The sequence below is a fragment of the Asterias rubens genome, chromosome 21, assembly GCF_902459465.1.
Source record: "Asterias rubens chromosome 21, eAstRub1.3, whole genome shotgun sequence".
Classification (NCBI taxonomy): domain Eukaryota; kingdom Metazoa; phylum Echinodermata; class Asteroidea; order Forcipulatida; family Asteriidae; genus Asterias; species Asterias rubens.
The window spans coordinates 17,917-239,296 of NC_047082.1; the positions used below are offsets into that span (position 1 = coordinate 17,917).

Below are 221,380 nucleotides of genomic sequence, written 5' to 3' on the forward strand. Positions count from 1 at the left end.
TCTTATTAGATAGATTCATTCCCTCATTACTTTTCACTTTAAAGACAGTGGACACTATTGGTAATTGTCAAAGACTAGTCTTCACAGTTGGTGTATCTCAAATTCTAAACTTGAGGTCTCGAAATCAAATTCGTGGAAAATTACTTCTTTCTCGAAAACTACGTCACTTCAGAGGGAGCTGTTTCTCACAATATTTTATACCATCAACCTCTCCCCATTACTCATAATCAAGAAAGGTTTTATGATGATAATCATTTTGAGTAATTACCAATAGTGTCCACTGCCTTTAAATCTCTCCGTCACACCCTCCAGAACATTTAAATGAGGATTATAGTTACTGGCACAACATGGCCAAGGGTACGTTCAGACATGGGGTTAAACTAGTCCTTAATCCAAAAGTGCTAAACTAACCCTGCGTGTGAACGCAATATTCTGGTCCGCGAGGGTTAATTTGACCCACTGAGCTGGGCTAAACTAAACCCAAAATATTGGTGGACTACACTAACTTAGCCCAGGTTTTACGACCAACCCCCCGCTGCGAGGCCCAGTAAACCATCGTTGGAACGCAACTGACCTGCTACTTCCGGTCTATTTTAGCCCAAATGACCGCGGCATCAAACGTGACGTCATTCCACGTGTATGGATGGATCGGCAGCGAGTATTGGGTGGTGTCTTCATGAATCCATGGAGCTATACTATAATATCTCCTTGCGTCTCTCCGCTGCCTTCCCTTTATGTAATACCATTAAGTGTTGGGGCCCCGGTATTCCCCTTCGCCGAAAATTTTTGAAATGGACGTCGCACGAAAACAAGTTCTCATTTTTAGTAGCACTATTTAGTTTTTAAATTCACTTCTGTGCGCAACGCAACTTTATGATAACGAACGGGTTTTGCTTTGAAGAAAGTGGCATCTAATCACAGCTAAGCTACACACACGGGATCGACAATTTAGACCAAAGTTTGGGTTCGAAAACTAGTTGTATCTGGTTCCTGCCCTCAACAACTTTACGTAACAGTTATACGAGTAGCAGACTAATGTTGAATTGAAAAACAATTTTTAACGTAACATGAGAATGTGTGTAGGCTACGTCTTCTCAATGACTAAGTTGTGATATATTTACAAAAGTTCACACTCGAAAATAATTTGAAGCTTTCAACAACAACGTGTAAATGTTTCGTTCATCGAGGGCAGTGCGGAACGGAAACTTCAGCGGGCACAATAGAATTGCGTTTGTGCTGGGGCCAAGCAAGGATATGAAGTGATTTAGCCGTCTTTAATGATGGAATACATGATGACCATGAGGTTCGTAGAGACGATAGCGGATCGAAACCCTATGGAAAACGCATGGACAATGTAACAAACCGGAACCAGCAATGGTAAGGTTCGCCGATGCATGACCCAATAATCAACATCGTGGGCTAGTTTAGTCCGCTTGACCAGAATAAACTCACTGTGTGAACGCAAGCCAATTTTGGACTAAGTCATGTTTATCTTTTGGACACCCGCGGTGCTCGGATTAAGGACTAGTTTAACCCCACGTCTGAACGTACCCCAATAGGCCTAACCCTAGAACAATAGGTTGGGTGTTGGTTCTAAATCCCCTAGAACAATAGGTTGGGTGTTGGTTCTAAATCCCCTAGAACAATAGGTTGGGTGTTGGTTCTAAATCCCCTAGAACAATAGGTTGGGTGTTGGTTCTAAATCCCCTAGAACAATAGGTTGGGTGTTGGTTCTAAATCCCCTAGAACAATAGGTTGGGTGTTGGTTCTAAATCCCCTAGAACAATAGGTTGGGTGTTGGTTCTAAATCCCCTAGAACAATAGTTTGGGTGTTGGTTCTAAATTCCAATATTAAGACTCGTAAGCATGACCCTTGACTTTAATTGATCCCAGACACCAAGTTAAATGGGTTTCTGTGCGGTCAGGCAGGGTTCTTATATTTAAATTAAGTTTTATTGAACAACATACTTGACAGTACACATTGCTAGCTCATTAGTAGCTCCCAAGATAGTTTAAGGAATGAAATAGATGACCTGATGACTCTGGTATGTCAACGCACCATGCATTGATGGTCAAATTTGCCAACGCTATCCTGTGTAACTGTCTGTTATTATTATTTCGACATTGTTATTTGTTGGTTTCGGTGAATAATAATTTAAATTACAAGTTTTGAAAATCGACCCGTCAGATCAGTCAAATAATCATCAAATCAATCTTACCGTAGTGTTGAAGTTTGACGAGAGTGCATACAGCTTGCGAACAATCAAAGCTTCTGATTGGCTGAAGTTCTGGGTCACCTCGGTATGCGATCTCAAACTTTCGTAGTTTATTCATCATCTATGGATATTAAACAAGTAGGATTTGAAACTTTGCATGGTGGATATAAGATATAGAAGAGTTTGCGGTAACACCATGTAATAACAATTTCTAAATGAATTGGGGTGGTTCTGAAAAGAACCGTGGATTAACTTGACGTTTCGATCAGTATGCTCTGATCGTCTTCTGGAGAATGATGGACTGATGCTGCATGCTGCTTACGTACTGGGCGGCGGATCAGCGGTGATGCACGAAGGCATTCCCACATCACTGACCACCGAGTGAACTGGGAAGCAGCAGAAATCATCGCTCCAATCCAGGCGTGGCACCCTAGACGCATCAGAGAGGCCATCGAGATCCACAAGCATGACACCGTACCCCAAGACATCGGCTTCCACATCAGCGACATCTGGCTCCCCCTCCTCCCTACCAATGGATCTTCTATATCCACGGTCACCCCCTAGGCCCCCAACCATTAGACTGCTTTGGGTCTTCTATACCCTCAGTCCCCTAGGCCCCACACCCTCACTATCCCCTGTGCTTGTTCCTACTGACACGGTTCAGTGAGCACACACCCCCACATACCACCCAAGGCTCCACAGCAGGTTTCACCACGCATCATCGAGTTCACTTCCCGCCTCTATTTCACGCCTTCGTGCATCACCGCTGATCCTCCGCCCAGTACTTAAGCAGCATGCAGCATCAGAGTCCAGCATTCTCCAGTAGACGATCAGAGCATACTGATCGAAACGTCAAGATAATCCACGGTTCTTTTCAGAACCACCCCAACTCATTTAGAGATTGTTATTACATGGTGTTACCGGAACTCTTCTATAAGATATTAAACAAATTAGATTCGATGTAAGACCTCACCGAAGTTCAAACCAGAGAAAAAATTGGTCTTAAATACTGTCAAAGTTCAATATGGCATTGAAAGGCTGTTGTGTCCTTGGTTAAATACAAGTACGCCCTCTATTGTTAAGGTTGTTTGGGGTTACGCCATCTTGGATGGTGGAGATGTTTACACGACATGAGGTGAACATTTACCTGCAAAACCTAAAATCATTGATTCTCATTACACTGCTTGAAAACTGCACTTTAGTAATGTGTTTAAAAGTTACGGCAAGGAGGCCTTATACTCTGTGTTGTATGAGATTAAAGACACAAATATTTTATTGTTTTTTTGTTATGCAAATCGCCAGACACACAAGGCCTGAAGGCCACTTCAAGGTGTGGGCTACAATTATTTGTTCTTCCAGCAGGTGTTGCCACCTATTCTTAGGGCTGAAACAGGGTTACCCCCTTTACAGTCCATACGGATGTTACATAGGCTTAGGTATCCTCAATCAGAAGCCTGGCTGGTAGAGCAAAAAGCACTCCCTCCTCAACTTTATGTAGCAAGTGTTTTGACCGAGATTCGAACCCACACTCTGCTGATCAAACACCAGAGCCCGAATCCGGCGCTCCCAACCGCCAGGCCATAACACGCCACAATGTTCAGGCATGCAACTGCCCGATGAAAAAAAAAGAGGAAACTTTTCGAGACCCACAATGGTACCCTAAAAAGTGTTGAGGTTTTTTATGCTCTTAGGATCAATCTTAGCATGTATGACAAAGACAAAGTGAAGTGTTTTATACAACTAAAATAACATGGAAAAACACCTTGCCTATGTATGCACCGTAATTCTAAGGTGGCACAGCATCGGGAGTTGATTAAGTTGAGGAAAACTAACTATTGTTTCCCAGGTAATTATGAAATTTGCATAAAATTATTATTCCCCCCCCCCAAAAAAAAGAAAAAAAATCAGATTTTTTTTTTTTTTTTTTTGGGGGGGGGGGAATAATAATTTTATGCAAATTTCATAACTACCTGGGAAACAATAGTTAGTTTTCCTCAACTTAATCAACTGCCGATGCTTTGCCGCCTTACAATGTTCGGTGAGAGCCACTTGTTCCCGCTTGCCGTCTTGCACATCACACAATATGCCATTCCTGGCTTGTCCACTTTCCGGACGGTTTCGGCGAGCAGTTTACCGTCGACATCTTTTTTTTCCAACCAGAACCACTTCCAGGTATTTTTTACTCCTTTATCAATGGCTTTAATTTGGCCAGGTACCACTCGGTCCCGCTCTAAAATATCATTTCTTTTGGATGTCATTTTGACGGACGTTTGAAGATACGACTGTTCACAACTAGCACACAGTATACATGTACATTTAGCAACTAACTCACACACACACATACACATGTACATGTACAACACGTGTATACTATACTATTGCAAAACAGCGGGACCAGACGAAGACACGACCTTAGACTCATTTCAAGGCTGTATAATAACTTTGTTTAGCACACAACTCGCCTGCGCCACGGGTGCGTTCCACTGTTCCAGATTTTTCGACCGTACACACGGCTATTAATGACCACACGCAGTGTGTAAACGTACGCTTTGCTTGCTGCGGGCTTTAGATTGACCCTGCAGTAGAATGGATTGCGTGCCGCGGCAGAGGCCAGACCATGCGTTACAATGTATTGTTGAATTTAGCTTTAGATCGCGCTAACCGCGGAATGTATTTTGGATATTTTTTTAGCGCTAATCATTTGTCTTATGATCGCGCTAACCGCGGAATGTATTTTTTTGCGCTAATAATTTTTTTGAAAACGCGGAATTCCGCGTTTCCGCGGAAGAGTTGCATGCCTGAATGTTAAAGTTACCTGTTTGCAACAAAGGTTCTGTAATTCAGTTTGACATGATGGAACGGCATACAGTATCCAAAACAATTGAATACATTTAATTACCTGAAATACAGTACAGCCCTTAAATTTCCAATCGAGGCTCGCAGGGGGAAACGAGGGCTGTAACGAGCATGTTATTACCCCCCATCGAGTGCACACGCCTCGTTGCGAGCAAATGAAAAGGGCTCGAAAGGATTGTCTTTTTGAGACGGGTGTCTTCGTGTTGACTGGTGCAGATCACTGACCTTCGTTACACAAGAAACAACGATTAAGCCATGCAAGGCACCCAGGGACAAACCATGTTAAGATCAACTTTTTGTAAAACTTTTGGTGAACATGAGCATACATGGTTTCTTAATTGAACAAAGAAAGAGCCTGAATACTTTCCTGAAAAGAAAACCCTTGTTTTGGTTCAACAAATCTGAATAAAAGAAACACAGCATTTCTATATTCAGCCTATTATACATGATGAGCCACAAGGAAAACTGACTAGGTAAAAATGTAGTTATAAATCAATTTTTGTTTGAGTATAAGAAACATGAACTCAATGAACCCTAAAACTTACCAGAGCTTTGACATCATTGCTGAACAGTGGTGTATACATGAATCCAGGGGTCTCAAGCTCAGCTACTTGGGAGCCCAAGTCAGGTACAGATGGATTAGGCTTAGGGGTCAGGAAACTACTTCCATATGAAGCAGAGTGGCCATGATGTGGTGAACCATAATCCTCATAAAGACTTCTCTCGGCTAGTAAGAGGAACATAATGTATGATATGAAATATATGAATGAGATGGCCAGGATGATGATAATACATATCAATAAACAAATTGCACTGGAATCACGAGGGCTTGATTAACAGTTAAAGGCACTGGATACTTATGGTAATTTGCTCAAAATAATTGTTAGCTAACTTTCTTGTTAGCGCTCAATGGAAGGATGTTGATAGTTTAAAACATTGTTGGAAACGGCTACCTCTGAAGTAACGACGTTTTGAGAAAGAAGTTATTTCTCACACACAAAATTGAATTTGATTTTGTACACCACAGCTAAGGTCTCGAAATCAAGAATCTGAAAGCACAAAGTTTGTGCGACAAGGGTGGTTTTTCCTAATCCTTAGCACCATGTATTGGTTTTAATGGTGCTACGGCGCATTCAGCAATCACAGCCAGGAACACTAGGGCGAACCCCTTCTCTTTTCAATAAGTGCACTGGGTTCTTTTTCAACTGTATCACTAACTATGTAGGTCTCTCACAAAGTACTTTAATGTCCAATCAATGCCTTAGTCTCTTTACCATCTTTCTTCTTGTATTGGTTTGTCCTTCTGAGTTTCTCTCATGTTACCTCTTGGAGATCTTTCTGTTTCTACAGATTGATCTACATAGCGCCATGGCTGGATATAACTCAACTGTAAATGTTGAACATTTGCTCGTCTGCTCCAATGGTGTTTTAAGCCAAAACTTAATCAAGTGAATAAGCTATAATTCTGAAAAATTTCACACCATAATTATGATGTTCCCAGACTGCTCTACCTCTACATGTACATACCTGTATAAAGGTTGAATCTAGAGGCCAGTTGTCAAATCCATGTCGTAGAAATACGTACAATTTTTTCTTGATGAACTGTGGAATCGCATATCTATCAGATGATATCAAAAACCTTAGGCATTGTAACAAAAATAAAAAGTAATTTTATAAATAATTGTATTTTGAGGCCCAACGTAAGGAAATCCCAGTTGCAAGAAGTGCAGGGCAAAATGTTTGTCACTCGAAGGCTTGAGATTTAAAGAGACGGTAGCTAGCAAAAAGAACCTATTTTAGTAGTCATGGTAGGAAGCATGGTACTTACATGGCACATGGTGCAAATGGTATAGGCCAAATACTACTACATCAGGTTATTATTCAGCTGTTACTATTAAAATGGCCAGCCCAGCACTACCACAGTCACCTCTGTCCTAACTCTATGCATTCACTGACCATGCTGCTTAGAGTAGCAGAACTTCATGCATCAGTGCTTACTTACTAAAGGTCTTACAAAATGCTTTCAAAGGAATTTCATGGCAACAAAGGCTCCATTAAAAAAAGGAAGTGAGTATGCAAGAGCATAACAAAGAAAGTGTTTAATGTTGATAATGACCAGCTGGAACTCCGTTTATAACCGATTATTTTTGGTTACTATACACTAGTCTTGATGCAAGACAGTTCTTGTTGCGGGCAATGCAGGCACTGTTGGTGAGTTGGCCGCGCTGTGTGTTGTGTTAAAGAAAAACGAGGAACGTCTTGCACCAAGAATGCATCCAAAAACTGTCCGAGTCATAGAAATTAAACACACGCATGGAGCTCAAGGTCGTCGGAAAACGGATACATTTTTACAGAGTTTCTTAATATATTATGCCTTTGAACCAAAATTGCATTTATGAATGGGAACAAAAGAGCATTCACTCCTACTCCGGGATTGTTCAGGTCCTGGGGAGAATGGTGGAAATTGCACTCTGTGTCCTATTATACTAATTTTGACCATTTAAAATATTGCCTTGACAGGAACAGCCCTTGACTAATAATATTATAGTATTTATAATGTTAACAAGTTGGCAATATCTTAAAAGAAGTATTTAAAAGTGTACAGAGGTAACTCTTCTCAGACTGTGTATTACTATGGGGACTCTCTTCTTTCAGGAATTTTTGCAATAATATCTCAAAAAAGAAGTATAAGAAGCGTTACCGCGACAACACTTCTCCGACTGTGTCTTGATCTAGGAAAAATTATTCTTATAGTTTTGGCAATAAAGTAGTGCAGCCAAGCTTGAGTGCAGCGGCTTTGTGTTAAAGTACAATGTGTTTTAAGACATTTTTCACTAGTGGCAAAACAATGCAATTTTCTTTTACAGGGGTATTTTATTATTTTAAAATGTTAATTATATATCACAATATTGTTTCTTGTTTCACATGACCAAGGTATTTATTTCACACTAAAGCCATAAACATAAATATGGCAAAATAAAATGAACATTTTGAACTTACTATACACATAACGGGCAAAAAACACTTCAAAGTTAAAGACAGTGGACACTATTGGTAACTGTTAAAGACTAGTCTTCACAGTTGGTGTATCTCAACATATGCATAAAATTAAAAACCTGTAAAAATTTGAGCTCAATCGGTCGTTCAAAGTAGAGAGATAATAATGAAAGAAAAAACACCCTTGTCACACGAAGTTGTGTGCTTTCAGATGCTTAATTTGAGACTTCAAATTCTAAATTTGAGGTTTCGAAATCAAATTCGTGGAAAATTACTTCTTTCTCAAAAACTATGGCACTTCAGAGGGAGCCATTTCTCACAATGTTTTATACAATCAACTTCTCCCAATTACTCGTTACCAAGTAAGGTTTTATGCTAATAATTATTCTGAGTAATTACCAGTAGTGTCCACTGCCTTTAAGTGATTGATAGTTATGGTAATAGGCATTAATAGGGCCTACTAAAAATAATTAGGCTAGAAGACAACACCAGTATGAAAACAAGGAGTTGCTACATAGATTGGTTTTGACCTCATCGCAAATACTTGGTACGCATGCATAGCGATCAAGTTTGACTGCGAGCTGGATCAGCATGCACCTCGTTCAACAGTAAGCGCTTTGCAAAAGAATTTGCGAAAAGGTCTTTGATGACATTAGTTAACAACAGGGTGGACCACGTGAAGGTTGTCATCTTCCACCCCACAACAGTTAAAGGGATCATAATACATCCAAGTTTGTAACCATTACAACAATTGCTTCTTTGAAATGTTACCCCCCTTTGATACCTAGCCTACGGAGTGAAAAACCAGAGATAACAAATACTCTGGAAAACCCCACTTAAACTTATCTATAATAACTATGACTTAAGAAATGCTTTCAATTGTTCAATTAAAGTTGTTGACCATGATTATGCGGTTAAAGAAAATTTTATATACCGTTTTCTTGCAGTAAAACCAATTAATTACTTTCCTTTGTTTAAGATTATATAATTTCAATCAATATCCTATATCGGAAGTCATTACTATAGTGGCTAGCTCCCTTTGTCTGCAGAGTGAAGAAACACTCTTGTGAGAAAGTACTCTTGAAAACCCTGATATTAGCATCAAATAGCTATCTACATAGGCGAATATCAAACTTGTCAACAATTTTGTAATTAAAAAAAACCTTGTTAACAAGTACTCTCAACTATAAAACTGTTGTGAATGGTATATCACAATACCAATCTTAGTGTGGCATTTTTGCCACAAAATTAACACCAGATAATAAAACTAATGTCATGTCCTTTGTATAAAAAAAAACACACCATAATATTAACGAGCAATCTCAACTATTGCAAGGTATAAAGATTATCGATACCAAGTGTGACATTAATGCAACATAATTAACAGTAGATAATATAAATGTTGCGACCTTTGTTATAACCATTGTAATTAATTAATCAGGCATGAGAATGGGTGATGATAAAAAAACAGGAAAAAATTCAGTTGATTGCAAATGTCAATATTCCATCATTTTGTGTGTGCGAAGCACACAATACGAGCGCGCAGCGCGAAGTCCCTTACGGCCGCGTAAGGGCCCTGGGAGCTCTGGGTATTTTAGAAGCTCTGTGGTGGTCTCTGATGCATGTCTGACACCTATTTTTCCAGGTAGAAGTGAGCTATTTTGTGTTATTTTTCCTTTTTTTTTTTTATAATAGGTTTAAGGGAAAATAAGGAATGTAAAGCTCAATCAATTCGAACAATTTTGGGTTCGCCTGCGATTTTGTTACAATTCCGGTAAAAGAAAGGGGGAAAAAAATAATGGTAATAATATTTTTATTTTTTTGACGATCTTATCCTTTATTTCTGCCCTTGAAAATGCTTTTTTTCTCACCAACAACCATTTTTATAGGTCCTTGATTTGAAATTGGGTTGTGTAAAAGAAATTCTTTTGCACTTAAATATTTGTGATTTTAACGATCCGTCGGCGACGCACATTTTAAAATATATATAGGCCTATATATTTGGCGAGAGCGATGTGTTTTTGTGAAAGAGGTTGTTATTCAGCATAGAGGTTGAGATTAGACCCCAACATAGAAATAGAACCAATACAGTAAGCACGTCGTCCGGACGTACAGTGTGTTCGCTGGTTCCCAATATATCTTTCGCTGGTTGTGAGGCAATAACAGGTACCAGTTTACCATGGCCTGCCGGCGATCTCAGATTCGTGCCGCGCCGCTCATTGGTTCGTGTGCAAACCTGCACGTACACAGTACACAGTACACAGTACACATGGTGCAAACACGTGCCTTGTTTTTTCAGTAGACGTTCATAAGTCTCCACACGTGTTATCTTTGCTGCAGCAGCAAGCGCATTACACGCAAACATTGTTGAACCGTACCACTATAAACGAAGCAAGGAATGAGGCAAGTTTATACATCTGTCGCTGCTGCTGCATGCATGCGCGATGCCAGGAAGACAACAAGCCGTAAATTGGGCCAGCTGCTGGACGGCAATTTATTGTTTAGGTGCCGGTATTTCATGAACGACGTGTGGGGATTCGCGATAATAGGCAGTTTCATGAAAATTCAAAGTTGCTTCAATCCTTTTGAATGTTACATCAACAGAAAGAGTACAAAAATAGCAACAAAATGAGGGGTCCATGGTCATGATAGGGTATTCCTAAGCAGAGTTACGGATTTTTGAATAATTGAATTATCGGTCAATATTGACTCCCGTTTCAGTGAAAAAGTTGTGACCGGCTGTATGTAAAGGTATGTAATATACAAGTATAGTATTTGAAACTCACATAGAGTGTAAACACATACAAATATTAGAATGAGGCAAATCTTTGTTAATGTACCATAAAAACTTTACTTAATTTATTCACATATTCAAACTTGGCCGCACGTTATTGCGCAAAGACACTGCGGTCAAATACGTAAAAATCCAAAATGGCCGCCAAGTCGATATTTGTTGGTTTAAAGTGGTTGTAGAATGTATTGCAGTTTGAATTTATTCCTGCTACACAGGTAGATTCACATTGTAAACAACCCTAATCAAATTGTGGAAAGAGCTGTACAAATAGTTTACTCTTTTAGTGGTTTTGGAAGATGTAGAATGGCTGCCAAAATTCCAAAATGGCAGCCAAATTTCCAAAATGGCTGCCAAAATACCAAAATGGCCGCCGAAATTTAAAATTGGCCGCCAAAATTTCTTCAATTTTGAATTTTCAGAAAATGATTTGTGAAAATGTTGATTATATTTGCAAAGTATATGAAAACACAATAACTTTCTCTTTTCTCTTTTGCAGGTTATACTTACACCTATCCCTAGGGTTGCATCATATAAGAGTCTCCTTTTAGACATAAATGTACCATTAATAATATCAGCTAAAAACTTGGCTACAGTTTGAAAGATAGGCTCTTCCTCTCCGTCAAATTCTGTATTCTCCTTCATGATATCAGCCAATGCCATGTGGTGGGATTCAGCAAGACTGTCATCCAGATTGAGTCGTTTGTCCGGTGGTATTATGACACCTGTATCATCCGTCGATTTACGTTTTCTCTTAGCAATCATTGCAGGTGGTTTGTATTGTTCTGAGAGATACTGTTCAACTTCTGTCTTTGAATTCTTCTGATGTGCTGTTCGCTTATCTTTCACAGTTTTGAAACTATTCCGCACTGCCTGTTCTGTGAAATTATTATCAAACTTGGTACATAACATAGCTGTTACATACTTCCAAGATAAGCCTTTCTCCCTCTGCTTTGCAGTTAGAGCTTGGACCACATCATGTATAACCTGATTGGTCAAGTGGTCCTTTCCAACCTCATGGAAAGGACCAGCTGATGTCTGCAGGACAAAATCGAGAGGAGCAGTCGACACAGGATTCATAATTCTGCAAAATAAAACATATGATCAGCAGATACTTTTGAAATTCTTGAAACTTAATAGAAAACCCACCTTTTTAAGCGCCACTTTTTTATCACTTAATTTGTTAATTTGTTTTGTTGTTTAATGTTTATTACTGTTATTTATCTGTATTTCTTAACAACCTGTGATTTTTAATTGTACAGCGCTTTGTGATGTCTGTGACATGGAAAGCGTTTTTTAAATAGTTAATATTATTATTATAAAGAATATTGTAAATTTGTTTCGCTATTGATTTTTTTAAACAATTTTGCATCCAATTTATCTCTTAAATGATGCCACATTATTGGACAAGACAATACTTTTTTTTATACATAATGAATTGTCAAAGGTATCAATTTCTTACCTTTCAAACAAAAACTGTGACGTGCATTGTTTTTTTCAGCAGAAGAAAAAGGTTCGTCTCAGAACAACAAACCTTTGCAGTATGCCCTTTTTCCTTTCCCCCAGAAAAAATGAAAAGCACGTTCTCGACTCCCCTTTTAATTAGTGGATACCATATTTATTTATTTATTAATTTTTTTGTCTGATTCGTAACCCAAAAGCAACGAAGGAAAAAAGGGAATATTTGAATTTTATTTTATGTTAGTTTCAACTTAATAGAGCCCCTTGAATATTTTTTTTTTTTTTAAATAAATGTGACTTTTAAAAAATAGAGCTGAAGCCATGATGAAAATCAGTCAGTTTTGATGGCCTCATCTGAGTACTAGGCAACTAGCTATATTTCTATCAATGAGTACTAACTATTAAAAAAAAAAAAAAAAAAAAAAAAAAAAAAAGTAACAAATTTTGATTAAACTTGTTCAAATCTTATTACCGATTATAGTTTGAAGTTTTCCATCTTTAATTTGAAATCCACCAATAAATCATCAAAAAATAACGGAAAACAAATTATAAGCACATCAGTCATAATCCCCCCTTTGTATAAATGGAATCGCCCATTTTTACAAAATGGCCCACTTGATTCGGACTAGACCATTGAGTAATACAGGGTACAACTTCTTTGAGAGGAGCATACTTTAACGTTTACGTGCATGCTATTTTGCACAAAATCAGGAAAAACAAATTATAAAATCAATAATATATCCTCGTTAATGATTATCAAATCTCAGTCAATGCCAAATTTCTTCCGTGCGTAAGCCCACAAAACGGCATGTCAACTTGCCGACCCCGCGAGAAAAATTTTTTTCTCGTCAAATTTTGCCGCGGTTAACTTTTTCCGCAAGCTGCACCGTCCTAGCGCAACAGCGTGTTTCAACAACATGAACATTTTTTAATAAATCTGGTACGTAAAATCCAAAAACCGACACCAAAACATTAGTAGCCTACCCCTTCTATCCAAACTTAACAACCGAATGTGGACAAGGTTAATCATAAAAACTTACCGAACTTCAGTTGGCTGTATTTTGAGATCGAAAGGTGCTCCGTCTTTGATTTTTTCTCCTGATCGTGTGCGTGATTCGGAACTTAGAAAGTGTGGTGAGTATCGAGCAAAGAAGCCCCATCACGTAACCAGGCAATAACGATTACTACGCCTATGCGTTTTCGCGGTGCGCATCGGGGGTCAATGCACGACGGGCCACGGTCATAACTTCTTACCACAAAGGGGCTTCGGAAATAGCGCCACCATCGGCGGTTCGCGTGAAACTGCCTAGCGATAATAACAATTACAAAGGTAAACTTACATTGTCTGACTAGAGAAGAGGGATTAGAGAAATCCAAATGTATACCCCCAAAAACCTACCCCCAGAATTTTATAGCAAATTCACATCGAACTCGGAGACCACAATTTTGAAAGGAAAAAAAACGGAATTCCGGTTTAAACCGGAAGATTCTCATGCCTGATTATTATAACAAATAGAATTCGGTGACCGGCAAACAGCGCCCTCTATTGAGCAAAAACTCAACATCATGCACAAATTAATAATAAATAGCGCTGCCTAGCTCGTAACAATGAACATTGTAATTAATTAGCATAAAAATGAGGACTCAAACGCCCTCAAGGAACACAGTACAATGTCATGACCATTTAAAACCTCAATAAGAGTTCTCGCGGTAAACGGGAACCAAAGTTGGGGACCAAAACATATGAGGGTCGATAACGTATGACGCTACGATTAGGGATGGCAACCAGAATTTCAATGTTTGTTCTATAGCTTTGAAATGTGGCTAGTATGAAAGAATTCAGTAAATGGAGTTATTTGGTGGTTGTTTGAAGAAAATCGGTCAAGGGGTTCCAGAGTTGTGGTTATTTAGTGTCAAGTTCAGAGTCGTGGTCGTTGCCTAGCAACTAAAGTAAACAACAAACAAACAAATAACAATTTTAATAAAATCCTAATTAACAAATTAGACTTTTTAGTTACACAAAACTGAAATATTCTGGTTCCAGGCAAAAAGTGTTATGAGAACTGAAGAAAAAAACCAATTTGATTGCGTGGATTTTGAATTAACAGACCTCAAAAATGGACTCAAAGTCCCCAGGGATTACTCAAAGTGCATATCTTGATCTTTCGTATAAACAAATAAACAATGAATAAACAACAGTTCTCAGAAGAGCATATCTCAAAAAGTAATTGACTGGCCACCTTCATTTTTGGACTAGGGGTAGAAAAGTGGGATGCATTTGAGGTTACTTAATGACAACTAAAAATTCCCATGAACTTAATTATTGTTATTTTTGAAAATATGCAAATTAGGCCTAATTACCCGTGTAATCTGACTCCCCGCTGAGATAAACAAACAGCGAATATACCTTGCATTTTCAAAAGTGCATATCTCTAAAAGGAAATCTCTAACCAGCTTCATATTTGGACAAGGGATAGAAAAGGGAGATGCCATTAAGGTTTTTAAACAACAATAACAAAATTCCCTTATCTAAATAATTTTTTTTCTTGTTCAAAATATGCAAATCATGCTAATTATCTGTATTTTGACACCTGCCAGATATAATGAATTAACTCGTGTTTTCAAAAGCGCATAGCTCAAAAAGTAAATATCTGATCACCTTCATTTTTGGACAAGGATTAGAAAAGTAAGATGCCTTTAAGGTTATTAAACAACAAAAACATAATTCTCATTATCTTAATTATTGTTATTTTTCAAAATATGCAAATTGAGCCTAATTGCCCGTAATTTGACACCTGCTGTGTAAAACTAATAAATAATGTCGCATTTTCAAAAGTGCATATCTCAAAAAGTAAACATCTCACCCCCTTCATTTTTGGACAAGGAATAGAAAAGTGAGATGCCTTCAAGGTTATTGCACAGCAAGAACAAAATTCCCATAACCCCAACTATTGTTGTTTTTCAAAATTTGCAAATTATGCCTAATTGTTTGAAATTTGACACCTGCATGTCTAGATAAACTATGAAGCAATGATGCAACCTTTGGGAAAATATGTAGTAAATTTTAAGATCTTAATGAAATAAAAGTGAAATAAATTCAAAGACTGAACTGTGTTTGCTTGTCTCTTTCATTAAACATTAAATGATAACACCTGTTAGTATGTGCCGAGTAATATTAAAATGAACAATAACAATAAAAGTTATCAAAAAGTCAATATTTAATTGTCAAAACTGCCAAATAAAAAAAGCTAAGTAACACACCTAGACTAGAGTAAATGTTAAGTTGAACAATACTTAAATACTTAACTGAGTAGGACTAAATGTTAAATTAACTTCTCAAAAGTCAAATATTTAATTGTGAAAAATGTCAAGAAGAGGTAAATAACACAACAAAGTTAATGTTAAATTCAACTTCTCAAAAGGTCAATATTTAAAATAATGTGAAAATTTCAAAAACACAGCTATATCAACATCATACATGAACACAACAGAGTAAATGTTAAAATGAACAACTTCTCAAAATGTAAAAAATGTCAAACAACAAAGATAAATAACAGAGTAAATGTTTAATTGAAAGATAACAATAAAACTTAATAATATTTAGTCAAAAATCAAGTAACAAAGCTAAGTTGCAGAATAAAATGTGTGAAATTGGAGATTAGAAAGTTTGCAATTTAAACTGCTGAATATGGATCACCGAAATCCGAAGAAAAAAAAACAATTTTGACGGACGAAAAACAAGTTCAATTTCTTTTTTACGAAAATAATGTGAATATTCTTTGTCAACAAACAAAAGTTCTCTCTAAAAAGTTCAAATTTCCCGCAAATATTCTGCACTTTGATCAATAAACACTTGCAATTCTCAATACACGTCCGCTCTTCACGAATGAATAATGGAGTGTAAACAAATATAAGACCCACGCGGCGCAGTAACTGCCATTTTGCAGCTTCATTGCGCAAGTCTGGTTTCGGCGCGATGACGTCACCATGTACACTGCGCTGTAGTGGGATTTATGAATGACTCTTTACGAGAGGTCAAAACTAGACATCTAGCTCTGTACACAACCTTGCAACCGAATAGCTACAGATTCTTGAGCGACCCCTCATGGAAAAGGCGCTGTAGCTGAAAACCGCCTCGTTCCTCAACTTAGCTACGGCCACCATTTTGTAGAATAGAACACGGTCTTTCGTTTGGTATGCGTCGCGATGGTGAGCTAAGTCGCGATCGTTAAAATCCCCTTCAACAAACATTTTAACATTGTTTCAATAGTTTAAGATTAATTATGGCAAAGTGGACTTAGCCATAATTAAAAAGCCTAACATCTAAGCTTCATTTTAAGGGGTATTTCGATATTTTTGGACGTATTTACGGCCGTACGACAGCCCAAAGAAAAACTTCATCACGCATGGCAATTCAGGGACAAGAAATGAACTGCGCGCTGACGGGGTGCGAATTAACGAAAAGTACGGATTTTTTCTTCTCTTTTCTCGGAAAGTAAATTTCTAATTATTCTAACATTTTGTCAAGTACTAGAAAACGAATTTCTCAAAAGTTTTACATTATTAACATACTTTTATTCTACACCATTTCGTAAAAAAAAATTTTTGGAACTGAAATATGACACCGTCGCAAATTAAAACTTCGTCAAATTGTTCGCCAGTCACGTGACCGGGCGACGTCCCTACTACGATATATTTTTTTCATGGCGAAATCCGCGCAAACAGCGCCCACTGTTGATCTGCCGCAACTGAGCTGGGAAAAAAATCGCTATGCACACTCGACGACGAAAAAACACATAATTTTATTATTATTTTCATGTTCAAAAAGCAACAGTTACTTACCAATTTTGTTCTACAATTCTTGTGGAACTTGCCACCTTGTCCAAATGCATCAAAACATGTAATTTTGGGACATTTTCCGTCGCCTAAGAAACTTGAAAACGTTCGCACGTGTGTACGAAAAATGCCATTTTGACAAAATTTCACCTTAGTGCGCATGTCCTTCGCATAAACATACACCCTGCATGCACCATAGTACCCAATTTGTTTAGTTGAAAGTTAAAACAAATGGTTTCAACATATTTTCTGTCCAAGTAGAGTAATTCTTATGAATAATGTGACTTTAAAGGGTTCAATATATAACAATTTGGAGGCAAAGAGCTCTTATCCCCCTGTGATAATAACTCTAAGCGGAGTGATATTCCCGCCCTCTCCAAGGAAAGTTGCCACACTGCGAAGTGCCCAACTTCGTACCCAAATTGTCGTACCCAAGTCACTTCGTATACACAAAGTCCTTTTCGTACCCAAGTTAAGTCACTTCGTACCTCAATTGTCTGACCCTGACTGTGGCCGGCCTTAATTATTTTAACACCGATTATATTTCACAATAATTAAAAACGACTTGCAGGAACACTAAAAGTTCCTCTCTATATAAACTTTGTGAACAAAAAAGTGTCCAGTTATTATTATTATTGCTGGTGGTACACTTTAGAGGGGGTGGCACGTGGGTGAGAATATTCAATCATTTTAAAACCACACCCACCCACCAACCACACACGAAGTTTCCCCGGCTACTGTGCAAGAAAAAATTAGTACAATATTCATTAAAACAAAAATGATTGTAATAAATCCCTTAGTTGGTAAAGTACTGGCATATTAATCAGGAGTTCGCAGGTTTAAATCCCATTCGAGTTAAATGAATTACCATTTAAACAATTTCTGAAGTTTATTTTGCAAACATTTTGTTCTATGTCATAATAAACAGCAGCCACATGTTTGTGATTTCTTTTGGAGATATTAAATGGACTAGCTGAGATCAAATAGGTAAACACAAAGTTATACAACAAAATCAAATGTCATTCTTATTTAGGGCCCTGAATATGAATACAAAAATATGATTTTAAAGGTAGGGCATAGTTTAAAAAGATTGTCTCTCAAGAGTTTTTGTAAACAAAACCCAACACATTACTTTAAACAAATTGAGGAGAAACACCTGTTTATATTAAGATCATTTAAAGCTCTCTTCTTTTATTTCTGTTTGTTTCCATTGTCATATTTCAATATATTCCACTTTTGTTCTGTGGCAAACACTTTGAAAGCTGATATGATATCAATTAATGTTTTTTAAAAGTGGAAACATTTTGTAAGAATTTGTTATGTCTGTTGAAAGACATTCATAATGTCTGGTGAATATAGTGAATACTAAAGATGCCTTATTTAGAATTAAATTTTATTTTGGTTGTACAAATATTGAATATCTACGAGTAAATATAAGCATTGAAGGAGTAGATATACTAGTGACAATATTCCTATCAATATTTTTAACTCAGTGCCCAATTTCATAAAATACTGTTAAGAAATCTCCTGCTTAGCAATAACGAGCAAGTTATCAATTCCAAACTGTACATGTGACAATGTTTTTAACTGGTGGTATTCTTATTCTGGTTATATTTTGTTTTGCTTAGCTTATTTCTGTACAGCTCTATGAATTTGGGCCCTAATGTTTGTAAGAAACCATGACACAAAGTTAATAAAATTTGTTTTTATCTTGTTTATTAAAATGTATGCAGCCCCATGGCAGGTGAAGAAGTGTTCCAGCAGGTGGACCTAATTTCATAGAACTGTTTAATTTTATAGAGGAAGCTATGTGCTTTAAAGTGTGATTTCCATTTGACAGAGCTGCTACCTGTAGAAACAGTAGAAGGCCAGGGGCGGATTGCAATCAAACGGTCTTAGTCAGCGGTCTAAGACCAGTCAGTTAAAGCCGGCTATCTGTCTTAGACGGTCTTAGCTTAGTCAGTCATTAAGTCTGTTGCAATAAGACGGTCTTAGATAAGTCGGCGAAAAGTAATGCAATAGAACAAATGTCCCATTATACTTAGCACTTCTGCAGTCACTGGCGGTACGGCATTCTTCTTATTGCTTTGGTTTAAATCATTGGATATCAAATCTGTGAGTTGTATCATTTTTTACTCTTGGGAACATATGTTTACGATACACTGTATCATCATCAATGCCTCTCATGGGTGTAATCTATTTCTAAAATACAATCTCGTCGTAGAGCTCTTTGCATCAAATCATCTACAACTAACAAATGCAGCGCCATGTTAAAGAACCAAAACAAAGACCGATTATAGCCAGCTCAGAGCAGGCTTAAGATTTAAGACTGGCTGAAATTAAAGACTGCGCTATTGCAATCGGTCTATAATTAAAGACTGTCTAAGCGCGTTTCAAGTTAGCCGGCTATAGCGCATAAACTGGTTTAAGACCACTTGGTGCAATCCGCCCCAGGTCTGGAATGTCATCTTGGAGAGGGCAATGCCATTTTCATTTTGCAAAGGGCACTGTCACTTAAAAAACTATTTCACAGAGCTGCTTTTCAGCACCAAACAGTGCTCAACATTTTTCTGCTAAGCGAAAAATGACCAGGATACAAGCACCATAAGATGTGGACCTGTACTTTGACTGGTAACCTTGTATTTGTTTGTCTTAGCAGCTTCCTGTATTTAAGCAGCTCTATGGAATTAGACCCAAGATACAACAACATATTTTCGAGCAATAGGTGGCAGCAGACTTTTTTGCATAGTTCTGGGCTTACGCACAATATCCAAGAACAATTGATTTTAACCTGGTTGGTCTGCTGCCAACTAGTGGCACCCAAAAAGTTTCCCAATTAGAAATGTCAATAGAGAACTAATTTACTGGTAGACATTCATTCTCATTTTTTATCAAAATTCTATTATTATCAAGAGATATTCATTTTGTTTTAGTGTATAGCAACATCATCTCCCGATCCCCCCCCCCCCCCACCAACAATTGCTTTTCTTCACCGGGGGCAGGAATAGTTCTTGTGATAGATTTAGTGCAGTGCACTACATTTTTGGCTAAACATGCTGTATAATCCTGAAGGAACTTGGATGGTTTAAAGGCAGTGGACACTATTGGTAATTACTCGAAATAATTGTCAGCATACTCACTTGCTAACGAGTAATGGGGAGAGGTTGCTAGTATAAAACATTGTGAGAAACAGCTCCCTCTGAAGTGGCATAGTTTTCGAGAAAGAAGTAATTTTCCACGAATTGGATTTCGAGACCTCAAGTTTAGAATTTGAGGTCTCGAAATCAAGCATCTGTGACAAGGGTGTTTTTTTCTTTCATAGTTATCTTGCAACTCGGACGACCAATCAAGCTCAAACTTTCACAGGTGTGTTATTTTATGCATATGTTGAGATACACCAAGTGAGAAGACTGGTTTTTGACAATTACCAATAGTGTCCATTGTCTTTAAGGAATAGTATAAATGGCCCAGTGACCAGGGGTTATATTGGTGGATTGCCATAAGCCTCACTAAGTGACAGATTTGAGCGCTATACGCCATATTATTGATAATAACATTTATATTAATTTTCACCATCATATGTTCAACAACAAATTTGGTAATACATGTTTGATTAAAAGTGTGGGAATCACTCTGTCATTGTGCCTTAATCCGCTGAGTTATCATGATGAAAACTCATCACTGCTACAGGTAGTCCCAGAATCCGATAAGTTTGTATCCCAGCCACTGTAGCTTGGCATCTTCTTGGCTGATGATGCGCTCTTTGAATCAGCAAACAGGAGATCAGAGTTCTCAAATAGCGGTGACTGCGTATGATAGTTTTCTGCCATACTCATGGAAAGCGCCCTCACATGGGCTTTTGCAAGCGCTGCTTGGATGTCATCTTTGCGTGGCTTCCCATGTGGTCTTTATGGGTTAAAAAACATTGATGTCTGTGACATAATAATACATTTTAAAACAGATAAAGCTTGAATCATACTTCACACGAGCATCGCAATTGAATATCATAGCAAGGTTTGAATCACTTAATTTGCTTTGCATCTCTTTCGTGTGAAGTATGATCTGGGATGAAAATACAAAATTTGGCGTTTCTTCCCGTTGCAAGGAATTGTGACTTGCATGGGCTAGTACAGTCTCCTCAACTCATTACTCCTATATCTAGACTGATATTTTATTATTAAAAAAATCCTCAGGCTAAATCTTTTGTTTGCATTCTAAACACATACATTATATCAGGGATGAGATTTGAAACAATGGATTGAGTCTAATCTACATTGTTCTAGACTCAGAGAACCTCCTACATGTAGTTGTTACAATTCTTTAGAGAGTTTTGATAGATGCTCTAAAAACTTATGTTCATTAACTTTTCAATCGAAAACCTTAGATCTTGTCTTTGTACCACAAAATTCAAATCTCCTCTCAAAACTTATCATATGTCACAAGTTTTGAAACCGCAGCTTGGAACCGCATCCTAACTTCATCTAATGGCAGATGGCATATCTGCAAAACACAATCACAAGGGGGTAAGCACAAATGTACAAATTTGGCAGTAAAGGAAACTCACCTGTGTTTAAGTGTGGTAGATCTCTGCTTAATAAGTAATTTCTGCAGTTTCTGTACATCTTCATTAAGTGACGCTATGGTCAGTTTATCCACGGAGCGAAGACCTTCAAGCTTAGATATCTTGCCCTCCAGTTCTTGCAGCTGCATGTGGAAAATAGTTTTCTCATTTCAATAATTTAAAAAACACAACAAAATCCAAAACAGACTACAAACAGACTACAAGAGATGACACTCATGACTCACACAACAGATTGAGCCAAACTAATCCATAGGTATGTTACATCACACAAAACATGATCACTGTCTGAAACTACTTGTCAGCTGTGTGACAACTACTTATCCTGTATAATACACATACCGGTACAAGTCTTTATCGGCTACAATTGGATTTTACTGAAATGCCCATAGCAGTCACAAATGTTGCAGGAAATTGCCTATACTTTATTACTTTTACTTAACCAGAAAGGACAATCAACAAAAGTGACGCAATATGCAGCCAGACAATTTAGGAACACCGGGACGAACCTCTTCTCTTAAGATGTGCCCTGGGTTCTATTACGTGCATTACACAACACAGAACCTATGGCCTAACGTCCTATCTGAAATTTAAGTGTCTTGCTAAGGACACAAGTGCCATGCCTGAGACTCAAACCAACACCGTAAGTCTGTTGATCTGAAGAACCAGAACTCAAGTCCGGCATTCTTATTCACTCGGCCCTACATGTCAAAATGAATACTCTCTAATTGGTTACTAGACAGCAGAAGGAAAAGTGACTGGCTGCTGCACTGCAGCCTAACTTGCTTGCTGTGTGACCTATACCTGACGAATTAGTCCCTAAGCTGAGGTTGTCTAAATAAGATCAAACAACTGATTAAAGGGCAGGCTACATAGAGAAGTAAATTACCTTGAAAGTATTGTCAGTGTTATCTCTGTCTTGTTTTGTAGGTGTCGAGGTTTCAATCTTGCTGAAGATCTCTCGGGTTAGCTCCGCTTTAATGTGTTGCAATTCAATCCTGTCAGTAACAACACAAAAATAGAAAAGAAACACTTTAAGACAGCAGACAGGAATCACAATAAAGGGTACCACCTTGCATTCATCATTAGCAGTTTTTTCAATAGTTGTAGTTTTTGAGTAGTCTCAGTACCTGAGATTACTGAAAAGATTCTCCAGCATGTGAATGGACATGCAAGCTTATACTGAAAATTAATTTGCTTTATTCTTCTTCAGAGTATGGGTTTGTGTCCCTGTTCTATCCTTAAGCAAGACATGTGTTTAGTGTAATGCATATTTAAAAGAACGCAGTAAACTTTAAAAAGGGGGGGGGGGTTGTCCCAGTGTCTCTGGCATAGGCTGCATTAAGCTCACCCCACAGCATATACATGTAATGGGTGTTTTGATTCTAAACAAAGCTCTCTGCCTACTTGAAGGCAAAATAAGGAGCTTTTTGAGACACCCTTCAGGTGTGAAAAGTGACATAATAGAACTGAATATCATTAAAGCCAAGAAAATAGATTAACTGTTGCAAACTGCTTACCAACCAAAAGTACTTATGGTATCAATGCAAAACAATTTGGTCTGACGCTTCAAACCTAGCAGAGTCTGTCTGAAAGACTTTAATGACAATTCACAATGATTTTATTATTACAAGTGTCAACAAGGGGTTACAGAATAATTTCCGTTCTCAAAGTAACTGACTTTCTAGATTTAGTAAGTGACTAACTTGGTGTTGCATTTCACGGTGTTTTGGAGTTGTTCCATCTTGTCTTGAGCAGTCTTCTTCATCTTCCTTAGTTTCTGCATCTCAGCTTCTCGGTAATCATGGCTACAACAAAAAAGAAGAAGAAGGGATGATTGGTATCAGTGAAGAACCTAAACAAAAACAAGTTTCCGATGACGTAAAATCCACTGACTAAAACCATTTCTGAGAGGTACACCAAAATGGGTCAACAAACCATTTATGATGTTGATGCATCTATTAAAATAAATAGCAAATTAGCAAAGCAGACTCTAGATTTTTAACAATTGTACATATACTGCAGTGAGTACCTTTTATTGAGCTCTTCTTGTACATTCTTCTCAATATCAAGCTGTCCCTCTAGTTGGCGTATCACCCCAACCATTTCCTTTATCTTCATTTCTGATTTATGGAGATCAAAGAGTGCCTGGCTGTAGTCTGATCTCTTCCTGTTCAAGGCTTCACTGGGAGTGGAATATTAGGTCAGAGCTTGAAATATAGTTTGGGATTATTACAAAATAGGCAATGATGATAGTAATAATCTTCAAGCAAACTTAACTCCTCAATTCTGATTGGTATATCAATAGGAACAAGAAGTGTGTAAAAAAAATTATCTTCAAGTGCGCGCTAATCCTCCAATCAGATTCGCAGAATGGAGTGGTGATAAAAACCTATATTGCACGGCTAATATCACTACCATCATATTGTGTATTCTATGTCACGCGCCAAGTTTGCTTGAAGGTAAATTTGTTATCACACGCGCGCTCGTGGAAATACGGAAAATATAGCGCTCTGAAACCCATATCCAACTCGGCCTTCGGCCTCGTTGGATATGGGACGCAGAAGCGCGATATATTTCCGTATACTATTCCACTCGCGCTTGTGTGATAACTTATAACATCCCACAGCCCAGATCAAACTCCGCCGTTGAAACTTCACAAAAGCGCTGTATCTGCTGTATGACATTTAACTGCCTGCAGTGGTGGCATGTTATAAACCAACAATTCTTTAAACTTTCTCTTATTTCTTTATTCATATTTGCTGGTTGTGGGAGGAAATCCCCCGGAGAATTATTCCAGGAAAACTCACACAGTCAGGGCCAAATTCCATGGCTCTGCTTTCCGTAAGCACAGAATCTTAGTTCTTTCGGCAAGCGTATTTCACAGGTTAGCTGCGAATTTTGGCTTCTCCACGTTACGAGGCATTCTACGCCAACAAGGCTTGCGCACAGATTTGGCCCTTGCAGGTAAGCGGGAAATCATGATTGAAGCGCACAATACAGCGGTAAGCAGACCCATGAAACTGGGCCCAGGTAGGGACTGAAAACCCAATCCATAATGCCCCTGGCAGGATTTGAACCAGGGGTCTAGAGGTAAAATGCGAGGAAAGAGACCACTATGCCAAACCAATTGTGGGTTATCATTTGATGTTTGAAATAAAGTTACATTCCCTTAAGGTGACCCCTGTGCTGCTTCCAGGTCGTATTGTAAACTTGGGTGTGATCCCTGGCTTTAACAGCAGTTACACGATGTATAGCTTCCCAAAATTAACCTTAAATTTAATGTACAACATCTAAAAAACTCTTACTTTAGTAAGTTCAATTCTGCAGCCATTTTCTGATTCTCTTTGCAGACATGCTGCAGTTCTTCCTCTTGACTGCCACTGCAAAATATGAAATTATTAGTTATAAATTATTAATTGATAAAAACAAGGAATGTTTAAATGAATGACGGAGACAATTATCAAAGCAGGCAACCCGCATGTCAACAGTCTGCCCTTTTAAGATAAAAGGCACGAATATCCTAAGAGCCAGGGGTGAGAGTCAGTACCAACAAAAGGCTCTAAAGCTAGGATCCAAATTCTTTTCATTTTATTTATTAAGGTAAACACTCAAGTACAGACAATAAGAACAGTAAAGAAAACAAAAACATGCACATACAATTAGGAGAGAGAACAAAGACAACAACAAAAAGTAGCACCCCTAATGGATTTAAAAAAAAAAAACTAAATTACGATCAAGTTCATCTCCTGGGGCCAATTTCATAGAGCTGCTTAAGCAACAAATTTGTTAAAGCACGAAAATATTTCGCTTATTTTACACATGTTACTGGCCAAAATGTCATGCCGTATATTGAGCTACTGTTTACTTAGCTTAACAATTGAGTGGAATCTTGGCCGGTAACCTGATTTTACTAAGCATGGATTATTTTGCTTAAGCAGAATTTTTTGCATAAGCAGAATTTTTTGAAATTGGGCCCAGATGCCACAATTTAAGAAGAGACAATATAAAATGACATTAGAACTATACAAGCAGTTAAAACTTTAAAAATTCTACTTTTGTTCACCAGATGGATACAAAGTTATGTTATATAAAAGTCTGAAATTGTTGATCCATAACAGCACAAATGGGCATTACAAATTCAATAAGGTTTGTTGAATGATGGCATTTCCACATGTTGATAACCCCTACCAGTTATAGGTTTAAAGGAGCTTCTGGGAACAGCATCCTCAGTGTTAGAGAAGTAGATCAAAGGAACAAGATGTTTTATATCTGAAGAAATAAAAGCTACTTTTGTTCACAAGATGGATACAAAGTTATGTTATATGAAAGTCTCAAATTGTTGATCCTTAAAGAGAGTTGTGGGTCTAGAGACTGGCCTTAATACCACTCTTGCTTGTCTTGGTCTTGGTCTTGGTGATTATCTCGACACCAGGGCCCAATTTCATATAGCTCTTAAACAAAAAAACTCTGCTGAGCTAATTGTTTTGCTAAGCAAAAAAAAAAGTGGGATACTAGTCACAGTACCAGTTGTTTTCTGGCTGGTAGCCTTTTTTTTGCTAAGCAAGTTTGTTTGTGCTTAATGATATATTAGACCATATGAAAGTGGAACCCGATTTTCAACATTTGCACAAGACATGAATGAAGTAGGGCTTAAGCTCTAAATTGAAACAAAAACTATTGTTTTGTTCAAAATTACTGATGCAAGAACCAAATCATAGTTGATGTTTGATTCATTAGTTGTGGGAGAAAATGATAACCTGTCCTTGCCTTTATACTATAGAAACACTATGTAACACAAAGGGTTAAAACTACATGAACAAAATAGCTCACCATTTAATAGATTTAAAACTTCAACAGGGATGAAGAAACTTATTGTTCTTACCAATACACTGATGTTTATTGAGCACTGTATAATCAGTACTTTCCTGAGTCCTGTGAGCAAAACTGAACCCACGACCTTTACAGTGCTCATAGAGCATACCACTAGGCCATCGAGCTATAGCCTAGAGACTAGTGTAGAGGCAGTGCAAATCCAGATTTTTAGCAGCGGGTACCGCAATGATTTCATAAAGGTTAAATTAGCATAATAAGAATAAAGAATATTATTTGGTTTATCGTCCAATGCCTGTTGGATTGTCTTTTAGGACCCAGGAGAGTATTAAATGGCATATCAATTTAAGGGCAAAAACCAGATATTATTAAGAGCTCACCATGTTTGTTCCTGTTTGGATATCGTCTTTTCTGAGTAAGAAACCAGTTTGCTGTACTCAAGTTCGTGTTTGTGATTTACAGACTGCAATGCAAACTAAAAGATCAAACAAAATGCAAAATATAATTACCCCATGGTGAATGAATCACAGAGAGCTCAAAGTTTCATTTGCAGACATACAAATGACCAGCACATTAAAGACAGTGGACACTATTGGTAATTGTCAAAGACCAGTCTTCTCACTTGGGGTATCTCAACATATACATAAAATAACCAACCTGTGAAAGTTTGAGCTCAATCGGTAGTCGAAGTTGCGAGATAATAATGAAAGAAAAAACACCCTTGTCACACGAAGTTGTGTGCTTTCATATGCTTGATTTCAAGACCTCAAATTCTAAATCTGAGGTCTCGAAATCAAATTCGTGGAAAATTACTTCTTTCTCAAAAACTATGTCACTTCAGAGAGAGCCGTTTCTCACAATGTTTTATACCATCAACCTCTCCCCATTACTCCTTACCAAGTAAGGTTTTATGCCAATAATTATTTTGAGTAATTACCAATAGTGTCCACTGCCTTTAAATCAACCTGCTTATTTAGACACAAGGGCACAAGTTCATAAAGGAAGAGAATATTGTTTAGCATTTTATTTCTTACCGGTTACATTTGGCACTATGTGAGTTGGTATTTTGGCTGGTAAAGTTTTATTTCTTACCCGTTACATTTGGCACTATGTGAGTTGGTATTTTGGCTGGTAAAGTTTTATTTCTTACCCGTTACATTTGGCACTATGTGAGTTGGTATTTTGGCTGGTAAAGTTTTATTTCTTACTGGTTACATTTGGCACTATGTGAGTTGGTATTTTGGCTGGTAAAGTTAATCTGGTATGCATAGTTTTGTTGTGCTTTGGCTGGTTAGAAAGTACCCACTAAGTGGACTAGTTCCAACCATAGAATTAGGGGTGGCATAGTTTGTTTTATAAGTACCTTGACGACCTAAGTCAATGATCAATCACCCTAGTACTCAGTACTTGATAATGGCCTAAAAAGTTCTCTGATTACAACAATGGACTTTGTTGAGCATTTGCCAGACAATCCGGCACACATAATGCTGACTGTCTGTGGTCAAAAGGCCTAATTGTTGTAAAAAACTCTTGACCAATCAAAATGGATTTCCCTCTTCATAATCATCAAATAAACATCTTTGCTAATTAATTTTATCACATCACCTGTAGATTTTGAACCTCTCCAGTCAGCTCCACTATTTGATTCTTCTGCTCACGTGCAGTGTCTCTCAGGGTAAATACTTCTGCAGAGAGGGATGTGGCCTTTGACCTTTCCTCGTTCAATGCAGAAGCTGAAGTAGCCATTCTAGATGTCAATTTGGTTAACTGGGCGTGATAATCACTCTTAGAGAAACGCAACGTGAAAGAAAAACTTTTTATGGCAAGTGGCTTGCCTTTGCAATGTGTCCCTAGAAATTAGTAACAATGATGCACCTTGAGAAAACTGCAGTGCGTGTAGCTCTCCATATTTTGAGTTCAAATCTTGAAACAAAATCAGGCATTGTAAACTTAGTGGCAACTTTGAAGCTAACCTTGTTCACAAAAGTGATTATAATTATTTTATATTTGTATTGTTTGCTATTGATTGGAAGATTCAAATCAGTTCGTTCAAGATAATTTTATATTTAAGACATCATTGTGTGGATTTTGTGGTAGTATTCCAGTGAATGCACATTCTTTTTTAATTAGCCTTCTTCCCATCCTCTATAAATAACCAAAAAAACTCCACTCACTGCCATTGTTTTTTCCTCTGCCAGTTGCTCCTTGAGTTCGTTGGTTTTGATCAGCGCCCTCTGTAGCTTGTCCTTGTCCAGCTTCCTCTGGTCCTTTATTGCGTTAATGACTGAAGTCAGTTTCTGTTTGTCTGCACTGAGTAGAACTTTACATTCTTGTGCAGACTTTAATTGCTGCTGGAGGTTGGTCAGATTTTTTGATCCCTTCGTCAAATAAAAAAATAAACAATAACAAAAAACAAAAAATTTCTTGGTGAGGCTGTGAGACCATTGTAAATATCACTCAAAATGTTAACATTGCTCTTCCTTAGAGCAGTGGGCACGTTTGGTAATTACTCAAAATATATAGTGGCATAAAAATCGTTTTATAGGTAATGAGCAATGGAGAGCTGCTGATAGCATAAAAAATTGTGAGATCTGTGACCTCAGCCAAAGTTTCGAATTCAATTCAAACATTTTAATGAGAAATTACTTCTTTCTCAAAAACAAAGTTACTTCAGAGGGAGTCGTTTCTAACAATGTTTTATACTATCAACAGCTCTCCATTGCTCATTACCGAGTAAGTTTTTATGCTAACATCTATTTTGAGTAATTACCAATAGTGTCTTTAAAGCGTTTTGAGAATCATTTAACTTTGAAGTAATGTGGTTATTCTTCATGCATGTAGATTACCATCTCCGGATTTTTGACAATATCTAAAACAACTACATGTACCACCTTTTGAAAAGAAACTTTCACAAGTTAGCTTTATTGTATAGCTATAGAATTAAAACAAACCAAGTTTCCTTTAAAACAGTGGTTTTAATATTAATTTGGTGGCTTATAGAACCAGATAAGCTTTTAATCAAGTTTTTGACTAAATGACCCTCTTCTTATTTCACAATACAAGTTTTTGTCACAGCTGCTAAACATTCATGTAAGGGTATTATAAAAAATATCATTGTTTATTCTACTCTGAAAGTTTACAGCCTATGACTCTCATACAAGAACATTTATTTTTTTTTTTTTTGGGGGGGGGGGGAAATATTCCCCTCTAATGAATGTTTTTTTTTAGAAAACTTAAAATCTGTAAACTTAAAAAATGTAACTGCTGATTACGGTTGTTTCAACCGTTGCGAACAATGTGCAGCTCAAACATGGTCTGTGACTATTTTGGTACCTAATCCTCTAAAATTCTTTTAACTGCACAAGATCTATAAATATTCATAAATAAGTTCTTACCTCTGTAACCTGATTGGTCAGTTCATCCCTCTCCTCTTCCAGGCTCCTGAGGGCGCTGTCTGAGGCTACATTTTGCTTTCTTAATTTCTTCTTGAGTACGGAGTGCCTAGAGAGGGCGGTATTGAGATAATCTTGTAGTGTCTCCCGTTCTTCTTCAAGTTGTTGTTTCTGAGCAGTCATTTCTTCCAAGGATGACTGAGACTCTGAAAGCTCACTCTGCAGTTTGTTTACTTGTGATTGTAGTTCCTCACAGCGGCTGCCAGAAAAACAATTAAAAAAACACTTTTATTTATGAAATCAATGCAGACCATGTTAAGTCAGTCGGCTCTACAGGCAATGATGTCATTTTCTGAATGTGCAAGTATGCATTTTGCATAAATAACCCCATGCGTCATATAAGAACTTTATCAAATTCCATGTGTGAACTGAATCACTTGGCTGCCTAGAAACATGAGAATTCTTGATGTAGCTCAAACCCAAACCCAAGTTGTCCATAAAGACAGCACCAAATCAGGAACTTTTAATACGAGCGGTAAGAGCATGAGGATTGAGCTCTAGACTCAAACTCTGATGTCGCTGATCAGCAGAGTGTGGGTTCGAGTCCTGGTCATGGCACTTGTGTCCTTGAACAATATACTTTACCATGATTGCTTTGTCCTTTTAGATTGGAAATTGAGCTATAGGTCAAATGTACTGGGATTGGAAAAAGATCCATGAATAGTTGTGTAAGTAGCGGTAAACCCCTGTGTTTCTGGTTCACATATCAAACACCTTGTTTTCAGGTTTCCTCAAGCCTGTGAGCTTCAGTGATTAAGTCCTCGGTTTCATTATCAGAAATATGAACAAATATTATAATAATAATACAGAAAATAAGGATACAATTTTGAGTCTGGACCATTTCAGTAAAACATTGTGAGTAATTGATTACCTTCTTGTTGTCTGTAGATCCAAACAATTCTGATCATAATCAAGTTGTCGAGCCTCAAGGGCCTTGATCCTGTCACTGTTCTCCTTTCGCTCAGTCGTCCGTGCATCTAGTCTTCGCTCCAAATCCAGTACCAACATGGCACCCTCCTTCAGCTTAGCAGAGGACTCAATCTCTTGGGTTGCCATGGTAATGGTAGCCCTGTTCTGCAAAGCGTGCAAATCCTCAGTTGCTTGTTTCAGTTCCGAGGTTGCTATTGCTAGTTCTGTTTGTGGTGGGAAGTAAAAGGGAGATTGAAATTAGTTCAGTGCTGATTTATGTTTTCAGTGATCAAAAAAATGCAAAAGTGATTAGGCAAATTTTAAATAGTGTGGGGTTAAACAAATAAAAATTTACTTGAGCAGGACTTCAACCTGTGACCTGCGGATTAACATACCAGCACACCACCAACAAGGCAGTCTTCCTATTTTGTCAATAGTGTTCAAGGGTGCCAGTCAGAAGCCATACAACCTAACTGCCATATAGCTAGAAATACCTTATTTACAATACAACCTGGGATTTGTGGGAGGCAGCAGCAATTGTGATAATAATAATAATAATCATAATGCATTTATCAGCAGCCAGCAAGAATTTTAAGCTTTAACATGGTTCAACTATATGCTCTGCTTTCATGACTGCCCGGCACAAAATCACTTTTTTTTCTGAATGTGTAACCTCCCAGATGTCAGGAGATTTTAAGACTTTTTTTTTGCTTGTTGAGATGATCTTTCCGTCAAAAGAACTTGCCAAATCCCACCAATGTCAACAGCAGAGACACTCTAACCTTCTCTACATTTATTGAGTTCCTGAGTGAGCTGAGTAGTCAGCCTCTCACCCTCAACTGACTTCTGACTGCTCAGTTGATGGTCCTGTTGGAGTGACGTCACCTGACGCTCAAGATGTGATTTCTCCTCTTCCAACTTGTTAAACTTTGTCTGTTGACCAACATTTACAGAGTTTAATCATACAAATAGGTAAAAAGGAACCCAACTGGTCACCTATACCCCTGGCTGTGTGGTTGCAGCCCATGTATTCTTATTGGTTAATGTTTGTGAGAGGGGCGCTTGTCTGCCTCTTATACTCAAGGGCCGTGGTTGCAGCCACTAGCTGTCTCCTAGTGGATTCTACATCTTGTTTACTATAGGGGAGGGGGTCACTAGGGACCTACCTGAATCATGTCTCTTGCCTGTCTCTCATCAAGGGCCAAGGTTGCAGCCACTAGCTGTCTTCTAGTGGATTCTACATCTTGTTTACTATAGGGGAGGGGGTCACTAGGGACCTACCTGAACCATGTCTCTTGCCTGTCTCTCATCAAGGGCCAAGGTTGCAGCCACTAGCTGTCTTCTAGTGGATTCTACATCTTGTTTACTATAGGGGCGGGGGTCACTAGGGACCTACCTGAACCATGTCTCTTGCCTGTCTCTCATCAAGGGCCAAGGTTACAGCCACTAGCTGTCTTCTAGTGGATTCTACATCTTGTTTACTATAGGGGAGGGGGTCACTATAGGGACCTACCTGAACCATGTCTCTTGCCTGTCTCTCATACTCAAGGGCCAAGGTTGCAGCCACTAGCTGTCTTCTAGTGGATTCTACATCTTGTTTACTATAGGGGAGGGGGTCACTATAGGGACCTACCTGAACCATGTCTCTTGCCTGTCTCTCATACTCAAGGGCCAAGGTTGCAGCCACTAGCTGTCTTCTAGTGGATTCTACATCTTGTTTACTATAGGGGAGGGGGTCACTATAGGGACCTACCTGAACCATGTCTCTTGCCTGTCTCTCATACTCAAGGGCTGTGGTTGCAGCCACTAGCTGTCTCCTAGTGGATTCTGAATCTTGTTTACTATAGGGGAGGGGGTCACTATAGGGACCTACCTGAACCATGTCTCTTGCCTGTCTCTCATACTCAAGGGCTGTGGTTGCAGCCACTAGCTGTCTTCTAGTGGATTCTACATCTTGTTTACTATAGGGGAGGGGGTCACTATAGGGACCTACCTGAACCATGTCTCTTGCCTGTCTCTCATACTCAAGGGCTGTGGTTGCAGCCACTAGCTGTCTCCTAGTGGATTCTGAATCTTGTTTACTATAGGGGAGGGGGTCACTATAGGGACCTACCTGAACCATGTCTCTTGCCTGTCTCTCATACTCAAGGGCCGTGGTTGCAGCCACTAGCTGTCTTCTAGTGGATTCTACATCTTGTTTACTATAGGGGAGGGGGTCACTATAGGGACCTACCTGAACCATGTCTCTTGCCTGTCTCTCATACTCAAGGGCTGTGGTTGCAGCCACTAGCTGTCTTCTAGTGGATTCTACATCTTGTTTACTATAGGGGAGGGGGTCACTATAGGGACCTACCTGAACCATGTCTCTTGCCTGTCTCTCATACTCAAGGGCTGTGGTTGCAGCCACTAGCTGTCTTCTAGTGGATTCTACATCTTGTTTACGATAGGGGAGGGGGTCACTAGGGACCTACCTGAACCATGTCTCTTGCCTGTCTCTCATACTCAAGGGCTGTGGTTGCAGCCACTAGCTGTCTTCTAGTGGATTCTACATCTTGTTTACTATAGGGGAGGGGGTCACTATAGGGACCTACCTGAACCACGTCTCTTGCCTGTCTCTCATACTCAAGGGCTGTGGTTGCAGCCACTAGCTGTCTCCTAGTGGATTCTGAATCTTGTTTAGTCTGCGTAAGATCAGAGGTCAAACGGCCTCGAACTTCAGTCTGATGCAGGAGCTGATACGGAACATTTGAAGGATGTTAGAATACAGCAAAGAGGTGTACAACAAAGTACCCTGTGTTTGAATGAATTAATTGCATAGATATCTTTTGAAAATTAGAAACAAACTTGAGCCTAGAAAATTAAGGACATGTGTGTGTGAAATACTTGAGACTAGAGAGTAGGCAAAGGTTATTAGTATTTGCAAATTTGGATGGCACAGAAAAGTTTCCCTGAGTAATTTTAACAAAATTATGGCTGCAATTCATTAGATTAGTACTTGAAGGAGATTTTATTGAAATTTAGGTTGTGCAATGATGCTATAATAATTGGCAAATCCACGGCAGTGTGCCCAAGGAATAGTCTGTATGATCTCACCGATTCTGTCATCTTCTGGACTCGTTCTTCCAGCGTTCGTCTGTCAGTATCTAGTTTACACTGAGCCTCTTCATGAAGCTTTCTAGCGGCTTGACATGAATCTCGCTCCTTGGATAACTCACTCTGTTCATTCATGCAAGTCACCTGGCAACCATCAATGATCAAATAAATTATTACATTATTGGGTTCATTAAGAAATTCTACAGATGTAGAAACCTGTTTCAAACAATAGTAAAGCAAATAAATTCTAACTTAAATAAAAAAAATAAAAAAATAAAAAAACCACAGTGATGCTTAAGCCCCCAAAATAGATAAGCATAAGAAAATCATGCTTTTACAGGAAAGGTTACCAATCAAACTACCACGTCACAAGGAGAACTTGTGACTAATATCTTGCTCATTTCTGCTTAGCAGAACACTTTTAAGCATTATTTTTAAGCAGTATACCTCTATACCAGCCAGTCTAACATCTCGTAGTTGATGTGCTTTCTGCCGTTCTTTCTCTAGATCTTGAACTAGGCTCATGTGTTTGTCAAACTGTTGATGGATCCCTTGCATTGCATTACTGCTCATCAGTGAGTCCAAATCACTCAGGGGTAATTTGTCAGAACAATTTGACTGAACACAAAATAGGACAAGAACCAAGTTATAAATAGTGTTCATTTACATAGTGCCACTGCAAACCTCGCTAGTTATAAACAGTGTTCGTTTACATAGTGCCACTGCAAACCTCGCTAGTTATAAACAGTGTTCATTTACATAGTGCCACTGCAAACCTCGCTAGTTATAAACAGTGTTCATTTACATAGTGCCACTGCAAACCTCGCTAGTTATAAACAGTGTTCATTTACATAGTGCCACTGCAAACCTCGCTAGTTATAAACAGTGTTCATTTACATAGTGCCACTGCAAACCTCGCTAGTTATAAACAGTGTTCATTTACATAGTGCCACTGCAAACCTCGCTAGTTATAAACAGTGTTCATTTACATAGTGCCACTGCAAACCTCGCTAGTTATAAACAGTGTTCATTTACATAGTGCCACTGCAAACCTCGCTAGTTATAAACAGTGTTCATTTACATAGTGCCACTGCAAACCTCGCTAGAATGTATTCCCATTATGCAGAGTTTTAAACCTAGGGCTAAATAATTCCGCTAAGCGGAATGTTTAAGTGGTATCAGTGAGAACTGGTAAACTCAAGACAGAGCAAGTCCGGTGGTCTTTTTTTTTTTTTTAACTCAACATTAGTCTGAAAAGAATGAGGTTCAAATGATGAGTTTGAGTATAACGACTGTCTGTTATTTCCACTGATTATCACCCACAAAACAGAAAAGCTTAAGCTTCTCTTAAGAATTGTTCAAACAAACTGTTTCGATGATAAAACTGTGTCCTCATTTTGATTAGAGTAGATTCTTCCTATTTCAATACTGGTCTTGTAAATAATATCCAGTTCCAGCCAAGATTCTGAGCTACATGTCCTGCGATCTTGTGGATTTTTTCCCTCCAAATTCAAGCCCCGAAAACCTACTTAAAATATATTTTAAAAAGGATACAAAAAGTCAGACAAGCAATGCGTCTAGAACAATGCACAGCCCACTTACTGTATCAGATGAATGTCCATGTACAACCATATCAGATTTGTCCATCTTAGTTGTTAGTAGTTGACTTTCCATATCGTGATGCTGCTCCCATAACTCTTTACATCTAGTTTTAGAAATCTCAAGTTGCTCCTCCAGAGAACTGACCTGCAACAACAAATTATAAAGGATGAGGTTAACATCATGACTGAAGAGTTAGCCAAAAGCATTACATTCAAGATAAATATTGTAGCATTGATTTTCGTTGCATCTAAATTTTATACTATGCCACAGCTTATTATGCGTAGCCCAAAATTGTAATAATTCTGGGTTATTCTCAAATTCTATGAATTATATTATATTTTGTAACATAGTTTTCATATTAGATTTTTTGCTTTTATAGGATAACTCTTCGCTGCACAGTTTCTTTTTGTGACTCTATGAGTCCTCTTTTTATTAGTAATAGAAGTGAAGGTGTGAAGGTTGCACCTTCTTGCTTTGGTTATTTTTATATCTGGCAGATACTTCAATTTGTGAAGAGATGGTAAACAAAATGGCGGTGAGCAAACTGTTGAACATTGTTGATATATTTAAGAGAGGTAGGTCCTTGCTGGGTGCCTCCATGACATATCTTAAATCAATTGTGAATGGTTTATGGGGTGATAGCGATTTAGATAGCAGTTTGGTTTTTGTGACTATCATTCGCGACAAAACTGAAGCGCCTGCATTTTCACCAAACACAGGATACTGTGTGAAGTCCTGATGAATACTTCTGTATTCCACTTATCCTTGTGACATAACTAAAAGTATTTGCTTACCTTTGCCCGATACTCTTTGACATCTTGATGATTTTTAAGAGCGTTCTGAAGCTGCTCAGCAAGGCTTTTGATGCGTCCTTCTAGCTCAGAATGAAACTGATTAGACTTCTCGTTCTCTAAATTGCATTCTGATATCTGGAAAAAAAAAAAATAGAGAAGCGGTTGGTACCCACCGCCACCTTGCTAAATGTAGATGCATTGATTCAACACTCTTGATAAAAATATGGTGACAGCTTAGGGCTATTTCTCAACAAGTAGAAATCACTTGTATTAAAGTGAAACTTTCACAGGTGACTTTTATTCTATCCTAGCATTGTTGCCATCACCGAGGCCAAACAATGGTGACAGACACGTGTGTACATAATATGGTGCGCACAACTCTCAGCCAATGATAGGTCTTCATTGAACTCAGTGAGGATACATTATCGGGCTTGTGTCAACTTATGCAATACACATCCCGAGATACGATTCGACAGTAACGTTTCTCAAAATCAAATTTGGGGGGATAAAAACCTATCTTTTTCCATAACCACATTACTTCAAAGTGAAGTTAACCTCAAATTGCTTTATACTTTCGAAAGCCGGATCTAACCAAGGAAATTTGTATTGCCATATTGTAGGAGTGAATACCAATCATTTACCTTACCCTTTAAAAAGCTCCACCATTATATATTTCTCACTGCTAAGATATCTTCTCTCATTATACCTTTTTAGTCAGTGCCTTGATGAGTTCCTCTTGTTTCAATACTTTTCCTTTCTCCATCTCCTCAGAATCTTTCCTTTTTCTACATTCCTCCTCCATGTCCCACAGTGACTCCATCTTTGCTTCACAGCGCTGTCTAGAAAGCTCCAACTCACGGCGGAGCTGGGCTGTCACACTTTGCCAGCGGGCTGCCTGAAGGTCCTGCCTGTGTAGCTTGCTTTTTAGTTTATCTGTTGGGAAAAGAAAACACTGGCTTTAGTAAGAGTGTCATAAGAAGTGAGTAGCACATAAGACAAGTGAAAAAAAATTTCAATTATAAAAATTGTAAAACTAAATTAAGCCTCCTCCCACTTACCAAGTAAACTAAAGCAAGCATCCTCTCTGTTTCCCCTGTCAAGACTGCTGGCAATATCAGACAACGGCATGGAAGTCTCATCTTGACCTTCGTCCTCCATGTCAAAGAATAGACCATCTCGTTGCTGCATCTTACCCACAATATTGTGCAGTCCGGTTGTGAGACATTGGAGTTTGCTCTGAAGGAGCTGAGAATGCTTGGACAACTCCTGTAGGAAAACACAAAACAAGTGCTTCATATTAGACATAATTGTATTAAGATTGCTTGCTTTAGTGTTTTTTAGACTGTGAAATAATACCTAAAGTTTTTATATAGTGCTTCATCTATAGGCATCTCAAAGGTATTTTGCTAATACAACTTTTTGAAGTTAGCAGCACCTTATAAAAGGGGGATTAGTAGACAGCGCATTCAGTAGCCACTACCAGAATTAACAAGTGACCCCTTCTCTTATAATTAGTGATAAGTGTAAAATGTGTTATCTTACATTCATTGTACGACACACAGGATCTATTGCTTTACCTCCCATCCAGAGGAAGAAGCAATCATGAATGGTTAAATATCTTACTTAAGGACGCAAGTGTCAAGCTCAAGATTAAAACTCACACTCTGCTGATCAGACCAGAGCTTGAGTGCAGTCTCACTGGTTTGGTGGCTAATTTGGAATCACAAGGATCACACAGGCTTTGAAAAAATCCCCAAGAGTTGTTTGTTGTTTACATTCATAGCAGCGAGGCTACTGTGAGTGGTTTTGTTCCAACAGGTTTATCCAAATGGCTTGTTAATTAGTTTCTAAGATCTGCTTCAAAGTCAGAACAAAAATAGCTTGTCAAAACAGTTATCCTTTCCCTAGACCAAGTTTACTAGTTAAAATATGATGTAATGGCTGCTTTTTGTGATTTGTTGCCTAAGCAGAAATCTGTCATGCAACAATTCTCCTGAGAGCTCTGTCTACGACATTGGGCCTAGGAGATGAAGACATCCTAAAGAAGGTCTTCAAGGAAGGATTCACCAAACTTAATTTGCCCATAGAGATAAAGAGCATTCTGTACTCACCTTAGCTTTGTTTTCAGTTAGCTTCTTTGCAAAGCGAGCATTTTCTCTAGATTTGTAGAGATGGATGATTGCATCCTGGAGACTTTCCTGACAAAGCCATGCCCTCTCTGGACCTCCCTCACGCCCTATCTGCTCAAAGATGTTCAGCAAGAGTCTGGAATGCTGTCATACACCAAGATACAATAGGATACTGAGATTAAGTTTGGGAAAAATACACAGAGAGGCACCATACAAACTCAAAACTGTTAAAATTCTCAACTTAGGAAAATATATGTATCACTATTTGAATGTTTACATGTTTGTTTCAACTCTTTAAATACACTTACCTCAAACATCCATTCCTATTGTACTCTTTTAACTGACTTTTTAAAGTCATTATTACGTACTCTTTGATCTACTTTTACTAAAAAACTAAAAACTTGTGTTTTAAATCAATGCCAAGATACTGTATGTAATTGTTGTATCTATGGAAATAATAGCGGCCGTATTTCTGTCTTACACCTGTTTTGTCGGACAGTCTTTTCATGTATGTCTGTCTTTTTCCATTCCATCTGTTCGTCTGATAGACTGGGTAACAAAAACTGTGCTTCTCTCCAGACCTAGATATTGCAATTTGTTTAAAGTTAACCTTTTTATCACTTTTATATTCAGTATCATTTTGACAATATTTTAGCACTCTCTGTATTATACAAATATTGACTGCTTGGAGTGCTATATGGTTAAAACTACGACTCCAGAGGTGATCCCCGGAGCGTTCTATTTTCCCGAGGCGCAGCACACCATTGGATTTTGAAATAGAACATTTTTCAAACCTAAACTTATCGATTCAGCTTATACAGCATACAACCAATTCATTAACATTTCATTGCTCTAGCTGGTCACAAAATCATGGGCCATCACCAAACTTACAACAGTAAGTTGTGATGATAACTTTGAAGTTAAAACATTAACACACATGCAGGTGATCCCAAATGACAGCACTTTATTTAATACCTTCTCGGTAAGCTGAAGAGGTTTATCCCATCCTGTCTGTAACTCTCTGATCATATGCCAAGCTTTATCAATCTCCTCCGCTGCTTCATCATTCTCATCCATCTTTAGAGTTAGTTGTTCTTCTGTCAATTCCAAAGCCGTCCTGGTCTCATCTAGCTCTGCCTTTTTAATGAAAGCAAGAAATAAGAATGATAATCACCCCAACTCATTAGAGATAGTCATTACATGGTGTGTTACCGCAAACCTTTCTATATCGTATTTCCACCATGGAAAGTTTCAAATCTAAATGATAATCATATTTTAAAAGTAGGATTTGAAACTTTGCATGGTGGAAAATCCGATATGGAAAGCTTTGCAGTAACACCATGTTATGATTATTGTTACAAAATTAGGCGCACGTAACATTATCTCTAATGAGTTGGGGTGGTTCTGGATCAGGTTTTCTGGATAAGTGTGCTTATAAATCTATTTTATGATGTATTCACTCTTTTTCAAAGTATACTTATTTCCACATAGAGTGGCCAACTGGTAGCACCAACCCATACTTTATTCTGATGCTTGCATGTACTGTGAGCTGACGTAACAATGCAAATCCATGGTCAACGCTCAAACAAGCTGGCTTCCTTATTTTCTTGCTAACCAATAAAATAAATACACTATGCAAACGAAATTGGCCCCTCAAAATCTTTTGGAGATTGCTGGTGTGGGTGGCTACACTTTTTAAGTCTTGATTCAAGATCTTCTCAGAGCCAGTGCTACTCAAAAAAGATCTTCATCACATGGTGTTTCAAAAAATTATCTGTCCACCAAACCCAGCTTTCAGTTTGACAATAATTACCTGTAGGTTATTCAAATCATTCAGATGGTTAGACGAAGTTGCAGTGTCCGTTTCTGTTGACTTCTGATTGCTGTCAGATTTTCTTCCCTTACCACACACCTTGGACTCTCCCTTTTTATCTCTGCCTTGCTTTCTGTTCATTTTCAAGGCAGATCGTTCCATTGAATCCAGTGGGTGGTTGGCAGAGCCGCTGGGTTGCGATGAACTTGGGAATGAGTCAAGGATATTTGGTGGTATTTCTATCATCACAGCACCCCCTTGTATTTGATCCCCAAAAGAGCGTGAGGAACTGGATGCTTGGACAAAAAGGGAGGTGTGATCTGTGTCGTTAGGTGGTGTGCCGTGCCAATACCAGTCATGGTAGCTGGGTAGATCTTCTTCCGTTGTTGTTGTTGTTGACGAAGCCAAGTCCTCTGAGCTGCTGTTGTTTGTTGCAGCAGACAGCTTTACAATGCCGTCCTCTCTAGTGGTATTAAGGTCTACGCTCATTGTTGGTCGTAAATATTACTGATGGAAGTCTGATGCAACCTGAAATACACAGTTAATTCTGTCAGTACCAACTTTATTCTTCCAAATACCAACACAATCCCACAAAAATTAAAGTAAAACAAATAATGTTTTGATATGGTCACTATAAAGGCCAAAACATAACAGAACAGCCCGCTAACCTAATTGCGCAAACATTGTATATGCCTTAATTGTGTCCGATGTATATGGGTTTCTTAAAAGTTTACATAAATTTGCAAACGTTTATGAGTACGTTGTTCGAGAGCAGAAAACCCTAGACTAACAACAGACAGGGAGACATTAGGGCACCAGGCCGCTTCTCTGCGAAGTTATGAATACGTGCATGCAGTTATGTCGCATGTACGTTGCATGCTAAGCTTCATAGAATTGTATAGTTGGCGGGCTTTAATGGTGACTTTGATGAGGCCAATGATTAAAAGAGAGCCATAACAGCCCAACAAGGTATGCTTGGTGTACTGTACTGCACTAGCGTACGTGACAGTGTCATCACTGTGACTCCAACGCATAGTGTATGTATGTGACTGCGTGATACAACTCAGCGGTGGTGCAGGCTTCTTCTTTGTCCTATACAATTAGATACAGTCCTCACATGTGAGTACTATCAAAAGTGAGCAGGCCGCAGGAACACATCATCAAAAGCTCACAAAAAATGGATGTTCATCATCAGGGCCCAGTTTCATGTCTCTGCTTAGTGCCAAAGTCTGTGCTTTTGATCACGATTCTCTGCTTGACGTGCTATCATCGAATTTCTGCACTAGCCTTAGAGAAGCGTAGAATGCCTAGTAACGTTGAGTACGCACGCACAGAAGCCAAAATTCCCCGCTAACCCATGAAATACGCTTGCCCTAAGCACATAATTCCCTGCTTCTGTAAGCGCTGATTCTGTGCCTACATGTAGGTAAGCAGAGGCATGAAATTGCAGATAAGCTGCTTTAGCTACAGTACAGTGCTGTGCAAGTAAAAACTGGTGGCTGGCTCGGTTAACGTAGTGTTAGAAAACTTCTAGAAACTATAAGGCTCCCCTGTGAGCTTTATAGGGGTCTCATATTAAGGGCCTTTTTAACGATATATTATTTTCAAATCAGCGTTGATGGGTGAAAGTTTTACGACCGTTAGCCAGCAAGAACTGAAGTTTCCTGTGTACTGTACACCTACAGCTTTCCCCAACCTACTCAATATTATACATTCATAATGCTTGCATTTCCTTTTTGTTGAGTGAAATTAAAAAACATTGCAAAAAATACAATTTTCTGCTCGGGGGAGCCTTATACTAGTTTCTAGAAGTATCGTAGCGTCATACGTTATCGACCATCATATGTTTTCGGTCCCCGAGGTTGATGGTATAAAACATTGTGAGAAACGGCTCCCTCTGAAGTGCCATAGTTTTTGAGAAAGAAGTAATTTTCCACGAATTTGATTTCGAGACCTCAGATTTAGAACTTGAGGTCTCGAAATCAACAATCTTAGCGCATACAACTTCGTGTGACAAGGGTGTTTTTTTCTTTCATTGACATTAATATCTCGCAACTTCGATGACCGATTGAGCTCAAATTTTCACAGGTCAGTTATTTTATGCTTATGTTGAGATACACCAACTGTGATTGTGAAGGCTAGTCTTTGAGTTTGACAATTACCAATAGTGTCCACTGCCTTTAAAAACTTGGATAGATGATTTGGATTTTTTTTTTTTAGTTTTTGATCGTGAAAAATTTTCCTGTTATCCTACATACTGAAAACACATGACACCAGGATATCATTCATATGACGCTACGATAATGTCACTGCCACTGCCAATGTCACAATTGTGAATGGCATGAATGTCAGTTGTGTGCACAAATGGTGGTCGGATTTGGCATCTTTTTCACACATCTGGCTCCATTTTCTTGTCTTTTTCTTACCTCTTTTTGAATCGAGAATTCCAGTTTTTAAACAAGTTAATCTTCCGGCATTCATAGACTCAAAACACGCTGAGAAACAACATAATTCTAGCGTCTAGCTTCCCACACTCGATCCGCGATGTGGAAACGACGTTCGCTGGTAATTTCTATAGAACAACTCTGGGCCAATCAGCGACAAGGAAGCAAAGCTGTCCTAAGAGGGCGCACTTCCTTTTTATGATTATGGCCCTTTTCGAAACGACTGCTTCGGCTTTTGATTTTGCTCAGGCTAGTTCAACGGCATGCCGGTTGATTTGACAATTATTGCGTCTGCTTTGCATATAGGCGTTCAGGGCTTCAGACGAGAGAACGGAGCCTCAAGCCAAATCCAAAGCCGAAGCCGTGGTTTCGAAAAGGGCGTATGTTTGTTCTCCCCATCAGCCCCACACATAAAGTATTGTATAATAAAAGACCGTCATTCCATTCTGAAGGTTTAATTCTTAAAATAAGAAATTGCATTTTTTTTTCCCATAAAATTATGGCCCTTAAAGAACACTATACATACATTTGCAATAAACTTTGATAAATAATAATAATAACAATTTATTCATTTATTATGCGCAAGTTTCATAAAAAATATGTACAGATGCGCATTACAACAATATACAGATATTAAAAATAATTTTAACAGATTTAAAAATGGTAATTACACTGAAAATTACGAGAACAATAATTAAAGTCAAACAACAGAAATAAAACCACAGTCGGCAAAAGGCTGTCGGCGAAAGGTAAATGTATGCTGAGCATGGCCCAAGGGCGTCAGTCTGTCTTAAAAGATTAGGGCGGGGGTGAGGGGGTGGGGGGGCATTGTTAGTCGTAGCATTTTACGCCATGGGACCCAGGTCTGCTTAAAGGACCCGACTGTTTTGTTATAGGTCGTATGCTCTATGGTGCAATCTAGGCCTTTTCGGAGACATGTTTTGTTATAGGTCGTATGCTCTATGGTGCAATCTAGGCCTTTTCGGAGACATGTTTTGTTATAGGTCGTATGCTCTATGGTGCAATCTAGGCCTTTTCGGAGACATGTTTTGACCATTTCAATTCATCTGAAATGATTTAAAAGTAATACAAAACATGCCGTACAAGTATGGTCCACAAATTATTGGACCCATTTTTGTTGTGATGCCGAGTCTCAGAGGGTGATTTGCTTTCCTCAGAAGAAGTTGGAATCCCCTACCCTTGAAAAGTTGGGGGGAGGGGCATGTCCCCCCTGTCCCACCCCTCCCGTTTGTCTTCTAACCATGGGGGGCAGCCCTTGAAGACTTGTCAATCAGATCCCTCCATCCCTTTTCGATCCACAGACTTTCTCAGGGAGTCATTCAGCGTCAGGCCCGTCCATTCCACGTTGTCCTCCCATCTTTTTCTCTGCCTGCCTCTCTTTCTTCCTCCTTGTACAGTGTTACTCAAAATAATTGTTATCATAAAACCTTTCTTGGTGACGAGTAATGGGGAGAGGTTGATGGTATAAAACATTGTGAGAAACGGCTCCCTCTGACGTGCCATAGTTTTCGAAATAGAAGTAATTTTCCACGAATTTGATTTCGAGACCTTAGATGTAGAACTTGAGGTCTCGAAATCAACCATCTAAACGCACACAACTTCGTGTGACAAGGGTGTTTTTTATTTCATTATTATCTCGCAAGTTCGACGACCGATTGAGCTGAAATTTTTCACAGGTTTGTTATTTTATGCATATTATGTTGAGATACACCAACTGTGAAGGCTAGTCTTTGACAATTACCAATAGTGTCAACTGCCTTTAACAGTGATGAAGAGTTCTTCCTCCATGGTCTTAGCAAGTCCTGATGATCGTGAAATGTGCCCATACCACTTCACTTTACGGTTTTTTTTTCACAGTGGTCATCAGGAGATCTTTAGGGCCAATGGCGCCTGATTCTGGTCCGTACATCCTTGTTGGTGATTTGGTCTTAGTAGGATATGCAAAGAATCTTCTTCCTGATAGCATCTCAATTCTGTGGCCTGTACTCTCTTCTCTAAGTCGGCTCTTAGAGTCCAGGTCTCACATGCCTAGAGGAAATGACCAACGAGAGCATCAATCTGTTTTTTGAGCTGAGCTTGATGTTCCTGTTATTGCAAATGGGCTTCAGTTTTGTCAGCGCTGCTGTTGTCTGCGCTATCCTGGAGCTTCATGATAAGACCCTTGATCACTCACAACAGCTCCCAGGTACTTGATAGTTTAGTCAATCTAAACAAAAAATGGCCTGACCTAGACAAAATAACAGATGGGACTTTTTTGCAACAGTCTCTTTAAACCCTCAAAAATAATATATAAAAAAAGTAGAAAAAGTAAGCAGGGTAAATAAGCATAATTTGCATAAATTAAAGGTTGGCATTTTCACCTCTAATTATGTATACACAAGCCCTGGAGATAGTAAAAGTTTTCTAATTTTAACCTCAAATTTACGTGCAAAATGTCTCTTGTAACCCACTAAAACAAAGTATCAAAAAGAAGAAAAAAGGAAGGACGGTAAATAGGCATAATTTGCATAAATAAAACGTTTTTGACCGTGTATGTGTGTACACGCCCTGATAGTTAAAGAACTGTTATCATTGTCACATCAAACTTTCATGCAAATGTCTCAACAATATACTATCAACAATATTCAAAGTAACAAAGGTGCCAATTAATTTTAATAACATTTTTTTCTAATCAAAGTAACGTGCGTGCGTATTAGCACTAACAAGAAATGCAACAATGACTGTTCCTTTAAAAATGATGTTTTACGCCTATTACCATTGGTCGGAAGATGTTAGGGAGGTTCCGAACTTTATAAAATTATTATTATCTTCAGCCCAGTCATGGGGGTTCCGGTATTGTTTAACTTAATTTATCTAATTTGGAATATATGTGCATATTTCAATACACTACGATTCATTATGAACTGTTTGAGCCCTTTAAAATTATATTTGACGCATTTGGACCGGGCACCACTGGGTCAGAAGATGTTAGCAGTTAGGGAGGTTCAACACTTTACAAGGTTGTTATCTTCCTGACCTCGTGGTGCTCAGTCCAAGGTGTCAACCAAATTTAAAGGGGCAGTCAAATATTTCATTAATTTATAGTGCATTGTGATACGCGCGTAATCCTACTTCTTTTTTCTGCTTTGTTGATACTTTGTTTTGAAGGGTTTCAAGACTTTTGCATCCAAATTTGATGTGAAAATAGTATTAATTTACCTCTATCAGGGCGTATGCATACAAACACAAGTGAAAATATAGGCGAAAGGGGCAATTTTTAATTTATGCAAATCATGCATAATTCCCCTGCTTACTTTGTTTTGTTTTTTGATTTGTTGTTTTGGAGGGTTTGGAAAGACGAGCCTGTTGATAAAAAAAAAATCATTTCTGTTGCAATCATGTCTCGGTCAAACCACATTATTGACTAGACTACATTTATTTAAGGGGGGGGGCACTTCTGACCATCAAAACTTGTAGTAGACGTTTTCATTAGTTCTCTTTACAATTTTTGTTTACAATAATCTGATGAAGATGCAGAAATAAACACTGTATGTAAGAGAGAAAAATAGTTTTATAACATTGAAATGACCACATAAAGGGGGTGATGGGGAGGTGCCCCTGTGCACCCAACCATTCGTTACATCACTGGTGCAAATTATTATTAGAACATCTCACTTTGACAAAAAGGATGGATGTTCTATATACCATTGATTTGTCAAGTATTCTCACCTGGTCAATCCCAAAATATCAAATAACAAACCTGTGAAAATTTTGACTCAATTGGTCCCAGAAGTTGAAAGAAAATAACGAAAAGAGTTCCACCCTTGTAACACAATTAATTTGTGTGCTTTCAGATTCCTGAGAAAAGCTTCATGCCTGAGGTCTTTCTCAGATTCATTATTTTTGAGTGAGAAATGACTTCTTTCTCACAATGTTTCATACTATAATCAACAGCTCTCCGTTGTTCGTGACCAAGTAAGTTGTTATGCTTATGTATATTTTGAGTAATCCCAAACGTGTCAAGTGCTATTAAAGATGATGATATTTTGTAACGAAAAAGCCATTGGTATAACCTGGCATTTTCATCGGGCGTGGGTGAGTTTATAAGCGTGCGACGACATAATTGTGTTTGCAGTAAATCATATAAACTACAACTATTATTATTTTTGAGTAAAAGTGCAGGTTGTGATGATTTGTTTGTGCAAATAATAACACTCATTTTAACAGATGTTAATTTTGCAAAAAGGATAAAAAGTGAAATTGTTTTAAGTGTAGCGGTAATTTTAGAAATTAAAAAGTGTCAACATTATTTTAAAGGAAGCTGCTTTCAACTTAAACAGGAAAAAAACCCAGTTATCCTGCAACTCACACGTAAATCGACACCCCACATGGGCAACATTGGTAAGACCATTGTCTGACCTTCTTTGATCAAATATATACAGCTACCAATATTTGCAGTCAGGGAGACTAATATTGTCTAGTAATTTCTTTAATCAAACATTACAAATGTTAGGGACACCTAATTAATAAATCGGGTTGTTCCACTGATAAGTTATACAAATTGGAAGTCTTTTTGAACAGCAATGTATCTACTGTTATGAGAACCTATAGTACATGTACATAATTATCGTTACGTGCATACAACGCACGCTGTCAATCAGTCTCTGTATATAAGTTCATTGACCCTAGTGGGCGGCGCTCATCTTTTATGAATGATCTAGAATGATCTGGGCTCTGGAAGTTTGAAGATAGTTGTAGTACTTTCCAGAAAACATCACAAATCCTTCATATACAATGTCACCCCCTTACAGATCACCACCTTACAAAGTCATCCTTACAAAGTCACCCCATTACAAAGCTGACCCTTACAAAGGCGCCCGCTTACAAAGTCAGTCCCTTAGCGAGTCGCCCCTGACAAAGTCACCCCTTAGCGAGTCGCCCCTGACAAAGTCACCCCTTAGAGAGTCGCCCCTGACAAAGTCACCCCTTAGAGAGTCGCCCCTGACAAAGTCACCCCTTAGAGAGTCGCCCCTGACAAAGTCACCCCTTAGAGAGTGGCCCCTGACAAAGTCACCCGCTTAAAAAGTCACCCCCTTACAAAGTGGCCGCTTACTAAGTCAGCCCCTTATAAAGTCATCCCCTTACAAAGTCACCCCCTTAGAGAGTCGCCCCTGACAAAGTCACCCCCTTACAAAAATGACCCCTTACAAAGTCAACCCCTGAATAATTCAACCCCTGAATAATTCAACCCCTTACAAAGTCATCCACTTACAAAGTCAACCCTTTATATTCACGGATATTTTGGATATTTTTGGATCGTAACACTACAAATAAATGATGAATCGTCCACCTTAGGTTAACATTAATATTATCTTCATGTTTTAATTGTTAATGTGACTTGCATAATAAATGTACAGACACTTCAGTACAAAATATTTCTTGCATTTTCTTGCAGTATGAACCCTTCAAAGTACAAATGAAAGCCGTAAAAAAATCGGAAGACTTGTTTAAATTTTGAGTCTTTGTTTGAGTAAGGACAATTTATTTGTGTAAGCCTAATTTTTTAAGAGAATAGGAACTTACAAGATAAGCTATAATGTTATAAAACAATTACAGAGTTTCCAAGCAAACCTCTAAAATTTTGTAAAATGTGAATGTTTAAAGTACTGTAAAGATAAATGATTCACATGTAGTAATCCTTTTGTTCACTTTAGAGTGAAGGAAATTAATTTGGTGGTGTGCTAGAACCTCTGTGCGCCCGACTCTTAGTTAGGCCATTGGTACAAAATATTACCATAAAATCTCACTTGTAACAAGGATGGATGTTCTAACAACAAAATCTGGTCAAGAAAATGTGCATTCAATACTTTTTAGTAAAAAGGGATTAAGGCGAGGATTAAAATTATTGTGCATTGATTTTTAATATGTTGAATCATGATCTAACACCGTACAAGTTAAGTCCATTAATAAAAAAAAACACCTACATTTTACACAAAAATATAAATAAAAAATACTGTGTTTAGTAGAATTTGTCACAAATTCTACTAAACACATGATTTGTATACATTCTTCAGTGTTCACAAAATTGGAATGTTATAAAGGGACTGGGCACATTTGGTAATTGTCAAAGACCAGTAATCTCACTTGGTGTATCCCGAAATATGTGGAAAATAACAAACCTGTGAAATGTTTGACTCAGACCAATTGGTCTCCAAACTTGCAATAAAATACTGAAAGAATTCAACGCCCTGTTACACAAATTTATTTGTTTTCAGATGCTTGATAAAGGCTTCAGGTCTGGAGTCTTTCTCAGATTCAAATATTTTAGTGAGAAAATACTTCTTTCTCAAAAACAACGTCATTTCAGGAGGAGTCGTTTCTCACAATGTTTTATAATTTAAACAGCTCTCTGTTGCTTGTTACTAATTAAGTTTTTATGCTAATGTAATATATAATTTGAGTAAATCTAAAACATGTCCAGTGCCTTTAAAGATGTAGATATGTTTTAACAACAAATCCAGTAATATGTACTTGCATTTTCATTTTGGGGATGACGAGCAAACAAGCAGGGCGAAGACAAAAATGTTTTTGCAGTAAATCATTAAAATATCAACATTTATTGATTATTTATTTGGTGTAAAAGTGCAGTTAATGTTGATTATTTTGTGAAAATAATACCACTAATTTTAATCAGGCATGTGCGGGGGTCGCAGGAAAAAACGAGGAAAATTTTCCGGATTTTGGGCCACCCATCAGAAAACATGTCCAGATTTTGTGCAAGCGCTAAGACTGTTATCAGACTTTAAACTGCAGTGCAGACAAAACATTAACAGAAACATAGACCATAGTTCTTACATGGTAACAATGTGTTCTTCTTTCTCGCTTCCAAAATGTTTTTGTGGGATTCCGCGGACAGATGTTCAACAAAAAAGTCAACAAGTGCGATACGTCCACGGCTGGCATATTTCGTTTCCCTGTCGCAAACCACACACACGACATCCCGGTTTTTGTTTAAGTCTGAAGACTTATGAAAGCTTCTCCCCTGATTCTTGGTTGACAAAGTCTAGCCATTCCCATTTAAAGACAGTGGACACTATTGGTAATTGTCAAAGACCAGTCTTCTTACTTGGTATATCTCAACATATACATGAAATAACAAACCTGTGAAAATTTGAGTTCAATCGGTCGTCGAAGTTGAGAGATAATAATGAAAGAAAAAACCCCTTGTCACACGTAGTTGTGTGCTTTTAGATGGTTGATTTTGAGACCTCAAATTCTAAACTTGAGGTTTCGAAATCAAATTCGTGGAAATGCTTCTCTCTCGAAAACTATGTCTCTTCAGAGGGAGCAGTTTCTCACAATGTTTTATACTATCAACCTCTCCCCATTAATCATTACCAAGTAAAGTTTTATGCTAATAATTATTTTGAGTAATTACCAATAGTGTCCACTGCCTTTAAACTTGTTTTTCACAAGCCGATCTGCCACCCTTGCTTTATTATCCAACTCCGTTCCCCGCTCGACAAAAGTACGGTCTCTGATGCACGCCATCTTGGTTGTCAGGTACCGCGCACACGTGAAAGATGTTAGATGTTAGTTTTGCATTGGGGATACAAATATAAACTGTTTTTACTCTTACACTCATGTGCAGCTTTAATTTTGGAAATGCAAACTAACTTTAAGGTAGGCTACCTTCCTGCCAACAACCTTCCCTTACACATCAAAGTGGCAGCTTTTCACGCAGAGCCCAATTGATGTGAACATAATGTTAGTGATTTGAGTTGACAGCACATTTTTCAAAAAATGTCAGTCACAGCACCCCTTTAGATGTGCGGTGAAATGTGTTATCAATATAATGGCAGGGTTTGATCCTACCTGCCCTAAAAGACAGTCCTTGTCAGCTGTAATGATGATTCTCCTGGGCTGCACTATGATGTGTGTTCATGTATTGCTATCCAGGTCCTAGAAAGATATCAGACAAAAACAAATCTTATATAGGATTTGAGGCATTGCATGGTGAGGTATCAATGTATATTTGGTTTGCGGTAACACCATGTGTGTATCTACTTGCCAGGTAGAGCTTGTTCTTAGTCTTGCTTTATTCTACTGCCGCGAAGTAGATAATCTTATTTAAAATTTACCTAGTCAGATTCACTTGCGGTTTATTACTTGATATTTAAAACAAAAAAGTTCCAACACCTTAAGGTGAGCCCCAGGCTACCGCTTCCCTGGGCCTTACTGCGCGAGCTCCTGCGCCTAACTGCAGCGAGTTGCTGGGCCTAACTGCAGCGAGTTCCTGGGCTTAACTGCAGCGAGTTCCTGGGCCTAACTGCAGCGAGTTCCTGGGCCTAACTGCAGCGAGTTCCTGGGCCTAACTGCACAAGCTCCTGGGCCTAGTATCAGCGAGTTACTGGCCCTTACTGCAGCGAGTTCCTTGGCCTAGCAGCAGCGAGTTCCTAGAACTAACTGCAGCAAGTTCCTGCGCCTAACTGCAGAAAGTTGCTGGGCCTAACTGCAGCAAGTTGCTGGGCCTAGCAGCAGCGAGTTCCTAGAACTAACTGAAGCTAGTTCCTAGGCCTAACTGCAGCAAGTTCCTGGGCTTAGCTGCAGCAAGTTCCTGGACCTAACTGCAGGATATGAACCTGTGTGACCTTGGAACTAACATGCCAGTGCTCTACCACCCAGTTGTGTGTAGGACTTCTGCTGGTGCCCCCTGAACTAAGATACTGACAAATAGGGAGACTGTCACTAGGGCTAGATAGTTTAATAGCGAAAACTCACTTGTAAGGACTCTGGCAACACCGTCGCTGCATAAATTCTCTGGTTGTCAAGGTAACTTTTAACATTTTCAGCCATGTTTGTATAATCTTCCTTGTTGTGGAACAAGATGTGAGCTGTTGCTACGTACGTCTGCCTGTCAACACCCTGAAAAAAAAAATAAGCGTGTTTTGGACCAAAGAGTTGAATGATTGACAGCCACGTATTTATAATTTTTTATTATTATTTTTTTTGGGGTGGGGGGGGGTTATATAATATATTAAACCATTCTTGTGTGTGGTGCTAGCTTTATTGTATGTTCTGGTGTCATTTTCATTATTGTTTTTGGATTGTTGAATGAATGCCTCTTCTTTATTATTCATTTTTACCCTGATATCAAAAACTCACCTTTACATCACACTGTTCTCTGATTTCATTCATGTTAAGTTCTGGTGGTAAAGACTGCATAAGAATCTTACTGGATTGTCGAACTGAAATAAACCAAAAAATACTATTTTAAGTAAAATATGAAATAGGTAATGGATACAAGTTTATACAGGAATGGTGCTGAGAAGTTTGAACAGTCTAATCTACTTTGTGTTGGTCCTGCTGTCTGGAACAGTCTAATCTACTTTGTGTTGATCTTGTTGTCTTTAACAGTCTAATCAGGATGCCACTTACATAAAGGTATGGTAGCCACAATATCAAGGATGCCACTTACATAAAGGTATGGTAGCCACAGTATCAAGGATGCCACTTACATAAAGGTATGGTAGCCACAATATCAAGGATGCCACTTACATAAAGGTATGGTAGCCACAATATCAAGGATGCCACTTACATAAAGGTATGGTAGCCACAATATCAAGGATGCCACTTACATAAAGGTATGGTAGTCACAGTTATCAAGGATGCCACTTACATAAAGGTATGGTAGTCACAGTTATCAAAGGATGCCACTTACATAAAGGTATGGTAGTCACAGTTATCAAAGGATGCCACTTACATAAAGGTATGGTAGTCATAGTAATCAAGGATGCCACTTACATAAAGGTATGGTAGTCACAGTTATCAAGGATGCCACTTACATAAAGGTATGGTAGCCACAATATCAAGGATGCCACTTACATAAAGGTATGGTAGCCACAATATCAAGGATGCCACTTACATAAAGGTATGGTAGTCACAGTTATGATAGCAACAATGATGAGACTCATGGCTGGATCTACATAATGTCTCCATTCAAAGTCAGTCAACCAGATGAAGAGGGCACTGATTATCACAACAACCGAGCCTAGTGCATCACCAAGAACATGCAGAAATACACCCCTCATGTTCAGATGAGCGTTGGATGACGATTCTGAAGAGGTAAAATTTAAAATAAATTTAGAAGTAGGCCCGTCTCGATCGTCAATACAAGCAAATTCTATAGAAAAGGAGAAACTATAGAGTATAGGTACATCTTTTTTGAGGGGTTTGAGGCACAGTGAAGTACATCAAGCATGGGGTAATGGGTGATACTGTGTGTGTGGATGAGGAATGAGTATGATGAAAGATACCATTTTAGTGACAATGGAGTCCTGTTGCGACATTAAGCATGATAGTTTTGGTGGGTTGTTGATGGTGAAAGGCAGAGTTTTGCTGGTTATGGAAGTCGTTGAGTCAAGGCAAGGTACTATCTTTGGTTAAGATTAGGTATATAAGTTTGAGTGACAGGTGAGCGGTAAAGGTGATTGTAGGATATCCTTTGAGTTATGTTAGAGCATGCAGCGCGTGCGGGCATGACGTGATTGTAAAGAGGGGGAAGGTGGAGGCGCGATGAAGGTTATGATCGGTGAGAGCGGTTTGTAGGAAAGCATTTTAGTTATGTTAGAGCATGCATCACTTGCGGGCATGACGTGATTGTAAAGAGGGGGAAGGTGGAGGCGCGATGAAGGTTATGATCGGTGAGAGCGGTTTGTAGGAAAGCATTTGAGTTATGTTAGAGCATGCAGCGCGTGCGGGCATGACGTGATTGTAAAGAGGGGGAAGGTGGAGGCGCGATGAAGGTTATGATCGGTGAGAGCGGTTTGTAGGAAAGCATTTGAGTTATGTTAGAGCATGCAGCGCGTGCGGGCATGACGTGATTGTAAAGAGGGGGAAAGTGGAGGCACAGAGTTGCGGTGAAGGTTCTGATCGATGAAGGTTCTGATCGGTGAGGGTTCTGATCGGTGGGGTTGTTTGTCGGATAGCATTTAGAGTTATGTTAGAGCATGCATCACTTGCGGTCATGACGTGATTGTAAAGAGGGGGAAGGTGGAGGTGCGATGAAGGTTATGATCGATGAGAGCAGTTTGTAGGAAAGCATTTGAGTTATGTTAGAGCATTGCGGACATGAGGTGATCATGAAGGAGGCGAAGGTGGAGGCACAAAGAGTCCACAGTTATGATCGGTGAGCGCATTAACTGAGCTAGCAGACTTAAACTTGAGCCAAGTCTCACCTTTTTCACATTTCTCTCTCATTTGTTCCTCTCTTCTGTTGATGTTAACTTCCAGGATGTCCTCTGGTGAGTGGGAAGTTGTTTCATTCTGAAGTGGCTGTTGAACACTGACACCATTTTCTACGTCTTCATTGGTTACAGCTTCTGTTGACTCTAACTTATGCCATTCTGATTTGTTGGTGTTGGTGTGGTTCCCACTAATTCCATGGGTGTGACCATGTGCCCCTCCTGGAAAAATAAATAATGGTGATAATATTATACTAAATTTCCCTACTCAAATAAAAATTGGAATTTTGTATCTAGTAAATCAGGTTGAATGGCTTCTGGCTTGTATCCAATAACAAAGATACTGAGAAAACGTAACGATTGGCAACATGAATAGGGCTTCAATCACGACCATATCATGGTGTGCATCCAACCCAGGCACCATTCAATGCGCACCAGCTGGGGCTATAAATATTGAGCGTGGACACAGGTGGCGGGAAAGGTATGTTTATTAATGTCAAATGGCTCAAGCATTTTTGACAGGATTGAAGATGGTACATTACTGCAAAGCCAAATGTTCAAGTCCAGCTATAGTTTCTTTGTTCATCCCAAAATAATTTATGATTCTGTTTTGTTCACAGGTTGGTTGTATGGTTTAATTAAAATGTTGTACCCTTGATTAAGCAAGGGCACTTTCTGACCAAGAAAATGGGTGTCAATAATTCTCCCTGCCTGGATAGTGTCTGGGGCTAACACCCTCTATTGTTTTCTTCAATGTGTGCTTGGAATCTCAGGAGTTCTTCAGAGGATTTTAGGGGGGTAATACCTCTGTACAAGTGGAAAGTCATGAGTTACATTTAGGAAACAGTCGTTGGAGGAGGGATGGGCACCTCTGCCTATATCTGGCAAGCAACATCTACAAATGATTAGACACACAAGTAGGCGTAACACTCCTCTCTCAATACTCAACCTTGTATGACATGAGGATGGTTGGTATTGGATTGATCCAGCTTCATAAAGCCACTGTAATGCCAAACAATGGAAAAAAAACATTTAAATGTTTCTTGACATTTTAAAATGTAGCCACTGAGTTTGATCGACCTTAGAAAATCACACTGCAATCAGTCATGAGGCGTAGACTCACCATGACCGCCAAATAAGCATAGTCCAATTCCATTGACGACCAAACCTATACTGCCAACAATCAAGATCAGCACAGGGTTTTCAATAGTCTCCAAGTAGATCAATCGTTGGATCGCATCCACAAAGATGGTAAAACAAAGGGCCATAAGTAAGACCGAGTTAACCAGAGCTCCCAACACTTCAGCTCGTTGCCATCCAGTTGTTTTACTCTTGGATATCTGTTTACAAAAGATGAACAAAAACAGCTGAGTTTTTCTTTAGCATCCCCTGCAACAATTTGTGCCCACTATTTCCCAACGTTACGATAAACATTCTGTCCTCTAATCTTGTTTAGATAAATTTCTGAGGCCACAAATTTCTGGGGCTCATTAGGCCACAGCCGTCTGAAATCAGCATCAAGGCCCAGGCTGGACTCACATCCAACACTGCTTCCCACCAATGGAACATAGCAAAGTTTCCGCAAGGAAATCAGCCTCAAGGCCCAGGCTGGACTCACATCCAACACTGCTTCCAACCAACGGAACATAGCAAAGTTTCCGCAAGGAGATATAAATGCCAGGCTGTCAACAGCCAATCTCACTCATTCGAACATTAGTTTTACATCTATATGATTATGAATTCCACAAATCAATAAATTGTGATTCATAACTAGACGGAAATACTTATTCAAGTCTTTTGAAGCGATTTAGCCTTGCCAGTTTCGAACCCACAACCTTGTGATTGCAAGTCTTGCCGTCTAACTAATTGACCACGGCGACGCATTGCTTCTAGGGGTACCATGAACCCTGTATGTGACACTGTTTTATACTTACTCTTATGGCAAGGAAACCGATGAGCAAAGCAATGATGTCAGACAGCATGTGGAAGGAGTCCGATACTAAGGCCAGTGACTTAGTGGTGTAACCAGTAACAAGCTCCACTACGAAGAAGGTTGATGTCAGTGTCATCATCACTAAAAAGCGACAGCTCTTTCCTGTGTAGCGACCCATAACTCAACCTTTTGTGACTCTCTGTGGAAAATTTAATTGAAAATGTTCAAATTAATACAATCTTTTTTAAGCTTCAATCAAAAATTTCTTTAAGGAATCCTTTCTTAATTTGTCAATACATGTGTAGAGCTCAATAGTTAAGTCAATGGAAATTGACACAAGACTGCAGACCCAAGGCCATTGATTTTAGCGTCGGGCTGTAAACTAACGACTAGATTGAAAACCTGAGGCCAGCGGATTTAGCATTGGGCTGGTAAACTCACGACTAGATTGAAAACCTGAGGCCAGCGATTTTAGCATCAGGGCATCAGGCCTGTAAACTCATTACTAGATTGAAAACCTGAGGCCAGCAATTTTAGCATCGCGCCTGTACGAAGGACTTGAAAAAGTCTGGTGTTTTTCAATACTCACTGTGTAATGATGAACCAAACAACAGTGTTCCAATGTTGACTTTGAATGTGTTCTGTTTAGTACCAAAGAACACTTGGCCTATAACCATAGGAATATTGTGACAAGTCTTGTATTGGTGTTTGTTTTAATTCAAACAAAATGTTATTATGTTTAAAAGCTAAACTATGAAAATAGTTTGTTGCAAAAACTTATTTTTGTCCAGTAGAATAAGCCGCAAGGTATTATGTTTTTTTCTTCTTCCAAATTGTTGTTGTTTTCCAAATAAATAAGCATTCCACTGTTGTTGTTTTCCATAAATATGCATTCCACTGAAACTTTCACAGGTCTTTTTTTTTTCTTTCATGAAAATTTTTCAGATAAACCAGCATTCATTCAATGAAACTTGGTCCAATATTGTCACGCTTTACCAAGCACAATACCACTTTTGTCAAACATTATTATGTAAATGAACATGCTCTTCGATGCAACACAATGTTATTTTATTTAGAGCTGTTATCTACAAAAGTGCACTCAGGTACAAGAGTATGATAACAACATAAAATACATAGCAGTTGTTGAAACATTTTACAAATGACATACAGATGATACAATTTGAAATCATTGCCGCATTGCAAGTAAAGAAGCAAAGATAAGAGGGTAATGTTGCGAATATCAAGCCAACGTTGTATTTAAAATTGATGAATATCAAGCCCATGTTGTTTGTAAAATTCATAAGGGAATAGTAGGGTAGCTACTAGTTCTTTCAAGGTCGTTTAAAACAGGCATGGTCGAATTGCCGTGTGATATAAAGGCCCGAGACGAAGGCGAGGGCCTTTATCAGACCGCAATTCGATCATGCAAGGTTTTAAACGGCCGTGAAAGAACTAGTAGCTACCCATTATTCCCATTCATAAATTCCTTTTTGGTTAAAAGGCGTAAAAAAGTATTAAATCCGTTTCCGAGTGCTTGAGCTCTGTATGTTTCAACCTCCATGGTATGTTCAGTATACATGTTACATGTACATGTACGATGTCCGTACGCGTGTGTTTTCCGGTTCCGTTCGTGCGCATGCGCGTATAGTCTTTGTGCATATTCGCTGGTTTTCCTTTCACACACAGCGCGGCAAACTCACCGACAACGCCTGCATCGCCCGTAACAAGAAATCTTGCATCAAGACTAGTGTGGAGTCTCAGCTCACAACCGGTTATAAACAAAGGTTTAAACACCCCCACGTGACACGCACTGTTACATACTACACATGTATAAGAAAATGGATTGTCTTGTAAAGGGAGGGAAAATACTCTGAAAATTAATGCCCATAAAAACTTACTTTGTTAAAAGCCCTGAAGCTGTTGCTAATAAATGTTAATGTTGAGAACCGAAACACCTGTGGTTGAAGAAAAAGAGATTTAACAAAATTGTTTCAGCATGAAGCGTTTGTAGTGGTTAGATATCTGCTCTGTATTGGCAACAATTGATGTATGGATAAAACCAAATAATAATCTTCAATAGTGTTTGAGCGTAATTGGATGTGCATAATAGAAGGAACTTTTTGAGCTGGTGAAGAAAAGAAATAACACAATACTTTCATACTTTGACCAATTGTAGACACGTGCTGATGACAAACCAAAGTTAATTTCTGGACTGTTAAACTTTAATTATCTTTACTCCAGGTTGAACTTTGGACCTAGAATTGTACTATCCGAGAGATAATGCGCATAAAAAGTTATACATACACTGAGGGAGATAATATCAACTATTTGGGTAACATTTTAGGGGGTACAAGGATTGTACCTTTTGTTCTAGGAGGGGGGGGGCCCTTCTTGCTAAGTTTCTGTTTGCTTTTTTCTTAAGCAAGCCCCCATTTTACTGCAATTTATTATTTTAAAGATAATCTGGCATAGTAGTTTAAAAACAATGCATTGTCTGACCCTGTGTGTAAATGTAACAGTAATTTGAAACATCTTCTGCTGACAATACACTAACCTGTGGAAGTTCCGATTGAGTCAATTAAGCTAGCAGTCAATCAACGAGCTACAATGAATAAATCAATAAGTCAATCAATCAATCAATCAGTCAGTCAGTCAATCAATCAATGAATCAATGAATCATGAATCAATCAATCAATCAATCCAGAGTCCCGTCTGATCGTATCTGGTTCATCACATCACTCGATCAATCCGCTAGAGAGCCCACTTACTACTGTATAATAAAAGAACTGAAATCAAAGAATAGTTTCCGAGTGTTATTCCTGATAAAATTCCTGATAAAATGATATCACAAGCATACGATGTGTTTGCATGTTTTGTGTCCACTTCCTTAGCATAGAAAATAGCTTGTTAAAACAGCTTGTCACAGCACACAGAACATAGATGAAAATTTACAACTCTTCAGTTTGGAGAGTTTTGAAATGACATAAGTGTGATAAAAACTGCCTATAGCTACCAGTATACCCCAGGGGGAAATGAAGATTTACCCCGAGTTACCCATTGTTTTATTCTGAATTCGCCCCTAATCAAAAGATTGTGTTTGAAAACAGTCATAATCATTGCCTTTGCAAGAGCAGGGAATCACATCTGACCTCACGTTTAGATTTGACCTCTTTGATTAATAAAATCAGCAATCCCGTAGTACCCATGGCAATACATGCAGATATGAGTTTGTCCAAACCAGTAAACCCTGTAAATCATTTGCCTCTGTACTTTATTAAGTTCACCATGAGTTCATAAAGTACTGGCCTCCAACAGAGAAGCACTTTGATGAGTAATTGGTCGTGGCAAGTTCTTGCTAATACCCTGTTGAGCCGAGCCATATAAAAACAACTTTTATCAATGCATCTTCAGGTCGTATACCTCCCGTTGTGAAAGCAAGACATTTCTTCCCATGGAAGATCTGAACTTTAGAAGGCAGGTTGAAATGTTTTTGGTAGGTAGCTTCTCGAGGTTTGGTAAAAGTATCCTCAGCAATACAGAAGTATTTCAAAGAGCATTATTTGTGTACATCTGAGTACCTCTTCCAGTGGCAATGAAAACATTATACAATATATTTTTTGTAATTCTGATAGCGATTATCAAACATATCAAACATTTTTTCTGAAGGGGCATCATCACTCAAGAACTATTGACTTTGGGATGTACCACCAAGTACAGCACAAACCAACAGTATATATTTTGTTTGGTGAGAAAGACATTTTTTCCCTTCTAATACCAAATTTTGAAAAGTTTCAAGAAGCTGGTCATACTAAAGTTGAAACGCAAAAAAGGCAAGTAAGTACTGCATTTTGTCTAACACATTGATGAGTGCCAATCCAGAGTTTGAGTCTGTAACGTTGAATTTTGATGAATTTTGAGTAGCAACTATTCAAGTGAAATAGTTCACTTGAACACATTTTTTTATATCAGTTTAATTAAGTACCTGTCCTCCTTTAAGGAATTTCTATTGCACCATTTGACAAACATCTTCAGGAGGGTGTTGAAGTTGATTTAATGACAATTCCGCCGCCGCTCTCTCCTTCAGTTAAAAGCTGTCTGGGAATAACTTCATCTGATCACAAACAGTCAAAGTATTAAAATGTCTTTAATCTCTTTAGTTAGACACTCATCCTTTACAACCATAAGTATCTAGGGTAAATCAGAGTTTGAAATTTACCTAAGCAGGACTTAGGCTAGTGATTAGGCCCTATAGCATCGGGCGAGAAAATGGTGACATCAATTGTTTATGTAATATGCTTTAGTTAAGGAAAGTGGTCTCACTACTAGCAGACAAGTGACCCGACGACAAAAAGTGCTACATACACTGAAAACCTCATTAAAACATAAATAAACACTAATACATCATACGTGTAGAAGAGTCCTAAATAATGTATTTGCCTAGGAACCTCATCTTTGTGCAAGATCATGTGCACACTTGACAGCCAAACTGTGTATTAAAGCCCTTGATTAAGAGCTGCTCCCCCTTCCCTCCATTGAATGTACTCCGTCCTACTTTAAGATGCTATGTCAGATTTTTGGCCGATTTTACCCTAAAATTTTGATTTAAAATTCAATAGGTATTTTAATGGGGGTCGAGAAAGTAACAAGCTTTCATTTGAGCCATTGCTCTAAAAAGTCCGCCAATTATTAGTAGCAGTGAAATAAAGTGCTCAAAATTAGTTTTTGTCGGGATCCCGACAATATATCACGTGACCAATTCTTATGTGTTTTATAAGAAACGTTTTTAATTTTTGTCATGGTTCCTGACCATTTAAAGTAAAAGTTAAACTTGTTTTCGTTAGAGCGGGTGATACTCTTTGAAATACCATTCACTCAAAAAACAATTTTTTAAAAATGTTTGTTGCCAAAAATCTGACATAGCATCTTTAATTATAATAAATTGTCCTTGTCCAAACTCAATTTGTGGATTAGATGTGTGTAAATATGAGTTATGTGCCCTGGTTTAAAATATCTTTATGATCTAAGATGACATCCATTCCAGCAACAATATTTATTCTTTGCATGTTTTCAAAGATTCATATATTAGGCCTACTTTGATATCAAAAAAGCCCCCCTATCCCTACTTTCAAAATTGTCTCCTGCTGTTGCTGTTTAAAGATGTTATGGAATTAAATATCAGAACCAAACTGGCATCTACCAAGGTGGTGGGTACACGGATACAAGACGGAGTGTGTCGTGTACAAAGCCATGAGAGGTGTAGGGAATAAAATATGTCTGAGTCCAAATTGATCACCCATGAGGCTAAGCATAAAATTATGTAGTTTGGACCCAATACAATCGTGAGAACTTCGTCACGTTACTTCATGCTGTGAAATGAATGAACAAACATACATACATGTACACGAATTGGGCCCCCCAACCAAGAACAATCATAAGTCAACCCAATAATTCATGTACTTTAAGCATGCCATAGTCAACCCCATATTTATATGCTATAAGGAGCCTTATAGTTTCTAGAAGTTAGCATGTTACAGTACAGTATACACTACAGTCCCTACAAACTAAATGTACATGTGAGTGATGTGTACATAGTGTGGTCACTAAATAAAACATGTCCTTACTCTATGATAAAACCATGCTAACCACCATGACTACATGTACATAGCTGTAGTCCCCTGCTACATACGACTCAAGGTCACAAGGTGGTGTTTTTTTAATGAATTATGACTCATCATGAGCTGTGGGATAGTATGCAATTGAGCTTTGAATTATTTTATCCATCATCACAATGGTGGTAATTTTTGGACGAGGACCCTCATCTATCAACCCAATGCCAGATACTGAATGAACCGAAGAGGTGGAACTGGAAGTACCAGTGGTTTAGGTTGGCTGCTGCTGGTGGCAGTTAGCGCTAATAATAATGACAATATGAAAGACGACCTTGTAGTGTTACACTCACTGCTGTAGTGTCAATGTGTGACATACTGCCTGGTGTCATGTGTTTTCAGTAGGATACCAAAAAAATTGTTCACAATCAAAAACTGAAAGGTATTCTTTCAAATCATCTATCCAATTTTGTAACAATAACACTTACACTTCATGGTGTGTTAAAAATCTATAATTTTTGGTTTTACGTTGCGAGAGACAGTCCGCCATTAATTAACAGTGCTTATGCATGCACGACATTGGAGCAACGTCATATGTTTTCACACCTTTCATTGGTTGGTATTTTATTGAATATTCAGAAGCTATATGGCGTGCAAAATAAATCAAAAATATTATTCAATTACTACTTAACAAAATTAATGAATTTTTTGTCCTAAGGCATTATGGCTACTATTAATATATTATTAGAATCCAGAGATATCATTCATAAGGCAAGAAAGTAAAATACCCCACTCCCCTTGAAGCACACACACTTCATGAAAATCCGTTTTCCCCCACTTCAGACCAGTAATGTTTGGTTCCAGGAGATAAGAAACCAATCCATGATATTTTCTCTTTAATGTAGACTTAATATTTATTACGCTTATCGGAATTTATTACAGTATGCAGTTAATTAAAAACAGGTTTTTTTCGTCATTTTCACTCAAAATGTATTCATTTTTTCCCCATATTGGCACACCATAGAATCCCAAATAGTAACCACCTCAAGTGATCCATCTAGTGACTAAAGCAGAATGAAACTCAATCTTGCAGATAGTAATGTTGTTTTGAACTTTCGAATTGAGGTTGGATGATGTTTGTTTGACTCATTTGAATGTTGGCATAATAATGCACTAGTGATTTGTACCAAAAATCAATCATTGTATAAAATGTTTGAGCATAACCAACGACAGGAAACTTTATTCTCAGCATGATTAAGCCTGATGAAAATACAGACCGTGAGTAAACTGCATAGCTTCAATCACCGGTGCAGCTTGCACAATCTCGCGGTAAACGGGACTCAAAGTTGGGGTTCAAACCGCAAAAATGTACTGTCTGATCTACTGCCCTGGTTACGCCCCGATCCCCTGGCCTCTTGATCCATGACCCCACACACACGAGACTTGTGACTTACCTTGAGGTTTCCAGCTTATGTCGGCATAAAAGCGATTGTTTACTCGCCTCCGTGCCATGTCCCTGCTGGAGCGCGCAGAGAGCGTAGCATTATGGGATGTATGATGACATGACCTGCCTGTTCTCACGAGTCAATCCTGAATAATTACAAAGCCAAATAGGACCAACTTAAAGCTAAAATTTATCAAATCTCCTTAATAATGAAATACCAAAACCACATGCTGTGATAGTCTCTTATAATTACACAATCTATTAATTTCACGACCGCGTCAACGTCCTAAATCAAGAAAAAGTTGTGGGGTTCTAAATTATTCAAACTAGCTCGCGCATCAATTTCCAGAAATGATTAGTGCGGTGCGCCGCCAGTTTGTTATTATGAGAGCGCCCTCAAGAAGAGTGAATTAATTGATTGCCTGAATAATAAAGCTGGTAGATTATCAATGTGCATAAGCTATTGGAAACAAGAATAACTCCATATCTGTGGTACATAAATGCAACCATACACTGCAAGCTAAGGGAAAATTACATTTTAAATGTTCAAAGCCATCAAATTTTCAAAGCATCATCCAAACAGAAAGTGTACATAAAAATGTATACTTCTCTAAAATCTTGGGACAATTCCCTTTGTGTGGCGTATTCTCTACACGTTCACCTGTGTTTTGAATAACCCATACTTCCCCTGGTGTAGCGTATTCTTTACACTTAACTGTGTTTTGAATTACCAATTATTCCCCTGGTGTGGCGTATTCTTTACACTTTCACCTGTGTTTTGAATTACCCATAATTCCCCTGGTGTGGCATATTCTTTATACTTTCACCTGTGTTTTGAATTACCCATAATTCCCCTGGTGTGGCGTATTCTTTACACTATCACCTGTGTTTTGAATTACCCATAATTCCCCTGGTGTGGCGTATTCTCTACACTACCACCTGTGTTTTGAATTACCAATACTTTACCTGGTGTGGAGTATTCTTTACACTTTCACCTGTGTTTTGAATTACCCATAATTCCCCTGGTATGGCATTTTCTCTTCACTATCACCTGTGTTTTGAATTACCCATAATTCCCCTGGAATGGCGTTTTCTCTTCACTTTCACATGTGTTTTTGAATTACCCATAGTTCCCCTGGTTTGGCGTATTCTTTACACTTTCACCTGTGTTTTGAATTACCAATAATTCCCGTGGTTTTGCGTATTCTCGACACTTTCACATGTGTTTTGAATTACCAATAATTCCCGTGGTTTTGCGTATTCTCGACACTTTCACCTGTGTTTTGAATGACCCCAACTTTCCCTGGTGTGGCTATTATTCTCGTCACTTTCACATGTGTTTTGAATTACCCATACAAGTACTGGTCTTGATTAATCTTAGCCGTGTTGTAAAGTTTAGTCGTTATGGTCAAGGTCGGTCTTTGTGAGGAAGGTAGAAGTTATATAAATCCAATGTCATCTTTGTTATTATTTATTGGCAAACATATAGTGAAAAATTGTCACTATTCAGCTTACTATAGCCTTGTAGCACTTTTGGGCAAAATTTGAGCAAATTAAAGCCTTGTTGAACTCTCAGGCAAAATTGGATAAAAACGCAAGGCTATAGCCTTGTAGCACTTTTGGGCAAAATTTGAGCAAATTAAAGCCTTGTTGAATTCTCAGGCAAAATTTGATAAAAACGCTCAATACTATTGAGCTTGAATCTTCCTGGGTTCGTTCATTCAGGCCTTGGTTCACATGTAAAAAAAAATAATGCAATTATTCTTGCATTAGTCTTCTTTTTAATAATCTAGTTGAACAGAGTATGATTCTAGCGCAATCTTGTAATTAAGTACACCAATGCAAGCAATTTATTTCAGTTTCAAATTTTGCCTATTTATCCTGGTAAGGTTTGTTCAATTAGCAGGGCTACCAACGTGCAGGTCCCAGGATACCAGCCCCACACGGTTTCCAGATCGTCGGGGCATTTGCACCATCCTATCGGATGGGTCAGGTCCGCCCCCCTGAGAACCAGGGGAGTCCCCTACTGTACTAACGCGGTCCGCTAGTGGAAAGACTAGCGGACTACTTCCGTTGGTCAACCATTTGTGATAACACCGGCACCATCCTCAGGTGAGGAGCCTAAATGCACCTTTAAGATCAACCACCCATCAGTGGCCCGAGCCGGAAGTAGGACCCCACATGCCACGTGCAAGTGTCCAGGTCCCTTCAATCTTATCCGCAGGCATCACCATTATCGATACGCAGGCATCACCAAGTTAGCGCCAAAAAAACCCCGTGTATATGCTTGCTTGCTTGCAATGGTGTACTTATTTACAAGATGGTAACTGTGTATTGAGCTGCTAAACACAACCCACTACATGTTTAGGATGATTAAAAAACGTGAAATATCAAACCAACACAAGTCACTAATCTATATCTTACCTTCGTTCATTCATGATCAACAGATGAGCTGCTAGGATGTCTTGAAGATACTGATGTTTTCATGCGTGTTTGCTCTCCTTTATACCCTGCAGCCTTCAAGGTGTCAGTAAGGGGAGATTCCATCCATACTTGGTTTCAGGAACTACTGGCCCTGAAAGGTCAAGTAACAGATAGTGTGTAACTGTAAGCCAGTATTATGTCATTTGCAAAATCTCTTGCAGGGGTAAAATTCAGCATTTTAGACCAGTTTGGGCTTTAAACTGAAAAAATCACAAGGGGTAGTCTGTCAGTTTTATCGAATTTGGGCCTAAAGTTGAAAAAATCACAAGGGGTAAGTCCAGCAGTTTTATAGGGTTTAGGCCTAAAATTTAAAAATCACGAGGGGTAAGTCCAGCCAGCAGTTTTATTAAATTTGGGCCTAAAGTTGAAAAAATCACAAGGGGTAAGTCCAGCAGTTTTATCGAATTTGGGCTAAATTTGAAAAAATATAAAAAAATACACAAGGCTAAACCCTGTTGAATTTTCAGGCAAAATTTGAGAAAAATTTGATAAAAACGAAAGCCTTTTCAGGCAAAATTTGGCTATTGGGTAAATAAGCAAAGCTAAATAAAGTCCAGGTGCATTTCGGGGCAAAACTTGAGAAAAATTTGATGAATACGCAAGGCTAACAACGTGATGAGTTTTCTGGCAAAATTTGAGCAAAATTATATTGATATGCAAGGCAAAACCCTTTATGAATTTTCAGGCAACATTTTAGCGGAATTTGAGCATAAAAAAATTTGAGCAAAATTTGATATTACGCAAGGCACAACCCTAACGGCCAAGGTTCTGAGGTTCATGATCAGTACCTTACTCATATTTTCTCACAAGACAACAACAAATCCAGGTATAAAGAACCTTTTGTTGTCTTTCCTTCGTGAAGTCTAGGTTTTATTGGGGTAATGATGTTTTCAAAGGAAGATCATACCGAACGCGAATGGGCAAGATGGAAGGAATACCAACATAAAGTGGTTCAAATGCCAACAAAAAACAGTTAATATTATGCATTTACCATTGAGTTTAATCCGTTCTTGTGATGATATATGGGAGCCAGAGGTGCATTGTAATTGAATGGTACACACTACAAGTTCAAAACATTTGTTTACTGCATTACTCAGTAATGTTAGATTTATCAACAGGATCAATCACTGAAGTGTCTGTTTGCATTTTTTTATCAAGCCACTTTTTAGGACTCATTATGCCTTTTACTATTTTTGTATCCCAAGATAATCTCACGTGGAGGTAAAAACAATGGACCCTTCCCATGAAATATGCTTTTAACAGCATTTTAACAGCATTTTTTGGTGTTTACACAAATATCTTATCACTCTGTGTCGCCGACAAACTTCCCGAAAATTGCCATAATTTATTTGTCAATTATTGTAATGATATAATTTGGCACTTTTTTTTTGGGGGGGGGGGGAGTCAATGGTTTAGTGGATGTTATTGCTCACAAAACGGAAATTGGGGATGTGAGAAGTAATTTTTAAATTATGTGAATTGTTGCAAAGTTGGATCCGAATCTGGTCAACCGGAGCTGGTCATACACGACCGCGCACAGTTTTATTATTCACGTGTTTTCAAACATGCCGCCAGGCCCCGGCTAAACACACAGGAAATCATTTAGTTTGCTTCATTTTAAACCTCATAACCACCGAAGGATACCTTCCAGTCATACTACAAGTAATTCTAAACTTACCACACTAATTGTCCAGTGTTTCCGTTTACTAAATATACGGCAAAATATGGGGACATTGGAGAGAAAAAACAAGGACGGAGCCCCGTGTATAACATGTCAGCCATTTTTTCGGTTTGTGAAGGTGCGCGCGCACAGATCGGCACTGGGTTGATTTGCATATGAGAGTTTTGTATTTCATAATGGGTGGAACGCAATAAAGGGGAAATGGCAAACAAAGAAACACAAACTATTCAATATAATCTGCTCATCTAAATAAGTGTTTCTGCATACGACGGGTAATTTCTAAATAAGTAATAATGGACTAATTGGGCAAAAGGAAAGGAAGATTGAATTTACTATTCCTATACATTGATTGACCATCCCTCCCAAATAATGGAATATCAAAAGAAACGTTTTATCGGCCAGAAGAGCTTGCTATAAGGTAGGGAGAATACGTGTACATTTCGCTTTATGCATTTATGAAACCATTGATCAACTTTTAAATTCTCCATACCCCCTCAGCTAAATATTTCGGAAACTGACATAATTATGCAGAAGCCCGATTTAAATCTCGGCCAGCGACTCAGGGTTGGGTCTAAAGAATAGGGTCCCGCAACATTATGATCTGGGGGTTAAATAAAATTAACAAGCAAAAATCGCCAGGATTGATTATAAATAAAAACAACTTTGTCTATGCTTACCAATCGGATAAACACCTCCCCGTGACGTCACAAGACCCCGGCGCTCTGGCTGAAGTAAATGAAGACCTATCATTGGCTGAGAGTTGTGCGTGGTGCGTACACACGTGAACGTTTCCATTGTTTGGTGGACTAAGCGGTGACGGCCAATAAAATGGGTCTGGTGTTTCTTTGCACGGGTACGGGTATGAAGTTGGCGAATGGCGACACCCAAGTGACGTCACAAACATTTAAGTAGGCCTACCGATTATGAGACCCTTTAATTTTAAGAAGAAATGGGTTTGCTGATGGGCGGCCTCTTTGCCAAAGTAACTGCTTGTGAAAATGGATGCATTTTACTTTTACTTTATATTAGTCTTCGTAATGCACGAATAATCTTCTTTGTGTGTTAAACCATAGAGCTCTATGGTGAAACGAAGGCTCAGAAGGTTGGATGTGACACTTCTAACCAATCACAGCTTCCGTGGCTTGCATACTTAATGAGGTGGCGTTGCTAACAACTCATTTACAGCAGTTGTTCTCACGTCGTTCAAACAGATTTTCAGCTTTGCAGCTTTCTCTTCCAATCATATTCCTTTACTCTTGAAAGCTTAGGCGGAGAGCATAATCCTCCATCATGGGTTTCGACGCGGTTTCTTTCATGAAGGATTTGATGGCCGGTGGGACTGCTGCAGCTATCTCCAAGACTGCAGTAGCACCAATTGAGCGTGTTAAACTCCTGCTCCAAGTAAGTTTAACATAACCATACAATACAGAAGATGAATGATTTTGTGTATGGATGTAGAATTAAATTTGAACATTCTTTTTTTTAATTTTATTTGATATGCATTTACTTTTTCATTTCCCCCCCCCATTTTAACCCATAAAGGTTATTTTAACCCATAAAAGGTAACTATAAATAATTATTAGTAAACTTGCAGGTAAAACTTGTGTTGGTTCTGAAGAGAGAGATGTATTCTACACAACCACAGATTTTCTCAGAAACATTTCACCCAAAAGAGTACTATTATTAGGCTGTATCGACAAGTTTACAATTGATATTGACCTCATCACTCACACAAAGCATCCCTTGAAATACCACTGATATGCATAAAATGTCTTTCCTTTGACGGTTAACAAGATTAAATAGTTTGATATAAATATAAAGTTGGTGATGTGATCATTGTTTCTTTGTCAACAGGTTCAGGCTGCATCTACCCAGATTGCAGCTGACAAGCAGTACAAGGGCATCGTTGACTGCTTCTCTCGTGTGACCAAAGAACAAGGATTCAACTCATTGTGGCGTGGCAATCTAGCCAATGTCATCCGCTACTTTCCAACTCAAGCTCTCAACTTTGCATTCAAGGACAAGTACAAGCAGATCTTTCTGAGTGGTGTTGACAAGAATAAACAGTTCCCTCGCTACTTTGCTGGCAACCTTGCCTCTGGTGGCGCTGCTGGTGCAACCTCCTTATGCTTTGTGTATCCCTTGGACTTCGCCAGGACTCGCTTGGCCGCTGATGTCGGAAAAGCTGGTGGTGGTCGTGAGTTCAAGGGACTGGGAGATTGCCTGACCAAGATAGCCAAGTCCGATGGGATCAAGGGACTGTACCGTGGCTTTGGTGTGTCTGTGCAGGGTATCATTATCTACCGAGCTGCCTACTTCGGCACTTACGACACTCTGAAGTCACTGGTTCCAACCGAGTACAATAACTTCTTTGTGAGCTGGATGATCGCCCAGGCTGTTACCACTGGGTCTGGGGTTGTCAGCTACCCCTTTGACACCGTCCGTCGTCGTATGATGATGCAATCTGGACGCAAAGACATCCTGTACAAGGGAACCTTGGATTGCTGGAGTAAGATATTCAAGCAGGAGGGGCCGTCAGCCTTCTTCAAGGGGGCTTTGTCCAATGTTCTCCGCGGTACAGGAGGCGCCTTGGTACTCGTCTTGTACGATGAAATCAAGAAACTTCTGTAGACGTCTTCATTTGAACAAAACTCAATTTTTAAAAAACCTGCACATGTACTTCTATCTCTTAATTTATGCTTCAGTCCCTTGGAATTATGACGACACTTTGACCATAGAATTCAATCATTATTTCTTAAATGCTGCAGCAAAAAACCATTGATACATTATTTTAAAAACAACAATCTTGAATCAGTCAATAACAATTAAAATGACACAATCATATTGTAGCTCAAATCAAAGCTTGTTTTACTTCCGGCTTTCTAAACAACATCAGTTACAAATTCAATACATGTGCAGCCAGCTGTTTGTAAAAAATAACTTGTGTAAACTATGCAGCCCCTTAAGCGACTCCCAAAAAGGGCCAACCAAGATTATTTTGGTGATGATGTCAGGGCCCATTTTTACAGATCTGCTAACTATGGCAGAAAAACATACTACGCTAAGCAGCTATATGAAATTGGGCCCTAGTAAATTGGTTCAATACTATCAGAGACCTAACAGTTGAGTTTATTGTGGACTAGAGATTAATATGTGATAGAACCTGCCTTTAGAGCTGCTCAAGTCTATTGACTCCTTGCATAACACTCAACGCGCTTGCACATGCATGTCATGTCCACCATTTGTGAGTTGAATATGTTCACAAAGAAATTGCATTCAAAATGTGAAATGGAAGACGCACATTCTGAAGAGGTGTGTTCTGCAATTTGCAAGGGGTCAATGGAATCAAATTGTAGGTAAAGGGCAAAAAATACCTCACAAATGTTTTTCACTCAAATTTTTGAGTAGTGAAATGAATGTTTAAAAAAGTATGACTGGCACCCCTGAGTTATTTTTGAAATACGTAGACCACCAACACAGGGATAGATAGCTCAGTGGGAAGAGCACTGACAGCTTAGTCTGAAGGTCGTAGCTTCAAGCCCCACTCAAGTAAATTGTTCTTTGTTCAACCCATAACAATCTTAATACTGAGGAATCAAAGGCGCTGTTGTTTGTATATAGTTGTAGAGGACTGGTCTATTATTTAAGACGCAGGGCTCTCTGACAGACCCTCAGTTGTCTGACAAGACAGACTCCACAATATCATTCAATCCACTCTCCATCAGAGCTTTAGTCAGCACATCCCTAGTAGCCTGGTCTCCCTCTCTATTCATCCAAGCAGTTATCATAGCCTTGGATTGCTCCTTCACTTCTAGATTCTCTGTCTGGATGATGGTGATCTCGTCTTCGGTGAGGCTCAACTCAGATGCCAGTGTCTTCCAGTTGTCACCGAGGCGAGCGATGACTGCATCAACTTGCTCCTCAAGGAGGATGTTGGACTTCTCTAGTGTTGTAATTGTATCTGGAGTAGAAAACGAAATCCCCAAATAACTAATAATGTGGAGTTGTGACTGAGGGGTGGCATTTCTGATCAGCAGAGTGTTGATTTGAGTCCTGGTCTCGGCACTTATGTCCTAGAGCAATATACTTTACCATTATTGCTTTGTCCTTCATATGGGACATTAAGCAGTAGCTCCCATGTACTGCACGTAAAAGATGGTAAGAAGGTAATGCTTGTAAAAGATGTGCACGTTGCAAGCATCCTCCTTTACAGGTTTCCTCAGGCTTGCGAGCTACAGTTGTAAGTTCACAGAAGAAGGTAATTTATTTCCAGAAGAAGGTAATGACATTTACTTTAACCATGTCACCAAAACATCACCGCCGAAAAGGGTCTCTTAAACAGGGCTTTGGTTTCAGTACATTCAATATGACGACCAGATCACCCTAATTCCTACATTTGAGAGGTAATATCTTGACATAGTTACTCACCATCATCCTCTCCCTTCAGCAAGTCGTCATTTTCAACATCAACTGGCTCCTCCGTCTTCAACTCCTCAGTTGAGGTTTGCTGTTAAAATCAAAACACAACCAGGAAGTTTAAGCCTTAAATACAAGCAAATGTTTAATATAATTTTGCTGTGGAAGACATGTGTCTCTTCAGGAAACCACAACTTCAAAGCAAGATGACCTACTTATACGCTAATCTGAATAATGTATTTTTACATAGGAACGGGATCCGCATGTCACATTGACACACAGACTCTTTGTGAAACCCGAACATTGAATTGACCTACATCTTCCCGCCACTGTTGCAATTGATTACATGCATCTTTGGGAATATGCGACACTCCATGAACATGCAAATTACATCACTTTCTGTAATGATATGTGACTCTTTGTGAAAACTGTGATGATATTAAAAGAAACCTACCGGCATATCCTTGGCCAGCTTAGTGACCATGAGTTCCAGGTAAGCAGGGACTGATTTGACTAGAGGTTGAGTGCTTGTGATGGTCTGGAAGAAGTATGGGCTACGTCTAGCTAAGAGCCGCAGGGCACACCAGGCAAAGTTACTGTTATTCACCACCCTGGAGAAACACCATAACAAAATAGTTAGAGTTAACTGGTTCAGATTAGGGGAATAAAAGGGTAGTGCAGTTCTTCAACGTACGTTTAAAGCCGGCAGGGTCAGCGGCCGTGTGATAAAGGCCCGAGCCTTTATCGCACGGCAACGACGCTGCAAGGTTTTAATTGGACATTGAAGAACGAGTCACTACTCTTTTATTCCCATTCATAAATGCCCTTTTGTTAAAAAACGTAAACAATACAGTTATAGACACTTTAACAATTTCAGTTCCAGGTTTGAAATATTTTTTTCCAAAACTTTGTGAAGAATCTGTTTAAAGCGCGCGGGTTGTGTGTACGCGCGCGCGCTTAGATTATGCGCTGATAGCTATGATTTGCGCATTCCGCGTGATAATCTTGCGCGCCCGAGACGCGGAAGCCAGCTCAGTGTGCATAAACAGAGCTCCAGTGTGCATTAACAAAAGGTTTATGCACACCCCCGTGACGCGTTCTCCACCAATAGGAGAAGAGAAACTGTCTGGGGTATTTATGAATGAAGGTTATAAGTATATTACTTGGTAAATGTTATAGCGCTGTATATAATGGGTCAATTAGCGCTTATAGTCGTCACTCGGTGTCGCTAGAGGCGCTTCAACATGTGGCGCAATATGTAATCAATCAAACCAGGAACATCTTTTCTTTTCGTTAAGTGCATTGGGTACTTTTACATGCGTTACACAACACATGGGACCTACGGCTTTATGTCCAATCCTAAGAACGCAGCAATAATGGTTAAATATCTTGCTTAAGAACACAAGTGTCAAGGCCGAGACTCAAACCCACACTCTGTTGATGAGAAACACCAGAGACTGATGATAATCCGCTCATCCACGACACGGCACAATTAATGTACTCTGCTGTTTGGAGCAAAATGGTGTAGAACCAGTAACAAACTATATAATATTTTGCCACTATGTCAGAGCTGTATGCTTTCGTCTTGAAAGGGCAAGGACACCAAGTCATTTTCTCCGTGTAAAAGGGCACCCATTGTAATTTTCTTCTGAAGCACTTCAAGGTCACCAAGGCAATGACCAGGGTGCATGGAGGCAATCAGGCCTGCCAATCTATTATTCCATAGGTGTGACTTACTTGTATTCTTGTTCTATCATGGCACCAGGGTCAGCTTGATCAATGGCTTCTTCAAAGTAGTCCTCAAGAGAAGGAATGAACATTCTGAGAATTGACAACAACAGTAAACAATGATTTCATTTATTTCAAACTCATCCTATTAATGAAACCATGGGTTGGAATCATGGCTCAGCCAGGTCATACCCAAATGACCTATTACCCAAGTAACTGTCTTAAGCCCTTTTCACACTGAATATCTTAACCCCGTAGAGTTGTCCTGGGGAGGCCCCTGAGACTTGTTTACCCCATGGTTACCCCAGCATATTTTCACACTGTGTCTCTACTTCACAGGGCTCGGCTGCACAGTTCAAGAATACGCTGGGGTTTTACCACTTACTCTGGTGCAGGGTATGGGGGGGGGGTAGACCGGGGGTAAAGCGATCATAGTGTGAAAAGGCCTGCAGTAATTAACCAGGGGCAACCCTGGGAAAAGGAGTATCGGAAAACGGCTTTACTAAACATACATCGCCACAACTTGAGGGCAGATGTCTTGGTCTTACCTGTTTTCAGCACGGCATGCATCCAGGTTGTCAGGGCAGATATTCCAGAGTCTTGTCAGCTCAGGGCTTCCCATATCAATCTTCTTGTTAGGGGTGTTGATTCTAAGCTCCTCCCCTAAGCTTCGCTTCCTGGCTCTGATCAAACACAATGACTAACAAATTACACATCAAGTTCTTGTAGAGCAATCTTACTTTGACACCGAGGAACATCATCAGTTTGGTTGGCAAAGTGGTACCTTTCATCAACTTCTACCTCTAAGCTTAATTTCCGCTTGGGGTATTATCAGGGTTTGTCCTTAGCTTTAGTGATGAGCCAGCAGGACCAGTTAGCTTGTCATTTCACTAGTCTGTCAGCTTATTATTCACAAGTCAATATTTTAAATGAAATACAAATGCTTTTCAACTCTGAACTAGCCAGCTGAACCACTTGGAGAAAATGTTGGCTGGTCCTGACGCTGACTTTGTGGATGAGTGTGTCGAGGCCGAGCTTTTAAGACCACTGAACTCAAGCTCTGGTGTTTCTGATCAACAGAGTGTGGGTTCAAGTCCAGCTCTTGACACTTGTTTCCTCAAGCAAGACATTTAAACATTATTGCTCCTTCCTTCGCATTGGATGTAAAGCTGTAGGCTTCTTGTGATGTTATAAAAGCACTCAAAAGTAAGAAGGATAATCAATAACAAACAAAACCTTTACAAATGGAAAACAATAATATCAACTGACCTTGGTTTGGGCTGTGCTGCGGCATTAACAGGCCTGGAATGAAATCAAAAACAAAATGGTAAACATTGCTAAACTTAAAAATTTCATTTTAACTCTAGAATACACAAAAGACAAATTGAAACTGTCTTTAAAAATATAATTGCTAAGATTAATCGAAGTCTTTCTCGAAGGCTACAGAGAAAGACTCTGCTAGGGTCTAAACATCACACCATTAACTATATGTTGCATTTAAACCATAGATAATTTTTGTTGGTAAGAAGTTTGCAACAGCTTAATCCATTTCCCCAAAAAAAGAAAATTTGTCAAGGTATAATCACATTGGAGTCTTGAATTTTCTTGAAATGAAATGATTCTGGATCTTACTGTTCTCTGATGTAGCTTGGACAGGCTTCATTCTTCCACATGTTCCAATGTTCCTCTCTCTCTAGGATATGCTGTCAAGAGAAATCAAGAACTCATTACTTCATTAACTAATACAAGTTTTAAATATTCATGCCTCGTAAAAGGGGGAAATCTTCAAGTTTTTTTCAAGCGTGTCATGACCAAATGGTCAAGCTCTTTGAACTAACGGGAACCCAAAATGATCCCATTCTTTGACACACTATTTTTCTCTGATAAAGAAACAGGCGTAGCCAAAATCGCTTGATTCGGATGAGGCTCTACAAGCAGGACATAGTTTGTTGTTTTATTAAACTGCCACTTTATAATAGTAATAACAACAATAACAATATTGGGGAGGCGACTCATCCTTACTCACTGCTGAGAAGCTGAACTGTGAAGGATGTGGCTACATTATCTTTGAGCTGCTGGCATGCAAGGGTGCCTCTGGCAGCCAGCCACATCAACCCATACACAGCCACCAAGCACAGCCTGAGATTGAAAGTGTTTGAGTTTTGCAGAGGTTGCAGGGAGGTAAACGAGAGGGCCCAGATAAAACTCCTCATGGCATAAGAGAGAACCAAAGCACAACTCTACTCACATGGCCCAAGCTGGATATTGAACCTCTACACTGGTGAGAGGCGAGTGCTATGCATAGAAGCCAACCATGCTACCCCTGTTAAGGATGACTAATGCTACCCACGTTAAGGATGACTAATCAAACCACAATGAATAGTTTACCTGTATTGTTTTAGCAAACTCCTCACCGCCTGGTGATGTTTCCTTCAAGATCTCATACACTGTCTCTGTGGTGTTCTTGATGTACGATGTCATATCATCAGTAAGAACGTGTTCTACCCTTTAAACAAAAACATCGTTGATAGAAAATTACAAGTAGGGGTATAGAATGGTAAACACTCAAAAGTAAATGACTAAAAAGTTCTTTGGCAAAAGGGCCTGCAGCTGTTGATAGTAAAACATATTTTGAGAAAAAATTCCTTTCAAAGTAATATGGTTTGGACAATTTTTTGACCCTCCAGAAAATTAGTCTAAAAAATGAATCATGCATGAACCAACAAGATTAACAATACACTTCTGTACTTTATCTAATAAAGATAAATGACAGGAAAAAGCTTTGACTGAAATGTGACAATAGTACCCACTTAGGGGACAGATAGTTGCCATGTGCATATGCATAGTGGCGAGGTGCATAAAGCTCTCACCTCTAACCAATATGACTCCGGTTCCAATCCCGGCTAAGATCAATGTTAGTAAAGCTGTGCGTTGGTTCTCAATTGTTCATTTGTTGTATTATTTGCATTGCCATTGTTTGTCTAAAGCCCTGTGGTCTAAATGAAATGGCGCTATATAAAAACCCATTGTGTTGTATTGTATATATTGCATTGTGCTATGAGGGTTTGTCTCCGGGCCCTTCCGGTTTTAATCCATCCGGAAAATCAAACAGGTTCGATCTCAGGCTGTGTTCCGTGGTCATATATGGGTTGATGTGGCTGGCTGCCACAGGCACCCCCCGTGCATGTGACTCCAACATGTTGTAGCCACGTCCTTCGCAATTCAACTTATCAGCTGCGAGTAAGAATGATTAGCCTTCCAAACTATTAACACTATTTGCTTCTCTCTCCATAAACTTACCCCTTGAATTTCACATGTTGGTTGAGGTACTGGAACAGGATCAGAAACTGGAGGAGAACATACCGTCTGAAAGTAGAGTCACTTAACTGAAGATCGTACAACTGTTGAATCAATAAAAGCCAATCTTTGTTCAAATAATTTCATTATTGCACCGCAGTTTGAGAAAATGGCCTCCCAAAGGCAAACCATTGAGGGCGTTCTGCATTGACCTTTCCCCATAATACACTTTGAGAAAATGGACTCTCATGGGTAAACCATAGAGGAAACTGCCTGTATTGACTCCTTCTTACCTTTTCACTTGTGAGGTACTTTGCAAAGAAGACATGTTTATCAGTCGGTGGTTCATCTTGGGTCTTAGAAGCTGATACATCATCTAGCTTTAGACTGCTGAAGGCTCCCAGGACAGCTTTGGTGTACTGTGGGATATAAGAATACTTCATTGTTATGGCGTGGTGTGGCCAAGCACCTAAGAGTAATGTACTCAAGCGCTAGGATTTCTTATCAGCAGAGTGTTGTGTGGCCGAGCGGTTAAGAGCAATGTACTCAAGCTCTGGTGTTTCTTATCAGCAGAGTGTTGTGTGGCCGAGCGGTTAAGAGCAACGTACTCAAGCTCTAGGGTTTGTTATCAGCAGAGTGTGGGTTTAAGTCTCAGTCGTGGCACTTGTATCTTTAAGCAAGATACTTTACTTTACCATGAGCAGTGAAGGTAAAAAGTGCTCAACACCTGACTGTTGACAGGTAAAACACAAACAATATTCAAGTCTTGTTTTAAGAGTCAATGTTCTTACTCTGTGAAAGACCCTCCACTTGTCTTTTTGATAACACTGTCTTGGATCTCTGAAGTAATCTTGTAATGCCCAGAATTTCCTGTAGAGCTGATAGTCAATGGGGGAGGAGCTCGACGCCATCTCACCTTCTTCAAATTCCATCGCTTCATCTTTGTCTTCAGACTGGAGAGAAAAAACAACTTTGACTCACTTCATAAAGAGTATAATGAGAGAAATAGAGAAGCTAAACCATAATCATTTAGTTTTGTGTCATTTCTGTCATCAGTTTAGGGTAATAAGCACACCACTGATTCACTTCATTACTAATGCCATCACTGTCCTATGGCTTGTTTACAGCAGTGATTATTGTTGCCATTAATAAAATTACTAGTGTTTCTTCTTCTCTTGTATGCAACACTGGGTTGTGAGGAGCTGGTTTAGGTACCACCAGCTCTCCATGGGTTAAACCCAGCTTTGTATTCCTGGCAATATTTCAGGCAGTATTATTCTAACTTACTTTCAGGGGTCCGTTGATGGGTTCCGTGTTGAAGGATGTGACATTGTCAAGGTGGAATTGGCTAACAAGGTTCAAACCTGAAAAAAATACAAGTTGAGCCCAGGGCTCAAAAGAGTCAAGCTGCTTAGCAGAAAATACTGCTCAAAAAGTTTATTTGCTGAGCAAAAAAACAAGTTGGGCACCAGTCGCAACAATGTTAACAAGATTTGCAAGATTTGTCTGTGCTTAGCAATTTTGTGCGCTTCCTGGCTTTCAATTCTATTAATAACCAATTCTTATATAGCGCATTTCACAATAACTGTATCAATGCTCTTTACATTAGTGCCCTGGTCGTTGGGCCAATAACATCCCTTTTAGTGTTTCTCAGCTCCCTCGGGAGTATACAACCTGGGCAACAGTTTATATCGCTCCAAAGGCTTTTTCATTCACAATATCAACCTCTACCCTCGCAGGTACCCATTTATTCCCCTGGGTGAAGAGAAGCAATTATAGTAAAGTATCTTGCTCAAGGACACAAGTGTCACGACCGGGATTTGAACCCACACTCCGGTGAATTCGCACCAGAACTTGAATTCGATGCTCTTATAACCACTCGGCCATGACACTCTAAATGAATTACTACCTTGACAACTGATTTATATCTAAAAGTTACACTTACCTGACTTTTCATCCAGAGGGAAAAACCTGGCCAGGAACAACTGGATACGACCACAGAACACAGTGTCTTGTGATTTAGACAACCGGCGCAAAAGATCTTGAACAAATCAAAACAGTAAAGAAACCAGTAAGAATCTAACACATTGTAATTAGGCCTCTGGCCTCGAGCACTCACTTAAGTATGGTAGCCAGCGAAAGAGGCATCAAGTCAACTCCAAGAGCAACTAGTCCCCTCAGATTCTTCTCTGACCTTGTGTAATGTCTTATGCAGTTTTGGGTGAACGAGTAAAAACATGATTCACTTGAAACTGAACTGCGTCAAACAACTGGAGGCAAAATAGTTGCATTTTGACAAGCTCTTAGCAAGCGTCCTACAAGTGCCACACAAAGTGTACACAAAGTAGCAAGGCTGTGCCAGTAACTCTTTCCTCCAGAGTAGGAAAGTATTTTGCGATGCTTATGTAACGCGTGTACAGCTCAAATCATGAGTACACTCATGACTGGAAAAGTCTTTCTCTTTGGTGTTTTTCAAACAAATTAGAGTCAAACGTTGACTTAGAGTCTAATGCAGTTAATTTCCATTGAAGTATACTTTACCCAAAATGATAAATTGTTCCAATTAAGACATTGTCATAAAACAAACTAGAACTAATCCTCTCACCATTGCACATTCTCAATAGATAGTTCTTGCCAGATGTGTACAAAACATTCTGAAATAAAACATGCAAAAACAGATTAAGGGCCTGTATAAAATAGACAATAGAGTAGGACATCCTTGCTTATCAGCCAATCATGTGCGCCCTTGCTTAGAGGTCAAGAGGAGGTCGTTTATCAGCCAATCATGTGCGCCCTTGCTTAGAGGTCAAGAGGAGGTCGTTTATCAGCCAATCATGTGCGCCCTTGCTTAGAGGTCAAGAGAAGGTTGTTTATTAGCCAATCGTGTGCACCCTTGCTTAGAGGACAAGCGAAGGTTGTTTATTAGCCAATCATGTGCGCCCTTGCTTAGAGGTCAAGAGAAGGTTGTTTATTAGCCAATCGTGTACACTAATGCTGGGCGAATAGTGAAATTTTGATATTCAGATACCGTTGGCCAACTATCCGAAATTAACCGGATATTCGAATAGTTTTTTTTGCCGCTAGAGGGCGCTGTTCACTTGTGAATGAGATCGTATGGGCGGATTGATATTAGTTTAGACTGTCACTCGGTTCATTCATAAAAATAACTGGATCTAATTCAAAGATTACGATTTGCTTTTTCTTTTGATCGTGATTGACTCTACATGAAGAAAAACTTTCGTACTCTTTGAACAAATTACGTCAGAAATTTCATTGTTTTAACTCTTCACGGAGGTGAGCATAGTTAAATACTTAATTTATGCTGTTTTATGCTGTCTTAATAGAAGTTTCATAAGGATTCAGACAAAACATTTATATCAGTTGTCGCCCGATATGTCGCCCGCGGATATTCGGATATTAAAAGAATATCCGGTTACTTGGTTGTAATTACAGAACTATCCGGTTTATAAGAAGGTATTCGCGCCCTATGCGGATATCCGGTTAAGTAAAAAAAGGCATTCGCGGTTACGGATAGGAAAACCTATTCGCCATTAACCGGATATTCGAATAATTCGCCCAGGCCTAGTGTGCACCCTTGCTAAGAGGTCAAGAGAAGGTTGGTCATTAGCCAATCATGTGCGCCCTTGCTTAGAGGTCAAGAGAAGGTTGGTCATTAGCCAATCATGTGCGCCCTTGCTTAGAGGTCAAGAGAAGGTTGGTCATTAGCCAATCGTGTGCACTGACTTGGAGTATGCACATATAGGAGGGGACAATATTAACGAAACCAAACTTTTCTAAAACAGGAATTATAAGGCCCATGTCACATGAGGCAATTCACAGGCAACCAGTTCCAGGCAAATGCATTGTTCTAGGGGATTGTTAGGCATTGTTCTAAAAATGACTCATGTGCTCCCAAAGTGGTCCGGAAGTATCCACTGCAGTTAGTTGCCTTTAAGTTTTCTCATGTGATAAGGCCCTACATGAAATCAATGATATAATACTGAGTACTTACCGATTTCCAAGTGTTGACTCTGTCCTCCACAAACCTGAAGACTTTGTCACATGTATTGATGGTAACTGACTCAAACACGTCAGATAACAGAAGAAAAGGAGTCGCTGGGGAACATATCCCAAGATGCACTGCTTCAATGGACAGGTTAATGAGGGATATAAAATGAGCGCAGTCACTCTCTTTGATCTGTAGGTCAAAAGTCAAATGCAAATGATACCAAAGTTAGCATTTTTTAACATAAAAGACAACGCAAGAACAATGCAGAACACTGAGCATAGAAGTCATTGTGTCTGCTGTGGGTGGCCTCTATGTCAGCTGTGGACATAGCATATCAATAGTGTGTGACACGCCCGTATTGTAGGTTTATGGCAAAACAACCACGGCTCAATTTCATAGAACCGCTTTATAAAGCGCAAAAAGTTACTACAGCACAACAAAATTATGCTTCCCAAAATAAGAAAACCACCCAAATTACAACTCTACATGTACAATTTATGACAGGTATGTTGCTCACTTTTTTTAACAGCTTTACATGGGGCAGCTCTATTAAATTGGAAAGCTGAAATTTGCCATACATTTCAACAAAACCAAACAAAAACTGTTAAAGTTGTATGTTGCCCAATAGAAACAAATGTAAATGTATTGTTTAACTCACCACTAAGTTCATCATAACATCACGGAATGCCTGATCCAATGCAACCTTTTTCTCTGCTTCACTAAATATCAAACAAAATCATTCCAAAATCATTCAATTTCACACAACACAATCAATTCAGTATAAGTTTTGTAAATGAAGAAATATTCTTGCTAAACTGATACAAACAATGCTTACCCAGGCAATAAGGGGCATAGTCTAACCACCTGATGCCAGACGATGTTTGTACAAACTTTTCCAAATTGAATAACGGTGGACATTTGTATGTTTCAGAACAGTTTCAGTGTATTCTCGATACACACTAACAATCCCATAAACTCCATGCACTCACAGGCTTGGTTATTTTGTGTTAATAATACACTGGCTTACCTTCCATCAACATTGGTTGCTTGTGTCTTTAACTGATCAGTCTTATTGGTTTGACAAACCTCCTGAATACTAACCTGCAATAAGAGAAAAAAACGTCTGTGACCTCAAATCTTGTCAGATTAAAAAAGGTAAGGGAGGAGAATGAAAAGACAGGCCCAAAATTGAATAACAGTTAATTTTTATTTTTAAATACATGCATAAATTAATTACATGCTACATAACATAGGCCTTGTGATATTTACAAATAACAAAGTCATGTTTTTTATAATGAAAACAACAACGGCAAATTTTTTGAACATTGACCTTGCGTAACTTGAGTTTGCATGACCCGACCCCAACAAATGAGGTAAATTGAATGTCTCCAAGAAGAACCTATCCTGCTAAGCACAATCAGACAATCAATCTTCTCATCGACATGGTCGGGATATCATTATATAATACTATTTATATCCCGGCCACAGACCTACCAAATCTCACGCATTAGGCGTGAGACTCACGCTAGGGGTCTGTCTCAAGCTCTCACGCGCCGCAACCATTTTCTCATGCATTGGGGCCAGACCAGATAAAAAATAGAAAATAACGACAATGCATTGCCATATTGCGCACGTGTGTACAAAAAAAACAAAGTTTGCACAATCTTCAGATTGCACGCAGTTTTTCATGTTCAGAATCACCAACTTGAGCTGCCTTACAAAAATAGCGTAAATTTGCAGATTGCGCAAGCTTTTGCTCTCCCAGCAGATTCAGCAGACAATTCGGCAGAGCACAAAACGCACAAGTTTGTCTCGATTAAGCAAATTCATTCATCGCGCTCCTCCATGCATGAGCATAGACTCTTCAACAACAGGCAGAAGTAGTGAGTGGAGGATTTAAGGCATAGTTTTAAGCCGAAAGTTGATCTTTTGCTTTGGGGGGAAATAATCTGACACGCGATTCCTTTCTCCTACTCCTAGAACTATTTCGGTTAAGTCCGGCTGTCGTCTCCAGTTACTTTCGTCCGGCTATCGTCTCCGTTACGGGAGACGATAGCCGGACGAAACCGAAATAGTTCTAGGTAGGAGTACCTTTCTCCGAGACTGGGAGAGAGACTAGAGCTAAAATAAAAAGGCCTTCCCTTTTCCAAAACGTTTTGTTTTTAGGGGGGGGGGGGTTAGGTTCGAAACATCTCAGTGAGACGTCTTGGCATTTCTGCGGCCATGTCGATGAGATTAGTTTGTTAGAGGAGATTGATTGTTATCTGGTCATGATTGTTAACTACCGTTTATGTAGTGAACACACTAAAAAAATACAACTTACAAAACACCTCCTTCCTAAAATCCTAGCCTCACTTGACTTGTGTCATGTGTGTGACCAAGGCTAGCTGAATCCCCCCTAGCTTTGGCCACACAAGTGGGGCTAGCGAACACCATGTGGCGCAAAGGATAATTTCAATAAGTTTTCTGAAATAAATATTGAGCTGAAACAAGTAAAAACACTCACAGAAAACGTCTGTCTTGCGTTGAGAAAGTCAAATGTAGACGCAGCCATCTTGGAAATTACAATAGAATGGTGCCGCGGAAAGTTTGTTCCGTCCCAACTGTAGTTGGGTGACCGGTCCCAACGAGTGCAGTTGGGACAGCCCAACTAAAATGGGCTAGAGAAATCTGTCACCAACTAACTAGCCTTGGCGGAAGACTTTCTTGTGTTGGTTTGTCACAATTTTCCCAACGTGGAGGGCGCTATCATCCAAGTTCGTTCCGGCTCTGACGGTTCATAGATGATAGCGCCCTCTTGTAGGGATAATTGTGACAAATCAACACGCGAAGATCTTCTACAAAGACTAGTTGGTCACAGATCTCTGGATCCCAGCTATGGTTAGGCAGTCCCAACTGAAACACTCAAGTCCCAATTGTAGTTGGGACGATTCTAAAGTTGGGACGGAACCATTACAGCATAGACTGCTATACATAGTATAGCTTTGTTTTGGCCAATTGTTGAGTAATTGCATGTCGTCTGCTAGCGCTATTTAGGCTTTTAATTTGTGTATTGGTGTATCTTTTATCCCTTTTATTTCGTTCACACTAATATTAAATCAAAGAGTGAACACAACAAAACTTATCAAGCTTGTTCAAGTTTGGATCGTCTTCTATTATTAAAATGTGTACCGGTATTTTATCACCAAAATAATAACTATAGACCCATGATAGGTCTGCCCCCAAAATAGCCAAGCACAACAAAATGATGCAAACCAGAGTATGGTTAGCAACTACACTGCCATGTCACATACACAGTTTGTGTTCTGAAAGACTCTTCTAAGCATTGGATAAAATGTAGATTGAAGTTGAACCTAACTTATATCTAAGATATCAACAGAACCTAGAAACAAAATAAAACCATATTATAGAAAGTGTGCATTAAAATACATTTTATTTACCATCTCATAGAAAACATAGAATGCATTGTAATATATAAAAAGTTAAAAGCGTGTTCTTTCCAATCAATACATGAAAGAAAGTACTGTGAGTCTTAAGATTAAAGGAGACTTAAAATGATCGTTTAATTCATTTTAATTTATAAATCAGGGCTTTAAGACTGATTTCCTATTGCAACGAAAAAAAAGTTTACTAATTGATATAATATAAAAGTAAACAAATGTTATTTCAGTAGCATGTCCTAAAAAACACAACAACCGTAATTATAAAACTACATGAATGCGCACCACCTGAACCAAACAACTACATGTACTATATATCAATGCTACATTCAGAAAACAAGTTTTAAAACATCTATCAGCTTAAACCTGTGAGAATTATATGATAACATTATAAACAAATTTGGTTCAAATTGTCAATTTCTAAAAAATCTTAAGCTAGTTATGGTTCAATTAAAATCCAAATACATGTATAATCTTTCAAATAAAATGTGTCATAATGACTTTCTTTGTTTGAATATAATGTCATATATTAACATCTAATTACTATTTGGTGGTTTTGCAAGGTATTCAAAGAATTGTTTTACAATTTGTGTTTTATTAGCTTACAGGCAACTATGACGCAGTGTGTAGCATTCCTTGCAGGAATGTTACCATGCATAACCATTATTACTAAGTTCTACTCTAAAAAATAATATCTTCTCACTTTTGGTTTAGCTTGAAATTATTCATATAACAAATTTTATGCATAGAAGCGCTTTCAATTATCATAACATTTTCTTCATAATAATCACCTTTATTTTTCTAACATATAGCTACTTTGCGTTCGGATTAAAAATATCAAATAATATTTATGCCAAATCAATTTCGTTTGTGGAAAAGCTGATGGCATTTGCCAACATCTTTGCATAACTTTTTCAGAAATGTTCACTTTGATTTGCTTAGAATTTTAGAATATAGTTGTAGACTGTTTTATATTTACTTCCACCTTGCATAATTTAAGGTCACTTGACCATGATTTGATGGAGAGGGTGATTTTATTCACCCTGCATTGAGTTACTTTGCTATGTTTCTTAGACATCTTCAATTGCTATGTCTGCTTCGTCGGTTGTGTAAGCTTGGTTGATGAAGTCTTGGTTCTGCTCTTCATTGCTGTCTGAGCCATCAGTCTGTATTGAGTTACTTTGCTATGTTTCTTAGACATCTTCAATTGCTATGTCTGCTTCGTCAGTTGTGTAAGCTTGGTTGATGAAGTCTCGGTTCTTCTCTTCATTGCTGTCTGAGCCATCAGTCTGTATTGAGTTACTTTGCTATGTTTCTTAGACAACATCAGTTGCTATGTCTGCTTCGTCGGTTGTGTAAGCTTGGTTGATGAAGTCTTGGTTCTGCTCTTCACAGCTGTCCGACCCATCAGTCTGCCTCTTGGCAAAATTGACAAAGACCTGTTCAGGAGAAAAACAATAGTGTACATTGGATTAGTTTGATGCACTGTAGTGTTTAAGTATTTTTTTCTTGTTTAGATGATCTTCCTGTAAAGAGAAGTCAACAAACTCCCAAAACGGAATATAATCGACAAGCTGTGAGTGACAATTTAAAGATTAGGATCCACTTTTTGAAAAAGGAATATCATGGAGATAACAGGTGTGAGTTAGTCATTCCTAAGTAGGAATGAGTTTTACCTGATCCAGCGTTGTCTGTGAGATGGAATACTCCTGGATTCCCAGATTGTCTTTCTCTGCCTCTAAAGAACCGAAGACATCTCCAAGTTTTCTGGCGGTCAATGGCAGCTGATAACACACCATATTGTGATGCTTCTCCTGCAAAATGGGACAAATCATGTCATAATATTATATAATTATTTATTATTTATGTATTTTGATTTGGGGTTGAACAAAGACATATTGACTAGAGTGGGATTTGAACCAACAACCTCCGGTTTAATGTACTGGCACTCTACAACTGAGCAATCTAGCCCTTTGTTGGCGGTCTCCCTTTTTTGTCAATATCTTTGTTCGGGAATCGGGGGTGCCAGTCAGAAGACCTACAACTGATAGCTGCCGTGTAGCCAGGGATCACACCCAAGTTTATTATACAAACTGGGAAGCAGCAGCCATGAGATGTGACTGTTTATTTCAGATGTCAAATATAAACCATAATATGCTGTGGGTAGACTTTCATTTCAAGAACCAAGTTCTGGATTTTCAGCAGTTCTAGTTACCTTTAGACGAGCTTCCGGGAACGTGGTCATGACAAAGTTCATGATTTCAGTCATGTTGGGCTTGGTCTCATTGAGTCTAAGAACAAGGGTGTGTCCATCACCAAAACGATTCTTGACATGCTGTGGACTGCCAAGACATCTGAATCTACCATTCACCATGATTGCCAGACGCGTACACAACAGCTCACATTCCTCCATGCTGGAAACAAAAAACAATAAATATTGTCAATAAGATTTGGGGTTTCAATTTAAGCTCATGTTTGACCCTTTCCGAGCCTTCAAGGTAAAACTCAGCATGCTACCAGCACAAAAACTGACTACCCCACAACCCTAACTCTAAAACAGCAACCTCGATACCCCAGCCCTTAACCCTTCAATCTTAACCCTACAACCGTAATCCCAAAACAACAACCCTAACCCTATAACCTAAACCCCACAACCCTAAAATCCCAACCCAGACCCCACAACCCTATAACCACGACCCGATCAACAACTCCCAATCTTACTAAACTAACCATTACCCATCATCTTCACCCTATGATCGTATACCTATGTGATGTGAGGATGACAGAATGACCAGACTTGATAACAGCTAGTATATTTCCCCATACTGCTTGCTTGCTGACTGGGTCCATTCCTGCTGTAGGTTCATCCTGAGGGAAAAACAAAAAGTTAGAAATCAGGGGTTCAGGTTAGCTGAAGTTACCTTGGCAATTTCATAAGCCTTTTTAACGGCTTATTTGTGCTTACTCTACGAATTTGCATTTCATAGCAATGTTAACCATGAGCAGATGAAAAGGCATGCTAACCTTCCGGTGTTTACTGTATGAAAATGAATGACTTCTTAAATGCAAATCCATGGTGAACACGCAACCTGTGAAATACTTTACGCTGAAGCAAACTTTTTTGCTACACAGTTAGCACCAAACCATTATGCAGTGCTATGAAATTGCCCCAGGCACTTTCTGTAAAGATGCATGCCCTGTATTAAGTAATAATTGTTCTTATATGTGGTTTGTCATGACGAGACTCGATGAACAACGTACCATGAGAACGATTTGTGGATTTCCAAGCAGAGCGATGGCTGTAGACAGTGATCGCTTCATCCCTCCGCTGTAGGTTCCAATGCATTTCTCTATGTATTTCTTCATACCCATCTGAGCTGTTACAAACTTCACCGCCTGAAATCAAATTAAAAATTCAATAATCTCTACAACAAAAAGCTCAAAACTTCCACTTTAATGAAACAGAGTTCTTGTATAGCGCTTTATCAAACCACTGGGGCATATCAAAGGGCTCAGTATTTAACAGTGACAAAATTTGATGATAGAAATATTACCAATGTCTGGGCGTTTTGAGATGATACAGTAATGAATAGTCTCTTAAGGGTTTATAAGTAAGCACCTAAAATGAACATTTAAAAAACTATTATTTTAGTCAATTATAAGACCTTACCTGTTGACGTTGCTTGCCACTGATTCCCTTGATTTTAGCATAGCAGTACAGCAATTCATTTCCAGTAAGCTTGTTGTACAAGGCATCTAACTGCGGGCAGTAACCAATGCTGTTATAGAAAACAGAAACTTGTTTCAAATTACATAATTTGTTTATACCCTAAGCACTGTCCCCCCTTAACAGTGGTCCGTTGGCCAAAGGCCACTTAAAACACCTGAGGACCAGTCAGAATTCTCTCCAAGTGATCTGGCTAGCCAGTACAGTGTTGTAAAGCATCTCTTTTTAATATGAAACAGGGACGAGTGAAAACACTAGTGGAGTAGTGAAATGACAAGCTACTTGGTCCACCTTGCTAGCCAATAGAATAGTTAAGGGTAAACCCAGTTTAACTCACAACTTTCATGAGTACTTGCATAAAACAACAGCGAGCGCTTTCAGACGCCCATCGGGTGTTATTAAGTGCTATAAGAATTTTTGTTTTTCTCTTGATGATGGTGCAATGATTACCTGTTGGAGTTGATATTGAGAGATCCATCTGATGGGGTAAGATCATTGATGAGCATCCTGAAGGTTGTAGTCTTCCCAGCGCCGTTAACACCCAATAAACCAAAACACTACAGCAACAAATACAAATAAAAAGGTTATCTGGGGTGTGTTTAACGAGGACTTGGTTATCCGGTTGTGTTCAACAGGGACTTCTTGGTAATGCAATGTATGTTGCAGCAGACAGCATTATGTTTATGTCATTCTGAGCATGCGTACACTTACCAGAACATGAGATTCACCTGATAACTCTCGGGAGGTTAAGGGGATTAAAGCATTATGAGATTCACCTGATAAGTCTAGGGAGGTTAAGGGGTTTTAGGCATCAAACTCAAGTTCTGGTTGCTGAGTCATCGCAGTGTGGGTTCGAATCCTGGTCATGACACTTGTGTCTTTGAGCAATAACTTTAATTGCTTCTCTTCACCCAGGGGTAAATGGATACCTATGAGGGCAATGATGGTTCTTATGATTGATTTAGCTTGAGTGCGCTACATACTTGGCAGCACAGGCTGTTTGGTCCCAAGGGAGCTGAGATGGTTTAAGAGAGAAATGATATGGCACAGTAACTATAGTAATGTTTGAAGAGCAATGATCATTCTTTGGAATTGCACTAAATACAAACCAATATAATTTTATATCTAAACACTTTAGTTTGTAAGGTTGGATAATGGACAAACATATAAATAGTTACCTCTCCACTGGGTATGCCGATATTCATGTTGTCTACAGCTACTAGGTTGGAATTCCTGCCTGATCGGTAAACCTACAGATATCATCAAGATAGTCAATAACATAAATAAACTAAAGGTTAAGTGTTCGTAAAAACGAACACAGAGGGGTTTCGGCTGGTGGAACAAAAATAGAATGTAAACCCACTGATGGGCTATCTAATGTTAGATTTGTAAGATGTGCGATTAGACAGTTGGGAAGCCATTGGATACAATTTGAGGGTGTCACAAACAGGTAGGCGCTATACATGATACAAGGTGACAATGCCTCTATCTATCATGAAGAGTTTTTTTGTTTAAAATTTGTTTTTATAAAATGTCATAGTGTGTTTATACTTTTGAATAAAACGCCAAATGCGTTATGCCTTGTGTTACAAAGAATATGACTTGATGACACGTGGATCAGGAAATATACGAGATATACGGGGTATAAACGAGACTGGGAAAGAACCACTATAGCGCGTAGTGCGGCATCCCGCTAGTTTACACATTGGGATGCTGGAATGGATAACTCGCCATGTAACCGAAAGTCAGACGACCAGAAAAACTTAAATATCGTCAACACAAGGAGAAAACATGAAACAAGCACTATTTATTGGGAAATGGTGAAGCTATAGACTGATTTCCGTGTTTAGGTTTTCATTAATCAGTTGATTTGTTCGGAATCAATGCGTCATCATGCATTGAAGTATAGGACGTCCTTAGCAACACTCCTTGCAACGGTCGTAGCCGCTCTGCAACACCCCTGGCAACGGTCGTAGCCGCTCTGCAACACCCCTGGCAACGGTCGTAGCCACTCTGATGTATTCCCGGATATCTATTAAGATTCGTCTGGGTTGTAACAACTATTGAAGTATACTAAGCATACCTTGGTTAGGTTATTGATGCACACTAGATCCTTGCTAGCATTTCCAGACTGAACTCGCTTCTTCTCACTAATCACATCTTCATCCTCAGCACCATGGTGTTTCTCTACAGACCTTCAGTACAAAGAAAATAATGACAAGTCAAATAATGGGTCTCTAGTCAATACACCTTAACAGAACATTAATTTCCATACACCGAGACATAAATTGTAGCGTGTTGCATCCTTACAGACTATGAAGGGTGTAACACTGTTTCAGCCCCAAGAGTAGGTGACAATGTACCACTGGTGACAGTTGATTTGGGTCGATAGTCAAAATCAGTAAAATGTAACGAAATATGATCTCTTATAAAAAAAATTATTTAATTGATTTGGGGGCTAAATTTTCTGGAAAAGTCTGGAAACATATTACAATACAACAATTTGTTTTTGTTTCAGAAATGTTTAAGGTAAAATTCAAACATCATGAAGAGACTTGAAGCTCATACTATACCTTGAGATGCGGCTGGCACACCAGTGTCTGCCTCTACACTCAATAAACATCAGTATAAGGAAGGCAACAACACCCTGGATAACCAAGGCAACCAATTTCCATCCAAGCATCTCCATATCAAATGGATCAAGGAAGGTATTGATACCAAATCTACCATAGATATCTGCCTGTACTTGATTATAGAGCAGGTCAACGAGTCCAGAGGCAAGACAGAAGGGGGCAAAGATCAGGAAGACCTTGTTGAGAATGTAAAAGGCTGGGTGATCACCGTCTAATCCCTGCAAACCAAAAGTTATTTAAAATGTTAGGTCAAATTTTGGCTGATCTAACCCCAAGGTTTTGGTGAGGTTTGCGGTAGCACCATGTGTAAATCTCTTTGATTAGTGGTTGCTCTGAAAAGAACTGGTAAAAAGAATCAGTATGCTCCAATCAACTTCAGGAGGATGCTAGTTTCTTTTCAAGAACCAACACTACTCAAGAGAGCATTACACACAGTGCTACCGCAAACATCACCTAAAACAATTAATAATAATAAAGATTTGTAATGTGCACATATCCACCTTGCTGGGTGTTAAAGGTGCAAGGTAATGAAGAAATAAACAACGTACCAATGGGGACACTTGAAAGAATTTGGGCAGGATGGTAATGAGTGCCAGCACCAGAGTCAGACAGAAGAATACGATGAATGCTGAGCCTGTGGTGCGGAATAATGGCACCAGGATGTACATCTGGATTGCAGCTGAAAACCTGTAGTCACAGAAAAACAAAATGGAGAAAGATGAGGGTCTAATTTCATGGCTCTGCTTACAGTAAGCAAAGAATCGGCAGTTCAGAACAGGGTATTCAGCGCTTATGTCAAGCGTGTTTCACAGTTTAACAGAGGATTGTTGTTTGTGCGTACTCTATGTTACTAGGAATTCTTTGTTTACACAGCCCTGCAAGCGAAGAATGCTCATAGAAAGCACCTTATTCGGCGGTAAGCAGAGCCATGAAATTGGATCTGAATCAAATGGTAATTCTGTTTCCCAATACAATTTCTAAGTTGTTATATTAATTTCATTTAGGACAAAGAACAATGTTTTACAATTATTTAGCTTATTTTATTTGTTCAACCTCACACTTGAATACAGTTTGGATTGATTATTTATTCATTTATCAACACCCTTCGGGGTCCAATATCATGGAGAAGCTCAAGCAGAAAAAATTGCTAAACAATTTTCTGCTAAGCAAAAATGAGCAGGATACCAGTCACAAGTGGAACATGTGACAAGGTAGTTGGCTGGTAATCTTATTATTGTAAGGGCTCGATCAGCTCTGTGAAATTAGGTCCTTTTATCAAAACCAAGTATCTTTAAAAAGTGACTAGCACTGTAAAATGTAGGCCTAAAGGTACATAGGCCCCGGTTATAACAAAATAATGAAAAGAGAACATCAGAATATGTTTACTTACCCAAAGAAGAAGAGAAGTAGAGCAAATGCAGGCATGTTGGTAACCGAACCGAACGCTTCCATTCCAAAGATGTACACAATGAACAAACTTATGCCCACTGGTATCAGGTACATCAGCTGCAAAGTAACCAATCAAATGGATCCGAAGTAAGAATAACGTTGATTGGAGATCGACTTGACCAATCAAATGGCTTGTTAGTAGAAATATTGCAGTAGAATAATGAAAGAGATTTGACCAATAGCAGATTGCACATGTTCAGCGTACAAGCGCCCATACGGTTTGTCATTAATGGAGTCAAAATGTACCCAAAGGAATGACTCCTGAAATGACTGGATAGTAGATGTGCATTCAAGGTCTGCAATGGGTCAATAGGACTGCTTGTAATGTTCAACTTAGACTCATCAACTATACCAGTTCAAATCAACCAACTGAATTGCATGGTAGTGATAAATAAAACAAGAGGAATTCTAGCAAGATCTTACCATGTCCCAAGTCAGGTTTGCAATCCAGTAACAAGCCGGTGTGACTCCACTGATGTAATGAAGCCTCTTGGATCTATTATTGTTCTCCATGACCAGGAAAGTAGCAAAGGTAGCTGGGATGAGAGTGAAGGCAACCAGGACGAGGAGCGAGATACCAAAGTATCTCGTTGTTTCCTCCCATCTGATCCAAAATAGATTGAAAAGGAGGTAATCACAGAGGAATACATTCAACAGCAGTCATTATGGGGAAGCTCCACTTAAGAATTTCTGAGTTTGGCCACAAAAACTTTGCTAGTGTTTAGTGAAAACGACAGAATGGGAATAAATTTGCATTTCATTTCAATTATTGTGGTTGTGAATCTCAGGTAAGAGCATTCAATTACTGTACTAGCCAAGAACCAAATGGAGAAAAGATAAATCAGACATTTCAGTTTTAGAGTTTTACTCTTTCAAAGACCGATGTGGAATTCCTGGTTAGTTTAGATGATAATTCAGAAAATGAATAACAGTATTTTATGGAAGAATATTTTTAAGAACAAAAAGAAGAGTCTTACAATCCAGTGATGCTAAGTTGCTCCTCAGAGAATCGGAATGGGTGGTTGTAGGCCGAGATACCTGAAGAGACAAAAATAAAAGAAAAGGAAAGTCAGTCATCTAATAAAATGATCATACATCTTGAGCATTTCTTTGGTAACAAGATTAGTTTGGTATGAGAAATAGTCTAACATCACAAGGCTACGACCGGCCCTTGACAGCGAGGGCTACACTGAACTATCTTGGGCTGTTGACCCAAATCCACTGTCACCAGGGGAACGTTGTGTTAAATGTTATTATGAAAGGAACTTGAATCATAAAAACCAAACCAAATATACCCTGAGAAATTGAATAAGAAACAGTTGGCCTTTCTCCCTGCTCCTCAGCATTTCTGTTATTTCTTTATTATTCTTGTTACTTAAATGTAAGTATTATTAACAAATCTTGTTCAAGGGTACAAGTGTCAAGACCAGGAATCGAACCCACACTCTACTGATCAGAAACACCAGAGTCCAGTGCTCTTATTTGCTGTGCCCCGACAGACCATGCAGTAGTTCTGTGTGGATGAGGATCACTGGCATTGGGGAGGTGGGTTCCAGGGTGAATGTTTATATTACAACTATTTACTGATAACAGCTGATGACAGGGGAGTAGGAGTCAGAGATTTTGGGGCAATGAGAAATTGACGTAGTGCAACGTGATGTCAAGTGGGATCTATCTATTTCCAATATCTGTTTGAATACTCACCATACTTAGCTGGGTTCTGATTGGCTGGTAGGAATGATCTGAGTATCACGTTATTCATGGTGTTCAGGAATGTTGGCATTGCATGGAAACCTTTGTTGTTGTACCACGCCTTCAATATACAACACAAACATCACACATAGATCAATGGTGAGTTGACAAACACTAAATGACATGCTGAGAAATGGTGTGGAGAACACTGATAGTCAGCGAGTCCCATATTCAACTTCATTGAATACTGCAAGATGCTGGCAACAGTAGCTTTATCTTTCAAACCTTAAGTTTTGACTCTTTAATGAGTATTGGCAGTCCTTGTATGAAGAAAATGCTACCCCCCTCCCCATTTGCCCCTTAGATGTCAACTTCTTAGCGCATTAATAAAGACACAATTTCTTTTAAAAGAAAATGATTTTGTATACCTTTGCAATTTCTTCCACTTTTTCATCGTTGTTCTTGACACTATGGAAAGTCAGTCCACCAAATCTGAAAGAGAAACAGCAAGCCGGCAAATGTTTTTATTTGAATAAAAATCTGATTTTCTCTTGAAGATTCCTGGCAAAAACACCACATATCACATAAACAAAGAAAGAGAGGAGACTGGTTACTTTATGACTTGATACATCTTTGGAAAGAGTGCTCTCCATACCCCTCTAGCAGAAAATGGATCAACCATACGCCATAATTAAAATATTCACTATATTTTGATATTTTAAAGTAAAACTTCCAGGGGTTAGGATTGAGCAATGTGCTGCGAGATTGCACACCACTGGGAACGAAGTTGAATAACAGTGTCTGAGTAAACTATACCTCTTCCATCTGTAATCACGGACCGTCCTCACAAGGTATCTATTTAGATCTGGCTTCAAGCTAATATCTAGAAGAATATCTGATGTATTCATGGTCCAAGCTGGAGGTGTAGAGCCTGAGGCCCCAGCAGGACAGTCTAGGAAGCTTTGTGAACAGGAACAATCTGGGGCATTACGATCCATCTCTACAATGAGCTGACGTTCTGAGCTGGTCAGGTTGGAGATGGGATTCTTGAAGAATGGTTCCACAAACTGGCAGGATCTGATAAATACAAAAGAATACAAAAAACAAAAAATATTGCTTAACAATTGTGGCTAAGCAGAAATGCGCAGGATACCAGTCATTAATTATGCATGTGGTATGGTAGTTTGGCTAGTAACCTTAACCTTGTATATTTTTGTTAGGTTTAGCTGCTTAATCAGGCAATACTGCTAAACAAAATTCTGCTTACCAGTCAAAATTTGTACATGTGACAGGATTTTTATGCTAGTAACCTCAATCTGGTAAGCGCAATAATGCTGTGCTTAGCTACTTTTTGTGCTTCAGCGGCTCTTTGAAAGTTACAAGTCTCAAGAAAATCTTGACAGATACATACCCATCTTGAAAGTCAGCCATGCATGTTGTACCCAGGCCAGGTTCACTAAACAATGCAGAGGTCATCTTATCTCCCTCTGGTGTGTAGGAATCTCCATTACTGGCAAATACAATAGTACATAACATTAATAATCCAAGTACACAGGAGAGTGGAGCTATAGTGCAAGGGACTCAAATACAAGTGGTTTAAGTCACCAGGGTGTGGGTTCGAATCCCAGTCATGACACTTGTGTCCAGGAGTTAGACACTTATCCATAATTTCTTCCCTTTACCCAGGGGTAAATGGGTACCTGTGAAGGCAGAGATGGATCGTGTGATTTATTTTTAGCTTGGTGTGCTACATACCTGGGAACACAGGGAGCTTTTCACATTTTGTTTAAATGAGATATGACAGGCACTTCAAAGTGAGGGCTACACTTGGGTCTAACGGCTATAGACACAAATCAACTGCCACCCGAGGCAAGTTGCCACCTAAACCTGGGGCTAAACTTGAGAGACTAACCTGAAGAAGACGTAGTCGTTTGGTCCGTAGAGTGATGGTGAAAAGTGCAGGTTGGTCTGCGGTGACTCAATGAAGATAGTCCCAAAGGCTATGGCTAAGAAAAGCCATAGGATTGGTACCAGGAGAGCCCAGGCTAGGCTCCACCAATCACGTTTAGTGTAGTGGAATCGCTTAGTGAAGATGGCTGCAAACTGGCCCAAGGCTGTATCAAGATTAAATGAAATTGAATGCTTGAGATTGTTTGGTCCATATTCCCCTTGGCATCTTGCCCAAGGAACAATTACAAATCCATGACAGCTTTAAAGAGGGACCCCAAGGTCAGAAACTCTGTAAAACATATCCGTTTACGATATGCTTGAGCTCTGTATGTACATGTACGACGTCCGTGTGTTGCATTGTTATGACTCTACGCCTATTTCCGACAGTTTCCGGTTTCATTCGTGCGCGTATAGTCTTGGTGCAACACATTCTCGTTTTCCTTTCACATACTCATGTCTTGCACCAAGACTAGCGCGGAGTATCCGCTCACAACCGGTTATGAACACTGGTCATTATAAAAGGTTTAAACACCCCCACGTGACGCGCTCTTCACCAATAGGTATAGCGAAACTGTCTGAGGTATTTACGTATACTGATTATTATTATTATTAACCAAGGGTGTAATTACCACAGTGTTTGATAGTTTTCGAGTGCAATGGCCTGTACAATTTTGTAAGATGAATGTTTATTTTAATTCTGAATTTTGCTGATGTTCCATCAAAACGGGATTAGATTTGACCTTTTGACTGGCACTTATTCCTCACAAATCAATTATGTAAAGGATTAAACCGAACCCACAAATCTTTCACCACTAAACCTCAAATAGTATTCATTTACTAGCAGCGTACTGACCTGATGGTTTCATGCTGTACACTATCTGGCTGGATTTCATGGATGACTCAGCTATGACTCTTGCAGAATCTTTAGCTCCATCAATGTCTTGGCTGGAACTAGAAACTTTCAAAAAGACCTGCAATGAAAGAATCATGTACAAATATTGAGCAATCTAACAGTGCGTGGGTACAGCACAGTTACTCATAGGAAATTAAGGGGTTTTTCAGAGCACCATTTCATACAGCTGCTTAACCATTTTTGAAAAAAATGGTAAGCATAATTTTGTTGTGCTTAGCTGTTGTTGTGCTTAGCTGCTTTTGGGGCTTAAGCAGCTACATGAAATTGGGTTCTGATGTCAAAATGTATAAAGTGGTGCAAGTCCAAATGGTTTGTTTTTGTCATAGAGCTGAGGAAAGAAAACAAAAACCTGTGCACCAACCTCATCCAGCGTGGCATCCGAGATTCCATAGCTTGAAATTTGGAGCCGTTCAGAATGAGAGTCCAGGTCATTGAAGAGATCCTTGAAGTGAGCCTTCTGTCCCTCGTTGACTGGGAGGGTGTAGGCGACCTCTGTACGGATGTCCTCCTTCATCACGGCGGAGGGCAGATGGTTCTGGATTAGCGACGTCACCTTCAAGAGTTATCAAAGACAACATGCAGGGTTTATTATGATCCTCATTGTATTACTGTTAATAATAACAACAATAATACGAGACATTTAAAAAGCTCATAATGCAGAAGCCTCTATGTGCAACACTAGAGTTTTTGTATGGTGTAATATGTTGAGAGCCAGGAGCCTTTCTCAAAACGGCTTGGGCTCTGGCTCCAGGCACCGTCCGATGTTCGAACCACCAATTGGTGCACAATAACATGCTGCTCCAAAAATGTATAGGTCTGAAGGCTTGTTCATATTCGCTGTATTTCCACTGTGAATGCAGTGTGTGTAACCCAAGCCAAAGATGAGAAAGAGCCACTGTGTACATGAGATGAGTCAAGCAGCAGTGTTCTCAACTGGTTGCATTTTATAGTTTTAAGATGAGGATGGTCAATGCGTAGTATTATAACTCACCTCGTTGATATTGAAGCTTTCTTCAGTGGATGATACCCCGCTAGAAGAACCCTGACTCTCCATCTCTGCCATCTCCACCTCCTCCTTCATGTCCTTCATGTCCTCTGGATCAACATAGATGTTTTCCACTGCTTTCTTTGTGTTTGGATCCATCGCTGCAGCTCGTCGTGTCTTCTCCGGTGTCGCCTGGTTACTGGGTAACTCCTTAGCGATGGTCAGTGTGCAACCCGTGGTGAAGCGATCCTTGAGGAATGTCGATGAGCCGCAGCATCGAAGCTGGCCCTGATCCAAGATGGCGATGCGGTCACCAAGGAGATCAGCCTCATCCATAAAATGAGTACACAGTAGGATTGTTCGATCTTTTGGTAAACAAATAAAATGGGCCTCAGTAAGATTTCAATCTATCTACTGGTTACTGTCTCAGTACTCTACCAACTAAACAAACTCAACATTTTTCGTTCCGAGCACACAGATTAAAACGCTCAAGTTATTAAACCACCAGTTTATTTCAGAACCACCACAACTCTTCTAGAGACACTTATTGGTTGTGATACCTTTCTTGTTCTTGATGATGAGATCCCAGATGGAGCGTCTGGCATGGGGGTCTACTCCGCTGGTTGGCTCATCAAGGATCACGACAGGAGAACCACCCAAGAAGGCAATGACGATGGACAGCTTACGTTTCATCCCTCCAGAGAGGCTAGACACCTTCATGTAGGCTGCGTCTTGGAGACCAACATCAATCAAGAGACTACCAGGAAAACATTAACTTCAGATTTAATGCACAGGATCTAAAGTTTTATGTCTTATCTTAAGAGGGCAGCAATAATGATTATGTGTCTTGCTTAAGGACCAGGTGTCATACCGGGACTCAAACCCAAACTCTGCTGATCAGATAGATCAGCACTGGAGTCTGGTGTTCGATCGTGTAGGTTTAACTCCAGGCATGTGCCCATAAGAACGTTCTTTTGTACCTAGAACGTGCCCATTTTGTGGGAGGCTCTCTTAAACAATAGCTTTTTCCATTAGCAAATTGTCTGTGAGGTTGGGCATGGTTTTGTTTCAAGAGTAAATGGTGACAGGGTAAGGGTACTTATGAAGGAGAAAAATGGAAGACTTTGGAACACTAGGTGGCAGCAGACTTATCAATAAATATCCATTACATAGTTGTAAGCATGGGGCAATGGTTTTACTTGGTAAGACTTTAAAAGTCTCCTGCTATAAGAAAGTTAATGAAGTCAGACTTACTCTTGAGACTGATTGAAGATTTCTTTGAGGCTCATTCCTTTCAGCCGTCCATACATCTCAAGATGCTCCATTACTGTCAGCCTGCTCATACAAAGACATACAACACTTGCCATTCAATTCTTATTATTAAAGGGTCTGTTGGTGAATAACTGCCAGTCCAAAAAACTAAACACATTCTGCTTGAATCAAAATACTTCTCCAAAACAAAAACCGATCTTAGGTAGGGACTGAAACCAACATTTACAAGCAAAGTGCTGGTCTGATGTGGGATTCAAACCAGGGTCCACAGAAGTGACAGACAAGGAAAGATGCCACTATTTCCCGTTTGACTTTATTGCTACGACAGCCAGTGGTTGTCCTGGACTAATTTTGACAAGGTCCCTTAACTATGAGGAAATAAGTGACGCTTATTCAAACCTTAATCATACTTACTGGTCATACAAGGCATTGTGCTGGGGACATACTCCTAGGTCCTTGCGTATCTTACGCAGCCTCTTCATCACATCCTTACCATAGATGGACACTTTGCCAGCAGTGGCCGGAAACAGACCCATAATGATAGAGCTAGAAGGTGGTGGAAAGGTACCAGGTGGTTAATCAACTGTAAATTAAATTTATTCAAATTTCCCATTTGTTCACATGTTATTCATATTCACATGAAATATCACGTCACCTGCTACTGTATACTAGAGAAACAAGCCTGTAAACGTTATGTATGCACTACTAGTACTGAGCGGGCAAATTCTCAAATCAATTTTTTTCAGTGTGCATATTGTTTTTGTTCTTTTGGCAAGGACTTGTTTGTTTTGTGTTAATACACATTTAAAAAAAAGCTCAGAAATAGTCACTCTTGGTTAAAAAGACACCCCAAAAAGCTGGCACTGAGCGACTTAGCAGCAGCCAGCCACCAACTCGGTCATTACCAGGCAGTAAAGACTGGCTCCTTGCTCCTTTATAAGAATTATCTATAAACCAGGTTTGCATACATGGGGGAATCCCAACAGTGCCGTTCTTACATGGTAGTGGTCTTTCCAGCTCCATTCTGGCCAAGGAAAGATGTAATCTGCCCCTCATAGAAGTTGAGTGTAAGGTTATCCACAGCTGTGGTCTTGTTGTTGTACTTCTTTGTGAGTCCAGCAATAGAGATACCGAGAGGGAAACTGGTCGGATCAACTTCAATATCTGGATCTGTCATGAAATATCAAAGGGACAAATAATCAGTTACTAATGAGACTTTAATGGCATTTGCGTATTGTGGATGAGCAGTCTGGTAGCTCTGGGTGTCGCCTCGAGTCCCAGTCATGACACTTGCTTTTTCAAATAGTTGTTTTCAATGAGAGATTGCCTTACATCACAAAGTCGTAGAGCCAATTCAAGGTGAGGGGTACACATAACTGATTTGGGCTGTATACCTAAATCAACTGCCACCAGGGACACGTTGCCACCTACTCCTAGGGCTGACACAGGGTTACCCCCTTCATAGTCTGTAAGGATGTAGGCATGGGTATCATCCACTAGGAGCCACCTACTCATGGGACTGACACAGGGTTACCCCCTTCAAAGTCTGTAAGGATGTAGGCATGGGTGTCATTCACTAGGAGCCACCTACTCATGGGGCTGACACAGGGTTACCCCCTTCATAGTCTGTAAGGATGTAGGCATGGGTATCATCCACTAGGAGCCACCTACTCGTGGGGCTGAAACAGGGTTACCCCCTTCATAGTCTGTAAGGATGTAGGCATGGGTATCATCCACTAGGAGCCACCTACTCATGGGACTGAAACAGGGTTACCCCATTCATAGTCTGTAAGGATGTAGGCATGGGTAATTCACTAGGAGCCACCTACTCATGGGGCTGAAACAGGGTTACCCCCTTCATAGTCTGTAAGGATGTAGGCATGGGTATCATCCACTAGGAGCCACCTACTCATGGGACTGAAACAGGGTTACCCCATTCATAGTCTGTAAGGATGTAGGCATGGGTAATTCACTAGGAGCCACCTACTCATGGGGCTGAAACAGGGTTACCCCATTCATAGTCTGTAAGGATGTAGGCATGGGTGTCATTCACTAGGAGCCACCTACTCATGGGACTGAAACAGGGCTACCCCATTCATAGTCTGTAAGGATGTAGGCATGGGTAATTCACCAGGAGCCACCTACTCATGGGGCTGAAACAGGGTTACCCCCTTCATAGTCTGTAAGGATGTAGGCATGGGTAATTCACTAGGAGCCACCTACTCATGGGGCTGAAACAGGGTTACCCCCTTCATAGTCTGTAAGGATGTAGGCATGGGTAATTCACTAGGAGCCACCTACTCATGGGACTGAAACAGGGTTACCCCATTCATAGTCTGTAAGGATGTAGGCATGGGTATCATCCACTAGGAGCCACCTACTCATGGGGCTGACACAGGGTTACCCCATTCATAGTCTGTAAGGATGTAGGTTTGGGTAATTCACTAGGAGCCACCTACTCATGGGGCTGAAACAGGGTTACCCCATTCATAGTCTGTAAGGATGTAGGCATGGGTATCATCCACTAGGAGCCACCTACTCATGGGGCTGACACAGGGTTACCCCATTCATAGTCTGTAAGGATGTAGGCTTGGGTGTCATTCACTAGGAGCCTGACTGGTAGAGCAGAATGAAATACCTTTCCAACTGTTTACAAAGCAATACAATTTTAATACAAATATTATTGAGTGTGTAATGGTCTAATAGGCTGGAAAACTGAGCTCGATAAAAATGAAAAGTGGAGACGTACTTTTGTGGTGTGACATCGTGTTGGACTCCTCGCTTGTTTCACCAAAGTTGATGCAGTTGCACCAATAGGATGGTAGGAAGATGAAGTACCATGGTTTGGGCACACCATGACGACCTGGTCATACAAACAATATATTGGAAAGAAAACTGTAGTTTTTCAAGAATATAATACCAATTTCATTTTATGTTTTTAATGTTATCAAAATTAAGAGTGAATATGCCTTTAAAAGCACAATAATAACAATACAACTAATAATGTGTATTTATTAACGGAATGAATATCTTCAGTTATTGGAACCATTTAATTGTATTAATCCTATATAAATGTAGATGTATACAATAAACCAACATGTGAGCATATTGGTGAATAAGGTTTAGTTGTTTTACCTCAGGGACAACTTACCAGGGAATACGGAGCTGATATACCAGGCAATAATGAAGTACAATACATGATCCCATAATATGTGAGCATATTGGTGAATAAGGTTTAGTTGTTGTACCTCAGGAACAACTTACCAGGGAATACGGAGCTGATATACCAGGCAATAATGAAGTACAATACATGATCCCATAATATGTGAGCATATTGGTGAATAAGGTTTAGTTGTTGTACCTCAGGAACAACTTACCAGGGAATACGGAGCTGATATACCAGGCAATAATGAAGTACAATACATGATCCCATAATATGTGAGCATATTGGTGAATAAGGTTTAGTTGTTGTACCTCAGGAACAACTTACCAGGGAATACGGAGCTGATATACCAGGCAATAATGAAGTACAATACACCATCCCATAACATGTGAGCATATTGGTGAATAAGGTTTATTTGTTGTACCTCAGGAACAACTTACCAGGGAATACGGAGCTGATATACCAGGCAATAATGAAGTACAATACACCATCCCATAACATTGCAAGACAAGCCCAGCTGAAACCAAAGTATGTTGTAGTATGAAGCTCCTGGTTGAAGCTATCCCACTGCACACCTATAGTCTGAGACTCCTTTAAGGCTAGTATATTGCAACCCAAGGTAAAGGCACAGGTAGAAAGCAGTGTCTGAGCAAATAAAACATATAGAATTACAAGTCAACTTAAAGGCACTGGACACCTTTGGTAATTGTTAAAGGCAAGTTTTCTCACTTTTCTCACTTTGTGTATGCATTCAAAATGATGTTTGTGTAAAACAACAGGCTTTCAAATGTATAGTCAATCACAAAAAGCCGCACTATATTTGTGAGAATACATGGCGCCCAATTCTGTACTTTCTGAAGCCTTCTATATGTTGGAATGGTGGAGAGGAGTGAGTCACAATAGTCAATATTAGACAGAACAAGGGCTGGAACTAGATGTTAAGTAAGTAGGAGATAATTCTATTAAGGAGATAATTCCTTATGTATTTGATTTGGTGAAGATAAAAATTGAATTGCAATACTTACATAGATTACATTGTGTTCAAACTTGTAAATGCTAAGTTTTAGAGAGACGAGAATGAAGTATGGGAGGTAGGTCATGAGGTAGATCATCATGGCTGCTAGAGCTGCAGTGTGGGCCTTGTGGAACAAAGCGCTGATCAAATAACTATAGTAGAAAGAGGAATAATAGTAAGGGAATCAATGTGTGGTGAAGAGGTTTTAGAGAGACGAGAATGAGGTATGGGAGGTAGGTCATGAGGTAGATCATGATAGCCACTAGAGCTGCAATGTGGGCCTTGTGGAACAAAGTGCTGATCAAATAACTATAATTATAGTAGAATATTAATGTGTTTCTTAAGCACTTTCTCATACCAAGAAGACCCCTCAAAGCAATTGGGACTCTTTCTCATACCAAGAAGACCCCTCAAAGCAATTAGGACTCTTTCTCATACCAAGAAGACCCCTCAAAGCAATTAGGACTCTTTCTCATACCAAGAAGACCCCTCAAAGCAATTGGGACTCTTTCTCATACCAAGAAGACCCCTCAAAGCAATTGGGACTCTTTCTCATACCAAGAAGACCCCTCAAAGCAATTGGGACTCTTTCTCATACCAAGAAGACCCCTCAAAGCAATTAGGACTCTTTCTCATACCAAGAAGACCCCTCAAAGCAATTAGGACTCTTTCTCATACCAAGAAGACCCCTCAAAGCAATTGGGACTCTTTCTCATACCAAGAAGACCCCTCAAAGCAATTGGGACTCTTTCTCATACCAAGAAGACCCCTCAAAGCAATTAGGACTCTTTCTCATACCAAGAAGACCCCTCAAAGCAATTGGGACTCTTTCTCATACCAAGAAGACCCCTCAAAGCAATTAGGACTCTTTCTCATACCATGAAGACCCCTCAAAGCAATTGGGACTCTTTCTCATACCAAGAAGACCCCTCAAAGCAATTAGGACTCTTTCTCATACCAAGAAGACCCCTCAAAGCAATTGGGACTCTTTCTCATACCAAGAAGACCCCTCAAAGCAATTGGGACTCTTTCTCATACCAAGAAGACCCCTCAAAGCAATTGGGACTCTTTCTCATACCAAGAAGACCCCTCAAAGCAATTGGGACTCTTTCTCATACCAAGAAGACCCCTCAAAGCAATTAGTACTTGGGCAACCATGAAGCAATTTGACTGGCAACCCTGAACAAAGATTCTGTCAAATTAGAGAGACTGCCAACATAAAGCCAGATAGCACAGTTGGTAGAAATCTGGCATTAATCTGAAGGTCGTTGGTTCAAATCCCACTAAAGTAAATTTTCTTTGTCCAACCCCAAATTGTTCCTCAATCTAAACAAAACAATTTCAATAAGTTTTAATTATCAATCTTAAATTTTTAAGAAATAAAAGTATGAAATACTTTACAATAATTAGAGTGTTTGTTTACCACATCATGACCAGCGAGAAGGAGAAGCAGGACAGGAAGAAAAAGACGACCGACCAGTCTGATGACGGGAAGATATTTCCAACCTTAACAATGATCACAACAAGCAAGCAGACTATAAGCAGCAGCAGGAAGTTAATCAGGAACCATGAGATGAGATTCAGACCGCTCTGTAGACCCATTGCTTTCATCAGCTGTCAAGATAGATCAAAGAAAAGGGAAAAAAAAGTTTTGTTAAGAGGAGAGAATGACTAAAGCATTTTCACACTGTATCTCTTATCCCCATGGAGTACAGCCCAGGGGAGGCCCAGGGGAGGCCCAGGTTTTGTTAAGAGGAGAGAATGACTAAAGCATTTTCACACTGTATCTCTTATCCCCATGGAGTACAGCCCAGGGGAGGCCCAGGGGAGGCCCAGGTTTTGTTAAGAGGAGAGAATGACTAAAGCATTTTCACACTGTATCTCTTATCCCCATGGAGTACAGCCCAGGGGAGGCCCAGGGGAGGCCCAGGTTTTGTTAAGAGGAGAGAATGACTAAAGCATTTTCACACTGTATCTCTTATCCCCATGGAGTACAGCCCAGGGGAGGCCCAGGTTCACACTGTATCTCTTATCCCCATGGAGTACAGCCCAGGGGAGGCCCAGGTTTTGTTAACCCCTAGGTTACATCGGCCCACTTTCACACTGTCCCCGCCTAGGTCCTTATTCCAAGGCGTTTCTGCAGCACCAGTTACCCCTATCCCAGAGCATGGGTGGCTATAGAATGTAATAATAATAACTAGTTCTTATAAAGCGCATTTTCTTATAAGGTCTCAATGCACTTTACACTAGTGCCCTGGTCATTGGGTCAATAAGTTCCTTTGATCTTTTTCAGCTCACTAAGGAGTATACAAACACGGGCTGCCATGGCGCTTCAAAGGCTTTCACAAACACAATATCAATCTCTACCCTTGCAAGGTACCCATTTATACCCCTGGGTGAAGAGAAGCAATTATAGTAAAGCATCTTGCTTAAAGACACAAGCATCATGACAAGGACTGAAAACTACATCCCAATAACTAAATCATCAGAACTTGGATTCGATGCTCTAAACCCCTCGGCCATGACCAAAGTATGACCCTACCAGAAAATATTGCTTCATGACATTCTGCTAAGCATAAAAGACCAGGACACCAGTCACATATAGATACATGTGACAGGGTATTTTGGCTGGTAACATTAGTCTAGTAAGCAAAAAGAGATGCTACATTACCTCTTCAATGCCTTGCTCTTTCTCATAGACAAGCTGATGGGTCATGGCGGCCAGTGCACTGATGAATACCAGCGTCATTAAGAATGGCAAGATGTAGAAGAAACGCTGCACAAAACTAAACACAAACAAAATAAAAATCAATAATACCACTACGACTAAATACAGAGAAAATTATATGGTTAATATATCAACCAATAGGAGAGTCAAATCAGTGGAAAAGTCTAAACGTAAAGAAGAAACAAAATATTCAGCCATTGTGAATTAATACTGAGCTTTAAATTACTGACAAGGGCAATAATTAGCTTACAAACATTGCACAAACAAGTAAAAAGCTTTTGGTAAGATCTACCAAAAAGCAATCTTGCTTTATACCAATGTCACAAAGTTTACATTACTACAGTAAATGTCTTTTCGGTTTACATTCTTGAAGTATAACTCTAGGCTAACAGTTTTGAATTACAATCTGGACCCAATTTCATAGAGATGCTTACTCACAACAAGTAGCTACGCACAGCAAAAGTATGGTAAGCAGAACAAGATAACTGACCAAAATAGCAGTTCACATTTGTGACTGGTATCCAGTTCATTTTTGGTTAGCAGTAAATCGGTAAGCAATATTATCAGCTGAAGCAGCTGTATAAAGTTTAGCCCTGGGCTTTGATTTGATTGAGCTCAACAAGCTGAATAGTTTAATAACTTACTCATCATGAGTATAGCAAGGATACGGCATGAGCTGCATGTAGACTCCAGGCTTCTTGACTTCAGTGTTTGTCTGTGATTGAATGATTCCTCTCTCAATCATATCTTGGAGGTAGATGAACCCTAGGATGTACGGCTGATCCTGGAGTAAATCATTATCTGGGCCTGGTGTCCAGTAACTGAACAGTCAAGACACAAATAAATTCTTATTATAGGACACAGAGTCAGTTTGGTGATTGTCAGAAATTACAATTTATTATTGCTATAATTATTACTATATCATTCTGGTAATGAAACTAAGGATGCCTCATAAGTGAACTTGCAGCTCGCAGGTCTGAGTAAACCTGTAAACACGGGTACTTGCAATGAACCAGAAACACTGGGGTTAACCCCTACTCTTTCACTGTAGCTTGCAAGCCTGAGGAAACCTGTAAACAAGGGTGCTTGGGATGTGAACCAGAAACACTGGGGTTAACCCCTACTCTTTTATGGTAAGTGCACAGGGTTATTTTACGTATAGTACCCACCTTAGCTTTGGGACCTTCAGCTGAATGTCCCATCCAAAGGACCAGGCAAGTATGGCAAAATATTTTGCTCAAGGACACAAGTGCCACGAGTGGATGATACTCATGCCTACAACTGTACTGGCTGTGAAGGGGGCGCCCCAGGAGTAGGTTACTCAAATCTAACTCACAAATGGCTCATGGAAGTGAAAACCAAACCTTACCCAAATTTAAGTTGGTCAGTGCTAGGTGTGTTGTCAACGTCCATTCGTATCTTGTACTGGACATGAGAAGGTAGGGTCTCTGCATCCTTCATATTGCTGAAGAAAACACCTGAGAAATAAAACAGAGTCATAACAGTGAGGGTATTATGTCAACCTCATTCCCAGGAGTAGTTAATCTCGCAGCGTCACCTGATCCATCAATCCAAATATTGGACTTCTGTCTAAAGTAAGTCAAGCATAACTCACCTGCAAACAGACGGCCATCGTTATGTAATCTCTGTGCCTCCCTTTCCATTTCCCGCTCAGACTGGAACGGAATAAACCGATCCAGTTCGATGCAGTTGGTGATGTTAACGATGAGCTCAGCCACTTGGTCCATCTGGTGGCGGTCATCTATGGGGATACTGGTCAGTTCACTGGCCAGCAGGGTGGTGATGGCATCCGTGTCCAGGTTGAGCTGCTGCATAAGGTACCCTGATGTGTAGGAGTTATCCAGGAATTTCTGCAAGGGTCATAAACAAAATCTCTAGTATTAACAAACTTGAATTCAATGTTTCAGTGAATATAGCACTAACATAACGAGTGAGTAGGGCTCAGTTGATAGAGCACTAGCACATTAAGTTGGACGAATCCCGCCCCAGTCAATTTGTCTTTGTTCAACCCTAAATATAAAATCTTTCAACAAATCATGTAAAGAGTTTTACCTGTATGGTGCTTGTCTGCTCACTTTCAAGCAGTTTATCCAGATCTTTGGACCCTGCCAGCCATGCCGCAGCCAAATCTCGGATATCAGTAATATCATCAAAGAAGAAATTCGCCTACGGGGAGGGGAAATAAAGAACAATGCAAAGTTTAGTTTATAAGATTTTATTTAAAAAAACAATGAAACTGTAGCGTGTTGTGGCTGAGTGGTCTAGTTCACTGGACCCAAGCTCTGGTGTTGTCAGCAGCAGAGTGTGGGTTCGAATCCAGTTCAAGCCTCTTCAGCCTTTGATCAAGGCACTAAACCTTTCCCTCTCACGTGTCGTGGCTGAGTGGTCTAGTTCACTGGACCCAAGCTCTGGTGTTGCCAGCAGCAGAGTGTGGGTTTGAATCCAGTTCATGCCTCTTGAGCCTTTGATCAAGGCACTAAACCTTTCCCTCTCACGTGTCGTGGCTGAGCGGTCTAGTTCACTGGACCTAAGCTCTGGTGTTGTCAGCAGCAGAGTGTGGGTTTGAATCCCGGTCATGATACTTGTCCCTTAAGCAAGGCACTTGTGATGTAAGGCAAAACCTCATAAAAATAATATTAAAAAAATAAAATAAAAACTATACTCCATCCAACTGCCAAGGCCTTACAACTTCAACAATATCACCAATATAATGAATAGATACTTCCCATCTGATGTCCCACAGTGTAATGTGGCTGGTCAGTGAACACCCTTAAAGCTGCATAGAATCATTAGATTGCTTGATGCAGCTCAAAGCCAAAATCCACATTGTCCATAAAGATGGCGCTTAGTGGGAACTATCGATACTATATCATTGTGACTTTACCTCCTTGATGATTTTAGCTGTAGCGTTGTTACTCGGAGCATAGGGAATTTTACCCAAGAGCATCGGTTTAACAAATGTCCAGATAATTCTGCCACTTTCACTACTCTGTATAGACTTATAGAGGGATGAACAGAATGGTGCTGGAGAAATAGAAAATGAAAAAAGATGCATTGATGAACATGACAGCCAATCATAAACATTTTAAATTACAAATGAGTTTGGATCCTGCAATGGCAAAACTGTTGTATATGCGACATAGTTAACCAGCTTAAACCAATGTGCCATGCAATCACCCATTAAAAGCAAAACCAAGTTTGCTTGGGGTTGGCACTCACACATTTGGAAATGAACAGTTTTCAACAGGATCTCTCTTATTTGATCAAAATTTATTGAGGTTTAAACATGTGGTTGAGGGTGTCATTTGTTTAGGGTGTCACTGCCTGTGAGTTTACTGACTCATTCTGCTGGTGATCATCTTTAGAGAAACTAGTCAGTTAACCACGTTTTTCTAGAGTTACTCTTTCAAGTGTATCAGAAAACTCCACCTTATAAATGTGCAGTATTATTCCTAGGGTTCAAACTATCTGCTCTAGCAATGACTCCACCTTATAAATGTGCAGTATCATTCCTAGGGTTCAAACTATCTGCTCTAGCAATGACTCCACCTTATAAATGTGCAGTATCATTCCTAGGGTTCAAACTATCTGCTCTAGCAATGACTCCATCTTATAAATGTGCAGTATTATTCCTAGGGTTCAAACTATCTGCTCCAGCAATGACTTCACCTTATAAATGTGCAGTATTATTCCTAGGGTTCAAACTATCTGCTCTAGCAATGACTCCACCTTATAAATGTGCAGTATTATTCCTAGGGTTCAAACTATCTGCTCTAGCAATGACTCCACCTTATAAATGTGCAGTATTATTCCTAGGGTTCAAACTATCTGCTCTAGCAATGACTCCACCTTATAAATGTGCAGTATTATTCCTAGGGTTCAAACTATCTGCTCTAGCAATGACTCCACCTTATAAATGTGCAGTATTATTCCTAGGGGTTCAAACTATCTGCTCTAGCAATGACTCCACCTTATAAATGTACAGTATTATTCCTAGGGTTCAAACTATCTGCTCCAGCAATGACTCCACCTTATAAATGTGCAGTATTATTCCTAGGGTTCAAACTATCTGCTCTAGCAATGACTCCACCTTATAAATGTGCAGTATCATTCCTAGGGTTCAAACTATCTGCTCCAGCAATGACTCCACCTTATAAATGTGCAGTATTATTCCTAGGGTTCAAACTATCTGCTCTAGCAATGACTCCACCTTATAAATGTGCAGTATTATTCCTAGGGTTCAAACTATCTGCTCTAGCAATGACTCCACCTTATAAATGTGCAGTATTATTCCTAGGGTTCAAACTATCTGCTCTAGCAATGACTCCACCTTATAAATGTGCAGTATTATTCCTAGGGTTCAAACTATCTGCTCTAGCAATGACTCCACCTTATAAATGTGCAGTATTATTCCTAGGGTTCAAACTATCTGCTCTAGCAATGACTCCATCTTATAAATGTGCAGTATTATTCCTAGGGTTCAAACTATCTGCTCCAGCAATGACTCCACCTTATAAATGTGCAGTATTATTCCTAGGGTTCAAACTATCTGCTCCAGCAATGACTCCACCTTATAAATGTGCAGTATTATTCCTAGGGGTTCAAACTATCTGCTCCAGCAATGACTCCACCTTATAAATGTGCAGTATTATTCCTAGGGTTCAAACTATCTGCTCTAGCAATGACTCCACCTTATAAATGTGCAGTATTATTCCTAGGGTTCAAACTATCTGCTCTAGCAATGACTCCACCTTATAAATGTGCAGTATTATTCCTAGGGTTCAAACTATCTGCTCTAGCAATGTAAAGGTTGTGGGTTCCAATACTGTAAGAGTGATTTGCCTGTGATTTTTTTGGCAGAACTCGAGAAAGTACTTTAGTGCCACATAAGAGTAAAAACAGATTATATCAGTATTCCTGCTAGGGAAGTTATGGTATACTTACTGCTTCCTTCCACTTTTTCAAACTCCTCCTCTCGTTTTGTCCGTCTTCCATCGATACTCCTGCGCCTCCTAGATGGCAACGAAGATACTTTATTCCCCTTGCCACAGACCAGGTCAGTGAGTGACTGGCTAGAGGCATGTTGTGCGCTAGTCTCACCGAAGAAGGAGTTTGTAATGGCTAGTATGTCAATGGGGTCAATCTCCTGGGCCTGGATTTGAGCCATGATTCCGGGAAGGTACTCTTGGACAACTTTAAGATCACCTGCTGCCTTTGAGATGTTACGTATGGAGGAGGTGGTGTTGCCAAGTATTTTGACGAGACTGTTTGTTATTACCTGTTGATAGACAGAACAGAATATGTTGGGAATGTTTAGAGGGAGAGAGGGAGAGGGAGAAGGAGAAACAAACTTTGTGCAGAATAATTAAAAAGTAAACTTTGGTTGACTAATGCTGAGCTAACTGGGCCAATTTTATACCTCCTGAATCAAAGTGCCGATATTAAGCCTCTGCAAAACGCCATCCAACACATTCACAAGCTGTTCAGAATCCAGAGTGCAAAGAGAATCAATGACATAGGAAACATTTGCCCCCTCTGGAAATTCAATGATCTTGGTCAGCTGTTCCTCTGTGCAGATGATACTGTTGACTTGGCTGAAGTTAGCAGCTGCTACCTGCAGTAACCAGGGAAAATTGAAACAACAGATTTAAGGTATATAACAATGACTCCCAAGCTATCACTGACCGGTACCTTTTGTACTCCTGGATGGAGAGAAGCAACTATGATGTAGTGATATAAACAGTCTATTTTTACCACCCTAACCTTGAGGTACTTACCTCCTGAAACTTGACCGTAGCTGACAGCAGATCGGACGCAGCTTGATGTGAAAAGCCAATATCGCTCATAAGAAACTCCCTAAAGTCTGTCGAGTTTCGGAAGAACTTCTCCAAAGAAAGATCTGAAAAAATGTTTTTGTGGAAGAGAACAACAAAATACAAGACATTCAAGGAGCTGACAAACATTTCATATGATATGGAAATCTCAAACACCGCACTCAAGTTACACTGAAAGAGGGCATCTCTTTACGGGTCGTTGACAATTATCATCATTTTGACAAACTTACAAACCATACAATTTTTTAATACCCTCCCCCCCCCCAAAAGTGTATGAAGAAAAAATGTGTTTTTTGTCACTCTATTTAACGTAGAGATACTTGTAAGTTAGGTCTACAAGTAAACCCTGCTGAATAGGAGTATGGATGTACGAAATATATAAACAATGTGCATATCTTAAACAGATATATAATACCTGTAATTTCCTGCATACAAGACGCAGCTACCTGACTTTCAAAGGTCCAAACAAATCACTGCATTTTATCAAATGGTACAATAAGGGTCATGAAGACATGTTTACAATACAATCTGGAAAGCAGAAGTCAAGGGATCACCCTCTGGGGATGTGGCTTTTTTATTTCAAATATCAAGTAAATCTTTTGTGTTCAACTCTGAATTGTTTTCAAGTAAATAATGAGGGAAACAAATCTGATTTTGAGTTTAGGCAGGAAAAGCTTGGTTTTGTCACGAAGCATCCAAATTTATCTGGAGTTAAAAAAACCTAAGAAAAAAGGGAGAGGTTTTACCTGGGAGCTTGGTGATCAGGTCCAGGATGTTGTCAAAGCCGTTGAGTGAATCTAAGAGAGCCTGAAGTGACTGGATCCAAGGGTCATCTATCAGGGCTGGTTGGAGAACATCAAGCACTGGCTGGAAACTAAAAACAAGAATCATGAATGTTAGACTCAGAAACATTCATGTCAGTAATCAACGAATAAGGACACAATTCTCAGATTCATGAATGTTAGACTCAGAAACATTCATGTCAGTAATCAACGAATAAGGACACAATTCTCAGATTCATGAATGTTAGACTCAGAAACATTCATGTCAGTAATCAACAAATAAGGACACAATTCTCAGATTCATGAATGTTAGACTCAGAAACATTCATGTCAGTAATCAACGAATAAGGACACAATTCTCAGATTCATGAATGTTAGACTCAGAAACATTCATGTCAGTAATCAACGAATAAGGACACAAGTCTCAGATTCATGAATGTTAGACTCAGAAACATTCATGTCAGTAATCAACGAATAAGGACACAATTCTCAGATTCATGAATGTTAGACTCAGAAACATTCATGTCAGTAATCAACGAATAAGGACACAATTCTCAGATTCATGAATGTTAGACTCAGAAACATTCATGTCAGTAATCAACGAATAAGGACACAAGTCTCAGATTCCTAAGACCTACCTTTGCATAAGTTGGATCCAATCTTTTGCATTCATAGCAAGCATTGCGATCTCTGTGCTGTTGGTAATTCCATCTTCCAACAGTGGCCACTGGTCAGTGAGGATGCTTTCAATGGTGGTTGGATCGATGGCTGAGAAATCTTCCAGAGCGGTCAAGAGCTCATTCAGGTATTCAGGCCAGGTGATGACTAGTGGTGTGGACATTGTTACCTGGAGATACAGTGAAAGCAAGAAAAGAGTTTATAATATTGGTATTTGGAACCATAGGTTCATTCTCGTATTTGGTGTCTCTCATATGAAGATTCATTTTTTAGGTGCTAATTTCTCCTTTTTGGTTTCTCCTGTAAGGTTTTGGTTTCCCCGATATAAAGGGTCATCCTCTAGTTAAGGTTGGGTGTCCACTGTATAAATCCACGGCAAGCTAGGGAGATCACTCCCTTGACAACTGATGGGGCTACCCCAGTATGACAATACAAAACAAACACAACCCTAATAAATTTGAATGAGTTGAAGAGACACTCACCAATCGGACTATCTCCGTAGCATTGAGGGATCCCAGGAGGTAGTCAAGGGTATCTTGGGAGTTTAAAGCTTCACAAATCACCCGCTGAATCTCTGACGCTGCGTTTGAATCATCCATTATTAACACAGTGGAGAAGGCATCATTCATGCAGAGATGTTCAGCTAAATTACCGGGCATCGTGGTTAGAATTACCAACTGAAGAAAAAGAAATCATAGATTTTGATGTCACTTGACTAGAGTCAGTTGACTGATTTACATTTCATTGTGACATTGATATTCTAACATAAATTATTTTGGAAGTTTGAACAGTTTCCAAAATTAATACCCCAATGACGAATGATGATAAATTTAAAGATACTGTCAGGAACTGGTTGAGACCAGGGTGCGTTTTGGCGGTGGTAACCAATAACTGTTTCGATTAAGTTTGCAATTGGTAAATCATTGGCCATTGACTGAAACAGTTTTTGGTTACGACCGACAAAGCACACTCCAGGTTTCGTCAAAAATGTTTAATAAAACATTCTTCAAAAACTAAAGAAATGAAAAGAATGACTTGAAATACTTACAGCAGAGGTATTGAGTTTAGCATTTATGAGAGCATCGATGACACTGAAGCTTAGACCTGGTATTTCAGATAGGTACTGCTTGATTGAAGATGTGTTTAACCAAAGTGTATTCAACTCAAGAAGCTCCATCTTACCTACATGTTAGTAGAAACAAGTGTAAATGATAAACGATGACAAAAACTCAAAATCGTTCCAATAAGAAATGAGAAGAAAGTTTCAGTTTTAGATGTGGGGCAGCTATACAAACTCCCAAACAGACATCAAAACAAAGACCAAGTGTGTCAATGAGTTTTGTCTTACCCTGTTGAGCTCCCAGGTACTCATCCATCTCTTCTAGATAAGGCAGAAGTAAATCCATGATGGTTCCATTGCTGAAGGTATCACTGCTAAGCAGGGGACCAGCCAATGGTGTCAACAGATTAAACAACTCATTTAAACTGCAACAGAGAAGAAAAAGTCAAAAGGTCACTTTGTTTAAGTCCTTAAAATGATTTGTGTACAGTTTAGAAATATTTGTTGTCAAATTCACATTATTGCAAGGCTTCAGAGGAAAATGCACAAAACCATAGGGCAAAATATTCTATATTAGACAGATTTGAGAGCCAAATAAAAGAGTATGGTGTAAAAATTTTGCCCAATTGTGAACTGGGTTGTTGACTTCCAACTTCAGGTGTTTTGGATAACATAGGCCCTGATATAAATGGTCCTATTTGCCGAGGTGTAGGGACATTTTTCAAGATTTATGCTTGGACGCTTACAAAAATGACACTGCCGTAGGAGGGGGGTTTGTTTTGGAGTGAGATTAACTCGCCAGGCCTTGGGAATCCCATATTAAATTGAGCAGAGGATAAAAGCTCAAGAGTCTATGGAAAAATTTTCCCTTCGCTATAAAATCTGTAAGACTTAAAAGTAATTTTTTGTTTATTTTAGTATTGAGCATTTTGGACAGTATTCTGTGGGAGTTTATTTAGTGAGGTGCATCCCTAATGGAGCAGACCAATCATGGAACTCAGCGGGTCACAAATGGATAAACTTACCTGTGTAACTCTGTAGTAGAGATGTTACTAAGAATCTTAGGTAGAACAGCAAGCAAGTCAAAATACTCTGGCAGTTGAAATGATTGGATGAATAACTCATAGTCCCATTGGACTGACGCTAATCTCTCTATGTACTCTTGAGTGTTCATGATGAATGCTGGACAGCTAAACGGCTCAGAGCTCACTGGGTACACCTCAAACAGAGCAGTGATCTGGTACGAATAAAATAAGACTTTGTCAAATGGTTTGAGTAGCATTTCAGTGATAATAGGTTTGCGTTGCCCATCATATGTAACTGTGTGGGCAAACAATTTCTCGGTGAAAATGGCCGATTGGATTAACTGTTTACCTTTAGCATGACATCATCAAATGCCACAATCCTTAGAGTTTCCTGGACAGCTTGTGTATGTACAAGTTTCTGGATTCCACAGAGCAGGTTGCTGACGTCAGTGAGGTTTATATAAGCTGGGACAGCTTCACTTTCTTTGAGGAGTACCTCATTGCAGACTATACCCTCTGGTATATCACCTCTAACAATGTCGAAGATCAATCGGCTGGCCTGAAAGAAATAACCCCAAGATAATATGACTCGATGTTACAAAACCTAAACACAAAAAGTAACCTTAGCGCTTGTATAGTTTTTTTTTCCCCCCAGTGAGGTTTATATTAAACAAGACATCCTGACTTTCTCTAAGGAGTTCCTTATTGCAGACTATACCCTCTCGCATATCACCGCTTACAGGCTCCACAATTGGGGACCCCTAGCAAACACATAACGCACACACTGCAAAATGCGGGTCTACCATTTCCCACCATTTTGAGTTGTCAATTCCTTTGTGTATACATTTTGAAGTACAAAGTGGCGAACAGGATATGCGGTTCAAGCAAGGTGGTCAACACCAGATAGGTGGAGGGTTGAATAAGAGTTGCACTCAGTATGCGGTTCAAGCAAGGTGGTCAACACCAGATAGGTGGAGGGTTGAATAAGAGTTGCACTCAGTCTTACCATTGATAATTTGAACGGGTCAAACAGAATGGATGTGCCGGCGGCCATGATCCCATCTCCAACTTCATTAAAGACTGTGAGTAGATCCACTATTAATGTCATGTTGTTTAGAAGACTCTGAAGCTCCTCTTGATGACCTACATAACCAACAAAATAATAATCAAATAATAATCATTTGGGAGGCTTGTCATCCTTAATTGCAGCTGAGAAACTGAATTGCAAAGGATGCAGATACAAATAGGTAAACTAGAAGGCCATTGAAAAAACCCTTCAAGTGAAATTTGCCTGAATTAGCATTTCAACATTTCATGTGTAAAAGGGCAACCCAATTGTTCAGAGATTTTCTTTGGGAATTCACTAAGTGTGAAAGGGGTTAAGAGTGCATTTAAGAGTGTTTGACTACTATGTGCAAACAAACCATTACCTGGCAGTGCAAATACAAGGTCATCAGTAATTTGTATAACGAGGTCAACTTTGTCCAGTGCTGGCTTAATCATGGTCTGCCAAGCTTCAGTGTTGATGAGCTCTGGTGGTAGGCTCTGATCACAGTAACTAATAAGATCCGAGCTGGATGGGATTAAAGAGATTAAGAGATTAACAAGCTTCAGTGTTGATGAGCTCTGGTGGTAGGCTCTGATCACAGTAACTAATAAGATCCGAGCTGGATGGGATTAAAGAGATTAAGAGATTAACAAGCTTCAGTGTTGATGAGCTCTGGTGGTAGGCTCTGATCACAGTTACTAATAAGATCCGAGCTGGATGGGATTAAAGAGATTAAGAGATTAAAAAGCTTAAGTGTTGATGAGCTCTGGTGGTAGGCTCTGATCACAGTAACTAATAAGATCCGAGCTGGATGGGATTAAAGAGATTAAGAGATTAAAAAGCTTCAGTGTTGATGAGCTCTGGTGGTAGGCTCTGATCACAGTAACTAATAAGGTCCAAGCTGGATGGGATTAAAGAGATTAAGAGATTAAAAAGCTTCAGTGTTGATGAGCTCTGGTGGTAGGCTCTGATCACAGTAACTAATAAGGTCCAAGCTGGATGGGATTAAAGAGATTAAGAGATTAAAAAGCTTCAGTGTTGATGAGCTCTGGTGGTAGGCTCTGATCACAGTAACTAATAAGGTCCAAGCTGGATGGGATTAAAGAGATTAAGAGATTAAAAAGCTTCAGTGTTGATGAGCTCTGGTGGTAGGCTCTGATCACAGTTACTAATAACATCCAAGCTGGACAGGATTAAAGAGATTAACAAGGGAAAGATTAGGGAAGATTACGAAGTGAGATTAAGAGGGGAGAGTGGGCTTTTAAATCTCAAACGATTGAGTTTGAATATTTATTTTTTTATAATTCCAAATTGGTTCAAGTCCCACCCAAGTATTATGCAAGTGGATTTGTTATCAAGGGACTCTGGCAAGAACTGGGTATACAGTGCTTAACACACATCAGTGTATGGGTAAAGAACTGGGTATACAGTGCTTAACACACATCAGTGTATGGGTAAAGAACTGGGTATACAGTGCTTAACACACATCAGTGTATGGGTAAAGAACTGGGTATACAGTGCTTAACACACATCAGTGTATGGGTAAAGAACTGGGTATACAGTGCTTAACACACATCAGTGTATGGGTAAAGAACTGGGTATACAGTGCTTAACACACATCAGTGTATGGGTAAAGAACTGGGTATACAGTGCTTAACACACATCAGTGTATGTGTAAAGAACTGGGTATACGGTGCTTAACACACATCAGTGTATGGGTAAAACCAAGTATTATGCCAGTGGATTTGTTATCAAGGGACTCTGGAAAGAACTGGGTATACAGTGCTTAACACACATCAGTGTATGGGTAAAGAACTGGGTATACAGTGCTTAACACACATCAGTGTATGGGTAAAGAACTGGGTATACAGTGCTTAACACACATCAGTGTATGGGTAAAGAACTGGGTATACAGTGCTTAACACACATCAGTGTATGGGTAAAGAACTGGGTATACAGTGCTTAACACACATCAGTGTATGGGTAAAGAACTGGGTATACAGTGCTTAACACACATCAGTGTATGGGTAAAACCAAATATTTGTCTTTATAGTGCTGCAAATTTAACACCTGTTAAAGTATAGGATTTAAACTGCCTTTAGCTACCGGGCAATTCGGGTGGTCAAGTGGTAAGACATCTACTCTAAATTGGAAAAGGCTGTAAGTTTGAATCCCACTTGAGTAATACTCCTAAGAATTGATACAACAAAATGGAGGAAATAAGTGACTTACGTGAGATTTGATTGCATGAGAGGGAGAAGTCCTGTTGGTAGAGACAGGGCAAGCCACTGGGATAGGAAGACCCCCAGGAAATCATGACCGGTTGGTATGGTGAGGAAGTTGTTGACTACCAATTGGAATTCATTCAGAGTCTGTTGCCAGTCAACTTCCGCTGGGGTGCCAGGTGGGAAGTTGCTCATTAATAACTTTTGAATCTGAAATTTACATAAATTATTTAGTTTGTAATAGGCTGTATCCTAATTGGCAGAAAAAAAAAAAATGAAAAAAAAATGAAAAAAAAATGAAAAGAACCAACTTTGTGTTTAGCCCTTTACCTCAAGTTGTAGTTTGTTGAAGTTAAACATTGCCATGAGGTCATATAAGAATGTCTCATTGGCCATGGCCAGCCCACAGAGGGCGCTCTGTATAGCAGCTTTATCAGAGCCTTCTGGGAGAAGAATGAAGGCATCAAACTGAGCAGCGTCACAAAGGACTGAAGACAGCTCCACAGGCTGGGCTAAGAATCCAATCTATTTAAACAAAACAAAAACTTTAAATAGTGTCAATCAATTTTGACACAAGTGTCATGACTAGGATTTGAACCCACATCCTAATGACTTAGCCATCAGAACTTATGACCAGTGTACTGGACTGATTGATCACGACAAACCATTAATGAGCAATTCAAGCTTAACCAGGGCCAGTTTTATAGAGCTGCTTAAGCACAACAATTACCCTAAGCACAACAAATTTTCACTTACGAGAATAGAGTTAACAGCAACAATACAATGTCACATGTACCATAATATGTGACTGGTATCCTGCTTATTTATGCTCAGCATAATATTATTTTAGCAATATTTCTGCTTACCATGCCAGGATTGATGGAAGCATTCAGTAGAGCTTGTACATTTTCAGGTGACAGGAATTGGGTCAAGTAGGCTGGGGCCGCATCACTGAATAAGTTTTCAATGGTGTAACCAGTTTCTGAAGGAGAAAGCATCAGTCAATCAGTGTAATTTCAAAACAATTTCAGAGAAAAAACAACACTTTTTTCTCTTTTTTTTCACTCAAACATTTCATGTACTCACCAGCAAGAAGTTCAAGTTGTTGATTGATGATTTCCGCAATAGCTGTCACCGTGGCAACATAATGTTTGACATCCAACCAAACTCCGCCTTGGTTCATCAGAGGATCCAGTTGCTCAAGAATTTCAACCGTCCTGCCGAGAGAATTGTTAAAATCAGGTTCAACCAACTAAAAGAACATCTTAAGCATATTGTGTGTGACTGGGCCTCTGCATTGCTTTAAGGTATTATATAGGACCGATGACAAAATAGTCACATACAGTGCTTATGTTTTGTGTGATCAACCATCAAATAACAAACCTCTAAAAAGTTCGGCTTTTTTCACTGTGTGAGTCAGGAAAACAAAGATATTGACAAATTAAGGAGACTATGAACATAAGTTTAGAAAGCTCAGTTGGTCGAGTGCCGCCCTGTTAATCTGGTGGTCATAGGTTCAAGTCCCGCTCTAGTCAATTTGTATTGTTCAACCTAGAAAGCTCAGTAAGTAGAGTGCCGGCTTGTTAATCTGGTGGTCACAGGTTTAGAAAGCTCAGTAGGTAGAGTGCCGCCCTGTTAATCTGGTGGTCATAGGTTCAAGTCCCGCTCTAGTCAATTTGTATTGTTCAACCTATAATCATTGAAAATGTACCCCATCAATTTCCCTTTTAGGCAATTATTTTAGCGCAGCTTTTTGATCAACCTGCCAATTAGGACTTGATGTTTACCAAGTAATGTGTGTAAAAGTAAGTCCAAAAGGTTTGCATCAAATGACGTATCCAGTTATCATAATGATGTCCCAAAAACTTCATTTCAAGTTTTGATGATGGAGAAAACTTACAACTTGAGGTTGAATTGAGAGAGTCCAGCCTGCAGCTCTTGTAGTAAAATCAACATTTGCGTCATGTTGCCATTTTCATTGAATGATGGCGTTCCCATCATGCCTTGCACGGCAACAATAACGGAGTCGACGTTAGCGATGAGTGCCTCCCAGTCAAACTGCTGCTGATATGTCTCGTTGAGAGGAGGGCGTGGTATGTAGTTATACATTTCAAAGATCTGTAAATAAAAAGGACTATTTAGTTCTTGATTCAATTAATTTATAAGGTAGAGTTATTGTTTGTTTTTTTGTCAAAATAATGCTGATTTATGATAGGCAAAAATATGAACAAATAGACAATGAAAGTCACTTGTGAAAGTTTGTGAGAAACCTCTCGGGATATTTTCATCCAAAACGTTGAATACATCCCCATTATGCAAGGTGAGAGTGGGTATGGACTGCATGGATAAAGCATTTACATATGGACACAACGGATATTTAATCATTCAAAGAAACAGATCCAACTCAGATCTCTGTCTTGGGTTCCCCAAGCTTAGTGCAAAACTCTGCATGAGAAGAGTCTGCAGGGAACTGCTATCACCACCCTGAGCATTCAGCCAACAAGCTTGTCCTCTAGGAGCCTAAGCAAGGTCGAGGTCACCTGACTTATGTAGACATAAGGAAAGGGCCACTGGGTTTGTGACAGCTTGAAGAAATATCTACAAGCATGAGGGACAGGGAGATCTTGGGACAACTCTGTTGTAACATCATTGACCAAGGACACCACTCAAGAAATACAGACACTTCCAATAAAGACAAATAACCTCATCCTTACCAACTGTTCCACACGCAGCACGTCCACCCCTATAATGAAATGGAGCATCCCAAAAAACTCTGTTCGGTTCAACTGGCACAGCATCTGTCTCAGGGCAGTTCCATTAATCTCGGGTTGGTAACCGTAATAAGAGTTGCCCCTAAAAGGTGTACAGAAAGTCTCCTCCCATGTATTAGTCAAATGATGATATGCCAACTGTTTCAGGAAAAATCACAAGAAAAATAATTGATTAAATGTCATTCATATTTCTCCCCATACCAGCTTTGTTAGAGAATATAGAAAGACAAATCAGGGTTGAATCAAGGTCAGAGGTGAATCGCAGGGATAGCTAACTATAATAAGAAGATACCATTTAGAGTTTCAAATAATCAAACTTAAACAAATATCACGTAGAAGGCTTCATGCAGACTAGGCCAAAGGAACAAAACATCACTAACTATTTTTGCAACAAAAAATGCATCACCAACTTGAAATCATGTCATCATAAAAAATGCTTACTTTTAAAGCACCTTTGAATACCTAAGAAATACATTTGTTGTCTATTGGTGGTGTTGAGTTTCACTAAACATTATTTGCAAACATTGACAAGCATTTGTATGTTTGCACAACTGGAACAATTCACCGCATTCAGATAAATTTTATATTTATAATTAACTAGCTTGTTTTGGTATTTGAAAGTATTAATTTCTAGTAAGCATGCAAGAACAACCATGTAAGTCTCTTTTGGGAGGAGTGTGGGCTTTGGAAAAGTAGGAATAAGTGACAATATTATGAAGAGAGAAGTTACCGTTGCAATGGAGTAAAACTCCTCCAGTATAATGGTTTGAGCCAGCTCTGGAGATACCCTGTCCAGTGCACCCTGTAAGAACCTATCCAGTACAGTTCTGTTGTACAAAAATGCTGGTAGAGCCGCTCCTAAAAAACAGATTGATAATAATAATTCAAATTTCTTTACTTCAATTATCGATTATTTTGAAAAATGTCTTTAGTTTGCTTAAAATACAAAGAAACTTCCTTTTATACTAAAAAGTATAATAATTTGGGAGACTAATCATTTTTGCTTGAAGCTAAGAAGCTGAAATGCAAAGGATGCAGCAACAATGAGTTCAAACAAGTTCTAGCTACAATGAGTACTGGCAATGTGTTATGGCAGCCAGTCACATCGACCCATATATTACCAGACCACAGGAAGAGATTGAAAGTGTTTGGTGTTTCCGGATGGAAGGAAACCAGAGGACCTTGTGGCATAGAAGAAAACCAACGCTCAAATCTATTCCAATATATAGCCAGGACTTGAACCAGGGCCACATTGGTGCATTCAAGGAAAGTTCTGAGTTTCGCCACAAGAACTCAGAAAACCTGACACCCTTTTCGACAGTGGTAGTGCTTACTTTGAATGACTTGTGTCATTAAACTTAATGGATGAGTTAATCTTCTTGGCACCGTCATCAGCCCTATGGTTAGTGCATGATCCAATTAAGTCAACTGGAAAAGGAATTACTTGGAGATAACAGGTATAAGTTGTCAGGAGAAAAGAATGTTTCAGCATACATACCTCCAGGGTTAAGATCATTGTTGACTCCATCAAGTATCACATTGGCCATCTCCAAGAAGGGTGTGACATAATGCCACACTCCGGCTATCTTCAACTGCTCCTCTACCAGCTGTAACGACCCCAACGGACTGAAAACATACAAAAACATGCATCTCAATTTATATGTCAATACATCTTTGACGAGTTCCCTTAATGGAAGGATCCTCTTAATAAACAAACAAACACCCCAACAACCCAAAAAACAAACAAACAAACACCCAAACAAAGTGCATTCCTGTGGCTTGAACATTGCAATGAGGTTAGTAATGCAGTTAAAAGAGTCAAGTCAAAACACAAACAGATAAACAAAAACCACATACTTGCTAGCGCTGAACCAGTCTAATTGGTCTAATGATTGTTGCAGTGAATCTTGGATGTCTGTAATCAATCGAGAATCTTGGAAGTAAGGACGAATCTCTTCTAGCACTGATATCATCCTAAACACCATAAACAACAACACAAAGTTATCGCTATTATCAAGAAGCAAATAATAAACACAGAAAGCAATTAACCGTAAACAGTTTTCCATTCCTAATTCATAAATATTACAACCTGAATTGTGTAAGTACAATTTTGTAAAATAATTGAATGACATGATGTGACTGAGCTAGGTTTAGCACACGGATATCTGAAGCTCTGTTGTTTCTGTTCATCAGAGTGCGGGTTCGAGTCCCGGTCATGACACTTGTGTCCTTAGGCAAGATACTTAAACAATATTGCTTTATATTTGGATGAGACGCCAAGCTGTGGGTTCGAGTCCCGGTCATGACACTTGTGTCCTTAGGCAAGATACTTAAACAATATTGCTTTATACTTTGGATGAGACGCCAAGCTGTGGGTCCCGTGTGTTGGTCCCTTGTAAACCATTACATGGTGCTATGTAAATGCTGTAGCGCTTACAAAAATAGTGTTTACACGGTATAAATGTAAAGTTATAAGTAGGATTTGAAACTTTGCATGGTGGGAGTATAACTAGGTGAGGTTTGCAGAAACACCAGGTGTAAATCTCTTTTGAGTAGTGTTGGTTCTGAATATAACTGGTAGCTGACAACTCAATGTTTTGATCGGTATGCTCTGATCGTCTTCAGGAGAAGGCTGGACTCGGTTGCTAGATGCTACTCAAAAGAGATTTCCACACGGCGCTACCGCAAACCTCACCCAAGATTATTGTTATAATTCTTACTATTATAAATCTAACAATACTTACACCCTAAGATTGCGTTCCTGTACAGCATTGAGAAGGTCCACTATTGAGGTTTGCATTCCTTGCATATTCTGAGTGTACAGGAAGTTAGGAATAGTTTGCATCTCCATAAGGAATACACTAAGCTCCTCTGTTAACTTCACAATGTGTTCCCAGTCCACGCTGCCTGCAGGTTGGCCAGTTGGACTCAGGATTTGTGTCAACTGTAAATACAACATTGGGAGTTTTTGGGGTTCAATTTGTTTCATTTGTACGAGGTCATTCAGAATAATCAGTGTTTTAAAATATTTTTTACAAATAACAAAACAATTCTAAGAATGTGGTTTTGTATAAATTTGTGAATTTTACAACATTTTTACTGTCAATTCATTAGAATTTTGTTTGAAATATTTACCAATGGTTGCAGCTTCAGTATGTCAATTCTGTATGTCTCAAACGCCTGATTGAAGAACTCAGCTCGATTCAGTGCACACATGGCTTGCTGAACCGCTGTTGAATTTACAGTGGGGGGCAGTGGATACCTAGAGCTGAATACAGTACTGTTGCAGAATACATCATTCCAAACCCCCTGGTTTTCAAACAGCGCAAGCTGGATATAAGAGAGAGAGAAACAAACACAAAGGAATTGATATATTTCTGCTTAATGTCTTTACTCCAGGCGGAGAAGCTGAATTGCAAAGTACAAGGCTATAACGTGTTCAAGAAGCAAGCATGCAAAGACACATTGACCAATATATGACCTCACAAACAGCCAGATATCAAAAGTATTTTGTTTTCTAGAGAGTGGAATACAGAAGGGCCTTGAGAAAAACCCTTATGACACAGAAGTGACCCAATGCGAAACTCTACTCACAAATGGGGCCAGCCAGTAATTGAACCAGGGTGACAGTTTTGAGATACGAGCCCTTTATGCACAAGGCAACCATGCCATCCACTGCATGTATATGATTTCTGCATGTAATAAGCTTTTACAATTATCCTTACCTCATATATAGAGAAGGCACTAGAGGCAAGAGACACCTTCAGTAGTTCAGGTGAGACACTCAGGCTGGTCACCAGACTATCCACTGAAGTAAAGTTGAAGAGGTTTGTCAGTATGGTACCTGTGCTCCCTGAAACAAATAGAGAAGTGTCAAAATATCATACCATTGTGTCGGCTCATTCATCTGGAGGTCATTGGTTCAAATCCCGCTATCGTAATTTTTTCTTTATTCAACCCAACATTGATACAAAAATTTTGTGAGGTGAGACTTACCAGGATTGCCCTCCAATGCAAGAGTGAAGATGTCTATGTAGGGTTTGACAATGTTCCATACACCACTTGATCGCAAGTTTGCTTCTATTGCTTGGAGGTACCCCACAGTGCTATTAAAACAATATTGTTAACATTCAGTTTAGAAAGTATGAAGTAGGGGGCTTGAGATGGAAGAGAGGTATTTTTATTTTATGGCCATACCAGTAAAGAATGATGGAAGGAGTCATCTACTTTCTTTCTTGAAATAAAAATGTGATCGCCTCTTTGAGAAATACTCTGCTAGGGTTGAAACAACTCACTATTTTTGGGATTACACCAAAGGTCCTGTTGGCTGGTAAGCAGTTTGTGACAGCTAGTTCTATTTTGTCTCCATTTGTCATCTTGTTAACAAATTGCCTGTTGGAATATTTTCCCCTCAAATTAATCCACAATAAAAACTTTCCTCTCAAACTTATCCACAATATAATTTGACTGCTTTGGGATATATTGCAGGTTGGAAGGTCAACTGTGGAGAAGTCAGTCCGCAAGTTATCTGGGAATAGTTTTGAGAAGGTGCCAAGGTTTTACCTGTTCCCTGTCGAGGTCATGCTCTGCATCTCAAGCCAGTTCATCAGGATATCATGAACTCTGACCTCTGTCTTATTCCACCAAGCTGTGTCCACCACAAACCCAGTAGGCATTGAGACTAGTCTATTCACAGCATCGGACCAACGCATATTATTAACAATCCACACTGTCCAGTTGAACGGCTCAAGGCTTGGGTCATGTCTGATGATACGATCAATCTCCAACTGGATTTGGCTGACGTTGTAGAACTGCAACAGCTCCAGCTGGATCAGGTTGAAGTTGAGAGAGCACACGGCTTCCTGTATGGCTGTTAGATTGGATTGGCTACCGGTGGGCAGTTTGAAAAATGCTTCGAACTGATTGGTCGTGCAGAAATACTCAAATGGGTCAGGTGTTGTCCAGAAAACCGACCACTGCAAATTGTGAAGAAAATCAGGATTAATATATCACAAGAACAAAAACAAAGGTAATATTCTTTCTGTTGTATAAATCAAAATGAACTTCAAAGTTATATTGCTTGCATGGAAAGCTATGAATGACAAAGTACCACTAGTACCACCGTGCCTCAACAAATATCTCTCAATGTATAACTGCAACAAGACTTCTTCTATCATGGTTCTATGGTGGTCGTGCCTTTTCAATGTTTCTCGCATTTTTATGGGAAATTGCAAAATAAATAAAAATAGTAATCATTTATTTTGAATTGAAACAATTAATCTTCTTTGGGTCACGAAAGACGTCTCATAAGTTTGAATGATTTGGAGTGCTTACATCTGGTTGCTGAGTGGACAGAGACAAGACTGCTTCAATCATTTCTGGAGTGAAGTCCCACAGAGCCAGAAGACTTGTAATGCTGTCAACATCGGCAAATAGTTCCTTCAAGGTTGGAACTGTTATATTTTGTCCTGTAAACAAATAAACACAACAATTTCTTAAATTAACATTTTAACAGTCAGGGATTACCCTTATTTTGCCAGTGGGAATGTGCAAGTCTTGCATGGATTTTTTAGAATATGAAGCCTGATTTTTTTGCTTTTTCGATTTAAAAAATACTATTTCTTTCCCCTCCCTCCACCCACCATTTTGTTTAAAATGTCTAGTTCCAACACTGTCGATCCTGAAACCTACAAATGAAAATACCCATCCGAGTGCTGGGCGAATAGTGAAATTATGGTATTCGGATACTGCTGGCCAACTATCCGAAATTAGATAGGATTTGAGGCATTGCATGGTGAGGTATCAATGTATATTTGGTTTGTGGTAACACCATGTGTGTATCTACTTGCCAGGTAGAGTTGTTCTTAGGGAAGAGGTAAGAGAAGAGTGGGCTTATTTATAGGGGTTCAGTGGATCCACTGCAGGTCAATCAATGCTCTGATTGGTTGTGTGGTTGGCGGGCTCAGGGCTATTGTTAGGGTTGGACATTGTTAAGGGCTATTGTTAAGATATCGGCTATTTCATCAGCAGCATTTGGCATACTATCCTACCACCCTCCTCCTCTAACAACCCCCAACCTACTGACACGCCTCACTACACCCGAGAGGTTTCTCACACAATGGCCAACCCTAACAATAGCCCTGAGCCCGCCAACCACACAACCAATCAGAGCATTGATTGACCTGCAGTGGATCCACTGAACCCCTATAAATAAGCCCACCCTTCTCTTTTCAGTCTCCTGACGATGACTAGAGCAAGCTAGTCGAAACGTTGAGACCAATTTCAGAACTGACTCCGCGGCAGTACAGTTAATTACGATCCTATAAGATAAAGTAGTAATCCAGTCTAATTTCTATACCATCCGCCCTGGTAATAGTTAAAAAGCAGGACAGTTCTTTTCAGAACTGAGAAGTCTCCCGAACCTCCGATTATCTACTCCACGGCAGTAGAATAAAGCAAGACAGTTCCCTAAGAACAACTCTACCTGGCAAGTAGATACACACATGGTGTTACCGCAAACCAAATATACATTATCCGAAATTAACCGGATATTCGAATAGTTTGTCCGCCGCTAGAGGGCGCTATTAAAAAAATAAAATAAAATAAAAATAATTTTTTTTGTCGCTAGAGGGCGCTGTTCGTTTGTGAATGAGATCTTATGGGCGGATTGATATTAGTTTTAGACAGTGTCACTCGGTTCATTCATAAAAATAACCGGATCTAATTTAAAGATGGCGATTTGCTGTTTCTTTTGATCGTGATTGACTCTACGTGAAGGAAAACTTTCGTAATCTTTGAACAAATTACGTCAGAAATGTCATTGTTTTAACTCTTCATGGAGGTGAGCATAGTTAAATACTTAATTTATGCTGTTTTATGCTGTCTTAATAGAAGTTTCATAAGGATTCAGACAAAATATTCCTATCAGTTGTCGCCCGACGTCCGCGGATATTCGGATATTAAAGAATATCCGGTTACTTGGTTGTAATTACAGAACTATCCGGTTTATAAATAGCTATTCGGGAACAATGTGGATATCCGTTGTAGAAAAAAAAGGCATTCGCGGTTACGGATAGGAAAACCTATTCGCCATTAACCGGATATTCGAATAATTCGCCCAGGCCTATCCAACCGGTACAAATGAATGGTTTGATATAAAAAGCCCCCCAAATTATTTCTTTGCCTACCCCCTATAAAAACGTCTTGTTAAACCACAGCCAATCCCAAATGAACATAGCCAAATCGTACAAATAGGTGGTTCAAGGTATTAAAAAGCCCCTGAAATGATTTCACGTCCCTACCCCCTTCCCATATCTTGAAACCTACCAATGAACATGTCCATCTGGTGTAGCAGCACTGTTCGTATGTAATCCTCCATTCTAAGCTGCGCTATGATAGCCTGATACGTAGCATCCCCAGTCTCCATCAAGATGCTATCCAAGAACTTTAACAAGCTCTCAAAGTCTGCAACCGACCTGTAATGAATCAATTTACTCTATTGATCAATCTTGTTTAGCCTGGCTGCAAATAAATAAGGGGAACTAATGTCAGATGTTTGCCAAACAAACCATGTTATGTTATATTCAGTTTGGTATCATTGAGCTCAGGAAATCGCACTTTGACATTTTGCGAGTGTTGACATCTTATATTGATTAAACGCTACATAAGTTATGTGGACCTGAGAACAAAAGAGGTCCACATAACGTATGGACTTACTACACCATGTGGACATAAAAACACCTCCACACACTGTTGCTTACTGAGTAGGAGTTTTCTTGTATTTACAAAACAAAGGAATGTCTAGAGTGTAAATGTATGGACTTACTACACCATGTGGACATAAACACCTCCACACACTGTTGCTTACTGAGTAGGAGTTTTCTTGAGTGTACAGAACAAAGGAATGTCTAGAGTGTAAATGTATGGACTTACTACACCATGTGGACATAAACACCTCCAAACACTGTTGCTTACTGAGTAGGAGTTTTCTTGAGTGTACAGAACAAAGGAATGTCTAGAGTGTAAATGTATCACTGAGGTGTGTGTGTATGTTGCTAGGGCGATGAGCTTACACAAGTGCCCTTGCATGTTTTTGTACCCAATGGAATGATGGACTCTACAAGGGAATTATTTTTTCAACCTGGACCCCATAAGGAATTTATTTAGAGAAGAAAACAATAGAACAACAGCAGGGACCCCACAAACCAGATCCATAAGGTTGTGTGTTAGCATGTGTGCGCTCCATCCGTGCGACAGTTCCACAATTGCTGGTTGTGTGGTAGACTACTACAGATGGGGCAGTCTGCACTACACATGCATGAACACTGCCATACAATTGGTAAACACACAAAAAAATACCTAGCATGTCATGATGAATGGACCAGTTAGAATTTGGTTCTCTGTCATGAATATGTATGAGGTACAGTAACAATTAATATGTTTTCTTACATGGTAGAGGTGACAGGGGCCAGCGTTCCCAAGATGTCGAGGGTTTGATTGAGTTTCTCCAAAGCCCACTCCTCAGTGTAGATGAGGTCAAGGTGAGGTGGGGATGCTTGAAGATTGTTCAGGGTCTGGATCAGGGATGTAGCGGAGTCCATCAAAGCCGTCCAATTCAGCCGAGCAAACCTCCAATCCTGAAAGGGTTAACAAACCAATTATTACTGGAAACTAAAAGCCATGTTTTCATTTAGTCAAAGTTCAAATCTTTTGTCTTAGGGACCTTGTCAAAATAAGTCAATTCAAATTAGCAGATAAGTATCGACCAGAGGACAAGGTTTTTACCCATCGTTTATTCACCTCGTTTGAAACTTGGGGAGAAGTTCACAGTGCATGCAGGCAATTTGACAAAACGCTAGGATTAATCCTATCTAGAGTAAGGGCGAGTAACTAACTAACTCTTCCTAACTTGGTATGGGTTCAATGCGACGATGGACTCGGAGAGTAACTCGTCTTAAGTCCTAAGATAATCCTAAGTTAGAAAGAGTTTGGTGAAAAAGACGACAGGGGTTACATTCTTTTAAAAACTTAAGATAATTGGGATAATTTCATTTAAAATTGGTATGATTGACAGGTATGCAAGTGACTCAAGAAAGCCATCATGGTTACAGCAGTCATCATCATCTCTTAAACGTATCATCTCGATGCTTTCCATTGACTACTGTGAATTCACTGAAAACACTTACCAGGAAAAAGAGGAGTTCTTGGTTCCACTCTAGCACTAACAGTGTCTCATTGAGCGAACATAGGACTGCTTGGACAGCAGTTGTGTTGACTGACGGAGGAAAAGTCATGAACTCTGTCGGCTCGGCAAGACACAGGAGATTTAACAGGTTGTCTGAACCAGTCAGGTTTACCAACTAAAAGAAGCAAGAAAAATACTTATAGCTAAGAAGACACTTATATGAAATGGCTTGGTAATATTTTGCCTCTCAAAACAATAAGTGGATGGTTACAACATTTTTAAAGAAGGATACAGTTAATTGAATTTACCGTATGCACATTGACTGATGAATGTAGTAAGTAGCCAAGAATGTCAGGGTAGATGCTAATAGCTTCCTGGAGTAGATCTGCTGTGACTGGTGGAACCAGGTCAAAGATAGTCAGGTTCTTTCCTGAGGGGTGTAAAATAAGCATTGATTACATGAGAGCTGATAAGGTTTCCATACAGCTTTTCATCAACAAACCCCCTTCAATGGCTGCATCGCAGAGGCTAAACAATAGACACGTGTATGTATGTATGCGCAGCGCATAACTCTCAGCCAATGATAGGTCTTTCTTTGATTTCAAAAAGGGTGCTGTTGCCAATTCAAGGGGTTTTAAGACCTTTATGTGTAGACGTCATCACACCTGATGGGACTAAGCCATAAGTCCCTTGCACTGGGAATGGTGGTGCATGTAAAAGAACAAACACAAAAAACTACAGGAGTTAACCCAAGTATTTCTAATTCACATAGTAAGCACCAGGTTCCAGGTTTCCTCAGACTTGCAAGCTACAGTGATTAAGTTCACTAATGATGCATCCTGGTTTCAGTACCAGAAATGTATACTGATAATAATAGGGCATGTCAATTACCTGAGTAAAAGTCCAGCTTCTTGTTGGTGTACTGGATAATCAGAGTTGCAGCATTGACACCAACTTCTATTTCTGGCCACCACGGCTCATCTTTGAATACTTTACTTAGACTCCATAGAGTCTGAAGGGCTCTAAGAGACAATCAAACCAATGCAGAAAAATAAACAACAACAGAACTAACTTTAGTAACCTAAGGTGTGGGGTTTCAGTTACCCTGTCTCTGTGCCAAATTGTTATGTTATCGATATGAGCAAAGAATGCTTTTATTGATGATAATAATTCCCTTTTTCATCCAAATGATAAAATGCCTTAAGCTCAGCGAATAGTTCATGCATTTCCCACCAACCATTATTGCTAATACATCTAAGTCAGTGATTATTTACAGAAATACATGGTTTCTTAAACGGTCAAAAACTTTCTTTGCACTTGTTACCCTTTTGACAACTTTGGAAATATTATCTTTGTTTGTAATGTGTGTTTAGCGCTGTATACTCGGTACTTTCCCGATTCCAGTGAAAACAAATCCGAAGGAATAATACTTGGGTTGGATTCAAAGCCATGATCTTTGTACTTACGTATCCTGCTGTGTGGGACTTAGCAAGTTTCCTTGAGCATTTGCCGAGACCTGTAAGACTTCCAGTATCTCTTGGTACTTGACCAAGAACCAAGCCTCATCTATGGATACACTCAGTGGATCACTCAAGAAGGCATCAGCGGTGCCCCATAAGTCCTTATATTGGTTGAATAAGACGGTGAAGTTGATAGATTCCCTTGAGCTGGTATCTAATATCTAGAAATTGATTAAAAATCACCAAATTTAGTTACATTAAATCAAGAAAATATAGCAGGCGTGGAATTACACAAAATTAAATTTTCATAGAGCTGCTTAAGCAGCAAATAAGTGCTTGCAAATTTTCTGCTTGGCAAAAATGAGAAAAATGGGCCCATGGTGTTGGCCTTTTGCAATATAACGATCCTATGAAAAATGAAAAGAGCCTTGCCCTCTCAAAGATGCAACTATTTGAATGGCCTGGGACAGTAAGTAATAAAATGATCAAGTTAATCTGAAAAGTCTGCATGGCTGGAACAGTTTTATTATTGGATCTTCTTGCTGGAGGTCCTTGATTCAAATCCCGCTCTAGTCAAATTCTCCACTTTTCTTTTCAAAACCATGAATGTACAATCCCCTTCTATATCCCTAGATGGTCACCCCTTTCTTTTGACTATCACAGCTAACCTTGTAAATGATTGCATCGATCGGAAACAACTCTTTGAATTCCAGATCGATCAGCGTCAAGTTGAGGGAGCAAAGGGCTCCCTCTACAGCCAGGAGATTGGTCGTGGAGTCGATGGGAAGGTTGAAGTAGGAACTGAAGTTACCGGCGTTACACATTGTCACAAGAGGTGAAGGCAGATTTAGTAATTCTTGAAGCTGAAAAATGTTAGGGAAAAAACATTATTTATTCACACAAAAATGTGTAGATAATAATACTAATTAAAGCAGTTAGGGACTTTAGGACATTAGGTGGCAGCAGACTCACCAGGTAAATCCATTGTTCTCGATAATGTGCGCATGCTCAGAACTATAAACAATGGAAATTTACCTGATAAGTCTTCTGCCACCTAGAGTTCCAAAGTCTCCTAATGTATCAAAGCGCCATTTCCAAAGTATTCCTAGCTCCTTTGGAGAACCAGCAGCAAAACAGATGGAAAGGTTACTAATCTTTCGCATCAACAATCTCTACCCTTGCAAGGACAAAAATGTCATGAATAGAATTCAAACTAACATTCTGATAGTTGTGGGAGTTTCAGACTGAACTATACTAACCTTATCTTGATTGACAGCAAGACTGAGCATGACATCGATGAGCTGAGGTGAGAAGTTAGCTAGGTCAAGCAGGTGACGTGTCTCACTGGCATTTACAAGTAGGTTGCCAAGCTCTGGGAGCACTATGTGTTGACCTACGTCATCAAGAAACAAAAAGAAAATTGGATGACATAAACTAAGGCATGCTCTGTAAATTTTCCCAGCCAGTTTCCCTTGAGGATTATTTATTCGAAATTTAAAATAAAAAGTTGCATCCCCTTAGGGTGATCCCGTGGCTGCTGCTTCCCAGGTTGTATCGTAAACTTTGCTGTGATCCCTGGCTTCTGACTGGCACCCCGAACAAAGATATTGACAAAACAGGAAGACCGCCAACATAAGGCTAGATAGCTCAGTTAGTCGAGAGTTGGCACGTTAATCCAAAGGGCTTTGGTTCAAATCCTACTCGAGGCGATTTTTTTTTGTTCAACCTCCAAATCAAAATCTACCAAGTCAGTTTCCCTTGTGCTTTATTATTTGACAATTATTAATAACAAATGTTCACTTTTGGGGTCAGAGTTTAAAGACAGTGGACACTATTGGTAATTGTCAAAGACTAGTTTTCACAGTTGGTGTAGCTCAACATATGCATAAAATAACAAACCTGTGAAAATAACCTGTGCGAGAAAATAGAAGGCAAAACACCCTTGTCACACGAAGTTGTGTGCTTTCTGATGCTTGATTTCGAGACCTCAAATTCTAAACTTGAGGTCTCAAAATCAAATTCGTGGAAAATTACTTCTTTCTTGAAAACTATGTCACTTCAGAGGGAGCTATTTCTCACAATGTTTTATACTATCAACCTCTCTCCATTACTCGTAATCAAGAAAGGTTTTATAATGATAACTATTTTGAGTAATTACCAATAGTGTCCACTGCCTTTAAGGGTTTAGTTAGAGTAAGTTCCAACTGTACCTTTAAGGAGTAGTATCTTCTCAGTGAATACTTGACTCAGATAGTAAGCAGCTCTCATGGTTGTGTTGATTTCACTATACCAACTCTCATTGTTAAACATCACACCAAAGGATCTGCAACAAGGAAATAGCGACAAATGTATCAAGGTACGTCATGGCCAAGCAGATAAGACCACTTGACTCAAACTCTGGTGTTTCTGTTCAGCAGAATGTGGGTTTGAGTCCTGGTTCTGAAGTACCAATTCTGAGGTATTGTTTGAAAGTTCAAGTATTTTTGGGGGCTGAAAAAGACCTGATAAGAACAGGAATATCTTGCTTAGAAAACAACAGGTTACCAGCCCAGATGTATGAAGTTTACATTGTTGCAACCGATGCCAAAATCATATTTGCGTGTTTTCTGCTAAACAACTTGATGTTATTGGGCCCTGGAGTCAAAGCCAGAGCCTGGGCTAAGGTTTGGGACGTCTGTATTTGAAACTTTTTTAAACCTTAAAACAACTTACTCCAGTCTCTGCAGAATAGTACTCTCTGAGATGACCTGGTTCCAGTCCATCTGAAGTATTGGAAGAAATGGATCAGGGTTGATGTTTGTGTTCACATTGTAATTACCCAGGGATGTTAGATGCTTGAGAAGGTTCTCAATGTCAGTAACAAAGGAACTGATGTTGAAGGTATCTTGTTGGAAGGCTGTAACCTGAATTGGGAAACAAGGAGCAAGAGTTGTCTTATTAATTTATTTATTTATTTAGTTGTAAACCACAAGGGAAACTGACTGAGTAGATTTGGTTGCATGGCTTCTGACTGGCACCCCTAAAAAATATAAGATAAAAAAGTTGCCGGTGTGGCAGGAGATTCAGTCCCCCAATACGATGAACTGTGTACAGACTTCACCTGATAGCGCCCTCTTTGAATCATCCTCCTTCAGCCAACTTTTATTTTACATATGGGGGGACAGAATTTTCAACCTATTACTTCAAACTCTGCCATCTCCAAACGATCATCCATGTTATTAGATCTACCTCATCCATGATCTGCTTGAAGACCTCAGTAGCTGCCAAGTACTCCAACGAGCCAGCTACGCCATTACTACACAGAGCCTCATGCAGCTGAGTTACGTTGACTGAATCAGGGAATGCAAAGAGCGCCCTCAGCTGATCATTATCACAAAGTGATGAGTTCAAGTTATTAGCAAAGATAACACGGACCAACTATAAAAAGAACAACACAAACAGGAGTCGGTTAAATCGTAACTCTGATTGAATTTTTTTTTCACAAGTTTAAATGGAAGGCACTCTACAAAAGTGTCCTCATGCGACTTATTTTCCTGCATTCGATACGTGCAAGACTTATGCAACGATGGTATTGTGTTTATAATATGATTGATAAACAGAAAGACATGTCTTACCTCTTCAAGATTGAAAGGTGCAGCTAGAATCTGGCTGAGCATATCTTGATTAAGAACCTGCTCCAAGGCTTGGAGTGTTGTATCAGTCAGGCTAGAGGGATTTCTAAACAGAGTACTCAGCGTGATATTCAACTCTGTCAAAATACAAAAACAAGGTGGTCAGGTTGGCGTAGCTCGATCTTTCCTTGCCACCCACTTCTAGGACCCCGGTTCAAATCCTGCCGGGGGGCACTATGTGGATTGGGTTTTTCAGTCTCTACCTGACTGAGTGTTCTGGCACACAAAGAGCTGTGGGGAACAAAGGTCTCAACAAAGTTTGTCTTTCTTAAACTGGGTCCCCATAAGAGGGTTCTTTAGAAGAGGGAATAATAGAACAGCAATAGCAAGCAAAAGTAGTAGTTGGTTTTCATGGGAACATTTCTCTGGGTTTTTCCTCCCCCGCCAGAAAATTCTACTTCCTTCCTTGTCTTCTTGGCTAGTCACTGATTAAGGTCGCTTTCTGATAGTCATTGACTTCACAACCAGAATAAATGAAATAGGCACCAAACTGCAAATCAACTGTGACAAAGTTTTAAAAACACACACACAAAAAGACCATAAGACTCTGCAAATGTCAATCTCAACCATCATGGTTTGGCTTCATGCATCAGCTTGCCTTCATACCTGGTGCAGCTTCACAGATATAGCTTGGCAATGGTACACTACAGTTAGCTGGATACCACAGTCCATCTCCGCCAAAGTTGGCCTTTCCACAGGACACATTGCCCCACTGGCCTGGCCCTCCAGGAGCGATATTCTGGTAGTCTGGTGTCTGCCAACTGTTCATCCAATAGAAGCCCTGGCTATCATGATACAGGTTGATCCAACTGTCTTTGTCATGACTGTATAGTGGACAAAAATAAAGGCTTAATATGTTGTTGAACGATGAGTTAAATATTTCTTTGTCTTCTTCTCTTTGAGTGCAGCTGTCAGATGACTGAAGATAATGGCACTTCCAGATACATCAGGGAGAACCCATCTGTATCTCCACCACGCAAAGTTTCAAATCTTACTCATGAACATGGTGTTACTGCAAACATAATTTGTATTTCCACCGTGCAACGTTTCAAATGCTACTCATATTCTATTGTTACTGCAAATATTACTAGATTGCATTTCCACCATGCAAAGTTTTAAATCCTACTCATACTCTATTGTTGCAGCAAATCTTACTAGATTTCATTGCCACCGTGCAAAGTTTCAAATCTTACTCATGAACATGGTGTTACTGCAAACATAATTTGTATTTCCACCGTGCAACGTTTCAAATGCTACTCATATACTATTGTTGCAGCAAATCTTACTAGATTGCATTTTCACCATGCAAAGTTTTAAATCCTAATATAAATACATACCCTATGCCCTGCAGGAACGCTTGTTCTTCTAGAGTATTTATGTCTACCACGTGGCTGCGGCTATGAGTTGCTAAGCAGCCAGTGTAAGCCATCCATAAAAGGCCACTCTCATTCATGTATGTATAACATGAGTGTTTGTGTCTGTACCAGCCCTCTCTACATGGGTTAGCTAAAAAAGAATTGTCAATTCATTGACAAATAGTTAGTTATTAAAAAATACCTAGGTCACAGTTTATGAGGTCAGACAATGTAACACTCAGTGAGGGTACGTTGTTTAAGCTTGTGATGATATATTTATGGAGTCTACAAATAACTAGTTTCACTACCTTTGGCTTGGTCAAAGAACCTGTTCAGGAAGTTGATGGAGGCGTGCACAGTCTTGAGTTCTGCTAAGTTGTTCCCATCAGTGACTTGATTCAAAATCATCTGCAATCCTGGTATGTCTTGTAAGAGTACCTCCAAGTCTAGAGAACTAGCAAACAAATAATCAAACAAACACTTTTAAAGATTTTGTTTCTTGTTTTTTTCAAGTGTTCTGATGATAATTTTTTAAATTTGCAATTAGCTATTGTCAAAATAATTGGTTTTGCAAGAGTAGAAAATAAGAAGTAACTATAACTAGAGTTACAAAATAGTACTATTATTCTTTTGGAGAGATTGCCTAACATCACAAGGCCAGACAGTCAATTCAAGGTGAGGGATGCAATAATATTGAGCTATCGAACCAAATCAACTGCCACCAGGGGCATGTTGCCACCTACTCCTGGAGCTGAAACAGGGTCACCTGCTTTACAGTATGTAAGAATTTGAGCATGGCTATCTTCCACTAGGAGCCTGGCTGGTAGAGCAGAATCGATATCTTCCAACATTTTACAAAGCAATTATGGTTATTAAGTGCCTGACTCAAGGGCCCAAGTGTCATGACCGAGGTTGAAACCTCACTTTGCTGCTGGCAACATCAGAGCTTGTGTCTAGTGAACTAGACCACTTGGCCCAACTTGGCCAAACAATGGGTATGTTGTTTGTTTGTTTGGTAGTTTGTAAGTTTGTTTTCTGTTTGCACTCACTTGATGTCATTCTGAGGAATGATGTTTCCATACTGCATGGCTGTAGCTGTAAGTAGTGCCTCAACTACAGTGACCAATGAGCCCAGATTATAATGCTGACTGAAGGACGTTAAGATCGTTGGTAAAGTGTTGACATTCTGCATGAGTAGCTCTACATTCCTGGTTACATCCGCTATGTATGTGGAGTTCAGATTCACTGTTGAGTTGGACGTTAATGTCTGAAGCTATGTGATTCAAAAAATAAATAAATAAGGGATGTCAATAAATGCTAGTGTCAAGTAATAAAGTATAAGGGAACTGACTAGGTAAATGCTGGTGTCACAGCGCCAAGTGCTCTTTCAGAACAACCACCCCACTGTGCTCAAAGTTGACACAGGACCGTATTGTGCAAAATTAATGCTTACCTCTAACATGAAATCATCCAGGGAGATGAGGTCTTTCAATTCTTCAGCTAAGAGGGGGTAGTTGACAGCACATAGGTAGTTATCCAGGGAGTCCATTAGGGTAGATGAGTTCATTGGAAGCCAGTCTCTTACAGTGGCATTACAGAATGCTTGTCTCATGTTGGACATCATGAACAGGTTGGTAGACTGGTTGGAAATAAGATGAAGCAATATACAGGGATGAAATTTGACATAAATGTGAACATTCCTGACAAATAGCTTCTGTGCCTTTGTCCCCTTTATTCAAGAACCTGCAGTCGATTTCAAGAAACTTTAAGCAGTTGATACCGAGCCCCAGGAAGTGAGGGGCAAAGGGAAACAAAATTGCAGAAAACTTTCAGAGTCTTGAGCACACTGCCACTGACTAACCTTAGCTGGATCGGTTAGTGTTTCTGTTACAGCGCTAAGAAGCATTGGTCCTTGCTCCAAGAGACCCATGATGCCTCGTAGGAACCTCTCTGTCTCGGGCATCGCACCACTGAAAATCCTTCCCTCGGCAAACTCTGCAAAGATGCCAAATCAACAGTGAGAATGAAACTACACACAAAGCTATTTTCACAGCAAAGATACACTGTATTTGGCTGAATCTTTCAAAGATTCTTTCTTTTATTGTATCTTTCTTAACATTTTGCCAATAAATCAGCATATTGTTGGCAAAAACGCAACTATGACCCTACGTTGAAGGCTCTGGTATTGAACTTACCTTGTGCGACAACAAAGAGTTGGTTTGTTGACTGGATTAGCGTATTGGCAAATGGGATTGATGCGATGGAGAATTGCAGGGTAGGATTCTCCAGGGCAAATAAGGGTAGCAGCGACCCCCCCCTAAATAAAATGGCAATATATGAAAGATATCAGTTCCAAAAAACAGAAAGAGAGAGACTGGTTTGTCACAAAATGATACATTACTCTTTGAAGAAGTGGAAAGCACAGAGTATACATATTCACACAATTGTGTAAAGATAAACCCAACAGTTGTATGGCTGCTAACTGGCACCCGAACATAGATATTGGCAAATAAGGGAGACTGCCAACATAAGGGCTTGATATATCTCAGTTGGTAGAGCAATGGCACGTTAATATGGTGGTCACAGGTTCAAGCCCCGCTGGTGTATTTATTACTGACCGGGACCCAAACTCACTTTCTGACAACATCAGAATTTGAGTCTAGTGCATTAGGCAACAACACACTCCAATAACTGATGTACAGAGGTTAATAACAATTCACCGCCCCCAATACCAAGTACTGATCCAATACAAAAACAAAAATTTGTGTGAGGTGGTTCGAATTTGCAGAGGTGGATTTCACAAAGTGTTAAGACTAGTCCAATCTCGAGGGCTAGCCTTAAGTTTTGAATATCTCCCAGGACTAGTCTTAAGTCAGGACTAGTCCTAACTCTTTGTGAAATCGACCCTAGGTAACTTACGATTGCGACAGAAAGTCTGCAGTCATCATTCCTGAGATCCTATTGAACATTGACAGCCATTCTGCTTCGCTTCCCGTCACATTCTCAAAGCTCTCAAGGAGTATTTCAGGATGGAATGATCGCTGTGTGATGAAAGCGTACAGCTTGCTCATAAGCTGGCTCTTTTGGATGATATCAGTGAGGTTTGCATAGTGGGCAAACTCCGCTGGGATCGCCATGGAATTACGATTCACAAAGGCTTGAAGTTCATTGATCTAGTTTGAGCGGAGAAATGAGAACATTTAATTCATATCCGCCTAAAAGCGTTTAATTACAAAAAAGGCTGTATGTGCCTAAGCAATTTTAATTGTCTAAACGGCAAAAATTCACATCAAAACAGATTGGATTAAAAGGCTTTCGAGTCAACATTGATCTGGGGCTTGGAGGTCCAACGAGTTATGACAGGGAATGTAAATTTCTTGGACACAATGCATTTGCCCTTTTTTCACCCAACAAAAACCAATGGAAAGATGGGCACTGTAGATACAAACCTTGGATACCAGGTAAACAAGGTTAGAATGCGGGGCCAGTCCCATCCATAGGGTAGTCAGATTGAAGCTACATAGTTGCTGTCTGGCGTCTTCACTGCCTGGTGGTAGGATCACAAAATCATCCCTGCACAGCACCGTTAACTGCTCACTTGGATTTGTTGACATCAACAGCATCTTTTAGGGCCAAGTAAAATCAAAGTAATACATACCAATTTAAGGCAAAAACAAACTCAGATGAAAGACATTTTGGAAAAGATCGAGGAAATGAAATGACAACGACAACCCAAAATGGGAAATTTAATACCTCTACTTTTGTGGCATTCAGGAAGGCTTGCAGGACAGCCTCGGTGACATTGGGACCAAGTTCTAACACAGCTTTCGTAGTTTGGAAAAATGGTTCTTCTGTCAAGCGTTGGAACAGGATGGGATCTGTGATTAGATTAGACAAAACAATCCAAAAAGTTCAAATCAAATACTTTTATCAACAATTTCTTAAATACAAAAGTACTATTTTGCATGTATTTTGAAATTTAAAAAACTAAAATTTATTCCTGTTTCTTCAATAAAAACTACTACTTCTAGATTATTAATAACATAACATTTTTAACAGATGATTACAGAGTGATATTTACCACTGAACAGACCAAGGATGGAAAGCTGTACGTCCAAAGCCAAATTCTGATATACCAGCTGCTCCTGTACTGCTGGCCAAAAATCAGTCTGATTTAAAAACTCTTCCACAAGGGTTGGAAGAACCTGAGTGCTGTATTAAAAAAAAGAAAACAAATCTTTAGAAACAGGAATAAGAGAGCAATAATGTCAAGACCAGACAAACCACATCTATTAGGGTGGGTGTGGGGATAGATCAAATAATGAGATACTTTAGACGGTCCTTTTTCACAGTTCTTGACAGTAGTGCTCAAACCTACAGGTGCAACACTGAGCATGTGCACACACGCTTAGAGCCGCAAAAAGGACCGTTATCTGCTGCCGCCAACGTCTCAAAAGTCTCCCATTGTTACAATACCAGTCGGGTTATTTCACCATTGAACTCACCCAATGTACTGAAAGATCTGCAATGGTGACATGTCTAGTAGCATTCCCAAAGTACCTCCCAAATGACTAGAATCACCAGAGACACCTGGAAGCTGCAGTTGGAAAGGGCTCAAGAGTCCAGGCATTAGAGTCTGCAACAACCTTGGTAGACTCTGAACATCCCCGCTGATCACACTAATTTCCTGGATTAGGGTACCCCAGTTGATGTTCCCAGTAGAGTTGCTGATTGTGTCTGTGATCTAGTTATGAAAAGAGGATGTTAAAGGTACAGTCATAGATTGGTAAAGTAAGGGTAAATTAATGGCCATGGTGCGTCGTAAGAGCAACAGACTCAAGCTCTTGTGTTTTTGATCAGCAGAGTGTGGGTTCGAGTCCCAGTCATAATACCTGTGTCCTTAAGCAAGACACTTATTACTTCATCTTTTAGATAAATCATTGAGTAAAAATAACCTAGTGTACTTATCGTAAAGAATAGGGGTTCCTCCTGGCATGGTTGAAGTCATAAAGTTTGCACCTAGTAAACCGTAACAAGGTGCTACATGTATAAATATCCTGTAAAATGGGTCTTATTATTCCCCAAAAAAACTCTGCATATCTTTACTAAAAATAATGAGTTTTGAGATTCATTGCGAAAAGCGCTGTACAAGGACTTCATATAAATTTTATTACTAGCTATAAAGTAAATTTTACCTGATCGACAAGAATGGTTAAATCCAATTCCCTAGTAAGTACTGCTATCAAATCAGTGTTATTCATGGCATTGCCAGCCAGCTGACAGAGTTGTGTTTGTAGAGACCAGACTAGCTGGATCATCCTAGAGGTGGTATTGACTACAGGGAAGACCAGTACATCAGTCAGGTTGAGTTGTCCTAAGCATAGTAGACTCAATGGATCCTGGGAACTAGACACCATCTGGACAAAGACAGTGAGCTGAAATGCAGAACTAAGATATCTTTGAAGGTTGGGATGATTAAATGTTAAGTGTGTTTAACTGAATTCATTTCCAAACTTCCTTTATTAACAAAGCCGACAGTAAACAAAAATGGGACCGTCCTTTTCTTAGAAATAATAGCCGTGGACACATTCCAGGAAGAATGATTGACATCCCTTTTGTTGCTGGAATATTTCTCATAATTTGTAAACACATTTTGCTTTGGTTTTTTGACTGAAAAGACTGGTTTAAACTGTTCTATTTTCAACCCTTGAAAGTGTGTGGACGTCGGTAGAAACATTTAAACAGTGAACGGATCACACAAGTTCCCTTTCACTTTTTATATTTTGATTGTGAGTTGGGTGAATAATGGGATTCCCACCTTGTCCATATTGATGTTGAGTTGTAGTAGAGACTGGATATCTTGAGCAGATAGATTCAGCTGACTCTGGAGGATGTCTCTAATAATTGAATCATTCCTGAACAGACTTCCAAGAGTAAAACCGTCTCCTGAAAAAAAAAACAATTTAAACAAAAGATTAAGGCACTACACAATTACATTTTAGCAGAATATATTGCTTCACAAACCCTTGCTTAGCAGAAATTAGCACGATACCGGTTACAAATGGTTCAGCATAGTATTTTGGCTGGTAAACTTATTCTGGTAAGCATAATTTGTTTGTGCTTAGCTAGTTTTTGTGCTTAAGCAGTTACTGACTACCTTCTCTGTGTTTGTAAGATACTGTACTGAGTATCTGTCATACCTTGGTAGGTTGCAAGCTGAGTGAACATGGAGCTGACAATTTGCTGTCCAGATGAGATGATTTTCTTGACCATTGTCCACCATGGCGCCTCTCCAAGCTGCATGTCCAGTGTCTCCAGGTAATGAACAGCTCTTTAAATAATTCACAATACCAGAATGAAAGTCAGCAAAACAGAAAAACTTTATATTCCAAATTTCATGTATTGTGGTTGTGAAACCAAGGACTTTAAGAAAAGCAAACTTAATCACTGAACAAGCCAAGGACTTTAAGAAAAGCAAACTTAATCACTGAACAAGCCAAGGACTTTAAGAAAAGCAAACTTAATCACTGAACAAGCCAAGGACTTTAAGAAAAGCAAACTTAATCACTGAACAAGCCAAGGACTTTAAGAAAAGCAAACTTAATCACTGAACAAGCCAAGGACTTTAAGAAAAGCAAACTTAATCACTGAACAAGCCAAGGACTTTAAGAAAAGCAAACTTAATCACTGAACAAGCCAAGGACTTTAAGAAAAGCAAACTTAATCACTGAACAAGCCAAGAATCCAATGGCGAGAAGAGGACAGAAGTTTCAGTTTTACATATATGTGAGGAAAACCCCAGACATTTAGTCCAGGGACCACACATGCAGTAAGATATGGACTGAAAACCCAATCCAAATAGTGATCAAAACAGGGTGGAAGGCCAGCAAAGATACCACTTCGCCAACCTGACCACCCAAAACATTGGTACATGTGATATTTTCAAACTCACGAAGCATCAACCATGTCCAGCATAGTCATTCCACTCAGGTACATTGAGACTCTCTGCAACATATCCAGCCATTCTGATTGGCTGCCGATGATGTCATCAAATCCACTCATCAGAAACTGAATGTCAAAAGTTTGATTCAAGACATCTACTGTGACCTCTGAGATGAGATTGTTTTTCTGAATAATGGCCGACAGATTGGCATAGTGGAGGTACTCTGGTGGAATCAAGGCTGGGTTGACCTGAAGGAAGTGTAGAAACTTCTGGATCTAAGAGAAAAACAATAATAAAATGAAACTTTTATGACGAGGCAAGTGCCAGTGTTCCGATACAAATCTGAAGTAAAAATATTGACAAAGACCTGAGATATTATCATTATATGTTGTGACTGCAAATCTTTCTATATCTGAGTTCCACCATGCAAAGTTTCAAAGACCTGGTTGAGTATGTATCACCTTTGAGTCCAGTCCTGGTATCTCCCAGTGCTGTATCTCATCAGCAAAGATCATCGTCAGATTCAAACTACACAGTTTCTGTCTGACCTCTGCCAGGTCAGCTGATGGTGGCAAGGTCACGAGGTCAACACTACACAGCGCCATCGCTTGCTCTTCTGATGACATGTTGAATAGAGCCTGATGATAAAAAAACGAACAATGTGTCTGGAAAAATCATTACCAATTGTTAACAGTATAACTCCCGATTCAATAGGACGGACTTCAGATGTCAATCTTAAACAAAATAAAACTCTTTAATATTTTGGGTTAAACTTGTTTGTAAGCTGTGTTTGGTGAATCTTTCGGTTGATCCGTTTGACCTTGACCTTTTCACTGACCTTGAGTCTGGTAGCATTGAGGAATGAGTGGATGATGGCTTCTGTGACGTTGGGGCCGAGTTCAAGTAGAACTTTTGTGATTTCAATGGTTGGCTCATCCCTGAGGAGCTGGATCACCTTGTTATCTGAAAGAAAGCAAGTAATTCATCAATCAATCAATCAAACTAATCAATTGAATAATTGATCAAACGACCGATCAATAAACCAATAAATCAATCAATCAATTGATCCATCCACCAATCATTGACCATCGTGCCATGCTTGCCATTTTGGGAGTCTACAGATAAGCGTGCTGACACCCTGTCACCTCAAATTTGCAGAAAGCAAACAGAAAAAGCAAGATTCAAATGAAAATCAGTTTGCTCTTACCTTGTGGTATTTCACATATCAAGCTGTCAGTCGGAGTGGTACAATCCACATGGTGCCACAGACCATCAGTACCAAAGTTTGCTTTCCCACATAGTTCAGAGCTGTTCTGGGAACTGATCCAGTTCTGGTATTCACCATCAACATCAGCGTCGTTGAATCCATCTATAAACAGATATGGTTGCAAGTACCAAAGCCCAAGCCAAGTCAGAGTGTTCTCCCTGAAAAAAAAAACAGATTTGGTGATAACAAATTTTTATTTTTTTAAAGATTTTTAGGGTGCATACTGTGGCATGTCAGGGCCGAGCGGTTTATTTCCTGGATCAAGTCTCTGGTGTTGTCAGTAGAGTGTGGGTTTGATACCTGGTCATCACATTTTTACTCCTGGGCAATGAAAAGGAATTGTTCTCTAGTGTCTTGCCCAATGACTAAGTGGCCGTCTTATAGTTCGTTTATTCTGTTCATTGAGCTTGCTCAGCCACTTCACACTAAATCTAATAAACACCTAAATCTGGCCATGTCAAATATTGACGCTTCCACATTGTACAACATGAAAAATATAAATAAAAAACATACCCAATGCTTTCAAGATATTGTTGTTCCTCCCAGTTGTTGACACCAACTAAATGTCCAGATGGATGTATCTCTTTGCATCTTGAATGTGCATCCCATCTATCAGGGAGCACCTCATAGATGTACTTGTAACAAGAGAGGTCTTTACTATGCCAACCATTACGACACGTAACACCTTTAAAAATTCAAGTCAACAAATCAATAAGAATCATGCTATACACACAAGATCAAATATGAGGTTTCTGCGTCCGTTTTGTTTATGTTTGGACATAAACATCTGCTGGTGATTCGTTGTTTGAAGCCTGAAACACACATTCTTACACAACAGAAAGCTTTTGTTCTAAGGCCATTTTTACAAACTCCATTACATCCTTGAAGATATTATTTGACAGGTATTTAAGTAATAAAACAGTTCTTACTTATTGAAATCACGTTCATAAAATTCAAATATCATTGAGATTGGTTAATAATTGTCAAAGATCTTTGTCTTTCTTTCCTCAGTGTGATCTGGAACCTGAAACACCTATAACGTCCGTAGGTAGGTGTTAAGGTGTTTTCAATATTTAACTGATAACAGAAGGTATTTTTAGTGTGTTTATTACCATTTCCTGTTTGCCTTAAATTTGCCTGTTTCACTTCAATTTTAAAGAGAGCTTTTACTTATTGTTTGAATGTAAAGCGCGGTGAGTCTTGCATAAGGCTGTCTATAAATCTATTGATAATAAATAAACAAACTATTTCTAAGCACTCACCTTTGAATACATCTAAGATGGCAAGTTGTATATCTGAGATGAGATGATTGAGTATCAGTTGATACTCAACTTGAGGCCATAGAGGAGTTTGGGATAACATATCTTGAACCATGGATATGATCTGGTCAGAGCTGTCAATAATAAATAGTAACTCAATCAGAAAAACTCATTTCTACCTCTACTTAACATAAGCAAAATATTAACTCTTACAGAAGCAGGAAATTACCCACTAACATCAAGCATATTTAACGGGTTACAATTCATGTTTGCTTGTGCACGTGTGAATTCTGCACTTACAAAACTAAAAAAGAGGTCGGCACATGCACAGTAACTGGAGAATGGCGACTGATCACATTCGTATGTGTTAGCCCTAATGTTGTCAACCTATTACTGCCGTAAAGCCAGGGGAAAACAAACAAACAAACAAACAAACAGCCCAACAAACAAAAACTAAAGTGAAATCCTACCTTAGAAGCTGCATCAGATCTTCTGGGCTTGTACTTCCTTGAGAAAGTCCAAGTATTTGACTAAAGTCCATTAAGGGCAGCATCAGCTGCACATCACTCAGGCCAGCCAAGAGCTCTGGAAGACCCTTGACAAAATCAGGCAGATTCTGGGTGCTTTCAATTATTGTTCTCACGTCTTCCAAAATAACTCTCCAGTTGATTTGGGAAACGGGAGCATTGAATCCTTGGTTCACCTGAGGAGTCAGTTTAAACAAAAGTTTAAAAGTTATTATTCAGGATTGGTGACAAAACATCATTGTTCAAACTAGCACTGGGACCACTTTTTCTGTATAATGTATTCCTCTGAAATAAAGTCATTTGAGAAAGCTGCTTTTTCTGTATAATGTATTCCTCTGAAATAAAGTCATTTGAGAAAGCTGCTTTTTCTGTATAATGTATTCCTCTGAAATAAAGTCATTTGAGAAAGCTGCTTTTTCTGTATAATGTATTCCTCTGAAATAAAGTCATTTGAGAAAGCTGCTTTTTCTGTATAATGTATTCCTCTGAAATAAAGTCATTTGAGAAAGCTGCTTTTTCTGTATAATGTATTCCTCTGAAATAAAGTCATTTGAGAAAGCTGCTTTTTCTGTATAATGTATTCCTCTGAAATAAAGTCATTTGAGAAAGCTGCTTTTTCTGTATAATGTATTCCTCTGAAATAAAGTCATTTGAGAAAGCTGCTTTTTCTGTATAATGTATTCCTCTGAAATAAAGTCATTTGAGAAAGCTGCTTTTTCTGTATAATGTATTCCTCTGAAATAAAGTCATTTGAGAAAGCTGCTTTTTCTGTATAATGTATTCCTCTGAAATAAAGTCATTTGAGAAAGCTGCTTTTTCTGTATAATGTATTCCTCTGAAATAAAGTCATTTGAGAAAGCTGCTTTTTCTGTATAATGTATTCCTCTGAAATAAAGTCATTTGAGAAAGCTGCTTTTTCTGTATAATGTATTCCTCTGAAATAAAGTCATTTGAGAAAGCTGCTTTTTCTGTATAATGTATTCCTCTGAAATAAAGTCATTTGAGAAAGCTGCTTTTTCTGTATAATGTATTCCTCTGAAATAAAGTCATTTGAGAAAGCTGCTTTTTCTGTATAATGTATTCCTCTGAAATAAAGTCATTTGAGAAAGCTGCTTTTTCTGTATAATGTATTCCTCTGAAATAAAGTCATTTGAGAAAGCTGCTTTTTCTGTATAATGTATTCCTCTGAAATAAAGTCATTTGAGAAAGCTGCTTTTTCTGTATAATGTATTCCTCTGAAATAAAGTCATTTGAGAAAGCTGCTTTTTCTGTATAATGTATTCCTCTGAAATAAAGTCATTTGAGAAAGCTGCTTTTTCTGTATAATGTATTCCTCTGAAATAAAGTCATTTGAGAAAGCTGCTTTTTCTGTATAATGTATTCCTCTGAAATAAAGTCATTTGAGAAAGCTGCTTTTTCTGTATAATGTATTCCTCTGAAATAAAGTCATTTGCGAAAGCTGCTTTTTCTGTATAATGTATTCCTCTGAAATAAAGTCATTTGAGAAAGCTGCTTTTTCTGTATAATGTATTCCTCTGAAATAAAGTCATTTGAGAAAGCTGCTTTTTCTGTATAATGTATTCCTCTGAAATAAAGTCATTTGAGAAAGCTGCTTTTTCTGTATAATGTATTCCTCTGAAATAAAGTCATTTGAGAAAGCTGCTTTTTCTGTATAATGTATTCCTCTGAAATAAAGTCATTTGAGAAAGCTGCTTTTTCTGTATAATGTATTCCTCTGAAATAAAGTCATTTGAGAAAGCTGCTTTTTCTGTATAATGTATTCCTCTGAAATAAAGTCATTTGAGAAAGCTGCTTTTTCTGTATAATGTATTCCTCTGAAATAAAGTCATTTGAGAAAGCTGCTTTTTCTGTATAATGTATTCCTCTGAAATAAAGTCATTTGAGAAAGCTGCTTTTTCTGTATAATGTATTCCTCTGAAATAAAGTCATTTGAGAAAGCTGCTTTTTCTGTATAATGTATTCCTCTGAAATAAAGTCATTTGAGAAAGCTGCTTTTTCTGTATAATGTATTCCTCTGAAATAAAGTCATTTGAGAAAGCTGCTTTTTCTGTATAATGTATTCCTCTGAAATAAAGTCATTTGAGAAAGCTGCTTTTTCTGTATAATGTATTCCTCTGAAATAAAGTCATTTGAGAAAGCTGCTTTTTCTGTATAATGTATTCCTCTGAAATAAAGTCATTTGAGAAAGCTGTTTCTGAAAGCATAACAACACACAGCAACTGATTTTGGTTGTCACAACCAAAATTAGGACAATATCACTTTCTGGAAAATTATGCATGAAGCCCAATTGACACATGTTTGTTATTTCATGTACTTGTTGATAACACAAAACATGAATGCTGTCTGCCACTATTTTGCCAATTATGTATGATGCCTTTGTGTACATTTTGACTCTCAGGATAGGTGCGCATAAGTGTGCTGCGCGTTGTGCAAGGGTCAATACATGGCAAAATAAAGGATGACATGTGATGTGCATTTAACCAATCAAATGACAATGATCTGTGTGTGAAGGATTTACCTGGTCAATCAAGAGAAATATGTTTGTTTGGTTCAGCAACATTTGAAAGAACTTGTCAGTTTTATTTCCCAGGCCACAGATGGTCTCTTGCAAAGATTGGATGTTGGAGGAGATGCTCTCTGAAGATGTGTTCACAAAGTCTGAGAGGTTAGGACTCTCTGATGAACACAACAGATCTGCAAGGTCATCTGGCATGGTCAGTAGCTGAAGAAACTCTACCATCTGAAAAAAACAAGCAACGATCAATGAACCTTACAGAAGACACAACCCACTGCCAATACTCCAACTTGTGAACAATCTGAGTTGGAAACAATAGACCATTATACACAGGTCTTGGTTAACATACAGCCTAATTTGAATATTGATCATGTCATGTCTATCCACATTACCCCAAATTCTCAAGTGTATTTTTCCCCCATTTTTTTTTTTAAAGGTAGTAATTTCCTCCATAAAAACATGATGTTATACAAATTGCTAGGGTTAAGACCCGATCCACACAGGCCTCAATAGCGAGAACGAAAACGAGAATGTTAACAAAGCACGCCCTCAATTGGTTGAATAAGCGTGGGCGTATTCTGCATGGAGCATTTAAACCTATAGAATGCGTTCCCTTGGCGTTGACGCTGCAATGAGCTTTCCTAACCTTGTCCTGTTTGAGTTGAAGTAGTAGTAATGCCTGGACATCCTCTTGAGTGATATTGAATTGTTGGAATACATCCATGATGATGGTGTCATTAATCAACAGGCTTCCAAGAGTTATAGGGCTGCTCACTGAAATATTCAAATGTACAATAGTTTACATTCTAGGTCGCTTATATGCCAATTAAATTAGATATAAACATCGACCTAGTCAGCCAATTTTGGCCAACTTAGGCTTTTACATGTGATGGTTTGATAATTAAATACCATGCAATCTACTTCATGTTTTTATTCACACATTATTTCAAATCTGAATGCTCTATTACTCAGTTACACATGAGAATATAAAACTGTGATGCCAAATATATGACTCCACTAGATGAATGGACTATTTGGTGCTGTGCACTAAATTGTTCCATGCCCAATGTTCAACAGAAAGTTTCAAGCCACACATTCCCAACTTTAACACACTGTTTTCCTTTTGTAGAGAAGTAAGTACCCCACCCCCTAAAATCCTCTGAAGAATTCCTGTGAATGTTAGAATACAATATGTGTCATGGCAAAGCGGTCTAGCTCACTGGACCAAAGCAGAGTGTGGGCTTGAACCCGGGTCATGACACTTGAGCCCTTGAGCAAGGCACTTAACCATAATAGCTTCGCAATGAGTTGAGATGGTAGTGCATTCTGCTCTACCAGTCAGGCTCCTAGTGGATAATAGCCATGCCTACATCCTTACAAAGTGTAATAGGGGTAAACCTGTTTCAAGTGATGTTAGGTGGTATCTTATACACAATATCTTAAAATTGGATGGGGTACACTGTGCCACATCTCGACAGATCTGCATCCAGAACCAAAAGAGTTGTTACAACGTCTTCAGGTTTCACATGATTGCCAACAGTTTGAATATCTTAAAATTGGATGGGGTACACTGTGCCACATCTCGACAGATCTGCATCCAGAACCAAAAGAATTGTTACAACATCTTCAGGTTTCACATGATTGCCAACAGTTTGATATAAAAAGGGATGGATTGAAATATTACCGTCAGTGTTTTCCAAGAAGTTGCTGACGGATCTAAGCAGACGTTGAGACGTTAAAGCAATCTTCTTGACGTCCATCCACCAAGTTGCATTGTTCAGCTGAGCATCAAGAGACTCAATTAGATTCACAGCTCTGTTCAAAAGACAGACAGCAGGATTCAAATTATTACATCTTGGGGGAGGAGGGGAATAATCCAACAAGGTTTATGGTAACATTATTGAATTAATCTCAAACAAAGGCAATTTTAGTGTTACTGATCAGCAAAGTGTAACTGGGTTATTTTATGTGCATAACAGAACACACAGAACCTACGGCTATATGTTCCATCCGAAGGACGAGGTGCTTCATAAATGGTTCTCATGATTCAAATACTTAGCTTCACTGTCTTAAGTATATAAGCACTTTGAGACGCCTGTAAATAAAGTGATATAATAAAGAATGAATCTTCTTATTTACAACTAAGACATCTAAAAAACAACCTACACATCAAGTTGATTTTCAAGATTCCCCAGCGCCAGCTTGGAAATAAGCTCCTGTACAACTGGAACCAGCCTCACTATTCCCAAAAGGTCAGGGAGTTGACCTAAATTACTCAAATTTTCCAACTGCTCCAAAAACACCTTGGTATTGTCAAGAAGCTCAGACCAGTCCGTCTCCCGTAGAGCTTTCAAGAACTCTGAAAACTGTAGAAAATAATGTTTGAAAAAGAATGTTTGGTGTTGTATAAACGTTCGATATTAATGATATTATTAATGTTTATTACAATGTAACATTGTTGCTCAAAACAATTCACTACAAGATAAAAATCAGCAGGGGGCATTCTCAAGCAACATGTATCCCTTTAACATTTCAACCAAGCTAATCTGTTAGTGCTAAGCAAAGTCTGTGTGCTTAGCAACTCTTGTTAACATAATCACTTTACCTCAGTAATGAGATACGGAAGATCCAGTTGCTTCTGCAGCTCCTCAACAATAATCGATATCTGTTGATCCTTGACATCACACAGCGCTTTGGATACAGCGCTAACATCCACGTCAGCTGGGAATGTGAGGATCTGACTGAGCTTTGTGACATTGCAAGCAGTTCCCTTGAAGTCAATGAAACCTGTGACTTCCAACAGCTACAAGGAGGGCAGATGGACAATACAGTATAATTCACTCACAATATTACATCGATTTGGGGGCAAGAGTTTAAACCATTTATTTCTAAGTGGTTTCTACAGACTTGGTAATGAGAAGAAAAAAACATCATTGTTTAAATTCAGCAGGGCTCTTACTTGGGGGAAAAAACACTAGACTGCAAGACCAGAATCAAAATAAAATGAACAAACACTAAGAAAATCAGAGATCAGACTAAACAGGAAGAATATTGTGCCTGGCTCTAGCTCCGTGGGACCAAGTAATAAAATGAATAATGATATTTTGAGTTATACCTGATAGACATCCATCTGAGCATTAAGTAGAGCATCCACCACAGTGGCATCCAGTTCTCCTTCCTCAACGAGATATCGCTGAACGTCAGACGCATCATGAAAGAAATCTGCAACCCGATACTTCTTTTCTAGAAATACAAAACAGATTACAGATTATACAATATACATGCTATAATTGTTCAATCCAATCAAATTAATTTTATATTCAATGAAACAAAACCATCAGTGTCTAGTGTTTTTTTGTTTTTGTTTTTCTAATTTGAGCTATCTACCCTAATCAACTGCCACATCTTTCATCAGTGAAAGCCATCAGTGAAAGCACCTTTGCCATACCTTGTGGTACCTTAGAAACCCCTGCCGGTTGGTGCTTATGATTCATGGGTTTGTCATAGTACCAAGTGGTACCCAGTGGTACCCAGTGGTGCCCAGTGATACCTCATTTACCCAATACTTACCTGTGAAGTTTGCCACAGCTTCAAAGTCAATCAAATCTCCCAGCTCAGCAAGAGGCTGGATGGTGTCTGGTAACTTTTTCAGTGATTCCACAGTTGTTCTGTTTTTCAAGATGGGCTCCAGACTATTAGATATCTGAGCAAGGCTGCAGAGATGAGAAAAAGAAGAAGACATTTTACGGATGCAGGAAATCACCTCAACACACCCTGCTTTGGGTTCAGAAATGATATTATAATATAATCTGCCTTTAATATAACGCTGTGAATCATACCGTATAAAAATAAATACCGGAAAAAAAAATTCACAGACAAATCACTCGAGTGAAATTCGAACACACAACCTAGCCCAGGTTGGACTCCTCCGTTGCATGCAACGTCTTACCTAGTCTAAGCTAGCCCGGTGGCTAGCTATAGGCAGTTGGAATCTATGTGAATTATGGCAGCGGGTAATGCAATTTGATGCTTTTTGAATCAGAGACTTTTTACCTTTTATAATTATATCAATGTGTACAGTGTTAAATAACATCTGGGGGCGACTTTGCTAGGGGGCGACATTGTTTGGGGGCGACTGCCAGGCGGCGACTTTGTTTCAACCCGGGGCGAGCCGGCGACTTTGCAGGGGGCAACTTTGTTGGTGGCGAGCTTGTCAGGTGACGAGATGACCAGCATTCGTTTCCGACAGGTACAGGGCGAAATGGTCAATCCCGTACAATTTTGACAGCTAGCTAAGTTAGTCAACAGATTTGCTCTTTTTAGTTTTACCTCTTTCGAAAATCACTCTCTAGCAGTCTAGGAACACGAACTTGATCCTCAATGTTGAATAATCCCTCCATATAACACTCAAAACACCATTGAGGAAATGTTTTGAAGAAAACGGACAAAAAATTACCAGATCCCGGTTTCGATTCGAGTGCCACCTCTTGCAATTTTGCATACTGTGTATACGCGCGCTCACGCTGGGTCGCGCGTACCGACCGCCCGACGTCGTGCGGGGTGCGGGGTTAAAAAAGAAAATTCACCCCCAGAATGTCTCTTATTATAGTTTTAAAAGTACTGGATTGAATTCTACTGTAGTGAATTATATAAGTTTATAATATATTTTATTTTGAGACTCCGAAATCGCAAAATTACTGGAAAAGTCGAAGTTTGCTTACCTCTCTTCGAGTTGCAGACGACTTTTTAAACTTGGGGGAGAAATTTATGTACGCCGCCATGCCAAACGTCATGCATGTTCGTCGATGTTCCGTCCTGTCCCAACTGTAGTTGGGACTTTGGTGTTACAGTTGAGACAGCCCAACTGCAGTTGGGACTGGAAACAGCTTGAGTGTTCATTTGGGACGGCCCAACTATAGTTGGGGTCCTAGTCTTTGCAAAAAAACTTCTTGTGTTAATTTTTCACAATTTTTCAAACGTGGAGGGCGCTATCATCGAAGAACCACTCTCAAGTTCGTTGAGCGGTGCGTGTCGTGAGAGCGGTTCGCAGATGATAGCGCCCTCTGATGGGAAAAATGAGCACAAGAACGTCTTCAACAAAGACTAGTAGGATACTTGCTGGATCCCAGCTACAGTTGGGTGTCCCAACTGGAACATTCAAGTTGGGCCAGTTCCAACCACAGTTGGGACAATATTGGGACAGAACATCGGCATGGGTATCGGCGTTCGTTTGCTAATGACAGCGCCCTCAGTTGACGAACATCAGTATAAAAAATAACTTAACCAACTTATACTGGTACCCGCCCGCAAAGATAAAGACAGGTGCTTGCTTTTAGAACCAACTAGTGATTTAATTGGATGAATGACAAGTACAGTGACATAAGCTTTCCATATCTGTACTTTGGTTGGTCGGAGTTGATGCGTGAGGAAAGCCCACAAACGTTACCTCGGACCAATCAAAACACAGATAGAAACATATGCAGTGACCACATGTACGTGTGTACGTGTGTACGTGAATTAACTGTATGTGCACCATAGACACTACTCTATATTTAGCATGTAAATGTTGATATGTATGTATAGTATAGAGTATTTGACTGTGAAAGGTGATGCCGTGTTCAAAACGGCGACAGCTACGGCTAGATCGCGCGCGTCTGCCTATTCTTCAACACTGGCAGGCCAGCCGATAGCTCTGTAGCTGAAATCGCCGTTTCAGACACAGCCAAGTGTCTATCCTGGCGTTCACGAGCCTTGAGGTGCGACGTCAGATGTTCAGGCAACTTCCATGAAAAATACTCACGTGCCGAATAATCCAGTATGATAAAGTTAGGTTAAAAATCGTTTAGAGGTTGATGTTTTAAATGAGGGTAATGTTTTTTGTACAAACATTACGAAGGCCGACGATTTTGATGTTTTTCTGTAGCACAAAACATCGTCCTTCTCACAAAAGATGGTTGCGAAATTATAACAATATTGATGACCTAGATTGTTTTTAAAGTAATCATCGAAGCATGTCAATTTGTTAAAGACTCATGTAGATCTACACAAAAACAACTTCCCTATTTTTTAGGACGGTGTGTCGATTGTGGACGTAGGTAGGTCTAACAACGAATACTTTATAGCACAAAACCGAAAACAATTCCGTCAAAAATAATTGCCATTTCTCATAATAGTTCACTGATCTGGTACACAAATAAAAACCAGATCCAGTCATTAAATCTATACACACTACAGTTTAAAATTTACACTAAGCGTTACTCGTCAAACATTCATGCACATTATTGGTCTCTGAACATTTATTGCTTTGTGTAAACTTTTCTATTGACCGTGGTATTATAACCTCCGGCAAATTCTTTCTTACAAAAGTCCTTTCTCATGGGAAAGTTTTACCACACGGTCCAAATATCAATCAGAACCCATAAGCAATGCAGTTTACTTTCCAATATTAACCCTACATTAACATCTCTGGGTTATGAAAAAATGAGTCTGACAAAGCATTTCTCGAGAATAATAATGAGCATCATTGTTACCGTTTCCCGTAGAGACATTCGAACAAACAATGTTTTCGTTCATTTCCCTCCTCATTTCCCTCCAAGTGTCGAATCCCCCATGGTGCCGGCCCCGACGAAAAACATCCAGATAGGTCTACACTCAACAAGGGGGGAAAAGAAAGCAGCAATGCCCCCGTGCCCCCCCCCCCCCCCCACACACACACACGACGAGAACCCAATACAACTTATCTTATGAAGATAATTCAGGCCATCGAATCGTGGAGGTCGCGAATTGAAACAGAACACAACATACTTTCAGGCCATCGTGGAGATCGCGAATTTAAATATATTGATTTAGAAGACAACATTCTACTTTCAGGGTGTTTAAGTCTTTCATCTCAGGACATCATAATCCTGCATTATTAAATTACACAGGATCTCAACCTGTTATAAACTCCGTAGGGAGGGGTACGAGGATGTTGTACCTTACCTTGATCTTGCATACGGTGGGAGATCGTTTCCATTTCTTGTTACGTTCCCTCGTCCCCTACACGATGTGTCTAAATCACATGCTAACGATTGCATGAAGGGTACCATACCACGACTCGGCATTGCTTTGGCGTCATAGTAACCTACATAAAAGTCACAATAAGATGTTATTAATTTTTATGACACATTTTCAACATTTGTTTTAGTCCGGACCGACGGAATTATGGCAATGAGGAGAATACATTTCTACATGGGTTTAATTGCCAATTAACTGCAAGCCGTAGGCCTACTGGTTTAATTAAAAACAGCGCTGTTTAAAACGCGTGGGAAATGGCAATAGTCAAGGCCAGTCTGAAATATTCTAATTGCTAAAAAACGAAAATGAAAAGAATATAAAAAAGAGGTACTACAGAGGGATTTTACTTTACACAGCCAATGACGATAGAGCAATTCTTTCAAACAAACGATGAAAAACTATAACACCAATACAATAAAATATGGTATACGGTTTCATAATGAGATAACGTTCATGCACATGAATTTGCTTTCTCTTTGTTCCATTGTACTGTGGTGCCATTTTGAATATCAAATTTAAATGTATTTCTGTGTCACTGACAAGTATGATTGATTCAAGTCCGAAACCTTTATTTTACTTAAAAGGGGGGGGGGGCCTTTGGTATGACAACTCCAAAAGTTGACGTCAAGAAATTAGTTGACTACGAGCACTGGAGAGATTGTAAAATATTCTTAGGAGGAATAATAAAAGTGTTCACCAAAGGTTTTTAAAAAGATAACTTGGTGTTTAATCAAATTTACTTACAGGATGGTTTTTGACTTGGCGGAAACTCAAGACGAATGATGGCAAAGCCAACGAATATAACCACAGGTAACAGCAACAGTGTCAAAGTCAAGACCTAAAAAAGGAAAGTTAAACAGAGCAGAGTTGTTTGCATCTCTTGATATTTGTTTTGTATATTTTCAATAAATTCATCTTTAAAAAGGGCATCCTGATCGGAACGCCGAAGTCCGGTTTGCAGTTAGACGTGTTGCTTCTATTTAAAGGTTGGGCCATCATTTTGGTTTATGTCAACGGAATGCTAATTTACAGGCAACATTGTTAATACAGATTAATAATAAAAATCACTGTGAAGGTTTCAGCAGAACAAGTGTCTGCATGTTGAGAAAACAGTTAAACAGATTGTTGCTAAAACACTGCCACAATAATATTTTCACAAAGAACATTAAATCCATCCACGTTTAGCAAGAGGTGGCACTTTATATATAGCAGCATTCATAAACGGATACCACGGGAATTGTATTATTATCCAAAAGTCCCCAGAAGGCGATCTTTGCATAGTTAAATTTGTCAAAACGATTTAATTCTAATTGGGGCATGTTGACAAAGTGACTTCGCAGAATGCTTAGAGGTCTTTTTTATGAGTAGGTCTTGTCTTGTCTTGTATTTACTGCACAAACCGCCGCCACTGGGCTATCAAAGTGCAGACCCTCATGCACGCATGCTCCTACTCAAATTTTATAACAAGGAGTGACTTGAAATCATTAGCGTCAGGGGCTGATTTAACTTGTGGCGGGAGTGAGTTCCAGATTGGTATAGATACAAGGAGTAACGGTAGCACTCTTTGTTTGATGAGATGGTGTTATAATTTAGGGTCTGATTTTGACGAGCATCCCGATTGACATGGGATTATGATTGGTGTTTTGTTTGCAACTGCACTGGATCGATACCCTTTGTTTGTTCTATTGCTACGTGTAAAATTAACATAAATGAACGCCCTTGGAAATAGTCCTCGTTTTACGTTTCAGCCCAATGGATTTGCAAAAGGGAAAATAACAAAGCTGATTTGAGGACGGTAGGATCTGGCTTAACTTATAAGCAATGCTTTATTGCTCTGCCTTTTCACAGATTAAATTCAAATTTTTGCGTGTAAAGAAAAACTATTTTTTCCCCCGTAACCACGAACGAAGTGTCTTCTAACCAACTCATTTTGATTTGTGTTTTGCTAAACGATTTCCCTTTGAATCACTGACAATTATAACCTTCTAGGTGGGATGGATATCGCACTATTCAATATTGGCCCCTACTTACCGGTGACCTAATTCGTAGCTTGAGGTTTTTCTTTAGGAGCAGCCCCAACTGCCCAAATACCCCCATGGTGTCTGACCACCTATCTATCACCCCTTGTGTCTCGTCTCTCCTCAGATGCAGAAACAAACGTAGCAATTAACAATCCTGAGAAAGAAATGAAAAGTACATTACAATTTTAGATACAACAGTCCAATGACTCACGCAGAGAGACATTTTACGAGGACGATGAATGTGGTGCAAATGTGAGACAGTGTCCTGCTTTGCATGGGCGGTGATTTTCACTTGGGCCAGGGCAAGGCGATAGCGGTGTTTCTGGTTGCATTTATGAACCACGGCCAAATTTCATATAGCTTTTAAGCAGAACAAAACAAACGGAACCTTTGTGACATTTCGGCTGGTAGTTTCTGTTTAGCACGATTTTTCGGTGCTTAGCAAGTTTTATGCTTACAGATTTTTGGGCACAGGTTGCCTTGCACTCCCCGGCCGCGAAAGGTATATACCGGCCGGCTACTGTTTTAGTGGTGGAGAAACTGAACAATAACAATGGAAACTGACCAACAAAAACTGCATCCTAATACTACAAACCATTATTTGTCTTTATGAATTCAACTTAAGGGGTCCGCATATTGCCTTTGCTAAGTAATAAACTATGAAACGTTGTACTAATTTGTTAAATCATTCATAACATAGTCATGTTATTGAAATAACAGATCCACCAAAAATGACATCTACAACTATGGAGCGACACTATTCTCAGAGAAGAACAACAGACAAGACAAGACAAGAAAAAAAGAAACAACATTAATTTATGCATCGGCTCTGTTTACCGCGGAATTGTGTCCCAACAGTGGCCTTAAAGCACTACTCGCCGTGTAAAAGCACTTAATTCAGCGGCAATGGGCCGTGGTTGAAGCCGGAACCCTGAAGGTGCCGGTTCGGTGGGACCTTGTTTTGGTCTGGCAAAGCTATATATATATACATTATATACACAATTATATACACAATGTTTCAAAACAATATAATCAGTGAGAATTGACCCTAATACTAATAGACCGTCACGAACCATCAACTATTCTTGTCAGGAAGCTGTCTGATTTGTAATGTGGGGCAAAATAACAATGATTATAATAACATCTGGCTTTACCATTTCGAGCCCAAATATTAAGTCATTTTAAAATTCAAAAAATCATCAAAGAATTACCTTTAAACTGCGCATATCAAGTGAGACTCAGGTTTCTTTAAAAGAGCGCAACTGATAATTGCCCAAACCTATAAGCCTACAATGCCCTTGCGTTTCGACCACCAAGTCTCTCGAAGGCCAATGAGGTTGTACTAGTGCAGCAGAGCGCTGCTCAGCATCATCTACAACGGTTGGAAAAAACACTTCAAGCTTGCAATTTCTCATCCAAACACATCCAGGCACATGACAATCATGGCCAACACTGAGCTTCAAAATAAGAGACGCGTGATTTATGTATGTATCACGGACATACGTGTTCTTCGTATTCAAATAAGCTGCGTTGAATATTCATAAGACTAGCTAGGTGACGTTTAAAAGACGTCATCACATAACTCAAAACTACTCACAATAACGCAACGATCACATGCCACTGAGTTTGCTCTACTTACGAAGCGAAAAACTCTGGGGGAAAAAAACACCATGGGGTGGGATTGGGGCTGAATAGAGGTACCCATGCATGCGTGCAGTATGGGTACCATGACCACGAGGTACCCATTTCACCTAGTGCGTCATCTGGGCTGAAAAGAAAGTTTGCTGAACCTGCTCCACGTACATAGCGCACAATGAACATGCTGTGTGACTCAATTTCACCCGTTTATGACGAAAAGTCCACATCGCTTTTCCATGCACGAAAAATTCGGGTGGGACACATCAGTGGAAATTTTGACACGAGTACGTTTATAGTATTGACCAAATAATGGTCCACTGGTATTTGCTCCACATCAATGGTGAACTTCCAAAATAAATATCAAACTAGACATTAGGTATTTGTGAACAAACACAAAGCTGTTCCGTGTTCTTTTGCTTTGATTATGTGTTAACATAAAAGTTTGAAAAGTACTGTACAGTGTCTTGAGTTACGGTGCCACTTCATTGGGTCACGGTAACCTAAGGCTAATCTCTAACGCCCAAGGAGTCTGTAACATCGGTTGTGTAGTTCTTGAGATATGGTGCCACTTCTGGTTGACCCGGAAGTAGAGGTCAACTTGGGGTCATGGATTTTCAAAGTTTATTTTTAATGCCTTAGGAGGATAAAACTGAACAAACAGGATTGAAAATCGGTTGTATAGTACTTGGAGTATGGTCCCACTTCCGGTTCACCCGGACGTAGAGGCCAACATGGGGTCACGAGTTTTCACAGTCAATATTAATGTCAAGGAGTCTGTAAGTGAAAACAAATTGAAAATCGGTTGAGTAGTTCTTGAGATATGGTCCCACTTCCGGTTGACCCGGAAGTAGAGGTCAAATTGAGGTCACGGTTTTTCCAAATTTTTCTCCTATCCCCTAGGAGTCTTATAACTACAAACAGTCGACATTCTTAAAGAAGAATGTCGTCTTCCTGTGATAATTTATCTCGGAATGTCGACATCCTAAAAGTAGGATGTCGTCTTCCTGTGATAATTTATCTCGGGATGTCGACATCCTAAAAGTAGGATGTCGTCTTGCTGTAATAATTTATCTCGGTATGTCGACATCCTAAACGTCAGTTGTCATCTTCCTGTGATAATTTATCTCGGGAAGTCGACATTCTAAAAGAAGAATGTCGTCTTCCTGTGATAATTTATCTCGAAATGTCGATATCCCAAAAGTAGGATGTCGTCTTGCTGTGATAATTTATCTCGTGAAGTCGACATCCTAATATTAGGATGTCGTCTTCATGTGATAATTTATCTCGGGAAGTTGACATCCCGAAAGTAGGATTTCTTTTGTTGAAAGGATTTTACTTGTATATGTTTTGTTAACTAGTATTACATTTCCAACAATATTTCTAATATTCATGGTCATAAACTACGTTAAACTAAAATAATGGACGAAACAAAATGTCCCACGTAAAACTCCATAAGGTTTGGAACATAATGGTCCCGCAAGTTCAAATACGCGCGAGACTTGCTTAGTCTACACAGAAGGTAATAAATAATTTATTACAAGCAAATGCAATCGTACAATAATAGAAAACAAAAACTAAAAATCAATGCAAAACACATGTAGGGGATGGAGGGGCCCATAAAAAGCCAACCTTAACGAGTACGGACCCCCCCCCCTTTTTTTCTAACGAAGAAAGCAATGTAAGCAATTCTATTTAGTGGGTGTAATCTTATGTAGCGGCAAAACAATTCAAAATTACAGGAAGAACAAACACAAAAACAGTTAGCGTAAAATAAAACTTAACCATATATTTAAATGAAACAGATAAACAAAATACCAAAAATAAATACTAGAGAAATTGGGCCCCACAACTCTTGCTGGGGAAAAACCATGTCGAAATATACCATTGTTATCCATTAGAGACGTTTTGTAGTCACTTTGGTTGGGGAGCGAGGAATCTAGCAAAAACACACGAAAATCCCATGGCTGCTGGGACATCAGTTTATACACCAGACAAATCTATTATATGGATATTCTTTTGAATATTTTATTTTGTGCATATGGTCCGTGATTCATGGTCTGTTGAATATATAGACCGGGAGCCCAGGGGGGTCAGCCTAGCTGGAAAGTTAACCAATTTTCATGTATATAGCAATGGTCCATGTACATGCATTTTAGTTTTATTGTATACATCTACATTTATATAGGATTAAAGGGTTTCCAAAAACCAAAGGTTCGGTTTCCTATAAATGCTACCTATTTCGAGAGCTACATACCTATAAGAGCAACGACCATTGAATTGGAACCATGCACACATCATTTAAAAGAGTAGTCGAACTCTTCCCAAGAGCAGCAATGTTTTTTTTGTTCGTTTAAAGAGATCATAGAATCAGCCAACCCCCCTGAACAATATTGTTAAGATGCAAGTAAAGAATAAAGTGTCTCAAGAAGTCGCACGGGCTGTGTGTGGGTTGGGGGGGGGGGGGGGGGGGGCGGGGTATATCTAATTGTTTCGACATCCTACACGTATACGACTGTTTAGTTTTTCAAGCATAGCGTTTTGAACTATAAGAGCAAATGAATTATTGTGCCCTGATGATAAACATTCCTTACATTTGCTCTTTGGATGTAAAGTACTCTTCAAATCACACTGATTTGAATGTAAATCGTCAATGCACATTTCCTGCACGTCACGCACCCCACGTTGTAAAAGCGGAACTTTGAGCTAAACAGGAAAAACAACAAAACTATATTCTTTTGTCCACGCTGAGCTATTCTCATGATTTCTCAATTGAAGTTTGTGGTCCATTAAATTTTGACAAAACACGTACAATGCTCACAATGTTTGCTTTCAGCTCAGCGATTAAACTTGCCAAAGTTCCCTCACGAGAGGTTTATACGAAGTCAATGTCGTGAATGAAAGTTACCATATCATATCGTTCTATGTTTAAGCAATTAATGAAAGTGCACTATTTTGTTTTTCTGTCATTTTATACACTATGTAATCGAACAGAGCGCCAATGGAGCTTTACACGATAGATATTCATTCGCTTATCGATTAGCACCTAGTCCAACCAGTTGTCTTAAACAGCGTTCTTTATCTGTCTTTAGCTTCTTTAAGGAGCCACTTTGTACTTCGTGGCCCCCGGGGTTGGATTCATCTTATCAAGATGTTTTCATTCAAGATGTTTTCATCAACAGTTTTATATATTTATTTGGTTGACCCTTACCAGAACATTGGCAATGGGGTATTTTTGGTACGTAAGTGAAGTCATGGTGGGCAAGTAGAAAATCGAGCGTGAAATAAACGTTTTAAAATAATTATTCACTTTATGCGTAACTTGCAAATTCTCGTGAATAAAGATTTGCATAATGTAAATAATTATTCTAAAACGTTTACTTCACGTCCGATTTCTGCAAACTATACTTGCACACCATGACTTCAACGACGTCCCCAAAATACCGCTTGGCCAAATTCGCAACTGTTCAAATACTTTCTAACAAAATTAATACTAGACTTAGTGTGATGTGAGAAATCTTGATGAGATTCATCCATCCCCGGGAGCCACGAAGCACAAAGTGGCCCCCTAAAGAAGCTAAAGACAGATGAAACTAGGGCACTGGGTACAAATTTACAAGCGAATTATCCATTATTTAAAGTACCTCTACGCGTAAACATTGATACCGCCCTCTACAACGGTTTTATAAGAAAAGTTACTGTTTGAGCCGTCAATAAACCATCCCCCTAATTTATTAACGTCGTTGTCACCAATCAAACCCATATTTCCCGCGGTTACATTTGCTTCAAATTTATCTGGCTTTACACTACGTTTATATTCCCACCAACCCTTACCTTGTACTTTATTCATGATTTCATAGAAAAAAGGGTCAACATCTTGACTGATTGTTTAAGTAAAGACTTACAAAAATAAATATGATCAAAAACATTTATCTAGCGTGTACTTTCACTGGTTACGAAATTGCAAGTGTTGGATTATTTTTACGCAACCTGTGTAAAAAATTCCTGTGTACAGACTGCTTAAAAAGACCTATAAAATTGCATTGCGAAAGTGAAAGTCAAAAATCGGTCTATTACAGGTTTTCACATATTCACATTTAATCATTTGCATGTGCCCATAATATAGTATCTATATGCACTAACCGAGCAAAGCGAATTAGCAGACAATAAAAACAGAGGATTGCGTGCAACTCAGTGTTCTTCTTTTATCTAATTGGTTACAAACAAGTAACTTGCAAGAAGTATACACTCAGCTCAGATAAAAAGAGAATGCAATGTCAAATTAAAACTTGGCCTACATTTTCACTTCTTCACACGATCCAATGCACGAGAGACCAAAGCGAATTAACATGCAGACGATAAAACTAGAAAATGCACTCCAGGTTCTAATTATATAAAAGAATGATTTAAATACAATTTCCTACTCACAACTTGCAAGCTTATGCCCATCTATTTCCTGAGCTCCATTTATACGCTTTCAGAATTATGTAATAATAATTGTAGACTTGTAGTATGTTTAAGTTCCTAATAAAACAGCAAGTTGTAGAAAATTGTTGAAAATGTTTGCACTCACCTCAAAATGACGTGTTCACACTGCGGCCGTCCTTCCAAGTTCCAGTCGCACAGTTATGCGATCCTGTCACACCACTGGCACAAATACTTTACCTACAAGGTGACGGGTTCATCCAGGTTCAGACAGTACACACTGCCAAAAAGACCGGTGTTGGTGTACCGAGTGGTACGGTGAGAGCCGTTGTGGCGGTTTCAAATTTCCGCCGTGTTCAGTTTTCCGAATGACCAAAAGCAAAGCCGATCGACCGTTTGGACTTCCATTTAATCCCGCGTGCCGACTAGAGTTTCGCCGACCACAATAGATCTCGTTTGCATTGAAATAAATACACACAATCTTAGTTGCTGGGTATGTTCGCAGCAGTCCAAACAACGTCAAATCAAAACGTACACCCCAGGCATCCAGGCTGTTTGCTACCAGTAGGCCCATGTAGGTAGGTCCCCCTCCCCCTATAGGAACTAAGACTGTGGTGACATTGGCATAAAACATATGAAAAGGCTCGCGAGACACCATAGTGTTACGTAAGTATGAACAAGCCAAAGGCAACATAAAATCGATGAAGAAATGGGAAAGATCAGTAGCACATTATTCCAAAGTTGTCATTTTGACGACGATCGTGAAGCCACATGGCCGAATGGTCGGCTCAGAATACAGCAAGATTTCCGCTGCATCATACACATACATTGAGGGTTAGGTAGGACGTCCTTCAGTGTATTCATTCAAAGAAAGGAAAGATATTGTTAAACCAAATTAAACAAATTAAAGCGAGACAGTTTTCTAAGAACAAACTCTACCTGGCAAGTAGATACACACATTGTGTTACCGCAAACCTATATTGATAACTCACCATGCAATGCCTCAAATTCTATAAATTAATAACTGTCTGCAAAATGAGACGCTATATACGAAAGCAAAAACAACAGGCCCTACAGAACACACACAAAGGGATAAAAACTTAAGTTTACATAAATCACAATTATATCATTAACAACACATACGACACTGTCTTAAAACATTCATTAATAATTTGGGTTTTAGTTCGTCGATGAGGGCATACTCCATACTACAAATTCACTTTTAAAAGTTTGTTGACCAATAGCAGTTGTCTAGTCGATCAATATTTTCGCCAGCATCGACCTGGCTTTTATACGAAAGTGTATTCAAAGGTCTTTTAAAGATTGTGCATTATGGATGGGCTCAAGAACACTAGGGAGTACCAGACTAGAAAGAAAAGAATCACGTGACATCAAGTAAAGAATGTCATACCCACATGTACTTTTAATAACGTTGTGGGGTCATGCAACATAATAGATTGCGAAAATAGACTTATCTATCTCAACCTGTTGCTTCTGTTTTCAACTTTTGAAGAGATTTGGTAAATTCAGGCTATAAAGTTTGTTATTATTTGGCTTGGTAAATTGGATAAGTGCATCACGAAAACTGGAAGAAGAGTCGGGGGGGGGGGATGTGAGGGGGTCTGGGGGAAAATAAATCCAAGCGGCTGACCGTAAATAGGTTGTGTGTGAAAAACACCTTGCCAAAATCCCCACCATTGTGCGAGCATAACTCGTGCTCTAGTTCGCAAATAAAGGGCTCAATGTACCACTTTCATTTTGCGTGTTTATTCCTTCTATTGAGGCCCGACATTTCATGAGCCCACAGCACCTGAACAAAAGAACATATTGGCCGTGTACAATTATGCCAATCAGTCGATCGTTAAAGGGAGGGTATACCGTTGGTAATTACTCCAAAAACTCACGACCATCATTAGTTGGCAAAGATCACTGTAGTAGTTGCCATTATAAATTGTAAGAATTAACACCTTTTGAAGTATTTTGAAAAACAGGTAATTTGTTTCACTAACAAACATAAATCTGAGAAGGCGCAGTCGGGTATGAAGCCCTTTCCAGGCGCCTTATAGTGAAAGCACACAATAATATTATGCAATACATAATAAGGGTTTTGTTTCCTTTCATTATTTTCTTGCAACTTCGATGACCAATTGAGCCCAAATTGCCACAGGTTTGGTTTTGAGTGCATGATGTTGGAGGATACTGGTCTTTGACAATTACCAGAAGTATACCCTGCCTTTAATATTACGAGTTCGCAAAATAATCACATAGTTCGTTCCCCACCAACACACTGGTTTTGAACCCACACCCTTCGGGATGTGCGTCAGGGCTTTGTCAAAACAGGTCATGTAAAAAAAAAAACATGTGTAGACAGCTATAAGAAAACCTTTTGGTGATAACCCATGACCCGAATAATGACGAGTCATAACCCACGGAACGGTGTATGAGCTCTAGCAAGGAGGAAAGCTGTTTTGCTAAAATAAAAAATCCCATTTGCCACATACGAACAAATTTGTGCGACCCAGTGAATGATAATGAAAATCAGTTGGGCAAAAGTCTTATCCTCAGTGCCCTATAAAGCAGAACGAGGTTATCACTTCTCTGCTTAGCAAAAATAAGCTCGATACCAGTTACAAGCAGTATACGTGACATGGTGTATAAACTGGTACCTTTCAGTAAGCAAGATTTTGTTATTCTTAGCTTGTGCTCAAGCAGCTGTATGAACTTGCGCCCTCTCTTGAATCAACTTCCTTCAGCCCAACGAGGTTATCACTTCTCTGCTTAGCAAAAATAAGCTGGATACCAGTTACAAGCAGTATACGTGACATGGTGTATAAGCTGGTAACTTTCAGTAAGCAAGATTTTGTTATTCTTAGCTTGTGCTCAAGCAGCTGTATGAACTTGCGCCCTCTCTTGAATCAACTTCCTTCAGCCCATCACAAGACGCGTGTGACGTCATGAGCAAACTGATAATAAAAGTAGGCTTTAAAACCCGTTCAACTTTCAAAGTGTTTTCGTTTATTTCAATACATGCATCTGTTTCATAGATATAGTTAGGCATATTATTCAATTGTTAATTGTACACATTATTATTTAAGTTGAACACATTTTAAACTTGTCAAAATCTTAAAAATAAATAACGCTAGCTCAAGTTGGGTGAGCCAGAATTGGTTTTTCTAATTTGCGAATTTTCTTTTGCGAATTGTAAACTAAGGTGAGAAATAAAGTATGCAGTATTCCAAGGGACTGAATTCGAACATTATCAGAAATTTATGTGTGGAGTTTTCAACTGAAATTGAGTATTGTACAAACGGAAGACATCTACAGAAGTTTCTTGATTTCATCGTACAAGACGAGTACCAAAGCGCCTCCTGTACCGCGGAGAACATTGGACAAAGCCCCCTTGAAGAAGGCTGACGGTCCCTCCTGCTTAAAGATCTTACTCCAGCAATCCAAGGTTCCCTTGTACAGGATGTCTTTGCGTCCAGATTGCATCATCATACGACGACGAACGGTGTCAAAGGGGTAGCTGACAACCCCAGACCCAGTGGTAACAGCCTGGGCGATCATCCAGCTAACAAAGAAGTTGTTGTACTCGGTTGGAACCAGTGACTTCAGAGTGTCGTAAGTGCCGAAGTAGGCAGCTCGGTAGATAATGATACCCTGCACAGACACACCAAAGCCACGGTACAGTCCTTTGATCCCATCGGACTTGGCTATCTTGGTCAGGCAATCTCCCAGTCCCTTGAACTCACGACCACCACCAGCTTTTCCGACATCAGCGGCCAAGCGAGTCCTGGCGAAGTCCAAGGGATACACAAAGCATAAGGAGGTTGCACCAGCAGCGCCACCAGAGGCAAGGTTGCCAGCAAAGTAGCGAGGGAACTGTTTATTCTTGTCGACACCACTCAGAAAGATCTGCTTGTACTTGTCCTTGAATGCAAAGTTGAGAGCTTGAGTTGGAAAGTAGCGGATGACATTGGCTAGATTGCCACGCCACAATGAGTTGAATCCTTGTTCTTTGGTTACACGAGAGAAGCAGTCAACGATGCCCTTGTACTGCTTGTCAGCTGCAATCTGGGTAGAAGCAGCCTGAACCTGTTGACAAGGAAACAATAAAGTATACAATTAGGTAAATCATCACAGGTACCTTCTTCGATCAAACGAGGAGGAGGAAATTGTAAAGACATTTCAGTTTCAATATTTATAGATGTGGGAGGAAAGCCCGAGAGGAAAAGTATTGTTCCAGGGCAAACTCGCGCAGTCAGGTAGGGACTGACAACCATAGTGCCCCGTGTTGGATTCGAACCGGGGTCCCAGAGGTGGAACTTGGAAGGGAAGACAAGACCAACCGGGGGGGGGGGGCGGTGTGGTCAAGTCACAAATAATATTACGATAATTTATCCCTCAATGTATTCACAACTATTTAAACAAACAGCCAGCAAAATACTGAAATAAAATTACAACAATCGCTTGTTGTTGTGATATTGTTTTTAGAAACTTACTTGGAGCAGGAGTTTAACACGTTCAATTGGTGCTACTGCAGTCTTGGAGATAGCTGCAGCAGTCCCACCGGCCATCAAATCCTTCATGAAAGAAACCGCGTCGAAACCCATGATGGAGGATGGTGCTCTCCGCCTCAGCTTTCAAGAGTAAATTAAAGAAAGTTGAAGGAAAGTTGGAATCCGGATGAAATCTCTGAATGGAACGGAGAGTTGATGAAGCGTCTAGCTAGAAACTTCAGAAGACACGGTGCAGGAGGAAGATGTGACTGTTGTTAGCAACGCTTTCTTGATGGTTGCTAAGTCTTCACACGCCCGAGGATGCGGGTAACATTGTCCTCCAAGTTAACTAATCACAAAATTTACTTGGGAGTAATATAAAATTTCCGAATGGTATCCGGAAATATTTATGAACCTCTCTTTGATTTGATTTTTAGAGGGATTGTCATGAAACTACTTTGGTTACACTTCGTACACACTGCAAGCGAAGTAATAACAAACTACGCTCGCGCGTGAACGCACGGGAAAGAACGGGAAACGCTCGCGTATAGGGCTTATCATAATGGAGTTTTTGTCTTGAAGTATAATGATTATTATTTTAATGATTTGTTTTTTTGAATCGGAACTACTGTAAAGTCGAGGCAATATACTCTAGACTTAAGTAATGTCACGTTGTTCGCAATTAAAAGGTAGGCCAAGTTATAACTATAAAACCACAACAAAAACACTACCAAACACTGAACATTTAACAACAATAATATCAGCGATAAAAAATTAAAAAAACAATGAACGAAAAAACCTTTCAACTACGCGCACATCAATTTGGGCGCGAAATGTACGCGAGCGTCATGACATCGCGTATAGCATCTTACGGAAATATCAGACGCTAAAAAGAAAAAATGGCAAACTTATCAAAACTTATCCAATTTTCCCGTAGTTCAGAATACAAAATAAGATTATGTAACTTCTGTTGTTTCTTGGAATAATCTCTGTTTAGAATCCATGTGGTTGGAGACGAAGGGGGGCAGTCGTACGAAGTAGAAAGATGTTTTGCCACAAAAAGCTGCAGTGACTCATTTTCTCGGCAATGATCGTGTAAGTTTCTTATTCATGTTAGTCCAATTGTCATTATTGATCTTGTGGATTGCTTTGTGTATTGCCCCCCCCCTCCCCTCTAAAACTATCGGGTTAGATGAAAACAAGCAGTATCGAAAGTGCTTTTCATTCCCTGGGTGGGAACCCTATACAGAATTTACATCTGACTAATTTCCTGGTCAGAATTACCCCAAATCTGGGTCAAGTGACCCAGACATGGCTCAACTTGAAGTGGAACCCGAGTTAAAAAACAATTTAATTGAAGTAGGGACTGAAATCTGGCCACGATCTGAGGAGGGATCCAAACCGTAGTCCAATAAGTGAAAGACCCAGGGAGGGTTGAGAAACGTTACTGAGTACGCGTCTCAGTTAGATTCAAATATTTGGAGATCTTCCGTAACCGGAAAACTTTGAGTGGAAAGTTTCTTGAAAAGCATTTTACAATCCAAAGCATCACCCTGTTATTAATGTGTAACTTCCATTTCACAATCTAAAAATGCTGTACTTCTTACCAAGAAAGTTTTTGTTGCCATAAGTTTTCAGAGTCATTACCGAATGTATACAAACCTTTTTAAACCTTGCATGGATGTGTTAAAGGGAGATATAGTCCAAATAATAAAACTAAACTTTGTAGAGTGACTTTTACATCCACTTTCAGTGATGTAGCCGTGTCTGTGTTGCTGTTAGCCGTCACATCTATCATACAGTATTACCGCAAGTTAGCTCAGACCAAGGCACAGCTTCATGAGGAATATGAGCTCAAGCTAGCCCAGTGTCAGAAGGAACTTAAAGATGCACATAGATTCATTGCGATACTTGAGAAGGAAATGAAAAAATGTTTCAAGGAATTGCTACGGGGGTAAGTTTGTTTGTTTGTTTGTGTTTGTTTGTTTGTTTGTTTGTTTGTTTGTTTGTTTGTTTGTTTGTTTGTTTGTTTGTTTGTTTGTTTGTTTGTTTTAATGGAAAACTTAATCAAAAGGTGATACAAAATAATTTCTTATTTTTTGTAGGAAGGGGCTTTATCATCAAGTATGTAAAGACATTGCAACCCAAACATGTGGCGTCACGAATAAAGTTTCAATGATGTCTGTAGATGACCTAGAGATTATTGCAGTAAACATCATTCAATCTCAAAGCAAGGAGAAGACGAGAACTGGAGCAAACCGGTCCAAACTAGATCCAGGTAGTTCGGAAGACAAGGATTATATGTGTACAGAGGTTGATAACCATCCCAATGTGTCTGAATCTGAGAGGACAGTAAAAGAGAACCAAATAGAACCAGTTGAAACTGGTCAATACTGCCCTGTTACTGTTGAGGGGTCAGGTGATGAAAACTGCGCAAATAACACTCAGGAAAAGATGCAATCACAAGTTATCCGTTCAAAATATGTATCACTGCCACATGAAAAAGCTGGAATTCACCAAGATTGCGGAAAGCTATATATGCAAAATGAAGAATTCCTGGACCTTCTACTGATGGAAGATGCTCTGCTTGACAACGGCCCTTTGAGCGACACAGCTGCATCTGAGGACCTCAATATAGCACTAGAGGAAACAAGTGTAGGAGGGTTGTCTCAAACGAGACCAGAACTGATTGTAGATTGCGGTGTTTCAAAGTAAGTCATTCTGTGGTTATGTTTAAAATAAAATGTTCCAGTTGTGTTGCTTGTATTGTTTTCCACAATAGATGCACTGCCCAGTGTATACATAAACAATATTATTTTAAGCAATTAGCTGAATTGGACAAGCGTCAGCTTTTATAAAACTGCATTTATAAGCATAAAAAGTAGCTTAGCAAACTACAAAATTATGATTGCCAGTTTCTCCAATTTGTGACTTGTATTCTGCTCAAGTTGTTCAGCAATATTTTCTCATTTTTGTGTCTTGCATTGACATAGTCTCTTAAGTAAAGACTTTCTATATTTTGTTCAGACGACATGCCCCTAGCCTGGAGTCCTTCACATACTATTGCAGCATGGATAACTATGATCTAGTAACGGGACCAAAGGTGAGCTAATGTAATGTAGCTTCCGCACACTAAACGATCCAATGTTTTAAAGTTTCAATTCGGGGCACAGCAAGAGATCGGAAATGTTTGATTTAATTTCTAGAGGGTCAGAGTAGACCTCTCATTTCATAGAAGAGAACCAACGCACAACCCTAATCACTTTATGGAAAGGATGGAAACTTTAATCAATCTTTTTTTACTGCATAATTCTTAGGGAAGGAATTTGCAGTTTTTACAGCAGGCGTTTGGAGTGCAAGTTGTCGTCCTGCAGGATGACCCAAGATATAAGAGCCTAAATGTAGTAGGTAAATAAATTACTTTGGTATTTTCATCATGTTATTTTCTTCACCAGTAGAAGTATTCCTTTTTTCTGGGACATGCAATTAGATTTTTTCTTCATAAACATTATAGACACTTAATACATAAAGTTAAGAGACACTTAATATTCATAAAATTTGGAGGCACTATATATTTATAAAGTTTGGAGGCACGTAATATTCATAAAGTTTGGAGGCACTTAATATTCAAACATTTTGCAGACACTTGCTGAAGAAGAACCTGCTCGCAAACTTCAGTCCTTCACATTCGAGGAGCCTTTATCTCAAGGAGCTGCACCTAGGATGTGGAATACTCGTCCTAAGAACATCAAACAGTCTCCCTCAGTAGCCACCAGGAGGTTCTCTGATGCTCGAAGAAATGAGTTTTGATTTGACGCTTGTACGATTGATTAGTGTAATAAATTTGGTAATTTGAGTGTTTTTCCCTCCCCATTCAGGTACGACAATTCAGCTGACTGAAGCCAGGAACTACCTGGAGAATGGCGTATTAGGACGGATTGTTGAGCGTGATTTGACCAGGGTCTTAAACTCCAACAGCCATGGGACTTGGTAGTCAGTTTATTGAAGCCTCATCCAAATAAACCATGTGAACTAGATTTGTACAATGTCTGGTACAATGACTTGCTTAGTCACAAGTTACCGCTTAATTCAACTTCCTCAGACTATCGAGACAGTCATGTCACATGACTCGGGGCAAGCTTTTGCATATTTTTGTAAGAGATGGTGAACACCAGTACACATTTCTGAATGAACATGTTTGGCACAACCATGGTTTGCTCATGTGGAGGTTGCTATGCAAAAGCTTGCTCTGAACCACTTGACATGGCAACTGTCTCTATAGTCTGAAGAACTCAAATATCGAAGGTAACTTGTAAGTAAGCAAGTCATTGTAAGAGACATTATTCAAATGAAACTCACAATATGGCTAATTGGCAGCCATTGCACCAGCTATGGCTTCAGCTTTATCATCATGTGAACTTCAAGCATTGAAGCATAGGAGGCCCATAGGATTACCCTTAGCAACAGCCGCAGCTATAGCCAATGTTGGTAAAACCAATTTGTCCCTTTTAAAGAAAGGGTCATAGATTGGTTTTTGTCACTGATTATTGATTTATAGGCCAGTAATCAATAAAAATACAATATACTAAAAAGAAGGAAACAGCTGTGTGAATTTTTTAACAACAATAACATAATTATCTTTATTAACAAGCTGCACATTGTATAATATCAAGAATAAGTATTAAAGCCAATTGGCAAAAGAATAAAGAATGTGTGTGTGTTAATACTCAAAACAATATAATCTGGAATGGCAATCATTTGTATTGGCTTCTTGCGAATTGTAATACACACCTCCACAAGATGTATCTACCATTTCCGCCATTTTAGAAATCAATAACTTTCTGTACATATGACTTAAAAAAATTGCGGACAAGATAGGCGCGTGAAACAAGAGCACTACACTTCGTAACAGACTAAGCTTTTCCAACAAGTATTGGGCTCTTCTCCAAGCTCTGCTTACTAAGCACAGACAAATCTTGCTTAGTAGAAATAGGTTACCAGCCAAAATACCATGTAATGTGCATTGCTCAGACTGGTTCCCTGCCTTTCCTATAATGATTTGGTAACCGCTATAGTTTTCTTAAACAGCTTTATGAAATTATTAATCTAATAAACCCCACTCCCCTGTAAAAAGACAACCTTAATCAATCACATTTAATATAAATTAAACAAAGAAAAATATACTTATTGTACAAATGATAAACATGAGATGCTTTAAACAAGTTTGCTATGCACTGATGTTCGTTACTAACATAGAGGGTGCGCACACAGCAGAAACTGTCAAAGATCATATACCTTATGGCTAATACTCGGTGCGTGCGCATAATTTAAGGTTAATCAAAGAAACTTGACTAGAGGGGAATTTGAACTTGGGTCCTCCGGATTAATGTGCCATTGCTCAAAATCAACAAATATGTTTTACTTAAGAAAATGAAGGTTTCCTTTTGCCAAACAAATACTTTGAAGACCACTCTAACCAGGAGCTCCAAAATATGTTAAAGAAATTTTACAAAATCCAACTTGCACTAACGACCTTAAAGTCCGGAGTAGGCGTCATGTTTTGTTTACCCTTAACTGGGTTTTGCTGCCAAGGTAGCATAGTGCCTGGTGTTCCCTCACGGTAGCATACATTGCTTAGATTGCCTACCTTCCAGCGTTCATAACGTCAGTTAATCTCCATCATCATTTTCGTCACGGCGTGAGATTGGCTCGAAAGGCAGGACGCTTTGATCTTCACGGATTGGATCAGGCATACGAGAGATCCGCACCAAGGAATTAGTCCTGATTTTGCTGTAATGTGCAAATAAATCAGATTATTATGAAATGGTTTTACAAGTTAACTTAGAGTACACTCCTCCAAATTTACAATAACAATGATAATATATAGTCTTATATTGCGCATGTATCTACCATTAAGGTACTCAAGAGCTTTTGCTTGTGCAAAGAATCAGCCCTTACAGAAGCAGGGAATTCCACGCCTACGGTGGCAGTGAATTCCCCACTCACATCAAGCGTTTTATGAGTTAGCAGGGAATTTGTGCTTGTGCATGTGTGTACTCCATGTGACTAGGCAGGCACTCATCGCTTACACAGCTAGTACAGAAGTTCGATGCTTGCACTTAGTTGCGAATAGTAAATCGTAAGCCAGAATTCGGCGGTAAGCAGAACCATGAAATTGGGTCTTGTCCTTTTTCATTGTTCTCAGCGACAAGAATATAAGAAAAAGATTGAAGTCGGCTTTAGATTAAAAAGAAAGGAACACACCGATTGTTGTGAGAATACCATGATGTTATTAAACCTACCTCATGTCTAGAGGTGTGAGAAAGATGAACTGCCTCATTCGATTCTCCTTAGCAACCGTTAACATCAGGTCCATGCTGATTCGTCGATTCACCATGTCCTGTAAACCAATCAGAATGATGCAATTCAAGTATGCAATAACTACTTAAAATCCATGACTTCATGCATCAACAACCACAACCATGTCAGCATGACAGAAAGTCTAAACCCCCTAATTTATTTAAAAAATACCCAGTCAGTATCCCTTGTGGTTTATTAATATTCGGGAAAAAACTTCACTCCTTTAAGCTGATCCCTGTGCTGATGCTTCCCAGGTTACTTCAGAGTAAAAGGCATGTCAAGAATACACTAAGCCAACATGATCCCAAATTGCTTCACAGTGCATTGACTAGAGCGCCCTCTCTTGATTTTAAACAAACATTTCATGAGCCCATAGCTTCAATGCAACCCTGGCACCAGACTATTTCTCCTTCCAGCCTCACTCTGGTTCACATTGATTTGAATGGACAAAGACTTACCATGAATACATCAAACTCGTCTAGTGCCCTGAAGGGTGTCTCCATGCTTTCCCACAGTGCCATGATGAAACACACCGTGGAGAATGAACGTTCCCCTCCGGACAATGCCTTCATGTCCTGTGAGCCGACACCATCGCCCTGGGTGGGCTGCACCTGTAAACCAATTAGGAAAGAAACCCAGCAAGTCAAACAACTGTATCATTTCAAGGCACTGTCCTCGATTTCACAAAGAGTTAAGACTAGTCTTATCTCAAGTTAGGACAAGTAACCCGTCCTATTCTTAGGATTAGCCTTAGGTTTGTAATATACTAGGACTAGTCCTATCTTAGTGAAATAGAATCCCCAACTGGTAATTCCTCAAAACATGTATTACCATAAAAACTTACTTGGTAACGAGCAATGGAGAGCTGTTGATAGTATACAAAAATGTGAGAAACAGCTCCCTCTGAAGATACGATAGTTTTTGAGAAGAGGTAATTTCTCACTCAAAGATTGTAAGCCTTTCTCAGGCATCTAAAAGAACACTAATTTGTCAAGTGTGTTTTCTTTCAACATTGATGACTTACACAGTTGCATACAGTTTAGTGATATTGGCAGCTGGACTCGAACCCACACTCTGCTGATCAGAAACAACAGAGCTTGAGTCCAGTTTGCTTGACCACTCAGCCATGACACCCCATGAATATCAGTTGAAATCACTTACAGTGATTTGAAGCTCCCCTGTCTGATGCTGGAATTTGATCTTGCCGTTATAGCCACGTCTAGAGAGGGTCATGATGAAGAAGCACTTAGCACGAAGAGCAATGTGTCGACGCAAAATTAAGAAGGTGCTTTTACGAACTTCAAGAAGTGTATCCAGTTTCTGTTTAAAGAGAGAGAGATGGCATACTAAGTAAAATTCCCGTCCATAAGCACCTTTGACCTCGCATTCATTTCACATGGAGATTTACAGTCAAATCCTACATAAATGTATACATCCAAAACAAATGCACGCTGCTGTATGCAAAGGATCGAAAGTGCAGCTGGCAAATATCACCTTGGACCAATCAAAACACAGATATGGAAAGCTTACATCAAAGTTTATCAAATGAAATCATTGGTTCTGTAAAACCAATACCTATCTTTATCCTTGCAGATACATACAGGGTACCAGTTTACCCTAAAGATTGATTCTAAAATTGTACCTTGATAAAGTTTTTGAACATAGTGAGCTCCTTTTTGATCTTTTTGTAGCTTTCTTTGGTTTGGTCATAAAGTCGGATTATCTGCTCTGGATCACCCTTACTGTAGATGATAGGAAAAATGGAGGAAAAAAAAACACAATGACGACCAAGAGAAAAAAAGAGAACAATAAAAAACAGGTAAAATCCAATATATAACTATAGGTATTAACAATCAAACTAACCTGTGAACATTTCTGGTAGCATTTTTGAAATATAGCCCAAAATCTTGACAGATTATATCCAAGCAGGAACAATTAACAATAAATGGAATACACAATCTGAGAGACGTTACCGTCAGTAACGCTTCGCAGACTCAAAATTTGGGGGATAAAAGCTAAAACTTTTTCCATATCTACAATTACTTCAAAGTGACATGATTCTGAAAATGCCTTATACTACTGAAAGCTGATGTACCAGGTAAGTTTGTTGTGCTATTAGTTTAAAGAGTGATTACCAAACCTATAATTGAACCCATGGTAATGAGAATGTCATTTATTTGATAAAGCAATAAGCAAGATTTACCTCTGTTGTTCCTTCTCTATTCGTTTAGTGATCTGGTCAATTTCGCTGTCGATATTCTGAGGTTTTCTGTTTGTCACAATCCGCTCTGCGTGGACTTGCTGAGCTAGGACTACCATTTCCTAGAAGAAAAAACAACAAATTAATACCACTTGGCAATACCCAGCATTTTGACGACATGTCAAATTTCACTCGTGTGTATATGTCCAAGTTTGATGTTTTACTGACCTGGACCTCTTTGGCTTTTTCATTATGTCTTCGTCCCATCCCTTTGATCTTGTCTAGATGTTCAGCCTTCTTACTGTTGTAATGACGCAAGTGACTCTTAGCTGATTCAATCTCTGTTGTTGCCGTCATTACATCATCCTGTAATAAAAGCAATTATAACATTTATAATAATAATGATATTGACTCTGCACTAATGCAAAAAAATAGAAGCCAAGAACCCAGATCTCAGACAAAAGTGTCATATTTAACTAACGCGCGCGTACTTTCAAATTGTATGTTTACCGCGACTAACTACACTACTAGTGCAGTTTGGCTCATCAATGACGCAGAACTAACGTTGACTAGACAGAGTTCAGACTAACGTAGTCGAACTATGGTCAACGATAATACTTGTGAGAACTTGACCCAGGTTGCCACAATGGGAGGTAAGTCTGAATGCTCCTAGATTCAAGCATACATGTACTATGGCATATTATCAGCCTTGGCTTTCAATTCACGATGATAGTAACTCATATTTCCTCACAAGACAACACATCCCAGTGCTAATATTATGAGAACCTGTCATTTTCTTTGTTAAGTCCAGGTTTAATTTCAAAAAACGTTAATCTTAAAGAAAAACAATTATTCAAGAAGTCAACCCCCCCCCCCCTAACAGAATTATATATTGATATACCTTGTGGAAGCATGAAAACATTTTAGAATACCAACTTGAAGTCAATGATTAAACTTCTCAACCCTAGTCTGAATCCACTTGTACCTTTATCGGTTCCACTTGATCAGCAAACTTTTTCATCTGCTCGTCCAGGGTGCGATATTCCTTGCTCATTTTCTCGTAATCCGTGTGGATTTCTTTGTAGTGTGCTCCAAGGACATCCAAGCTTTCTTGGTGAGCAACGATTTCTCTGGCAAGAGTTTCGACTTCTTCCTCTAGGGTGCTGACGTCGACCGGGGGAACATCTTCAATTGCTTCAAGCTGTTGTTTGTCCTGGAGATAAAAGTAATAATAATAATAATAATAATAATAATAATAATAAAAATACAAATAATATGTTTTTGTGACTAAGCAGCTCTATGAAATTTTATCCAGGTTCAATTCTGCAGAGCTGCTTAAGAAGAAAATATTGCTCAATTAAATTCTGCTAAGCTTAAATGAGCAGGATACCAGTCACAAATTGTACATCTTACATCTTTGGCCGGTAACCTTATTCTGGTAAGCATTATTTCACTGTGCTAAGCCATACTTACATATGAGAGTGAACTGATGGAGTCTTGTATTTTGCGTCTCTGTGTCTGGGCTCGATTCTTTAGTTGCTCATTCTCCCTGATGGTTCTATTTAGTTCCTGCAGCTGGCCCTGAGATTCTCGCTGCTGCTCTCTCAACTCATTTAACTCCTGCTTCAAATCTCTGCATAGATCCAAACATTATTGACATTTTTATCAACTCCATCCACCCCAAACAGAAACAAATTCAAATGTAGTCTTAAATACCTTGCAGGAAACACTGTATGTAGTAAAGTGCCTTGAGCATCACTGTGCGCGTCATTTAGCCTTCGAGAAAGACTCTGCTAGAGTCGAAACATCACGTCAGGCCATTAACTTTTTTTTATTTATTTGAGTTCTTCAGACTAAAAGACAGTTGCTATGTCACTTGGTTCAGGGCAAGCTTTTTGTAAACTACTTCCAGACGATACCATAGCGCCATACATTTATTCAGAATTGTGCAAAAACTTGCCATTATTCCAGGGAAAACCCACTCAGTCAGGTAGGGACTGAAAAACCCAATCCACATAGTGTCCTCGGTGGGATTGGAGCTGGGGTCCTAGAGGTGCAAGGCAAGGAAAGATACTACTACACCAACCCGACCACTCATTGATGTGTTTACCTTATATCATCCTCCACGTCACCCTGCAGAACTCTTGCCTTAGTATTACGGTTGGAGTAATAGCGTTGTTCACGCCCAGCGTAGACCTGATCCCCGCTGAGAGTAAACGCCTCCCTGCAGTTTGCTGGAGTGTGAAGACGAAGCAAGTCTCTGGCGTCTTGGCTAGACCTGATCAAAAGAATGTTCTCCACTGCACGCTGTAAATAAAAATAGATGATTGTTAAAATCGGGCTTTTCCGTTTCACTCAGTTTCGACTTGAAAAATAGAATAATCAAAATTTCATCTTGAGATTATAATATGCGACAATGCCTCAACATGTATCCAAAAATTGTGTAATATTGGATTCCAATAGTAAATTATGCAGCATCGCGGCAGTAAACACAAAATAATGGGTGTCAGGTGACGTGTGTTCCAAGAATCAAGGCTCGTACCAAGTGACCTATCTCAGCTACATAAAACAAAAGTTGAAAGAAAATGACAAGTGAAGTTGCACTATTTTTTAAAGTGCTGCTTTGTGATGTGCTTACTACTTTTTTTAAAAATACAAAATTTAAGCTGCTCCCCACAGTCTATATGTGATTTTACCTGATCAACCAGACAGTTATAAATCATAGGATCTTCAATGTCCAGCATGTCCAGTAAGGATGGATGTTCTTTACATTGTACGGCGCCTGCTTCAATGTTATACTGTTCCTCCTGTTAATAGAAAACAGCAATCAGAATCATTCAGCAAACATTCAGGGGCAGTAGGTGGAAGCAGACTCACCAGGTAAATCTATTGTTTCTGTCATATGTCTCTCAATTCCTCAGAGTTTCAAAGAATACTCATCAAAAATGAGAACAATCTCCTCTACCTTCTTAAAAAACCTCCAAGCAAACCCCCCAAAACAACAACAAAACATTGTATAAGTTAAAACTGTAATGTTATTTTACCAGCAGTGTGGTGGATCCCCCCTCCTCAAGACAAGAATTGTGTAAATGTTGAGCTACAAGCCCAGCAGTGTGGTGGATCCCCCCTCCTCAAGACAAGAATTGTGTAAATGTTGAGCTACAAGCCCAGCAGTGTGGTGGATCCCCCCTCCTCAAGACAAGAATTGTGTAAATGTTGAGCTACAAGCCCAGCAGTGTGGTGGATCCCCCCTCCTCAAGACAAGAATTGTGTAAATGTTGAGCTACAAGCCCAGCAGTGTGGTGGATCCCCCCTCAAGACAAGAATTGTGTAAATGTTGAGCTACAAGCCCAGCAGTGTGGTGGATCCCCCCTCCTCAAGACAAGAATTGTGAATCTCCCCCCTCCTCAAGACAAGAATTGTGAATCTCCCCCCTCCTCAAGACAAGAATTGTGAATCTCCCCCCTCCTCAAGACAAGAATTGTGAATCTTACTTGGAAAGCTGAGACGATGACACCAGGTCGACTTCTCTTGTCAGGAACAAAGCGTGCAATCAACTGATTCAATATGCCCATGTCATGGTAGTCATGGCAACAGAATTTAAACATCAGTCCGCCTAAGCATGCCTCGATACCAATCGCCCACTGAGGGTCTCTCAATTTCAGATGAGTGCCTGCAAAAAAGGAAAATCATTTTATTGATGAAATTGGACTTGTTTACTGTTGTCAACAAAGGACTTAAGTTAAGTTTTATTGGGCTGTGGTGGAAAGCGTTTTGACACTTGCAATCACTGTCTGGTACACGCCAACACCACGGCAGATGACCGGAAACACCTCAATCGTCTCAATCGTGTAGTCGGCACTGCTAGCTTTATAATTGGTTGTGGGCTTCCCGCTTTGGGGAAACTTTATGCCGCAAGGTTCTAAAGAAATTGAGATATGTTACTTCACATGAATTTCACCCTGTGAGTTGTTTATTTGATTGTCATAGGGCATAGGCGCATTGGAGGACTGTGTGCCTTTTGGCAGGTAAAACCATATTTCTCACAGAAATACAATCCGATGGAAATCCAAAAAAAGTGGACATCTTTTTACCGATGGGTCCCTTGGGTTTCCGATGGAACATATTCTTCTCTGCAGCTTTCTTGATTTCATTGAGTAGAGTCGGCATGAAGTCACCATAGAGTTTCAGACGATCCTTACGGCTAGCCTCAAGATTACGGACTCGTCTCTCAGAAGCATCTATGGAATGCCTGATGTCTGCATCACGCGTCCTGAAATCAACGCAAATAATATGAGATATTTCTTTCAGTTAGTTGGTCCTACCATGGAGGAAAATTTAAAGAAACAAATAAAACTATGGCATTCACTGGTCAAATAAGATCATTCAACTTTACTAGGCCACAATATTCATTCAATTTCATAAAAGCTAGCAGTAAGAGCTGGTCAACCATTCAATTGCATCAAGTGTAAATAGGTGAATTACTTGAGTGCGTATGTGGATTCTTTAGCTCTGTTGACAGCGGATGCAAACTGCGCTAAATCTTGCTCTGTAGTTGCCATCTGAGCTTCTTGGGCCTTCATATGTTCTTGAAGTCTCTGGATCTCGGCTTCTCTAATCTTTCGCTCGTCCTCATAATCTCTACGTGCACTGGAACAAAATAGAACATAGGATTAGCTGATAGCAAACTGCTTATCAACCCAACCATAGGGCTCTGTATGTGTTTGGCATTTTTGATCTTTCCACTCCAGATTGAAGTGACTGCATAATAATAAACTTATTTTACTATCATTGTAAAGACTTGATCTTTCTATTTTCATTGATAGCACGCTTAGGTATGGAGGGTGACACGAACAAAACTACGGCTTTTAATCAAAGGGCTTTTGTGCTCAGGCTTGTATTTTTATTTTTTTATTTTTATATCTTGGGCAACTAAAGTTTGCAATTGTGCTTATGCAGGGTAAAGTGCACAGTTGACTACAGCCATTACTAGGTCTGAAACAGGGTATAAACATTTCAGCTATTTAATCACAACCATCCCGATATAGTTCAAAGGGCCAACAAATCAGAGATCAGACTAAATTAAGAAAAATATCAAGCCTGGAATGATGTACGGTCTTGCTGTAATTAATAAAAGACAGCCAGGCAGTGTACGAATTAGCCCCTATGGCTACAGCTCCAGCTAGATCTCCACATCATCATGCATGGAAGTATGTGACATCATTAGCAACAGTCACAGCCGTTATTTCAGATACAGCCTTAAGTATAACATACCTGTTTTTTAGTTCATCGATTCTTTGCTGCATATCGTTTTTGTCGCCGACCAAACTCTTCACATGGTTCTGCTGGGAGCTGACCTTTTTCTGTTGGTGCAATCATGAAATTAGTCCAGTGCAAAATCTAATAGCCTTAAGAATGGCCCCTAAACATGAATATAATGTTTCCAAAGATACTGGTGAAAGAAAAACCACAACATTTGGCAACACAATATTTATTAAAGGCAATAAAAGTGTGAGGAGTCGGGAGGCAGATGGAGGAGGGAAAGGGATGTGGCAAGAAATGTTTACCGTTATCTCTCTTTCTTTCTTCTTCTGTTTATCCATTTCTGACTTAGCCATGGCATGCTGAGGTTGTAGTTCCTTAATCTTCTCACCAAGCTCAGTCAATTGATCTTGAAGACTGTGGCAGTGCGCCTCACTGCTCTCCACCTTGGCCTGAAAGCAAACGACAGTAAAGTATAGAAAGCAGTTGAAACTTTTTTCAAAAGAGATCGGAAATACGTTACAGACATTCACACTGAAGTTGAGCTTACTTGGGGTTTGCCTAAACTTTTTTATTTCACTGGATGCAAACTTGGCTTTATAATTCTAAAGTTCCATCCGAAGGGATTTGAAGAATTCACAAAAATTCTCACTTAAGTTGAGCTTACTTAGAGTTTGCCCAAATTTAATTATTTCATTAGCAAGCCACAATCTTGGCTCATTTAATTTTGGAAATGGCAAATGGAGTAAAACAACTATTTGTACCAACCTGGGATGTTTGAATTTTTTCGTCGAATTTTGGTAAGCGACTCTCCTCCTGACTCAGCTCCTTCTGCATGTTATCCAACACCTATAAACAAAAGGATACAATGTTAGGGCAATATCACAACAGCAAATTAACTACTTCCAGGTAATCTCCAAGAAGAGAATCCTTTCACATTTTAATGTTCACATGTTATTCTTGGGGACCGTAAGACTTGAAAAATTACTCCTGTGCTACCAAAGTGGTCCTGTAGCATGCACTGCAGTTATTTGCCTCCAAGTTGCCTTTAAAAATTGCCTCGAGTGACAAGGTCCTTTGGCTGGTCAACGACAAATCGCTCCATTTAAATATATTCTTACCCATCACAGTAAGATCAACCTTTTCTCAAATATTTGTAATAGTGCATCATGGATAAAGAATATTTTAGAATTTACAGATTTAATCTATGAAATTGTTGCAGTACCTGCTGTTAAAATATAGGATTCAAACTGCGTCTAGGTACCCAGCAATATTGGCAGGCCTTGACATAACCCAAGATCTACAGCATGCAATTGCCATGGTGCCCTGTGCTTTTGCTGTGGTGCCCTGTGCTTTTGCCATGGTGCCCTGTGCTTTTGCTGTGGTGCACTTTGCAAAGGTCCGACACATTTTCCTCATAGAAGCGCCCCTTAGCCGAGGGAAATGCTTTGCCCCTTCAAGAGCACAGTCCAAGGCGTGTCTTCGTGATGTAGTGGTAAGACATCTGTTCTAAAATGGCAAAGGTTGTGGGCTCGAATCCCACCAGAGTAATTTGGCTGTGGAAAGTACAAAGTGTTGTACAGACAAACGCAGGATTCAAACTGCCTCTAGCTACCGGGAAATCTTGGTAGTCCAGGATTCAAACTGCCTCTAGCTACCGGGAAATCTTGGTAGTCCAGGATTCAAACTGCTTCTAGCTACCGGGAAATCTTGGTAGTCCAGGATTCAAACTGCCTCAAGCTACCGGGAAATCTTGGTAGTCCAGGATTCAAACTGCCTCTAGCTACCGGGAAATCTTGGTAGTCCAGGGTTCAAACTGCCTCTAGCTACCGGGAAATCTTGGTAGTCCAGGATTCAAACTGCCTCTAGCTACCGGGAAATCTTGGTAGTCCAGGATTCAAACTGCCTCTAGCTACCGGGAAATCTTGGTAGTCCAGGGTTCAAACTGCCTCTAGCTACCGGGAAATCTTGGTAGTCCAGGATTCAAACTGCCTCTAGCTACCGGGAAATCTTGGTAGTCCAGGATTCAAACTGCCTCTAGCTACCGGGAAATCTTGGTAGTCCAGGGTTCAAACTGCCTCTAGCTACCGGGAAATCTTGGTAGTCCAGGATTCAAACTGCCTCTAGCTACCGGGAAATCTTGGTAGTCTAGGATTCAAACTGCCTCTAGCTACCGGGAAATCTTGGTAGTCTAGGATTCAAACTGCCTCTAGCTACCGGGAAATCTTGGTAGTCCAGGATTCAAACTGCCTCTAGCTACCGGGAAATCTTGGTAGTCCAGGATTCAAACTGCCTCTAGCTACCGGGAAATCTTGGTAGTCTAGGATTCAAACTGCCTCTAGCTACCGGGAAATCTTGGTAGTCTAGGATTCAAACTGCCTCTAGCTACCGGGAAATCTTGGTAGTCCAGGATTCAAACTGCCTCTAGCTACCGGGAAATCTTGGTAGTCCAGGATTCAAACTGCCTCTAGCTACCGGGAAATCTTGGTAGTCCAGGGTTCAAACTGCCTCTAGCTACCGGGAAATCTTGGTAGTCCAGGATTCAAACTGCCTCTAGCTACCGGGAAATCTTGGTAGTCTAGTTGGTAAGACACTGCTCTAGAATTGCAAGGGTCGTGGGTTTGAATCTCACCCAAGATATGCATGTGATTTTTTTTCACAGGACTCGGGGAAAGTACTGAGTATACAGTGCTAACACACATCGGTGTATGGGGAAATATGAAAAATCAATATTTTTTAGCCCCGATGCAAGTTTAACATCTATTAAACACAAATATTGTTCTTCTTTTAATTACTTTTTCTTCTGCAGCCACTTGTGACCATGCAGCCATATGCATTAAGCTTTCTCTCTTCTTGTCTAGCTTTGTTATGGAATCCAGATCTTTAAACCGTTGCTCATTCTGTATTACTTCTCGCTCTAACTCTGGAAGGATCTGGGAAAACAAAAAATACAAAGAATTAAGCAGAATGTCCTGAAACTTGTCCAAGAGATCTCTCCACAAAGAAGAAAGCAGCTGATTGGCTGACCAGTTTGCATGCCAGGTCAAAAAGCCAGACAACGAGTTTTTTGACCCCTCACCTCTTCTTTTCGCTCTAGTGTATCTTTCATTAGTTCTTTATGTTGTTGGATGTTGTTGTAGTCATCTGTCATCTGCTCCAGCTGGGTTGCCTTCAAGAAAAACTGCAGAAAAATCACACAATTTGATGACAGAGTGAGGGCGTGTGTGAACAAAACTTACAAGTCAAATTAAATATTTTTGCCATTATTGTTTTTTATCAAGTAAATAATATTATCATTTTTCATTTGACCACTGATATCAGGAAGCAGTCTTATTGGGCATGCTTGAAAACATTCCCATCCAAGTTGGTAGTATAGTGAGGTTTTCAAAACAGACGTACAAATATTTATCTGTGTAGAACGTCATTATTTCACTGGTACTAAGGATGATAAAGAATGACAATTTGATAGTTTTAGTGGTAATTACATATATATATCTGTACTCTCCACTCATGCATCGTTAAACAAATTATTCCATCTTGTGTGTTGAAGCTTGAGAATCGACAACAAGGAATCTAGATTTTTGGGGGTCTTATGTGAATAGGCTTTTGTGTCCAAACTTACTTTGTATTTGTCTTTGGGGTCCTGCGTGTGTAGAAAGTTTCTGCTGGTGTCTTGGTTTAGAATTGACATAGGATTATCAATCTGCAATAACATCAAACGAGAACAAAATTAGCTGGTACAAATGATCCCAATCATAAGTGCGATGTAAGGCCTGGCATTATACTGCGGTCATGGAGGCCTTATTACCCCTTCAAAAGTTACCTGTTAAGATTTTTCAAATGGAAGTGCCTTTTGCAAATGAAAATGGCCTTGCCCTCTCAAAGATGAAACTCCAGGCCTGCACTGTATGCCGTGCCCACACCACACAAACTGACCAAAAACTTTTGTGGCGGGTAGTGGGAATGGGGACTTAAATGTCACAACTCTACATTCACAGCAATTGTTACTAGAGAGAAGTTTCAACTTGGGCGAGATTGTCGTTGCGAATCTGTGCAAACCCACCTTCTTCAGAATTACCAGAGCTTGAGTCCTGCGTTCTTAATCACTTCGCCATGACAAGCTACATTTTGCGAACACTCGCACTAAGTCACTCGGTAGCAATCCTCCAGAAAAATCTTTTAAATAGAAAAAACTAAATACAAACTGACCTGTATGTTGAACTGGTCTTTAATCTGTTGTAGCTCCGAACACAATTGCGAGATGACCTTACCAGCCTTGGAGCGGATTTTGTAAGTAGACGATCCGTCAGATTTTATTCGTCTCTCAACAATGATGGTTGAACCGTACTGGTCAGGTTTGAAGGCATCTGGACCACGGTTACGGAGCTTTATTGTAATATCAGCAACACTGATAGAATGGAAATGAAGACACTGCTAAATGAAGATACTCTAAATACGGGTTTGACATTTCATTAGTTTACAGAGATCTTTGAAATGTTTCATCATCTACTGGTCTGACTTACTGTTCTGTGTTTTTGATGAGATTCTTGACTGATGAGCCACGGTTTGTAGATGCAGCCTTTCCTCCTAGACCCACAACGATAGCTGTCAAGATGGCACTCTTCCCACCTTGGGCAAACAAAATCAAATCAATATCAATATTATCACTTTCAGGCCTTGAACTTCACTCTTAAAAAAATCACAGCAATTTCTCTCTGATAAGGGGCACTTATTTAAGGAAAATGTAAATTGATACTGGAACTTTGCAAAGGGCACTGCAGCAAAACCACAGGGCACCAGGGCATAAGCCCACATTTTCAATTCAAATTTAGTTGAAGAGGAAGGGAAACGTCAAATTCGTTTAAATCATATTTGTCATGAACTTTTTTCCAATGTGCTCATGTGAGTAGAAAAAAAACCTCACTTTAAAGCGGTGAAAATTGCCATTTGATACACTGCCAGTGCAGAATTTGACAAGAACCAAAACATCCAATGACATAATTCTGCGTAAAATTGGTCTGTACTTTTTTGTGCGGGGATGTTTTGTTTCGTTCCCGACTGCTTTATACTGAACTTTCACACATGGCGTCATTGAATTTCAACAACTACCAGGTCTTCACATTCCAGGAGGAAGTAAGTTTGTCAGTAAAAAAAATGTCAAAGGCCGTTTTGATTGCGCCATAGAACCTACAAACCCTGTTTACATCAGCAAGTTAAGGACTGATTTACACTCTCAATATTTACTTCCGTTCCGCCCCACAATGAAGTTGACATTAGGGCCAAAGTTGAACTCCAGACGTTTATGACACATGAAATTTTTGACGCTGACATGTTCGATGACTCCATACTCCGCTTCACTCTGTGTACAGAAAGAGAAAACAATTTCAAGAAATCTAGAGCACTTCTCAAGAAGTTGTATCTCTTATTTTCATTAGCCTTCTTGAAACACATGTATGGCAAACACCATAGCCTGTAGGAATACACTGTGTGGTTTAGGCTTATAACTTCTTCATTGACTAGCCTACAGGACCAGTTAGCTAGTCGATTCACTAGACCGTCAGCTTTTTCACTAGTCCATATTCAAATAAAATACGATGCTTTTCAACATCGAACAAGCCAGCTGGGTCACTTAAGAGTGAATTCTTATTGGTCCAAGGATGTTTTAAATGAAACTTGGCCAGTGGACCACTGTTACTATGGAGAATGCTGGTTAGGGTCAAGGCAAGGGTCAACTTACTACAGACACGTCAAAATCAGCACTTTGAGTCAAGTTGGCCTCCTCCTCCTCCTCACTGTTATATTCCTGATCTGAGGATGATGCCGTCTCTCGCCGAGCCCTCTTGGCTGATGGGCCATCTCCTTTAAGTCGATGAGGATTCTTCGACATGATTGCTTATGTTGCTAGTTGATGACGCTGTGGGATTTGACGCTGTAGAAAACAACAATAACCAATGTCACACTAAATGGACATTTATTTTTCTATACATTAAATTTAATGACACAAATTATTAAAGGATACAAAAAAACCAAATAGAAATCAATAAACAATTGGAAGGATTGTCGCACGCCATGCGTGAGCACGCCGTGCATAACAACTCAACACACCTTGGTAGCGAATGCCCCATCTGCCTACCCATAATGCAGTGCAGTTCTGAAGTGAAAATCGTGATAAACCTTATGTCATATGATGGGCAGGAAACCACTTCCCTTGATTGTGGGGAAAACTTGGATAACTTCTATTTCTACCTAAGCAATTTCTGATGCTTTTAAGCAGCTCAATGAAACTTGGCCCTGATTACATTGCAATTGCATGGCATGGGTTTTTCCATTATTTTGCACACTGTGACAGGATGACTGACCTCCATGTTGACACACGTACACGTACTACTACAGTACTCTACTTGAGCGGTAGTACCGTGGTGTGTGTGGTTCTTGTTTGTTATGAAACATTTTCACTCAAAACCATGAAAAATTGAAACTGTCCCAAATTCACAAACATGTTTCCAGCTACCGAGACCCGTGGATGTAAAAAAATAAATAAAATTAGTATGATTGGAACAGAACCTTATCTTACATACCTTTCACATCAACAGTAAGGCTTCTCATCACCCACAATAATCAAAATGTAGAGTTTTAACTGGAAAGCTGACAACTGACGTTTGTCAGTCGAGGAAAAAATGTGCGCGTGAAGATTGGGTCCTACTAAAAGCCGACAATTCGCCGACAACGCCGACAACAAGTCCAGAGCGCCGACAACTCGCCGCCAACAAGTTTTAATTACCTCGAAAATTGCCAATATACCATAGATGTATTAGAACTATATGTGTTCTGTAATATAAACATAAATTTAATGGAAAAACTTCACGAAAAGTGTGAATTTTTAACCAGAAAAAAAACTGAACGTTCACGGAAAACGGTCGGACGCCATCTTGGCTTAAAATCGTGTTCGGACCAGTCCACTATGATGCGGGTGAGTCAGACTTAGCAATAGAGGGCGGGCGTCATGCACTGCTCACACTGCAGTGAAGGTCTTCACATGAAGCCCGCCCTCTGTTGTTGACAAGTGCTAAATCTACCCGTATCATAATGGTCTGGTCCAAACACGGTTTTTAAGCCAAGATGGCGTCCGACCGCTTTTCGTGCAAATGAAGTTTTTTTCTGGTTAAAAATTCACACTTTTTGTGAAGTTTTTCCATTAACTTTATGTTTATATTACAGAACACATATAACTCTAATACATCTATGGTTTATTGGCCATTTTTGAGGTAATTAAAACTTGTTGGCGGCGAGTTGTCGGCGCTCTGGACTTGTTGTCGGCGTTGTCGGCGAGCTGTCGGCTTTTAGTAGGACCGCGAAGGTTTGACCAGTACTTTGGTCTTAGACCCAGACGTGTTACCAATAGACGGAGCCTAAATTCGTACGTGAAGCCAGACTAAAGTGAAAATGGCAAACAACAAACGAATGGTCTACGTTGGTAAGAAATTGTTTCCCGATTTATTTTATTTCTAAACTATTTGTTTCAAATTGTTTAGCATAGCGTGGAATCCTGTGATGCTGAAGATGTCGACAGTGATAAATTTTGGTTAGAAAATTATTTCCAATCATAACTTTAGGGAAGGAAATACATCAGCTGTTTTTAACCAACGTGCTATGATTAATGGGAAAGTGACCTATTTCGGACACTTCAAACTATTGATAAATAAGGCGGTGTCAGGACACTTCGTACCTTTGCCACTTCGTACCCTGGACACTTCGTACCTTTTCAAGGTACGAAGTGACTTTGGACACTTCGTACCTTTAGACACTTCGTACCTTCTTATAAGACACTTCGTACCTTCTCACGAGTACCTTCTCACACGTACCTTCTCACAAGACACTTCCTACCTTCGTTCTAATTCGGGATTTCTGCATCGTTTATGATTGTTTTTTGCTTTGTGATCGGATGATTATGGAATAAAAGCAAATCAAACCAACTGTTACTATTTTGTTGGGACCAAGGAGCCATTTCGACGATTGCGTGATTGTTTGACTTTAAAATATTTGTAAAAAATATTGGCGGAAGATGTTGTCCTTGGCGGTAACTAGTTTCACATTAAAAATGACATTCACATATTCAAACGAAAATTATATTTCATTATGTTTTATTAATTTTTATCTCAACAAACATTAAATTATTGATGAATACACATTTTAATGAAGGTACGAAGTGACTCAGCTGATGGTCACTTCGTACCCCGCCCACGGTACGAAGTGACCAATTTGGTTACTGTACGAAGTGTCCCGAAGTGTCCAGGGTACGAAGTGGCAAAGGTACGAAGTGTCCGACATCCAATAAGGCAAGCATGATTTGAGAAAGCGGGTTTAATAATATAATAATAATAATAACCAGTTCTTATATAGCGCATTTCACAATAACCGTATCAATGCGCTTTACATTAGTGCCCTGGTCATGGGGCCAATAACATCCCTTTTTAAAGGAACACGTTGCCTTGGTTTGATCGGACGAGTTGGTCTATTAAAAGCGTTTGAAACCGTTTGTTTTGAAATGCATATGGTTGGAAAGATGTTTTAAAAGTAGAATATAATGATCCACACAAGTATCACTCGAAATTGCACGGTTTTCCTTTTACGTTGCGAACTATCACGGTCGGCCATTTATGGGAGTCAAAATTTTGACTCCCATAAATGGCCGACCGTGTTAGTCGACAGGGTAAAAAGAAAACCACGCAATTTCGAGGCATATTTGTGTAGATCATTGTATTCTACTTTCACAATAGCTTTCTAACCATATAGTACATTTTACACCAAACGGTTACAGAACGCTTTTCAAAGACCAACTCGACCGATCCAAGGCAACGTGTTCCTTTAATGTTTCTCAGCTCCCTTACTTAGGAGTATACAACCTGGGCAACAGTTTATATCGCTCCAAAGGCTTTTTCATTCACAATATCAACCTCTACCCTCGCAGGCGAAAAGTGACCATCTACTTTTCTGTTCATCAGAATTGCAAAAAACCCCAGATTTTATGTTTTTTTTTGTATTATGAATTTTTCTACCAAGGGACCAAGGCAAACTTTCCCTTTTAATCATTTAAACTTTGTAATTTTTTTTTACTTTTCCTTTAGGAGGGCTGGCAGAAGAAGTTGATGAGCAGGTTCTCCAAGCAGCGTTGATTCCTTTCGGTGATATTCTGGACATCAACATCCCATTGGATTATGAAACAGAGAAACACAGAGGCTTTGCTTTTGTGGAGTTTGAGTTTTCAGAGGTAAACACAGTAATTGAAACCCCGACTTAGAAGTTGTAACTATCTTACATTAAAAGCTTTCGCTGTGATACAGTGTATACCATCTTGTTCAAGGGGCAGCTTTGTTTATGTCAAATATGCCTTGAAGTGGTCAACTAAATAGGAAAATTTCCCTTCCATACCTTTAAATGTTTGCACTGCAGAAAGCTTCACATATCGCGCATTAATCTTCCAGTGAGCTGCCATTGATGCTGTCCCTTATCAAGGGAGAAATTCAATAGTAATAGTATGATACAATTTGTTTTGAATACCCTAAAACTGATGTGCATTAAGTTATACTCAGTACTTTCCCAAGTTCTTTGAGAAATAAAAGAAAATCCACAGGCAAGTCACTCGGGTGGGATTGGAACCCCCTCTAAACCACTGAGCTGGGGGTTCAAATTGCCTCTAGCCATTGGGCTAGCTCCAGTCATTTTTTTCACAGAACTTGGGAAATCGTATAGGCCTACTAGTACTATAGCGCTTAATACACATTGGTGTACTAGTACTATAGCGCTTAATACACATTGGTGTACTAGTACTATAGTGCTTAATACACATTGGTGTACTAGTACTATAGCGCTTAATACACATTGGTGTAAGGGTAAAAAGCAAATGTATTGTAGTGGCGTTGCCGATCGACTGACCGGTAGGGGGAATCAGCACGACTCCCCACTGGAGCATTGCTGGCGGCTCCTGCAGGGTGATCCGGTGAACCTGCTCGCCATAGAGGGCGTCCTCTTGCTTAGACATTCTCTCTTGTGTATTTAGTATGACTTGAATGTATGACACATTCAAACTGTGTGCGCTATTGCAACCCACGGTCAACACTACAGTATTCTTTATCCCTCATCTTAGTTATAGTATGATCTTTTTGAACACTGAGCTCTTACAAAAAACAAATAAACATTATTATTTTCATTTTATTTTGTCGTCTGTATAGGATGCAGCTGCTGCTATTGATAATATGGTAAGATCAGAGATTCAGTTATTCCTTTGTAATAATAATGATAATAGTGGCTTCTTATATAGTGTTCATAATATGTGTCACTCAGTAATGCTCAAGGCACTTCAACATTCATTTTTTTTCCCTGCAAGGTGTTGTGGAGCTACGTTTATGAAGTAAGAGGCCCACTCTTTTTACATAGTACCATGTAATGGTTTACAAGGTGCTGTGGCACAATATGCTTCAGATCAGACCAAGAACACCGACGCAAACCCCTTCTCTTTACGATAAGTTCCTCGGGTTACTTTACATGCATTCCACATTCTCTGGAAATCATCCATTAGGAGACTGGCTGGTAGAGCAGACTACAATACCTTCCCACCTTTTTACTCAGCAATTATGGTTAAGGGCTTTGATCAAAGGCTCAAGAGGCTTGAACTGGATTCGAACCCACACTCTGCTTCTGACAACACCAGAGCTTAGGTCAGGTGAACTAGACCGCTCAGCCACGACATGTTAGAGGGAAGGGTTGTCGCTGCTGCTAAGCTTGCATATTTTTTTTACAAACAAAACTTGTGTATTTTAAAAAACAAACTTCATTGATTTATTTCTTGACAGAATGATTCTGAGTTATTCGGGAGGACGATACGAGTCAATCTTGCTAAGCCAATGAAGATTAAAGAAGGTCATTCTAAAGCAGGTAAAAATCAGCTAAGCAGATCTATTACAAAATGTTTTGACTAGCTTGCTCTATTCATCGTTGTTATTGGTAACATAACTATTAATAATAAGCCATCGATGTTTTCCTTTCTAGTTTGGTCTGATGACAATTGGCTGAAGAAGTACGCTGGAGCCACGTTGAAAGCGCATGACGAACAAGAAAAAGCAGAAGAGGGGGAGACAGGAAAAAGAGCAGCCACCGATGCAGATGAGGTAACTGGCCAATCATAAGGCCATATTCAAATCCCAGGAACCAATCATGTTTATTTAAATGACCATCACATTCAATCCAAAAAGTACCCATTTGATAAATGCTTTTTTGAAACCTTTTCCCCCTAGAAATGTTTGCCATGTGAAGCAATATTTTGAGTTATATTATGTACATATGTACAACTATTTTAAGGATTCGGAAAGTGCCATTACAGTACACTTACAGTTATTTTATGTACCGTACTCAGAAAGTGCCATTACGGTACACTTACAGTTATTTTATGTACCGTACTCAGAAAGTGCCATTACGGTACACTTACAGTTATTTTATGTACCGTACTCAGAAAGTGCCATTACGGTACACTTACAGTTATTTTATGTACCGTACTCAGAAAGTGCCATTACGGTACACTTACAGTTATTTATGTACCGTACTCAGAAAGTGCCATTACGGTACACTTACAGTTATTTTATGTACCGTACTCAGAAAGTGCCATTACGGTACACTTACAGTTATTTTATGTACCGTACTCAGAAAGTGCCATTACGGTACACTTACAGTTATTTTATGTACCGTACTCAGAAAGTGTCATCAGTTGTACATATACAACCCATTCAAGGCATTATCACCCATAAAATACTATTGACTTTGGGATGTACCAAGGTACATGTACATCACCGTTAATTTAGAAAGACTTATTTGTTTATTTGTAAATACAAAATAAGAAAAAGAAAAGCTGAGCATTTCAGGTTCAAAATGCAAAGAAAGAGCAGGCACTGAAAGAGTGGATTAAGAATGGAAACTGTCCTGGAGGGAAGGAACGTTCATTTAAGGAACAGGTTTGCTAACTGTTTTCTAAACTTCTTGTTAATAGTCTGCAGGTCCACCCCCCAAGAGGACAAAGGGCAACCCGCATGTGTACTTTGACATCAAGATTGGGCCCAAGCAAGTTGGGCGTGTCATTATGGTTCTACGAGCTGATATTGTACCAATGACTGCAGGTAAGTAACACTCCTGCAGCCGATTTCCTGAAACGCTAGGTCTTATCCCATCTCAAGTTAGTACAAATAAGTCGTCCTAACTTATGGATACGGAACTTAACTCTTCATAAGTCCTAAGATTAATCCAAAGTTAATTGAGTTTGGTGAAATAAAATATATTTATAAAATACCAATTGTTGGTATATCTTTCCTCCCAATTTAGAATCAGGTTGCAGGAATGCCACTGGTTCTATTTAGAACCAACACTCAACAGATATTTTTACATGATGTTACCACATATCTCACCTAATTTTCTTTTCTTGTAATTTACAGAGAATTTCCGATGTTTGTGCACGCATGAGAAAGGCTTTGGTCTTAAGGGGAGTACATTCCACAGGATCATTCCACAATTTGTATCCTTTGAAATTAGTCAACTGTAGAATGAAATACAGGGTATTGGTGCAGAGCACAATAGACTGATCCATTAGGCTCCGCCCACGGCACACGTGTGAGCAAGAACATGTGAGCCTCTCCAGTGCCATTCTGCACAACTCTGCCGCGAGCGCCAAGCATATGCGCACGCATGTCAGACTTTATTTTGTTGGACTTTTGGTTGCACAATGGGTTGTGATTGGTCAATACGCAATGGGGCAAAGCTTAATGGATCGATGTATTTCATGGGTCTGCTTACTGTAAACAAAAAATCTGCCCTTAAGGAAAACAGGGAGCGTAACAGGAAAGCTCCATTAAAGATTTTCCGTGTTTCGCCACAAAAACTTGGAAAGAGTACATCCTTTTCACCAGTGGATGTTTTTACATTGAACTGCGTGTACTTAAATCATCAAACTTATTGGATAGAGAGTTAATTTCCCTGGTGTATTTAGAGCACTACTGGTTTGTGCATGATTCAATTAAGTCCACTGTACGGAAAAGGAATTAAATGTAGATAATCAGATAACATCTGGTTGTAAGATGAATAGGATGTTTTTCTTTAACGGAGGTTTCTTGTAATGATGTCACGCTTATGCCAAGCATATTTTACAGGTTAGCAGATAAATTTTGCTTGTGTGCTTGGGTACTCCACTGTAATACGCATTCATTGCGTTATAACCTGCGTTTGCCTTGTTATAGAGTACTCGAGAATGATTTGTTTTTGTCTTTCTGTATTGGGTTGGAGTCCTTAATGTGTTGTTCAGATGTGTCAAGGTGGAGATTTTACAAATCACAATGGAACTGGCGGGAAGTCCATCTATGGCAAGAAGTTCGAGGATGAAAATTTCATTTTAAAGCACACACAGCCAGGTTAGTGTCATTCATAAATACCATGAACAGTTTAGGCAGTCCTTTTTGTTAAAAGGAAAGGTTAACAAAAGATGTCTCCACAGGGATGCAAACAATAAAATAATAGTGTGCTCTCAATCAATCAAGTCGAGCGCCATCTAGAAGCTCGAGCCTGCTCTGTGATTTTTCTCCAGATGTTCCGGTCCAGCATGCAGGAGCGTAGTTCCTCAGCGCTGGTCATGCCGGTGTCTCGCTTCAGTGTGTCTACAAAGGAGAGACTTCTTCTCCCACGCGAAGCCTTGGGTGTGCTCCCAGAGTATGGTTGGGCAAGCGGCAAGCTCTGAGTGGCCGACACAGTGCCCAGCAAGCTTGAGGCGGCGTTCACGGATCTTCTCTGTAGCCTCTGTAGTGTTGTGTGTAATTTGACATTTGGCAGAAGGAATTAAAAAAAAAAAAAATCGAAAGGGCAAGCTCAGCTACAGGTTTTCCTTCATTTCTTTCAGAACAACCAATTCTTTTCAGAACCACTACAAGATAGATTATTTCTGTGGTTGACCCCAAACCCTATTTTTCGCTGATAAGTTATGGTAAATTGATGAAGCTATAATTATATTTGTCTTTCCTTCTATTCCCAAGGGTTATTATCCATGGCAAATTCAGGTCCCAACACAAATGGATCCCAGTTCTTCCTCACCACAGCCAAGACAGAATGGTAAGTATAGCACTGCCTCACATATTGCAGACTGGAGTTTTATCTTCATTTGAAGGGGCAACAAGGCCAAAACCAGGGTAACAAAGACAATGGTAGCCTCCATGCAATTCCAGCCTTGCAATGTCTGGTCAAATGGTTTTTACCCTTGTACTGGCATCACATGCAAACTATTGTCTGTCCACAGTCCGACATTTTGTAATACAAATGTGTGTCTTTTAATACAAAGTTAGCTCTGCATACCTGAAACATACATCAACAAAATTTAAAATAGAGAGGGACGTTTTGTCTACTCATTCACAGAACAATGCGTCTGCTTAGAACTATAAGGCCATTATTGCAATTTGCTTGGGTTTCATCAAATTGCTTTTGCATTCTTTGGAACTCCTGGTAAATGGGGTTTGTTGATCTAGAGTGGTCTTCAAAGTATTTGTTTGGCAAGAAGAATATGAAATTGGCATTATTGACCTTATAGTTCTGGGCAGACGAATGGTTTGTTTCCTGTGAGGATGACGGGCAAATTAATTTTCAATGACCTGACCTGACCTTTCATTGTTTGTGTTTATTTCTAAAGGCTCGATGGGAAACATGTTGTGTTTGGTCATGTGACTGAAGGAATGGACATTGTTCGGAAAATGGAAAACCTTGGAGACAAATCAGGAAAACCAAAGGATAAAGTGACTATTTTAGACTGTGGAGAACTTGTTTAGCCGTCGCTTTATAATGGAACTTGAGATTTCGTTTTACCTCTGTGGCTTGTTACGGAGTTTTCTTGATAACAATCATGCTGGAGGGGGTACTTTCCTCTAGACTTTTTGAACCTTGGATTCTTGAATCTTCAGTGGATGGAGGATTATGATAGGAATAAGTTTGTGTTCAGACATTTTGTCGACTCCTGACCAGCAATGTGAATGCACAATGACTCATTTACTCGAATGACTCGTTTGGAAGCCTAGTAGTCACCATCGTTACCGTCGTTTGGAAGCCTAGTAGTCACCATAGTTACCGTCGTTTGGAAGCCTAGTAGTCACCATAGTTACCGTCGTTTGGAAGCCTAGTAGTCACCATCGTTACCGTCGTTTGGAAGCCTAGTAGTCACCATCGTTACCGTCGTATTCAACACTCCATTACCTTCCACCTTTTCGCTATAGTGTCAATGGTTCCCCTCTGCGCTTTACACAAGTTGGAATGGAACAGGCTATTGGGACCAAGGAAGAAACCATGGACATGAGGCTGGTTTCAAATGGTCGACCACAGTAGTCAACCAATGGTTGACCAGCCTGTGTTTGAGTCAAAATAGTCAACCATTAGTTAACCCTGGTGCCCACTCGAACTTGCTCAAGATTGTAAGAAGGAGTTTGACAGTCTTAAAGGACTCTAGTAATGAACTTGTTTGTATGAGTGAATGCCATCTGGCCTGTTTTTCATAAAGACTGTCTGCAGAATTGTAGCTTCTGAGCTATGTTCCAAGGCTTTGCTTACCGTAATAGAGAAATCTGAGCTTATAGGGTTTTATATATTTTGTAGATCAATTTTTGGCCATGACATTAATCCTTTCTCTTCTCACTGCAAATGAAGATGTTCACAAACAAATATCACAAAAATTTGAATCTCTGTCTTGACTTTCGAGATTCAAATGTGTTGACAGAATGTTTTTTAAAATTTTAATCAACTCGACGAGAGAAAGGGAGACTTTAGAAGTACAATTCTGCAGGATGTTTACTACCGTTACTATCTTTATTGTAAGTAAGTATTTTGATAAACGTTATGCAGTTTCTTTGTGGGGTTAATACATAAGTATGACCCTAGCGTCTACGCCATCTCAAAAACGCTACTACGTCTTGAAATGAAATTTTCACTATGTATACACATCTACATTTGTATAAAGGATGAGAACAATAAAATTGTTAAAAAAAACCAAAGTATACTTCCCTTTAAAAATAAAGTACAAATCCATTAATTTGCTATACTTTTTTCTAGACTTCTGAGCTCAGCAGTTTTCAGGAACAAATTGAACTCTAAGAAATAAAATAATGATCACCATTTCTTTAACTTAACTGCCAGTACTTGTGTTTATTATTTTTTTAAACTAGGCTATTTTTGTATAGATTCTGCTGAATGTAGGAAAAAGGTGACTCAAAACTTTAACTTCTAACTTCACGGAGCGTCTCAAAAGTCAAAACAGTAAGAATGTTCTAATCAGATCGCAAAAGTATTGCAGCGTGTGCAAACTGACTGTTCTGTTGAGTCACTTAAATTGTGCCCAACACTTGCAAGACGGTGGTTAGTACTCACACGTCCGTAGATAAGCACAACGCGCTTGCGCACCTGGTGCGGCGGGCTTCTTGTTTTTGGGGGCCGTGTGCCTAAAATCCAAAATGGAGTCGGGCCATGCTTGCTGTTCGCCGCACATGTGAGGAAGAAAATTGGTCCAAAAAGGAGTGAATTCGCTACAAATTACCACGTGAGTATTTCAATTTGCACAATCCACACTCATAGAAACTTTTGTTGGAACGAAAGAATCTAAAAATGTCAATTTCGCTAGTTTTTATATATAAGAAAAGTTCGAACACCCTGTCGCCAGTGATTTTTCTTGAGACATCGCGGCCATGGGCCGGGAGTGGGTGAGGGGGGCGGGGCTTAGAGCCGAGCACAACGAGTTTGTAGTTACGGAAACTGTTCGCCAATATTGTATTTTTACCTGTGTGTCGTACTGCTGTTTTCTCTTGCTGTTGTCGGATCTGTTTAGCCTGAATGTGCTTTGAATTTTTTATAAAACTTTTTAAAAATATTTTTTAATTATAATTGAACTGAAGTGTGCGACTGTGGGGGGAAAAGTTTCCGTATGGCGCCACCACTTTTTCATTCGAAATAAAATAATATAGTATCTAATTTACCTGATTGATATATCCCTTTTTGTAAAAATTAGTGAAAAAGTGGTGGCGCCATACGGAAAGTTATCCCTGTGGGGATGGGGGGGGGGGGGATTTTTGACAAATTTTGTGGGGGAAGGACTGCTCTGCAGAGGTGTTTTGTCACCTGTTCTGGAAAAGTTTTCGTATGGCGCCACCACTTTTTCATTTGATCTGAAATATATAGTATCTTATTTACCTCAAGCTCAATGAGAAATCCCTTTTTGTAAAAATGAGTGAAAAAGTGGTGGCGCTGTCCTGTACGGAAAGTTATCCCCTGTTCTCCCTATAGCCGCTCACTGGCTTGCTATTTTTATTCAATTTTTAATATTTGAATAATTTTATATGGTTTTTATTTATTTTCAGTTTCTCCTAAGTCTGTTCTATTTTTCATGATTTTTATATGTCTTTTTTATTCAATGTGTTTAGTGTTTTGACAGTCAGACAGTGTGAAAATAAAGTAGATATTTAAATTATTTAAACTGAAAAATAACCTGCGAAATGTCATTGTGAAATACTTTTTTTCTGTGTACCAGCTCATCATAAATAAATAAATGCGTTTAAATCTTGAGTAACATGCCGGAGGTTAAACTCAAAGTTTCTTTATACTTCAACTGTCTTTGAGAAGTTGAAATTCTGTTCTCATATATTCTTTCAATGAGTTCACAACTTACAAATATATCAAGTTGTTTCTGAAAATAAGTCCGGATGTGATCATTAAGTCTGTTTTCTCTTTTAATCTTTACTGACAAAATGCAGCTCACTTCTTCGGTTTATAGAGCGCTGTCATTTGTTTTGACTTCAAGACCAACCTGCAAAGCATTCTGTGGTTTGTCTCTTAGTTTAAATTTAAATGTGAAACTTAAGTCAGTCAACAGATTCTTCGCTTTATGAAATTACAAAATAGCAAACCAAGTGATGTGTCCATCGAGCTTATTTTTAAATTATGTATTTGAACCTGAATTTTGTGAAAAATGTCAGTAGTACTGAGCTGTTCAATCAAAGCTAATTCGCCGACAACGTATTTTGGACACATTCATGACTTTGTGAAAATGGTGGTGATATTTGACCCAATTTCACTGAAATAAAAAAGTGAATTGTTGATATCATTAGGAAAGGCAGTCAAAGACTAGCCTTCACAGTTGGTGTATCTCAACACATGCATAAAATAACAAACCTGTGAAAATTTGAGCTCAATCGGTCATCAAACTTGCGAGAAAAAATGAAAGAAAAATACACCCTTGTCACACAAAGTTGTGTACGTTTAGATGGTTGATTTCGAGACCTCAAGTTCTAAACTTGACGTCTCAAAATCAAATTCGTGGAAAATTACTTCTTTCTCGAAAACTATGGCACTTAGGAGGGAGCCGTTTCCCACAATGTTTTATACCATCAACCTCTCCCCATTACTCATTACCAAGAAAGGTTTTATGCTAATAATTATTTTGAGTAATTACCAATAGTGTCCACTGCCTTTAAGGCCATTCCAATTTTATTAGTTGGTTTACGGATTTTTAGGTGCTGAAAAAGTTTGTCAGACAGGAAAAAAAAAAAAAAAATGATGATGACAAGTGTTTTGTACATACGCTGAAAGCCCCCGGACGACAATCAAAAGTTGCCAATCGTAATCGACAATCGTAGCTGCCTATTAATAGTGGGATTTTACTCCAGTTTGCAGTTCCGTGTCAAATCTAATGTAGCCCATTTTGCATAATCTTAAATTTATATTCAACACATCTTAAAATTAATTTTACCGTTTGTCTTTATTATACATACTAGAGCTACATGTACAAAATGGCTTTTTTGGGTTGTGAAAATAAAGACATTGTTCTGGACTGCCTATATTATATAAAACTGTGAAAATGAATGTATTTAAACTTGCTTCAGCTTACTACCCTTGGCCTCGACACCAAAACTTAAATTACAAGGGGTAAGTCCAGCATTTTTATCAAATTTGGGCCTAAAATTGAAAAAAATCACAAGGGGTAATAATAAGTCCAGCATTTTTATCAAATTTGGGCCTTAAGTTGAACAAATCACAAGGGTTAGTCCAGTAGTTTTTATCAAACTTGGGCCTACAATTGAAAAAATCACAAGGGGTATGTCCAGCATTTTTATCAAATTTTGGCCTAAAGTTGAAAATATCACAAGGGGGTAAGTCAAGCAGTTTTATCAAATTTTGGTCTAAAACTGAAAAAATCACAGGGGGTAGGTCAAGCATTTTTATCAAATTTGGGCCTAAAACTGAAAAAATCACAAGGGGTAAGTCCAGCAGTTTTATCAAATTTTGGCCTAAAGTTGAAAAAATCACAGGGGGTAAGTCAAGCAGTTTTATCAAATTTTGGTCTAAAACTGAAAAAAATCACAGGGGGTAAGTCTAGCAGTTTTATCAAATTTGGGCCTAAAGTTGAAAAAATCACAAGGGGTAAGTCCAGCAGTTTCATCAAATTTGGGCCTAAAACTGAAAAATCACAAGGGGAAAGTCCAGCAGTTTCATCAAATTTGGGCCTAAAACTGAAAAATCACAAGGGGTAAGTCCAGCAGTTTCATCAAATTTGGGCCTAAAACTGAAAAATCACAGGGGGTAAGTCCAGCAGTTTCATCAAATTTGGGCCTAAAACTGAAAAATCACAAGGGGTAAGTCCAGCAGTATTATCAATTATCGGCCAAAAACTGAAAAAATCACAAGGGGTAAGTCCAGCAGTATTATCAATTATCGGCCAAAAACTGAAAAAATCACAAGGGGTAAGTCCCTGCTTCCGTAAGGCTGATTCTTCACTAACGATAAGCAGAGCCATGAAATTAGGCCCTGCTGTGTTGAATGTTGAACCAGCCACTATTTGGAACGTCTGCAGGACCCCATCAGTAGTTTATTCAGTAAATGTTTAAATTTGTACTCATTCCTTCATGTTTTCTCAACTTCTACAGGTGAGCTAATGCAGACAAAGTGTCAGATCTTCAATCATGGTGGCTGTCCATCACACTGAGCAGAGAAAATCACAAGGGGTAAGTCCAGCAGTTTTATCAAATTTGGCCTAAAACTGAAAAATCACAAGGGGTAAGTCCAGCAGTTTTATCAAATTGGGCCTAAAACTGAAAAATCACAAGGGGTAAGTCCAGCAGTTTTATCAAAGTGGGCCTAAAACTGAAGAAGAAAAAAACCCACAAGGGGTAGTAATGTCCGGCAGTTTTATCAAATTTTGCCCTAAAACTGAGAAAATCACAAGGGGGTAAGTCAAGCAGTTTTATCAAATTGGGGCCTTAAATTGAAAAATCACGGCCAGCATTTTTTTATGAAATTTTGGCCTTAAACTGAAAAGATTACAAGGGGTAAGTCCAGCATTGTTATCAAATTTTGGCCTAAAATTTAAAAAATCACAAGGGGTAAGTTCAGCAGTTTCATCAAATTGGGCCTAAAACTTGCAAAAACCCACAAGGGGTAGTAATGTCCGGCAGTTTTCAAGTTTTGGCCTAAAGTTGAACAAATCACAAGGGGTCCAGCAGTTTTATCAAATTTAGGCCTAATATTGAAAGATCACAAGGGGGTGAGTCTAGCAGTTTTATCAAATTGAGGCCTAATATTAAAAAATCACGGGCAGCATTTTTATCAAATTTGGGCCTAAAATTGCAAGCGCCCAGCCAAAATTTCCTGCTAACCTGTGCCAATTGTTAGCTTATGGTGACGGGTAAACAGAGACATGATACTGGGCCCTGCTGTGTTGAATGTTGAACCAGCCACTTTTTGGAAACTCTGCAGGACCCTATCAGTAAATGTTAAAATTGTACTCTAATTCCTTCATACTTTGTCAACCTCTACAGATGAACTTATGCAGAAAAAAGTGTCTGGTCTTCAATCATGGTAGCTGTCCATCACACTGAGCAGAGAAAATCACAAGGGGTAAGTCCAGCACTTTTAGCCATTTTGGCCTAAAATTGAGAAAATCACAAGGGTTTAGTCTAGCAGCTTTATCAAATTTTGGGCCTACAATTGAGACAAGTCCAGCATTTTTTATCAAATTGAGAAGTGTTTTTAATATATGGCAGCTTCAGGCCTTGAACTACGCTTCTAAAGGTGCACAGCAATTTTCTTATCAAATTGAGAAGTGTTTTTAATATATGGCAGCTTCAGGCCTTGAACTACACTTCTAAAGGTGCACAGCATGCAATTTTCTTCTGGTACTTGTAGGAGGAAAATGTAAGTTTGTAACTGGACCTTGCAAAGGGCACCACAGCAAAAGCACAGGGCATCATAGCACTAGCTGTGGATGCCGTGGGTTAGTTCAAGGCCTTGTGATTTTTTAATGTTAGGCCTAAATTTTACATAACTGCTTAGATTACCCCATAATATGGTGTGTTTAATCATGAACAAAAATGGGTTACACATTCTGCCGTTTTGTATTAAGTGGTGATTTCTATATCATCAAAGGTTTTAAATCTTTTCTTGTTCTTTTTTCGCCTTCTACAGATCAAAATCCAGACAGAGAGTGTCGGATCTCACAAGGAGTCGGCGTCCATCACCGCTAGAGATGCACAACCTTTTTGTGATTTGTAAATATCTGTATATTATTTAATTAGAACTTAGTTAGAATGAATTGAGTGGTGAATCGCTTACCTTTTGTTGTTGTGTGGTGAATTGCTGACACTTTTTGTTGTGTGGTGAATCGCTGACACTTTTTGTTGTGTTGTGAATTGCGCACACATTTTGTTGTGTGTTGGTTTGCTCACACATTTTGTTGTGTGGTGATTTGCTCACACTTTTGCTGTGTGGTGAATTGCTCACACATTTTGTTGTGTGGCCTATTGCCCTACACTTTTTGTTGTGTGGTGAATTGCTCACCCTTTTTGTTGTGTGGTGAATTGCTCACACGTTTTGTTGTGGGGTGAATCGCTCACACTTTTGCTGTGTGGTGAATCGCTCACACTTTTGCTGTGTGGTGAATTGCTCACACTTTTTGTTGTGTGTTGAATCGCTCACACTTTTTGTTGTGTGGTGAATTGCTCACACATTTTGTTGTGTGGTCAATCGCTCACACTTTTGCTGTGTGGTTAATTGCTCACACTTTATGTTGTGTGGTGAATCGCTCACACTTTTGCTGTGTGGTGAATTGCTCACACATTTGCTGTGTGGTGAATCACTCACACTTTTTCTGTGTGGTGAATCGCTCATACTTCCCTCTATGTGATTATCCATACTTCTCTTGTGTGGTCAATCATCAAACTCACACTTGAAACGTTGTCAAAGTGAATTGTGCGGTGAATTGCTGACACTTTCCTGTGTGGTGAATCACCCACACTTTTTGTTGTGTGGTGAATTGCACACACATTTTCTTGTGTTGTGAATCGCTCACACTTTTTGTTGTGTGGTGAATCGCTCACACTTTTTGTTGTGTGGTGAATTGCTCACACTTTTGCTGTGTGGTGAATCGCTCACACTTTATGTTGTGTGGTGAATCGCTCACACTTTTTGTTGTGTGGTGAATTGCTGACACTTTTTGTTGTGTGGTGAATCGCTCACACAGTTTGTTGTGTGGTGAATTGCTGACACTTTTTGTTGTGTGGTGAATTGCTGACACTTTTTGTTGTGTGGTGAATTGCTGACACTTTTTGTTGGGTGGTGAATTGCTCACACTTTTTGTTGTGTGGTGAATTGCTCACACTTTTTACTGTGTGGTGAATTGCTCACAATTTTTGTTGTGTGGTGAATTGCTGACACTTTTTGTTGGGTGGTGAATTGCTCACACTTTTTGTTGTGTGGTGAATTGCTCACACTTTTTACTGTGTGTTGAATCGCTCACACTTTTTGTTGTGTGGTGAATTGCTGACACTTTTTGTTGGGTGGTGAATTGCTCACACTTTTTGGTTGTGTGGTGAATTGCTCACACTTTTTACTGTGTGGTGAATCACTCACACTTTTTGTTGTGTGGTCAACCGCTCACACTTCTGCTGTGTGGTGAATCGCGCAAACATTTTGTTGTGTGGTGAATTGCTCACACTTTTTGTTGTGTGGTGAATTGCTCACACTTTTTGCTGTGTGGTGAATCACTCACACTTTTGCTGTGTGGTGAATCGCTCATACTTCCCTCTATGTGATTGTCCGTACTTCCCTTGTGTGGTTAATCATCAAACGGACACTTGAAACATTGTCAAAGAAATGTTTCTTTCACGATTCTATCTCATTCATTTAGGCAATTCCAGTTTGTTAGGCGTGTGCTGATGTATGGAGTTTGACACACTTGGTTGCCATATAGTGGAGCCGGATGGGAATTTTTCCCCAAGAGGGTATTAGATAGGCGGGGTTTTGCCCATCTCATACATCAGCAATAGCAGCCATGCAACATCTGATTTTTATGGTTTTGGTTTTCTTAACCATTGGAAAAACAAAAAACCACAGTACAACTCTTGCTGTGCCTGAGTTTCTGGAAATTGTATTTCTTTTAACAAAATATAGAGTTGCATGGCTGAAATAGGAGACACTTAAGTGTCAGTGTCTAAATTCTTAGAAGACAAACAAAATTTGACGTAATATTTCCTGTTTATTTATTAGTTAGCTGAATATTGGTGCAGATTAGTCAAGGTTTCAGTGTGCGCCACACTTCCTTTGTGTAGCGAGTAAGTGACACCTTCCCTTGTGTTACTCTGAGTTACTCACACTTCCTTTGTGTAAGGAGTATCTGACGCTCTCCCTTGTGTTATTCTGAGTTGCTCATACTTCCTGTGTGTATGAGTATCTTTGCCTTGTGTTACTCCGCGTTGCTCACACTTCCCTTGTGTTACTCTGAGTTGCTCACACTTCCTTTGTGTAATGAGCAACTGACGCTCTCCTTTGTGTTACTCTGAGTTGCTCTCACTTCCTTTGTGTAATGAGCAACTGACGCTCTCCCTTGTGTTATTCTGAGTTGCTCATACTTCCTATGTGTATGAGTATCTTTGCCTTGTGTTACTCCGCGTTGCTCACACTTCCCTTGTGTTACTCTGAGTTGCTCACACTTCCTTTGTGTAATGAGCAACTGACGCTCTCCTTTGTGTTACTCTGAGTTGCTCTCACTTCCTTTGTGTAATGAGCAACTGACGCTCTCCCTTGTGTTATTCTGAGTTGCTCATACTTCCTATGTGTATGAGTATCTTTGCCTTGTGTTACTCCGAGTTGCTCACACTTCCCTTGTGTTACTCTGAGTTGCTCACACTTCCCTTGTGTTACTCTGAGTTGCTCACACTTCCCTTGTGTTGCTCTGAGTTACTCACACTTCCTTTGTGTAATGAGTAACTGACACTCTGCCTTGTGTTACTCTGAGTTGCTCACACTTACTTGTGTAATGAGTATCTGACACTTTCCCTTGTGTTACTTGTGTAATGAGTATCTGACACTTTCCCTTGTGTTACTCTGAGTTGCTCATACTCCGACTGTGTAATGAGTATCTTGCACTCTGCCTTGTGTTACTCTGAGTTGCTCACACTTCCTTTGTGTAATGAGTAACTGACACTTTCCTTTGTGCTACTCCGAGTTGCTCACACTTCCCTTGTGTTACTCTGAGTTGCTCACACTTCCTTTGTGTAATGAGCAACTGACACTTTCCTTTGTGTTACTCTGAGTTGCTCTCACTTCCCTTGTGTTGCTCGGAGTTGCTCACACTTCCTTTGTGTGATGAGTAGCTGACACTTATATACTTAAATAAGTTGTAAATCATATGTATTATTTAAGTTAAATGTACGAGTTGCTCCTACCAAAAAAATGAGACCATTCAAAAGAGTGAAACTGTCAAAAAAGAAATTTCTTTGTGTCATTGACCAAACTTAAAAAACAAAACTTTTGAAATCTCAGTAAAATTTTCAAAAAGTAATATGACTTTTCTTGCAAGTGAAGCCATTTACTTTTGTTTTATTTGCCTAAAATGAAAACAAAAATATGGCAATCTCAGTATCTTGCAGAGATACATGTATGGGAATTTCTATCAAAAAAATTGCAAAATTCATTTCTTTTTTAATAAAATTGTTTATTTTTATTTTAAATGAAAGACACTTGGAAGATATTTCAGAGCTTAGAAAATAGCACAATTTGTTTATACAGTTTCTTCATTTTTTGTTCAACGTTTAGGTTTCTTTTTAAATGAATTTTTCAAGATTTAAAACATGGTCTCATTGTGTAGGAGCAACACATTATATGTATGTTAGGGCCTCATCCAAACCCTCTGAAAAACTCGCAGAGTTGTGCAAACACCTGTGCCTGTTGGTGGACCCCCTCGGCTGCCTGGAACAAGTGGTGGTCCTGCTGGCCTGGGTGCAATGTAAGGTATGTTCTCTGTTCACTGAAATTCAATTTGATGCACCGCTAGTGTTCTCCTTCACTGGTGTAATGCCTTACAAAATTTGACGAGCTAGAGCGAGCATTTGTGGAAGCATGCATTCATACTAGGGCCCGAGCTGGAAGCTAGTGGTTGGTCCCTAAAACGTTCTGGTCGGCAAGATCTCTCAAGACGTCGGGATGAGGGCCCCTTATTATTTAGCCTTTTGTTGGTCACGTCACTCTTTTGTTTTTGAGTAAACAGGTTTTCACTGGGGATCTTTCATGATCATCAAAGGTGCCAAGAGATGTCTTCGTTTGAGCCAATGGAATCTGGACTTTGTGGATGATGAGGACTTCTATCCAGTTGATGATATGAGGGCTGGAGAAACATGTTCTGCTTGGTCATGCCACTTCACATCCAAAATATCTAGTAAGAACACCAATTTTATTGCCTTTTGATACCAAAGATGACATTGGATTCCTGTAACTTATAGTTGTTTTGTATTGGTTGGTATTAGAATAGGTCAAAGGTCAGTTCTATGTCATGGTTCTTGGGGTCTGATCATGGTCAAGGGCAAATCACTGCAGGAGATATTACGTTTTAAATGTTCAAAGCCATCAAATTTTCAAAGTATCATCCTAAACAGAAAGTGTACATAAAAATGTATACTTCTCTAAAATCTTAGGACAATTCCCCTGGTGTGGCGTATTTTCTACACTTTCATGTGTTTTGAATTACCCATACTTCCTGTGATGTGGCGTATTCTCTAACCTTTCATATGTGTGATGAATTACCCATAATTCCCCTGGTGTGGCGTATTCTCTACACTTTCACCTTTGTTTTGAATTACCCATAATTCCCCTGGTATGGCGTATTCTCTACACTTTCACCTGTGTTTTGAATTACCCATAATTCCCCTGGTATGGCGTATTCTTTACACTTTCACATGTGTGATGAATTACCCATAATTCCCCTGGTGTGGCGTATTCTCTACACTTTCACCTGTGTTTTGAATTACCCATAATTCCCCTGGTATGGCGTATTCTCTACACTTTCACCTTTGTTTTGAATTACCCATAATTCCCCTGGTGTGGCGTACTACACTTTCACCTGTGTTTTGAATTACCCATAATTCCCCTGGAGTGGTGTATTCTCTAAACTTTCACATGTGTGATGAATTACCATAATTCCCCTGGTTTGGCGTATTCTCTGAACTTTCACATGTGTGATGAATTACCCATAATTCCCCAGGTCTTGTGTATTCTCTACACTTTCACATGTGTGATGAATTACCAATACTTCCCCTGGTATGGCGTATTCTCTACACTTTCACCTTTGTTTTGAATTACCCATAATTCCCCTGGTGTGGCGTATTCTCTACACTTTCACATGTGTGATGAATTACCCATAATTCCCCTGGTGTGGCGTATTCTCTACACTTTCACCTGTGTTTTGAATTACCCATAATTCCCCTGGTCTTGTGTATTCTTTACACTTTCATATGTCCTTTGAATTACCCATAATTCCCCTGGTGTGGGGTATTCTCTTCACTTTCACATGTGTTTTGGATACTTCCCCTGATGTTGGATTCCTGTAATTTATAGTTGTTTTGTGTTGGTTGGTATTAACAGAGTTCAAAGGTCAGTTCTTTGTCATGGTTCTTAGGGTCTGGTCATGGTCAAGTGCAAATCACATTTTAAATGTTCAAAGCCATCATCCAAACAGAAAGTGTACATAAAAATGTATACTTCCCTAAAATCTTGGGACAATTCCCCTGGTGTGGCGTATTCTTTATACTTTCACCTGTGTTTTGAATTACCCATAATTCCCCTGGTGTGGCGTATTCTTTATACTTTCACCTGTGTTTTGAATTACCCATAATTCCCCTGGTGTGGCGTATTCTCTTCACTATCACCTGTGTTTTGAATTACCCATAATTCCCCTGGTGTGGCGTATTCTTTATACTTTCACCTGTGTTTTGAATTACCCATAATTCCCCTGGTGTGGCGTATTCTCTACACTATCACCTGTGTTTTGAATTACCCATAATTCCCCTGGTATGGCATTTTCTCTTCACTATCACCTGTGTTTTGAATTACCCATAATTCCCCTGGTGTGGCGTATTCTTTATACTATCACCTGTGTTTTGAATTACCCATAATTCCCCTGGTATGGCATTTTCTCTTCACTATCACCTGTGTTTTGAATTACCCATAATTCCCCTGGTATGGCGTTTTCTCTTCACTATCACCTGTGTTTTGAGTTACTCATAATTCCCCTGGTTTGGCGTATTCTATACACTATCACCTGTGTTTTGAATTACCCACAATTCCCCTGGTATGGCGTATTCTATACACTTTCACATGTGTGATGAATTACCCATAATTCCCCTGGTATGGCGTATTCTCTACACTTTCACATGTGTGATGAATTACCCATAATTCCCCTGGTATGGCGTATTCTCTACACTTTCACATGTGTGATGAATTACCCATAATTCCCCTGGTATGGCGTATTCTCTACACTTTCACATGTGTGATGAATTACCCATAATTCCCCTGGTATGGCGTATTCTTTACACTTTCACCTTTGTTTTGAATTACCCATAATTCCCCTGGTGTGGCGTATTCTCTACACTTTCACCTGTGTTTTGAATTACCCATAATTCCCCTGGTATGACGTATTCTCTACACTTTCACCTGTGTTTTGAATTACCCATAATTCCCCTGGTATGGCGTATTCTCTACACTTTCACCTGTGTTTTGAATTACCCATAATTCCCCTGGTATGGCGTATTCTCTACACTTTCACCTGTGTTTTGAATTACCCATAATTCCCCTGGTATGGCGTATTCTCTACACTTTCACCTGTGTTTTGAATTACCCATAATTCCCCTGGTGTGGAGTATTCTTTACACTTTCACCTGTGTTTTGAATTACCCATAATTCCCTTGGTATGGCGTATTCTATACACTTTCACATGTGTGATGAATTGCCAATAATTCCCGTTGTTTTGCATATTCTCTACACTTTCACCTGTGTTTTGAATGACCCCAACTTTCCCTGGTGTGGCATATTTTCTTCACTTTCACGTGTTTTGAATTACCCATAATTCCCCAGGTGTTGGGTATTCTCGTCACTTTCACATGTGTTTTGAATTACCCATACTTCCATACAAGTACTGGTCTTGATTAATCTTAGCCGTGTTGTAAAGTTGAGTCGTTATGGTCAAAGTCGGTCTTTGTGAGGAAGGTAGAAGTTATATAAATCCAATGTCATCTTTGTTATCATTTATTGGCAAACATATAGTGAGAAATTGTCACTATTCAGCTTACTAAAACTGTTCATAAATTTGCGACGTTAGCGTCAATACGTCTAGCATTTTACTTGAAGCTTTTGGTACAAGTTATGTGATTTACACACTAATCAGCTTTGTTTTATGTCAAAGTTGGTCAAAAATAAGTTCAATTGTAGTCATTTTGTTAATTGACTACATCTGAGTGTCCAAATTGCAGCCCCATGAAAAGCAAGGGGGAAATTAGTGGCCATTGCAGAACTTGTTTTTCCGACCAGCACATCATCATCTGGATAGAAGTCGTCATCATCCGTCGAGTTAGGATCCCATTGAAACAAGCGTCGACAACTCTTGACACCACCAGTGCGGCTTGGTTGCAAGACAACAATCGGTGAAATCTTTGGCCCTTGAGGGCACCAGTTCATTTAAGCAAGCAACAACTACCTTCTGCTCAACACTTGCGTTTAAAACACAGCGCAAAATTGCGTCTAGCTCGTCATATTTTGTGAGACATTACAACATTGAAGTAGAAACTAGTAGTACATCAATTGAACTTCACTGAACAGAGAACATATCAACCATTGCACTTAAAGCCTTTAGGTCGTCACAAGTTCCAGGTGGCCGAGGGGGTCCACCGACAGGCACAGGTGTTTGCACGACTCTGCTTTTTTTTTGGCCAAATTTTTTAATAAAAAATTGAACATGACTCTCCTTGTAACTTGCGTTTTATTTGCCTTAACCCTACCCCCCCCCCCCCCCCAAATAAATATTGAGGGCCCACCTTATCCTGGTGGGACCCTCGTCGGGCTGTCATTTTTACCCACAATACAATTGGGTGCGTATATAAGTCGCTTTTAGCAAGTCATTTTGCGCAAGGAAACTCCTATAAAATTAATACGCACCCAATTTATTGCATTGTGGGAAAACATGGCGGCCAAGTAGACGAGTCAAATAATGAGACAACAGTTACGAGTTCAGACAAATCAACTAATGGTTGATTTGCCCATAAAAAGCATAAGCATTTATTCTTGTACATATAAAATAACACTCTCAATTTAAATAAAGACACCAGGCAAAATTTGAAAATTTTTTGATAAAAACGCAAGGCTATAGCCTTGTAGCACTTTCGGGCCAAATTTGAGCAAAACATAGCCTCGTTGAATTCTCAGGCAAAATTGGATCAAAACGCAAGGCTATAATAGCCTTGTAGCACTTTTGGGCAAAATTTGAGCAAAATATAGCGTTGTTGAATTCTAAGGCAAAATTTGATAAAAACGCAAGGCTATAAGCCTTGTAGCACTTTTGGGCAAAATTTGAGCAAAATAAAGCCTCCTTGAATTTTAAGGCAAAATTGGATAAAATCGCATTAGCCTTGTAGCACTTTTAAGGCAAAATTTGAGCAAAATATAGCGTTGTTGAATTCTAAGGCAAAATTTGATAAAAACGCAAGGCTATAATAGCCTTGTAGCACTTTTGGGCAAAATTTGAGCAAAATATAGCATTGTTGAATTCTCAGGCAAAATTTGGATAAAAACGCAAGGCTATAGCCTTGTAGCTTTTTGAGCAAAATTGGATAAAATCGCAAGGCCTTGTAGCACTTTTGGGCAAATTTTGAGCAAAACATAGCCTCGTTGAATTCTAAGGAAAAATTTGATAAATTGTAGCACTTTTGGGCAAATTTGAGCAAAATATAGCGTTGTTGAATTCTAAGGCAAAATTTGATAAAAACGCAAGGCTATAGCCTTGTAGCACTTTTGGGCAAAATTTGAGCAAAATAAAGCCTCCTTGAATTTTAAGGCAAAATTGGATAAAATCGCAAGGCTATAGCCTTGTAGCACTTTTAAGGCAAAATTTGAGCAAAATATAGCGTTGTTGAATTCTTAGGCAAAATTTGATAAAAACGCAAGGCTATATAGCCTTGTAGCTTTTTGAGCAAAATTGGATACAATCGCAAGGCTATAGCCTTGTAGCACTTTTGGGCAAAATTTGAGCAAAATAAAGCCTCCTTGAATTTTAAGGCAAAATTTGATAAAAACGCAAGGCTATATAGCCTTGTAGCACTTTTGGGCAAAATTTGAGCAAAATATAGCATTGTTGAATTCTTAGGCAAAATTTGGATAAAAACGCAAGGCTATAGCCTTGTAGCTTTTTGAGCAAAATTGGATAAAATCGCAAGGCCTTGTAGCACTTTTGGGCAAATTTTGAGCAAAACATAGCCTCGTTGAATTCTAAGGAAAAATTTGATAAAATTGCAAGGCTATAGCCTTGTAGCACTTTTGGGCAAAATTTGAGCAAAATAAAGCCTTGTTGAATTCTCAGGCAAAATTTGATAAAATCGCAAGGCTATAGCCTGGTAGCACTTTTGGGCAAAATTTGAGCAAATAAAGACTTGTTGAATTTTAAGGCAAAATTTGATAAAATCGCAAGGCTATAGCCTTGTAGCACTTTTAAGGCAAAATTTGAGAAAAATATAGCGTTGTTGAATTCTTAGGCAAAATTTGATAAAAACGCAAGGCTATAGCCTTGTAGCTTTTTGAGCAAAATTGGATAAAATCGCAAGGCTGTAGCCTTGTAGCACTTTTGGGCAAAATTTGAGCAAAATATAGCGTTGTTGAATTCTAAGGCAAAATTTGATAAAAACGCAAGGCTATAGCCTTGTAGCACTTTTGGGCAAAATTTGAGCAAAATAAAGCCTCCTTGAATTTTAAGGCAAAATTGGATAAAATCGCAAGGCTATAGCCTTGTAGCACTTTTAAGGCAAAATTTGAGCAAAATATAGCGTTGTTGAATTCTTAGGCAAAATTTGATAAAAACGCAAGGCTATAGCCTTGTAGCTTTTTGAGCAAAATTTGATAAAATCGCAAGGCTGTAGCCTTGTAGCACTTTTGGGCAAAATTTGAGCAAATTTGATAAAAACGCAAGGCTATAGCCTTGTAGCACTTTTGGGCAAAATTTGAGCAAAATATAGCGTTGTTGAATTCTAAGGCAAAATTTGATAAAAACGCAAGGCTATAGCCTTGTAGCACTTTTGGGCAAAATTTGAGCAAAATAAAGCCTCCTTGAATTTTAAGGCAAAATTTGATAAAATCGCAAGGCTATAGCCTTGTAGCACTTTTAAGGCAAAATTTGAGCAAAATATAGCGTTGTTGAATTCTTAGGCAAAATTTGATAAAAACGCAAGGCTATATAGCCTTGTAGCTTTTTGAGCAAAATTGGATACAATCGCAAGGCTATAGCCTTGTAGCACTTTTGGGCAAAATTTGAGCAAAATATAGCGTTGTTGAATTCTAAGGCAAAATTTGATAAAAACGCAAGGCTATAGCCTTGTAGCACTTTTGGGCAAAATTTGAGCAAAATAAAGCCTCCTTGAATTTTAAGGCAAAATTGGATAAAAACGCAAGGCTATAATAGCCTTGTAGCACTTTTGGGCAAAATTTGAGCAAAACAAAGCCTTGATGAATTTTCAGGTAAAATTTGAGCAAATGTTGCATTTTCGGGCAAAATCTGAGTAGAATTTGATAAGTACTGAAGGCTAAAGCCTTGTTGCATTTTTGGGCAAAATTTAAAAAAATTTGATAAATAGGCAATGCCTTGTTGCATTTGCAGGCAAAATTGGGTACAAACATCTGTTATGTTTTGTTCAAATCATCTACATGTTTGCTTCACATGTTGATAGTTCCAAGGCTGCAGCAGGTGTCAGTCTTCCATACTATTCAGGCCTTGCTGATACTGTTGACTTAGGTGCTCCTCCATGGATGACATGGGTCCTTAGGAGATGCAGTTGTTATGCCACCTCGCAGTTGGTTCACATGTAAAAAAAATAAAGCAATTATTCTTGCATTAGTCCTATTTTTAATGGTGTACTTATTTACAAGATGCCAACTGTGTATTGAGCTGCTAACACAACCCACTACATGTTTAGGATGATTAAAAAACGTGAAATATCAAACCAACACAAGTCACTCATCTATATCTTACCTTTGTTCATCCTTTATACCCTGCAGCCTTCAAGGTGTCAGTAGGGGAGATTCCATCCATACTTGGTTTCAGGAACTACTGGCCCTGAAAGGTCAAGTAAACCGATAGAGTGTGTAACTGTAAGCCAGTATTTTGTCATTTGCAAAATCTCTTGCAGGGTTAAAATCCAGCATTTAAGGCCAGTTTTGGGGCCTAAAACTGAACAAATCACAAGGGCAATTTTATCGAATTTGAGCCTCAAATTTAAAAAATAACAAGGGGTGTAAGTCCAGCAGGTTTTTCAAATTTGGGCATAAAAAAAAGAAAATGAAAGGGGCAAGTCCAGCAGTTTTAGCCAATTTGGGCTTAAAGTTGAAACTAAAAATGACAAGGTGCAATCCACAGAATCAAACATGCCCAGGGCCTCAATTTGCTAAGTGTGTTCTTAGATCCTAAAAAGCATTCTAAGTAAAAGTTGTATACATTTTTGGTGGATCAAATAGCCAATTGATTCAGGGATTTTGTTTGAGTAAGAATACCTGTATAGGAAGGTAAAGTAAAGATCAGGTCCAATTTCAAACAGCTGCTTAAAGAAAGCAGGAAATGTTGCTTAACAATTTTCTGCTTATAGCAAAAAGTAGCAGGATACCAGACCAAAATTGTACATGTGACATAGTATTTTGGCTGGTAACCTTATTCTGGTAAGCATTACTATTTTGTACTAAGAAGAAACTTCTTCTTCAAGATGTACCATATGCACCTTGTAGTGTAAGCTCTCCTGGTAGATCTTATGAATCTTGGAGACATCTTTGGAGATGAACAGTTGCTCTCCTTTGACCTGATACAAACACAACAAAGAAACAAACAACAATACCTTAAAAGATGGTAATTTGCATCGGAATAAAGAATATTAATTTTGGTTATGTGTGGTGTTAGTACTGTTTACTAAGGACTTATCCGAGCTTTGTTAAAAAAATAGCAGGTTATTTTTATCACCGAGCTCAGAAAAGTACAGAGTATACAGTGCTGATACACACATTGGTGTTTAGGCATATATGTGCTTTTAAAACCAAAATTCAATAACAATATTTTAAAGGAATATTTGTTTTTGCTGGTTATAATCAGAAACTCAATTCCTGAAATATAAATATAGTTGTTTAATTTGAAGGGGATTGTGTTGTTATAAACTCATAAAAAGACCTCAAGTGGATTCATGTTTTTGTTTTTGTAACTGTTTCCATTGTATTTCAGATTATGAGACCCATAAAGTATAAGTTTTATAAGCAACCTGTAAATAATTAAAGGTATTCCCCAAACTCAAGTAAAACTATGCAAAAAAGTAAACAGTTACGAACTCAAGGTAACAATAATAATATACTCAATGAATATGGTTCTTGATTCTGGCCAACAAAGTACATAGGTACAACAAAGTTAAGAAAAATTACATTTTCTTTGAAACAGTGATCCCCTCCCCACCCCAACAGTAAAGCTCGTTTTATCCTTGTATTTATTACTAAATACCCCATATAGTTTTCTGTGCCATTTATTTGGGACGGGACGTGTATTTACTAAAAAGCACATCGCCATCCACCAAGCCCCCTACCTAGCCATGCGTAGCACAGTAGCACAAAGACATACCGCCGCACAGAGCACATACCATCGTGCTTTCAAAATTCAGCGCCTTTGAGGAAACCCAATCTACACATTCCAGTTTCTCGTCCAAAAACACATTATTATATACAATACTCCATACGGAGGTAATGAACAACTCACCTTTACAATGTTGACATGCTTTTTGGACCGGAAATGCTCAGCTAAAACGGAGAAAATTACTGAAAAAAATAGGCTGTAAAACCACGAGGTATTGCAAGGCAGGCCTCGTGTAGTAAAATTGCGTCCAGCTGGTACCCCAACGCTGCATGCTTTCAGCGCGTTGCACTACGAACGGTCACACTGGTATCCTGTAAAACCCTAGACAGGTCACCAGTCTATCCACAAGGATTCACGCGGGAAGTTTGGCATAGCTGGTTAGGCTAGTTTGAAAGCCTGACGCACAAAATTTGCATAAAACTTATCTGAATAGTTTACTTCTAAGTTGGTTAGAATTTGTTGGTCTTTAATTTTAATTGTGAAAGCACATTTAAACAAGTCAAAAAACTATCCGAGGGGCCTACTCTTCAATAAAAAAGTTAAAAAATATCCCTAATAAATATAAACTTTCCAAATTATCCCAGGTTAAGTTCAATAACAATTTTTCAGTATTATGAATATTTTCCTATTCCTAGCCCTAACCCTTACTGTCATTGCAGCCAACCCCTATAACCATAATCCTAGCAAACCCTAGCCACCTTGTCGGATAGGGGTGTTGGAATAAAGAGCAGCCCCTGTCCCGTGTGAAGCACACACTTATGTTCCGACACCACTTTCTACTCCCAACCCTAACCCTCACCCTAGCATACCCTATCCACAATTTTAGCATGAACATGAAGGGGGGGGGGGGGGGGTCAGAAAAGGGGTGTTGGAATAGTAGAACAGTCACCTAATGCATGACCCTACACCCATGTGAAGCCTACAGAACGCCTATATTCCGACACCCCTAATGACTTTTCTGATTCTTAAACCTAACCATAAAATTAGCAAACCCTAGCCATAATTTTAGCATGGACTAGAAAGACACCTATAAAAGGTAGCGCATAGTTTTCAATACGCCTTGTCAGAGATCATTGATTAACTAAGATTAAAGGTCTGTGTACTACTTAATCTTAAAGCACTAAACAACAAGTCATAAGCAAGAACAACTGTCCAAACGTTAGGTTCCAATTCTCCAAAGAGTCAAAGCTCTTTCATTTTATTCATCTCCAATAATTACTAAACAATATTTAAAAAGGTGACTACAGAGGCCAAGAACTGGACCCAATTTCAAAGAGCTCTAAGAGCAAAAAGTAGCTAAGCGCAACAAAAATATGCTTACCAGAAATACCACTGGTATTTCTGGTAGGCATATTTTGTCTGTGGCTGGTATCCTGCTTACTTTTGCTAAGCAGAATTCTTTTCAAGCAGTATTTTTCTGCTTAAGCAGCTCTATGAAATTGGGCCCGGCGCTGGTTCCCTGTAAGAATCAATAACACTTAGCGTTTCTAGTAGCAACCACATTATAGAGCATAGATCCCTTGCCCACGTACAGATATTATTTCAGAAGCTTGGTGTCAAAGTACAGTAACTTTCCATCAACTCATAAATAACTATGCCATAACCAATAGATCCATCTCTTAAGTAAACATAGTGGACAATCAAACTAAGGTCATCAATTCATTATGCAATAGTTTGCTTTGATCACATGCAATACCAGCAGTGATTATTATTATTAATTCATAATGTAAATATTATATTACATCAGAATATGGATTGCTACTTTTCACCCCTGAGATGATCAAAAACTCTCAATTTGTTATTTTATACCATCAAAAATATGAGAAGGACAAATAAATGTATTTTGTATTACAGGAAAAATTAAATGTTTGGTAATTGGACCCCACTGTTTGTGTTAATCCTGTATCATAATAATAGTTGTAGATTAGGCCTGTACCATAAACTAACCTGTTCACATTTCATTTCAAAAGGTGGTAGTGTTTTTGAGATATTATTGCCCAAAATCTGGAGTGAAACACAATCTGAGAAATGTTACTGTCACAAATTTGAATTGAGAAGCAGTGTCAGTAATACTTCTCAGATTTATATTTGTTGGGAAATTTAATGTTGATGTACCATAACCACAGTACTTCCAAGTGAAATGTTTCTCAAAATTCTTTATAAAATTGAAAGCTGCTGCTAGCCATTGTCATTATATTGAACAGTTATCATAATAATACTATATTTCTATAAAATAGAAAATACTCATTAAATAGTAAACTTCTGTAAAATGTGTTGGCTATGAGAAGAATTGGTGTGATCTTGATGTTTCAAACAGTATACTCTGCTCATCTTTAGGAGAAGATGAGCGAAGAATACAATTTGAATTGTCGAAACTCCAACAGCCGTTAGTGATGTCATTTTATTTTATACTCTTTTAGAGCGAAATGTGAAGCATGACATCACAGGAGAGCAAAACAAATAGGTCTAGACTGTACATTCAAACGGTCAGACTCAATGCTATTTTGATGAATATCATCAAAACTCAGGAATGAATGAAATAGATATAATCTGAATCATAATTTTTACATGATAAATAGGAAGGACTCAAACCTACAGTAACTTGGTGAGAGTTTATAAATCTACTTACATCCACATAATATCCTCTTTAAATATCAAGTATGAAATACAAATAGGTTGGTAGTTTTTGCTGACGTTGACTCAAATTTGACAGTATTTCAGATGATACTGGTACGAACTTGAACTTTCAAACAAAAACAAATTATTTCCCCTGATCCTTTGTCAGCAGTATAGCAATATTATGATGGGAACATAAACTTCAACAAGTCCATTCATCATCTTCTCCTCACAAGTATCTTCAGATGTAAAAAGACAGATGGTGAAATCTAGCATTTTTAGGTACATGCATGGACTGACAACCCAGTTCACAAGTCTACTTTAGGGCCCAATTTCATAGAAATACTCAAGCATAAAAAGTTGCTAACAAAGCAGAACAACGTTATGCTGACCAGAATAAGATCACCAGCTAAATTAATACCATTTGACATGCACAAAATGCAACGGGTATCCTGCTTAGTTGTGCTTAGCAGCAAAAATGTTTAACAATATTTTCTGCTTCAGCAACTCAATGAAATTGGACCCTGTCCAAGTTGGCATACAGATCCAACCCACTTGATTGTCAAACCACTTCAATGGTTCCTTAATGTAATTGATAGAATTCTTGCATGGAGGCACTCCAACGTCACACACACTCATTCTACCGCATAGACAGCTAGGCTTCGTCGCGCTGATCTCCTGTCCATGGTCGTAGCTAGGTCCCAGAGTGTGTCAACCTGGCTTGGTGGACAAAGATTCAAGCTCAGATTAAGTTTTTATGATGCAACCATCTTCCAAAAAATAGAATCTTCATGAAAGTGGGGCAAAATCACAAGTCTTTAACCTCAAGCTAAAATCACTCAGTTGCCCACAGGCGGGCTAATGTATGGCTTTTCCAAGTAATTCGGTCTTGCAAGAGGGTGGCCAGTTCATCCGTTGATTCTACACCGGTGTCCTTTTGCAGCACCTCGCTGAAGACATTTTTTATCTTCCTCGTATCAGTTCCTGTGTCAGTTTCTAAGGACCGTACCATTTATGGTTGAATCACAAATCTTAAAGGAACACGTTGCCTTGGATCGGTCGAGTTGGTCTTTAAAAAGTGTTTGTTATAAAATGATTATGGGTAGAAATATGTTTTAAAAGTAGAATACAATGATCCGCACAAACATGCCTCGAAATTGCACGGTTTTCCTTTTACCTTGTCGCTTAACACAGTCGGCCATTTATGGGAGTCAAATTTTTGACTCCCATAAATGGCCGACCGTGTTAGTTCGCACAGTAAAAGGAAAACCACGCAGTTTTGAGACAAACTTGTGTGAATCATTGTATTCTACTTTTAAAACATCTTTCCAAGCATATGCATTTTATAACAAATGGTTACAAACGCTTTTTTATTGAGCAACTCGTCCAATCCAAGGCAACGTGTTCCTTTAATTTGACTCTGGAAATTCCTTATTAGATGAAATTGATTTCTGATGGGTCCTCTCATGACGTCGGCAACTGCTTTGATCCGCAAAGAATTTCCCGCAAACTTCACAAGGATACGGTTTCTCCTTCGTATGGACCCTGTTGTGTCTTTTTAGATCCGATGGTTTAGAGAAAAAGCTCCCACACTCCTCACACACGATTGTCTTTTCAATTTTGTGGACGAGCTGGTGTCGGTTCACATCCCCCCGCTGGCTAAATTTCTTTCCACAAAGGGGGCACGGAAATGATCTGTTCTTGGTGTGCACACTCTTGTGACGGTTTAAATTACTCTTGGTTTGAAAGACTTTTTTACAGGTGTCGCAAGAAAACTTGTTTGTGCTGTGGCTTTTATCCATTTTGATGACTCCTTGAT

General features: G+C 39.2%; 8 protein-coding genes across 10 annotated transcripts; 2 read left to right on the forward strand and 6 right to left on the reverse strand.

Annotated features, from left to right (window-relative positions):
• Positions 1 to 20,778: 20,778 nt before the first annotated feature.
• On the reverse strand, positions 20,779 to 42,910 carry LOC117304673 (myosin-9-like). The gene is made up of 23 exons (XM_033789242.1): positions 42,788 to 42,910; positions 40,362 to 40,889; positions 39,524 to 39,685; positions 38,531 to 38,692; positions 37,478 to 37,685; positions 37,126 to 37,352; positions 36,420 to 36,554; positions 35,626 to 35,769; positions 34,471 to 34,641; positions 34,024 to 34,167; positions 33,522 to 33,662; positions 31,764 to 31,863; positions 30,893 to 31,154; positions 29,965 to 30,220; positions 28,744 to 28,947; positions 28,175 to 28,354; positions 26,950 to 27,044; positions 25,045 to 25,119; positions 23,769 to 23,921; positions 23,443 to 23,544; positions 22,626 to 22,734; positions 21,722 to 21,861; positions 20,779 to 21,063 (listed from the first exon to the last, which is right to left on the reverse strand). Exons 2-23 carry the CDS (start codon positions 40,848 to 40,850, stop codon positions 20,820 to 20,822), a joined length of 3,903 nt encoding a protein of 1,300 aa, XP_033645133.1. The 5' UTR covers positions 40,851 to 40,889; positions 42,788 to 42,910; the 3' UTR covers positions 20,779 to 20,819.
• Positions 42,911 to 50,200: 7,290 nt separating this feature from the next.
• Positions 50,201 to 65,588, reverse strand: LOC117304688 (zinc/cadmium resistance protein-like). 2 transcript variants are annotated; one of them, XM_033789275.1, is made up of 12 exons: positions 65,456 to 65,588; positions 63,042 to 63,177; positions 59,964 to 60,092; positions 58,536 to 58,583; positions 57,880 to 57,936; positions 55,983 to 56,180; positions 55,172 to 55,388; positions 54,043 to 54,270; positions 52,731 to 52,922; positions 51,971 to 52,053; positions 51,587 to 51,730; positions 50,201 to 50,767 (listed from the first exon to the last, which is right to left on the reverse strand). In XM_033789275.1, exons 6-12 carry the CDS (start codon positions 56,157 to 56,159, stop codon positions 50,747 to 50,749), a joined length of 1,062 nt encoding a protein of 353 aa, XP_033645166.1. In that variant the 5' UTR covers positions 56,160 to 56,180; positions 57,880 to 57,936; positions 58,536 to 58,583; positions 59,964 to 60,092; positions 63,042 to 63,177; positions 65,456 to 65,588; the 3' UTR covers positions 50,201 to 50,746. The 2 variants fall into 2 exon arrangements, with proteins under 2 accessions (XP_033645166.1, XP_033645167.1); XM_033789276.1 differs by lacking the exons at positions 63,042 to 63,177; positions 65,456 to 65,588 and adding an exon at positions 62,865 to 63,024.
• A 2,898-nt stretch (positions 65,589 to 68,486) lies between these two features.
• Positions 68,487 to 69,827, forward strand: LOC117304416 (ADP/ATP translocase 1-like). Its single transcript, XM_033788854.1, has 2 exons — positions 68,487 to 68,597; positions 69,051 to 69,827. Exons 1-2 carry the CDS (start codon positions 68,487 to 68,489, stop codon positions 69,825 to 69,827), a joined length of 888 nt encoding a protein of 295 aa, XP_033644745.1.
• A 211-nt stretch (positions 69,828 to 70,038) lies between these two features.
• Positions 70,039 to 83,304, reverse strand: LOC117304715 (THO complex subunit 1-like). Its single transcript, XM_033789313.1, has 18 exons — positions 83,153 to 83,304; positions 81,674 to 81,747; positions 81,305 to 81,365; positions 80,650 to 80,835; positions 79,243 to 79,291; positions 78,583 to 78,678; positions 77,925 to 78,001; positions 77,429 to 77,590; positions 76,931 to 77,056; positions 76,641 to 76,741; positions 75,729 to 75,846; positions 74,973 to 75,043; positions 74,610 to 74,642; positions 73,889 to 74,023; positions 73,350 to 73,433; positions 72,067 to 72,223; positions 71,625 to 71,703; positions 70,039 to 71,157 (listed from the first exon to the last, which is right to left on the reverse strand). Exons 1-18 carry the CDS (start codon positions 83,198 to 83,200, stop codon positions 70,868 to 70,870), a joined length of 1,947 nt encoding a protein of 648 aa, XP_033645204.1. The 5' UTR covers positions 83,201 to 83,304; the 3' UTR covers positions 70,039 to 70,867.
• Positions 83,305 to 84,062: 758 nt separating this feature from the next.
• Positions 84,063 to 159,765, reverse strand: LOC117304724. The gene is made up of 109 exons (XM_033789327.1): positions 159,548 to 159,765; positions 158,347 to 158,490; positions 157,060 to 157,153; positions 156,241 to 156,382; positions 152,830 to 152,972; positions 152,375 to 152,502; positions 151,865 to 152,062; positions 151,426 to 151,625; positions 150,944 to 151,074; positions 149,906 to 150,033; positions 149,263 to 149,484; positions 146,667 to 146,899; positions 146,200 to 146,330; positions 145,451 to 145,622; positions 144,878 to 145,095; positions 144,509 to 144,633; positions 144,132 to 144,308; positions 143,680 to 143,945; positions 142,928 to 143,058; positions 142,546 to 142,673; positions 141,923 to 142,162; positions 141,233 to 141,471; positions 140,809 to 140,939; positions 140,481 to 140,605; positions 140,177 to 140,350; positions 139,647 to 139,900; positions 138,923 to 139,044; positions 138,589 to 138,722; positions 138,181 to 138,366; positions 137,777 to 138,000; positions 137,036 to 137,181; positions 136,710 to 136,878; positions 135,979 to 136,196; positions 135,316 to 135,449; positions 134,930 to 135,118; positions 134,414 to 134,604; positions 133,912 to 134,024; positions 132,961 to 133,094; positions 132,370 to 132,564; positions 131,708 to 131,922; positions 131,133 to 131,263; positions 130,550 to 130,671; positions 130,243 to 130,416; positions 129,506 to 129,693; positions 128,384 to 128,532; positions 126,392 to 126,525; positions 125,621 to 126,033; positions 125,054 to 125,163; positions 124,783 to 124,910; positions 124,193 to 124,387; positions 123,802 to 124,001; positions 122,915 to 123,031; positions 122,556 to 122,683; positions 121,788 to 121,915; positions 121,001 to 121,195; positions 120,187 to 120,404; positions 119,373 to 119,503; positions 119,153 to 119,268; positions 118,617 to 118,811; positions 118,294 to 118,496; positions 116,813 to 116,868; positions 116,444 to 116,680; positions 116,020 to 116,156; positions 115,363 to 115,572; positions 115,014 to 115,225; positions 114,277 to 114,413; positions 113,977 to 114,110; positions 113,411 to 113,605; positions 112,889 to 113,097; positions 112,215 to 112,342; positions 111,412 to 111,533; positions 111,054 to 111,248; positions 110,579 to 110,912; positions 108,519 to 108,658; positions 107,687 to 107,800; positions 107,229 to 107,484; positions 106,983 to 107,091; positions 106,258 to 106,434; positions 105,557 to 105,671; positions 104,309 to 104,499; positions 102,896 to 103,037; positions 102,311 to 102,515; positions 101,457 to 101,570; positions 99,706 to 99,877; positions 99,122 to 99,253; positions 98,690 to 98,770; positions 97,996 to 98,192; positions 97,442 to 97,800; positions 96,812 to 97,003; positions 96,391 to 96,508; positions 95,500 to 95,701; positions 94,999 to 95,097; positions 94,404 to 94,664; positions 94,016 to 94,079; positions 93,600 to 93,708; positions 92,873 to 92,933; positions 92,319 to 92,499; positions 91,837 to 91,952; positions 90,995 to 91,133; positions 90,387 to 90,664; positions 89,897 to 90,008; positions 88,992 to 89,063; positions 88,264 to 88,370; positions 87,757 to 87,865; positions 87,348 to 87,482; positions 86,851 to 86,954; positions 86,302 to 86,500; positions 85,763 to 85,900; positions 84,063 to 85,525 (listed from the first exon to the last, which is right to left on the reverse strand). The coding sequence occupies exons 2-109, from the start codon at positions 158,410 to 158,412 to the stop codon at positions 85,403 to 85,405; spliced, it is 17,670 nt and encodes a 5,889-aa protein (XP_033645218.1). The 5' UTR covers positions 158,413 to 158,490; positions 159,548 to 159,765; the 3' UTR covers positions 84,063 to 85,402.
• A 7,670-nt stretch (positions 159,766 to 167,435) lies between these two features.
• Positions 167,436 to 169,009, reverse strand: LOC117304393 (ADP/ATP translocase 1-like). Its single transcript, XM_033788823.1, has 2 exons — positions 168,899 to 169,009; positions 167,436 to 168,491 (listed from the first exon to the last, which is right to left on the reverse strand). Exons 1-2 carry the CDS (start codon positions 169,007 to 169,009, stop codon positions 167,715 to 167,717), a joined length of 888 nt encoding a protein of 295 aa, XP_033644714.1. The 3' UTR covers positions 167,436 to 167,714.
• A 4,512-nt stretch (positions 169,010 to 173,521) lies between these two features.
• On the reverse strand, positions 173,522 to 189,479 carry LOC117304392 (structural maintenance of chromosomes protein 6-like). Its single transcript, XM_033788822.1, has 25 exons — positions 189,296 to 189,479; positions 188,455 to 188,646; positions 187,962 to 188,076; positions 187,241 to 187,346; positions 186,927 to 187,125; positions 186,340 to 186,420; positions 185,797 to 185,898; positions 185,513 to 185,650; positions 183,486 to 183,566; positions 183,023 to 183,169; positions 182,730 to 182,818; positions 181,941 to 182,105; positions 181,550 to 181,728; positions 180,950 to 181,128; positions 180,152 to 180,262; positions 179,566 to 179,762; positions 178,929 to 179,088; positions 178,441 to 178,668; positions 177,684 to 177,821; positions 177,459 to 177,577; positions 176,898 to 176,997; positions 176,417 to 176,575; positions 175,714 to 175,866; positions 175,198 to 175,295; positions 173,522 to 174,685 (listed from the first exon to the last, which is right to left on the reverse strand). The coding sequence occupies exons 2-25, from the start codon at positions 188,602 to 188,604 to the stop codon at positions 174,565 to 174,567; spliced, it is 3,315 nt and encodes a 1,104-aa protein (XP_033644713.1). The 5' UTR covers positions 188,605 to 188,646; positions 189,296 to 189,479; the 3' UTR covers positions 173,522 to 174,564.
• Positions 189,480 to 190,007: 528 nt separating this feature from the next.
• LOC117304523 (peptidyl-prolyl cis-trans isomerase E-like) lies at positions 190,008 to 204,401 on the forward strand. Of its 2 annotated transcripts, XR_004520597.1 has the most exons (13): positions 190,008 to 190,191; positions 191,843 to 191,985; positions 192,947 to 192,973; positions 193,568 to 193,649; positions 193,764 to 193,882; positions 194,755 to 194,881; positions 195,194 to 195,273; positions 196,057 to 196,162; positions 196,778 to 196,853; positions 197,425 to 199,314; positions 202,691 to 202,768; positions 203,582 to 203,660; positions 204,228 to 204,401. XR_004520597.1 is itself a non-coding variant. In XM_033789038.1 (10 exons), exons 1-10 carry the CDS (start codon positions 190,161 to 190,163, stop codon positions 197,558 to 197,560), a joined length of 927 nt encoding a protein of 308 aa, XP_033644929.1. In that variant the 5' UTR covers positions 190,008 to 190,160; the 3' UTR covers positions 197,561 to 199,692. The 2 variants fall into 2 exon arrangements, 1 of the variants encoding a protein (XP_033644929.1); XM_033789038.1 differs by lacking the exons at positions 202,691 to 202,768; positions 203,582 to 203,660; positions 204,228 to 204,401 and having other exon boundaries at positions 197,425 to 199,692.
• The last annotated feature ends 16,979 nt before the right edge of the window (positions 204,402 to 221,380 follow it).

Excerpts from the sequence above, each read along its gene's own strand:
- LOC117304673 (XM_033789242.1), bottom strand. The coding sequence starts at position 40,850 with ATGAGCGTAGACCTTAATACCACTAGAGAGGACGGCATTGTAAAGCTG. Across the intron at positions 28,355-28,743 it reads CAGAGGAAAAAACAATGGCA|AGTGATTATCACGCCCAGTT; the intron begins GTGAGTGGAGTT and ends CGTTTCTCTAAG. Across the intron at positions 21,862-22,625 it reads ACACTGACAATACTTTCAAG|CTGCAAGAACTGGAGGGCAA; the intron begins GTAATTTACTTC and ends TTCCACATGCAG.
- LOC117304688 (XM_033789275.1), bottom strand. The coding sequence starts at position 56,159 with ATGGGTCGCTACACAGGAAAGAGCTGTCGCTTTTTAGTGATGATGACA. Across the intron at positions 54,271-55,171 it reads ATGCTTATTTGGCGGTCATG|GAGGGGCACATGGTCACACC; the intron begins GTGAGTCTACGC and ends TTATTTTTCCAG. Across the intron at positions 52,923-54,042 it reads GAGAGAGAAATGTGAAAAAG|AATCGTCATCCAACGCTCAT; the intron begins GTGAGACTTGGC and ends TTACCTCTTCAG.
- LOC117304416 (XM_033788854.1), top strand. The coding sequence starts at position 68,487 with ATGGGTTTCGACGCGGTTTCTTTCATGAAGGATTTGATGGCCGGTGGG. Across the intron at positions 68,598-69,050 it reads GTGTTAAACTCCTGCTCCAA|GTTCAGGCTGCATCTACCCA; the intron begins GTAAGTTTAACA and ends CTTTGTCAACAG.
- LOC117304715 (XM_033789313.1), bottom strand. The coding sequence starts at position 83,200 with ATGGCTGCGTCTACATTTGACTTTCTCAACGCAAGACAGACGTTTTCT. Across the intron at positions 78,679-79,242 it reads TCTATTGAGAATGTGCAATG|ATCTTTTGCGCCGGTTGTCT; the intron begins GTGAGAGGATTA and ends GATTTGTTCAAG. Across the intron at positions 73,434-73,888 it reads GCATGCCGTGCTGAAAACAG|AATGTTCATTCCTTCTCTTG; the intron begins GTAAGACCAAGA and ends GTCAATTCTCAG.
- LOC117304724 (XM_033789327.1), bottom strand. The coding sequence starts at position 158,412 with ATGGGGGTATTTGGGCAGTTGGGGCTGCTCCTAAAGAAAAACCTCAAG. Across the intron at positions 146,331-146,666 it reads GATCTGATGCAGCTTCTAAG|CTCTGACCAGATCATATCCA; the intron begins GTAGGATTTCAC and ends TATTATTGACAG. Across the intron at positions 85,526-85,762 it reads CACAGACAACGCTGGATCAG|GTCTTTGTCAATTTTGCCAA; the intron begins GTAAAACTCATT and ends TCTCCTGAACAG.
- LOC117304393 (XM_033788823.1), bottom strand. The coding sequence starts at position 169,009 with ATGGGTTTCGACGCGGTTTCTTTCATGAAGGATTTGATGGCCGGTGGG. Across the intron at positions 168,492-168,898 it reads GTGTTAAACTCCTGCTCCAA|GTTCAGGCTGCTTCTACCCA; the intron begins GTAAGTTTCTAA and ends CCTTGTCAACAG.
- LOC117304392 (XM_033788822.1), bottom strand. The coding sequence starts at position 188,604 with ATGTCGAAGAATCCTCATCGACTTAAAGGAGATGGCCCATCAGCCAAG. Across the intron at positions 176,998-177,458 it reads ATAGAGAAGGAACAACAGAG|TAAGGGTGATCCAGAGCAGA; the intron begins GTAAATCTTGCT and ends TATCATCTACAG. Across the intron at positions 176,576-176,897 it reads TGTTCAAAAACTTTATCAAG|AAACTGGATACACTTCTTGA; the intron begins GTACAATTTTAG and ends CTCTTTAAACAG.
- LOC117304523 (XM_033789038.1), top strand. The coding sequence starts at position 190,161 with ATGGCAAACAACAAACGAATGGTCTACGTTG. Across the intron at positions 191,986-192,946 it reads TGGAGTTTGAGTTTTCAGAG|GATGCAGCTGCTGCTATTGA; the intron begins GTAAACACAGTA and ends TCGTCTGTATAG. Across the intron at positions 193,650-193,763 it reads AGAAGGTCATTCTAAAGCAG|TTTGGTCTGATGACAATTGG; the intron begins GTAAAAATCAGC and ends TTTCCTTTCTAG.